The sequence below is a fragment of the Salvelinus fontinalis genome, chromosome 18 (genome assembly GCF_029448725.1).
Source record: "Salvelinus fontinalis isolate EN_2023a chromosome 18, ASM2944872v1, whole genome shotgun sequence".
Classification (NCBI taxonomy): Eukaryota; Metazoa; Chordata; class Actinopteri; order Salmoniformes; family Salmonidae; genus Salvelinus; species Salvelinus fontinalis.
In genome coordinates this window covers 23,358,860-23,645,757 of record NC_074682.1, presented here as the reverse complement: position 1 = coordinate 23,645,757, position 286,898 = coordinate 23,358,860, and the positions used below count along the sequence as shown (strand labels likewise).

The 286,898-nt window shown below is 43.4% G+C and overlaps 2 protein-coding genes across 10 annotated transcripts; both read left to right on the top strand.

The window, feature by feature from the left end:
* Positions 1-8,360: 8,360 nt before the first annotated feature.
* On the top strand, positions 8,361-46,942 carry LOC129815169 (chromodomain-helicase-DNA-binding protein 5-like). Of its 6 annotated transcripts, none has more exons than XM_055868659.1 (39): positions 8,363-8,877; positions 21,488-21,639; positions 27,295-27,534; positions 27,653-27,771; positions 28,124-28,371; positions 28,478-28,569; positions 28,818-28,944; positions 29,098-29,264; positions 29,375-29,593; positions 29,792-29,998; positions 30,214-30,425; positions 30,642-30,773; positions 31,074-31,188; positions 31,283-31,474; positions 31,670-31,870; positions 31,990-32,127; positions 32,381-32,502; positions 32,803-32,976; positions 33,094-33,235; positions 33,669-33,918; positions 34,027-34,151; positions 34,349-34,616; positions 35,053-35,225; positions 35,444-35,618; positions 36,892-36,978; positions 37,128-37,216; positions 37,305-37,438; positions 38,123-38,267; positions 38,521-38,686; positions 38,817-38,896; positions 39,118-39,337; positions 39,481-39,570; positions 39,677-39,841; positions 41,224-41,332; positions 41,447-41,579; positions 41,759-42,020; positions 42,166-42,329; positions 42,423-42,549; positions 42,818-46,942. In XM_055868659.1, the coding sequence occupies exons 1-39, from the start codon at positions 8,808-8,810 to the stop codon at positions 42,940-42,942; spliced, it is 6,156 nt and encodes a 2,051-aa protein (XP_055724634.1). In that variant the 5' UTR covers positions 8,363-8,807; the 3' UTR covers positions 42,943-46,942. The 6 variants fall into 6 exon arrangements, with proteins under 6 accessions (XP_055724637.1, XP_055724634.1, XP_055724638.1 ...); XM_055868663.1 differs by having other exon boundaries at positions 34,349-34,628; positions 36,913-36,978; positions 41,759-41,954; XM_055868660.1 differs by having other exon boundaries at positions 34,349-34,628; positions 36,913-36,978.
* A 10,488-nt stretch (positions 46,943-57,430) lies between these two features.
* On the top strand, positions 57,431-250,758 carry LOC129815168 (rho guanine nucleotide exchange factor 10-like protein). Of its 4 annotated transcripts, none has more exons than XM_055868654.1 (27): positions 57,431-57,729; positions 70,706-71,017; positions 71,834-71,861; positions 77,809-77,984; positions 81,421-81,537; positions 81,759-81,889; positions 82,872-82,970; positions 84,462-84,570; positions 85,551-85,654; positions 86,041-86,118; positions 87,202-87,381; positions 88,402-88,518; positions 90,049-90,141; positions 90,897-91,067; positions 94,640-94,785; positions 95,556-95,728; positions 100,018-100,133; positions 123,640-123,767; positions 128,908-129,008; positions 148,814-148,932; positions 191,924-191,995; positions 209,247-209,461; positions 210,901-211,058; positions 214,048-214,190; positions 224,139-224,310; positions 247,043-247,165; positions 247,315-250,758. In XM_055868654.1, the coding sequence occupies exons 2-27, from the start codon at positions 70,711-70,713 to the stop codon at positions 247,857-247,859; spliced, it is 3,921 nt and encodes a 1,306-aa protein (XP_055724629.1). In that variant the 5' UTR covers positions 57,431-57,729; positions 70,706-70,710; the 3' UTR covers positions 247,860-250,758. The 4 variants fall into 4 exon arrangements, with proteins under 4 accessions (XP_055724629.1, XP_055724628.1, XP_055724630.1 ...); XM_055868653.1 differs by having other exon boundaries at positions 81,418-81,537; XM_055868655.1 differs by having other exon boundaries at positions 57,432-57,729; positions 81,418-81,525.
* The last annotated feature ends 36,140 nt before the right edge of the window (positions 250,759-286,898 follow it).

Genomic DNA, 286,898 nt, shown 5'->3' with positions numbered 1-286,898 from the left:
CCCGGCCAAGGCTTCTTATCAGCAGACTCAACAGCCTTGGTTTCTCAAATAACTGCCTCGTCTGGTTCACCAACTACTTCTCAGATAGAGTTTAGTGTGTCAAATCGGAGGGCCTGTTGTCCGGACCTCTGGCAGAGTCTATTGGGGTGCCACAGGGTTCAATTCTCAGGCTGACTCTTTTCTCTGCATATATCAATGATGTCGCTCTCGCTGCTGGTGATTCTCTGATCCACCTCTACGCAAACGACTCCATTCTGTATACTTCTGGCCCTTCTTTGGACACCTTGTTAACAAACCTCCAGACGAGCTTCAATGCCATGCAACACTCCTTCCGTGGCCTCCAACTGCTCTTAAATGCTAGTAAAACTAAATGCATGCTCTTTAACCGATCGCTGCCTGCACCTGCCCACCCGACTAGCAGCACTACTCTGGACGGTTCTGACTTAGAATATGTGGACAACTACAAATACCTAGGTGTCTGGTTAGACTAAACTCTCATTCCAGACTCACATTAAACATCTCCAATCCAAAATTGAATCTAGAATCGGCTTCCTATTTCGCAACAAAGCCTCCTTCACTTATGCTGCTAACATACCCTCGTAAAACTGACTATCCTACCGATCCTTGACTTCGGCGATGTCATTTACAAAATAGCCTCCAACACTCTACTCAGCAAGTTGGATGTCGTCTATCACAGTGCCATCCGTTTTGTCACCAAAGCCCCATATACTACCCACCACTGCGACCTGTATGCTCTCGTTGGCTGGCCAACGCTTCATATTCGTTGCCAAACCCACTGGCTCCAGGTCATCTATAAGTCTTTGCTATGTAAAGCCCCGCCTTATCTCAGCTCACTGGTCACCATAGCAACACCCACCTGTACCACGCGCTCCAGCAGGTATATTTTACTGCTCATCCCCAAAGCAAGCTCCTCCTTTGGCCTAGTTTCCTTTCAGTTCTCTGCTGCCAATGACTGGAACGAATTGCAAAAATCACTGAAGCTGGAGACATTTCTCCCTTACTAAATTTAAGCATCAGCTGTCAGAGCAGCTTACCGATCATTGCACCTGTACACTGCCTATTTGTAAATAGCCCACCCTACTACCTCATCCCCATATTGTTATTTATTTTTTGCTCTTTTGCATCCCAGTATCTCTACTTGCACATCATCATCTGCACATCTATCACTCCAGTGTTAATGCTGAATTGTAATTATTTTGCCACTATGGCCTATTTATTGCCTTACCTCCCTAATCTTACTACATTTGCACACACTGTATATAGATTTTTCTATTGTGTTATATACTGTACGTTTGTTAATCCCATGTGTAAGTCTGTTGTTGTTTTTGTCATACTGCTTTGCTTTATCTTGGCCAGGTCGCAGTTGTAAATGAGAACTTGTTCTCAACTGGCCTACCTGGTTAAATAAAGGTTACATAAATAAAAAATAATAGCACACAGCACAAAGAAAACAATTTAGACATTTATGGTCTGTTTACATATATTTTAGAGGCTATTTATACAGAACATGTGTATAAAACCGGTATAAACTGTATTTATAATTATATTAAAATATTTTAGGTTGACAATTGTGTTACACAATTTCTGATACACATTCCTTTTACATAATCCAGAACAATCTGGATTATGCCTCTGCCATTCATTCCAATTAGACTGGTTTGGATTTCTCCCTGGCTGCCATTTTCACCCAATTCTAGAACTTTGAAGTTTTATGACAGCCCCTCAAGTAATTCAATAGGATCTCTATGGTTGCAATGACTTTTCGAATCTGCTTTCAAATGCAGCGCTTCTAAAAAATAAATATTGCACGTTTCCTTTGTTTCATGTGGTCAATCATATTCCTCTGGAGTTGTCTGCTTCAGTGACTGAGTCTATTACAGTCATTCCCGATCCCCCCTCCACTGCTGTGGATTCTGGGGGAACCCTCTCCCTGGCTCGGGCAGTCTATGCGACTCCAGCAGAATCGCCACGCGGTAGTGAGCCTATGTTGCTGACAGGACCCAATTCCTCACTGCCACCAGATCATGCCTGCCTCTGACTCTCAGCCTGTCCCTGAACTAGGGGACCCTCCAGCAGCACCAGACTGCTACCTCTGATGAGCGGTCCAGCCCTGACCTGGGCCCATGGGAAGACCTAGCCACACCACTATCGCCAGGTACTGACAGTACTGCTTCACCTAACCCATCCACAGCCCTGGGTCCCATTTGGGGTGTCCAGGATGCCTCTGTCCGATCTCCAGTCCTGGTCCTGCTGCTGCTGGACTCAACCCCCGACGTGACTGTGTGAGACACACCAGACCTAATTGCGGACTACTACCCAGACTTCACTCCCCAGTGTCCTGTCTCAGAGGCACTATATATTCCTGCTCCTGGGGTCCGAGCTGATCCACCATCTGCCCTGGACTCACCAGCACTGCCTTCTGAATGGGGGCCTTGCTCTGGGGCCTGCCCTGGGCGACTTGCCTGCCTCAGTTTGGGAACCGTCACAGACAGGCCTTCTCTCCTCTACTGGGGCACAGCAAGCCCCTGTGGGGGAACACCACCGCGCTTGCTCTCCGCTGCTGGGACCTGCCTCAGTTGGGGAGTGGCTGCTGCTGGGCCTGCTCTCCTCCCTGGACATGGGGGCACTCCTGGGCCGCCTCTGTGGGGGAGCCCCCCCAGCACCTGACTTGCTGCAGTGGGCTGGCCCTACTCTGAAGTGCCATCAATATGGACAACCTCAGCACTCTGTCCCCTGGCTGCTCCTTGCCTGCCTCTGATGGGGTGGCGTAAATATGCTGCTCATATTTAGGGGTGGCTGTTAGGAATTCCCTGCCGGTGACTTATCAGCACCTCACAGCCCCTTAGCTGCACTACACTTTGTAGCCTGAGCCTCTACGGGGTACCATAAACCTGCCTCTCAAACTCTTTCTGACCTTTGTGACCTGTGCCCTGATAGGTTGCTAGGTAGGTTACTAGATTGACTATACAGGCAACACAATACCTCCAGTCTCCCTCAAGCAGTGGCAGAGAGCAACATCTCTGTCTCTGCCCATCAACAACTGGACTCATTCATATCTCTGAACTTATGGGATGGGTGCCCAAAGTGAGTTGTATTGACATTTGCATATTGTTCTTCATAGTTAGTTACTACTATTGCGTATTTTATGTTGCCCCTCTGTGTTTACTGTTTTGTATAATACTCTGCAGATAGCATATACAATCTAAACAGTCCTTTGCCATTTATTACTGCTCTATTCTGTATCTTGATTGGTGCCCTGGTATATTCATTCAGTATGTGTGTATTCATTACCTCGGTTTCTGTCCATTACAGAACCATTACCTTTCCTACAGAACCATCCCCATGTCCATTCTCATATGCATCCCCATATTCCTCTTCTCCTGTGTGTGAATAAAGTTCCCTGTGTGTGTTCACTCTTTGGCTGCTTTATTCCCCTCTATCTGGGGGCGGTGTCAGTAGGTCACAAACCACTAAAGTATGTAGAGCAGGTAGGACCTGCTTTCAGTAGAAATTGCAATTCGTAACATACACTAAGTGTACAAAGCATTAAGGACACCTACTCTTTCCATGACAGACTGACCAGGTGAATCCCGGTAAAAGTTTTGATCCCCTATTGGTGTCACCTGTTAAATCCTCTACAATCGAGATGAAGGGGAGAAGACAGCTTAAAGAAGGATTTTTTTATTTTTTATCCCTGAGACAATTGAGACATGGATTGTGTGTGCCATTCCAGCCTGGTCTCATAGACTAGACATAACATAGTAAAAGTAAATCCGAGACACTGGAATTAGTATAATATGTTACATTTGGTGTGGTTATATAAAACAGAAGGTTACTTAAGGCAAAAACTAAAGGAGGGTGGTTAGTCGGGGGTGGATAGGTGAGCGGGCATATAACACGAATGCCTAGCAACCAAAAGTTGCATGTTCAAATCTCATCAAGACAACTAGCATTTTAGCAACTTTTCAACGACTTACTACTTGTTAGCTACTTTGCTAGCTACTTTGCAACTACTTGGCATTTTAGCTAAATCAAACCTTAAACCCTTTAACCTAACTCCTAACATTAACCCTAACCCCTAGTCTAGCTAACGTTAGCCAGCTAGCTAATGATAGCATTATCCACAACAAATTGGAATTCCTAATATGTCATACGTTTTGGAAATTCGTATCATATTGCACAGTTTGTGAATTATTAACATATTGTTCGAATTGCAATTCGTAACATATGAGTTGTAATTTGTAACATATCACATTTACATTACATTTAAGTCATTTAGCAGACGCTCTTATCCAGAGCGACTTACAAATTGGTGCATTCACCTTATGATATCCAGTGGAACAACCACTTTACAATATCCACTTTACACTTTACAATATCCACATATCCCTACCTGCCAAACCCTCCCTAACCCTCCCTAACCCGGACCCGGACGACGCTAAGCCAATTGTGCGTCGCCCCACGGACCTCCCGGTCGCGGCCGGCTGCGACAGAGCCTGGGCGTGAACCCAGAGACTCTGGTGGCGCAGCTAGCACTGCGATGCAGTGCTCTAGACCACTGCGCCACCCGGGAGGCACAAAATGGTTGATGGACATCCACAAATTAACCTTTACATACCATACGCGACGTAGCGTATCATACTAAATGGAGTGTCTCGGATTTACATACAGAATAATAGGAAACAGGGTATGGTAGTAGGTGTCATGCGCACCAGTTTATGTCAAGAAATGCAACGGTACTGGGTTTTTCACACTTAGCAGTTTTCCGTGAGTAGAATGGTCCAAAGGACATCCAGCCAACTTGACACAACTGTGGGAAGCGTTGGAGTGAACTCAATATTACGAAGGTGTATACTCAGTAAGAGACTAATTGTAATTTGTAACATATCATACGAAGGAGAAATCAAACTGGATAGACATCAGAAATAGAGGAAGGCCAGTACTAAAAACAAGCTAAATATAACTATTGTAAAATGGATTGTGTCTGTAAATTGTGTATAGTATGTATAAACTGGAAGTAGAAGCCAAAGTGTTATTGTTTATTAGTTTTATCCAATTGGGGAAGGGGTGGTAGAGTTTGCAGGGATAAAAAAGGAAGGTATATATTTTTTTATGTGTATATATGTACAGTGGGGCAAAACAGTATTTAGTCAGCGTTTGACCTCTGTCATTGCCAACAAAGGGTATATAACAAAGTATTGAGATGAACTTTTGTTATTTACCAAATACTTATTTCCCACCATAATTTGCAAATAAATTCATTAAAAATCCTACAATGTGATTTTCTGTATTTTTTTTCACATTTTGTCTGTCATAGTTGAAGTGTACCTATGATGAAAATTACAGGCCTCTCTCATCTTTTTAAGTGGGAGAACTTGCACAATTGGTGGCTGACTAAATACTTTTTTGCCCCATTTATGAATGTTTATATATATATATATATATATATATATATATATATATATATATATATATACAGTCGAAGTCGGAAGTTTACATACACCTTAGCCAAATACATTTAAACTCAGTTTTTCACAATTCCTGACTTTTAATCCTAGTAAAAATGTCCCTGTCTTAGGTCAGTTAGGATCACCACTTTATTTTAAGAATGTGAAATGTCAGAATAATATTAGAGAGAATGATTTCTTTCAGCTTTTATTTCTTTAATCACATTCCCAATGGGTCAGAAGTTTACATACACTCAATTAGTATTTGGTAGCCTTGCCTTTAAATTGTTTAACTTGGGTCAAACGTTTCAGGTAGCCTTCCACAAGATTCCCACAATAAGTTGGGTGAATTTTGGCCCATTCCTCCTACAGAGTTGGTGTAACTGAGTCAGGTTTGTAGGCCTCCTTGCTCACACACACTTTTTCAGTTCTGCCCACACATTTTCTATAGGATTGAGGTCAGGGCTTTGTGATGGCCACTCCAATACCTTGACTTTGTTGTCCTTAAGCCATTTTGCCACAACTTTGGAAGTATGCTTGGGGTCATTGTCCAATTGGAAGACCCATTTGCGACCAAGCTTTAACTTCCTGACTGATTTCTTGAGATGTTGCTTCAATATATCCACATAATTGTTATAGCCATCTATTTTGTGAAGAGCACTAGTCCCTCCTGCAGAAAAGCACCCCCACAACATGATGCTGCCACCCCGTGCTTCACGAATGGTGTTCTTCAGCTTGCAAGCGTCCCCCCTTTTTCCTCCAAACATAACGATGGTCATTATGGCCAAACAGTTCTACTTTTGCTTCATCAGACCAGAGGACATTTCTCCAAAAAGTACGATCTTTGTCCCCATGTGCAGTTGCAAACCGTAGTCTGGCTTTTTTATGGCGGTTTTGGAGCAGTGGCTTCTTCCTTGCTGAGCGGCCTTTCAGGTTATGTCGATATTGTCACGGCTCCTCCTCTGCAGTGCAGGGGGCGGTTCCTCCTGCAGGCAGAGGAGAGTCGTTAGTGATTGGAGCCACCTGGGCTCAGGGTATAAAACTGCTTACTAATCGTCTTGCTCTCTCTCTCTCTCTGCTCCTCCAGGTATGCTCATGATTTGTTTGTTCCTTTTTAGTTTTGCATAGTTTCCACTCAGTCATGTTCACACACACATATTCATGCACCCATGCACTTTACATACACCTTACATTATGATACATCCACACCTCATTCCTGTTTCTTAGTTTAAGTTAATAGTTTGTTTAATAATAAAGAACACTTTTAAATTGGCCTATACCTGTTGTTCGTGTCCCCTCATTTTTGTCACAGGCTATGAGCCGGCTTGTGACAATATAGTTTTTGTTTTTACTGTGGATATAGATACTTTTGGACCTGTTTCCTCCAGCATCTTCACAAGGTCCTTTGCTGTTCTGGGATTGATTTGCACTTTTCGCACCAAAGTACGTTCATCTCTAGGAGACAGAATGCATCTCCTTCCTGAGTGGTATGATAGTTGCGTTGTTCCATGGTGTTTATACGTGCATACTATTGTTTGTACAGATGAACATGGTACCTTCAGGTGTTTGGAAATTGCGCACAAGGATGAACCACACTTGTGGAGGTCTACAATTATTTTTCTGAGGTCTTGGCTGATTTCTTTTGTTTTTCCCATGATGTCAAGCAAAGAGGCACTGAGTTTGATGGTAGGCCTTGAAATACATCCACAGGTACACCTCCAATTGACTCAAATGATTTTCCAAGCTGTTTAAAGGCACAGTCAACTTAGTGTATGTAAACTTCTGACCCACTGGAATTGTGATACAGTGAATTATAAGATTAAATAATATGTCTATATACAATTGTTGGAAAAATGACTTGTCATGCACAAAGTAGATGTCCTTACCGACTTGCCAAAACTATAGTTTGTTAACAGGAAATTTGTGGAGTGGTTGGAAAACTAATTTTAATGACTCCAACCTAAGTGTATGTAAACTTCCGACTTCAACTGTATATGTGTATGTATGTTTATATATATTTATCAAAAACATATGAGGGATTGGAAATGATGCATACAATTACATTGATGGAAGCAACAATCTATCCTCAATATTAAAGCTGATCCACCCCCTAAAAAATGTAATAAATTAACATATCATACGAAGGTGGATGATAGACATCCACAAGTTAATAAATACCAATACAAAGCGTAACATTTCATAATAATTTGTGGTTTCGGATATAAATGTACTATGTTATGTCTACCACTGAGTTCAGGTTGCAGCGTAACCTTGACAACTGTTCTAAGCAATCAACACAGCACTGGCTGCGCACTTGCAATTTCGTGTAGGTGAAAAAGCAAGTAAGTTTGTTGAATGCATGCATACCTTGACTAAATAATTGCTAAAACAAAAGGAATAATATATTTGAAATTGCCAATTCAAACAAGTTTAGTGTAGGTTGCAATAATTTCACGAACGAATACCTTCTCTGTAGAATATTACTTCGTAACATTGACTGTTCAACATGCGCCGCCTTCAAATCAAGATGCAATACAATGTAGCCGAAATGACAGCTCCATCTAACACTTTTAATGTCTATGGTAACAAACATATTATCGTTGCCCTTACATCAGCGAGCTGTTTGCATCCTATATTTAAAAGTTTAAAGAGGAATTACCCACATTGCCTCAAGTTTAATAATGCCAATAGATTAACTTGGCTTTATGATTCTTGCCATTGTCATAATAGCCTACGTTTCATTAGAATACGCAATTTTGGCGATTATTCAAACCAAGTTGGACTTTGTTTTACAACTGGATACATTACACTGCATCAAATCCATTTGAGACGAAATGCGAAGTGGGGGCTCAGGAGGGGATTGAGTGAAGTGTTTTCCCCATATCCTGGTGTAACCTCAATTTCTACAGACTTGCTTGGGAAAACGGGCAAAGAGACAGACGGGAAGAGATGCACACAGTGACATTGCTACTTGCAGCCCTGCATACGACTAGTAAAAGTGGTAACTAGGGGAGCATGACTTAACTAGTTGTGGTGAAAATTATGGGATGGATTGTCATGGCAACAGACCAGACGTCACAATCTGGGCATGTGTGTTCCAGTTTTGTCTCTTTCTTATTTTCAGACTGGAGGACTTGGATAGAGAAGAGTGTAAAAGGAAATACATGTTTTCCTACAAAAAGAGGGAAGTCATCATTCTTGGAAATATACATATATACATTTTATTTACACAAGACCCATATAATTATTTTCGGAGAAGCAATACGAGGTGAACAGTGGCTTTTAGAGGGTTAACTTTCAGTTAATTCTCAGGCAAGAGGTTTTTGGTATGCGATAAAGATGCCTGGGTCGTTAATAAGCAATGAAGACGAGGGACAAGAGGACATGGATTTTGAAGACGAAATACCAGGTGAGCGAGCGAAGTAAGGTGGGGGGAGTTTCTGCCCGTCAGATATTTTGCGCTGCTACGCCTAGTTGAATGCGGGAAAAGGGCTTGTCGTACTATACGTTATAGGAGACAAGAGGGGTGGGGTGCAGTAAGCGTTTCAATTTTTGCACAACCCGTTGTTTTCCTCAGGGGCACATGTCTGCACTTGTCGCCACGGTGTCATCTTCAAATATGATATAGATAGACGAATGAAAAGCCACCATCTGTGGTACTGAAATGAGCCGGTCCGAGAAAAGGGGGACAGCCTAGAATCCGTGCATTCTCGAGATTTTTTTAAAATTAAAAGCTCAGATGTTAGGCCACCGATCTCCATTTGACTTTGATTGCGATCAGCATATATCCTACATTTTTCTTTTTTGAATTAGGCACATGCACACCATTTTATTCGTGCTGTTTTGAGGGTGCGCCCTTTTATTTTGCTGTTAGGCAACAATATAATATTTTTGTGTGTTTCCATTTGAGGTCAGAAGTTTCACCTCACACGCCGTGACAACTGAATAAAAGGTATACGTTATTACTAAATGAATGTCCATAGACTGTCCAACTCTCCCTGGTGATGCCCCATCATCAAAATTGAACAGCTGTGTCCCAATTGTTTTGAAGCTCTTGTCCAATTGATTCGGTAGTGGCCACAAATGTGCTGGGCTGTGACTGAACCCACGTGTACCAGGAAAACACTGGTTAGGGCAACTGTCCTGTTGATAAGTCAAGTGTAATCAAACTGATTGTGGCCGTCAACCAGCACAATGGGTTGATACTCTCCACACATCCATCATACTAGTTAATTGCACATGCCATTTTCCACAATGGTATCTTTGTTACTGCATATTTGAGTAATTTAGCAGATACCCTTATCCAGAGCGATTTACAGTAGTGAGTGCATTCAGTTTTATACCTTTTCACTGTGGGACTCAAACCCACAACCCTGGTTTTGCAAGCACCATGCTCTGCCAACTGAGCCACGCAGGACTACTGCTGTGTTAGTCTTTCACAGAATATGACTGTGAAACAAAACTAATAGGCCTGCATATTTTAATGCACTCAAGACCACGTAAATCCTCCAAAGTTAGAATGGTGAGAGCATGGTGGATGAAATCTGTAAACCCATCAACTCATGTGGTCATCTGCAACAGGACATGCCTCTTATTTACACTGCTAGTCAAAGAGAGTGTCTATGTGGCCCCTGAGCCTGGTTCATAAATCTCTCCATCCATGGCTGTCAACCAGGTCATACATCTCTGGGGAGCCAGTTGCTGAGCCAGGGGTGAGGTGATGAAGTGCCCTACAGCAAGTGCCTAAGTCAGGAGCCTGCCTTTTTATACCACCATGTCAGTTCAGTAAATAGAATCATACATTCATAGTTTTCTCGTCCAGCTAGTGCCAGGCCCCAGATGATTTACTCCTGGATTAGCAGCCAGGGCAGACCAATATGCCCTCCTGCCCTCATAGCATTTGCATTAGCCTATTAGTGTGAAATGGTTGGCTGGTTATGGCACCAGTTTATCATGATGCAATAATGACATCGCATTAGGCCCACCTTTGTAATGTATTGTTTTGTATGTTAAATATTTTGCTTGAATTTCATGCTGTTTGCTTGTAAGAGTTTTATGCACTGTGGATAGTTGGGGGTTTGCATTTGGCCTGTCATTGATACCAAAATGCCCGTGTCTGAGCTTCTTTCTGATAGTATCCTATGGAATCAATTCATGTACATTATTATGTTACATTTAAAATAGTTTCCAACAACATTTCTGACTTTGGAACATACAGAAAAGGTTAATGAATGTAGTCATGGGTGTTATGGAGCAAACCGACTCACAAAATAACCTTTTTTTGTATTGGTACAATTTAGTAAAGAACTGGTTATCTTTAGAAGGGGGGAGTGCTCTGTGATTTCTGTACATGCAGTCTGACAGCTGCAACCTGAGGGATAAAGCAATCACTATGCATATCCCCAATAAGCAACAACTAATGGTTAAAAAGGAGGTTAATTGCATACAAATAGCTATGGAATGTGTTAATAAAGAAATCTTGCTCCTGTTATGTTCCAGTTGGTTCTTCATATGTTTTAGATTTATTTTCCCTGAGTGTATCAATCAGTTCTGTTCTATAATTGTGCATGTAGCATCTCCCTAACCATGCATGTGCCTGATGCTTTGATGAGAATGTTCTTCATATAGACCCAGCCAAGCTTGACAGCAGTCTAATGAACTTCAGGTTTGGCAAGGGCCCTCCACAAGCCATGGCGGGAGAGCTGAGGACCCACAGTACAGTAGCTTCTACTGTTTGCTGTCACAGCCATACACTCCACCACTCACTGCCTCAAACTCATTGTTGTCCTTCCCATTGTCCCGTTCTTGGTCATGTCACTAGTTGCTGTCCTTGTGTCTCAGTTTTACCTTTTGATACTGCCTCTGACATTTCTCTTTGTCTTGTTTCCTTTTGAAATTGTTTCGTCCTTCAATGAAATTGAAAGATTAGCATGGGCTTTTGTGCGCCTACTAAAGTCATCCCTGATTGGTGGGGGCTATTTCTGGAGACTCCACTGTGAAAGCTGACACCATTTTTGTCCATCTGTGTGTGTGTGTGCGCGTGTGTGTAATGTTTATCCAAGTAAATGTGTGTTTTATGTGTTTACTCTGTCACACTTGTTACCACTGCATTTTTGTTCAACTGCACATGTATGTTCTAATTACACTGTCATAATAATATACTGTGATCTCATAATATTTATGGTGCATGCGAAAGAATAGCAAATCACAAAGGAGCTGTAATGTTACATCAGCTGCCAGATTATACCCTGCCACCACCAGGCTTCTGCTGACTTTCCCTAATTTGACCCACAGTACATCTAACTCACTCACACACCATCACTCTGTACCCTTAGATCCTGACTGCACTGCCACCATTTATTATCACTAACTCCCAAGACCCAGGAGCAGGAAAGTGAGCTCACAGTCAATGACTACAACTCTGATTCTATCATGAAGTCATACAGTCCACAATTCAGAATGCTACACTATAACAGCATATCCGCTACTAGAAAGACCAACATCAAATCAAATGTTATTGGTCACATACACATGGTTAGCAGATGTTATTGCGAGTGTAGCGAAATGCTTCTGCTTCTAGATCCGACAGTGCAGCATTATCTAACAGGTAATATCTAACAATTCCACAACAAAACCTAATATCTAACAAATTCCACAACAAAACATAATACACACAATCTAATAAAGGAATGGGATAAGAATATATAAGTATAAAATATATGGATGAGCAGTGACAGAGCAGCTAAGGTGCAATAGATAGTAAAGAATAGATAGAAAGGGATACAGTATACAGTATATACATATGAGATGAGTAATGTGAGATATGTAAACATTCTTCAAGTGGCATTATTAAGGTGACTAGTGTTCCATTTATTAAAGTGGCCAATGATATCAAGTCTGTAGGTAGGCAGCCGCCTCTCTGTGCTAGTGGTCTGATCTGATGGCCTTGAGATAGAAGCAGTTTTTTTACTCCAAGCTTTGGAGTAAATGCGTGTGAGGGTGCCTTTGTGTGTCCTAAGACATAAGTAGAGTGAGCTATAAACACCCTCTCAATAATGGGAGAAGCCTGAAGTCACTCTCTTCACATTGGCAGTCAGGGCACCATTAACTGGGTATTTCCATAAGGAGCCTGTCAGAGAGAGTGGCCTAATGCGTGTTCCTGTAAATGCTGGACTTCTCAGGAATGAGAGGGTCATGAATTTCCCTTCTAATGGAGCGGTCCGGTGGCCAAGCCCTTGCATGAAGGTCAGAGCGGTGCTGCCTGCCCCCCGTCCACGCTTCATTGTGGGCACAGTGTGCCAAGTGAGGCTGCAGTCTAGTTCAAACTGGGCCTGGTGCCAGCTGTCCTTTGACACATGCCACAGTGATCCCCCTCATCACCCGGTACGAAGCAGCCACCTCTGGAAGACATCACAGAGCATTAGAACAATAGCTGCCAGAACGCCAGAGGCTTCTCTCTGGGATCACACACTTAGATGTGGTGCCTTAAATACATTTTTACATGTGCAGACATAATGTGTTTGTCTCAATTGCATTGATGGTAGTGGCCATTTCTGGTCAACTTGGTGGTAAATAATGGCGAGTGTCACATATCAGAAAGGAGGAGAATTAGATGTCTTGAGATGGAAACAGCAGATTTTTGCTCTCAACCCTCCTGTAGGTCTTAAATAAACAACTGCATTTCTTGTCATCTCAGCCAATTTTATCATGAGTGCATTTGAAAGAGCTGTAACATTAGCTGAGTTGTCGTAATTATGACATGCCTGGCAGGCTGCAGACATAGATTTTATTTAACACTTCATTTTTTTTCTCTCAAAAAGATAGAGGTTAAAATGATTGACACCTCTGTTTTCAATACCTTTCAATACCTCACTTTGCGAGGATAACAGCACTGAGCCTTTTTCTAAAATGTTTTATGAGTTGGAGAATACATTGGGAGGGATCTGAGACCATTCCTCCATGCAGAATCTTTCCAGATCCTTGAAATCCTTTGTTTGTGATTATGGCCTGCTCTCTTTAATTCAAAACACAGGTTTTCAATGGGGTTCAAGTCTGGAGACTGAGATGGCCATTACATATTGATTTTGTGGTCAATTAACAATTTCTTTGTGGATTTTGATGTGTGCTTGGGGTTATTGTCTTGCTGGAAGATCCATTTGTGGCCAAGTTTCAGCCTACTGGCAGAGGCACCCGGGTTTTTTGATAAATTGTCCTGGTACTGGGTAAAGTACATGATGCCGTTGACTTTAAAACTTCTTCTCAATAGGGGGTGCTGTTTGCACTTTGTAATAATTTCGTTCCCAAATTAAACTGCCTCGTACTCAATTCTTGCTCGTACAATATGCATATTATTATTACTATTGGATAGAAAACACTCTCTAGTTTCTAAAACCGTTTGAATTATATCTGTGAGTAAAACAGAACTGGACTTAGAGCAATTTTCCTATGAGGATGTAAGAATGCTGAAATCTGCTGGCTGTTCTGAGATCTGTTTATAAATCTGCCTGTCTTCTATTGGTTGAGATGCACTGCATACGTCTTCCACTGGGTGTCAGCGAATAGTGAGAATTGAAATGGAGTTGCTAGGCAGAACTGAGAGGATTTTCGGATATTTATTTGTACTGCGTTTTAGTGAGTCGGACACGTCTTTGCCACATGGCTAATGTTTACTGCTAATTCGAACGTTGAAGAGGACAATCTACAACCAAGCAACGATTATTTTGGACAAAGGACACCTTGCCCAAGATTCTGATGGGAGTTCATCAAAAAGTAAGAAGTATTTATGATGTTAATTCGTTGTTCTGTTGAAAAATGTAGAACTCATATTCTGCCATTAATCTAGGTGCGGTCTCGCTTTAACGCACGCTGTATGTTGTAGTAACGTTAATTTAAAAAATCTAACACAGCGATTGCATTAAGAACTAATGTATCTTTCATTTGCTGTCCAACCTGTATTTTTTTTGTCAAGTTTATGATTAGTTATCGATTAGATTAGGTGCCTCTCCCAAGATTTCCCCCGACATATTGTTGGCAGCCTGGCTACTTTTCTCATTGTATAACCACGATTTGTGCCGCTAAATATGCACATTTTCGAAAAAACTCCAAATGTATTGTGTAATTAAGTTTTGAGAAGGTTAGTCAAAAATGTAATATCTTTTGCTGGTTTATTCGCTATCGCTAACGTGCATGAATCAATGCTGCTGTGTGGTTGGCTATTGTAGTAAGCTAATTTAATGCTATATTGTGTTTTCGCTGTAAAACACTTAAAAAATCTGAAATATTGTCTGGATTCACAAGATCTTTGTCTTTCATTTGCTGTACGCTGTGTATTTTTCAGAAATGTTTTATGATGAGTATTTAGGTTATACACGATGGTCTCTGTAGTTATTCTAGTTGCTTTGGTGAGAGTTGTGATGGTGGCTGCAATGGTAAACTATGATTTATACCTGAAATATGCACATTTTTCTAACAAAACATATGCTATACAATAAATATGTTATCAGACTGTCATCTGATGAAGTTGTTTCTTGGTTAGTGGCTATTTATATCTTTATTTGGTCGAAATTGTGATAGCTACCTATGCAGGGAAAAAATGGTGGGAAAAAAAAGTTGTGTCTTTTGCTATCGTGGTTAGCTAATAGATTTACATATTGTGTTTTCCCTGTAAAACATTTTAAAAATCAGAAATGATGGCTGGATTCACAAGATGTGTATCTTTCATCTGGTGTCTTGGACTTGTGATTTAATGATATTTAGATGCTAGTATTTACTTGTGACGCTATGCTAGGCTATGCTAGTCAGCTTTTTTTACTGATGGGGGTGCTCCCGGATCCGGGATTGTGTGGAAGTAGAGGTTTTAATTAACAAGGGCTCGAGGACCAGTGAAGCAAACTAGCCCCATAACATCAAAGATCCACCACCATATTTTACAATAGGTATGGGGTAATTTCCTGCTTATGCATACTTATATGACGCCACTCAACACTGGTGTGCATGGCCAAAGAGCTCTATTTTCATAAAGTTTATACAGTCTTTTTTTCTCATCTTTATCAAGGCTGCCAATAATTTTGAACCTGACTGTGGCTCAGACATGAAAGAGCTCCCAGTGTGAGGTACTGCAGACATGTTGACCTAATAACTATAGAGCTGGCACTACCCACACGTCATTTAAATAAAATTACGTTGAACCAACGTGGAATAGACTTTGAGTGACACATACAGTACCAGTCAAAAGTTTGGACACACCTACTCATTCCAGGGTTTTAGTAGCCACCCTTTGCCTTGATGACTTTGTACACTCTTGGCATTCTCTCAACCAGCTTCATGAGGAATGCTTTCCAACAGTCTTGAAGGAGTTCCCACATATGCTGAGCACTTGTTGGCTGATTGTCTTTCACTCTGCGGTCCAACTCATCCCAAACCATCCCAATTGGGTTGAGGTCGGGTGATTGTGGAGGCCAGGTCATCTGATGCAGCACTGCATCACTCTCCTTCTTGGTCAAATAGCCCTTACACAGCCTGTAGGTGTGTTGGGTCATTGTCCTGTTGAAAAACAAATGATAGTCCCACTAAGCGTAAACCAGATGGGATGGCGTATCGCTGCAGAATGCTGTGGTAGCCATGCTGGTTAAGTGTGCTTCAATTCTAAATAAATCACTGACAGTGTCACCATCAAGGCACCCCCACACCATAACACCTCCTCCTCCATGCTTCACGATGGGAACCACACATGCAAAGATCATCCGTTCACCTACTCTGCGTCTCACAAAGACACAGCGGTTGGAACCAAATATCTCAAATTTGGACTCATCAAACAAAAGGACAGATTTTCACCGGTCTAATGTCAATTGCTCTTGTTTCTTGGCCCAAGCAAGTCTCTTTTTATTGGTGTCCTTTAGTAGTGGTTTCTTTGCAGCAATTCGACCATGAAGGCCTGATTCACTCAGTCTCCTCTGAACAGTTGATGTTGAGATGTGTCTGTTACTTAAACTCTGTGAATCATTTATTTGGGCTGCAATTTCTGAGGCTAGTAACTCTATTGAACATATCCTCTGCAGCAGAGGTAAGTCTGGGTCTTTTTTCCTGTGGCGGTCCTCATGAGAGCCAGTTTCATCATAGCGCTTGATGGTTTTTGCAACTGCACTTGAAGAAACTTTCAAAGTTCTTTGATCTTCATGTCTTAAAGTAATGACGGACTGTTGTTTCTCTTTGCTTATTTGAGCTGTTCTTGCCATAATATGGACTTGGTCTTTTACCAAATAGGGCTATTTTCTCTATACCACCCCTACCTTGTAAATACAACTGTCTCAAACGCATCAAGAAGGAAAGAAATTCCACAAATTAACTTTTAACAAGGCACACCTTTTAATTGAAATGCATTCCAGGTGACTTCCCAAGCTGGTTGGGAGAATGCCAAGAGTGTGCAAAGCTGTCATCAAGGCAAAGGGTCGCTAATTTGAAGAATCTCAAATATTAAATATATTTAGATTTGTTTAACACTTTTTTGGTTACTACATGATTCCATATGTGTTATTTCATAGTTTTGATGTCTTCACTATTATTCTACAAGGTAGAAAATAGTAAAAATAAAGAAAAACCCTTGAATGAGTAGGTGTGTCCAAACTTTTGACTGGCACTGAATGCACCCAGTGGGTAGCTACCATGATGTATGTATTAGGAGAAAGACTCAATCTAAATCAAATCAAGTTTTATTTGTCACATGCACCAAATATAACTGGTGTTTTACCTTGAAACGCTTGCTTACGAGCCCTTCCCAACGATGCAGAGTTTATAAATAATAATACAAATGAAATAGTAACACAAGAATAATACCATAAAATACATGAGAATGGAACTATGTACAGGGAGTACAAGTACCAGATCATTGTGCAGAGGTATGAGGTATTTGAGGTAGATATGTACATAAAGGCAGGGTAAAGTGACTAGGCTGGGTAAAGTGATAGATAATAAGAGTGAAATATAGAACAGAGTAGCAGCAGCAAACAATTACTGTAAAAGTGTGTGATTGTGCGTGTGTGTGTAATGTGTATGTACAGTGCATTTGTAAAGTATTCAGACCCCTTTACTTTCCCCACATTTTATTCTAAAATGTATAATAAAAAAAAATCCCCCTCATCAATCTACATGAAATACCCATAATTACAAAGCAAAATCATATTTTATTTGTGTGTGCAAATATATACAGTGGGGCAAAAAAGTATTTAGTCAGCCACCAATTGTGCAAGTTCTCCCACTTAAAAAGATGAGAGAGGCCTGTAATTTTCATCATAGGTACACTTCAACTATGACAGACAAAATGAGAAGAAGAAAATCCAGAAAATCACATTGTAGGATTTTTTATGAATTTATTTGCAAATTATGGTGGAAAATAAGTATTTGGTCAATAACAAAAGTTCATCTCAATACTTTGTTATATACCCTTTGTTGGCAATGACAGAGGTCAAACGTTTTCTGTAAGTCTTCACAAGGTTTTCACACACTGTTGCTGGTATTTTGGCCCATTCCTCCATGCAGATCTCCTCTAGAGCAGTGGTGTTTTGGGGCTGTTGCTGGGCAACACGCACTTTCCACTCCCTCCAAAGATTGGCTAGGCCACTCCGGGACCTTGAAATGCTTCTTACGAAGCCACTCCTTCGTTGCCCGTGCGGTATGGTGGGATCATTGTCATGCTGGAAGACCCAGCCACGTTTCATCTTCAATGCCCTTGCTGATGGAAGGAGGTTTTCACTCAAAATCTCACGATACATGGCCCCATTCATTCTGTCCTTTACACAGATCAGTCGTCCTGGTCCCTTTGCAGAAAAACAGCCCCAAAGCATGATGTTTCCACCCCAATGCTTCACAGTAGCTATGGTGTTCTTTGGATGCAACTCAGCATTCTTTGTCCTCCAAACACGACGAGTTGAGTTTTTACCAAAAAGTTATATTTTGGTTTCATCTGACCATATGACATTCTCCCAATCTTCTTCTGGATCATGCAAATGCTCTCTAGCAAACTTCAGACGGGCCTGGACATGTACTGGCTTAAGCAGGGGGACACGTCTGGCACTGCAGGATTTGAGTCCCTGGCGGCGTAGTGTGTTACTGATGGTAGGCTTTGTTACTTTGGTTCCAGCTCTCTGCAGGTCATTCACTAGGTCCACCCGTGTGGTTCTGGGATTTTTGCTCACCGTTCTTGTGATCATTTTGACCCCACGGGGTGAGATCTTGCGTGGAGCCCCAGATCGAGGGAGATTATCAGTGGTCTTGTATGTCTTCCATTTCCTAATAATTGCTCCCACAGTTGATTTCTTCAAACCAAGCTGCTTACCTATTGCAGATTCAGTCTTCCCAGCCTGGTGCAGGTCTACAATTTTGTTTCTGGTGTCCTTTGACAGCTCTTTGGTCTTGGCCATAGTGGAGTTTGGAGTGTGACTGTTTGAGGTTGTGGACAGGTGTCTTTTATACTGATAACAAGTTCAAACAGGTGCCATTAATACAGGTAACGAGTGGAGGACAGAGGAGCCTCTTAAAGAAGAAGTTACAGGTCTGTGAGAGCCAGAAATCTTGCTTGTTTGTAGGTAACCAAATACTTATTTTCCACCATAATTTGCAAATAAATTCATAAAAAATCCTACAATGTGATTTTCTGGATTTTTTTTCTAATTTTGTCTGTCATAGTTGAAGTGTACCTATGATGAAAATTACAGGCCTCTCTCATCTTTTTAAGTGGGAGAACTTGCACAATTGGTGGCTGACTAAATACTTTTTTGCCCCACTGTATATATATATATAAACTGAAATATCACATTTACATAAAATTCAGACCATTTACTTAGTACTTTGTTGAAGCACCTTTGGCAGCGATTACAGCCTTGAGTCTTCTTGTGTATGATGCTACAAGCTTGGCACACCTGTTTTTGGGGAGTTTCTCCCAGGTTGGATGGGGAGCATCGCTGCACAGCTATTTTCTGGTCTCTCCAGAGATGTTCGATTGGGTTCAGGTCTGGGCTCTGGCTGGGCCACTCAAGGACATTCAGAGACATGTCCTGAAGCCACTCCTCCATTGTCTTGGCTATGTGCTTTGGGTCATTGTGCTGTTGGAAGGTGAACCTTCGCCCTAGTCAGGTTGTGAGCGCTCTGGAGCAGGTTTTCATCAAGGATCTCTGTGTACTTTGCTCTGTTCACCTTTCCTTCGATCCTGACTAGTCTCCCAGTCCCTGCTGCTGAAAAACATCCCCACAGCAAGATGCTGCCACCACCATGCTTCAACCTAGGGATGGTGCTAGCTTTCCTCCAGACATGACACTTGGCATTCAGGCCAAAGAGTTCAAGCTTGGTTTCATCAGACCAGAGAATCTTGTTTCTCATGGTCTGAGTGTCCTTTAGGTGCCTTTTGGCAAAGTCCAAGCTGGCTGTCATGTGCCTTTTACTGAGGAGTGGCTTCTGTTTGGCCACTCTACCATAAAGGCCTGATTGGAGATGGTTGTCCTTCTGGAAGATTCCTCTATCTCTACAGAGGAGCTCTGTCAGAGTGACCATATGGTACTTGGTCACGTCCCTGACCAAGGCCCTTCTCCCCGATTGCTCAATTTGGCCGGGCGGCCAGCTCTAGGAAGAGTCTTGGTGGTTCCAAACTTCTTCCATTTAAGAATGATGGAGGCCACTGTGTTCTTGGGACCTTCAATTCCGCAGAAATGTTTTTGTACCCTTCTACCGATCTGTGCCACGACACAATCCTGTCTCGGAGCTCTATGGACCATTCCTTCGACATCGTGGCTTGGTTTTTGCTCTGACATGTACTGTCAACTGTGGGACCTTAAATATACAGATGTGTTCCTTTCCAAATCATGCCCAATCATTTGAATTTACCACAGGTGGACTCCGATCAAGTTGTAGAAATATCTTAAGGATGATCAGTGTAAACAGGATGCAACTGAGCTCAAATTTCAAGTCTCATAGCAAAGAGTCTGAATACTTACGTAAATAAAGTATGTCTGTTTTTAATTTTTAATACATTTGCCAAAAATTCTAAAAACCTGTTTTCACTTTGTCATTATGGGGTATTGTGTGTAGATTGATGAGGAACATTTATTTAATCAATTTTAGAATAAGGCTGTAACATAACAAAATGTGGAAAAAGTCAAGGGGTCTGATTGCACTGTATATGGTGTGTGTATATTTTGCTTTGCGTAGGGTCAGAGCAAGATAGAGTCAGCGCAGATAGTTTGGGTGCCATTATTGACTATTTAGCAGTCTTGGGGGTAGAAGCTGTCTTGGAGCCTGTTGGTCTGAGAGCAAATGCTCTGGTACCGTTTGCTGGACACACGTGGGAAGATGCATCCAGCTTATCCAGGGGTGAATGGGAATGTATAGATAGACATTTCTATGGGTCTCTCATTGATAATGGACCTTGGAAGCCCCTAGTGTCTGTGTGGCCCCTCTTGACTAGCCTGGCTAAATGGAGGATAAGTACATTGCAAGCCAATGTTTGTGCTATGGAGACGGGGAACCCCTCCTCCCTACTCGGTGTCCCTCTGGGAGTGGTAGGCTGCAGGGCTAGTCTAGTGTTGGCTGGCTGATTGACTCTGATACATGTGCTGCATATTTCATGCCCTCCAGTCTGTGTGTTTGTGTGTGAGGAGGCACCGTGGGAGTGTCTCTTTATAGTGATGTACTGTCTACTGTCTAAGGCAGTCTCCCTGGCCCTGCTGTCTCTCTTACTCCTCTGTGACCCACTATGGCAGCATTGAAGTCTGGAGCACCGTTATACACTGTTGTCAGCATGCTTATATGTATACAACAATATTGAGACAATACAATTGAAAGAGAACTAGCAGCCCACTAGGTTACGGTTTGAGTCTTGCCTGGCCAACAGGATATAAGATAAAAGGGGAGGACGGTAAAGTGATGACTAACAGAAGCCCCATGAAATCTGTATATGTTACAATATGAGTCAAAGTTGTGAATACTTGTATCATGTGGTTCTGAAGGCCATGTTTGTGTTTGTGTGTGTCTAGATGAGGATGAGGAGGGTCAACATAACACTGTCCCGCTCACACCTCTGGACAGCTTTTTCACTGACAACGACTCCCTCAAACAACAGAAGAAGAAGAAACTCAAAAAGATGAAGGAGGGGAAGATGCCCAAAGTCAAGAAGAGGAAAAAGGAGGTAAACTCTATCAGATTACAATCATGCACAATAACACAGAACCTCTAAAAAGCTACAGTAGATGTTGTGCCATATACTGTAGTCCTTGAGCAGCCATTTATATTGGCTGGGATTGAACTCTTTATTTCTTTACTGGGGTACAATATTTGGTTTCTTGGACTATTCTCTAATTTCAAGGAGAAACAGTAGTGTCTTTGGCTTAGGGGCACTTGGCACCAGTGCCAGCGTGAGTGCCAGTGTAAGCTGTGGGCTTTGAGTGCGAGTGTAGATTGTGGATCAGGAGAAGCGCCTGTCCCTGTGGCAGTCAAAATGGGCGGTCGCTCAGGAGTGCTAGAGCGTGTGCCAGTAGGTTCCAACAACAACATTGTGACAGAGCTATTCTGACAGCTGAACTCTACCAGGCATTAGTTCCTGGCATTCAGACAACAGGTTTTAAACAGCAGCACTGAGCTGAGGCTCTCCATCTACCACACCACCACCATATATCAAAACAGACAACAAACCACCCCTGCATTTTATTTGTCTCCATGACTGCTCCTTAGATTCTTGGCTATTTGAGGTTAACCACAAGTGTGCCTTGAAAGACATCATAGTGAAGTCAGGGGAAAATGTTTGGTGCAACACAGTGACAGTGAGCCAGAGGAAAGTGTGTAAAACATCCCTCTGCCATTTGAGGGCCTTGCTCTTTATACAGTTTGTGTTGGCTTTGCGGTGCATGTTTCTCATTTGTGTGTCCCCTGCTTGTGTTCGCGGTTGATCAGTGTTCTGAACTGTGGCGGTGACAGAGCAGGGATGTCCCTGTCCAGGGCTGCCAGCTGCACTGTGAGGAGCTCTGGTGGCTAGCCTGTCACCGGCCCTTTGGCTGGCCACGATAAACACTGAGCATTGGACCCCGCTGTGCTAATGAGGGGTCTCCCTGTCTCTTTCCTCTCTCTCACACACTCTTTCTCTCCATACCGCTCTCTTTCCATGCTCAGTTCACAAGCTCTGCTAGACAGTACACTGTACGTGTTTATCAGGCAGCACTCTCTGTTAAGGGAAACCACTACTAGCTGTTATTCACTTACAATCTCTCCCCAAAGTCTACTGTCGGACATAGGCCACGGATCAATGGAGGTTACAGCCCTGTCAGTGGGCCTCTCCCCCAGGTCAGTCTCAGAGCTGAGAAAGCAAGCAGTGCTCAGACTCCCTCTAGCAGGACCCAAGCACACCACAGGAGAGCTGTTAGTACTGATGACTGGCTAGATCAGTTTTAAGGAGAGAAATCCCTTTAGGGGCGACTGCGTGTTGATAGTCAGCAGTGTTTTCCCCCCTTTTGCACTGTACAATTGTACGCCGTTGGGTGTTTATGGTATCGTTAGGATGTGAAGTTTGTGTATTCAATCTGACATTCATAATGGTTGCACATTATACAATTAGTATGTACTAATTTAATTTAGTACTGAAACTAGATGCTGAACAGAAATGAAGTTGATACCAAAGGGAAGGCATTATATATAGGAATAAACAATTTGGTTATGCTTTAGGACTTTATTTATTTTTCATGATCTGCCAGAAGAGTCCTCCTCTTTCTTTCCACGCTGGTCTTATGTATCCTGTGATGTGTTTGTGTAACATTCAACCCTGTGTGTGCCGTCAGTGGTTGGGTTAAGTCACTTCTCTGCAGTTTATCTCTCTAGATTAACGGAGGTTCTGCTTCTCTGCTTCTACTACTTCCACCACCCCCCACCCTTTTTCATTTGGACCTCCCTCCAAACTCATTCTCTCTCCTTCTCCGTATGCATAAATGAGATTTGTCTAGACGGGTGCTGGAACACAGGCTCTGCAACCACAGGCCTCTGCATAACAAGCTCGTTATGCAAACGTGTCTGATTGGATGGCACCGTTTCATTGGCTGCTGCTGCTATAGAGTGAGGGTAAGAGAGAGAGAGGGTAAGAGAGAGAGAGCTCCAGACTCTGCACGGGTTGGTCGCCATGGCAACACAGACGGGCTGGCGGTGGGGTTGGCGGGCGCTGCGGCAACGTGAGCCTTTCCCCTGCGCCACAGAGCGAGACGCCTGCGAGTCTCCATGGATCCACACAGGCCTATAGTGCAACAGGCAACAAGCTGCACACAGCTCTTTCATGCACACACACACACACACACACACACACACACACACACACACACACACACACACACACACACACACACACACACACACACACACACACACACACACACACACACACACACACACACACACACACACACACACACACACAACCCAATGCCAGTGCTCACTCATACACTTTATCTATAAACGTACATCTGTGTAGCCTTCCAGATGTTGCCATAGCGAGGCCATGGAGACAATAGAAGGAGACAATACCTGCCCTAGTCTTATTGACTGTGGCTGGGGGGGGGGGTGTGATTGAGCAGACGCTCAAGGTGTATGTTGCTGTGTTGTTGCAGTTCTCTGTGTAAGCAGCAGCCAGTTTAGAGGTGAACAAGCCTCTGATCATGACTTCTATGGAGCTCTCAACAAGCTGGGTGCTAGATATTCAATTGATGAAATGTGACTGACTACCTCGATTCAGTCTTATATAGCAGCATTTGAAATGGTGTTTCTTACATTGGATAAAAGTAGAGACTCAGCTACAAAATGGTGTATGATACACTGCAGTTGAGGAACAATGGGAAAGTAATTCTGCTTTAAAAGTTGATAAAATTGTAACTGCACTTTTTAGAAAATGGCCCTACTGGAGAGCTCTTCTTTGTCTACACCCATTCAGCATCATTCACACTCTTAAGCATTAGCCCCACCCATCTCTTTAAGGATTTACATATGCGGCCATGTGCTAAACATACTGAGTAAGGTATTGTAGGAAACAACCAAAGATTTCAAGACTACAGTGGAAAGTAGTAGCCTAAAATAAGGCAAAACTCCAGGTAAAAATTAGAGGTTGACCGATTATGATTTTTCAACGCCGATACCGATACAGATTATTGGAGGACCAAAAAAAGCCGATACCTATTAATCGGCTGATTTTTATATATATTTGTAATAATGACAATTACAACAATACTGAATGAACAATGAACAATTTTATTTTAACTTAATATAATACATAAAAAACATCTATTTAGTCTGCAATAAATAATGAAACATGTTCAATTTGGTTTAAATAATGCAAAAACACAGTGTTGGAGAAGAAAGTAAAAGTGCAATATGTGCCATGTAAAAAAGCTAACGTTTAAGTTCCTGAGAACATATGAAAGCTGGTGGTTCAATATTTCCAGTTCTTCAATATTCCCAGTTAAGAAGTTTTAGGTTGTAGTTATTATAGGAATTATGACGCGTCGACTATTTCTCTCTATACCATTTGTATTTCATATACCTTTGACTATTGGATGTTCTTATAGGCACTAGTATTGCCAGCCTAATATCGGGCGTTGATAGGCTTGAAGTCATAAACAGCGCTGTGCTTCAAGCATTGCTAAGAGCTGCTGGCAAACGCAGTAAAGTGCTGTTTGAATGAATGCTTACGAGCCTGATGCTGCTTACCAGCGCTCAGTCAGACTGCTCTATCAAATATCAAATCATAGACTTAATTATAATATAATAAACACAGAAATACGAGCCTTTGATCATTAAAATGGTCAAATCCAGAAACTATAATTTCAAAAACAAAACATTTATTCCTTCAGTGAAATACGGAACCTTTCCGTATTTTATCAAACGGGTGGCAACCCGAAGTCTAAATATTGCTGTTACATTGCACAACCTTCAATGTTATGTCATAATTATGTAAAATTCTGGCAAATTAATTACGGTCACACAGTTCGCAACGAGACAGGTGGCCCAAACTGTTGCATATACCCTGACTCTGCTTGCACTGAACACAAGAGAAGTAACACAATTTCCCTAGTTAATATTGCCTGTTAACATTAATTTCTTTTCACTAAATATGCAGGTTTAAAAAAATATACTTCTGTGTATTGATTTTTAGAAAGGCATTGATGTTTATGGTGAGGTACATTTGTGCAACGATTGTGCTTTTTACGCGAATGCGCTTTTGTTACATCATCACTTGTGTAAATAATGGGTCATGCGAACAAAATGCTATACCTACCCCCCAGCCACATCTAGCTAAGGTCATTATTGTCTAAACATGTATGCATGTTCATGAAATACAATAGATGGCCATAATCACCCCCAGACACACCTGGCTAACTTGATGGATCATGTAATCATCTGGCGAAGTGAAGTCTTTTGTTTTGGCATGTAGCTAGTTAGCTAGCTGAACAATAAACTATAATCCCAACCCTTACCGTACAAATTGATTATCATAGGTAGCCACCATGCATGAAATGCTGTTGTGGGAATCTGCAGGTAACTAAAGCTAACCAACTAACTTCAATGTTAGCTACTGTAACATTAGGCTATAAATAGCAATGCAAATAGCTTTCTGAGATACAAATAATATTACTACACAGATCATACACGTAACGTTAGATAGTGAGCCAGCAAGCTAACGTTTGCTAGCTAGTGAACAGTACGCTTTAACTTGCAATGAAAACGACTTTCTGACAAAATTAGAAACTTATAATACCTGACAATTTAGCTAGACTCTTACCCGTATACATGGTTACAGTCTGCTTCACGGCAGACTGGAACCGCTTTAACTAAGTAAGACGTCTAGCTGTGTCGTTTCCGTTTTGTTTTGGAGCTACAGCTTGTTTGGCCCATTGTGTCAAGTCACTCCGGTTCTCACTGACCCTGTGCATAAAGCAGTCCATCACAACTTTTCCCCACTGTCAATAGCGCCTGCTAAATTCAGGGGAGCATTGTTGTTGAGAGCAGTAGCAACACTTTTGCATTTCTCCATTTCTAACATTATATTTTTCAAAAAATCCACAGTAGCAAGGATTATCCATACATTTTAAAATCATTTTACTAGGCAAGTCAGTTAAGAACAAATTCTTAATTTCAATGACGGCCTAGGAACAGTGGGTTAACTGTTTTGTTCAGGGGCAGAACGACAGCTTTTTAACTTGTCAGCTCAGAGATTCGATCTTGCAACCTTTCAGTTACTAGTCCAATGCTCTAACCACTAGGCTACCTGCCGCCCCACACTGAGAAGCTCATGTTATAGGCAGACGTGGGCTACGTGGCAGACCAATTTGAACTCATCTCCCGGCATGTCCAGCCCATCCATTATCTCAGCCAATCATGGCTAGTGGGAAGGTTCCTGGCTTTTTCTGTGGCTAACCAACTAGGCTCGTAATTTAAACGTTTTATTAATATCTACAGGTGGCATACACGTTTGTTATTAAGGCACATGAAAGTTCACATGTTCCAGAAGGCATTTCTGCCAAAAAAGCATTTTGATAAAAAATAAATGTTTACGTTCAAATGCGTCTCCTGTGAAGTAGTGAAGTGCGACATACGCCTAGCTTCCTGAAACAGTTACAAATGGTCATCATTATCCAGATGGTATGGGGGACTTTCCTCTTCAAGTACAGACTCTGTATGTTAGTGATATTTGCTGACTCATTGTCTGTGCTTCAAATGTCTCCTGAATGATTGACAGGCAGAGGGGGTGAGATTATATGGGAAAGTAATGATAGCATTGAGATGATAAACAATGTTGTATCTGTGTGTGTGACAGGGAGGAGGAGGTGGAGGAGTAGGAGGTGGTGGCAGTGACTTGAAGAAGCAGGCCCCTGAGCAGGAGGATGACCGTCCACTGCAGGGTCCAGAGATTGGCTCAGAGAGCGAGAGCAGCACCTACGCCCCTACCACAAAGAAGAAGAAGAAACCTAAGGAGAAGAAACCCAAACGGAAGAAGAGAGAAGAGGAGGAGGAGGATGACGATGATGATGATGACGAAGATGATGAAAATAATAAGGTACTGTAAGAGTGCCTCTGTTAAAACATCTCTGTTTAGTTTGATATGTATTTGATATTATTTGGGGCCTTAGTGGATTTATAGACTGAACTCTTACTTCAGTGTTGTTGTGCCCCAGGAGCCCAAGTCGTCCAGCCAGCTGATGCAGGAGTGGGGTCTGGAGGATGTGCAGTATGGCTTCACAGAGGAGGACTATACAACCCTCACCAACTACAAGGCCTTCAGCCAGTTCCTCAGGTACTGTACATGTAGGATCATCATTTACTGCCTTTCTTGTCTATGGATGGCTGTCATGGCTGTGTAGCTTAGTTGTAGTTTGAATATATCCAAATAAAGCCTGGAAGCTCAGAGACTGAATGCATTGACCGAGCATCTCAGAGAGACCAATGTGCCGAACCACAAGACATTGGTTGACAAATCACAATCAAAGTACTCACACAACACAGAGGGGATGTCACAAAGATGGGTCACCACTAGTTCTGGTGAATAAAAGTCACTCTAGTGCAGATTGTTACAGTATATAATTAACTAAGAAAATAACAAGATAGTAAGATTACAGTGTTCTTTCTCTTTCCCTGACTTTCCTCAGGCCACTTATTGCCAAGAAGAACCCTAAGATCCCCATGTCAAAGATGATGACAGTGTTAGGGGCCAAGTGGCGAGAGTTCAGCGCTAACAACCCCTTCAAAGGCACCTCTGCAACTGCTGTGGCTGCTGCGGTGGCTGCTGCCGTGGAAACAGTCACCGTTGCCTCGCCCACCTCTGTCAAAGAGATCACTACACTGTCAAGTTCTCAGCCTGGGCAAATCAGAAAAGCCAAAACCAAAGATGGAAAGGGTAAGGGCTGTCATTAAATAATTCTGTATATCAGTATGTATTGAAATGTACTAATAAAGTACCCTCTATACCTCTCTGGCCTGTGCTGGATGTTGTTGTCCTATAGGGCCTGGGGTTCGACGGAAAACAAAGACTGTAAAGGAGGTAAAGAAGAAAAGTAAAGGGAAGAAGACCAAATCAAAGAAGAAAGCATCCTCGGTAAGGTTTGGAGCGGCACACGTCTCCTTTCTTACCTTCAGTCACATAACTATGACTTGAGAAGATACACTAGATTGTTCTTCCCACATTCAGGAATGGATGAGGTACAGTGTATGTGCTTATTGTCTTAGTTATACAGCACCCAAAATACTAATTTTAGGGTTTTATGTCCAAACTTGTGTGTGAACGTTATTGGCTCTCATTGCTGATTGACTGTGTGGTTGTGAATGACTCGTGTCTGTTGGCAGAGTGAGGAGGACTTTGGGCTGGAGGAGTCGGACTTTGATGATGTCAGCATCCACAGTGCCTCGGTGCGCTCTGATACCTCGGGGAATGCCAAGAAGAAAGCCCGGAAGGGTCGGAAAAAAAGGAAAAGTATGCTATGTCCGTTATCTACACTAACCAGGTCCACTAGTTTATACTGTATATCCTCATACCTTTTCATAACCCTCATAACCTAATGACTGTTACTGCTGTGTGTGTGAAGACTACATTTACTTTTATCTGTGTTTCCTGTCTTGTGTTCAGGAGAGGATGGGGACGGCTATGAGACAGACCACCAGGACTACTGTGAGGTGTGCCAGCAGGGAGGGGAGATCATCCTGTGTGACACCTGTCCCAAAGCCTATCACCTGGTGTGTCTGGACCCTGAGCTGGAGAAAGCTCCCGAGGGCAAGTGGAGCTGCCCTCACTGTGTAAGTAGTACACCTTTAACTGGACTATCTCTAAACACAACAGAAGTGCATCATCCCTATCACATTGTAGAAAAATATACATTATCACTATCCCCCATCTGTGCATTCAGGAGAAGGAGGGCATCCAGTGGGAGGCCAAAGATGATGACGATGAGGAAGAGGAGGTTGCGGTTGAGGAAGAGGACGACCACCTGGAGTTCTGCAGAGTGTGTAAAGACGGAGGGGAGCTGCTGTGCTGTGACACCTGCCCCTCCTCCTACCATATCCACTGCCTCAACCCTCCACTGCCTGAGATACCCAATGGGGAGTGGCTGTGCCCACGCTGCATGGTGAGTGACAAGTTCTCCCACCAGTCAGTGTGATGATCCAGTTGATGAACCATGTTATTTGTGAGAATGCACTTGGCTCTCCATTATTAAAATTGACTGCTGGAAACAAAATGAAAGTGTCATTCTCTGTGCAGGCTCCCAAGAGAGAACAGAGAGATAATACCATGCTGTCTCACACAACTCTCTTTTCCCCTCTAGTGCACACCTCCGAAGGGGAAGGTACAGAGGATTCTCCACTGGATTTGGGGGGATCCCCCCTTACCCATGGAGGTGCCCCCTGGCCCCAATGGAGAGACTGTGGACCCGCTGGTACAGCCCCCCCTGAAGGGCCACCCGGAGAGGGAGCTGTTTGTCAAGTGGGCTGGTCTCTCCTACTGGCACTGCTCCTGGGTCAGTGAACTGCAGGTGAGACACACATTTGTCTGTTTGACTGCTGCTGAGGGGTTTGTCAGTGTTTGAAAGTCAGCCATGGTCAAATATACTGGCTTACTCTCACTTTAAAAATCTAGTTTGCAGAAGTTACAAGACTCTACATTTGCTAAAGCACATTGTCACAAATACAACAAGAATTTTCTGCAGCATCGTTGGTTAAGCCATGGTCTTGTTTGTGGTGTGTGCAGTTGGAGCTGTACCACGCGGTGATGTACCGTAACTACCAGCGTAAGAACGACATGGACGAGCCCCCTCCGTACGACTACGGCTCTGGGGAGGAGGAGCTGAACAACGAGAAGAGGAAGAGTAAAGACCCGCAGTACGCTGCCATGGAGGAGAGATTCTACCGCTACGGCATCAAGCCAGAGTGGATGGTCATCCACAGGATCCTCAACCACAGGTGCCCACCCCAGACACACACACCTTCCTCTCCCTGTCGGGACATTCTCTCACCCAGACTCAAACTCAGCACTTGATATACAGTGGAATAAACTAGAGACAGGATTCTCAACCATACATTTTTGTCCCAGGTTTGAACTATGTAATTGCAACCTTTCCTTTTGTATTCTGAAGCTCCCAGAGTTGTGATTGTCATTGTTCCTTGCGTTCCCTACAGTTATGATAAGGATGGGGATGTGCACTACATGATCAAGTGGAGAGACCTGCCCTATGACCAGTGCACCTGGGAGGTGGATGACTTTGACGTCCCTGAGTATCACAACGCCAAACACTCCTATTGGGACCACAGGTCAGCTCAGAACTCTTTTCTCTCTCTCTCTCAATTCAATTCAATTCAAGGGGCTTTATTGGCATGGGAAACATATGTTAACATTGCCAAAGCAAGTGAAGTAGATAATATACAAAAGTGAAATAAACAATATAAATGAACAGTAAATATTACACTCAAAGAAGTCTCTCTCTCTCTCTGTCTCTCTTTCACTGTATCTCTCTTTCTCTCTCTCTTACGCATGCACATACAGACAAACATATTTCCCATGATTTCACAACCCGAGTAGACTGTTTGTTGACGTCTCCTGTGATTTGACAGGGAGCAGATGATTGGTGACGACCAGCGCCCTTTAGTTGTGAGAAAGGGAAAGAAGGGCAAAGAGGAGGAGAAGAGGAGGGAGAGAGAAATCCCTCCTAACGCTCCAATTATAGATGTGAGTGGGAATCATTACTAGGGACTAAAACATACTGTACTATTGGCTTAACAATAAGCTGATACACCTCTGGCTGTTCTTTCTCCATCACTAGCCTACCATCAAGTTTGAACATCAACCCTGGTACATCAATGCCACTGGGGGAACCCTACACCCATACCAGCTGGAGGGGTTGAACTGGTTACGGTTCTCCTGGGCACAGGGCACAGACACTATCCTAGCAGACGAGATGGGCCTGGGCAAGACTGTCCAGACCATCGTGTTCCTCTACTCACTCTACAAGGAGGTGGGTGAGGAGGACAGGCTCATACAGGACAGGGGTCTATTTGTTTAGTACTAATGTTCTATGACATTATTAAGTAAATACAATACACAATAGAATCAGTAGTGATGAAAGTAATGCAATATCTGTTGTGTATATCATCAAATAGTGTCCTTAGTCATGACTGAAACATGGCTGAAACATGTCCTCCCCTCTCAGGGTCACTCCAAAGGGCCATACCTGGTCAGTGCTCCCCTGTCCACCATCATCAACTGGGAGAGGGAGTTTGAGATGTGGGCCCCAGACTTCTACGTGGTCACCTACACTGGGGACAAAGAAAGCCGGGCGGTCATCAGGGAGAACGAGTTCACCTTCGAGGACAGTGCGGTCAAAACAGGCCGCAAGGTCTTCCGTATGAAGGTATCCCCATAAACGACACTTACAATGTATTGAATCTCAGTAAACATCGACAAGCATGTAATTTACAGGCCAAAGGAGAGTGGTGGTCATATATAGACTCTCTGTTTTGGTCTTGACAGAAAGACACGGCCATCAAGTTCCATGTGTTGCTGACGTCATATGAGCTAATCACCATCGATCAGACCATTCTGGGCTCCATTAACTGGGCCTGTCTAGTGGTGGATGAGGCCCACAGACTGAAGAACAACCAGTCAAAGGTAACCCACCTCAAATTAAACCAATGCATTCTACAAATGGATGTAATTGGTCTTTATTTTCTTTGTCACTGGCGAACGGTAAATTGGCTAATAGCGTTTCTTAAGGTCCAAATTCTGATTTCTTTACAATCTATGATCAGTATCTTATCTATCTCCTCCCTCCCTTCCAACATCATCAACCTTGCATAGCATTATGACTCAACTCTATTTGTGGCTTGGTTGAGTGTCTAATGTCACTGTCACTGTTCCTCAGTTTTTCAGAATTCTCAATGGTTATAAGATCTACTATAAGCTACTACTGACTGGCACTCCTCTGCAGAACAACCTGGAGGAGCTGTTTCACCTGCTCAACTTCCTCACCCCAGAAAGATTCAAGTAAGAGCTGTACTGTACTTCCTCCTGTGGCCATCCATTAGCCTGGCAGCCTGCCTCTTGGGCCTCTTACCTGCTGCAGTAGCAGAGAGTAAAGACCTAATGCTGAGGGAGATTCAATTGTTACCACAGGGTTCTCCTTTCAAATCCCTGCATACTAAGGCTTACAGTACAGCCTAAAGCCATGGCGGACACTTAAGCGTCAGTTGCTCCTCTTAACATCAACTGGAACATATGGGGATTGTGCCGTCTTTAAATGGTGTCTATAAACCGTTTTGCTGTGTCTGCTCGCTCTGTGTGCAGTAACCTGGATGGCTTCCTGGAGGAGTTTGCAGACATCTCCAAGGAGGACCAGATCAAGAAGCTGCATGATCTGTTGGGCCCACACATGCTCAGGAGACTGAAGGCTGACGTCTTCAAGAACATGCCTTCCAAGACAGAGCTCATTGTACGAGTGGAGCTCAGCCCCATGCAGAAGTTAGTTAGTCCTCTTCTAGTACTTTTCTATTGAACCTCCCATTGTTGTATAAAACCCCTTCAGATTGGTTCCCCCAGACCTAATCCCACCTTTCATGTTTGACCTCTGACCCACAGGAAGTACTACAAGTTTATCCTGACGCGGAACTTTGAGGCGCTCAACTCCAAGGGCGGGGGCAACCAGGTGTCCCTGCTCAACATCATGATGGACCTGAAGAAGTGCTGCAACCACCCCTACCTGTTCCCCGTGGCAGCCGTGGTGAGGGAGGGAGGAGAGATGGGATCCCTCTCGGGGTAGAGGGAGGAGGGAGGGAGAGAGGGCAGAGGGGGGAGACCATGCTAAGGGCTGCGGGGAGGGACTGATGTTTAGGAGGACTTGTGTGTTTCTAAATGTGTGCATCAGTGGAGGCTGCTGAGGGCAGGACGGTTCATAATAATGGCTGGAATGGAGTGAATGGAATGGTATCAAACACATCAAAGACGTGGTTTCCATGTGGTTGATACCATTCCATTCACTCCATTCCAGCAATTATTATGAGCCGTCCTCCCCTCAGCAGCCTCCACTGGTGTGTAATGTAGAAGTTGATAGGTTGCCAATATGCAGGTATGTTTGTTTATCAGTGAGAGTTGACTGTCTGTGTGTGAGGGGCTATGGCCTCTTGTTGGGTTATTTGCTCATTGTGTATATACAGGAGGCACCAGTGTTACCCAATGGCTCTTATGATGGGAACCAGCTGGTCAAGTCCTCAGGTAAACTCACCCTGCTCCAGAAGATGCTAAGGAAACTCAAAGATGAAGGACACAGAGTTCTCATCTTCTCCCAGATGACTAAGATGCTGGATCTGCTTGAGGACTTTCTGGAATACGAGGGCTACAAATATGAACGCATTGATGGAGGCATCACAGGGGGACTACGACAGGAGGCTATCGACCGCTTCAACGGTGAGTTACGCTGCTGTTCTGTCTTTCTCCAGCAGGGAGCAGCACAAACAGCACTCACACTCGCGTACTCACTCACTCATTGACTGTGCGCCTTGATTCTTACTGCAGCACCGGGTGCTCAGCAGTTCTGCTTCCTGCTCTCCACCCGAGCTGGAGGCTTGGGCATCAACCTGGCCACGGCAGACACCGTCATCATCTACGACTCAGACTGGAACCCTCACAACGATATCCAGGTACTGTGGGACATGGTACAGACTAACACAGGCATACTGTACATACAGTATACTGTCTTCTGAATGCATTATAACCCTCACAGTGTTACCTTGTTCTATTTGTCTTCCTCCTTGATTCCCTGTTATGTTTCTTTATTTCTAACTCTGTAACTGTCTCTGCCGCTCTCTCTTTCCCTCCCTCCATCTCTATGCTGCAGGCATTCAGCAGGGCCCACCGTATAGGTCAGAATAAGAAGGTGATGATCTATCGCTTTGTGACGCGAGCTAGCGTGGAGGAGCGCATCACCCAGGTGGCCAAGAGGAAGATGATGCTGACCCACCTGGTGGTGAGGCCCGGCCTGGGCTCCAAGACCGGCTCCATGTCCAAACAGGAGCTGGACGACATCCTCAAGTTCGGCACCGAGGAGCTCTTCAAGGACGAGATGGAGGCAGCCGCACGGGCCATGGGTTCCCATCAAAAACTCTGTAAGAATAATGGTATGCACACTGACTACACTGTGTCACAATATAAAGCAATCAAGCTTCTAAACGTGCCACTATTTTCAAGCAAGCTGCTATAGTTATGGACACAGCCAAAGAAAGGTATAGTGTGCCACTCGTGATACCAGAGGTATATCTAGAGCAGTGGGCTTCAAAGTTGGGGTCACAGGGGAACTGCAGTGTGGTCGCCAAATAAATAACTGAGTAGGGATTATTGTATGGGATCAATATACAATTCACCCCAAGGGTTTAGCATTTCTGTTTGAAAAGTCAGACCTGTTTTGCTAGGAACATATAGTAGTTTTGAACTGGACATTAAACCAATTTGCATTCTTGTAATATTGTTTCTAGATTTGACATGGATGTAAAGTAAACCAGCCTGTATCCCTCTGATATATTGTGATACTTGTGTTTACTCCAGGGGACATAAAGGATGGAGATGAGGGCAGTGTCATTCACTATGATGACAATGCCATCTCCAAGCTGCTGGACCGTAGCCAGAATGCCACGGAGGACACTGAGATCCAGAACATGAACGAATACCTCAGCTCCTTCAAGGTGGCCCAGTACGTGGTCAAAGACGAGGACGCAGAGGTGAGGACTAACTCACACACTCAGTCAGCATGGGCATTGTTATGTCTAGGAGTGGCTCTGTTATGTATTCTCACAGTGTGTATGTGTGAGTATTCAGCAGTCTCTTCATTGTATTCTCATTGATTACCAGTGTTTATTCAGTAGTAGCTAACCATTTTGTTTACACAGGAGTATCCTTGTTCAGTATTCTCACGTTGTGTGCATGCATGTGTGTTCAGGAGGAGCCCCAGCGGGAGATCATTAAGCAGGAGGAGAATGTGGATCCAGACTATTGGGAGAAGCTGCTGAGGCACCATTATGAGCAGCAACAGGAGGATCTGGCCCGCAACCTGGGCAAAGGCAAACGCATCCGCAAGCAGGTCAACTACAACGACACGTCTCAGGAGGACCAAGGTTTGCCTCATACTGTACTGGACACTCTAGCCTGCTATTCTCTTCTGCTTTAAAGGGATACTTCAGGATTTTGGCAATGAAGTCCTTTATCTACTTCCCCAGAGTCAAATGAACTCGTGGATACCATTTTCATGTCTCTAGCTTTAGTGCAATTGGTAACTCAATGACTGGACGTATTAACTGCTAGCATGTTAGTAGATGCCATAGACTTTTAGTTATTGTGTTAATGCTAGTTAGCATTGGCTCATGAAACTACCTCTAACTTACTTCATACTGGATGCAGAGTATAAAAAATGGGTCCATGTGTTCATCTGACTCTGGGGAAGTAGATAAAGGGCTGCATTGCCAAAATCCTGAAGTATCCCTTTACTGTAACAGAAATGCTATGCTTATTGGTCCCCCTCCTTTTAGAAAACATTTGAGTGAATTTAGCATCACTCTAGAACAGTGGTATTCAAACATTTTCAGTGGGGACCCCATTTGTTTTGGCCAGAATTTCTGGGGACCCCATTTGTTTCCCAAGAATTTTGCGTGGCCCCACCCCAAATCTAATGACACAACCTTACAACCGGTAAATTTATATTTTTACATCAACAAATAACCTTCAATTCATCACATTTTCATCTGGAAAAGAAACCAATAAATACATTTACTGAATAAAATTGTATTTTCCAAATGATCTTTCTCAAAAACCTTTGTATATGGATCCCATACAGTAATTTGTAACATGTACTTTTTCATTTATTTATTTGGCGACCCCACTGCAGTTCCCCCGTGACCCCAACTTTGAAGCCCACTGCTCTAGATATACCTCTGGTAACACGAGTGGCACACTATACCTTTCTTTGGCTGTGTGTCCATAACTATAGCAGCTTGCTTGAAAATAGTGGCACATTTAGAAGCTTGATTGCTTTATATTGCTTATAGCGTTACAGTATGTAAGTTGTGTAGAGTTCCTCTTAAAACACTACCCCCATAGTTCAACAACAGGCATTTGAGACTGAAAGGGAAACATTTAAACCCATCTAAAGCAAATGCACACTCAGAGACATGAAGTGTTGATGAAGTGCACAGTCCACCAGTGTAGTGGCTGGGAGGACAGAACTTTCTTTTTGAAAGAATGCCTGCCCCCCAGTGGTGTAGTGGAGTAGTGTCAGTGTGCATGCCCACTGTAGTGGTCTGCGGTGCTAGCCCCCCTTCCCTCCTCCCCCAGTAGGCCCCTACACAAGTGAATGCACTGTGCTGTTTCTCTCTGATCTGATCTGTGGCTCAGAGTGGCAGGATGATCTTTCAGACAATCATTCCGAGTACTCCGTGGGGTCCGAGGACGAGGACGAAGATTTCGAGGAGAGGCCGGAAGGTGGGTGTCAATAAGACCTGCGTAATCACTACGTTATAGATAACTAACTCTCTCAGTGCCTGCTCTGTCCTGTGTAGATGGGCCTGGAACCTATCATTGATAAGATGTTGCTGAGGCACCTGGCTGATGGTGGGGGTGTTTCTCTGTAGGTGGGCGCAGGCATTCTCGCAGGCAGCTGAAGAGTGACAGGGACAAACCTCTGCCACCCCTGCTAGCGCGCGTAGGGGGCAACATCGAGGTAAGGAAGGAAGCACTCTGGTTTTAATTTAGTAGACAACGTGTGTATGCACATTGATTTGACCAATGGGTATAATTCCCTGTGCCAGGTGCTGGGGTTCAACGCCCGTCAGCGGAAGGCCTTCCTCAACGCTATCATGCGCTGGGGCATGCCTCCTCAGGACGCCTTCAACTCTCACTGGCTGGTCAGAGACCTGAGAGGGAAGAGTGAGAAAGAGTTCAGGTATTTAAAGCTCCTCCTGTACTCAGGGTTATTTTAACTGGGGTTCAGCTGCAGTCTACTGTTCACTCCCATACGAAATGCAAGACAATGTCAGTTCAAGTATAAAAATGTTTTTTTATTTTTTATTTTTGTATCTTTTTAGTTATTTTTTTTCTTCCCTTTTTTCTCTCCAATTTCGTGGTATCCAATTGGTAGTTACAGTCTTGTCTCACTGCTGCACCACCCGTACAGGCTCGGGAGAGGCGAAGGCCGAGAGCCGCGCGTCCTCCGAAACACAACCCAACCAAGCCACACTGCTTCTTGACACAATGCCCACTTAACCTGGAAGCCAGCCGCACCAATGTGTTTGAGGAAACACCGTACATCTTGGGAGCGTGTCAGCGTGCACTACGTCCGGCCCGCCACAGGAGTCGCTAATCTGCGATGGGACAAGGACATCCCTGCCGGCCAAACCCTCCCCTAACCCGGACAACGCTGTCCCAATTGTGCGCCACCCCATTGGTCTCCCGGGCGCGTCCAGCTGCGACAGAGCCTGGACTCGAACCCAGAATCTCTTGTGACACAGCTAGCACTGCGATGCAGTGTCTTAGACCACTGCGCCACCCGGGAGGTCCCAGTTCCAGTATCTTTGTTACTATGATCGGAAATTGATTAGCATTATGAATGTGACCCTGTCTCTCTTAGGGCCTACGTGTCCCTGTTCATGAGACATCTTTGTGAGCCCGGGGCAGACGGGGCGGAGACCTTTGCAGATGGGGTTCCACGAGAAGGGCTGTCCCGCCAGCATGTCCTCACCAGGATTGGGGTTATGTCTCTGGTCAGGAAAAAGGTACACATCAACCAGTCATCCAATGACTCCATAGTTACATTAATAAAACCCAGCAGAAAGCAGTAAGTTAGCCTCCTAACTGGGTTGAGAAATGTCTTGTAGCTTATGTTTAGATTGAGTAAGGCTGGTTCCCTGCCTCTAGCATCTGGTTTTAGATAGGATGCATTCAATAAAATACAACAAGTCTAGAATGGTTGAGAAATCCAAGTCTTCTGTTGTTAGATTGTTAACTCACTGTTGTGTCTGTATCCAGGTCCAGGAGTTTGAGCATGTCAATGGGAAATACAGCACTCCAGACCTGATCCCTATTGGACTGGACCTGAAGAAACTGACTGAGAGTCTGTCCTCTGACCCCAACACCCCCGTCCCTGCTAGCCCTGCTGCCACACCCCAGCCTCCTGGAAGTCCTGTCCCACCAGGTCAGAGTCACATCCTCACCCCTCCAGTGTGTGTGGTATGTGTGTGTGTTTCAGAATTCAGCTTAGTTCATTAGATTCATTAGACAGGAAATGAGAGACACCGTTGGTGATTGTTTTGCTGTTTTTACAGAGAAGATGGACTCGATCTCAGGGCCTGCTGAAGACAAGGAGCCCACAGAACAGGAATGCAAGAAGCTACCAGAACTGGAGGTCAGAGTTCACGCTTCTTCAGAAATGTCCCTTTATTCCCCTCTCTTATCCTTCTCATCCCTCTATCCTTTACTGTCTTCATACATCTCCCCATACATCTAATTTAATTATTATTATAATACAAAACACATGCAACTTTCTAACTGTCACCTTTTAAAGTAAACTGTCTCCTTTTTGTTTTACTCTGTCTCCCTCTCCATCTGTGATGGTTGTCTCTCCAGACTCATGTTAGTACAGAGTCATCTTCCCAGGTAGAGAAGACGGACATCGCTCCTGACAGTGATGAGACAGCGAATGGCAGCACAGAGGACAAACCAGTCTCCTCAGAGGAGAGTAGTGAAATGACAGACATACCCTCCGCACTGATAGAGCCATCCATCAATCCTAAAGAGCCTCCTTCCATACATACAGAGCTGTCGTCCAATCAAAGCTCACCAAAAGGTGAGCAGTGCATTACATGGTTATTATAATCAAATGAGGTGTAAATGGTTGGTGTAATGGCTTTGGTTTGTCCCACTTCATAAAAATCAGTTGTGACATGTCTCTGTTCTGATGTGGTCATCTGTTTGTCAATGACCCTCTAGTGGAGCCCTGTCGAGAGACAGAGAAGTCCTTAGAAAAAGGAGACAGTGATCCTGCCCCAGCCAAACCTGAGGAGAAGGAACTGAATCCAGGTATTTGCGGAACAGCGAAAAACATTAAAACTTTGTCACTCTTTGAGTGACACTTTTTGCTGAAAGAGGACCACAAAAATGTAAGCCAGTTGTTCCATTTCCTTAGTTGTTTCAGACGAGGCCAAGAGCGAGGACTTGCTCGTGCACGATGGACGGCTGAATGGAGAAAAAGAAGCACAGGAGGAGATGGAGGAGGTCAGGAGGGAATTACTGGAGAAGAATGGTTTCAAGATGAGGTTCATGTTCAACATTGCCGACGGAGGCTTCACAGGTGAGGGATGAGTGGGAGAAACAGCTAAGGTGTAGGAACACTACATACACTACATGACCAAAAGTATTTGGACACCTGCTTGTCAAACATCTCATTCCAAAATCGTGGGCATTAATATGGAGTTGGTCCACCCTTTGCTGCTATAACAGCCTCCACTCTTCTGGGAAGGTTTTCCACTAGATGATGGAACATTACATCCTAACAGGGTTGAGAAATGTCTTGTAGCTTATGTTTAGATTGACTAAGGCTGCTTCCCTGCCTCTAGCATCTGGTTTTAGATAGGATGCATTCAATAAAATACAACAAGTCTAGAATGGTTAAGAAATCCAAGACTTCTGTTGTTAGATTGTTAACTCACTGTTGTGTCTGTAGCCAGGTCCAGGAGATTGAGCATGTCAATGGGAAGAACAGCACTCCAGACTTGCTTCAATTCAGCCACAAGAGCATTAGTGAGGTCGGGCACTGATGTTGGGCGATTAGGCCTGGCTCGCAGTAGGCTTTCCAATTCATCCCAAAGGTGTTCGATGGGGTTGAGTTCAGGGCTCACTGCAGGCCAGTCAAGTTCTTTCACACCGATCTCGACAAACCATTTCTGTATGTCATCGCTTTGTGAATGGGGGCATTGTTATGCTGAAACAGGAAAGGGCCTTCAACCAAACTGTTGCCACAAGTTGGATGCACAGAATCATCTAAAATGTCATTGTATGCTTTAGCGTTAAGGTTTCCCTTCATTGGAACTAAGGAGCCTAGTCCAAACCATGAAAAACAGCCCCAGACCATTATTCCTCCTCCACCAAACTTTGCAGTTGGCACTATGCGTTAGGGCAGGTAGGAATTCGCCAAACCCAGATTCGTCCTTTTGACTGTCAGAGTCCAGAGTCCAATGGAGGCGAGCTTTACACCACTCCAGCCGACGCTTGGCATTGCGCATGGTGATCTTAGGCTTGTGTACGGCTGCTCGGCCATGGAAACCCATTTCATGAAGTTCCCACGAACAGTTATTGTGCTGACGTTGCTTCCAGAGGCAGTTTAGAGCTCAGTAGAGAGTGTTGCAACCGAGGACAGAATTTTTTTATGCGCTTCAGCACTACGGTCTCGTTCTGTGAGCTTGTCTTGCCTACCACTTCGCGTTTCAGCTGTTGTTGCTCCTAGACATTTCCACTTCACAATAACAGCACTTACAGTTGACCGGAGCAGCTCTAGCAGGGCAGAAGTTTTATGAACTGACTTGTTGGAAAGGTGGCGTCCTATGACGGTGCCACGTTGAAAGTCAATGAGCTCTTCAGTAAGGCCATTATACTGTCGATGTTTGTCTCTGGGGTGTCCACATACTCTTGTATATATAGTGTAGATGTATGATCTGATGTGTTACTATATCTCAGAGCTGCACACCCTGTGGCAGAACGAGGAGCGGGCTGCCGTGTCATCTGGGAAGATGTATGACATCTGGCACCGTCGCCACGACTACTGGCTACTGGCTGGCATCGTAACGTATCCTTCCTCTGCATCTAACACAGCTGTTCAGAATTCACAGTGTGCAGGTCTCTCTGTTTGTGATGTGAAGCCCTTTTATCATGTTTGTTTTCCTTTACGGGGGAACCTCAGACATGGCTATGCCCGCTGGCAGGACATTCAGAACGATCCACGCTATGCCATCCACAATGAGCCCTTCAAGACTGAGATGCACAAGGGAAATTACCTGGAGATGAAGAACAAGTTCCTGGCTCGTCGCTTTAAGGTGAAATGCTTATTGCTGTCATACGAACACATTTTTGAACACCTTGAATCTGAAAAGTGGACTACTGAAGGCAACATTCAATCTCCACCTCTCTCTCACCACCCTCTCTCTCTCTCTCTCGCTCTCTCTCTCTCTCTCTCAATTTCACTATCATTTCTCTCCCTCCCTCTCTGCCCTAGCTGTTAGAGCAGGCTCTGGTGATAGAGGAGCAGTTGAGGAGGGCAGCGTACCTGAATATGACCCAGGACCCCAGCCACCCGGCCATGGCCCTGAACACTCGCTTTGCTGAGGTGGAGTGTCTGGCAGAGTCTCACCAGCATCTGTCCAAGGAGTCTCTGGCTGGAAACAAGCCGGCCAACGCCGTGCTGCACAAAGGTCTGTCATCTCCCAGTGTGTACACAGCAGCAGGACTTAAACACTGTCTACAAACTCAACATCTGGGTGAATAATAATTCAGTATTGCATGAACTGTAGATAAGATGGAATACGTTAGTGCATTCTCGTCATTGACGGTGTGTGTGTGTGAATGTGTGTGTGTATGTGTTTGTTCTGTGTGATTGTGTGTGTGTGTGTGTGTGCGTTCCAGTACTGAACCAGCTGGAGGAGCTGCTGAGTGATATGAAGGCAGATGTGACGCGGCTTCCCAACATGTTGTCCCGGATCCCCCCAGTGTCTTCGCGTCTGCAGATGTCTGAGAGGAGCATCCTCAGCCGCCTCACCAGCCGCGGCAACGAACCTCCGCCCCAACAGGTACTGTACTGTCATTGGCTCTGTTATGGTGATAGGTAGTTTTGGTTGATTCCATCATTGACAGGATGTGGAAAATGTTTACTCTACCTCCAGCCGTTCGGCCAGGGCTCATTTGCCTGTTCCCAGATGTACAGCACTGGCTTTGGGGGCAGTTTCCGGGGGCCTGCAGGTGAGGCCATGGTCAACTATAGCCAGATGCCCCTGGGACCCTATGTCAGTGGTAAGTGGCCTGTCTCTGCACGACTTACTGTAACTGTAATACAAGATGTTTCAGCTGAACAGTCGAGGACAGAATGTATGATAACTGAAAAAGAGGGAGCACTGTAAGATGATCTACTGCTCTGCTTCTCTTTCTAATAATATGTTAGGGAATACATAGCTTCAAATATTTTATTTGGGTCATCTCTTTTGCTGAGCACCCTTTGTTTGGTATCCCTGTTTGGTATCCCTTCACCCCACCCCACCCCCAATCATTCCCCCCTTTCTAGTGTCCAACGGCCCCCCACCCCCATCCAGCCACTTGGACAAGAAGTCCTGCGACCACCTGAGGGATGTCACCACCCCTGACCTTAAGTCAGGCAAGCCCAGTGATGTTATCTGTATTGAAGATTAGGTAATCTACTCCAAAACTGATCTGGAGTCAGCCAAGCCAAGGGAGGTCAACTACTGTATCAATGATTACAGAATCAACCCACCAGAGAACTCCTAAAGAAGCTCTATGTCTATGGATCATAGGATAACACTAAGAACATTACACTGATGTATCTGTCTATCGTATCAATTGCACTTCTATCTTTCAAGGATTCTTCAACATACTTTGCAGTAGCTATTTGCTTTTATGACTTAGGTTGGTGAGTCAAGCAGAGGAACTGTCTATTAGGATGTGAGAGTCAAACGACCTCATACGCCCCGACCTCTGCTACCTGACATGTGGAAGCGTGTTCCCCTGCTCAGACGTTGCATGCATCAACTAATGGTTGGGTGCTACGCCATCGACTGTGCCACCGGGCACCACATTGCTATACGTAAAATACCTATCCAGGGGTTGTAAGATCTGCCATGTGTCAGCAATGGCTGTGCAGAGGAACACGACCGTGGTGATCTTATAGGATGACTGGAACTGCCCTGTCTTGGCTACAGGGAGAGCTGGGAAAGTCAAAGTTCACATGAAGATGAGCCGGTGGAGGTGCCAAGGCTGCTGTAATGAGACTTATCTATGTCTATTTATTCCGTTTAGGCCTGGCTCTGCTCCTTCATTCTGGGTCTTTTCCTTCTGCTTTCATCATTGTCCTATTCATTGTGCATCGGGACTGACCTCTGCTGGAGCTTTGTGCTTTAGCTACATACAAATAGAAGGAAAACCACGAAGGCATAAGTCTCCCCTCCTAGAATTATAGAGATGATAAGTGGGTGCTCATACAGCAGCCAATTCTCTGGTCAATTTTAGTACATGTGTTTGTTTTTATAGTTTCATGGCAGAGCCTTGATTTGGAACTTGTAAGAATAAGAGTGACTTTAAGGAAGGATAGCTGCACTATGCCTCAACCCATAAAGACTGCCATCTCCCGCCTCTGGAGAAAGGGATCCTAGTTACAGAGCTGCATTAGCTACTAACATACTAAGGGTTCCCCCTTGTAATGTACATAGTTCAAGAGACTTCTGTTTATTTTGCCTTGCATAATCATTGTGAATTTAATGCATACATGCATAACAATGTAACAGGCTGGATTAGTGCAAAAAGTGACGATCACATAGAAGTTACAGAACATATCTAACTGTGGTACAGTTTGTAACCATTTGTACATTTCAGAAGAGACTCAAGACTAGCCTATTTCAGCCAATGGTATAGTACATGTATTTCTTTAACATTTGAATGTGTTTATTGGCTGTTGCCTGCTACACATACAGCTCCTCCCTCCCTCTTCCATTTTGAGAAATGCTAAAACAAAAAAGTGCTTATGACACTGCGTCCGTCACCTTTTGGCCTAGGTTTCATGTTTTCCATGAAAAGTGCTTTATTGTGTGTTCTTCATGTTAAGGTAAAGTGTTATTTCAGTATTTACTGCTTTAGTGCCACTAAAAGACGGCTGCTCACTCCGTGTCCTGGATGGCTAACGTCCCAGATTGTATGCTGATAATCTTAGACATTGGTGAAAATGTTTTCATTAAGAAGTGAGGGCAGTGGTGGAATTAGATAGCTAATTCAATCATCTATAGATTAGAATCTCCATAGATATTAGCCATCAAGGAACATGGTTGGAGAGCATTACAGAAAAAGTATCAAAATGTATTTTTATGTTTCTTTTTATATATGGGTTCCTTGGAAGAGAACTGTTTATTGCATTGCGTGTTGTGAGGACTAAACTGTATCAGAGCGACAGCATGGATTCACTTGACAATACTGTTTATTCCATCTGTCTGCTAATGTGATTGTCCAAAGTGAAACTACTGTTTTTATATGTTTAATGAGACTTCATTTGTTCAGATTTTTCAAGAACGTGTGTATTCAATTTTCTCATTGCAATGTTTGCTCTTATTTTTCTCTCAAAGAGTAGAGGCATTACCTATTTGTATTGTTTTTAATGACAGGGCTATAGCACTTACAGTATGTGAAGCTTTTGAGAAAGAAATTGTGAATGGACCATCCTGAACTGAAGACATTCCTGTATACAGGGTCTGATTGTAGCTCTTCTCTGTAGGCTTTTTATATGAATCTCCTGAGGTGCTCTGTCATGCCCTCTGTTGGCTGGAATGTGTAACTACATATTGTTTCAGTAGTTGATCCCAAATTAACCCCTAAGCCCTACTCCCTATGCACCTGTGGAGGTCTGAGAGGATTTGAACAGTATAAGCAACATGGCAAAACTTCCACATAGTGTATGATAGGGCAAGGTGGAGCTATAACCATATTGCTTACACCCGTCAAATCCTCTAAGATCTCCCAAGGGCATAGGACGTACTGTAGGTCTTAAGACTCCATTTGGGATTGGGCCACTGTCTTCTCAGACAAAGCACTTCACCTGAAGTTGAGATAGGAATTTCAACAAATAGGGCACATATCAGTTCGTAAGCTATTATTTTGCACCCAATTGAGTGTGTGTTATCAGTGCTGTTCTGTCCATGGAGTGTGCAGTCCCAGTGTTTCTGTTCAGCCTGTTACTCCATTTGTAAGTCCTGTGAGGGTCCCTGTGTGGACTAAAGTGTTGCTTTGGATGGTTTGGACAAGACCCACGCCTTGTCATAAATTGGAATAGTGTCACTGGATGGAAGCAAATAGCAATGCTATGTAAATACTAAGATTTCCAGTGTTTTGTCTCTCTCATACTCTTATCGATCATGTACCTAACTATACTGAAAAAAATATAAACTCAACATGCAACAATTTAAAAGATTTTACTGAGTTACAATTCATATAAGGAAATCAGTCAGTTGAAATTAATTAATTAGGCCCTAGTCTATGGATTTCCCATGACTGGGCAGGGTTGTAGCCATGGGTGGGCCTGGGTGGCAGCCAGGCCCAGCCAATCACATGACCAGGCCCATCGATTGGGGAGCCAGGCCCAGCCAATCAGAATTAGTTTTCCCCCACAAAAGGGTTTCTCCCCCCATGTGCTGGATGTGGTCTGCGGTTGTGAGGCCGGTTGGACGTACTGCCAAATTCTCTAAAACGACGTAGGAGGCAGCTTATGGTAGAGAAATGAACATTCAATTCTCTGGCAACAGCTCTGGTGGACATTCCTGCAGTCAGCATGTCAATTGCACGCTTCCTCAAAACTTGAGACATCTGTGGCATTGTGTTGTGTGACAAAACTGCACATTTGAAAGTGGCCTTTTATTGTCCCCAGCACAAGGTGCCCATGTGTAAAGAGCGTGCTGTTTAATCAGCTTCTTGATATGCCACCCCTGTCAGGTGGATGGATTATATTGGCAAAGGAGACATGCTTCCTAATAGGGATGTAAAAAAAAATGTGCACAAAATTTGAGAGAAATAAGCTTTTTGTGCGTATGGAACATTTCTGGGATCTTTTATTTCAGCTCATGAAACATGGGACCAACATTTTACATGTTGCATTTATATTTTTGTTCAGTGTTCATAGTATGCGTGAGAGAAAATGAATGTTGCAGGGTAGTTGCCATAGAACTGCAATGTGCACACAGAATGTGTTCAATCAAATCCATGTCTGTTTCCTTACGGAGTGCTGAAGTGACTGAAATCAAATTGTTTAAATGAAATGCAATCAAACTGAAGTCAGTATGAATGTAATGTGTATGTAAGAAGGCTTCAGTCTAATATTATAAATATATTTACAGTATATGTACATGCTTATAAACAAGGCTTCAAAAGCTACCAAAAGACCGTGGTAAAGGCACCTTTGTTGCAGAGAATGCACAGCATGTAAAATGTTTTGTATGAAGGTTCACTTTGGTAAAGAAAGAGATGGTTGCTCTGCGTAGCTAGCTTTGAGAGAGCTATTGAATTCAAGCAGTGTTATTATAATGGTACAGATGTTTGTGCTAAATTGCAAATCAATGAAAAAAGTTAATTGTAATCTTTTACTTTGTACTTTGTGTATTTGTTCAATGTATTTTAATAAATCCTCTCAACAACAATAGACATACCTCATTGTTGCTTTGATAAATGCACATCTGAGAAAATAAGCTAATTCTCAGCTTGAGTATGTATGTATGTGTGAACTGTGAAGCTTAATTTTTAAGTAGACTTTCTGTTGCTCTGAGTGGAACCCACAGGGCAAATGGAAGGTTGGCCGCCCAAAAAAGGCATGGAACAGGACACATGAGAAGGAGATGAAGAAGACCGGAACCACCTGGAATTATTTCAAGACAACGTTCCAGAACAGAGTTAGCTGGAGATGCACCACTGAGGAGCTGAAATGACTAAGTCACGTAAGTCAAGTTGCTCTGAAACATCAATAAAGAGAATGAAGGAACTGGAGAAAAGCTGTTCTTTTATTGCTTGTATTATCTTTTTGCTTTTTTGGGGGGGCGGGGTTACAGGTACAATATTCATGTACATTTACAAAGTTTATACCCTAGGCTGCCACTCCCCAAAAAATAACGGAGAAAAAATAATTACATACAGAGAAATGATCATAATAATAATGCAATTGGTATGTAAAGAAAATAGAAACGAAAAGTGGTGGGCCTATCCCCCCTATTTATTTATTTTATTTAACTAGGCAAATCAGTTAAGAACAAATTCTTATTTACAATGATGGCCTACCCCGGCCAAACCCGGACGACGCTGGGCCAATTGTGTGCCGCCCTATGGGACTCACAATCATGGCTGGAGGTGATGCAGCCTGTATTCAAACCAGGTACTGTAGTGATGCCTCTTGCAATGAGGTGCACTCTCCTTAGACTGCTGTGCCACTCGGGAGGCCACATTCTCCCCAGCCCAACATGTCTCCGTCCAACTCCCCGGCAGGAAAGTTGACTGCACAATCTGCTTCCTGCTGTTCATGGAGAGGCAAGCTCTATTTCTAATGAAGATGTCCATTTTGAATCATAGCTTTTTATCTAGCTCATCAGTATGTTTTTTAAACGTTAGATCTTTATCAATCCAAACGCCCAGATATTTATAAGCGGGATCCCGCTCGTTGAGAGAGCCACCCAATGAGTGAATATGTAGCCCATCTGAGACATTTTTCAGTGAATTAGAGAACAACATATATTTAGAACAAGTTTTAAATCAACAAGGGCTTTCCGTAATGCAACAAAATCAGATTGCAGCTTTAACATAGCTTGGTCAACAGTCGGTGCAATGGCATACATAACCATATCGTCTGCATACAGATGAATATTACAGGATTTAATAAATATACCAATATTATTTATATACTGTAAATAGTAAAGAGACCAGTTCCCAATACCGACCTCTGCGGTACAACTTTCATAATATTAAGAAAACTAGACTTGACACCATCAGAAAGCACACATTGTGTCCTGTCTGTCAGATACTGTAGCTCTAAAACCATTTGCAATACTTATTGTCCAGGCCCACTTCAGAACCTTTTATTTTTCTTTCGTACTTTTTTTTACCCATTTCTCTCCCCAATTTTGTGATATCCAATTGGTAGTTACAGGCTTATAGCTGCAACTCCCTTATGGACTCAGGAGAGGCGAAGGTCGAGAGCCATGCATCCTCCGAAACACAACCCTGCCAAGCCGCACTGCTTCTTGACACACCGATCGCTTAACCCGGAAGCCAGCCACACCAATGTGTCGGAGGAAACACCGTACAGCTGGTGACCAAAGTCAGCATCCATGCGCCCGGCCTGACACAAGGAGTCACTAGAGCGCGATATGACAAGAACATCCCAGCTGGCCAAATCCTCCCCTAACCCGGACGACGCTGGGCCAATTGTGCGCTGCCTCATGGGTCTCCCCCAGGTCGCAGCCGGCTGCGACACAGCCTGGGATCAAACCCGAGTCTGTAGTAACGCCTCAAGGTTTTTAATGGATAGAGAATGGTCAACAGTGTCAAATGACTTGGAAAGGTCTATAAATAGGGCAGCACAATGTTATTTTTTGTTGTTGTAATTTAACACATCATCTAACACAAGCAGAGTGGCTGAAACAGTGCTATGTCCAGATGTAAAACCAGACTGAGAATAGAGTGACAAGTTAAACAAGTTCTTAGCTGGGAGTTGGTCAGGGATTCTTGTACCCTGGCTAGGCAAGATAACCTGGAGATGGGGCGGTAATTATCTAAGTCAGAAGTATCTCTGCCTTTATGTCCTGCTTTCCAAATCTTAGGGATAACACCAGTAGCAATTTTCAAGTAAAATATACAGGTTAAATGTTAAACAATGACTGGGGCAGAGAGCTGTAGTAAGAATGGGTCAAGTGACTCAGCCCCTGTGGATTTTTTTACATCGATCTTTAGCAAGGCACTTAATATACTACATATTCTATCCATATACTGTCTATAAGGTTTATACATACCATCATATACATATACTGTATATTTACAGAATATTCCAGACTCTGACATTGCACGTCCTAATATTTATATATTTCTGAATTCCATTCTTTAACGTTTTGGATTTACATGTATTGTTTTGTATTGTTAGATATTACTACACTGTTGGAGCTAGGAACATAACACATTTCGCTGCACCCACAATAGCATCTGCTATGTATGTGTATGTGGCCAATAACATTTGATTTGTTTTAATACATCGTAGACGTCAAATGGTTGAAATTAAAATAAAGTATGTGAGTCTGTTAGAGCATCATTCTCCACAATCTGTTCTGAGGTGACTAAAATACTCCCTGTTCCAGAGACTATTCTTTCAAACAGGTGGCCAGCTGAAGCAAAATAGTTATTGAAAGCACTACACGTTTTCATTTTGTCTAAAATTGGACCAGAGGCTGTCAAAGCCTGTTGGGGAAACAAGGGGGTGGAGTTTTGTTTCAAAGATTTGACCACTTTCCAGAAGTTAGCTGGATTAACCCCACTCTGATAACCAATTCAAGAAATATGTTGATTTTGCTTTTCTAACCATCTATTTCTCAAGTGTCTGAAGGACTGCCAATCAGATGTACAATCATTCAGTCTAGCCTTAGCACAAGCTACATTTCTTTCCTGTAATTTCTCTGTCAATTCATGCGTCAACCAAGGATTACATTTTCCTTAGCCTTTTGTGTGACGCATGTTTATATGCAACAGAGTAAAATTGTAATATATTTTAGCCCATCAGACTCTGGCATCAACAAATGGAGATTAAGATCACCCACTATTAATAATTTGGATTTAGCATAGTTAGACAGCAGGTCAGACAATTTGCTGAGAGCACATAAGGAGGCAGAGGGAAGGCGATAAACTCCCACTAACATTAGTTTGGCATCAATACAAAGGCCCACATTTAAGACTAGGCATTCAAATTGCTTTGGGGCAGAGATGGTAATACACACAGCAACAGTCAAGTTGTTCTTTATGAATATGGAAACACTCCCACCCTTGCCAGCTCTGTCAAATCTATAAACATTATATCCATTCAGAGACATCAGTCTGGCACAGACTCTTTTTTAACCAAGTCTCAGTAATTATCTAATTGTCTGTGTTTGAGGAGACAGAATTACGATATGATCCATTTTCTAAATCAAACTTCTGACATTTACATGAATCAGCCCAAATCCACAACTGCGGGATTTCATACCAGACAGAGTATCTAACACAAACATGCTAATGATCAGTAGATAACTCTTATATGAAATAGCCATGCGGTTGGCCTGAAATGGTATAGATAAAAGATTGCTTAGAACTGTGCCATTTTGTCACGTTCCTGACCTATTTATGTTAGTTTTTGTGTGTTAGTTGGTCAGGACGTGAGGTTGGGTGGGCATTCTATGTTATCTGTTTCTATGTTGGTTTCGGTTTGCCTGGTATGGCTCTTGATTAGAGGCAGGTGGTTTGCGTTTGCCTCTAATTAAGAGTCATATTTAGGTAGGGCATTCTCACTGTTTGTTTGTGGGTGATTGTCTCCTGTGTCCGTATGTTATGTTCGTACCACATAGGACTGTAGCGTTTGTTTGTTTCGTTTTCGTTTCGATGTCGTCTGTTACCTGTACGTAAGTTTATGTTTAGTTATGTAAGTTTATGTTCAGGTCTCGTCAACGTCGTTTTGTTATTTTGTAGTTTGGAAAGTGTTTTGTTTCGTTTCGTGTGCCATCGTAATTTATAATAAAGATGGCTTATTTCCCTGAGCCTGCGTTTTGGTCTGAAGATCCTTCTCTCCTCACCTCTTCCGAGGATGAGGAGAGCGTCACCCGTTACAGAATCACCCACCAACACGCTAAGACCAAGCGGCAAGGGAAAACGAAACGGAGTAAGGGACAGGAGAGAAAGGAGCAATGGACATGGGACGATGTTTTGGATGGAAAGGGTTGCTACACTTGGGAGGAGATCCGGGCTGGGAGGGATCGCCTCCCATGGGAACAGGTGGAGGCATTGAGGAGAGCAGAGGCTACCTGGGAGAGGAACCGGAGCTATGAGGGAACGCGTCTGGCACGGAAGCCGAAAAAGCCCGTAAGTAATTCCCAAAAATTTCTTGGGGGGGGGGCTAGGAGATAGTGGGCCAAGGGCAGGTAGGAGACCTGCGCCCACTTCCCAGGCTTACCGTGGAGAGCGGGAGTACGGGCAGGCGCCGTGTTACGCAGTAGAGCGCACGGTGTCTCCTGTACGAGTGCATAGCCCAGTGCGGGTTATTCCACCTCCCCGCACTGGTAGGGCTAGATTGAGTATTGAGCCAGGTGTCATGAGGCCGGCTCAACGCGTCTGGTCTCCAGTGCGTCTCCTCGGGCCGGCATACATGGCACCGGCCTTACGCATGGTTTCTCCGGTTCGCCTACATAGGCCGGTGCGGGTTATTCCACCTCCCCGCACTGGTCGGGCAACCGGGAGCATTCAACCAGGTAAGGTCGGGCAGGCTCAATGCTCAAGAGAGCCAGTACGCCTCCACGGTCCGGTATTTCCGGCACCACCTCCCCGCCCCAGCCTAGTACCTACAGTGTATACACTACGCACTAGGCTACCAGTGCGTATCCTGAGCCCTGTTCCTCTTCCACGCACTCTCCCTGTAGTGCGTGTATCTAGCCCGGTGCCTCCAGTTCCGGCCCCACGCACTAAGCTACCAGTGCGTCTCCAGAGCCCTGTACACACTGTATATTCTCCCCCTACTAATCCTGATGTGCTTGTCCTCAGCCCGGCGTCACCAGTGCCGGTACCACGCATCAGGGGTAGAGTAGGCTTTGAGGATACAGTGTGCCCTGTCCCTGCTCCCCGCACTAGTAGGAAGGTGCTTATCATTAGCACGGTGCCTCCAGTTCCGGCACCACGCACCAGGTCTACAGTGCGCCGTATCCGGCCAGAGCCATCCGTCTCACCAGCGCCATCTGAGCCATCCGTCTCCCCAGCGCCATCTGAGCCATCCGTCTCCCCAGCGCCGTCTGAGCCATCCGTCTGCCAGGAGCCTGCAAAGCCGCCCGTCTGCCATGAGCCTGCAAAGCCGCCCGTCTGCCATGAGCCTACAGAGCCGTCAGCCAGACAGGAGCCGCTAGAGCCATCAGCCAGACAGGAGCCGCTAGAGCCGTCAGCCAGACAGGATCTGCCAGAGCCGTCAGCCAGACAGGATCTGCCAGAGCCGTCAGCCAGACAGGATCTGCCAGAGCCGCCAACCAGACAGGATCTGCCAGAGCCGCCAACCAGACAGGATCTGCCAGAGCCGCCAACCAGACAGGATCTGCCAGAGCCGTCAGAGAGCCATGAGCAGCCAGAGCCGTCAGAGAGCCATGAGCAGCCAGAGCCGTCAGAGAGCCATGAGCAGCCAGAGCCGTCAGAGAGCCATGAGCAGCCAGAGCCGTCAGAGAGCCATGAGCAGCCAGAGCCGTCAGAGAGCCATGAGCAGCCAGAGCCGTCAGAGAGCCATGAGCAGCCAGAGCCGTCAGAGAGCCATGAGCAGCCAGAGCCGTCAGAGAGCCATGAGCAGCCAGAGCCGTCAGAGCGCCATGAGCGTCGAGAGCCGTCAGAGCGCCATGAGCGTCGAGAGCCGTCAGAGCGCCATGAGCGTCGAGAGCCGTCAGCCTGCCATGAGCGTCGAGAGCCGTCAGCCTGCCATGAGCGTCGAGAGCCGTCAGCCTGCCATGAGCGTCGAGAGCCGTCAGCCTGCCATGAGCGTCGAGAGCCGTCAGCCAGCCATGAGCATCGAGAGTCGTCAGTCAGCCATGAGCTGCCCTTCAGCCTGAAAAGGCTAGATACCCAGAACTGCCCATCAGTCCAGAGCTGTCTCTCTGTCCGGAGCTGCCTTTCAGTCCGGAGTTGCCCCTCTATCCTGATCTCCCTCTCTATCTTTATCTACCTCTATAGTCTTATCTATCCCTCTGTCTTGGTTTATCTCTCTGTCCCGGTATTGTCATTATTAGATATGTTATTAGGAGGATTTTGTGGGGGAAGTAAGAGGGTGGACATTCTTGAAGGGAGGGGGCTAGGATGGATTATGGTGGGGTGGGAACCGCGCCCGGAGCCTGAGCCACCACCGTGGTTAGATGCCCACCCAGACCCTCCCCTAGACTTTGTGCTGGTGCGTCCGGAGTTCGCACCTTGTGGGGGGGGTACTGTCACGTTCCTGACCTATTTATGTTAGTTTTTGTGTGTTAGTTGGTCAGGACGTGAGGTTGGGTGGGCATTCTATGTTATCTGTTTCTATGTTGGTTTCGGTTTGCCTGGTATGGCTCTTGATTAGAGGCAGGTGGTTTGCGTTTGCCTCTAATTAAGAGTCATATTTAGGTAGGGCATTCTCACTGTTTGTTTGTGGGTGATTGTCTCCTGTGTCCGTATGTTATGTTCGTACCACATAGGACTGTAGCGTTTGTTTGTTTCGTTTTCGTTTCGATGTTGTCTGTTACCTGTACGTAAGTTTATGTTTAGTTATGTAAGTTTATGTTCAGGTCTCGTCAACGTCGTTTTGTTATTTTGTAGTTTGGAAAGTGTTTTGTTTCGTTTCGTGTGCCATCGTAATTTATAATAAAGATGGCTTATTTCCCTGAGCCTGCGTTTTGGTCTGAAGATCCTTCTCTCCTCACCTCTTCCGAGGATGAGGAGAGCGTCACCCGTTACACATTTGGTCTATGCCTCGAATGAGGATGTGGATTAATAGAAAACTCAATAAGGGTTACCTGCTCCGGGCAAGGACTGATTTCCCATCACTTTTTTAGTAGTCGTTCAATGTTAGCACTCAGCATCCAAGCTCCTCTCCTGTTCAGGTGCAGGCCGTCCCTTTTTTAGGAACTGCGGTCCCTCCCAAAACAGATTGAAATTGTAAATAAAATCCAACACTTTTTCAGAGCATAGACCTGATTTCATCTAAGAGTCCAGTGCTTATAGCTGGGAGAAGCGATCAATTCCATGACCGTAACATAGTAGATGCAAACGCATTGAATATTTACCTTCATGCACTTTCAAAATGAATTTTATAACTTTGTCCCAAAAGCATTTAACTACAGGGCACTCCCACATCAAATGAAGGAATGTGCCTACCTGATTTAGGGGAAACAGTGAACAGTTGAGAGTTGGGGACAATTTCATTTGAAAACTTTCCTTGTTGTTAAATACAGTCTGTGAACAAACTTAAAATGCATAAATTGATGGTTCGGATTACGGGATGCCAAGGTCATATTTTTCCTAATTCTGTTCCAGTTAAAGGGTTGTTCAGATTCACTTAGATCTGTGGAACATACTTTTTCAATGGCTAGTTTAGAATATAAGCTTTCCAAAGGTTGTTTATATATTATAGAGATCAGTCCTTTTGAGAGACAAAATAATTTATTTATAAATCTCATCATTGGATGGTTCGGTAGATGGGTTTCCCAAGGGACTCCATAGGCCAGCATAGCTAACCTAATAGAAAAAAGGAGTTACCTGGTAATGTGTATGTATGTGTCTTTCAAATCTTGGAATGTTCTCAAACCATTACTGTCTCTGATATCGGCAAAGATACGGATTCCATATGTGGACCGGGGGATGCAAAAGTCTGCCCTCCAGATTGCAAGGCATTATTGTGAAATATTGTAGTATGGGCATGCCATTCTAATTCCCAGTTACATTGTTCTTATATTCTGTGCCAAATAGAAATCGTGTGAGCAATAACAGGACAAAAGCATAGTTTATATTGTTTAAGGAATATATCAGTGAAGACAATCTCTTCCAGGAAAATAGGAGACACCATATTTCTCTCTGTACTTGACCAGGGGGCAGAATAATCATGTGAAACCAATTTAGGATGGGATGAAATGCTAGTGCCTGGAAACACAATTTCAAGTTTGGTATAAATAGTCCTCCTGTCTTTCCCTCGATGCAAATTTGTTAATTTTGTCCGGGCTTGCTTACCTTGCCATATATATAGACTAATGGTCAAACGTTTTAGAACACCTACTCATTCAAGGGTTTTTATTTATTTCTACATTGTAGAATAAAATTGTACATTGTAGAATCAAAACTATGAAATAACACATATGGAATCATGTAGTAACCAAAAAAAGTGTTAAACACTCATTGCCTTGATGACAGCTTTGCACACTCTTGGAATTCTCTCAACCAGCTTCATGAGGTAGTCACCTGGAATGCATTTCAATTAACAGGTGTGCCTTCTTAAAAGTTTTGTGGAATTTCTTTCCTTCCTAAGGTGTTTGAGCCAATCAGTTGTGTTGTGACAAGGGGGGTGGGTGGGGGGGGGGGGGGGGGTAGATAGCCCTATTTAGTAAAAGACCAAGTCTATATTATGGCAAGAACAGCTCAAATAAGCAAAGAGAAACGACAGTCCATCATTACTTTAAGACATGAAGATCAGTCAATACGGAACATTTCAAGAACTTTGTGTGCAGTCGCAAAAACCATCAAGCGCTACGATGAAACTGGCTCTAATGAGGACCACCACAGGAAAGGAAGACCCAGAGTTAGCTCTGCTGCAGAGGATAACTTCATGAGAGTTACCAGCTTCAGAAATTGCAGGCCAAATAAATGCTTCACAGAGTTCAAGTAACAGACACAACTCAACATCAACTGTTCAGAGGAGAATGTGTGAATCAGGCCTTCATGGTTGAATTGCTGCAAAGAAACCACTACTAAAGGACACCAATAATAAGAAGAGACTTGCTTGGTCCAAGAAACACGAGCAATGGACATTAGACCAGTGGAAATTTGTCCTTTGGTCTGGTCCAAATTGGAGATTTTTGGCTCCAACTGCTGTGTCATTGTGAGACGCGGTGTGAGTGAACGGACGATCTTCTCATGTAAATTTCCCGCTGTAAAGCATGGAGGAGGAGGTGTTATTGTGTGGGGGTGCTTTGCTGGTGACACTGCCAGTGATTTATTTAAAATCCAAGGCACAATTAACCAGCATGGCTACCACAGCATTCTGCAGTGATACTCCATCCCATCTGGTTTGGGCTTAGTGGGACTATCATTTGTTTTTCAACAGGACAATGACCCAACACACCTCCAGGCTGTGTAACGGCTATTTTACTCAGAAGGAGAGTGATGGAGTGTTGCATTAGATGACCTGGCCTCCACAATCCCCTGATCTCAACCAAATTGAGATGGTTTGGGATGAGTTGGACTGCAGAGTGAAGGAAAAGCAGCCAACAAGTGCACAGCATATGTGGAAACTCCTTCAAGACTGTTGGAAAAGCATTTCAAAGTGTAGCTGGTTGAGAGAATGCCAAGAATGTGCAAAACTGTTGTCAAGGCAAAGGGTGGCTATTTGAAGAATCTCAAATATAAATATATTTAGATTTGTTTAACACTTTTTTTTGTTTACTACATGATTCCATATGTGTTATTTCGTAGTTTTGAAGTCTTCACTATTATTCTACAATGTAGAAAATAGTAAAAATAAAGACAAACCCTTGAATGAGTTGGTTTTCTAAAACTTTTGACCGGTAGTGTATATATATTTTGTCTCTGTAGATGAGAGTGATTTTAGAACTGTTTAGAGTTTGACTTTTGAACTGCAGGCTTTTTAATGGGGCTTGACCTCTGATCAAATCTCATCCTGATGTCTACCAGCGGTCCAGGTCACTGACTGCCTGGCCGTACAGTAAATGTACTCAGGAGCAGAAATAGAGCCATTGACATAATAGGTCAGAGGTCAAGACATTTAGCCAATCACAGATTCTCTTGCCCTGACTAGATAGTGACCAAAATGTTTTGAAATATATATGAAAAGGAAGATGTGTTTACTTACAAATACAGTACTTAATTCCTTGTATTCCCCAAGTCCTTGCCTTGGTAATGTAATCACTAAAACTATTCCCCCTTTCACCCTGAGTGTCCATCCCTAATTCATCTTGACTCGCCCATGACATCTGCATATCTGCTCTGATTGGGGCATGTGCAATACTCTAGCATTTCTATTGGCCAATGTCAAGATTTGTGCTCTGTCTTTGGCCTGCTTTGTGCTGCTGTCAAGCTGCAGGGGGCAGGAGAGTTGAGGAGGGAGGGAGGGACTAAACAAGAGGGGAGAGAAAGAGAGGGAAGGTGGATAGAAAGACAGGGCAAAACATTTTGAAAAAGAGAGAGGGGAGGAACAGATGGGGGGACTGAACCATAGAAGTGAGAGAGAGGGGAGAAGGGGGAGCCTCATTCAGAGCAGCTAGTGTGCAGAGCAGAGCAGGGAAGAACTTACTTGGTGTGGGAAAGTAAATAGTGCAGGATATTTCCAGTCTACTCCGCCTGAGGCTGGAGCCCTAGCAGCTTCAAAAGCAGACAGGGCGATAAGTATGAGGAACCTGTCAGTATAGAAGCAGGACGTGCATGGGAAGTAACCTTAAAAGTCCACAGGGAGTAACTGAAGCTTGTTAGTGGAACTACTGAGGACAGAAGGTGAGAATTTTTCTACTATATTCTCTCTCCCTCTGAATACTATTCTTCTGTTTCTTAACAAAGACAGGAGCTTTGTCAGAGGGGCCATGGATGGAGTGGGGGTGGGTGAGTGTGTGTTGTTTTGCACTCTCAATCCCTGTGTCTGAAAGATTTAATCTTGGGGTAGAGCTGGGTAGGAGGAGAGGAGAGCACTGCCCAAAGATGGGTGGCCTCTATTTGAATACACTCTCTCACAAATAATTACGCCAGGACTAGTCTTCAGGGCTGTGTCAGGTGTTTCACTGCCCATCTTATCAGGGGTAAGACCATGAGACACTATGGTAAGACCATGAGACACTATGGTTCAGAGACAGACACCATCTTTTGGCCCCTTGGGAGGATGGTTCATTGATCCGTTGATTCCAGTCAGAACTGGGCCAGAGCTACTCCACTGCACTACAATACTGTCTGTACCCCCTTCATCACCCCAGGTTGAAACAGGAGTCCCTATCCAGCCCTAGTGTAGGGTCTGCTTCCTGGAGTACAATAGCCCCTCCCTGCATGAATTTCACGCTGCCTCATCTCAACAGAGGCGAAAGGAGAAGGGAGAAGGGTCCTCTGATCTGCGTTTTGGAAAGATGTACAGTGTTTCTCTCTCTAGCCGGATGTCCCAGCAGTCAGACTGTTAGTTTCTTTTCCCCTTGTCTGACAATCAAGTTCCATTAATAGTCTATGCATGTCTGGCCTGTAGCTTAAACCATACAGCTTCTCCTATGAATAGGAACCCACTCTCCTTCTCCTCTCATGCCACAGCCTATACAGAGCTAAGGCCTTCCCACTCCTGGAAGCCCTAGGGAATGGGTAAGGAGATTTAGGAGTACAGTCGTAGGAGAGTAGTGTGTTGGTATAGTGAGGTACATAGGAGGATGTTTGGTATAGAGCTGTTTGGTATCACTCTGTTTGCATTGTGTCAATTCCCTCATACGTGCTGTAACTGTGCTATAACTTGCATTCATATATTCATAACAAAGTGGCATTCTTAAGACTGCATCAAAGGGACAGCCCAACCACCCTCTGTATTGTAATAGGTAACAATTCTGTATTCTGATACTGAAAAACAACCCTGGCTGGCCGAGACTTAACAATAGAGAAGTATCAACAAATGAGCGTGCACACAAATGACCCAAACTGGCCAATAAAAAGATTAGTCCAATGAGCCAATGACAGGACACCCAGGTCATTATGTGTATTATTAAAGGCCCAGTACAGTCAACATGATTTCCTTATGTTTTATATATATTTCCATACTATGAGGTTGGAGTAATACTGTGAAATTGTGAAAATTATGATAAAGCCCTTTTTAGTGTTACAGCTGTTTGAAAAGACTGCCTGAAATTTCAGCCTGTTTTGGTGGAATGGAGTTTTGGCCTGCCTCGTGACATCAGCAGGAGGTAAAGTGGTTAATAGACCAGTAAGAAAGAGAGTTTTAAACCTCTCTGCCAATTACAGCACATTTTCAGTTTTTCCCCCGCAACTCAGACGACTCCCAGACAGTCCTAGCAAAATTCTTGCTTGAGAAATTTGCTACTTGCTAAAAATATATTTTGTTTATTTTTGATCATTTGAATAGAAAAATTGTTACCCAGAAATTATTTGACAGGAGATAAAAATGGATGCATTTCAGGACTTACCATAGCTTAAGCCATACACCTACATCAGAATATTTATATTACAATTACATTGTTGTTACTGAGGTGACTTACCTGCAGTATTTGGACTGAGGTATAGTCAGTGCAGTCAGTGGTCACAGCAGAGATAGAGAGGCGGTGAGAATACGGCGTCCTTGAGTAGTGTGACTACCATCACACACAGTGGTCACAGCAACAGCTTCTGCAGGGGAGGGCAACTGAAGGCCAATGTGACTCTTGTATGAATAATGTAAACCTACATGGCTGAACAGTATAGACCACAACAGTGCATATGAAAGCAGCCCATCATGAAGGTTTCACTATGCTGACCATACAGTCTACGGTGCTGTATATTCTCAATATTCAGTCATCAGTACAGTATACTGTAGCTTATAATGGAGCTTACAATAGGAAAAAAAAAAACTGGGTTATGGTGTATGATTCATTCTACTCTGAGCTAAATCTGACAGTCAGATACTCTAACAAGTCCCTATGCTAAATGTTTGGCAGGAGTTGGTTGGAGAATCATGGAGGAGGCATACAATCCATTAGTATGTGTTACAAACACTCCCACTCATGGAGCTCTGCTTTTGACAGCTAAAAGGATGACAGTCAATCTGGTCAGAAGTGGTTAGCTTGTGTCTAAATGGGTTGTCTTACAACCCTATCTTTAGATAAGATGATTTCCTTTGGGAAATTGATATTCAGTGGAAGCAGGAAGGGAGCTGCCTCGGACTGTCACTTCTCCCAACTGTTTGTTGTCCATGGATCTTGTTGAAGAAGACGCCCATGAGAGAGAGGAAGTTTAGAAACCAGTCAAACCACCCTGCATAAAACCCAAGGAAGACCCTGGATAAAAGAAGGCTGTTTTAGCTGTCTTCTGTAAGAATTCCATTGCTGTTTATTCAGTCTCTACTCTCCATCAGCTGCTGCTCTGTTCTATTGTCCATTGATGTACCCTGACTCACTCTCCCTGTCTGGCCAATGACTTGCCCGGCCTGGGCATTATGCATGCAGCCAGCAATGGACTCAACATGGCAACAGGTGGTGTTCATGTGGCATGTTAATAACGTTAGTCTGTGAGTAGAGTCTGAGGGTGTGTGTGGATGTTGGGGAGAAGGGGGGTGACTGGGATGACTGGGATGGATGAAATGGGGTTACTGGGAAATCAAAATTCTGGAAACTTTTCCCAAGTTTTTGTGGGTGAAATGCCACATTCAGTTCAGCCGATCTTTCCCAACTTGTGTTCGAATTCCAACAAAGCTCTATGGATCCATACTTCTATAGATATCATATGCATGTGGTGTATTTGATTATGTGTATCAAATTAGAGACATATACAATTATGTGTATCCAACATCTCCTTGACATCACGACACCTTTCCCAAACATTACCACACCATATCGGTGCTGCTGAACACTTTATTTGGGTTAGGGTGTGTTTATTTCATCTCAATTATACAAGCTATCCAATTTTCCTTAAGAATGGCTTTAGGACAGAACCAGTTCAATCTCCTTTGTTTCCTCTTATCCTAGTCTCTTTTGACAGGCTGTCTATTCGCTTTTGCACACAAAGTTTAATGTTTAAATGTATGTCGTACAAAGTATTTCAACATGAGGAGGGGGATTCCAGAGCTTGAGGAGCCTAGTGAGGAACACAACAGCAACAAACTACTCTGAGTGTACAAAACATTAGGAGCACCTGCTCTTTTCATGACATAGACTGATCAGGTGAAAGCTATGATCCCTTAGTGATGTCACCTGTTAAATCCACTTCAATCAGTGTAGATGAAGGGGTTAAGGTTAAGGAATGATTTTTAAGCCTTGAGACATGGAGACATGGATTGTGTATGTGTGCCATTCAGAGGGCGAATGGGCAAGACAAAATATTTAAGTGCCTTTGAATGGGGTATGGTAGTACAGGGTTTCCCAAACTTGGTGCTGGGGCCGGTGCTGTTTTTTGCCATAGCACTATACAGCTGATTCAAATAATCAAAGCTTGATAATGAGTTGGTAATTTGAATCATTTAGCCAACTTTTTACATTTACATTTAAGTCATTTAGCAGACGCTCTTATCCAGAGCGACTTACAAATTGGAAAGTTCATACATATTCATCCTGGTCCCCCCATGGGAATTGAACCCTGGTCCCCCCGTGGGAATTGAACCCACAACCCTGGCGTTGCAAGCGCCATGCTCTACCAACTGATCCACACGGGACCGTGTGGCTCAGTTGGTTGACATAACTGTGGGAAGCATTGGCTCCAACATGGGTCAGCATCCCTGTGGAACGCTTTCAACACTTTGTAGAGTCCATGCCCCGATGAATTGAGGCTGTTCTGAGGGGGGTAGGGTACCACTTAATTTTAGGAAGGTGTTCCTAATGTTTTGTACACTCAGTGTATGTTCTGCTGGCAATGGCAAGTACGTTTTTTTATGCAAAAAGTGACATGAGCTCATTAGTTTTCATTGTGCACGTTTTTCTGTACCATAGTAGCTGTAAGACATGCCAATGCCAAAGCAGAACTTATTATGAAAGATTATTTTACCAGTCCTGCTTTCCTTCCTTTGGAAAAACCCAGGTTATTTTTCCATAATACATGGCGGTAGACAGCTAAAGTATTGAACCCCAAGAGGACAGTGGTTATCATAGATTTTCTCCCACAGATACTCCATTATACTGAGCAGAGCCTGGGTCTGACACATCACATACAGCACAGCATGTCCGTGACCCTCTGACCTGTGATCTAACTCCCAGCTAGCCCAGCAGTTCAGTTATCAACACAGAAACAATGCTTTCTGAGGGTGAACAGAGGATTCTCCTCCTACAAAAGGCTCATTGTTTATTAGGAGCAGTAAGTGGGCCGGCTGGAGAAACTGGGTTTGTGATACAGTGAACGGGATAGAGTCCATGGTGGGCTGGGTCCACACATGACTAGAATTGCACCGACCGTGTGGATATGCTTAGTATTACCCCTAAAGGATAGAGTCTGTGAGTCTCAAACCTGGCCTACTTTGCCACTTGTCATGTGTAATGTATTTAAAATTAAAATCAGAAAAAGTCTCCCTGTGTAATTCCAAGCCATCACCATGCCAACAACATTATAGTACCTCACTTCCCTAAAACTGACCTGATTTCCTCAGAATTGTCAAGAGACTGCTTGTGTTGATGAGGCTTGTAAAACTGTAATATACAATTTTTGAGTCAGACTTTGTATTCAAGGGAAGATTTGGACTGAAAAGGAATTGTGCAATGATCTCCAAGTGGGCCAGCGCCAAACCCCTTTCCCGCGTAGACACCGATGATTGTGTCCACCCCTCTCTACCCTATGCTGTCATTCGCCAGAGGGCCGTGCAAACAGTCCTATCAGGGCCAGGAATGTTCCTGCAGAGGAAACAGTTAGCAATGATCAAAATGTAAAGCACAAGCTGTACTATGAGAGTTCACCAGAAGTCCAGGACTCAGGAGTGGTGCTCTGCTACAGATATAAAGCCCCCCCCCTCCCAGGGTGTAAAGTTGAGGTATTTAGGCCAGACACGTATGTATGCTCATTTTTAAAACAATCTGTGGGTTGTTGGGCTCATTACTCTCAGGGTATAGATATCTCCATTCATCTTTAGGAAAGCCCCTAATTATGCTAACAGCCCTTCTCAGCCATATGTCCTGCTTTTATACTGGAACTGTAGTCCCCTCTCTGTTTCATGTCTCTCCCTCTGTGGTTTTGGGGGCAACCATAATTCTGCCATGCTTAAAGGATTGGAGTTTTTTACAATCCTGAGAAGCAAACTGGTCAAAACAACCTGTTGCTAGTGACCCACATGCCGAAATGTAGGTAATACAGCATACTGTGACATGGTGAGGTTGGACCCAGGTGCAGAGAAGAGACCAGACGAGGAATCAGCGGTTAAGAATAAACATAATATTTTACTGAGAAACGGTAGTGGAAGGATCACAGTAACACTGGGAAAACAACAAACACTAAGTCTCAAACGCACCCAGGAGACAAACACGCACGGCACATAATTCAAGCTTCAGCAAAGGACAACAGTAAACACACCTCTTTTAACAGGGAAATCATAATGAGTAAATATGACACATCTGCGTCATTAATGCCTCTAGGAGGGTCTCTGCTGCCCTCTGGTGACAGGTGTAACCATGACAGTACACAGTACTGATTCGGCCTCTTGTTCAGGAAACGGGGGAGGGGGGGTGCGAACCCGAACTAACACTCGAACGGCAACAGTGTGTTGTGAGCGTACTCTGCCCAGACGAGGAACTTGCTCCAGTTGCTGGCCTGGGTGGAGACGAACCAGTGGAGGAACTTCTCCAGCTCCTGGTTGGCCCGCTCTGTATGCCCATTCGACTGAACCCCAAGGAGAGACTCACTGACGCCCCCAACAGGGATCAGAAGGCTTTCCAATACTGTGCGACGAACTAGGGCCTACGATCCGAGGCAATTTCCTGGGGAAGTCTGTGTAGTCGAAAGACATGGGTAATCATGAGATCAGCGGTCAACTTGGGTAAGGCTATGAAATAGGCTGGCTTGGAGAACCGATCAACGACCGCCAGGATAGTTGTAAGCCCTTGGGATGGAGGTAACCTTGTGATAAAGTATATGGACAGTTGGGACCAGGGCTGGCTAAGGATGGGCAGAGGCTGGACCAACCCAGCCGGTCACTACCGTGAGGACTTGCTTTGGGCACAGGTGTAACAAGCTGCAACAAAGGATTTCACATCCTCAATCATTTTGGGCCACCAGAATTTCTTCCTCAGGAACTCCAGTGTCCGATTAACCCCTGGATGCCCAGTTAATTTAGAGTAGTGTCCCTCTTGTGGCACTCAAGAATGGGCTGTTCGTGGAACATAAAGTCTGTTAATGGGACCCCCGTCGGAGTCAGGTTCTCGGGTCTGGGCTTGTCGTACCGTGGTCTCTATACTCCATAACATGGGAGCCACAATGCGGGAGCTGGGGATGATGGGCTCGGAGTCCCTCTCCTCGTTAGAGACATTGTGTTGGCTGGACAGGGCATCTGTCCAGATAATGTGGCCCAGGAAAGAGACTTGGGATACATGGAACTCACACTTCTCAATCTTGACGTATAGTTGACTCTGCAGGATGCGTCTCAGGAATTGGCGGACGTGCAGGATGTGTTCCGGAAGGGTCTTGGATAAGATCAGGATGTTGTTGAGGTAAACAAAGATGAACTGATTCAACATATCCCTAAGAGTATCATTGACCAATGCTTTGAAGACTGCCGGTGAGCTCGAGAATTCGAATGGCATGACTAAATACTCAGTGGCCACTAGGGGTGTTAAAGGCAGTTTTCCATTCTTCTCGCTCCCTCATTCTCACCAGATTGTAAGCGTTGCGGAGGTCCAGTTGGTGAAGAATTGGGCCCCCTGGGCCAGCTGCAAGACAGCGGATATCAGGGGTAGGGGGTAACGGTTCTTAATCGGGATCCTGTTCAGCCCTCGGTAGTTAAAGCAGGGACACAGACCTCCATCCTTCTTTCCCACGAAGAAGAAACTTGTACCAGCTGGGGATGTTGAGGAGTGTATGAAACCGGACTCCAGCAACTCCTGGATGTAATTGTCCATGACTGCAGCTTCAGGGATCGAAAGGGAGTAAAGACGGCCCCGCAGAGGGGTGGAGCCGGGTAGGAGTTCTATGACGCAGTCGTAAGGATGATGAGGAGGGAGGGTGAAGGCCTCCCGAAGGTCAACCTTCGGGAGGGAGAGCGGAGAAGTCTTGGTCTTCAATGGATGCAGGGGGACGTGGCGAGACTCCAGGTGGGGGTCTTGGACATTTAGTCTGGCAGTTCTTTCCCCAGTCTAGTAGGGGTCCCGTGGACCAGGAGAGTAGTGGGTTATGTAGCGCTAGCCAGGGGTACCCTAGGAAAGGGGGTTCTCGGGAGCCGTGATCAAAAGAAAACTAAGTCTCTGAGTGATTCACCCCAACCGCCAGTAGAATGGCCTTGGTCTGATATTCCACCTGGCCGGAGCCAATGGGCTTGAAACTCCACCGAAGGCTTGATACTGCAGAGGGATAGGACATTTCACGCAGGGGATTTGTAATTCTCTGACGAAGTCATGATCAATGAAATTATCTGCGGCCTGAGAGTCCACGAAGGCTTGAATCTGGTGCTGACGGTTGTCCCAGTGGAGGGTTGCGGGTAGTGACAGACTAGGTAGCCGGGGGGTAATTGCACAGCTTGTCAGGTTCTCCCCTTGTCCTGGCGAGCCCTGGTATTTCCACAGTAGAGGCAGCAGCCTTTCGCGCATGCGCCTGTCATGCTCATGTGGGCTCAGACGTGTGAGTTCCAGCTGCATGGGTTCATCAATGATGGGTTCGGTGGGCTTGGGGTGCTCAGTAAACCGGGATGGCGTCAAAAAAGCGCGGAATTCTTGCCACCAACAAAATGTTGAATATTTGGGGCATAAAATCATCAAAGCTCTGCAGATTTTGTTGTGAGGATACAGAATCAATAGACCATTTATTTTGGTATTGCCCTCAGTTAGCCTGTTTCTGGTCTCAGGTTCAGGAATGGCTGAAAATGCATAGCATTGATCTAAAATTGACCCTAGAAATAGTACTGTTAGGAGATCTGGAGAGACCGGGTCAGTCAATTACTAATATACTAATACTCTTAGTAAAAGTATCTTTATCTTCAACACGCAATCTGTAGATTCTATTCGATTAGATAGATTGAAATTGTACGTTAAACATCATAGCATAGTTGAAAGATATGTGTTGCGTAGATACACGAAGAGGGTGGCCAGCAGAGATAGATGGGATGGGCTGAGGGAAGCTGAGGGTTGGTATGTGGAGTTGGAGAGAAGTGGGAGTGGAGTTGCTGTGTGAGAGAGAATGATGGTCAAAAGATAAAGGGGAAAAAAGTCAAAATAAAATAATAATAAAATTACATTTGTTTTTACAGCTAATGCCTGCACGGCTGATGCCGTGCAGGTGTTTGTACAAATGCATATACACGCACTCTCATTCAAATAAACACATACAAGAACACACACATACATGTAATAGTGCCAGACATGCACACAAACATATACAGTTGGCATTGCTGTTATGATTTCAGTTGTCCTTGTTGTCCTTTGTTTTAAATGTATTATCATTTTTTTTTTTTTAAGTGCATTGTTGTTTGCTGTTCTCTATCTTTTCCTTTGTTTCTCTTTAGTTCATTCTCTTGGTTGTTGGTGCATTGGGGGGTTCTTGGGGGTGGGGAATGGAATTCATTGAATTTTTTTGTAAAAAATTTATTCCGGGGGGCGGGGGACTGTGTGAGGGGTCTCGAATGGTTGAGGGACAGCTATTGGGGAACTGTGGGGGGATCTTCTCGGGTTCGGGTTTCACAAGATTGTGATCATGAGAAAGGAAACTATGACATATATTTTATATCACTATCATGCACACGCACTCTCATACATAAGGATGGCTCTGCTCTGTTGCGGAAAGACTGATACATGTTTGATAGTGTCTTGATGCTGTATTGTTTGTCCTTCATGTTCTAATACTTTAATGTCACCCCATCCTTGTGTTTTGTGCAATAAATAATAATAACAAATCTCATGTCTCATGTGTTCTCGGAGGTGGATGTTGATCCTGATTACCAGCGTTATCAGGGACTCAAGGTCCTCTCCCAGTTCCTGAGAGGCCAGTTCATCCTTGATGGAGTTAGACAACCCCTGGTGGAAAGCGGTGACCAGTGCCTCTGTATTCCACCCACTCTCGGCGGCGAAGTCAGCCACTGGTCTGGCCCCTTGGCGGATGTTGAACAGTCGGCTGGCCGCTTCTCGTCCGCCGACTGGGTGGTCGAAAACTCGTCGCAGCTCGGCAGTGAAGGCTAATATGGAGCTGCAGGAGGGTGGCTGCTGTTCCCACACTGCTGTTGCCCACGCCAGGGCAATGCCTGAGAGTAGAGAGATTATGTAGACGATCATGGCCCGATCAGTGTGGAACGAGGAGGACTGTAGCTCGAACACCAGAGAGCACTGGGTGAGCAACCCCTTGCAACCTCCCGGGTGGCCTTCATACCGCTCGGGGGCTGGGATCTTGGGTTCCTGGTGCCATCCAGGACCTCTATACCAAGTGGTGTCAGGGGAAGGCCCTAAAAGTTGTCAAAGACTCTAGCCACCCTAGTCATAGACAGTTCTCTCTGCTACCACACGGCAAGTGGTCCCAGAGCACCAAGTCTAGGTCCAAGAGGCTTCTAAACAGCTTCTACCCCCCTAGCCACGCTATTGCTATGTACTGCTGCTCTTTAATTATTTGTTATTCTTATCTCCTACTTTTTTTGTTGTATTTTCTTAAAACTGCATTGTTGGTTAAGGGCTTGTAAGTAAGCATTTCACTGTAAGGTGTGAATACCTGTGGTATTCGGCGCATGTGACAAATACAATTTTATTTTATTTGAACAATGGAAGTGGTAGGGCCTATGCCAGAATGCTTCAAAAAACATGCCCAAGTCCTCAAAATCACTTCAAACCAAATGTTATAGCAACCCAACTACCATTAACAAATGACATATATAGAATATTGGAGGATATTATAGGAATTCTGGTGTTTCCTGTAGAATAACTATTTTTCAGAGTGTGCATACCAATACAGCACTATGTGTACATTTAGAGGGTAGCTGGTTTCTGTATTACAGTTCTAGCAAGTATTTATATCACTGACATACTTTTATGCACTATTTTGACTGCAACTAGCTTATATGTCAGGTAATTTCTGTTTTTAAATTTTTTACAATCTTAGCCGAGGGGTGCTATATGGGGTGCTATATTTTGGGAAATGATCTGTGTATCTGGTCAAAATCTCTAATACCGGTCCCTTCCAACCTCTGGTGATATTGATAACTTGTAATTATGTCTCCAGAGATTCAAATAAAAGTCATATTTATCAAATTATATACTATAATAGGCATAATTACTATATGCGGAATTATTTTTTTTTGGTTTTTGAGCCCTAAGGACATGATTTTGAAACACCAAATTGAAACACCAAAGACCAAATTGAAACAAAAACACTAAACCAGTACTTACTGTATATTTGTTGGGGGGGAAATTGATTTTAAAAAGTTTTGAAACATTGAAATAATTGAAAAAACTACCTTTGGGCTTTGATCAATCTGGGGTCGAAATGACCCCAGTCGGTATTAACGTTAAGACACTTTATGTTGCTGTTTCCTTTACTTTAGCAGTTACCTGTGGTTTTGCATGTGAATCTGGCAATAGACTGTTTTCCCCCAAAATATCTTGCAGTTGTCTAAATGTTATTTAAATGTAAACAGCATGAGCCTAACGTTTCACACCATTGTTTTCTCTGGAATCTAGATTGGAATAAAACTAAAACAATTTGTCTAGTAGGAGGAAGTGGAGCCCATTCTAACATGATTCCATTTTTCAGTTTCATCCTGATAGTTCCCAGCACCCATACACAAACTACAGATTATGGAGTCTTCTTTGACTGTGTAAAGTTGAAACAACTATATCAGTCAATAAAAAAAGATCACCAAGTAAATAGGCCTTACCAAAATGCTTGATCAACTATTTGAAAATGAGGTTCAACTTTACATGAAGTGTCCTGAAACCTTTGTCTTTTCATGGCAGGGAAATTCCACGATAACGTAATTGCGCTGAGACTCACTTTTCTCTTAAAATGTAATGCCGAAAAAAAATACATTGATTTCAAAGTTTAGCAAACCATACAACTCTATGCAGAAGGACTACTTTTAACATTTTACACTAAACATTTTACAAAAACACATGAAAAGTTTGGTAACAGAGTTTCTGTATTTATGTGTCCACATTCTTAAAAACTATGTTATATATCATCTCCGAATTAAGATTCATCTATGTCTGCAGAAAGAATGGGGTGTCAGCTATCACATGACACATTGACTGTTTTTGAACTACAGTAAGTGACATGGATTTACACCCGGTAACGGAATTGCGGCAATGGAATATCATCATGGGTCCCTGATTTGTAAAACACAGAAATGCATAATTATGGGTATAAATGTCATTCTCTTCATGGTGATGTATCGTGAACAGGTACACAAATATATAAATATGCACTGTGCTGTCCAAACTTGTGAATTCAACTGTGGTTTGTAACTACTATGATTTTCCATTGTTGCCAATTCGATTGCAGAAATTCCGTTACCGATTTTTCTGAAATCCCATTACCAATTAGGCCCACCCACTGGGGAGTTGGCTCAGCTAATCTGAATACATTTTTCACCAGCAAAGGGCTTTATTATCTCAGTTTCATCAGCTGACTGATGGCTGGTCTCAGACGATACAGCAGGTGAAGAAGCCAGATGTGGAGGTCCTGGGCTGGCGTTTCTACACGTGGTCTGCAGTTGTGAGGCTGGTTGGACCTACTGCCAAGTTCTCTAAAATTACGTTGGAGGCAGTTTATGGTAGAGAAATTAACATTCAATTTTCTGGCAAAAGCTCTGGTGGACATTCCTGCAGTCAACATGCCAATTTCACACTCCCTCAAAACTTCAGACATCTGTGGCATTGTGTTGTGTGATAAAACTGCACATTTTAGTGGCCATTTATTGCCCCCAGCACAAGGTGCACCTGTGTAATGTCATGCTGTTTAATTAGCTTCTTGATATGACATACTTGTCAGGTGGATGGATGATCTTTTCAAAGGAGAAATACTCACTTAAAGGGATGTAAACACATTTGAGCACAAAATCTGAGCGAAATAAGCTTTTTGTGCCTATGGAACATTTCTGGGATCTTTTATTTCAGCTCATGAAACATGGGACCAACACTTTACATGTTGCATTTCATTTCTTTGTTAAGTACAAGTGTTGATATTAGTTGGCGGGGTTCTTTACTTCAATATTATTGTGTTTTGATGTATTTATACTACATTTTAAGACTTTTTCTGGTGGATGTTTTCTGAGACTCCTTTTCCATCAGTCTTTGCTCATTCCTAATTTTTACAATGGAAAAGATGCCTTAATGTCTAAACAATCTAGACTCTTAGTTTTCATTTGACACCCAATTTGACATGCTCCTATGAACTTCACATGTTGGTGCTCATGGGTCCTTTTAGATGGAAATGACTGGTAGTTACATAGGTTGGTTAGTACACTTTATTAGTACTTACAACTATTATACCTTTTGTGGTTTGTGTATTTACACATTTGACATTGTATATAAACAAACTCAAATCAGTTTCTAAATTGTAGCTAATTTTGTGAAGGAATATTATTTATGTTTTTTCTTCTTCAACATTTTCACTATCCCTTTGTCTCTGTTCTCTGTTCTAGAGCTTATGTCCTCTGTGATGCCTCAGCAGCAACAGAGGGAGGAAGGGGAGGAGGAAGATGAAGAGCAAGGGGAGAAGTTTGGGTTTGTCGACAGTGCTGATGAAGAGAAAGAGCCAGCGGATTATAAAGACCCTGTCTCAGACTCTGTAAAAGCCAGTCAAAAATCAAACCAGTTATTTAAGGAGGCTACAAACCCACCACAGGACAACACAATAACACCCACTGCACACTCACAACAGCACCTCAATGCAATGCCCCCTGCTGGTCAGGAGGACAGTCCCTCCCAGGGACAAAACTCCACAGCCTCTCCAGGTGAAGTGTTCTTTCTATTACATCACATTGTGAGTGACTCTTCTCCACTGGTCTCATAAGGTGCTGTCAGTTCATGAAGTGATTTCATAATAGCTTCAGACAGACAGGCATAAAGAGAGCCAGGTTAAACTGTGTTGTAATTGGATAAAGAGCAGTGAAACTCTTGTTATCAGTATAATATTGACTACCTGACTCAGTCATGCTGCCAAAAAAGCTCTGTTAATTACACTCCCAGCTAAAGCGGAAGATTTTAATCTACGGAAACTTCTGCTGGACAAAATGAAGTGACTAGTGCTTAATTAAAAGGCTTCTCACAAAGCCTACATGTAGTACAGTAATCCGCTAAGTGGGTTGTGGAGCGTTTCTCCGCCCCGCTGGGGAATTCTGGGGTTGATGATGCTCTACAGTGAAAGCCTGTTACATAACCAGCGGCTGGTGGAGGAGACCGCATCAGGCTGGGACTCAGCCCTGCAGGCAAATGAGAGGGTTTACAATGTCTCTGTATAAATTAGATCATAGCTTGGGCAGAGATATCTTTCATAAAAGCTGCTATACACACAATGCCTATATACAGCTAATATTAAGATTCCGATGGGCTTTTCATCAGCAATTGTCTTTGAGTCACAGGATTGACCTTCCTATTCATTAAACAAGGTACATTTAGATAAAGTTTTGCTCCTATTGAAACCTACTTAGATGAATTCCAAATGTTTTAACTGTTCTTCCCATATGGTACATGCTGCACAAGTAAAGTAAAAAGTAACACGATGTTAGCATTTTTTAAACATTATTTTCTTGGCTCTAATGTCCCCACAGATGTTCCAGTTTGCGACCCACCCAGGCGGTAAGAGACTCCCTGCTTTTTATATGCTGTCACAGTTTGTGGGAATTGGTATTACATCCTTAGAGACTGTGTGGTTTGGTCTCGGAAGAGGAAACTTCTGTCTTCATTAGGTTATCAATATATTTGCATAACACAAAATCAGATACAACTCTATTTTCATAGAGCAAGTGTGTGTCAAAGTTGAAAGGTTGGACTGATATGTTTGGAAAAGGAAGTCAAAGGAGACAGCCCATCTGTGACTGAATCAGTAGCCTAAACAAGTAGTCTATAGTCTGCAGGTTATAGCAGTTGTAACGATGTGCGCTGAGAGTCGGGAAGCAAGTTCAGGGAGTGAGTGTTTTAATAAAATAAACAGAACATAATGCAAAACAAGAACCTCGAACAAAGCACAGACATGAAAAATAATCAGTGATGCCTGAAGTTATATATGAGTTAGGGTCTTCATTAGAATGTACAATAGAAACATGTTATCAACCAGTGTACTGTATCACCCTCTTCATATGTGATCCCCTACCATGGTGGAGTCCAATGGTCCTGGTGAGGTACCAGCATGATGGTGTGCTAGGAAGTGTGCTGGGAAACCTGTGCTGATAGGAGAGCCAGGGCTGGCCATTCCTGTGTGCTTTCCTGTGATAAGAAAGCGGGGTATCTGAGTGACTGTGATAAAGTATGTCTGTGTCTGCGTTTGAATAGGGTTGGATTGTGAAAGATGGAAATGTTAAGTCTCTGCAGTTTCTCTTCGGGAAGATTTCTGCTGAGTACACTGTTCCACTGTGGGTCAACATTCTCCCTTTCCTAGTGGAAATATCAATAGATTTTTCTAGGTGTAAGGTGTGTGTCAGAGGTGTGTGTCAGAGCATTTGCACTGTGTCTGTTTCAGCTAAGATTCAGATATATTTCAAATAAAATAAAAATGTATTCATCACACTCGTCGAAAACAACAGGTGTAAACATTACAGTGAAATACTTACTTACAAGCCCTTAACCAACAATGCAGTTTAAAAAAATACCTAAAAAAATAATAAGAAATAAAAGTAACAAATAATTAAAGAGCAGCAGCAAACTAACAATAGCTAAGCTATATATAGGGTGTACCGGTGCAGAGTCAATGTGCGGGGGCACCGGTTAGTCGAGGTAATTGAGATAATATGTACATGTAGGTTGAGTTATTAAAGTGACTATGCATAGATAATAACAGAGAGTAGCAGCAGCCTAAAAGGGGGGGCAATGCAACTAGTCTGGGTAGCCATTTGATTAGACGTTCAGGAGTCTTATGGGTTGGGGGTAGAAACTGTTTAGAAGCCTCTTGGACCGAGACTTGGTGCTCCGGTACCGCTTGCCGTGCGGTAGCAGAGAGAACAGTCTATGACTAGGGTGGCTGGAGTTTTTGACAATTTTTAGGGCCTTCCTCTGACACCGCCTAGTATAGAGGTCCTGGATGGCAGGAAGCTTGGCCCCTCTGTAGTGCCTTTCGGTCAGAGGACAAGCAGTTGCCATACCAGGCAGTGATGCAACAAGTCAGGATGCTCTCGATGGTGCAGAATCTTTTGAGGATCTGAGGACCCATGCCAAATCCTTTCAGTCTCCTGAAAGGGAATAGGTTTTGTCGTGCCCTCTCCACGACTGTCTTGGTGTGCTTGGACAATGTTAGTTTGTTGGTGATGTGGACACCAAGGAACTTGAAGTTCTCAACCTGCTCCACTATAGCCCCGTCGAGAGAATGGGGGCATGCTCGGTGCTCCTTTTCCTGTAGTCCATAATCAACTCCTTTGTCTTGATCACATTGAGGGAGAGGTGTTTGTCCTGGCACCACACTGCCAGGTCTCTGACTTCCTCCCTATAGGCTGTCTTGTCGTTGTCAGTAATCAGGCCTATCACTGTTGTGTCATCGGCAAACTTAATGATGGTGTTGAAGTCGTGCCTGGCCGTGCAGTCATGAGTGAGCAGGAAGTACAGGAGGGGACTGAGCATGCATCCTTGAGGGTCCCCATGTTGAGGATCAGTGTGGCGGATGTGTTGTTACCTACCCTCACTACCTGGGGGTGTCCCGTCAGGAAGTCCATTATCCAGTTGCAAAATGAGGTGTTTAGTCCCAGGGTCCTTAGCTTAGTGATGAGCTTTGAGATGATGACCGTCGGAGCCGGTGTAGTACGAGTCGATATTTGTCCTGTATTGACGCTTTGCCTGATTGATGGTTAGTCGGAGGGCATAGCAGGATTTCTAATAAGCTTCCGAGTTGGAGTCTCGCTCCTTGAATGCGGCAGCTCTACCCTTTAGCTCAGTGCGGATGTTGCCTGTAATCCATGGCTTCTGGTTGGGGTATGTACATACAGTCACTGTTGGGACGACGTCATCGATGCACTTATTGATGAAGCCAGTGACTGATGTGGTGTACTCCTCAATGCCATCGGAAGAATCCCAGAACATATTCCAGTATGTGCTAGCAAAACAGTCCTGTAGCTTAGCATATGCTTATTCTGACCGAGTCACTGGTGCTTCCTGCTTTAATTTTAGCTTGTAAGCAGAAATCAGGAGGATAGAATTGTGGTCAGATTTGCCAAATGGAGGACAAGCTTTTTACGCAACTCGGTGTGTAAAGGGGGTCTAGAGTTTTTTTCCCTCTGGTTGCACATTTAATACATTTGGTAAAACTTGCATCACAAAGAATACTTTGTAATAGAAACATTGTTGCAGAACATGCATAAAATGTCTACCTGTCTACTTTGCCTCAACCCAGGAAAGCAGTAGTATTGTGTGTGTGTCTAGGTACGTCTGATTCTAGGACCTTTAACAGATACCTTTCATTAAGTGAGACCCTTAAGATGAAAAGTCCTAGACAAAGGTCACCATGACAACTTGACACCTGACATTTATATGGCTCTGCCTTATGTTCATTTGAGCTGTAACCTTAGAGGTAAACACATTTAACACACCACCGAAGCAACCCCACTTTACAACACTCCTTTTTCTTTATCAGCGTTCCACCCTTCCTCTACTGAGTGGTAGATCTGCAAGCTGTTAAAGTAAACAATGTCACAGTAGACACATACTGTATGCAGACCTGTGTACAATGCTTTATGACTGACCGGGTACACACAGCAGACGGAAGATGCAGTTGATATAATAGGTGGTGTGTTGTAGACTCGATAGAGGGAGGGAATTGATAACAATGAAGGTACAGTACCAGTCAAAGTTTGTACACACCTACTCATTCAAGGGTTTTTCTTTATGTTTACTATTTTTTACATTGTGGTACACTATGAAATAACACATATGGAATCATGTAATAACCAAAAAAGTGTTAAACAAATCAAAATATATTTTATATTTGAGATTCTTCAAAGTAGCCAAACTTTGCCTTGATGACAGCTTTGCACACTCTTGGCATTCTCTCAACCAGCTTCATGAGGTAGTCACCTGGAATGCATTTCAATTAACAGGTATGCCTTGTTAAAAGTTAATTTGTTAAATTTCTTTCCTTATTAATGCGTTTGAGCCACTCAGTTGTGTTGTGACAAGATAGGGGTGGTATACAGAAGACAGCCCTATTTGGTAAAAGACCAAGTCCATATTATGGCAAGAACATCTCAAATAAGCAAAGAGAAACAACAGTCCACCATTACTTTAAGACATGAAGGTCAGTCAATGCGGAAAATTTCAAGAACTTTGAAAGTTTTTTCAAGTGCAGTCGCAAAAAACATCAAGCGCTATGATGAAACTGGCTCTCATGAGGACCCCCACAGGAAAGGTAGACCCAGACTTACCTCTACTGCAGCCTGCTCCAGGCTCCAGCCTCAGAAATTGCAGGCCAAATAAATGCTTCACAGAGTTCAAGTAACAGACACATCTCAACATCAACTGTTCAGAGGAGACTGTGTGAATCAGGCCTTCATGATCGGATTGCTGCAAAGAAACTACTACTAAAGGACACCAAAAAAAGAAGAGACTTGCTTGGGCCAAGTGACATGAACAATGGACATTAGACCAGTGGAAATTTGTCCTTTGGTCTGATGAGTCCAAATTTTAGATTTTTGAAGGCACAATTAACCAGCATGGCTACCACAGCATTCTGCAGCAATACGCCATCCCATGGCTTAGTGGGACTATCATTTGTTTTTCAACAGGACAATGACCCAACACACCTACAGGCTGTGTAAAGGCTATTTGACCAAGAAGAAGAGTGATGGAGTGCTGCATCAGATGACCTGGCCTCGAAAATCACCCGACCTCAACCCAATTGAGATGGTTTGGGATGAGTTGGACCACAGAGTGAAGGAAAAACAGCCAATAAGTGCTCAGCTCATGTGGGAACTCCTTCAAGACTGTTGGAAAAGCCTTCCTCATGAAGCTGGTTGAGAGAATGCCAAGAGTGTGCAAAGCTGTCATCAAGGCAAAGTGTGGATACTTTGAAGAATCTAAAATAAATAAAAATATGTACATTTCTTTAACACTTTTTTGGTTACTTCATGATTCCATATGTGTTATTTCGTAGTTTTGATGTCTTCACTATTATTCTACAATGTAGAAAATAGTAAAAAATAAAGAAAAAACATTGAATAGGTGTGTCCAAACTTTTGACTGGTACTGTATATCTAGCCCATCATCAGCATGGTCAGCACTGTTCCCCAGAGAGACAGGAGGAAAGCCATTTAAAGAACTTTCCCTGGGTTGACAGTACTGTAGCTGGAGGGAGTTGAAATAGATCTCAGACAGTAAAGGCTTTGCATTCAGGCTGCTCAGTGCTCATGCTGTGCTTTGCCTCAGGCTATTCTATTTGCATTGAAAAACGTTCCCTACCCTGCTCCTCTGTTCTCTCCTACAGGCCTATGACTCACAGGGACTTATATAGACAAGTGAAGGGTGTAGGCCCACAAAGATGAACCAAAAAATATATACTCCTCCAACATTGAAATAATATTATTGTTCTCACAAAATGTCTTGTTAAATCCCCCTTTGAAACCACAGTTATGGGAAATGCATGTGAGCTGCTTTCTAACTGTCTTCTGTCTGGTGTCTTTGCGGAGCCAATGAAGGTGAAGATTTGCAACTTTTATTTGCGGACATTACTCGGGAGAGGATTTTAAGTTTGAACATTACTCAAACAAGCATTAGCTAACACCTTTATCGTTGTCTTGCCAACTGGCCAACAGGCTGCTCGCAAGCTATTTGGCGGCAAAATATTTCCTTCTCAACTTATCTGCGTAGTTATATAACTACTGCGGTCTGTCAGGCATGTCTGGAACAGGGGAGAGGTACAGTATCTTGCTGACTGATTGATTTACTGGCTGTTGCTATAGCCAACAGGGATGGTGGGAGGGATGCATTTAATGAGATTGGTTTCTCCTTCATCCCAGACCTAGCTGTATAATGTGGGAGGACTGCTGTAAATCTGACTGGTAGCTTGAAAACATAAGCAAGTGGTAGCTCTTTACAGAATACCGATAAGATCAGTATTATTAGGAGTTGTGTCAAAGGCAATATTACAGGCCAGTTTTTATTTAAAGCTAATCATTATTATGGTCAGGCTTTAGATATGGCAGGTGATCAAGGGGTATAGTTTAGGGGGAATTTTCATAGCTCACAGTTAATATAACAAACTGGAGGTAAGGTCATATGATCATATTCATGGTCTCACATGAGTTCACCTGGACCAGAGGACTCTCAACCCCTCACAACAGCGGTCAGCAGAATCATCACACCACAGTGAATAGGACTGACCAACCCAGCTGAACTGAGCTGCACTAGGAACATATGTGCTGTGCCAGGTTTAATGGGAGTGTTAGCATGCTGGGACGGCAGTGCTTGGCCCCCGGTTACTCCACCTCTCCTCCTCCTTCTTCTCTTCCTCCCCTCCTCATCCACACTGCACTAAATTTGTAATGAGCCACACAGCACCCAGCCTAGAGTGGTCATAACTGCTTTCACTACTCTGTCTGGTATGTTCCAGGGTCTCTGGCCCCGTTGAGCTGGTTGAGCCCAGTGCCGCAGCACCCTTTGTGGGAGAGCAGGCCCAGGGAGGTTCTGGTCTTGGAGAGGCGTTACCTGTGGAGAAGCAGACTGACTGGGAGGACCATAGTGTGGAGACGCCCAAGGAGATCTCTATCCTGAGGGAACACTCTGAAGGTACACAACAGCATAGTACAGAGACACATGAAACATGATTTAGACAGACATGAGCAAGCTCACATCAATTACAGTATAGCCTTCATAACCTTCACCACAAGGCTTGTTGTTGGTAGCATTGCATATTTGTTGACATTGTTTTACAGTAAAAACTGTATTGGCCTGTAATCATCTGTAACCTTCATGGAGGGCAACAGCTAATACATACTCTCTCCCTCCTATGATTTGATTTACACATAGACATGAATTACATTAATTCAGGATGAGGATCAATAGTGCACTATTAGTCTATTTCCACCAAGGGAAATTGCTCTTGGATTTTGACTCAGTCAGCAATGGTGACATTAGGCTCTTTGAAGGTGGTCCACTCAAAGACTGTATGGAGCCTGACTAATCCACAGCTTTCTCCATTATTTCACCTTTCTCATTAGTTCTCTTTCACATATGTCCTTTACTGTTTTTGTCAATATTGTTTATAATGATAATTTTGGTGTTTTCATCATGCTTGGACAGTATGTCCAAATTGTAGTGTACCTCAGCTTTCTGATTCGCTAGGGTGTTATTATTGTGACATAATTGGCATGAGTGGTTGTGTTTTCAATGTCTTAAGTACTGGCGCTATTATGGGATTAATGAGCTTTTTACTGTTTAAAGCCAACAACCAATAGCACTTTCCCTCTAGGACAAAAAGATTCCTTAACAGCTTCTACCCCCAAGCCATAAGACTGCTGAACAATTAATCAAATGGCCACCAGACACCCCCCTAAATCTTGGGTCTTAATCCCAAGACTACCCTAATTCTATGATTTTACAAATTTGACTTTGAACACATTCATCAAAGACGAACTGAAGAAAGCAACGTTACACTGTGCTAAAAAGTTATTCAGCAAACCAGGGTAAAACCTGCCTGAGTTGTCGCCTTCTGGGATTGCTGGGGGAGCTTGAAGAAACACACCCAGGCTGTTTGAAACAATGAGAGTTCCCAGAGGACTGAATCAGTTACTTTCCAGATCTACAGATAGTCAGGTTGATGGCCAAGATACAGTTATTCCCTTTTCATTCAGTACACATTCTTCACAGAGAGTGTTGCTCAGTTAGTCACTATTGTAGTATAATAACACTGTGTCTCTCTCTTGGATTGTGTCCCAGGTTATTTAGATCCTTAAAGCAGTGTTGGCTAATCCATGTCAGAATCTACATCTCTCATCAGATTCATTGAATCCCGGGATTGTTTGGGGCTTATAAAGAACCGTTCCAGACAAATCACAATTTAAAAGCGAATCAATAAATCCCCTCAACTAAATTAGGCTGAAACACTCTCAAAGCAGTTAATGGCAAATTCTGGAGACTGTGGAGATAGATAGGTTCGATCCATTACAAACAAGGTGGATCATGCTGACACAATTCCACAGCACAATCCCACACTCTTTGGGCTGCAAGCCCGAAATCGGAACGAAAATGACAACAGCTGCAGGGCGCGAAATTCAAAATCTATTTTTTAAAAATATTTAACTTCCACACATTAACAAGTCCAATACAGCATTTGAAAGATAAACATCTTGTCAATCCAGCCAACATGTCCGATTTTTTAAATGTTTTACAGAGAAAACACCACATATATTTATGTTAGCTCACCACCAAATACAAAAGTGGACAGACACATATGAATATGATTATGATGTATGAATTATGATTCAAGTAGCATGCACAAGCCAACCGAAATAAACTAAAACCAACCTAAAGAACCCAGAAAAAACTACCTCAGATGACAGTCATATAACATGTTACACAATAAATCTATGTTTTGTTCATAAAAAGTGCATATTTTAGCTATAAATCAGTTTTACATTGATGCTACCATAAATGCTACCACATAGCTACAGCCTGAATCCAGACGGGAGTAGCCAGAGAAAATACATACACCAACGTCGACTACTAATTACACCTCATAAAACATTTCAGAAAAACATATGGTGGATAGCTAATGAAAGACAGATATCGTGTGAATAAAGCCAATATTTCCGATTTTTGAAGTGTTTTACAGCGAAAACACAATATATCGTTATATTAGCTAACAACATAAGCTAGCATAAGGCAGCACTAGCATAAGTCAAGCGCTAGCCTAGCACAGTTAGCAGAGTTAGCATAGCACAGTTCGACAGATATATGAAAAAGCATCCCAAATTGGGTCCTTATCTTTGTTGATATTCCATCAGAATGTTGTAACGGGGTCCAATGTCCAGTAGAGTCTTTAGTTGGGTTCCAGAACGAACTATTTCCCTCTTTGGTTAGCAAGCACAATAGCATTGCGGCGCTACTCTGTCTTTCTTCAAAAAATTCTTCCGTCGTATCACATCTAAAGTCCAGAATAAATTGCAATAATATAATTAAAGTATATTGAAAAAACATACTTTAGGATGATTTTGTGACATGTATCAAATAATATCGAAGTCAGAGATCATATTCACCGTTATCGACCTTCTTCCAGAAGCCGAGACCAAATTATGCTTCGCGCCCGGATTTTTTTTTTAACTGCGCAGGTCTTACAAGAAGGTGTGTTATTCAGTCCATGGACGAGATATTCGACTGCTTTCAATTCTCACTTCCGCATTACAGCCTGATGAAGGCGTGTGACGTGTTTCTACGGTCCTAAGTCTAATGACCTTTTATAGACAAGGTCTTAAAGAGACACATCGCATTTTGGAAATCTCAATTCGGCTGGGAAAATGGCTGTAAAAATATTTCTGTTCGACTTAGAGAAACAATTCTAACTTTTTTAGAAACTATAGACTGTTATCTATCCAACAGTAGTAAATATATGCATATTGTAAAATAAAAAGTTTCTTAGGAGGCCGTTTGAAAATGTGCACATATTTTCCAGTTTTTTCAATATTCAGCTTGCAGCCCAAACAGGTTAAAACCTTAAAAGCTTCTTCGGCTGTCCCCATAGGATAACCCTTTGAAGAACACTTTTTAGTTGCAGGCTGAACCCTTTTGGGTTCAAGTATAATCCATTCTACAGACGGTTCTACATGGAACCCAAAAGGGTTCTACCTTGAACTAAATAGAGTTCTACTGTGGGGACAGCCAAAGAACTCTTTTGGAACCCTTTTTCTAAGAGTGCACACCTAGCACACATAACAGCAACGCACAAGGCCTATCTCCCTTTTAAGTCACCGCTAATAAAATAATAGGTATTTGATGTTTGAGATGAATCAGAACTGATGCAAATACGATTGCATAAATGTACATTTACAAAATATACGGTATGTAACAGAAATGATGGCATAATCAAATTCATGTATGGGGGGAAAAATGCAGTGTGCAATACTCTTGAAGTTTGGTTGCTTTGCCAGATTACCAGTGTGAGGCCCTCCTCTTGGCTCTATGGATAGGAGTTGTGAATGTGAGTGGTCTTTACTGTCTTCCCCAGAAGATGTGGCTGATGCTGAGGCTGAGGCTGATGCAGAGCCCCAGACAGGGATCCTAGAGGTGATCTATGATGACGTGCCCTGTGAGGGACCACTCTCTCCTGACGAAGGTGAGCTCTGGGGTAAGTGCCGGGGCTGGGGCCACTGAGTGCTTTTATTGTGCCTTGTCTGGTACTGCACCATCAGATCAATGGACATCAGTTTGGGTTAAAATGTCATTTGGTTCCTTTTAAAAAACTTGACTTGTGCTTGATTAAGCTTGAGGGTCTGCTGTCTAAAAATGCACTGTCAGTATTTGTGCTGTGTTGATGTCAGCACATCTCTCTGTGTGTGTGTGTGTCAGGGGACATGCTCTATGAGGATGTGCACAGAGAAGAAGGGCCCCAGGGTGCAGGCAATGATTGGAGCTCCAGTGAGTTTGAGAGCTACGAAGAGCAGTCTGATATCGAGTGCAAACTACCAACCCTCAGCAAGGTAGGAGAGATGGTATTCCATTTGTATATCTATGCCTGTCTGTTTGTCTGTCTGTCTGTCTGTTTGCTTTTGTGCGTTTGACTTAAATGCACAAGACATGACTCAAAGAGAATATTTCATCCAATGTTACTGCTCCCCACGCATGCTTTTTTATTCATGTGAGAAACTGGTAGGGAAAATACAAAGAACATGAAAAATATATCAACCCTGTCTGTGTGGGTTGTATCTCGCTTTGTGGCCTGAGAATAAACAAGCTCCCTTGTCACTTGAAAGGCACCAATGCCATGACACTGTCTAGGTGCTGTATGTTATAACAGTTATAAATAAAATCTATGGTTATAACCATACAGTTGGTGACTGTAGCCTCTTTCTCCTCCACATAGGGGCAGTATTTACTCATTGACGTTGTGCTCTATTCTATTTGGTCAGACTTGGTCCAGTCTCATCCCTGTTGCATGTATGTCTGTAGGGAATATTGGTGCTATTGGTACATAGATGTGGAAAATATGCCCTTAAATATTTTCTCATATTTTTTGTATTGTAGACGCTGATACCACTTAATTTAATAATATCCTAATATCGTATGAAATGATATCCTCAGAACAGGGGAGCGATGACCTGCTTGTTATGAAAAATTGTTTGTTATGTTTGGGCAGTAACGATGGAGGCATTACTGTAATAAATATCACAGTAGGAGTGTGCCTCACGCCTCCCCTCCTGCACAACAATCCCTTCACCAAGATCAGTGCTATTAGCCTCGGCTGACATTACCCTATGACCAGTGCAGTGCTCTAAATTTCCGCTCTCCATACTTGTGATTAATCCTGTTGTTGCCTTGCTTGTTTTGCCTTGATCATTTCCCCTCCATTTTCCGCCGTCTCATCTTACTTCCTTCTTCCCTGTGTCCTGTTGTGTGGTTTAATGCGACCTGCCCTGACATGCCCCACACCCCACTGCTTTGACACCTTTCCCTGTACTGTAGCAGTACTCTCCGGACGTGCATCAGCTGAGGGAGCATTGTGCCAGGACCAAATGTGAAATAGTCATGAGGCTGGGTGGCAAAAACAACTACAACACCAAGGTATATCACTGGCAGTAGGAGAACACAACATGACACCAAGGTATATCACTGGCAGTAGGAGAACACAACATGACACCAAGGTATATCACTGGCAGTAAGAGAACACAACATGATACCAACGTATATCACTGGCAGTAGGAGAACACAACATGACACCAAGGTATATCACTGGCAGTAGAACACAACATGATACCAAGGTATATCACTGGCAGTAGGAGAACACAACATGACACCAAGGTATATCACTGGCAGTAGGAGAACACAACATGATACCAACGTATATCACTGGCAGTAGGAGAACACAACATGACACCAAGGTATATCTCTGGCAGTAGGAGAACACAACATGACACCAAGGTATATCACTGGCAGTAGGAGAACACAACATGACACCAAGGTATATCACTGGCAGTAAGAGAACACAACATGATACCAACGTATATCACTGGCAGTAGGAGAACACAACATGACACCAAGGTATATCACTGGCAGTAGGAGAACACAACATGATACCAAGGTATATCACTGGCAGTAGGAGAACACAACATGATACCAAGGTATATCACTGGCAGTAAGAGAACACAACATGATACCAACGTATATCACTGGCAGTAGGAGAACACAACATGACACCAAGGTATATCACTGGCAGTAAGAGAACACAACATGACACCAAGGTATATCACTGGCAGTAAGAGAATACAACATGACACCAAGGTATATTACTGGCAGTAGGAGAACACAACATGATACCAACGTATATCACTGGCAGTAGGAGAACACAACATGACACCAAGGTATATCACTGGCAGTAGGAGAACACAACATGCCAAGGTATCTTAGCCTAGACGTCAAAACTACAGCACCCAGGAGGCTAAGCAAGGATTAAAATGACCAAACCCAAAATATGTATTCTGTAGTATAATCTGCATTTTAACTGATTCGATATTCACATATTAACTTTCTTTACCATCCCCCCTTGTGTTTCTGTGCTCTCCTCCAGATTAGTATCAGTTTTGGGGACACATGAATAAGTAAAACACATTTGCATCAAACACGTTGCCAGTTGCTCCCAGTTGATAACCAAGTTTCTATCATTTAAAAATAGTGACATAATTTAAAAATACTGTCACCATGTGTGTATTCTGGGTACGCAGGCTTTACATGACTCTGCAGGGCTTCAGTGATGCTCAGAGTGGGGTTTGTGGTTAGATGACTGTAGCCTCACTGAGCATGACTCCACTACCTCCCCACAACTACAGCCCAGTCTGTTACCATAATCTCACTATGATCTCCTCATAGACTTCCTGATTAGAGACTAGACCAACGGAGATGCGCAGATGTCGGCATTAATGGCTGGATGCATCTAGTGCCCCATCTCTCTCTCTCTCTCTCTCTCTCTCCTTGTGGATTACTGTGCAGTGTTTCCTGGCTCCACTCTCCCTCTCCTCGTGGACTAACTCTTCTGGTCTCTTTGTCCTTTTGAACCAGGTTCATCAGCTAATGAATGCCGCCAGGAGTGGTACCAAGGATGGACTGGACAAGACCAGAATAGCCTTTATGCGGAAAGTCTCCTTCCTGCACAAGAAGGACCACTCAGGTAATCTGAGAAGAAGTTATTCAAACCGACTGTTTGCCAAATGACTGTGTCAGATTAAAGTCTCCCGCGTATAGTGATATGTATGAATTTGTAGTGAAGCGAGAGTTTCTGTGGAAAATCGGAGTTCACATACATTTCAGTCGCCTCTTTTGAATTAAGCTGCGGTGAAGAAATTGTTTGATGCCAGCCGGGCCAAAAGTAATGTTAAGGCAGATAGAGGAGAAAGCTTCCCATTGCTTTTCCAATCCCAGCTTTAAAATAGAAAAAGACTCCTGGAAAAATGATCTAAACAATGTAAGATATTTCAAACAAAACAGCCGGGATATGTCGAGCTGGCTCGCTCCCATTAAAGACAGATGTTGTGGCCAACTGAAGGTTTTGATGTGTAGGAGAGCAATGGGCAGAAAATCTCACGTGACAGAGGCTGCACCCCAGGAAGCCTCGTTTCACAATGGAACCAGATTACCATCCATTAATGGAGTGTTGAGCAGCTCTAGAAACCACAGATAACAGAGCCACGACTCAAACAAATCTTCAAACAAACAAACAGACCAGTGGTTCTATTGTAAGCTGTTGATCAGGGGGAATATGTGCAGCATTTTATATTTCTGATACTGAGACACTATTATTGTTCCAAAATCATTAATTGGAATGGTGCTGGCTGGCGAAAAGCAGTTTTAGTATCTGTGTCTGTATGGCTGCAGGGAAGTGCTTTTTGAACACATTCGTACTGAAGCTGAGAAGTCCGAGTGTTTGAACGTGTTTTTGAAGACGTACTGTCTGTTCGCCTCTTTACTTCTACTGAGATATAGTATTGTTTAAAATGTATTTTTCCCTCCTGAGTTTTTCTTGCAGAGTGCTAATCTCTTCATGTTTTAGAGGTAATACATTGGAGTGTGACTCCAGTTGAGATATGAAAGCTCTGTGTGTGTGTGTCTGTGTGTGTGTGTGTGTGTGTGTGTGTGTGTGCCCCTGTGCAGAGGATGTGGAGGATGACGCAGGGTACCTGGATGTGGCTGTGTCAGATGTGAAACATCCTCCTGCACAGCTGAGCCCTATGCCTGAGGGACTGAGCAGCCAGCAGGTCTGTATGTGTGTATAACATATGCTTGTTTGTCTCTGTGTGTGTGTGTGTCTGTCAGAGGATTCTGTGAATCTCTAAGGTAATGTTATATGCATGCAATGATGCAAACATAATTTTTCTATTGCCAACACTGACTCGGTAGTACGTTTGGGAGGAATATGTCTGCTACAGTTAAGTACAGCGCTACTCATTTCAAGGGAAACCTCAAGGTAAATCCAGGCCTCATGCATACAAGGCTACTCCACCCAAAAAATAGTACTATCAAACAACCTGTCACACACAATTGAGGCTGTATGGCATACAATCAACTCCCATCATGCCCTTTTCTGTGTGTGACCTTTGACCTTCGACCTGTATGTTTCCTGATTGGCCTCTTCTGTCCTCAGGTGGTCAGACGTCACATCCTGGGCTCCATCATTCAGAGTGAGCGCAGTTATCTTGAATCCCTCAGGAGAATCCTTGAGGTAAGTCTTTTTTCCCTGCCCCACCCCTCCACTCCACCCTACCCTTACTCTGACAGATAATAATACGTTCATCTTTTCAGCATTTACGAATGAGGCTGAAAGGAAAACTGGAGATATTTATCAAATAACCAGGCTTGCTACGCATAAATAATCATGCTGAAATAGATTTATTTTGCATCTGTGGTGCCCCGCTGATGCTAATAAAGAGATTCTCTCTCTGTCAGGTTTTCACAGAATCACAGCATGGGTTTCACTCTTTTTTCTGTTGTCTCTCTTTTTCTGTGGCAGAGAGAGAATCATTCGTTATCTCTCCTATCAGATGAAGAGTGACACACCTGCTGAAATGGGATCAGGTGTGATCAATGAGAGGTTATGCTCTGGAAAATATTGTCTGTGAACATATGATGTATTACCTTTGTTGTGGCATGTTTGATAATTTGGGATGTTTAGCCTTTTTTGTGATTTTGCATACCATTCAAGTCCAAACTCACTGATAAAGGAAATATATATAAAAAAAAGCCAAGAGCGCAATTATTAGGCATAAAGAACTGCGACTTCAGTCCTGTAATATCAGAAATTGCCTGTGTTATTCCCCATGTCCATATTCCACTTGTCGATAATTCATTTGCTGTGGAGGATTTGTGGTTGGGCAGGGGAGGCTCATAAAACAACAATAGCAGCACTAGTCTGTCATCTATTGTTGTTTCCAAACATTGACTTTCATTGCTTTCACTTTCATTTTCTGCTGACTGCATCTGGCAGTTTCTGATTGTACAGGCTACATTAGCCATGCCTCTCATCTTAAAAGACACTGCAGTCACACGTTTTACATAGTTGACTAGTTTGATACTCTACAGCATCTTGACTAATTGCAACTACTTATAAGATTGTTACTAACTGACGATTCCATCAATGTACCTTTCATTAAGGGTCCAAGGCACACGTGATGGTGCTGTTGTATCTGTTGAGAGATGTTGCTATTGATGTGATGCTTTTTATGATCAGGGCCTACTTGTGTTTTATGTCGTTCTCCACCGTAAAGCACACCTAATCCAAGTTAACCTGGGTATACTATTTCCCCAGGAGTACCAGAGGCCCTTGCTGGAGGCGGACTCACGCATCCTGAGCCCACGGAAGATCCGGCCTGTATTTTACCGCCTACGGGAAATCACTCAGTGTCACTCCATGTTCCAGATCGCACTGGCGTCACGTGTGGCTGAGTGGGACAGCAGTGAGAAGATTGGGGACCTATTTGTGGCCTCGGTTAGTGTGTGTGTGTGTGTGTGTGTGTGTGTGCGTGTGCGTGTACGTGTGCGTGTGCGTGTGCGTGTGCGTGAGAGAGTGTGTCAGTTTTCCGGTAGGGCATTAGAAGACAATTTCCACAGACACAGTTATAATGAGCTGCACTTAAAATTGAGCAAACATCACTAACTTCAAACATGGAGACAATTACAGCTGAGATGAATATATCTTCTGCAGCAAATACACTCTGAATATGTGTGCTTATAGCATTGGCACAGGGCTATTGGACTAATGTATGAGTGTGCTGCTGTGACCCTCTACAACGTGGTCATCCATAAGGGTTGCTGATTATTTACCTATGAAAGACACCATTTTCATCCCTCTGCCCTTGTTTATTGTACTGTTCCATTGATATCCTGACACCAGCCAAATGGGCCTATTTTGAGAGGTGGGAGGGAGGCTGGGGGTTGGGACTCAACACTCCTCATTAATTTCTCTTTTTCACCTGACAGTTGATCCGTTACCCAGCTGTTAATGTTTTATGCTATTAGTTGGTCTCATACTATCTGTGTGTTGTTTCTGGCTGGCTTGCAGAGAAGATGAAGGAGAGGGTTAATTTCTGTGAGACTGGCTAATTTCCCAGCTACTGCTTCTCTAGCTACTGCTGCCGTCAGCATCCTGCTTTGTGTTTAATCAAATGCAAGCGAATGACTGTGTGCCGCTGCAGCAGGATTGTGGATTGTGAAGGGTGTGTGTTGGTCTCCTGGATGGTAAACAGGTCAGGGTCTTAAATACCACACCTAAATGGCAATTTTCTACCCTTTTCTTCCCTTCCATTCCATGAATAGGATTGTTAGATGAGCAGTGGAGCTACTGACTTTCAAGGAACTTAATGTTGTCAGATGCTTTAACAAATAAATGACCAAGCATGACTAGTTCCTGAATGAACTTGTTCCATGAAGAACCCAACAGATTTCTGATGTGAAATCCAAGGATTGTTTCTCTTGCGTTTCCCATAACCACCTTTCTGTGTTTTTACAGTTTTCTAAGTCGATGGTGCTAGATGTTTACAGCGACTATGTCAATAACTTCACCAATGCCATGGCCCTCATAAAAAAGGCATGCATGTCCAAACCAGCTTTCCTGGAATTCTTAAAGGTGAGTCACAAAGTAGAACCGTCCATGTTTTTTTCTCTATTGTTCTTTCAATACACTCTAACCCACGGTCACTGTCGACCTTCATCTACTATTTAATTTGGCCCTCATACTATAATTCTACTGGTGTCTTGATACTTGGTTAACCCATCAGAGTCTATGCACTGTCTAAGCCGGGCGAGGGGAAGAGGGGGGTCTACTAAGCTATACGGAATTGTTTTAAGAAGGTCATACCAAGGATCATTTAGCTATTTGATTTTGAATTTTAAGACCCCTTGAATTGAAAATGAACAATTATTTGATGAACAATTATTTATGGCCTTACTGCTATTAGCCCATACATACACATTGAATAACAGATGCACTGCATGGAACAACAGATAGTTTCAAAAACATATCAAAAGGAAGTTTGTTCTGAATTGTCTCTCCTATATCTGAGAGATATAAGAAATATTTGTTTGTTTTTTTGAACATGTATTTAACCCCATATTTTTGGCATTAAACAAACTCCATATATACTTCCATACATTTTTTCAACTGGTACCGACGGACCTTCAGACGAGACTTGTGAAGCCTGAGCATGTAAATGTTCATCAGAGTCTCACTTTTGCACAGAGGGGTCATATTAGTGTGAGGGGTCACATCCGGTTCGGATGCTACATACAGAAGTTGGCAGATCGGCTGTACCGACTTCAGACCAGTCTCCTGATACTTGTGGAGGTTGTAGAGCAAAACGGAGAACACCTCTTTCCATAGAGGGATTTTTATGGGGATTTTTTTATTATGCTAATTCGATTTCCCTGGGTTGCGGACAGCAACTACATAAAAGTGTAGTTGCTTTATTCAAATATTTTCAAGCTGGCCTGGTTGTGTTTACTTGTTGCAATACACTGCACTAATCATAGAGAATATTTATATTGCACCAATTAGCAACTCTCACAACTCTCCCCGCCCCCCCACAAGAAAAGTATAAAACATACAGTATATTTAAGGAACTCAGTCCGGCTTCAACTTACTCTTGAAAGTTGTAATAGTAGAATAGACAAGGTGCAATTTCAACATTTTGTAGTAATGTTCAAGTCGCTCAAATTTCACATGAATACACATTAGACATTGCAAAATGTATAGAATTGCAAGAAAAGTCGCTTTAAAACGGCAAAAACAATTCTGCACCCCATGACAAAATGTGTATAATTGCAGGAAATAAGCTTTAAAACTGCAACATTTTCTCTCCACCAACATGTGGGGTGTGAACAGTTTGTTTCATGAACAGTGCTTGTGCCCATAGAAATAGATGTGGCATGTGAACACATCCACTTCCCAAATCTCTAATGACCAGCACAGCCACCAGATTCTGTTTCTCCACACCTTACTAACCTAAACCCACTCCTACTCCCACACTCATGCACTCTCCATATCTTGTCCTCTGAATAAAAGGTGCCTAGAGGGGTCTTTCTCTCTGTGTTTTTGCTTATCTCCTGACTTTACTATGGTATGCTGTTTATCTAAAGTGTCTTATCCTGTGTTGTGTAGAAGAAGCAGGCGTCCAGTGTTGACCGGATCACCCTGTACGGCCTCATGGTGAAGCCCATCCAACGCTTTCCCCAGTTCATCCTTTTACTGCAGGTATATGTCTTTACCAGCACCTTCACTGCTAACATTGACAAGATAATGTCACATGAGAAAACGAACGGATAAACAATCTGAGATTAACACCACACAATGTTTTATGGACCTAATCAAGAGATTAACACATGTGATGATACATTGAGCCATTGAAAACAGCTAAATACATGAGATACGGTATAACACCATGCATGGTTCTACCTATCTAGTCTAACCATATAAGCTTTTCATGCAGTAGGCTTCTTTGTCTTCCTTTACTTTTCCTGTCTCAACATTGTGTGTGGAAAGATTTTGATTTCAACTTGCGTACTGGAACTGCAGTACCTCATTCTATCCATAAGTAGGGGTTGATTATCCATGACTTCAAAAGATAAGTTATGAATGTAAATGAGGCATTTTCCTCTTGCCTCAAACTCAACACCCTGGAGAGGGAGTGTCTGTGTTAAATCATATATTACACAGGGAACTAAACTCAAAGCACTGAAACTCTTTTGGGACTCACACACAGAATACAAGGCCTTATTTATGCAGGTCCACAAGCACACACAGTTGCAGGTAAGCCAGACACATAGATCTGGGATGAAACTCAATAAATACTTGGATTTTTTAAAAGAAATATGAAAATGAGAGCAATGTGCTTACCAGGCTCTGGGCCGTAAAAACACAGAAAACAATGCGCACACACGCTTACACACAAACCAACACCTCTTCACTTTATTTAGTGTTTGTTTTTCTCTTCACTGTTTCTCTGTCAGGACATGCTGAAGAACACACCTAAGGGTCACGTAGACCGCCTGCCTCTGCAGCTGGCTCTGACTGAACTGGAGATGCTGGCCGAGAAGCTGAATGAACAGAAGCGTGTGGCCGACCAAATAGCTGAGACTCAGCAGCTAGCACGCAGTGTCAGCGACCGCTCGCTCAGCAAGGTGACAGAAACACTGCAATACACATGTACGCAAGCACATGCACACATACGCACCCCCTGACACGCACACACACAGAGTAATCAACCTGCTTACTGTGTGGCTCAACCCCAGAGCCCTTCCTCTACCTCCTCTGTGTTATCAGCATGAGCCAAACACCTATGCATTAGCATATATACCCATCACTTACATTACTTTCCCAAACATTAGTCTAGAAAAGCATTTTTATTTAGAAAAATCATTGCCCAGATATTATGTCCATTATGGCCCCTGAACAGTGTTTAAACACCACGGCAGGGGCGTTTCTTCTCCATTACCACACTGGAATTACAGTCCAGACGCTGCAAATCTGAACAAATGCATTTTTGAATAAGAGGAATTAAGGGGTAAATGAGACATTTAATTGGAAGCTATATCTCCCCATTTCTCCTTGTCCTTCTCCCTATCATTTCCCCCCTCCTTTCCTTCTGCTATTCTTTTCTTCCCTCTCCCTCTCTTTCTCTTGCTCACTTTCTCCCTCTCTTTGTCCCCACCTGGAGCCCATCATCTCCCTCTCTCCCTCTCCCTCCCTCTGTGCCTCCCTCTCTCTTTCTTTCTATTGGTCCATGGTGGTGAATTTTCCAGAGCCCTGAGATGAGCTGATTCGGCCAATCTCGTCAGCTCCACACAGAATTCTATTTACTGCGGTGAGACTGCAGAATTTCAATAGGAAGCAGTTCTCTTCCATTATCCCATAACTATCCATTGAAATATTAATTATTTGTCACTAAGTATCTAAGTCAGTGGAATATGGGAGATAGCACTGTGAGTGGGAACAGGCTGAGGTTTCCGTTTCCCTCTATATCTCAGACACACACTCACACAAAACAGTCGCACATGCACACACACTGTTGACACTTGGGACTTTTCAGAGGGGCCTTCCATGACTTACTTCTCTCTGCCTCTGGAGGGTGCTGTAGTTCTGTGATCATAGAAGACAGGCTACTGTTTGACTAATGACTCATTTCCCAAGCCATCTGAACAAAAGCCAAGCACAACTACTGATTCTCCACAGATATAACAATCCATTTTGTGAGATGTGATGGGATGTAGAGCACTGTGCATTGAAAAATGGACAAAACACAGATTATTATTGTTATTATTATTCATAAAAATGGTGTTTCTATAGAGCAAACAGAAACATCAGAGTGGGACACTATCTGAGCTGCATATTTGTACTTTACCATCAGTTCAGTCTTTTGTTTTACTGTAGTTGTAATGACTCTTTTTTTCAGAAGATTGTTTTCGAATACATAAAACTGACTGTATTGATTCAGCTGGACATAAAAAATGACTGAACCAAGTAATGCTTTCTATTAGATTACCCTTGCCACATTTACCTTAGGAAAAGTATGTCTTGTGTGTTCTCACATACTGCAGTATACAAAGACATTTCTGTGCATATTTCCATGTGTCTGTGTATGTGTGTATATAGTGGGTATTTTAGCATGTAGATCTTGGTGGGGCAAAAAAACCTGCACTAAACAATACATTAATTGCTCTATAATGGTGACAAAAAACTTTTAGGGCCTACATAAAGCTGTCCCATCAGCAGTGTCCCAACAAGCAGTCCCAACACCTTACCACTGCTACACCTGGCTATCAGAGGAGCCTTGTCTGGCAGCGAAACAATTCATTCAGCCTCATTTACTGCCTTTAAAAAACCCAGCACTGATAGGGCTGACTTGCTTCAACAAATGTGGTTTATACTGACATCTGAGATGTACAAACTATGGCATAAGGGGACGATAAGAAGCAATCCGTAATTTCGATTAAGACATTAATGAGTGAGCTAGGATGGACATAGTTAATATAACTGTTTATTCAGCACTTCTGAAATGTACAGCGACAGAATTCAGAACATGGGCCATTCTTACAGTATTCTCCCTGTACACCAAGTCAGAACCACAGGATAAATAAAGGGGGCATATAAGCAGACAATGAAAGCTCTTACAATATTCAAGGACTACATTTCTCTAAAACAGGCTATAGGCTACATGTGCACTACCAAGTCAGAACAGTAGGCGAAATGACGAGCCAAAAAGGGACCAAAAGATTGAGGCACATGGACTACTAACAGCTAACTACACAACATACACTTAGTATTACTTTCTTAGCTACAGTATACAGTACATATCTCCATGGCATATTACATCATTTATGCAGCAGCATACAATACATTTTTGGACTCACCTTGTTGTGCTTTGCTCACTTGAACAGGAAGGTGGCGTGGCGGTCCTTCGAGGGAAAATTTTGTCATCAAAGTCTGGCATTCTCTGGATTTATGGTGCTGGTGAACTTCTGAACTCTACAAAAAACAAGTTTGAGTCATGACGTCAGTGATTTTCGTCGAAACTCTAGGAGCTCTAGAAAGAGACCCGAGTTCCCGACTTGCAATTCCGAGTTAGATGACCGTTCAAAACCTATTTTCCTAGTCGGACCTAGTTTTTTTCAGATTTCCCATTTACGCGTTTCCAGTTGTTTTGAGTTCGGCAGAAGTCATGCTGGATTGCTTATCCGTTTAAGCTTGGAAAAGAGACCCTTAAACCCAGACATGGGACCACACACCCACTCCACTGAATAGCAGGCTAGTGATTGCTTTGCAGTTAACCACTGATTCCTTCCAAACCACTCATTGTTGAATTTGGGATTTCCAACTTGTTGTGTAATCTTTATGTCCATTGAGCACCGATACGTTTTATCTATAATTTCTCAGAATTTTTTATCTTCACATGACAAGGATTGAAAAGGATTTGCCAATAGATTGTCGACTTGATTCATGATGATGACTGCTAGCTTGCTAAGATTTTGAACGTATGATGTTGACATGATCAGTCCAAAACTACTGTAGATATACCGTGATTTGATGTAATTGTATCTGTGACCAATGACTTTGAGCCTTCTTGGATGGGTGCTTCTAACGTAACTCTATGGCAGCACCCAAGTGGATCGAATTTTCTCTCTACCTTTAAATTTTGCGTTGACGTAGTGTCCCCATGTGTAACAGAACACCGAGCCAATCACGGTGCAACTAGAGTACATTACCAACCCCTACGCTCCATATTTTCCGCTGACTGCCCCTCCACCACAGAAAGCACAGAGCTAGGCTGAAACACCTGCATTTTAGAGCTCCCTTACTCAAGAAAGCAAAAAAGAGACCATGTTTGTATTCTGCTTTATTATTAAGTCAATAATTTATACATTATTTTTTTTACAATGCTTGTATACTGATATGTGACATGTATTAATGCCAAAATAACATGCAAAACAGGCACAAACAAAAACCAGGTGGGGCTCAAAACACCTGCTCTGACTGACAGGTCGCCACTGTGTGTGTGTCTTAGCATGTGAATGTGTTCTGTGTGCCCTGACTGGACAAATCTCCCTTGATCTGACACTGATCCCCAACGAGGCACTCACTTAACCAGTCTTTAGCCTGCCTGCTGTGCTCCTTAGCAATTGAACTGAAACCCTGGAGAATTTGCCATTTGTGATGTGCCTTATGAGACAGTGTCCTGATTACTCTGCCCCTTTAGCAACTGAACTCAGACCAGGGGTTGCTGGTGCTTTGTGAGACTCTGATTGAGACGGTGTATGGGGAGCGAGGCCAGGTCCTGAAGTCTAAGGAGCGCAAAGTCTTCCTCTTCAACGATATCCTCATCTGTGCCAACATCAACGTCAAGTAAGTGGTGTCTCTGTAGAGTAGAGGGAGTTCTGCTAAACAGCTCTACAGTCTGAATACACAAACACCTTCCCAGCTCCACAGCAGCAGCACCACAAGGCTCAGCCTACAAAGCTTTACAGGGATATATTTAGGCAAACTGCATAGCAAAGAGTAATAGCTAATAGGCGTTCTCTAGCACTATCTGGAGAAACAGGAGCTTTATCAGCTTTAAACAAACTGCAGGCAGCTTAACTAAAGCAACAGGAGTCCTAGATCACTGACATAAAATATTTCTTGGTCCCTCTACAATTTATCCTCTATGACAGCGCCATTGTTCACATCGTCTCAGAGCTAAAGGTAAACAGCAAATATTTTCCTCCATTTACAAAGCTCCTGTTTGAGACGTTCATACCTCAAAGCTCTCTTGTTCAGCCTTCAAAGTAGTTATCACCCCATGTTTCGTTCAACTTGATTCCCCTGAAGTTGACTTTGCCTGCCCTCTAGAATCTTGACAAAGTGATCACAACGTTGATTGTATGCGTGATTACAGGAATATATGAATATGAAATTAACTCTGCTCAGAGCCGGGGGTCCCGCTTTCTGCCGTGAACACAGCTGATCAGAAGGATTCCAATTCAGCTCCTCAGCTCTTTATGTGACAATATAAGGAGCTATACCTCAGTTCTCCTCCTGTTGGTGGTTTGGGATTAGTGCTGCTGTTAGAAAGAGATGAATGCTGGGAGAAACGTTGACTTGTTTGCTTGTTTTCCTCTCTTTTCAACCACCAGGGGGCCCCTTGATATCAGCAGCCTAGTCCCTGTTGGTCCTAAATACACCATGAAGTGGAGTGCCCCCCTGCTGCAGGTCCAGGTAGTGGAGGTGGGTCAGGAGGCCTCCCAGGCCAAGGAGACCCTGTTCCAACATGGCGGTGCCAAGCACCCTGGCAGTGCCTGTCCCCCAGGTTGGTAAACCTACTGAGTCATCCATCCATCGCCTTTCTATCCCTGTAGTCCAGCTCATCACTTGGCCAGACTCCCAGTCTCAGCCCCATGGTCTGACTCAGCACAGCCCTCTAATCTGTTTGCTACTGTGAACTATCCCAGTGAATTCTGGTGACGCAGCGCTGTCACTCTGATTGAGGATGTGTTTGTGAAAAGAATAGCGATGATGGTCACTTGGTTCCATTTGCCTGGGCTGTTTTTATCTGCGAGAGATACAGTGGGAAAACAGAGCTGCACCCTCCACAGTCTCATTTCACTCTCTGATAGACCACAAACATATCTGGAGTGGTGTCATCAATCTGCAGAGATTATTCCCTTCCTCTCAAACTCCAATTAGAGAAGCAGCAGCACTAGATAGGAATCTAATGGTGAAGCAGGTCTTTTTTCACCCCTCACAAAACTCTGTTGTGCGTACAGATTGGTGGAGATATCCTTGATAAATGTGCTATGGGAAGAAGGAGATACAAAGCCTTATCATGATGTAATGGAACGGCCTTTAAATATTAATGGCACCTTTTACAGCAGCGTCTGACCGTGTCACGCTCAGTGAACAGCAACAGTTTAACAGGGATGCCAAGATTAGGTTTAGATTCTCTGAAGATTAAGCCTTAAAGTCTTAAAAGTTTACTGCAACACTGCGGGATGATTTAAGTTGACATTAAAGGGTCTATCACCCCCTTCTCTCTCTCTCTCTCTGTCTCTCTCTCTCTCTCGCTCTCTCTCAATTCAATTTCAATTCAAGGGGCTTTATTGGCATGGGAAACATATGTTTACATTGCCAAAGCAAGTGAAATGGATAAATACAAGTGAAATAAACAATAAAAAGTGAACAGTAAATATTACAAGTTCCAAATTAATAAAGACATTTCAAATGTCATATTATGTCTATATACAGTGTTGTAACGATGTGCAAATAGTTAAAGGAAAAAAAGGAAAACAAATAAACATAAGTACGGGTTGTATTTACAATGGTGTTTGTTCTTCAGTGGTTGCCCTTTTCTTGTAGCAACAGGTCACAAATCTTGCTGCTGTGATGGCACACTGTGGAATTTCACCCAGTAGATATGGGAGTTTATCAAAATTGGATTTGTTTTTCTAATTCTTTGTGGGTCTGTGTAATCTGAGAGAAATATGTGTCTCTAATATGGTAATACATTTGGCAGGAGGTTAGGAAGTGCAGCTCAGTTTCCACCTCATTTTGTGGGCAGAGTGCACAGAGCCTGTCTTCTCTTGAGAGCCAGGGCTGCCTACAGCGACCTTTCTGAATAGCAAAGCTATGCTGACTGAGTCTGTACATAGTCAAAACTTTCCTTCATTTTGGGTCAGTCACAGTGGTCAGGCATTCTGCCAAATAGCATTGTAGTTTGCACAGTTTTTTTGTTAATTCTTTCCAATGTGTCAAATAATTATCTTTTTGTTTTCTCATGATTTGGTAGGGTCTAATTGTGTTGCTGTCCTGGGGCTCTGTGGGGTCTGTTTGTGTTTGTGAACAGAGCCCCAGGACCAGCTTGTTTAGGGTACTCTTCTCCAGGGTCATTTCTCTGTAGGTGATCGCTTTGTTATGGAAGGTTTGGGAATCGCTTCCTTTTAGGTGGTTGTAGAATTTAACAGCTCTTTTCTGGATTTTGATAATTAGGGGGAATCGGACTTATTCTGCTCTGCTTGAATTATTTGATGTTTGTCCCATCTTGTGAATTATTGGTTGGTGAGCAGACCCCAGACATCACAACCATAAAGGGCAATGTGTTCTATAACTGATTCAAGTATTTTTACTCAGATCTTAATTGGTATGTCAAATTTGATGCTCCTTTAGAAGGCATAGAAGGCCGTTCTTGCATTGTCTCTTAGATTGTTCACAGCTTTGTGGAAGTTACCAGTGGCGCTGATGTTTAGGCCAAGGTATGTATTGTTTTTTTGTGTGCACTAGGGCAACTGTGACTAGATGGAATTTGTATTTGTGGTCCTGGCAACTGGACCTTTTTTGGAACACCATTATTTTTGTCTTACTGAGATATACTGTCAGGGCCCAGGTCTGTCAGAATCTGTGCAGAAGATCTAGGTGCTGCTGTAGGCCCTCCTTGGTTGGGATCAGAAGTACCAGATCATCAGTAGACATTTGACTGATGATTCTCGCTCTTTCACTTGCTATTTCTCTCTCGCTCTCTCGCTCTCTCGCTCTCTCGCTCTCTCGCTCTCTCCAGGATGGTTCATTTTAGAATTTTGCATGGGCCCAATGCAAGCCATCTCCTTAATCATGCCTTTCCAGGAATCTTCCTCTGTGCATCTGCTGAATTGTTTCCCAGCCTGCCACTGCCACGTCTATTTATAGTTCCCCGTCCCCTGTGTGGGGGTCCGGCCTAAATCCCACACTCCCACGGCGTGGCGAGAAATGGGCTCATTTTTTATCTCCTGCAGGCCCTGATGCCCTTCCTTATTGATGGAGAAGGCTGGCATTCTGGGAACTACAGGGATCTCTCAACTCTCTCTCTCTCTCTCTCTCTCTCTCTCTCTCTCTCTCTCTCTCTCTCTCTCTCTCTCTCTCTCTCTCTCTGTCCCTCCATTGTGCAGAGACCAAGGTGGGCAACTGTTTTGTATCCCCACTGTGTCTGGTCTTGTGCCATCCCCATGTACCGACACACAGGCTTGCCTTCTCCCTGCCACCATTACAGAGTTATTTTTTTATACTGATACTGACACGAGACTGCGATGCAAAGCAATGCTACACTGAATCTATGCTTCATCTACATGCAGTGAGCTGGTGTCCAGGTTTGGATGGGGATTAGTCTATGGCTTTGGTGCAGATTTGATATATTGGGGATTTGGAAACAGTGGCTGCTGTAAATTCCCTCAGGTTAGTTCCCAGAGCTGGATGCAGCACCAGCTGGACTATATGCTGAGGATGAAGATTCCTGCTGGCTGTTGTTACATGAAGCGGCTGCCTCTGGGAGGAAGGGCAGGGGCCCCTGTGGGCTCAGCCCTGCCTTGCTGCTTCGAGCCTGGCGGCCAGTGTGAATGACCGTGTCTGAGTGTGAAAACCAATCCCGCCACACCAACGGGATTACGCTGGATTACAACTCAGCACATTCACCTCTGGGGCTGGGGCCAACTCTAGGCAGGCGGGGACACAGCGGACCTGTGTGCCAGCGAATCCCAAAGCCCCACAGTTACAGGGAAGCCATTGTTTACAGAGACTCACGGCAGGCACACCTCTTTATATTCAGATGTGTCTGCTATTGATCGTGTCTCACAGATGTCAGATGTCTGTACCCGTCCGTGTGAGAGATCCCATTAAATCAGTGAAGGCTGGTGGGAGTAGTTACAGGAGGATGGGCTCATTGTAATGGCTGGAATGGAATATATGGAGCGGAGTTCAATGTGGTTTCCATATGGTTGCGTTTGATACCGTTCCATTTATTCCATTCCAGCCATCACAATGAGCCCGTCTTCCTATAGCTCCGCTCGCCAGCCTCCTCTGCACTAAAGGTTACAAAGGCTCTCTTAAGAGAACAATACCTGCCTCTCTCCACTCTCTGACTATTTGTCGATACAGCCACACAGCCACCCCCTGGCTTTACAACACCACTAGATTCCCACAAAGGGCCATGCTTCAGTTACCTGCCTTGTGCCAAAGCCGGACTGCTATTTGATTATGTGGTTGTGATGACAGCACAGGACAACGCTACAGCTACATCTTGCTGCAACATTGAATTGTGTTGTGCTCCTGGAGCCTTGTGTAGAGATGTGGACCAGGGCATTAGGGAGGCTGGCAGTGAGAGGTAGAGCTATTGATTCCCTGAGGTTGGAGAGGTAGACTTTAAAGAGTGTGCTTCAAAATCGATTGTTGAATCTCACGTCTAATGAGACACCTGCATTCCTTTTGTTTGAGAAAAGGGCATCATATAGCTCCAAATGGCCTCTCTCTATCTGCTTTTTAGTTATACATTCAGACTCCCGACTTCATTCAGACTGTTCAACAAATAACGGTGGTGATCGATCCATCACACATTGAACTCCTTTCTTAGTGGAACCAGAGTTTCAACAAGCGCACGTTTTCTTTATCACTTCCACTAGTTATTGTAGTTCAGGAAAGTCTTGAAATGCAGTTTCATTTGGGGATTGTTGTTTGACCTTGAGATGTTTCAAGATTTCTTTAGGAGACAAGCATTGATGTGTGTGACGTGTCCTCCATGGTGTAAACTGTTGATGTGTGCACTGTAGTGTGAAAGGCTGTGTTGTGTGTTGACCACAGGGAAAGTGATCGTGGGTCCTCCACGGCTTTACCAGGAACTCCAGGACCTGCAGCATGACTTGTCTGTGGTGGAGGAGGTCACACTACTGGTGGGAACACTACAGGGGACATACCAGGTACACCCCACCCCACTACTTACTATATAACAATATCCAACCCTACTACTTACTATATAACACCACCCCACTACTTACTATATAACACCACCCCACCTCACTACTTACTATATAACATCACCCCACTACTTACTATATAGCACCACTCCACCCCACTACTTACTATATAACACCACCCCACTACTTACTATATAACACCACCCCACCTCACTACTTACTATATAACACCACCCCACTACTTACTATATAGCACCACTCCACCCCACGACTAACTATATAACACCACCCTACTACTTACTATATAACACCACCCCACCCCACTACTTAATATAAAACACCACCCAACTACTTACTATATAACACCACCCCACAACTTAATATAAAACACCACCCCACTACTTACTATGTATCACCACCCCACAACTTACTATATAACACCACCCCACTAGTTACTATATAAAACCACCCCACTACTTAGTATATAACAGCACCCCACTACTTAATATATAAAACCATCCCACTACTTACTAAATAACACCACCCCACCCAACTACCTACTATATAACACCACCCCACTACTTACTAAATAACACCACCCCACTACTTACCATATAACACCACCCCACCCCACTACTTACTATATAACACCACCCCACCCAACTACTTACTATATAACACAACCCCACTACTTACTAAATAACACCACCCCACCCAACTACTTACTATATAACACAACCTCACTACTTACTATATAATACCACCCCACCCAACTACTTACTATATAGCACCACCCCACTACTTACTATATAACACAACCCCACTACTTACTATATAACACCACCCCACTACTTAATATATAACACCACCCCACTACTTACTATATAACACCATCCCACTACTTAGTATATAAAAGCACCCCACTACTTACTATATAACACCACCACACCCCACTACTTAATATATAACACCACCCCACTACTTACTATATAACACAACCCCACTACTTACTAAATAACACCACCCCACCGAACTACTTACTATATAACAGCACCCCACTACTTACTATATAACACCACCCCACCCCACTACTTAATATATAACACCATCCCACTACTTACTAAATAACACCACCCCACCCAACTACCTACTATATAACACCACCCCACTACTTACTAAATAACACCACCCCACTACTTACCATATAACACCACCCCACCCCACTACTTACTATATAACACCACCCCACCCAACTACTTACTATATAACACAACCCCACCACTTACTAAATAACACCACCCCACCCCACTACTTCCTATATAACACCACCCCACCCCACTACTTACTATATAATACCATCCCACCTCACTACTTACTATATAACAGCACCCCACTACTTACTAAATAACACCACCCCACTACTTACCATATAACAGCACCCCACCCCATTACTTACTATTTAACACTACCCCACCCCACTACTTACTATATAACACCACCCCACCTCACTACTTACTATATAACACCACCCCACTACTTACTATATAGCACCACTCCACCCCACGACTAACTGTATAACACCACCCTACTACTTACTATATAACACCACCCCACCCCACTACTTAATATAAAACACCACCCCACTACTTACTATATAACACCACCCCACTACTTAATATAAAACACCACCCCACTACTTACTATATAACACCACCCCACTACTTACTATATAACACCACCCCACGCAACGACTTACTATATAACACCACCCCACTACTTACTATGTATCACCACCCCACAATTTACTATATAACACCACCCCACTACTTACTATATAAAACCACCCCACTACTTACTATATAACACCACCCCACTACTTACTATATAACACCACCCCACCCCACTACTTAATATATAACACCACCCCACTACTAACTATATAACACCACCCAACTACTTACTACATAACACCACCCCACCCAACGACTTACTATATAACACCACCCCACTACTTACTATATAATACCACCCCACCCCACTACTTACTATATAGCACCACCCCACTACTTACTATATAGCACCACCCCACTACTTACTATATAACACCACCCCACTACTTACTAAATAACACCACCCCACCCAACTACTTACTATATAACACCACCCCACTACTTACTATATAATACCACCCCACCCCACTACTTACTATATAGCACCACCCCACTACTTACTATATAACACAACCCCACTACTTACTAAATAACACCACCCCACCCAACCACTTACTATATAACAGCACCCCACTACTTACTATATAACACCACCCCACCCCACTACTTAATATATAACACCATCCCACTACTTACTAAATAACACCACCCCACCCAACTACTTACTACATAACACCACCCCACTACTTACTAAATAACACCACCCCACTACTTACCATATAACACCACCCCACCCCACTACTTACTATATAACACCACCCCACCCAACTACTTAATATATAACACCACCCCACTACTTACTATATAAAACCACACCACCCCACCCCACATCACTACTTACTAAATAACACCACCACACTACTTACTATATAACACCATCCCACTACTTAGTATATAACAGCACCCCACTACTTACTATATAACACCACCCCACTACTTACTATATAACACCACCAAACTACTTACTATATAACACCACCCCACTACTTACTATATAACACCTCCCCACTACTACCTATATAACACCAACCCAACCCACTACTTACTATATAGCACCACCCCACTACTTACTATATAACACCACCCCACCCAACGACTTACTATATAGCACCACCCCACTACTTACTATATAACACCACCCCACTACTTACTAAATAACACCACCCCACCCAACTACTTACTATATAACTCAACCCCACTACTTACTAAATAACAGCACCCCACCCAACTACTTACTATATAACAGCACCCCACTACTTACTATATAACACCACCCCACCCCACCCCACTACTTAATATATAACACCATCCCACTACTTACTAAATAACACCACCCCACCCAACTACCTACTATATAACACCACCCCACTACTTACCATATAACACCACCCCACCCAACTACTTGCTATATAACACAACCCCACTACTTACTAAATAACACCACCCCACCCCACTACTTACTATATAACACCACCCCATCCCACTACTTACTATATACTACCACCCCACCTCACTACTTACTATATAACACCACCCCACTACTTACTAAATAACACCACCCCACTACTTACCATATAACACCACCCCACCCCACTACTTACTATATAACACTACCCCACCCCACTACTTACTATATAACACCACCCCACCTCACTACTTACTATATGACACCACCCCACTACTTACTATATAGCACCACTCCACCCCACGACTAACTATATAACACCACCCTACTACTTACTATATAACACCACCCCACCCCACTACTTAATATAAAACACCACCCCACTACTTACTATATAACACCACCCCACTACTTAATATAAAACAACACCCCACTACTTACTATATAACACCACCCCACTACTTACTATATAACACCACCCCACCCAACGACTTACTATATAACACCACCCCACTACTTACTATGTATCACCACCCCACAATTTACTATATAACACCACCCCACTACTTACTATATAAAACCACCCCACTACTTACTATATAACACCACCCCACTACTTAATATATAACACCACCCCACTACTTACTATATAACACCATCCCACTACTTAGTATATAACAGCACCCCACTACTTACTATATAACACCACCCCACCCCACTACTTAATATATAACACCACCCCACTACTTACTATATAACACCACCCCACTACTTACTACATAACACCACCCCACCCAACGACTTACTATATAACACCACCCCACTACTTACTATATAACACCACCCCACCTCACTACTTACTATATAACACCATCCCACCCCACTACTTACTATGTTACACCACCCCACTACTTATTATATAACACCACCCCACCACTTGCTATATAACACCAGGCCACAACACTTCTTATTATATAACACCACCCCACTACTTACAATATAACATCACTCCACCCCACTACGTATTATATAACACCACCCCACCCCACTACTTACTAAATAATACCACCCCACCCCACTACTTAATATATAACACAACCCCACTACTTACAATGTAACACCACCCCACTACTTGCTATATAACACCACCCCACTACTTACAATATAACATGACCCCACCACACTACTTACTATGTAACACCACCCCACTACTTACTATGTAACATAACCCCACTACTTACAACATAACACCACCCCTCTATTTATGATATAACACCACCCCACTACTTACTATATAACACCAGCCCACCCCACTACTAACTATATAACACCAACCCCACTAGTTACTATATAACACCACCCCACCCCACTACTTACTATATAACACCAGCCCACCCCACTACTAACTATATAACACCAACCCCACTAGTTACTATATAACACCACCCCACCCCACTACTTACTATATAACACCACCCCACTACTTGCTATATAACACCACCCCACCCCACTACTTACAATACAACACCATCACACTACTTACAATATAACACCACCCCACTACATACTATATAACACCACCCCACTACTTACTATGTAACACCACCCCACTACGTACTATGTAACACCACCCCACTACTTACTATATAACACCACCACACCCCACTACTTACTATATAACAGCACTCCACCCCACTACTTACTATATAACACCACCCCACCTCACTACTTACTATATAACACCACCACACTACTTACTATATTACACCACCCCACTACCTACAATATAACACCACCCCACTACTTACTATATAACACCACCCCACCTCACTACTTACTATATAACACCATCACACTACTTACTATATAACACCACCTCACAACCTACTATATAACACCAGCCCACCCCACTACTTACTATATAACACCACCCCACCCAACTACTTACTATATAACACCACCCCACTACTTACTATATAACACCACCCCACCCCACTACTTACTATATAACACCATCCCACTACTTAGTATATAACAGCACCCCACTACTTACTATATAACACCACCCCACCCCACCCCACTACTTAATATATAACACCACCCCACTACTTACTATATAACACCACCCCACTACTTACTACATAACACCACCCCACCCAACGACTTACTATATAACACCACCCCACTACTTACTATATAACACCACCCCACCTCACTACTTACTATATAACACCATCCCACCCCACTACTTACTATGTAACACCACCCCACTACTTATTATATAACACCACCCCACCACTTGCTATATAACACCAGGCCACAACACTTCTTATTATATAACACCACCCCACTACTTACAATATAACATCACTCCACCCCACTACGTATTATATAACACCACCCCACCCCACTACTTACTAAATAATACCACCCCACCCCACTACTTAATATATAACACAACCCCACTACTTACAATGTAACACCACCCCACTACTTACTATATAACACCACCCCACTACTTACAATATAACATGACCCCACCACACTACTTACTATGTAACACCACCCCACTACTTACTATATAACACCACCCCACTACTTACAATATAACATGAACCCACCCCAACTACTTACTATGTAACATAACCCCACTACTTACAACATAACACCACCCCTCTATTTATGATATAACACCACCCCACCCCACTACTTACTATATAACACCAGCCCACCCCACTACTAACTATATAACACCAACCCCACTAGTTACTATATAATACCACCCCAACCCACTACTTACTATATAACACCACCCCACTACTTACTATATAACACCACCCCACCCCACTACTTACAATACAACACCATCACACTACTTACAATATAACACCACCCCACTACATACTATATAACACCACCCCACTACTTACTATGTAACACCACCCCACTACGTACTATGTAACACCACCCCACTACTTACTATATAACACCACCACACCCCACTACTTACTATATAACAGCACTCCACCCCACTACTTACTATATAACACCACCCCACCTCACTACTTACTATATAACACCACCACACTACTTACTATATAACACCACCCCACTACCTACAATATAACACCACCCCACTACTTACTATATAACACCACCCCACCTCACTACTTACTATATAACACCATCACACTACTTACTATATAACACCACCTCACAACCTACTATATAACACCAGCCCACCCCACTACTTACTATATAACACCAACCCACCCAACTACTTACTATATAACACCACCCCACTACTTACTATATAACACCACCCCACCCCACTACTTACTATATAACACCACCCCACTACTTACTATATAACACCACCCCACCCCACTACTTACTATATAACACCACCCCACCCCACTACTTACTATATAACACCACCCCACAACTTACTATGTAACACCACCCCACCTCACTACTTACTATATAACACCAGGACACCCCACTACTAATTATATAACACCATCCCACCTCACTACTTACTATATAACACCAGCCCACCCCACTACTAACTATATAACACCACCCCACTACTTACTATATAACACCACCCCACCTCACTACTTACTATATAACACCACCCCACTACCTACTATATAACACCACCCCACTACTTACTATATAACACCACCCCACTACTTACTATATAACACCACCACACTACTTACTATATAACACCACCCCACCCCACTACTTACTATATAACACCACTCCACCCCACTACTTGCTATATAACACCATCCCACTACGTACTATGTAACACCACCCCACTACTTACTATATAATACCACCCCACCCTACTACTTAATATATAACACCACCCCACTACTTACTATATAACACCACCCCACTACTTACTATATAATACCACCCCACCCCACTACTTACTATATAACACCACCCCACTACTTACTATATAACACCACCACACTACTTACTATATAACACCACCCCACCCCACTACTTACTATATAACACCCCTCCACCCCACTACTTACTATATAACACCATCCCACTACGTACTATATAACACCACCCCACTACTTACTATATAATACCACCCTACCCCACTACTTACTATATAACACCACACCACTACTTACTATATAACACCACCCCACCCCACTACTTACTATATAACACCACTCCACCCCACTACTTACTATAAAACACCATCCCACTACGTTCTATTTAACACCACCCCACTACCTATTATACAACACCAGCCCACCCCACTACTTACTATATAATACCACCCCACTACTTACTATGTAACACCACCCCACCTCACTACTTACTATATAACACCACCACACTACTTACTATGTAACACCACCCCACCTCACTACTTACTATATAACACCAGCCCACCCCACTACTAACTATATAACACAACCGCACCTCACTACTTACTATATAACATCAGCCCACCCCACTACTAACTATATAACACCACCCGACCTCACTACTTACTATATAACACCAGCCCACCCCACTACTAACTATATAACACCAACCCCACTAGTTACAATATAATACCACCCCACCCCACTACTTACTATATAACACCACCCCACTACTTACTATATAACACCACCCCACCCCACTACTTACTATACAACACCATCACACTACTTACAATATAACACCACCCCACTACATACTATATAACACCACCCCACTACTTACTATGTAACACCACCCCACTACGTACTATGTAACACCACCCCACTACTTACTATATAATACCACCCCACCCCACTACTTAATATATAACACCACCCCACTACTTACTATATAACACCACCCCACTACTTACTATATAATACCACCCCACCCCACTACTTACTATATAACACCAACCCACTACTTACTATATAACACCACCACACTACTTACTATATAACACCACCCCACCCCACTACTTACTATATAACACCCCTCCACTCCACTACTTACTATATAACACCATCCCACTACGTACTATATAACACCACCCCACTACTTACTATATAATACCACCCCACCCCACTACTTACTATATAACACCACACCACTACTTACTATATAACACCACCCCACCCCACTACTTACTATATAACACCACTCCACCCCACTACTTACTATATAACACCATCCCACTACGTTCTATTTAACACCACCCCACTACCTATTATGTAACACCAGCCCACCCCACTACTTACTATATAATACCACCCCACCCCACTACTTAATATATAACACCACCCCACTACTTACTATGTAACACCACCCCACTACTTACTATATAACACCACCCACTACTTACTATATAATACCACCCTACCCCACTACTTACTATATAACATCACCCCACTACTTACTATATAACACCACCACGCTACTTACTATATAACACCACCCCACCCCACTACTTACTATATAACACCCCTCCACCCCACTACTTACTATATAACACCATCCCACTATGTACTATATAACACCACACCACTACTTACTATATAACACCACCCCACCCCACTACTTACTATATAACACCACTCCACCCCACTACTTACTATAAAACACCATCCCACTACTTACTATATAACAGCACTCCACCCCACTACTTACTATATAACAGCACTCCACCCCACTACCTAGTATAAAACACCTCCCCATCCCACTACTTACTATATATCACTACCGCACTACTTACTGTATAACACCACACCACTACTTACTATATAACACCCCCCACCCAACTATTTACTATATAACACCACCCCACTACATACCATATAGCACCACCCCACTACTTACTATATAAAACCAGCATACCCACTACTTATTATATAACACCACCCCACTACTTACTATATAACACCACCCCACTACTTACTATATAACGCCACCCCACCTCACTACTTACTATATAACACCACCACACTACTTACTATGTAACACCACCCCACCTCACTACTTACTATATAGCACCACCTCACTACTTACTATATAACACCACCCCACTACTTACTATATAACACCACCCCACTACTTACTATATAACACCACCACACTACTTACTATATAACACCACCCCACCCCACTACTTACTATATAACACCACTCCACCCCACTACTTACTATATAACACCATCCCACTACGCACTATATAACACCACCCCACTACTTACTATATAATACCACCCCACCCCACTACTTACTATGTAACACCACCCCACCTCAGTACTTACTATATAGCACCACCTCACTACTTACTATATAACACCACCCCACTACTTACTATATAACACCACCCCACTACGTACTATATAACACCACCCCACTACTTACTATATAATACCACCCCACCCCACTACTTACTATATAACACCACCCCACTACTTACTATATAACACCACCACACTACTTACTATATAACAGCACCCCACTACTTACTATATAACACCACCCCACTACTTACTATATAACACCACTCCACCCCACTGCTTACTATAAAACACCATCCCACTACGTACTATATAACACCACCCCACTACCTATTATATAACACCACCCCACCCCACTACTTAATATATCACACCACCCCACTACTTACTATATAACACCACCCCACCCCACTACTTACAATACAACACCATCACACTACTTACAATATAACACCACCCCACTACATATTATATAACACCACCCCACTACTTACTATGTAACACCACCCCACTACGTACTATGTAACACCACCCCACTACTTACTATATAACACCACCACACTACTTACTAAATAACACCACCCCACCACTACTTACTATATAACAGCACTCCACCCCACTACCTAGTATAAAACACCTCCCCATCGCACTACTTACTATATATCACTACCGCACTACTTACTGTATAACACCACACCACTACTTACTATATAACACCCCCCCACCCAACTATTTACTATATAACACCACCCCACTACGTACCATATAGCACCACCCCACTACTTACTATATAACACCAGCATACCCACTACTTACTATATACCACCACCCCACTGCTTACTATATAACACCAGCGTACCCCACTACTTACTATATAACACCACCCCACAACTTACTATATAACACCAGCGTACCCCACTACTTACTATATAACACCACCCCACAACTTACTATATAACACCAGCCCACCCCACTACTTAATATATAACACCAGCCCACCCCACTACTTAATATATAACACCACCCCACCTCACTACTTACTATATAACACCATCACACTACTTACTATATAACACCACCTCACAACCTACTATATAACACCAGCCCACCCCACTACTTACTATATAACACCACCCCACCCAACTACTTACTATATAACACCACCCCACTACTTACTATATAACACCACCCCACCCCACTACTTACTATATAACACCATCCCACTACTTAGTATATAACAGCACCCCACTACTTACTATATAACACCACCCCACCCCACCCCACTACTTAATATATAACACCACCCCACTACTTACTATATAACACCACCCCACTACTTACTACATAACACCACCCCACCCAACGACTTACTATATAACACCACCCCACTACTTACTATATAACACCACCCCACCTCACTACTTACTATATAACACCATCCCACCCCACTACTTACTATGTAACACCACCCCACTACTTATTATATAACACCACCCCACCACTTGCTATATAACACCAGGCCACAACACTTCTTATTATATAACACCACCCCACTACTTACAATATAACATCACTCCACCCCACTACGTATTATATAACACCACCCCACCCCACTACTTACTAAATAATACCACCCCACCCCACTACTTAATATATAACACAACCCCACTACTTACAATGTAACACCACCCCACTACTTACTATATAACACCACCCCACTACTTACAATATAACATGACCCCACCACACTACTTACTATGTAACACCACCCCACTACTTACTATATAACACCACCCCACTACTTACAATATAACATGAACCCACCCCAACTACTTACTATGTAACATAACCCCACTACTTACAACATAACACCACCCCTCTATTTATGATATAACACCACCCCACCCCACTACTTACTATATAACACCAGCCCACCCCACTACTAACTATATAACACCAACCCCACTAGTTACTATATAATACCACCCCAACCCACTACTTACTATATAACACCACCCCACTACTTACTATATAACACCACCCCACCCCACTACTTACAATACAACACCATCACACTACTTACAATATAACACCACCCCACTACATACTATATAACACCACCCCACTACTTACTATGTAACACCACCCCACTACGTACTATGTAACACCACCCCACTACTTACTATATAACACCACCACACCCCACTACTTACTATATAACAGCACTCCACCCCACTACTTACTATATAACACCACCCCACCTCACTACTTACTATATAACACCACCACACTACTTACTATATAACACCACCCCACTACCTACAATATAACACCACCCCACTACTTACTATATAACACCACCCCACCTCACTACTTACTATATAACACCATCACACTACTTACTATATAACACCACCTCACAACCTACTATATAACACCAGCCCACCCCACTACTTACTATATAACACCAACCCACCCAACTACTTACTATATAACACCACCCCACTACTTACTATATAACACCACCCCACCCCACTACTTACTATATAACACCACCCCACTACTTACTATATAACACCACCCCACCCCACTACTTACTATATAACACCACCCCACCCCACTACTTACTATATAACACCACCCCACAACTTACTATGTAACACCACCCCACCTCACTACTTACTATATAACACCAGGACACCCCACTACTAATTATATAACACCATCCCACCTCACTACTTACTATATAACACCAGCCCACCCCACTACTAACTATATAACACCACCCCACTACTTACTATATAACACCACCCCACCTCACTACTTACTATATAACACCACCCCACTACCTACTATATAACACCACCCCACTACTTACTATATAACACCACCCCACTACTTACTATATAACACCACCACACTACTTACTATATAACACCACCCCACCCCACTACTTACTATATAACACCACTCCACCCCACTACTTGCTATATAACACCATCCCACTACGTACTATGTAACACCACCCCACTACTTACTATATAATACCACCCCACCCTACTACTTAATATATAACACCACCCCACTACTTACTATATAACACCACCCCACTACTTACTATATAATACCACCCCACCCCACTACTTACTATATAACACCACCCCACTACTTACTATATAACACCACCACGCTACTTACTATATAACACCACCCCACCCCACTACTTACTATATAACACCCCTCCACCCCACTACTTACTATATAACACCATCCCACTACGTACTATATAACACCACCCCACTACTTACTATATAATACCACCCTACCCCACTACTTACTATATAACACCACACCACTACTTACTATATAACACCACCCCACCCCACTACTTACTATATAACACCACTCCACCCCACTACTTACTATAAAACACCATCCCACTACGTTCTATTTAACACCACCCCACTACCTATTATACAACACCAGCCCACCCCACTACTTACTATATAATACCACCCCACTACTTACTATGTAACACCACCCCACCTCACTACTTACTATATAACACCATCCCACCCCACTACTTACTATATAACACCACCCCACTACTTACTATATAACACCACCCCACCTCACTACTTACTATATAACACCACCACACTACTTACTATGTAACACCACCCCACCTCACTACTTACTATATAACACCAGCCCACCCCACTACTAACTATATAACACAACCGCACCTCACTACTTACTATATAACATCAGCCCACCCCACTACTAACTATATAACACCACCCGACCTCACTACTTACTATATAACACCAGCCCACCCCACTACTAACTATATAACACCAACCCCACTAGTTACAATATAATACCACCCCACCCCACTACTTACTATATAACACCACCCCACTACTTACTATATAACACCACCCCACCCCACTACTTACTATACAACACCATCACACTACTTACAATATAACACCACCCCACTACATACTATATAACACCACCCCACTACTTACTATGTAACACCACCCCACTACGTACTATGTAACACCACCCCACTACTTACTATATAATACCACCCCACCCCACTACTTAATATATAACACCACCCCACTACTTACTATATAACACCACCCCACTACTTACTATATAATACCACCCCACCCCACTACTTACTATATAACACCAACCCACTACTTACTATATAACACCACCACACTACTTACTATATAACACCACCCCACCCCACTACTTACTATATAACACCCCTCCACTCCACTACTTACTATATAACACCATCCCACTACGTACTATATAACACCACCCCACTACTTACTATATAATACCACCCCACCCCACTACTTACTATATAACACCACACCACTACTTACTATATAACACCACCCCACCCCACTACTTACTATATAACACCACTCCACCCCACTACTTACTATATAACACCATCCCACTACGTTCTATTTAACACCACCCCACTACCTTTTATGTAACACCAGCCCACCCCACTACTTACTATATAATACCACCCCACCCCACTACTTAATATATAACACCACCCCACTACTTACTATGTAACACCACCCCACTACTTACTATATAACACCACCCACTACTTACTATATAATACCACCCTACCCCACTACTTACTATATAACACCACCCCACTACTTACTATATAACACCACCACGCTACTTACTATATAACACCACCCCACCCCACTACTTACTATATAACACCCCTCCACCCCACTACTTACTATATAACACCATCCCACTATGTACTATATAACACCACACCACTACTTACTATATAACACCACCCCACCCCACTACTTACTATATAACACCACTCCACCCCACTACTTACTATAAAACACCATCCCACTACTTACTATATAACAGCACTCCACCCCACTACTTACTATATAACAGCACTCCACCCCACTACCTAGTATAAAACACCTCCCCATCCCACTACTTACTATATATCACTACCGCACTACTTACTGTATAACACCACACCACTACTTACTATATAACACCCCCCACCCAACTATTTACTATATAACACCACCCCACTACATACCATATAGCACCACCCCACTACTTACTATATAAAACCAGCATACCCACTACTTATTATATAACACCACCCCACTACTTACTATATAACACCACCCCACTACTTACTATATAACGCCACCCCACCTCACTACTTACTATATAACACCACCACACTACTTACTATGTAACACCACCCCACCTCACTACTTACTATATAGCACCACCTCACTACTTACTATATAACACCACCCCACTACTTACTATATAACACCACCCCACTACTTACTATATAACACCACCACACTACTTACTATATAACACCACCCCACCCCACTACTTACTATATAACACCACTCCACCCCACTACTTACTATATAACACCATCCCACTACGCACTATATAACACCACCCCACTACTTACTATATAATACCACCCCACCCCACTACTTACTATGTAACACCACCCCACCTCAGTACTTACTATATAGCACCACCTCACTACTTACTATATAACACCACCCCACTACTTACTATATAACACCACCCCACTACGTACTATATAACACCACCCCACTACTTACTATATAATACCACCCCACCCCACTACTTACTATATAACAGCACCCCACTACTTACTATATAACACCACCCCACTACTTACTATATAACACCACTCCACCCCACTGCTTACTATAAAACACCATCCCACTACGTACTATATAACACCACCCCACTACCTATTATATAACACCACCCCACCCCACTACTTAATATATCACACCACCCCACTACTTACTATATAACACCACCCCACCCCACTACTTACAATACAACACCATCACACTACTTACAATATAACACCACCCCACTACATATTATATAACACCACCCCACTACTTACTATGTAACACCACCCCACTACGTACTATGTAACACCACCCCACTACTTACTATATAACACCACCACACTACTTACTAAATAACACCACCCCACCACTACTTACTATATAACAGCACTCCACCCCACTACCTAGTATAAAACACCTCCCCATCGCACTACTTACTATATATCACTACCGCACTACTTACTGTATAACACCACACCACTACTTACTATATAACACCCCCCCACCCAACTATTTACTATATAACACCACCCCACTACGTACCATATAGCACCACCCCACTACTTACTATATAACACCAGCATACCCACTACTTACTATATACCACCACCCCACTGCTTACTATATAACACCAGCGTACCCCACTACTTACTATATAACACCACCCCACAACTTACTATATAACACCAGCGTACCCCACTACTTACTATATAACACCACCCCACAACTTACTATATAACACCAGCCCACCCCACTACTTACTATATAACACCAGCCCACCCCACTACTTAATATATAACACCAGCCCACCCCACTACTTACTATATAACACCAGCCCACCCCACTACTTAATATATAACACCAGCCCACCCCACTACTTACTATATAACACCAGCCCACCCCACTACTTACTATATAACACCAGCCCACCCCACTACTTACTATATAACACCAGCCCACCCCACTACTTACTATATAACACCAGCCCACCCCACTACTAACTATATAACACCAGCCCACCCCACTACTTACTATATAACACCACCCCACTACTTACTATATAACACCAGCCCACCCCACTACTTACTATATAACACCAGCCCACCCCACTACTTACTATATAACACCAGCCCACCCCACTACTTAATATATAACACCAGCCCACTACTTACTATATAACACCAGCCCACCCCACTACTTAATATATAACACCAGCCCACCCCACTACTTACTATATAACACCACCCCACTACTTACTATATAACACCAGCCCACCCCACTACTTACTATATAACACCAGCCCACCCCACTACTTACTATATAACACCAGCCCACCCCACTACTTAATATATAACACCACCCCACTACTTACTATATAACACCACCCCACTACTTACTATATAACACCAGCCCACCCCACTACTTACTATATAACACCAGCCCACCCCACTACTTACTATATAACACCAGCCCACCCCACTACTTAATATATAACACCACCCCACTACTTACTATATAACACCACCCCACTACTTACTATATAACACCAGCCCACCCCACTACTTACTATATAACACCAGCCCACCCCACTACTTACTATATAACACCAGCCCACCCCACTACTTAATATATAACACCAGCCCACTACTTACTATATAACACCAGCCCACCCCACTACTTAATATATAACACCAGCCCACCCCACTACTTACTATATAACACCACCCCACTACTTACTATATAACACCAGCCCACCCCACTACTTACTATATAACACCAGCCCACCCCACTACTTACTATATAACACCAGCCCACCCCACTACTTAATATATAACACCACCCCACTACTTACTATATAACACCACCCCACTACTTACTATATAACACCAGCCCACCCCACTACTTACTATATAACACCAGCCCACCCCACTACTTACTATATAACACCAGCCCACCCCACTACTTAATATATAACACCACCCCACTACTTACTATATAACACCACCCCACTACTTACTATATAACACCAGCCCACCCCACTACTTACTATATAACACCAGCCCACCCCACTACTTACTATATAACACCAGCCCACTACTTACTATATAACACCAGCCCACTACTTACTATATAACACCACCCCACTACTTACTATATAACACCAGCCCACTACTTACTATATAACACCACCCCACTACTTACTATATAACACCAGCCCACTACTTACTATATAACACCACCCCACTACTTACTATATAACACCAGCCCACCCCACTACTTACTATATAACACCAGCCCACCCCACTACTTACTATATAACACCAGCCCACCCCACTACTAACTATATAACACCAGCCCACTACTTACTATATAACACCAGCCCACCCCACTACTTACTATATAACACCAGCCCACCCCACTACTAACTATATAACACCAGCCCACTACTTACTATATAACACCAGCCCACCCCACTACTTACTATATAACACCAGCCCACCCCACTACTTACTATATAACACCAGCCCACTACTTACTATATAACACCAGCCCACCCCACGACTGCCTCCGATTTACTCACAAAAGCCGACATCCATATTACCTTCTTTACAAATGTGAACCGCAGCCTGACCTCCAAAACAATGATCTTTACTTTAAAGAGATTTCATTTACAGCTTGACACATTTTTCATAAAGCTGGTAAGTCAAAATAACACGTAAAGTGATATCTTTCTTCCACATCCCAACTATCTACAGGACTGAACAGAATGCTTTGATTGGATATTGAAAATGCATGAACAAAGTGTTATTTTGTAAAATGCAGGGCATTGTACAACAACAAAGATGATAATTATTCAAAGATGATAGAGAGGAAGACATTTGGGGAAATCTCTTTCTGGGAACATTCACAATGAAATTCAAAATGGAGAATTTAAATGCAATTAAAATGTGATCATATAAAAGCTACACATCTTTCTGGAATCACCAATTGAAAACAGCATAAATACATGCGATATCCCCATGCCAACAGTGCCAGAAAGAGTTTTGCAACAGCTAATGGGGATCCTAATAAAATACCAAAAAATATCAAAAACAGAGGATATGTGAGAATCAGAGATGTGACAGATTTGAGGGCTATCTCCTGAAGAATGTAGTGCCTCTCTCTCCTACAGTGAGCTCTGGTGTGTTCAAATCAGGACACCTACCAGTAGCCACAATCACATTAAAGCTACTGTACATAACACAGTCACAGTATACTCCAGCAATCACCAAAGAGCCTCTCAGTGGAAAGGTGGCTTTTTGGATCTCTATTTTTTTAAGGTGGAGTAAAATGGGCTTTACTCCATATTACTGATTTTCACACTCCACCCAGTTATAATATAAATGTCCACTAAACAAATATAGGAAATACTTCTGCATGGCTCATTGACTTCATAAATTGATTTGATTCTTACAGTATGACTGGGGGGACTTAACTGTAAAAGTGGTGTAGGAGATGTAATGTGTATGACGTATTTGATGGTATAAAAGTGATTTGCTGTGGGTTGATGAATGGAAGCAGTTTTATGAGGAAGGGGTGGTGGGTTCTTTTAATAGAGAGTGTCAGCAAAAAAAGAAACGTCCTCTCACTGTCAACTGCGTTTATTTTCAGCAAACTTAACATGTATAAATATTTGTATGAACATAACAAGATTCAACAACTGAGACATAAACTGAACAAGTTCCACAAACATGTTGTAAGAGCTGTCGCTCTCCTCATCCTCAGATGAGGTGAGGAGAGAAGGATCTTCTGACCAAAATGCGGAGTCTGGGAAATATGCCATCTTTATTATAAATTACAAACGATGCAGATGGCAACACGAAAACTAAACAAAACACTTTCAAACTACAAAATAACAAAACGACATAGAACGAAAACCTGAACATAAACTTACATAACTGAAACGTAAACTCACGAACAGGCAACAGACGACATCGAAACAAAACGAACAGCCAAACAGTCCCGTTTGTGAATATACATCGAATAACGACACGAAGACATCACAAGAGACAATCACCCACAAACACACAGTGATAATGCCCTACCTAAATATGACTCTTGATTAGAGGAAAATGCAAACCACCTGCCTCTAATCAAGAGCCATACCAGGCACACCGAAACCAACATAGAAACAGATAACATAGACTGCCCACCCAAAACACATGCCCTGACCATAAACACATAAAAAACAACATAAAACAGGTCAGGACTGTTACAGTACCCCCCCCTCAAGATGCGCACGCCGGGCGCACAAGCACAAAGTCCAGGGGAGGGTCCGGGTGGGCAGTTGACCACGGTGGTGGTTCCGGCTCAGGACGCTGTCCCCATACCACCATAGTCACTCCCCTCTTCTTTCTACCCCTTCTAATGCCCACCCTAACACTACCTTCCCCTAAATAAACAGCTAGCACCAGGACAAGGGGCAGCACCGGGACAAGGGGTAGCACCGGGACAAGGGGCAGCACCAGAACAAGGGGCAGCACCAGGATAAGGACCATCACTGGGACAAGGGGCAGCACCGGGACAAGGGGCAGCACCGGGACAAGGGGCAGCACCGGGACAAGGGGCAGCACCGGGACAAGGGGCAGCACCGGGACAAGGGGCAGCACCGGGACAAGGGGCAGCACCGGGACAAGGGGCAACACCGGGACAAGGGGCAGATCCCGGCTGAAGGACTCTGGCAGGTCCTGTTTGGACGGCTCTGGCAGGTCCATGCTGGCTGACGGCTCTCTACGCTCATGGCAGGCTGACGGCTCTTGACGCTCATGGCAGGCTGACGGCTCTCGACGCTCATGGCAGGCTGACGGCTCTCGACGCTCATGGCAGGCTGACGGCTCTCGACGCTCATGGCGCTCTGACGGCTCTGGCTGCTCATGGCTCTCTGACGGCTCTGGCTGCTCATGGCTCACTGACGGCTCTGGCTGCTCATGGCTCTTTGACGGCTCTGGCTGCTCATGGCTCTTTGACGGCTCTGGCTGCTCATGGCTCTCTGACGGCTCTGGCTGCTCATGGCTCGCTGGCGGCTCTGGCAGATCCTGTCTGGTTGGCGGCTCTGGCAGATCCTGTCTGGTTGGCGGCTCTGGCAGATCCTGTCTGGTTGGCGGCTCTGGCAGATCCTGTCTGGTTGGCGGCTCTGGCAGATCCTGTCTGGTTGGCGGCTCTGGCAGATCCTGTCTGGCTGACGGCTCTAGCGGCTCCTGTCTGGCTGACGGCTCTAGCGGCTCCTGTCTGGCGGATGGCTCTGTAGGCTCATGGCAGACGGGCGGCTTTGCAGGCTCATGGCAGACGGGCGGCTTTGCAGGCTCATGGCAGACGGATGGCTCAGACGGCGCTGGGGAGACGGATGGCTCAGATGGCGCTGGAGAGACGGATGGCTCAGATGGCGCTGGGGAGACGGATGGCTCAGATGGCGCTGGGGAGACGGATGGCTCAGATGGCGCTGGGGAGACAGATAGCTCTGTAGGGAGGAGAAGGAGAGACAGCCTGGTGCGTGGTCTAGGCACCGGCTGCGCTGGAGAGGAGGAAACAGCAGGAGAGAGAACCCGGAGAGACAGCCTGGTACGGGGGGCTGCCACCGGAGGACTGGTACATGGAGGTGGCACCGGATATACCGGACCGTGAAGGAGGACACGTGCTCTTGAGCACCGAGCCTCCCCAACCCTACCAGGTTGAATGAACCCCGTAGCCCTACCAGTGCGGCGAGGTGGAATAGCCCGCACTGGGCTATGCAGGCGAACCGGGGACACCACCTGTAAGGCTGGTGCCATGTACACCGGCCCGAGGAGACGTACTGGAGACCAGCTACGTTGGGCCGGCTTCATGGCACCCGGCTCGATGCCCAACCTAGCCCTCCCAGTGCGGCAAGGTGGAATAGCCCGCACTGGGCTAAGCACGCGTACTGGGGACACCGTGCGCTTTACCGCATAACACGGTGTCTTACCAGTACGACGCCTTCTACCTCCACGGTAAGCACGGGGAGTTGGCTCGGGTATCCTACCCGGCTTTGCCACACTCCTCGTGTGCCCCCCCCCAAGAAATTTTTGGGTCTTACTCACGGGCTCCCAACCGCGTCGTCGCGCTGCCTCCTCATACCAGCGCTCCTGGGCTGTGGCTGCCCTCTTCTCCTCCTTAGGACGGCGATATTCCCCTGGTTGAGCCCAAGGTCCTCTACCGTCCAATATCTCCTCCCAAGTCCAGAAATCCTTATTGCTCCGTCGAGCATTCCCATACCGCTTGGTCTCTGTATTTTGGTGGGTGATTCTGTAAGAGCTGTCGCTCTCCTCATCCTCAGATGAGGTGAGGAGAGAAGGATCTTCTGACCAAAATGCGGAGTCTGGGAAATATGCCATCTTTATTATAAATTACAAACGATGCAGATGGCAACACGAAAACTAAACAAAACACTTTCAAACTACAAAATAACAAAACGACATAGAACGAAAACCTGAACATAAACTTACATAACTGAAACGTAAACTCACGAACAGGCAACAGACGACATCGAAACAAAACGAACAGCCAAACAGTCCCGTTTGTGAATATACATCGAATAACGACACGAAGACATCACAAGAGACAATCACCCACAAACACACAGTGATAATGCCCTACCTAAATATGACTCTTGATTAGAGGAAAATGCAAACCACCTGCCTCTAATCAAGAGCCATACCAGGCACACCGAAACCAACATAGAAACAGATAACATAGACTGCCCACCCAAAACACATGCCCTGACCATAAACACATAAAAAACAACATAAAACAGGTCAGGACTGTTACACATGTGACTAAGATAAATGGAATAATGTGTCCCTGAACCAAGGGGGGGGTCAAAATCAAAAGTAAAAGTCAGTATCTGGTGTGGCCACCAGCTGCATTAAGTACTGCAGTGCATCTCCTCCTCATGGACTGCACCAGATTTGCCAGTTTTTGCTGTGAGATGTTACCCCACTCTTCCACCAAGGCACCTGCAAGTTCACTGACATTTCTGGGGGGAATGGCCCTAGCCCACACCCTCCGATCCAACAGGTCCCAGACATGCTCAATGGGATTGAGATCCGGGCTCTTCGCTGGCCATGGCAGAACACTGACATTCCTGTCTTGTAGGAAATCACCCACTGAATGAGCAGTATGGCTGGTGGCATTGTCATGCTGGAGGGTCATGTCAGGATGAGCCTGCAGGAAGGGTGCCACATGAGGGAGGAGGTTGTCTTCCCTGTAACGCACAGTGTTGAGATTGCCTGCAATGACAACAAGCTCAGTCCGATGATGCTGTGACACACCGCCCCAGACCATGACGGACCTTCCACCTCCAAATCGATCCCGCTCCAGAGTACAGGCCTCTGTGTAATGCTCCTTCCTTCGACGATAAACGAGAATCCGACCATCACCCCTGGTGAGACAAAACCGCAACTCCTCAGTGACGAGCACTTTTTGCCAGTCCTGTCTGGTCCAGCGACGGCGGGTTTGTGCCCATAGGCGATGTTGTTGCTGGTGATGTCTGGTGAGGACCTGCCTTACAACAGGCCTACAAGCCCTCAGTCCAGCCTCTCTCAGCCTATTGCGGACAGTCTGAGCACTGATGGAGGATTGTGCGTTCCTGGTGTAACTCGGGCAGTTGTTATTGCCATTCTGTACCTGTCCCGCAGGTGTGATGTTCGGATGTACCGATCCTGTGCAGGTATTGTTACACGTGGTCTGCCACTGCGAGGACGATCAGCTGTCCGTCCTGTATCCCTGTAGCACTGTCTTAGGCGTCTCACAGTACGGACATTGCAATGTATTGCCCTGGCCAAATCTGAAGTCCTCATGCTTCCTTGCAGTATTGCAGCATACCTAAGGCACGTTAACGCAGATGAGCAGGGACCCTGGACATCTTTCTTTTGGTGTTTTTCAGAGTCAGTAGAAAGGCCTCTTTAGTGTCCTAAGTTTTCATAACTGTGACCTTAATTGCCTATCGTCTGTAAGCTGTTAGTGTCTTAACGACCGTTCCACAGATGCATGTTCATTAATTGTTTATGGTTCATTGAACAAGCATTGGAAACAGTGTTTAAACCCTTTACAATGAAGATCTGTGAAGTTATTTGGATTTTTACGAATTATCTTTGAAAGACAGTGTCCTGAAAAAGGGAAGTTTCTTTTTTTGCTGAGTTTATGTCAGTACTGTCCATAAATATAAAGGTGTGTGTAAGCATGATATATGAATGTTAGCTTGTGAATGTACACAGAAGTGCATCATGTAGGAGTGGATAGAAGAATATCGTGCACATGGGAGTATGTACTGTAGCTATATTTTCTTGTCACAGCAGAATGTTCTTGTGTGTTTGTGGATCATAGAACCTGAACACGACTGTGGCCCAGGACTGGTGTCTAGCTCTACAGAGACTCATTCGGATCAAGGAGGATCAACTTCAGAGTGCCAACAAGTGCCGCTTACGCCTGCAGGTGCCTGGGAGACCAGACAAGTGAGTATTACATCAATATTACTGGGCTTTCTGTTAAAGTCATACTGTAGTACCACCCAATGTGTAGAATTCATCCATTATCTTCACACTTGTGTGATTTTACGATTTAAAGACGACAAATTGAACTGCAAGGGCTTGTTTTACACTGCCGTCTTGACTCCACAAAATGGGTTGCTGGAGAAATTGCCTCATCCATAACTCGGAAAACATGCCATCACACTCAACACTAAAAGAGAATGGCCGGTGACAAACATTTTAATGTGTCTGGGCGCTAACGTTATGATGATGCAGGAGCCTGACGTTGCGTTCGCTTAACCTCACTGAGCACATTACCTGGCATTACGCTCAGCCAGTGTTAAAAGCCTGACTCCATCTCTGCCACAGCTGGCTGGCAAATTAGAGGTGTGCACCGCAATTGGTCATTAACTGATCGTTCACATATTCACTTCCTTGAGAACGCAAATGGAATGACAGCATTAGCCATGTTATTTTCATGGACTTCCAATCATATTACAGGTATAGCCAGTATTGTGTGTTTTTCATTTGTTCGGACAGAATAAAAAAATAAAAAAAGCTATTGTAGTTCAGCTCAAGGACACACAGAAAGTGGTCTTTGACTGACAGCTAATTTTGTCATTTTTAGATATACTAAATCTAAAGGCTCCATAATGGGAGCTTCTATAATTCTCTCACACTGTGATGAGTCTGAATGTGCTTATCGTAATGTGCTCAAGTGGCTATGGACTCAGCTGAGAGTAGAGGAGGAGGATAGAGAATGAAGACAGATTAGAGTGGGAGTCGTGCTGTGGCTGCTAGTGTGTGGAGGATGAGAGGGGGAGGAGGGGAGTATTATGAGCAGGGAGGGAAAGAGACCTTGATCCACCTCCACAACATAAACGGGGCAAGGCGGGGTGACAGCAATGAGGGCCTAAATGTACCCATCCAACCTAAAGTGACAGCTCGAGCAGCAGAGCACTGCAGATTGGTACCCCCCCCCCCCCCCCCCCCCCCCCCCTCTGTGGCGCCACACTGGGCCTGCAGGGCCAAGCTGCTTTCTCAATGTTTGGTGGAGCCAGACGTCATGCATACAAGAAAGTCCCAGCATCCCCTTTGAGGAGCACCACATCCCCTTGGTCCCATCATTAGCAGCAGCATGGACCAGGGAGGGAGAACCCCGTACCCCATCTCTGTGGGTTGTATCAGATAGTGTAACATTATCTGTTTGTAGCAGCCAACAGACCACATTCTGCCACACAGAGAAGCAGGTTTCTACAATGTAAAGTGGGGGAAATGCTTTGAGCAAGTAGAGTACTATACAGACCTGGACTCCAGTGTAGAGTGTAGTGATGGTTATAGTATATTGTGAAGAGAGGCATGCGATAAAGTAATAAAGAGAGAGAGAGCTGAGCAGGGTCTGATAGCAGACTAATTGTTGCTGGAGGCTGGGTGGTTGCTTGGCCGGCAGGGCTGGCTGTTGAGGTGGCAGGGCCAGCAGAGTGCCTTAGGGCTTGGGTTTGGTGGTAATTGGTGGGGGTTGGGGGGTGATAGTTGGCGCGGTGGGTGCCTCAGCCATTCTGACACGACCCAGGGTGCAATGGTGGCAGATTGCAGGAGAGAACAGAGGGTAGACTGGGCACACCTCTCTCTTTCTTTCTCTCTTTTTCTTTCTTTCTCTCTGTGTGTCTCTCTTGCTCACGGCATCTTGCTCTCTGTGTCTCTCTCTCTCTGTCTCCTTCTTTCTCTCTTTTCTCTATTTTCTCTATTTTGTCTCTCTTGTTTTCTCTCTATTCTCAATCATGCACACACGTTGATATACAGTCTTGCTCTGTCTCTATGAGAGTGTTGGAGGGAGAATGGGTCCACAGCAGGGTCCCCCTTTACTCAGTCGGTCCCCTCCTGTCATCCTGGGAGAGTTTCCAAGCAAGCAGCACACCACAGCCTCCATTCCCTCCATCCCTCCACGCAGAGCAGGGACAGGCTGAGCTGAGGACGTGGGGGGAATCCCGCCGTACGTGTGACAGCACACCATTAACATCTGCTTTAACTATGGCTGCTTTAATGGTGCTATAGACACACACACACACACACACACACACACACACACACACACACACACACACACACACACACACACACACACACACACACACACACACACACACACACACAGAGACACAGACAGACACACACACACACACACACACACACACACACACACACACACACACACACACACACACACACACACACACATAAGCCAAGTGTGGAAAGAAGACCTTTGACTTGCTGCATGGCACATGCATCATTCACTCCCCTCGCAATGAGCAGCTAAGTTGTGACTTTCTCCATCCAGCCAGGTCTGGTCTAGGCACACTGATGCTCCCACAGGACCTCTCAGTGTCTGTCCACTCTTTGTGCATTAATGTCACATGTGTGCCTCAGCAGTGACCAGCAGCCATACATCAGCCCGGGTCTGGGCTGTGGGCCGGGTCCTTGCTCCACTCTATTCCGCCATCATTCCCGTGCCTACTTCCCCATGCTGCCTGTGTACCAGCACACCTGCACTGCGCCTGTCAATCAGGCGGTGGGAGGACTCCAAGTCTGCTCTGATTAGCATGTTTGGAGCAGCGTGAGCGTCAAGTATTACCCTCCCTGGCAATCTGATGAAGTGACCAGTTTCATTCTCATCTTTCTCCCCCTCTCCCTCCCCTCTTGCTTCATCTCTCTCTTTCCTCAGCAAATTGCTTCTGCTCTATTTAAGCAGTGAAGGGTATGAATTACATCTCTGTGTGAAAACCCCACTTTTTCAACATGTCAAATAATTTGGAGATCTTACTCACATCTTTCTGTCCTTGTCTTTTCTCACGCTCTCACTCAGTCTGAACAGGCAGGTATGACAGAAGCAGATTTGAGAGAGCGAGAGAGAGAGAGATACGAGTCACTGGGGATGTGTACTGCTGTTGTATCTTTTATCACTCAACCTGAAGCAAGTAGTATCTGTGTCCTTGTTTATTCATGTAGAACAGAGGAAAAAATAACATTTAAGACAAGTATTGCATAGAGACTGCAAGGATGAGTGTCAGCAGGAGGAGTTGGTGAATGTAAAACTGTGTGCCATTGTTGAGAGGTAACATGGTAGCCCAATCACAGCTGATGATCTCAGAGTGCTGAGCCACTACTGGAGGCCTATGACCTTTAAAAGTTCCACACTGAGCTCCCCCTGTTCAAGGATCACATTATTCCCACATTCAGGTCCAGAACTGTCAGCTTTTACCCAGGGTGTAAGAGGCATGTCGGGGGCCAAGGGGCGAGGAGCAGGGGGGCGGAGTGGGGATTCTGGCCTGTTAATCCAGCTCCCTGGCTCCTTCTTTGTGTGTTAGTAGTTCATGCTCCCCTCTCATCCCTTTTCTTATCTGATCTGGGCGTCTCTACCTTCAGGGTCCAACGGCACATGCCGAATCATCTGACCTTTACATCACTTCCACCATCCTGATTGAAACAGGGGGAGGTGAAATGTGCTGTTTGTTACGGCTCTGTGGTTACAGGCCTCTTACTCCTTCAAATCAAATCAAAGTTTATTGATCGCAGCCAAGGTTTAGCAGATGTTATAGCGGGTGCAGAGAAATGCTTATGTTACTGACTCCTAACTATGCAGTAAAATGTAGTATACAAATTGTTATATTTTAAAAAAAATCAAGAAACGTCAGAACAAATGTAATTAACTACCCAGATAGCACTGTAACAGTAATCCAAATGCAATATATATGTACAGTATATACACCCGATGAATTTACACACGATTAACTAAGAAGCAAATGTACAGCAATAGATAGATTACAGTGAGCTATGTCAAGAATCAAGTATATAAATAAATGTGTGGTGTGTATAAACAGTGTAATTAAACCATTAGAATGAGCTTTGTTGAGAATACACCATGTTCAGTGGTTTAATGCCTCTATAAGATGGGACAACAGAGAGAGTGTGTGTGTGTGTGTGTGTGTGTGTGTGTGTGTGTGTGTGTGTGTGTGTGTGTGTGTGTGTGTGATACCTTGTGTGTGTGTAAGTAGTGTGCATCACCTGGTAGATGGCTAGTGATGGCTGTTCAACAGTCTGATAGCTTGGCAATAGAAGCTGTTTTTTAGTCTCTTGGTCTTGGCACTGATGCACCTGTACTGTCTCTGTCTGTCAGACAGTAGCCAAGTGAACAGTCCGTGGCTTGGGTGACTGAGGTCCTTCATTTCTTCAGCTGTCTGAGGTTGTAGAGGCGCTGTTCTTCACCGGGGTATCAGTTTGGTGAGACCATTTCAGGTCCTCAATGAAGGGCACGCCGAGAAACTTGAAGCTTTTGACCCTATACACTGCGGCCCAGCCGATGAGGATGGGGATATGCTCCGTCGTCTGTCTCCTGTAGTCCACAATCAGTTCCTTTGTTTTGTTGACGTTGAGGGAGAGGTCTTGACATCTCCTCCCTTTCCCTCTCCTCCTCGTCATCCTGTCCCCAGAAGTACCTCTACAGGAGAGGAGGCATTCTTATAGTACAGTAGAATATTTACAGTATGTCTTTATTAATCCAGAAGGGGGGTTTGTTTACAACATGTGTAAAATAGATAGGCCTACAGCATCGAATAGTCACATACGACTAAGCTTCCAAATAAAAAGCAGACCAGAATTTCATAATCACATAATCCAACCATATCACAATCCCATGTCATATCCAAACATACATCCATAAAACAGACCGGTCTGCAGCGGTGTCCTGGTTTTGGGAAGCTAAGGACCATAGACCTATATCTTGTATGACACTGCGCAGACCTAAAGAGAATTTTTGAATTTCAGTTTGAAAGTCTGAAATAGCACCTGGAAGTTTTTCCTTGCTCTGTGTGGACTGTCACTGAGAAGGAACAGGCCTTTTGCAGAGCATTTGTATGTGGTATTTGTCTTTATGCATTGATTTGCTCTATGGAGCACTATACCATTATTCCTACACTTATGGCTCTTTTCCGGTGCAGTGAATGACCCTTAAACACAGATGGGCTTTTAGCTGCTGCTTTCTGTAGACAGTAGAACAATGGTCTTGATTAGGTCCCCACAGAGCATGAGTCAGTTGTTTTAACTTGTGTGTGTGTGCATTCCCCTCCAGGTCGGGACGTCCCGTCAGCTTCATGGTGGTTTTCAACACCCCCAGCCCCCTCAGCAAGATCTCCTGGGTCAACCGGCTGCACCTGGCCAAGATTGCGCAGCGTGAGTACTACATTGCATGACCCTTCCTTACCCTTACTGAAACAAAACACCTGTTACATAATACAAGCTGCAAAATACACACAGTGAATTGATTTCTATGGTGTTGTTTAGGCTTTATAGAGTAGTAGTTACAACATTTCACTTACAAGTCCTTGAAAAAGAGTAGTAATATATAGGATAAGGTGGTTAAGGCAGCTGTGCTCCTGCTAAGGCACTTTCTGGTTTGTTTTACAGCCATTGGCTCAGTGAAAGTCTGGTGTTATGTGTTATTGAATCACATTAACCAAAGACGTCCCTCAGGGATAATGTGTTCTGTATAATGTGTGCTTGGCCTCAGAGGCTAGGCCATATTGAGCTGAGCATGAAGGAACACACACAGTCTGAGGAGACTGCATCAGCACTGGTCCCTTTCCAGCAGGGAGCAGCACTGTGATTTTCTTTCCTACTGCCTCCCCCTCCAGTTTCCCCCCCTTCCCCACTCCCCACTACCTATAGCCTGGCTCAATAACCGGAGTGAATCCACCCAGTGATGCTGGAGGCCATCCATTGGGAGGTTCATCAAAGCGTGCTCTGAGCAACTGACACGGGGCTAGCCAGCCAGTGCTACTACTGTACATAATATTAATCTGATTTGCCATGGTAAAACTAGCTTCCCCATCAGTCCCCCCATCACTTCCCCCTGACTCACCCAAACACACATGCACACATACATACACTACTCATGGTTTTGTGTCTATGGTATTGCTCTCTAAGCGTCCTGATAGCGTGTTACTTGGGCCGGCTCTGTATTTGGGCTGCTTAAATCCCAGAGGCCGCTGGCTTCACAGTAAGCTCCTGTACACAAATCTGTAAAGGTTTCAAAGGAAGTTACTGGAACCAGATTAAACACCACAACATGAAATGCATTTTACAGATGAGCAGCCAGAGATGCAATTGAACATCATCCTGTTGTGGTGGTGAGGAATACCCAGCCCCAGGGACAACTTGCAAAGGGATCGATAGGGCCAAGACTAAGTTATGTGTTATAGGCTAAAGTAGTCATGTCTGTTTGGCTATCTATCCACAGTGTTAGTTTCTGTAGACATCTGCATATCTCTCTGTCCTCAGAAATGCCAGTGAAAAGACCACTAGAGTGGATCTCTGCATGGTGCTGCAGCTCTGTGTCTCACAGTGGGGCGTGGGGTAGTGTGCTGAATACGTCAGTGCTGGAGTACGTCTGTAGGCTCTCCAGCAGAGCCCGTGGGGTGTTGTCTGACTGTCAGAAAGGCATCAAAAACATCAGACAGGGAGGATACTTTCAGTTGAGTATACCACAGCACAGCAGCATCCACAACGCAGTGGTGCTGATTAGGACAGGTGATCTATTGAAATTACTTAGCTCATAGATAGCTTCTACAGTAGCAATCATAGCTTATACAGATAACTTCAAAAGTATTGGGACAGTGAGACATGAAATGATACAATGACTATGAGGGTAAAGTGCTGTCAGCTTTAATATGAGGGTACTTTCATCCATATTGGGCGAACGTCTAGAAATGACAGAATTTTTTGTACATACTCCTACCATTTTAGGGAACCAAAAGTATTGGGACAAATTCACTTATGTGTATTAAAGTAGTAAAAGGTGAAGTACTTGGTCTCATATTACTAGCACACAATGACTACATTAAGCTTGTCACTCTACAAACTTGTTGGATGCATTTGCTGTTTGTTTTGGTTGTGTTTCAGATTACTTTGTACCCAATAGAAATACTGTAAATTGTGGTTACAAATGGATAGTGTCCTTTTGGAGTCTCTTTTTATTGTAAATAAGAATAGAATATGTTTCTAAACACTGCTACATTAACATGAACGAAATGCAAAGCCAAATTACTCTCAAAATACATTTTAGAACCATTCTGAAAGCTTTAGTCTATGTAGTATATTCTCAACCCCATTACCGTACAAACAATATGGTTTTGTTAGACAAGCTAGGACAACAGTGTGGAAATGTGGCTTGTTTGGTATTTTGGTTTGAATTGTTACCTCCCCTTACCCAACTTTTGCCAAGGGTTTGTATTATCCGGTTATTACTTGGAAAGCAAATGTTTTTGCAGAATAGATTGGTTGCACAACAACAAACCACCCCAATGCCAATCTCACGATGCTTCTCAAGCTCAAGTTATTGGAAATCTTTTAATGGTGATGAGCAAATAACGAAGTGGTTGTTGCTGTTTAAGTGGAAAGATCACCAAAACACAGATAGCAGCTAGCTACTCAGTGAGAGGGACAAACATTTCCAAAAGCCTATTAAAAGTTCAATATTAGGAATGTTTTTAATATAAAACATTATGACCTGCCATAAAACATTCTCTCCATCACTTTACCTGCCTGTATGCACTTTATATCCACTTATTTTTCTGGCTTCCTTATTCCTTATACTCAGTATTGCAGTAGTTACATATAGAATAGGTTTATTACTGTAGGACTATATATTTAGACCTAACATACACTACAAGTCCAAAAGTATGTGGACACCTCTTCAAATGAGTGAATTTGGCTATTTAAGCCTCACCTGTTGCTGACAGGTGTATAACATCGAGCACACAGGGGTGGCAGGTAGCCTAATGGTTAGAGCGTTAGGCCAGGTTGCTAGATCGAATCCCCAAGCTGACAAGGTAAAACTCTGTCATTCTGCCACTGAGCAAGGCAGTTAATCCACTGTTCCTAGGCCGTCATTGTAAATAAGTATTTGTTCTTAACTGACTTGCCTAGTTAAGCGAAAGTAAAAAAAAAAAACACAGCTATGCAATCTCCATAGACAAAAATTGGCTGTAGAATGACACGTACTGAAGAGCTCAGTGACTTTCAACGTGACACCGTCATAGGATGCCACCTTTCCAAAAAGTCAGTTTGTCAAATTTCTGCCCTGCTAGATCTGCCCTGTTCAACTGTAAGTACTGTTATTGTGAAGTGGAATCGTCTAGGAACACAACGGCTCAGCTTGAAGTGTTAGGCCACATAAGCTCACAGAATTGGACCGGTGAGTGCTGAAGCTCGTAGCGTGTAAAAATCGCCTGTCCTCGATTGCAACACCTACTACCAACTTCTTAACAGCCTCTGGAAACAAAATCAGCACGAGAACTGTTCATCGGGAGCTTCATGAAATCGGTTTCCATGGCGTGCAGCTGCACACCATGCGCAATGCCAAACGTTGGGTGGAGTGGTGTAAAGCTCGGAGCCATTGGACTCTGGAGCACTGGAAACGCGTTCTCTAGAGTGATGAATCACGCTTCACCATCTGGCTGTCTGATGGACAAATCTAGGTTTGGCGGATTCCAGGAGAACGCTACCTGCCCCAATTCATAGCACCAACTGTACAATTTGGTGGAGGAGGAATAATGGTCTGGGGCTATTTTTCATGGTTCGGGCTAGGCCCCTTAGTTCCAGTGAACGGAAATCTTAAAGCTACAGCATACAATAACATTCTAAGCGATGCTGTGCTTCCAACTTTGTGGCAACAGTTTGGGGAAGGCCCTTTTCTCTTTCAGCATGACAATGCCCCCGTGCACAAACTGCGAGCCAGACCTAATCACCCAACATCAGTGCGCGACCTCACTAATGCTTTTGTGGTTGAATGGAAGCAAGTCCCCGCAGCAAGGTTCCAACATCTAGTGGAAAGCCTTCCCAGAAGAGTGGAGGCTGTTATAGCAGCAATGGGGGGACCAACTTCATATCGATGCCCATGATTTTGGAATGAGATGTTAGACGAGCATGCATCCACATACCTTTGGCCATGTTGTGTTCTTACACTTTATACAAAATATGACAATGTCAAAGTGAAAAGAAAATCCTACAAATCTTTACAAATGACTAAAAATGATATAACTAAAATATAGTCATTGCACAAGTATTCACCCCCTTTGTTTAGGCAAGCCTAAATTAGTCCATGAGTAAAATATGGCTAAACAAATTACAAAGTAAGTAACATGGACTTAATAGGGGTTGACATGATTGCCCTGTTACACACAACATCTGTAAGGTCACACAGTCAAGTATTGAATTTCGAGCACATATTCAACTACGAAGACCAGGGAGCTCGTCCAGAGCCTCATAAAGAAGGGCAGTGATTGGTAGATGGGTAACAATAACACATCAGACATTTAGTATTTATTTAAGCATGCCAATTTAATAATTGTTTTATGGATTATGTATTGAACCACCCAGACACATCAAAAACACAGTTGTCATTTCTATACTGAGATGCAGGACAGGAAGGAAACTGCTCAGGGATTTCACCATGAGGTGATTTTAAAACAGCTAGTTCAACGGGAGAAAACTGAGAATGAATCAACAACATTGTAGTGACTCCACAGTAATGACTTAATTGACAGAGTGAAAAGAATAGGATAGGAATTTACAGAATAAAAATCATCCAAAACATGCATCCTGTATGCAACAAGGCACTAAAGTAATACTGGAAAAAAAGTAATGGCGAAGGAATACACCTTTTGGCCTAAATGCTACATCTTATGTTTGGAGAAAATCCATCACATCGCTGAGTAACTGCCACCTTAAATTCAAGCATGGTGTGGTGGCGGGATCATGGTATGGGTATGCTTGACATCGACAAAGACTGACAAAGACCGATTAAAATAAACGGGATGGAGCTAAGCACATGCAAAATCCTAGAGGAAAACCTGCTTCAATTTTCTTTACACCAGACCTATAACACAAAACCAAATCTACACTGCAGTTGCTTACCAAGAAGACAGTGAATATTCCTGAGTGACAAAGATTTGACTTAAATCTGCTTGAAAATATATGGTAAGACTTGGAAATTGCTGTCTAGCCATCATCCCCAACACCTTGACAGAGCTTGAGGAATTTAGAAAAGAATAATGGGTAAATATTGCATAATTCAGGTGTGCAAAGCTCTTAGAGACTTACCCAAGAAGACACAGCTGTAATCGCTGCAAAAGCTCTTTCTAACATGTATTGGCTCAAGGGGCGAATACTTATCAAATCAAGGTACTTTTTATTAGTGTCAATACAATTTAGGATAACAAAAATTCACTTTGACATTACAAAATATTTTGGGTAGATCGTTGACAAACAAAAAGACAATTCATTCTATTTTAATCCCATTTTGTAACAACATATAATGTGAAGAAATCCAAGGGACTACTTATGATAGGCAATGTAGGTGAAAATCCATTGAGACATTGTTGAGGCTACAGTGTGAACAAAATGGATTTGCATCAACCCGGCCAGGATGTCAATTACATGCTAATTGCATTACACCCCACTTTGCTTTCCCATTTAACCAAATGTAATTACAATAAGGGAGGTGTTGATGTAATTTCACGGATGGCCTGCCGTCACTAGGTTCTCCTGTCATTTCATGGTCATTTCTATTTCAATCAGCAGTTGAACTCTACTCAGCTGTATCCTGTATGGACAGAGAGGGGTGCCTTGCTCCAAAATGTCTCCAAATGGCTGATGCCCCAAATAGCAAACACTCAAATGTGTGATTTAGTGAGCTTTAAACATCACAAAGCTCATTTTGAAGCCAGACTCAGCCTTGTAGCTACCAGTGTTTATGTTATAACCCCCCATTTCTATAACACATTTATATCCCTCAGGTATGCTTTCATGTACACTCCTTACTGTACCGCACAGAATACGCTTAGTGCCAATTTGCCAAATGCTATCCCCAAAGTGTACTTTCAAAACACATCAATCACATCTCATTGCTTACACTTAAGCTACAGGAACATAATTGTATGCCTGAGGTACAACATGAAGCACATTAATAGCATGATTTGTCTTGTAGCGTAGCTATTTGTCTTGGGCACATACATTATATATACAGTAGGAATGTCTGCCAGATATGAAAAGTTTGTTGATGTAGAGGTTTTTACTTTGGATGCGTCCAGCAGTTAGGCCTTGCATCACAGACACAATATAGAACAGATGCCGCCAGTAAAAAAAACTTTGAGAGCATGGGCTGATAAGGTTCTATCTGCAAAAATATGATTCTGAGATATTCGCTTTAAAGTTCCAAACCCTTATTGGTTTGAATGGTGACACCAATTTTTGTCTAGTAATCTTTTGTACTTAATATCATGAATTGGGGTATTTAGAATACATACATAGGCAGAGAACATTGAACAGAACAAGGCAATGTCAATAATGACATTTTGCCAATTATAACCTTATAGTCCCAAGCTCTCGAATTGTGTCACCTTGGGACCACATGTCCACAATTGCCCAACAGTGGTGCTGCAGCACACTCAGAACTCAGGAAAGCTACGTGTTACGCAGCATCTCCTATGCCACTTCAATTGGGACTACTGTTTCTAAGAGGGTCCTACAATAACATCGCCAGACACATAGCCTAATAATTAGTAGGTTGATTTTGTGCAGAATAATTCATTACTATTTCAATATATGGACTTCCAGCCTTTCCAGGCAAGGTTAGGACTGCTGATTTGACGGCCCACACAAGCAGAGCAGACAAGTGAGAGGAGTTGAGGCGCCAGAGACAGAGAGACGGAGGAGTGGATAGAGGCAAGAAGAGAGAGGTTGAAAGGGATGGGAGGGTGGAAAGGATGATTGAGACAAGCAATCAGTCCCACCACAGGGAGCAGAGGGCAGGCAGGGGGCTGTGGCCTGCGGTTACCTTGCTTTCTCTAAGTGTGTCAGACTCTCCTCTTCCGCAGCAGCCGATTGATAGACAATGCCTGAGGAGTGGAGTGTGGCTTGACCGTCCTGGCACACACTCTAAGATGCCCTCTGAAAGAGATTCTCCAGTAGTTATGTATACTTTTTAGCCAGTAGTTCTGAAAGTAGTGCTCACAACCCAAAAGTGTTCCCCAAAATGGTGTACAACTGTATGTCACATATGTGCAGATATGTGCACCACGTCATTGCTCTCTCTCTCTCACTCTGCTGTGTGTGCATCTCACTAGCTATCACTCAAATAGCGAAGAGCTGAACCTTATTGGATCGAACTCGAATTGCTAGGCTGGCCCAGGTGGGGGAAAATGGCGATGCACAGCTTCCAGTAAACAGTCGCTTTCAAACTAGGGATTTCGTGGCTAATTGAGATTTTAAAAAATTCTGCTCATAGATGATGTCTGTATGAACGAAACATTGACACATCCAGCCCAAAGTGTGAGGTTTAAAAACACTTACTAGTCACCAACGTTCCAGAGCATCTTTAATCCACTGCTAATGTCACGACTTCCACCAAAGTTGTTCCCTCTCCTTGTTCGGGCGGCGTTCGGTGGTCGACGTCACCGGCTTTCTAGCTGCCACCGAACCATGTTTAATTTTTCCTTTTGTTTCGTCTGTTTACACACCTGGTTCCCATCGCATAATTATGTTCCTTATTTAACCCTCTGGTTTCCCTTTCTGTTTTGTGCGTGATTGTCTTTCGTGTGTTGGAGTTCTATGTCCTGTTATGTCCTTGTTTTAATACGTGATTTTTTGTTACGTTCTTGTATTGAGTAAATACAGTGTTTTTTTTACTCTTACCTGTGTCCTGCGCCTGACTCCTTCGCTATCTTCTAGATAGACTCTGACAGCTAACAAGTACTATGATGAAGCACCGGGGAGCAGAACACAGGAGATGGGCCATGTGCTTCCTGTACCATGCTGTAGGTTCAAGTAGAAGAGATGTCCTTCAGATCCATGCTGTCAGTTCAAGTACTGTACAATTTAATGGAAAACTGTAATTTATACTGTAACATCAACAGTAAAATACCCAAATGTTTTACTGCGGCATACTATAAATGATGGTGCATTGTGTGAACATTTTGTGGGTGGGAAATAATTACTGTATTTCGAATGGTACTGTATTTCCACCCCACAGAATACAGTACCGGACCATATCTTTGGAACGCCAAAAACCTTTTGACCACTAGTGCATTGGTTCCCAACCTTTTTTGAACCATGGCACCCCTTGATGGGATATATAATTCTGCAGCACATCTACAATTTCCCTATTATTGGTAATGACCTCCATCTCATCTGATACATACTGCAAATCATCTATTTTCTGTGACAATTTTTTATAGATAAAATATGGTTAATTTTTTAATAATTTTCATAGTTTTCACAGTTCCTTACTCATGATGGTGTATTTGTGTGTACCCCTTTTAGAGAGTCCTGTGAATCTGAATGTCACGATCGTGTGGTGGATTGACGGACCAAAATGCAGCTCTTGGAAAATAAGCCATCTTCTTTATTAAACAAAACACGAAGATGAACACGACACAAAAACTCTATACAAAATAACAAAACGACCGTGAAGCTACAAACGTTGTGCATAGACAATTACCCACAATTAATGAGAGCCTATGGCTACCCTAAATAAGGCTCCCAATCAGAGACAACCGACATCAGCTGTCTCTAATTGGGAACTCATTCAGGTAACCATAGACTCTTCTAGATCACTCACCAACATAGACAACGCTAGACATCTACACTAAACACAAAACCATATTTTACACCCCATAACCCCTTTACCAAATAAACATCAAAAACCAACAAAACATAAACATTACCCATGTCACACCCTGACCTAACTAAAATAATCAAGAAAACAAAGAATAATAAGGCCAGGGCGTGACATAACCCCCCCCTTGAGGCGCGAACTCCGGGCGCACCATACACAGTCTAGGGGAGGGTCTGGGTGTGCTCCCCTCCACGGTGGCGGCTCCGGCTCTGGTCGTAGTCCCCACGTCACCACAGTACCTAACCACCTCCTAGGCCTCCTCCAAACGACCCCCCTCCACATTAACCCCATTGCATTCAGGGGCAGTTCCAGACTAAGGGGCAGTACCAGGGTAAGAGGCAGTACCAGGGTCAGGGGCAGTACCAGGATCAGGGGCAGTACCAGGGTCAGGGACAGCACCAGGGTAAGGGGCAGCACCAGGGTAAGGGGCAGCACCAGGGGAAGGGGCAGCTCCAGGGGAAGGGGCAGCTCCGGACTGAGGAATGGCAGCTCCGGACTGAGGGACTGCAGCTCCGGACTGAGGGACTGCAGCTCCGGACTGAGGGACAGCCCATGGCTGGCTAACTGATCTGGCTGCTCATGGCTGGCTAACTGATCTGGCTGCTCATGGCTGGCTGACGGATCTGGCTGCTCATGGCTGGCTGACGGATCTGGCTGCTCATGGCTGGCTGACGGATCTGGCTGCTCATGGCTGGCTGACGGATCTGGCTGCTCATGGCTGGCTGACGGATCTGGCTGCTCATGGCTAGCTGACGGATCTGGCTGCTCATGGCTAGCTGACGGATCTGGCTGCTCATGGCTAGCTGACGGATCTGGCTGCTCATGGCTAGCTGACGGATCTGGCTGCTCATGGCTAGCTGACGGATCTGGCTGCTCATGGCTAGCTGACGGATCTGGCTGCTCATGGCTAGCTGACGGATCTGGCTGCTCATGGCTAGCTGACGGATCTGGCTGCTCATGGCTAGCTGACGGATCTGGCTGCTCATGGCTAGCTGACGGATCTGGCTGCTCATGGCTAGCTGACGGATCTGGCTGCTCATGGCTGGCTGACGGATCTGGCTGCTCATGGCTGGCTGACGGATCTGGCTGCTCATGGCTGGCTGACGGATCTGGCTGCTCATGGCTGGCTGACTGATCTGGCTGCTCCTGTCTGGTTGGCGGCTCTGGCAGATCCTGTCTGGTTGGCGGCTCTGGCAGATCCTGTCTGGTTGGCGGCTCTGGCAGATCCTGTCTGGTTGGCGGCTCTGGCAGATCCTGTCTGGTTGGCGGCTCTGGCAGATCCTGTCTGGTTGGCGGCTCTGGCAGATCCTGTCTGGTTGGCGGCTCTGGCAGATCCTGTCTGGTTGGCGGCTCTGGCAGATCCTGTCTGGTTGGCGGCTCTGGCAGATCCTGTCTGACGGACGGCTCTAGCGGCTCCTGTCTGGCTGGCGGCTCTAGCGGCTCCTGTCTGGCGGACGGCTCAGTGGGCTCATGGCAGACGGGCGGCTTTGCAGGCTCATGGCAGACGGGCGGCTTTGCAGGCTCATTGCAGACGGATGGCTCAGATGGCGCTGGGGAGACGGATGGCTCAGATGGCGCTGGGGAGACGGATGGCTCAGATGGCGCTGGGGAGACGAGCAGTTCAGTCAATGCTGTGCAGACGGCAGATTCCTGCCGGCTGAGGCGCACTGTAGGCCTGGTGCGTGGTGCCGGGACTGGTGGCACCGGGCTGGGGACACGCATCTCAGGGCTAGTGCGGGGAGCAGCAACAGGACGCACAGGACTCTGGGGACACACAGGAGGCTTGGTGCGTGGTTTAGACACTGGTGGTAAAGGGCTGGAGACACGCACCATATAGCTAGTGCGTGGAGGAGGCACTGGTGGTACTGGGTTGGGGCGGGGAGGTGGCGCCGGAAATACCGGACCGTGCAGGCGTACTGCCTCCCTTGAACGCCGAGCCTGCCCAACCTTACCTGGTTCTATGCTCCCCGTCGCCTGACCAGTGCGGGGAGGTGGAATAACCCGCACCGGCCTATGTAGGCGAACCGGGGACACCATGCGTAAGGCTGGTGCCATGTACGCCGGCCCGAGGAGACGCACTGGTGACCAGATGCGTTGGGCCGGCTTCATGACATATGGCTCAACGCTCAGTCTAGCCCGGCCGATACGTGGAGCTGCAATGTACCGAACCGGGCTATGCACGCGTACAGGAGACACCGTGCGCTCTACTGCGTAACACGGTGTCTGCCCGTACTCTCGCTCTCCACGGTAAGTACAGGGAGTAGGCGCAGGTTTCCTACCTGACTTCGCCACACTCCCTTTAAGGCCCCCCCCAAGAAATTTTTGGGTTGTACTCACGGGTCTCCAGCCTTGTCTCCGTGCTGCCTCCTCATATCGCCTCCTCTCGGCTTTCGCTGCCTCCAGCTCTTCACGAGGGAGGCGATATTCTCCAGGTTGTGCCCATGGATCTTCTTCCAATTCCTCCTCCCAACTCCAGAGATCCTGTGTAGGTATGTCCTGTTGCCGCCTTCCATGCCGCTTGGTCCTATGGTGGGTAATTCTGTCACGATCGTGTGGTGGATTGACGGACCAAAATGCAGCTCTTGGAAAATAAGCCATCTTCTTTATTAAACAAAACACGAAGATGAACACGACACAAAAACTCTATACAAAATAACAAAACGACCGTGAAGCTACAAACGTTGTGCATAGACAGACAGGCTACAAACGTTCTGACATAGACAATTACCCACAATTAATGAGAGCCTATGGCTACCCTAAATAAGGCTCCCAATCAGAGACAACCGACATCAGCTGTCTCTAATTGGGAACTCATTCAGGTAACCATAGACTCTTCTAGATCACTCACCAACATAGACAACGCTAGACATCTACACTAAACACAAAACCATATTTTACACCCCATAACCCCTTTACCAAATAAACATCAAAAACCAACAAAACATAAACATTACCCATGTCACACCCTGACCTAACTAAAATAATCAAGAAAACAAAGAATAATAAGGCCAGGGCGTGACACTGAAACAGAAAGAAAAACATGTAGCTCTGGTAAAATAGGAAAAAGGACCACTTTTGGGTTTAAAAAGTTAAATGTATTAATTGTATTAACATTTTTTATTCTGATTTTTCAGGGGGGTGCTGCAGCTTTGGCAGAGGCTGTGGTGTAGCTAAGCCAAGAGTCATATATTAAAAATTCAACCTCTCTGGCTAAGCCTAATCAGACTTATCTATGATAATGGTTTTCATAGAAGAAGTAAAATTATTCAAATTACTTTGCTTGTGATGAGCGCCCCTCAAATCATACAAATGTAACAACAGCCTGAGCACACTGGACTTGAAACAACAACAACAATTTACCATGTGCCGTTTAATGTATTATCTGACAGGCACTAGCGCTCCCAAGTAAGCACACCGGTGGGAACCACTGCAATAGTGGGTGCATGATATTGTTGTTTCTAGTCATTAACATATTTTGAGGCATGCTTTGTAAGAGGTTATATTGTTTTACCTGTTAGTGAGAATGTTGTACCAATTTAACTCATATTTGGTTATAGTGCTCCATCAATTTAAAATGTATAGGGACAGATTGTAGTAGCAGCAAGTCTCAAACCTTAAATGGTTGAGTATTTTGCCATGTCCTTATGATCTCTTTTGCCCTGTAGTGTCCCCTTTACAGTGTAGTATTGTGCCTCTGTGGTGTCATTGAATGTATCTCCTTCAGGGCTCACTTTACATATTATGGTTGTTATGGCAACTGCACGTTTATTTGCCTTGCTCAAGCAACATCAATTTCTATATGTTTTTTGTTGTAATTATTCAGTATTGGATAAGAAAGATGGAAAGATACCTAGTGATGATGAGTCAAATACAAACAATAAAGCCGTTGCCACATGCTCCACTGTATGCTGCTAAGCTTTAGAATTTCAACACCCCGAAATGAATCTGTCAGACCGCAAAGATTATCTCAACATCTCACTGTGCTCAAACAGTGGGGAATGTTTATGATGAGTAATACATTATCAGGGATTTAATTAACAAATCCCACTCTTGCATTGATCTCTAGGAAATATCAATTGCGCTGGTATATTTAATTAGTCTATAACTTTGTATCATAGGGTTGATAGACTGCTGCACTCTGCAAATTAAATCATCATCGGCAAAAGACTTGAAACACAAGCCTGATTTGAATAGAACATCACAACCGGAGAAATTAAACCTCTATGTGGAATGGCTTGAATGCACCTTTCCATGTTGAGATCAATCACCATTTCAACTCCTGTCTGTTGAATTGGACATGTCAATTTGTCACAGGATGCTATTCAATTCTTGAATGGATTAGAACTTGGATGGAATTGACCCCGACTCCCACCACATTAATAGGCTTCGAAATAGAACAGATCACACTGAGTATGAATGGTTGACGGTCAAAATACAGCATTTAAACTTGGACAACAGCTAGAGAGCTCTCATTCATTAAACCAAAGGTGGTAGAGTGTGTTTTGATTAAAAAAACTAAGTGGGAGCAGATCGTCCATGGCCTAGTCCCATTGGTGAAGCTTTAAAGACAGTTATCCAACATTCATTGTGCTACACTTGATCAAGTCAAGGGAACAAGGCCTGACATTTTGATGACTGCAATTGAGCGTTCTCTTGCCAATGGTTTAGCTATTCAAAATCACAAGGACTCCTAAATGACCAAGAAAAGGTTATTTTGGGGCAGCTTTTTGATAGTTCACTGCAACGGCTTATTTGACTTCTATGGAATGGTCATTTTGTGTCTGTTCGGTTTTCAATGGCAAGACCTACATGAAGGACAAATTAATTGTTGGCTACGGTCATACTACAGTCTGTGTATTTGGATTTGACCGGTGTAGGCCGTCATTGTAAATAAGAATTTGTTATTTTAATTAACTGTTTAACCTAGTTAAATAAAGGTTAAATAAAATAAAAAGTCAAAAATAAATTAAAAATGTGGTCTCCGGCAGTAAGTACAGTACATTTTCTTCTGATGCAGGATACCACAGCACAGTTTACCACAGCACACTTCGCTTTATTATGGGCGACAGGTTCAGTACACATCAATGCATCCTATATCAGAATGTAGGCGCTGGCACTCACTTAAGGGTAGGAAGCATGATTTGTTACTCATCAAATTAACAATACAGTGTGGTCAAAGACTTAGTAACTTAGTTGTAGTCACGACCTGGTTACCTATAACTACAAACAAAGTTATGTTTTGCACTATTTCTCAATGTCATATGGAGAATCTACTCTGTGTTAACTAGCTCGAGCTGGCTAACGTAAACCACTAGCCATACAGACCGAGTGTTGGCAGTGGTGCGCTACAATCCACCAATCACGAGGAGGTATGATGTAAACAACCAATCAGATTCCCCACACGTGGGAGCCACATGATCCTGCTCTGCTTTTCCATTCCATGTAGCTCTGACTTCTCCTGCACCACTGACAGGCTTTCCTCTGGCTCAAAAGGACAGTTGAAAATCATTCCTGCCTGCTCTAATTGTTTAGCTAGTACTTCGTATGTTCTTCATTTGTTTTTCACCCTCCAATTTGTTTGGTCAACTTTGTATTATTGTCTCTGTAGTCTATCTAATTTGGATTTACCTCACTATATGTTCATTGGATTAGCTAACTCTCCCTGCTGCCTTTTTTGTGTGTGTTTCTGTGGGTTCCTGCCTTTGCTAGACTAGTTGGTGTTGATTTCTGTCATATTACTTAGCTGTGGTTGGGTAGCTAGGCTAGTTAGCTGGCTAGGCTAGCTAGCAGGCTAAAATAACTAACTTAAGCTGGCTGGATGACTGGCTTGCTGGCTAAGATAAATGCATATACCGGAAACATTATTTGATAACTGGTTGGATGTATTTCCAAAATAACCGTTATTGATTTTCCAAAACCTTGGTTTACTTTAATGTAGCTGTAAGTTAGGTGTATTGATAGCAACTGGCTTACTCATGCAGTGTTAACGTAACGTTAGCAGGCTAGTAGGGTTAATGTTAGTTTCCTAGTTGGCTAGCAACCTTGCAAGCTGATTTGTAACAATAAATTCATAAAGTATTTGATTGCAAGTTGTCAGAAAATCTTATTGAAATCAGTAGTCATGCAAATGATTTGGTTTCATTTCAAGTTATACATTTGAAGTTATTTCTGTTGGCTTTTACATTATAGGGAATAGGCTGACTTGCCGATTCCTCCACATTACATCACACACCGGGAAAAACATTTTCCGACATGACTTCGGCATTCTTCTGAATTTTGATCGGTTTGATGTAATAACTAAAAAAATATAAAAGTGAGGTATAACTTTTCATTGGGAATTTTGATGTGTATACTCATGCAAATCCATATGTTACATGTGGTTATGTTTATGTTACCTACCCTTTAACCCTTTACACTCATGGAAAGGGGTAAATTGAAATGATTCTTACAAAAGCATGGTAGCAATTGATGGTAGCAATTGAAAGGGAGATTATGGGAAAATTATTAGACTAAAGGTAAGGACACAACAGTTTACCTGGCACAAGACTAAATCCAAACATTACACTGTTGATGTTATGTGCATTTTACATTTAATGCCACATTTCTTGATAACAAAATCTGAAAATACTCTGGATACATTCAGTAACATGCTAAGCATATTGATGGAAAATGTGGAGTAGGTGCAACATAAGACCAAACAATTACAAGGGTTGGAGTGAGAGGACTAAATAGTGTCTCCAAGCGGCCACACACCTCTCCAAAGTGTGCACAGCGTTTGCAATGCAATTCAAGGAAACCTATCATCATTTTGTTGTGCATTTGTTGCATTCAGGTGCATGTGCCACAGCAAACTTTCTTCACAGAGACAAACATAGGCTCATTCTGTTCATAACAACCCGGGTTATAACGTCATGTCATCTTGTAACTGTACATCAAACATAATGATCATAAACATTTAAACTGTACATGACATGAGTTTTATGATGACATCAAAGCGGTATTATTATAATCTTCAACGTCTCATCTTTCAAATTACATAGTCCTTGTCACGTTCCTGACCTGTTTTCCTTGTTTTTGTATGTGTTTAGTTGGTCAGGGCGTGAGTTGGGGTGGGCATTCTATGTTATGTGTTTCTATGTTGGGTTAAATGTGTTGCCTGATATGGTTCTCAATTAGAGGCAGGTGTTTGACGTTTCCTCTGATTGAGAACCATATTAAGGTAGGCTGTTCTCACTGTTTGTTTGTGGGTGATTGTTCCTGTGTCTGTGTCTACCACACGGGACTGTTTCGTTTGTTCGTTCGTTTGGCTAGTCTTTCCTGTTCGTGCGTTCTTCGTGTCTATGTAAGTTCTCTAGTTCAGGTCTGTCTACGTCGTTTTGTTGTTTGTATTCTATTCAAGTGTATTTCGTATCAGTGTTCGTCTTGTTAAATAAATTCTTTATGTCTGCATACCTCCCTGCGTGTTGGTCCGATCCATGCTCCTCCTCATCCGAGGAGGAGGAATATGACGAACGTTACAGTCCTCTTAATTTACAAGTGCTCAGCATATGTGGGAACTCCTTCAAGACTTTTGGAAAAGAATTCCTCATGAAGCTGGTTGAGAGAATGCAAAGAGTGTGCAAAGCTGTTATCAAGGCAAAGGATGGCTACTTTGAAGAATCTCAAATATATAATATATTATGATTTGCGTAACACTTTTTTGGTAACTACATGATTCCATATGTGTTATTTCATAGTTTTGATGTCTTCACTATTATTCTACAATGTAGAAAATAGTAAACATTAAGAAAAACCCTTGAATGAGTAGGTGTGTCTAAACTTTTGACTGGTACTGTACATTCAGTCTGCATCTGCTATCCTATAAGTTGTTGTGTGACTTCAAAATGAGGGGCGTTGTAAAAAGAAAATTCATCAGCGATTGGAACGTATCTAACAAATCTAACCAATCAAAGCATCAAAGTTGGTAACGTCATCATGTAGGCTGGCTCTGGCCGAACCCATCGGTTTCTGGGACCAAGAATGTGTTTGCTTTCTAGAAATCGTAAGTGAGAAGCAAATCCAGACTCATCGTGGAGAAGAAACGTTAGTTTGGGTAGCCAGGCAGTTTGGGTAACCAAGAAATAGAAGTCATATTATAGGATTATTTTTTGTTTAGTTGTATATGAGGCAGCCAGGTGGCATAGAGAACCAGCCCCACAGCAGCATTCAAGACTGGAGTGGATGACTGTTTTACCTCCAGAGTATCCATCCTTAGTGTATTGGTTCTAAGGTATGATTTTTGAGTGGTTGACATCCAAACGCAGCTCCTGTCAGAAATTTTATGTGATGGTGTGTAGTCTGTCACAACTGATATTTTCAATTTTTTTTCCACATTTGGCAGTGCTGTACTGTGGCTAGGCCGAGCTCCCCTCTCTCTTTCCTCCCACTTTCATTCAGACCTGATGAGACACGTTGTTTGCTTATCTTTCACCATGATGCTTCAGTTTACAACACAACATTAAGCAGAATAATGGCAGTTGGAGAGAGGGAGGGAGGGAGGGAGGGAGGGACAAAGATATTTGGATGTGGAGCTCTGGCTTTCTGCTCTATCTGAAAGGGTTAGAGTGTCACGCCCTGACCATAGAGAGCCCTTGTTCCTCTATGGTGTAGTAGGTCGTGACTGGGGGGTATTCTAGTTTATTATTTCTATGTGGTGTTCTAGTTTATTATCTATGTTGGTGATTTGTATGATTCCCAATTAGAGGCAGCTGGTAATCGTTGTCTCTATTTGGGGATCATATTTAGGTAGCATTTTTTCCCACTTGTGTTTGTGGGATATTATTTAGTGTTTTGTGCAGGTGCACCACGTAGTCACGTTTCGTTGTCAGTTTATTTGATTTATTGTTTTGTTTAGCTAAGTTTCACTTTATAATAAATATGTGGAACTCAACATCCGCTGCGCCTTGGTCTGTCTCTCCTCACGTACGTGACATAGAGGGTCTTTTGTGAATAGAATGCATTATCTCGGATTCATTAGGGACTTTGGCCGTGTATGTGTGTGTGTGTATGCCTATGCCCATGTGTGGTTGTGAGCGTGTGTGTGAAGCGTTGTGAGCGTGTGTGTGAAGTGACTGTCTGTCTTTCTCTCATTAAGGCCTACATTAGACTGGTTGTGTGTTTACTGTTTGTTCCGAGGGGCAGGCACCATTACTTGTCCTCATTAATACACAGGAAAAGCTGAATGGCAGGGTGTGTTTTCACAATGCCTGTATTTTGTTTTTCTCCTCCCTCCCTTCATGCACACAGTACTTAAGGAAATCAGAATGGGTAACACAGTCTTGGACATACTCAGGTATTTAATATCACCCTCCACAACAAATAACATCAGCAGGACCAATACCTTTACTGAACCAACAATCACTTGGTTGCCAAACATACAGTAGTGGAGTGTTGTTTATGCTCATTGAATGATTAGCTTAAGAAAGGTGCAGAGCATAAAGGTGCAAAGGAAATCAGTGGACCCTCTGACCCACGCGGACCAGCTTCGGGCAATCTGCCTTCAATTACAGCCTTTTAATAAATGACCCTCATAGCCCTGATCCTCCCTGGGAAGAGCTCTATCTGAGAAAGGCTCAGAGATCATCTCAGAAGGAGATCATTTAGGAATACTTTGCAAACACTAAATAGCCCAACTTCATCATTACTGATTAATCAGTTGATGATCTGTCTGATCCTGCTCCTCTGATTTGTCAGGTAGTCTTTTCTGGCAGAACACTTCATCTGGTTGCTCTGGTCAAATACTGTACCATTTCTAAGGTGTATTGTTTTGACATAGCGCATGTGCCCTTGTATTTAAATTACCAACACTAGGGAGCTACAGTACATCATCATTTGCAACCTAACTTTCAACATAAATACCACCCCTCAGTGATTTAGACTAGTGGATTTTAGCGATACAGTATGATTTTTCTTCTGGCTCATAAGAAAGCCTGGACTTTTCTCTTTTTTTTCTTAGCATTGTTGTCAAAAGACATCTCAACTCTGTCATTCTAAAGACACACTCAATGTTTCATTGTTTCTATTCACACTGGTTCAGAGAAATATGGAATAAGTTATCATATGAAATGAAATGAGTATCAGATATGAAAGCCTCTCAAAAGAAGGGGCTTTGACCTTGACCCTGTCCTCTCACTCTCTCCAAACATCACTGAATGGATTCATATTTTGAAGGTCATCAATCTCAATGAGGTTATAAATGTGTATCATCATGAACAGTTATTCAGTACTGTACTGAGGCTTGGTAACATGAAACTATGCAGAGTTAAGAGGTGTTGAATGTACGTGTCTCCAGTACATATTTATCTACGGAAAATCTGAGAATAAGGGTTTAAAAGCAGTGCGACATCTTGAGGTACTGTATCACCTGCAAATTGACTCCCTCTTTTTGTGTACCAGTCCTTCTAAGGGAAACCCATCTGAAATGTTATGAGTTGGGGAGACAGAACTAAACTAATTGGCCCTTAAGTCTCCTGTATTCCTACCTGCACTGCAACAGCCAAATAGCAAAAACAACCGCCCCTGTCAAATGAACTGGTCGCACATCTCAAACCAAATGAGGTGTTTAGGATACACTGTGATGTTAATGCTTTGGAAACAGCAACTCTGTACTTCTGTGGCTTATTGCATATTGATATATGCAGTTATGCACAAGACACAGGGAGTAAATTAAAACAAGCTGTTTGATTGCACACACAATTGCCTTTTAGTTAGTTGCAATTGACAGTTACGAAATTACTTAATGGAGGTATTTTGGCAGATCTGTGTTGCGTCTGGCGAGCAGGTGCACCTGTTGTAGTGGCTTCGAGGTATTCAGATGTCATGTGCCAGCCAAATTCTTTATTAACCAGCGGTTGCCTTTCTCCTGCTGGGGCAGATGCTTGCTGTTATTTTCTCTTTAACAAAGGATCATCACCATGGCCTTAATCAGTGTTGGCCTAGCATGGAGCTTCTGGGCGTGGGCTGTACCTGGTCCCATCTCCCCTGGCTCTGGCTGATTACACACACACACAATTCTAATTATCCTATTCATATTACATACCTGAAGCCAATTCATCGGGTTCTACTTTGTTTTGGAAACAAGAAAATAGACCCGTGTCCACTGTTCAGTCAAGTATTTCATATTTCTTGCGATTGCTTATTTGAAGAGGGTCCTAAAGAGCCCACTTGGAAGGCTCGACTGCAGTAAGCACAAATAGAGTTACAAAGTATATGCCATTACGACATATGATTGAGTGGAATTAAAACTAGTTGTCTTTTCTTCTAGGAGAGGAGAACACACCAGGATGGTTCTGTGCAGAGGATGAAGGGAAGACCATGTCACCATTTTGGCCTTTACTGGCCTTCCGTGTGCCTGTCTTTACCACCAAATCCTCGGACAGGAAGGTGAGTTCCAGGTTAAAAGCCTCTTTGTTCGACTCAAGTCTTCTAGTTAAACAGAGTAGTGTGGCTTCTTCGATAGTTTTTAGAATTGTTTCTCAGACATGAACTGAGGCACACTGTAGGGCTAAACAGAATGGCCGCCCCCTATCGACATCACCACGCAATCAATAATCAGGTCGCAGCAACAAACAGTGAATGAGGAGTATAATATTATGTCTACTCAGCTATATTACAGTGCAGTTAAGCACAGTAATTTCCCATTGAAGGCAATCAAAGAGTACTTGCTGCAGCCCAGGAGCTAAAAATACCCTGTCTCAGGATGATATCACTACAAAGGTCCTAGGCTATCAAATTATTAAGATTGCATTGAAAGACAGGTCTACATTTGAAGTCAGAAGTTTACATCCACTTAGGTTGGAGTCATTAAAATACATTTTTCAACCACTCCACAAATATCTTGTTAACAAACTTTAGTTTTGGCAAGTTGGTGAGGACAATTGTTTACAGACAGATTATTTCACTGTATCACAATTCCAGTGGCTCAAGTTTACATACACTAAGTTGACAGTGCTTTTAAACAGCTTGGAAAATTCCAGAAAATGATGTCATGGCTTTAGAAACTTCTGATAGGATAATTGACATAATTTGAGTCAATTGGAGGTCTACCTGTGGATGTATTTCAAGTCCTACCTTCAAACTCAGTGCCTCTTTGGACATCATTGGAAAATCAAAAGAAATCAGCCAAGACCTCAGAAGAAAAATTATAAACCTCCACAAGTCTGGTTCATCCTTGGGAGCAATTTCCAAATGCCTGAAGGTACCACGTTTATCTGTACAAACAATGGTACGCAAGTATAAACATCATGGGACCATGCAGCCGTCATACCGCTCAGGAAGGAGATGCGTTCTGTCTCCTAGAGATGAACGTACTTTGGGGCAAAAAGTGCAAATCAATCCCAGAACAACAGCAAAGGACCTTGTGAAGATGCTGGAGGAAACAGGTCCAAAAGTATCTATATCCACAGTAAAACAATTCCTATATCGACATAAGCTGAAAGGCCGCTCAGCAAGGAAGAAGCCACTGCTCCAAAACAACCATAACAAAGCCAGACTACGGTTTGCAACTTCACACGGGGACAAAGATCGTACTTTTTTGAGAAATGTCCTCTGGTCTGACGAAAATAAAACTGTTTGATCATAATGACCATTGTTATGTTTGGAGGGGGAGGCTTGCATGCCGAAGAACACCATCCCAACCATGAAGCACAGGGGTGGCAGCACCATGTTGTGGGGGTGCTTTGCTGCAGGAGGTACTGGTGCACTTCACAAAATAGATGACATCATGAGGGAGGAAAATTATATGCATATATTGAAGCAACATCTCAAGACATCAGTCAGAAAGTTAAAGCTTGGTCGCAAATGGGTCTTCCAAATGGACAATGACCCCAAGCATACTTCCAAAGTTGTAGCAAAATGGCTTAAGGACAACAAAGTCAAGGTATTGGAGTGCCCATCACAAAGCCCTGACATCAATCCTATAGAACATTTGTGGGCAGAACTGAAAAAGAGTGTGCGAGCAAGGAGGCCTTCAAACCTGACTCAGTTACACCAGCTCTGTCAGGAGGAATGGGCCAAAATTCACCCAACTTATTGTGGGAAGCTTGTGGAAGGCTAACCGACACGTTTGACCCAAGTAAAACAATTTAAAGGCAATGCCAATCAGATACTAATTGAGTGTATGTAAACTTCTGACCCACTGGGAATGTGATGAAATAAATAAAAGCTGAAATAAATCATTCTCTCTACTATTATTCTGACATTTCACATTCTTAAAATAAAGTGGTGATCCTAACTGACCTAAGACAGGGAATTTTTATAAGTCAGGAATTGTGAAGAACTGAGTTTAAATGTTTTTAGCTAAGGTGTATGTAAACTTCCGACTTCAACTGTAGATTAAGGTGACCAGATTCCTGAAATTAAAACCGGGGACATTTCCAGTTCGGCGGTCAATATATCATTAAAATATCCAATGTTATTATCTATGAAATACAAAAGGGGACAATTCCGGTTTCATGTATTTACTCTAACAGGCACACTGTGATAGAGAAAACAACTACAGTATATCACAAAAGTGAGTACACCCCTCACATTTTTGTAAATATTTGAGTATATCTTTTCATGTGACAACACTGAAGAAATGACACTTTGCTACAATGTAAAGTAGTGAGTGTACAGCTTGTATAACAGTGTAAATTTGCTGTCCCCTCAAAATAACTCAACACACAGCCATTAATGTCTAAACCGCTGGCAACAAAAGTGAGTACACCCCTAAGTGAAAATGTCCAAATTGGGCCCAATTAGCCATTTTCCCTCCCCGGTGTCATGTGACTCGTTAGTGTTACAAGGTCTCAGGTGTGAATGGGGAGCAGGTGTGTTAAATTTGGTGTCATCTGTTACGTTCCCCAGTTTCTGTGTTCTGTTTTGTATTTGAGTGTGTGTTTCAGGAGATGGCTTCCTGAAGTACTCCCCAACCAGCTGATTGGTCAACACCAGGCTAATTGGTGATTGGAGCTGACCCCGCCCCCTCGTCAAGAAGCAGCTGACTCTAATCACCATTGCCACCTGAAGATAAAAGCCAGTGTTCTGAGAGAGAGAGAGAGAGAGAGAGAGAGAGAGAGAGAGAGAGAGAGAGAGAGAGAGAGAGAGAGAGAGAGAGAGAGAGAGAGAGAGAGAGAGAGAGAGAGAGAGAGAGAGAGAGAGAGAGAGAGAGAGAGAGAGAGAGAGAGAGAGAGAGAGAGGAGAGAGAGAGAGAGAGAGAGAGAGAGAGAGAGAGAGAGAGAGAGAGAGAGAGAGAGAGAGAGAGAGAGAGAGAGAGAGAGAGAAGAGAGAGAGAGAGAGAGAGAGAGAGAGAGAGGAGAGAGAGAGAGGAGAGAGAGAGAGAGAGAGAGAGAGAGAGAGAGAGAGAGAGAGAGAGAGAGAGAGAGAGTATAGTATCAGAAAGTTTGGTATGTACTGTTGTTGTTGGTAGCAGTTTTTCTATGTCGTGTGTTTGTGAAATCGTTAAAAATTACTCTGTTTCATTTGTTCCCAGGGGGGAAGGAGAAGGCACTTTGGGAGTGCTTAGGCAAGAGGCCCGCGGGCATACATATACCCGTAGCATATTTACTGTCTAGGCACACTAGGTAAGACCTGGGCGGACCACCCCCTGTATTTTGGTTAGGGCACCAGACGGTGCTAAGTTAGGTAAGTTAAGTGGGTAGGCAGGTTAGATAGGAGAGGGGGAACTTTGATATTTACTTTCTTTGCTTTGGTTCCGTCCAGCCCCTTTTCCCCATATTACCGTGTAAGAAAATAAATCCAAGTAAACGGTAATTCTGCTTTTGTGTCATCCTTACTCGCACCTACAGTCCATACCTCTTGCACTTCAGAGAGTTGAGTTGTAGCAGGGAGTTGCGTTCCCTCTTCTCAGAGGCGTGCGTAACACATCCTCTCACACTCCCTCATACTGTCTGGTCACTGGAAGTTCAACATGGCACCTCATGGCAAAGAACTCTCTGAGGATCTGAAAAAAAGAGTTGTTGCTCTACATAAAGATGGCCTGGGCTATAAGAAGATTACCAAGACCCTGAAACTGAGCTGCAGCACGGTGGCCAAGACCATACAGCGGTTTAACTGGACAGATTCCACTCAGAACAGGCCTCGCCATGGTCGACCAAAGAAGTTGAGTGCACGTGCTCAGCGTCATATCCAGAGGTTGTCTTTGGGAAATAGACGTTGGAGTGCTGCCAGCATTGCTGCAGAGGTTGAAGGGGTGGGGGGTCAGCCTGTCAGTGCTCAGACCATATGCCGTACACTGCATCAAATTGGTCTGCATGGCTGTTGTCCCAGAAGGAAGCCTCTTCTAAAGATGATGCACAAGAAAGCCCGCAAACAGTTTGCTGAAGACAAGCAGACTAAGGACATGGATTACTGTAACCATGTCCTGTGGTCTGATGAGACCAAGATAAACTAATTTGGTTCAGATGGTGTCAAGCGTGTGTGGCGGCAACCAGGTGAGGAGTACAAAGACAAGTGTGTCTTGCCTACAGTCAAGCATGGTGGTGGGAGTGTCATGGTCTGGGGCTGCATGAGTGCTGCCGGCACTGGGGAGCTACAGTTCATTGAGGGAACCATGAATGCCAACATGTAATGTGACATACTGAAGCAGAGCATGATCCCCTCTTATCGGAGACTGGGTCGCAGGGCAGTATTCCAACATGATAAAGACCCCAAACACACCTCCAAGACGACCACTGCCTTGCTAAAGAAGCTGAAGGTAAAGGTGATGGACTGGCCAAGCATGTCTCCAGACCTAAACCCTATTGAGCATCTGTGGGGTGTCCTCAAATGGAAGGTGGAGGAGTGCAAGGTCTCTAACATCCACCAGCTCCGTGATGTCGTCATGGAGGAGTGGAAGAGGACTCCAGTGGCAACCTGTGAAGCTCTGGTGAACTCCATGCCCAAGAGGGTTAAGGCAGTGCTGGAAAATGATGGTGGCCACACAAAATATTGACACTTTGGGCCCAATTTGGGCATTTTCACTTAGGGGTGTACTCACTTTTGTTGCCAGCGGTTTAGACATTAATGGCTGTGTGTTGAGTTATTTTGAGGGGACAGCAAATTTACACTGTCGTACAAGCTGTACACTCACTACTTTACATTGTAGCAAAGTGTCATTTCTTCAGTGTTGTCACATGAAAAGATATACTCAAATATTTACAAAAATGTGAGGGGTGTACTCACTTTTGTGATATACTGTATGTTACAGAAACACTACAGACAATACAGAACTGTCCAATCTGAACAGCCACGCAGTGGTCCTGGTAGTCTGGGTAGAATAAGAGCAATAGAGAACGTGAGCAAAATTGAAAAAAAAACCAGACAGTATTATATGTGAAATAATTAACAACACAATAAAGAAATAAGATGATGATGAGATTGTTAACTACATAATATACTTATACCAACCTAATCTGTATATTTCTCAGAAGAATGTATCTTCTTCAGGATTGCTCTGTCTTTGGCCAGCTTCTCCATGAACTCCTGGCAGGGAAGGTTGAAGTTTATCTTCACAAAAAGCATGGACTTGATGGTAGGAACAGTGAACCTATTTCTTGCTGCTGTCCATATATCATTCATTTGGGAGAACACTCTCTCGACTGGTGCATTACTTCCAGGTAAGCACATGACAACAGACGCTAATCTAGCCAGGTTAGTGTGTGGGATGTCATTCTCTTTGAAGTGGGTAACCACCGTGCTCTATCTCTGACTAAGCGGTGTCTCAGATGTTTTCCATTCTTCAAGCGATCCCCCCTTTAGGAACTCTTGCAGGCCAGTAACCTCGTCACACAATGCATCCTCATTGATGGTCACATTGGGGCATATTTCCTGCAGTGCTGCCTTCTGGATCTCTACACGCTGAGGTTTCCTTTTTAAAAGGAGACAAAGTAAAATCTTTTAGATTATCTGTGTGCTTTCCCCATTCTTACAAGTAGTTCACAGCCATAGTTAAGAATGATTGGGATGTTTTGAGAAAGCTCTCTTTCGACATGGCTCCATTTTCCTCTAGCTCTCTCAGAAGTAATTTGACCAAAACTGGAATGAAGTTGTCATCACATCTTGCAGTCAATTTTGCCTCAAAATTTCTCAGAATTGCAGCTGACTCCACAGCACAGCGGTCCTGGCCTTCAAGCATTTTGACCGTGTCACTGAATACGGTCGGGTTTCCATGGACAAAGGCTAGCCAAACTTTTTCTTCTCCTCCAACCTTTCTCCTCTTTTCTTCACTCGTCTTCCTGCTCTTTCTTCCTTTCCTTCTCTTTACCTTTCCACCTCACTCTTCTACACTCTCCTCGCTTCACTCTTTTTACTCCCTTAATTTTTCCTTCTCCTTCTTCTCCAATCTTTAATAATAAATAGTACACTACTAGATAAAATACTTTGGTTAACAGATTCCCATTGCTTGCCTCATTTTTGTATTTTATCTCAAAAACATTGCTTGGAATAATACATTGGCTGGCTCTGTAATCATATATTTACCTTTCCTCTTCTCTCCCTTTCACTCTTCTTCCTATTCAGTCTTCCTCCTCTCCTCCCTCTCCACTCTCTAACAGAAAACATTATGCTAATGTTATCCATGAAAATGTCAAAATATATTTTCACACTACTTATTATAACGCCAAACCATTAACATTGTAATCTACAAATGAATATTCTCATAATTAATTGTGCATTAATTTAATATAATCATATTTTCAAAACAGCCCGTCCACTGCATGTTTACATGTGAACGTTTTTTAACCTAGCTAAGTTACCATGACAGAGCTAGCTAACCTAGCTAGATAACTTAGTCGACATAGCTAATGTTAGCTAGCATAACCGATTTAAAACCTTATAAAGCAGATAATCTATCTATATACATTGTGACATTATAACATCATTAGCTAGTATCTCAAACGATTGTAACTTACCTGGCTTAAAAAGACGTTTGTGGTGATGTTGTGGATTCACTTGATACTTGCTAGCTTCTGGTCGAGTTTTCCACAGCAGTTTTCTCTAAAACTATCGCGAGCAGGTAGTTAGTAGAAGGAGAGTGAATGAAGCTGCTATAGCGAGCATGTAGTTAGTAGAAGGAGAGTGAATGAAGCTGCTATAGCGAGCAGGTAGTTAGTAGAAGGAGAGCGAATGAAGCTGCTATAGCGAGCAGGTAGTTAGTAGAAGGAGAGTGAATGAAGCTGCTGTAGCGAGCAGCCCCCTCTGCTGGACAAAACAAGCACAACGCGATTGAGACGTCAACCGGTAGGCTCTGATGCCCAGTCTTTCTTAAAATATTATTTCACTTTGGAGTATTATTTTAAAGCACAGTTAAAAACGGGGACATTTCCGTGGACAGCTCCAGCCGGGGACAGGCCACCAAAAACGGGGACTGTCCCCGGAAAAAGAGGACGTCTGGTCACCCTACTGTAGATGCACAAAAGTCACATTGTGGTCTGATTGTGTTCAGATCTGTCTGACCACCTCAGGAGGTGCATTGTGTGCAGATTTTTTCTCAGTCTGGACACAATCAGGCTACCAAAAGTGCGTACAGTTGGTGACTTCATCAGCACTCCGCTTTGCTTGCTAGCTTTCTGGCTAGTTACAGAAGTTATCAGGCTACTTAGCTACAGTAGTTAGCTACTGCCATCAAGTTGTTGTTGTGTTATTAACATATTTGCCTATTCCACCATTTTCAGAATGCATACTTACATTTGCATATAGCGTAGGAAAAGGGAATCCGGAAACAATGTGAACACATTTAAATGTAAATGTAGATGCATGATGTGTTCGGAATTCTATGATCAAAACTTCATGATTAAAATTCCAAAACTTTATTAACTGCCAACTCTAGACACGACCATTGAGTCTTAGAATTACAAGGTGACACTGTACCTTCCACAGCAAAGCTGGCTAGAAAGTGGCGATCGATAGAGCCTGTGAAGAGTTGGGAGCCTCTCATAGATCAAATGGCAAACTCAGGTGAGAGACAGACTAAAAGGGTTTCAGGACTCCGTCAAAGAGTTATAAAATCAATTTGCAGTGGCTGGAAGATGATATTCAGACTACATTTTAAGCTATAATGCGGTTATGGGGCTTGCATCGCAAGGTGGGTGGGGGATTCCAAATTACCACCAGAGGAGGATGTTATAAAGTGATCAGGCAGTTACCTTAATGGTCGTGGGACACCCAAGCATAAATCAATGTTCCGACATTAGATTAAGATCCCACACACAACCCAATAGTCTGTCTGGAAACTATGTGGGCAACAGAGCAAGGGGGGTCCTCGGCAGCTGGAAAAGTTGAGTCTAGAGGAGACAAACATACCTCTCTATTACTGTGGGTTTTAGAACCCTCCCAGAGGATCGCATGGAGCTTCTGGATTCTTCGACTAATATCTGGTACGCCTGCTGAGCGAGTGAGCCAAGGCAATTCATGGACTTGGAGCCAGAAGTACCACATTGCTTCAGGATTTGCCCACATTCTCTATTTCTGACACTAACAAATTAAGCACCTGAGCATGCCAATAGAAGGGCATATCTGTCATTAATATGAGTTGACCGTAAAATTGCCTGATACCGAATTATTTCCTTGGGATCAGAGACAGCTTTGTTTTTGTGTTTGTGCTTGCATGACAGTATCTGACTGTGTGGGTGAGTTTCTGAAATTAATGTTTTTGTGTGCACATTAGTTGTTGATGTAGAGGATGTGGGAACAAGGGGCTGGGAGAGGCGCGCTGAATGTGTTTTCTCTTTAACCAAAGAGAAGGTGGTAAGTCTTTCATGCAGAACAGCCTGTGATTAGGGGCTTAACTCAACAGCCCCCCCCCTTCCTCTCTTTTTCTATCCCTTCCTCTCTCTTTCCATCTTTCTCTCATTCTTTCTTTCTCCCTCTCTCTTCTTCTGTCTCTCTCTCTTATCTCTCTCTCCTTTTTCCCTTCCTCTCTCTGCAGTTCTGCCTTTGCACTACGACTGGGAAGCACACGCCTCTCTGTGCCAAAGCTCCCAACATCTCTTTCTCCCACTTTGGCAGCCTCACTTGGCAGTCTAACTTGATTGAGGGCGAGAAAAAAAAAGACGTCCAGATTGAAAGAGATGGGGACGAAGGGGCCAGAGTTGTTACGAAAGAAAAGTAAAGTTCTAAAGCAGCGTAGCATGAACAACATGTGAGCAGAGTATGGGTCACCTGAGGGAGCTCAGTCCACTGATCACTGCTGTGCGCTCTGTACTCTGAACACTGCTCTGCACTGCTCGCTGGGAGGTGGAGAGGGCTACTGGGCAAAGTCGTTAGGCACTGGAGAAAATTCTTATCACAGTCTCTGTTGAGTGAGATCAGTAGGGACTGACTGACACACGCGCACACAACCTAATCTACCAGGCATGGTTTGACCCACTTCTGAGGCACATATGCAGTGGCTGTCATTGTTAATGTAGAACTTCCTGTAGCCCTTTGTTGTTCTTGGAACTAATTAGAATATGTCAACCATGCAATGCCTCCAACTTTAAGCTCTACTGTATGTTGAAATGAGGTCTTGGTAGAATGTATTGTATTATTAGAACACCATTCCCCTACCCCATTGCCCACCTCACCAAACACATGTGAACCTGTTGTTCATAAAACTAATACAGAGGGTGAAAGTGAGTGTTAATGTTGTCCAGGGAAGTGGCTGTATCCTTTTACCTATGTCTAACTCTGCTGGGTGTTAAAAGGGTTTTAGTTGGCTTGTCTGTGGTATTCAACTTGAATCCCCCAGCTAGGGTCCAGCTTCACCACTCCACTTTCCTCCTTTCTCCTCCGTGAATGTCACAGGGAAGTGGTCTGCTGTGCTCCCAAGGCCGTCTATTTCCATTCCATGTAGCGTATGTCCCACTCAGACGCTCCAAGGCCAGGCTAATGGAGCAGATTCAATGATGATGATCATACAGATGTAGGATCTTAAATTTGAGCAAGTTTTCTACAGGAAATATTAATTATTATGTGGATTATAATTAATGGATTTTTTTGTGTGGGTTGATACATTTTAAAGTGGAAATTACAAACTTAAGAAGCATTTTTAAACTTCAATACACTACAAGGTATGCATTTCCTGCTGTATAGGAAAATTCTCAGCAACAAAAGATTTATATGAAGGATCTGTTGATCCTACATACACCAGGCAGGTTTGAAGCTTTTTCGTCATGCTAGAACAGCGGCCTTTTGTAAGGGGTGGCAGCCCATGCATATTTGTAAACAACAGCTGGTGCACGAAATCTAAGTAAGTCTCGAGGTTTTGCTCACCTGAGGTAGAGTATCTCACGATAAGCTGTAGACCATACTATTTACAAAGAGAGTTTACATCTATATTTTTTGTAGCTGTCTATATACCACCGCAGACTGATGCTGGCACTAAGACCGCACTCAATGAGCTGTATACGGCCATAAGCAACAGGAAAACGCTCATCCAGAGGCGGCGCTCCTAGTGGCCGGGAGCTTTAATGCAGGGAAATTCAAATCAGTTTTATCTCATTTCTATCATCATGTTAATGTGCAACCAGAGGGAAAAAACTCTAGACCACCTTTACTCCACACACAGAGACGTGTGCAAAGCTCTCCCTCGCCCTCCATTTGGCAAATCTGACCATAATTCTATCCTCCTGATTGTTGCTTACAAGCAAAACTAAAGCAGGACGCACTAGTCACTAGAGTCAGTCAATAAGAAAGTGGTCAGATGAAGCAGATGCTAAGCTACAGGACTGTTTTGCTAGCACAGACTGGAATATGTTTAGGGATTCTTCCGATGGCATTGAGGAGTACACCACATCAGTCACTGGCTTCATCAATAAGTGCATCGATGATGTCGTCCCCACAGTGACAGTACGTACATATCCCAACCAGAAGCCATGGATTACAGGCAACATCTGCACTGAGCTAAAGGGTAGAGCTGCCGCTTTCAAGGAGCAGGACTCTAACCTGGAAGCTTATAACAAATCCCACTATGCCCTCCTACGAGCCATCAAACAGGCAAAGCATCAATACAGCACTAAGATTGAATCGTACTACACCGGCTCCGAATGTCACGCCCTGACCTTAGAGATCCTTTTTATGTCTCTATTTTGGTTTGGTCAGGGCGTGAGTTGGGGTGGGCATTCTATGTTTTGTGTTCTATGTTTTCTATTTCTGTGTGTTTGGCCGGGTGTGGTTCTCAATCAGAGGCAGCTGTCTATCGTTGTCTCTGATTGAGAACCATACTTAGGTAGCCTTTTCCCACCTGTGTTTTGTGGGTATTTGTTTTTTGTTTTTTGTGTCTGCACCAGACATAACTGTTTCGGTTTTGCTCGTTCTCTTTGTTGTTTTTGTTATTCAGTGTTCAGTTTTATTAATAAATCATGAACACTGACCACACTGCGCTTTGGTCCACTTCTTCATGCAACGATGACCGTTATACCGATGCTCGTCGGATGTGGCAGGGCTTGCAAACTATTACAGACTACAAAGGGGAAAACAGCAACGAGCTGCCCAGTGACACTAACCTACCAGATGAGCTGAATTACTTCTATGCTCGCTTTAAGGCAAGTAAAACTGAAACATGCATGAGAGCACCAGCTGTTCCGGACGACTGTGTGATCACGCTCTTCGTAGACGATGTGAGTAAGACCTTTAAATAGGTAAACATTCACAAGGCTGCAGGGCCAGACGGATTACCAGGATGTGTACTCCGAGCGTGCGCTGACCAACTGGTAAGTGTCTCACTGACATTTTCAACCTCTCCCTGTCTGAGTCTGTAATGCCAACATGTTTCTAGCAGACCACCACAGTCCCTGTGCCCAAGAACACTAAGATAACCTGCCTAAATGACCACCGACCCGTAACACTCATGTCTGTAGCCATGAAGTGCTTTAAAAGGCTGGGCATGGCTCACATCAACACCGTTATCCCAGAAACCCTAGACCCACCCCAATTTGCATACCGCCCCAACAGATCCACAGATGATGCAATCTCTATTGCACTCAACACTGCCCTTTCCCACCGGGACAAAAGGAACACATATGTGAGAATGCTATTCATTGACTACAGCTCAGCGTTCAACACCATAGTGCCCTCAAAGCTCATAACTAAGCTGAGGACCCTGGGATTAAACACCTCCCTCTGCAACTGGATCCTGGTAAGGGTAGGGAACAACACATCTGCCACGCTGATCCTCAACACGGGGGCCCCTTAGGGGTGCATGCTCAGTCCCCTCGTACTCCCTGTTCATTCATGACTGCATGGCCAGGCACGACTCCAACACCATCATCAAGTTTGCCGATGACACAACAGAGACCTGGTCTGGTGGTGCCAGGACAACAACCTCTCCCTCAACGTGATCAAGACAAAGGAGATGACTGTGGACTACAGGAAAAGAATGACCGAGCACGCCCCCATTCTCATTGACGGTGCTGCAGTGGAGCAGCTTGAGAGCTTCAAGTTCCTTGGCGTCCACATCACCAACAAACTATCATGGTCCAAACACATCAAGACAGTCGTGAAGAGGGCACGACAAAGCCTATTCCTCCTCAGGAGACTGAAAAGATTTGGCATAGGTCCTCAGATCCTCAAAAGGTTCTACAGCTGCACCATTGAGAGCATCCTGACTGGTTGCATCACTGCCTGGTACGGCAACTGCTCTGCCTCCGACCGTAAGGCACTACAGAGTGTAGTGTGTACGGCCCAGTACATCACTGGGGCCAAGCTTCCTGTCATCCGGACCTCTATATCAGGCGGTGTCAGAATGAGGCCCTAAAAAGACTCCAGCCACCCTAGTCATAGACTGTTCTCTCTGCTACTGCAGGTACCCTTTGATTATATAGACTTGCTTGTTATTTTACTTCTGCTGATTTAATTATTTGTATAATTCATTTTTACTCATCTATTTTTTTCTTAACACGTTTTTTTTTTCTTGACTTAAAGCATTGTTGGTTAAGTGTCAGGTTTTGGCCAGGACTGTTCTGGTTTTTTGTCACTAGATGTCCCCATTGCACCTTTTTTGAACCTTTTGTTTTTTCCTTTCTCTAATTATTGTTTGCACCTGTGTGTCGTTCCCTTGTTTGTATTTAAACCCTGTGTGTTCCTCAGTTCTTTGCTCAGTGTTTGTACGTTAGCACCCAGCCCCAGCCCTGCTGTTAACGTTTTCTCTTGTTGGAGTTTCCAGAGGTTCTCTGGTATTGTTCTTATTTATTTTGGATTAGTCTTTTGAGGTTTGTTTTTTCCCTTGCTGTTCTTACCACTTTGTGGATTTTCTTTGTATTTTTGGAAGATATCTATTTTTGTCTCTTGGCTTTTGTTTTGGATTTATATTTTTGCCGGAAGATCTTTCCTTTGATTAAACCACCGTCTCTAGTACTGCTGTGTCTGCCTCATCTTCTGGGTTCTGCTGATTTATTAGTGACTGTATCTCACACCGGGTCCTGGCAGAAACACTGAGCCATTATAATGAACCCAGAGGCAGCCAGTACCCAGGACTTTTTTCCCATGCTGTCCCACCACGAGGGGACTGTCCAACGTCACGAAGCTGCTCTGGTTCAGCAAGAGGCCTTACTGGCTGGACATTCTCAACTTCTGTCGGAGATGATGACTTCCATAAAGCAGTTTTCTGATCAACTTTCCCCTGCAACCGCTTCTGCTCCAGTTCAGCAGATTCAAGTGCCCGTGGCAGTTAACCTCCTGGCTGAACCTCGTCTGCCGCCTCCCCAACGGTTCTCAGGTGATCCGAGTGTTTGTAAGGGGTTTTTCACCCAATGTTCTCTCTCCTTCGAGCTGCAACCCTCGTCGTTTCCCACCGACCGGTCCAAGATAGCATATATCATCACCCTGCTGTCAGAAAAAGCCCTAGCCTGGGCTACTGCTGTGTGGGATGCCCAAAGTCCCTACTGTGCCAGCTACTCTACCTTTGCTGAATAATTCAAGCGAGTGTTTCAAGATCCCACCAGTGGTCCTGACTCAGCCAAACAGCTCCTAACTCTCCGCCAAGGTCGGCGCAGCGTGACGGACTATGCCATCCAGTTCCGCACGGTGGCAGCAGCGAGTGGCTGGAACGACGAGGTGCTCACAGTGTGTTTTTTGAAGGATCTTTCCGACACCATCCAAGATGAATTGGTCACTCGGGAACCACCGTACAACCTCGAGTCCCTGATCAAGTTGGCTTCACGCATATACCAGCGTCTGAGAGAGAGAGAGCTCAACCGTAGATCTCTCTCCCTAGCTCCTATCGGTCCCAGCTCCGAGTCTCCACCTTTATCCTCGCTGACTCCACCGGAACCCATGCAGGTTGGACGCATCTCCCAGGCTGAGAGAGACCGCCGGATGAGGGAGCGATGCTGTCTATATTGCGGCAAACCGGGCCATTTCCTCTCCACGTGTCCCGGGCTCCAGGGAAAACGCACTCTCCCGTGCAGGCCTGGGAGGACTGTAACGGGAAACATAACCTCCTCCCATCCATCCAACTCCCGCCTGCTCATTCCAGTTACCCTTTCCTGGGACAACCACGAGCCTCCCCTTCAAGCCTTGGTAGACTCTGGAGCCGCAGGTAACTTCATGGATGGTGTCTGGGCGAAGGAGAATGGCGTTCCCTCTGAACCTCTAAGTGACCCCATAAGGGTTACTACGTTGGATGGAAGCCCTTTGGGATCTGGACTTGTCACTCGTGTCACTACCCCCTTGCGACTTTCAGTTTCCCAACACCAGGAAGTGATGAACTTTCATCTGACCTCATGTTCCGAGTTCCCTCTCGTCCTTGGATACCCCTGGCTTCACAGCCATAACCCTCACATCGACTGGTCTGTGGGCACTATCAAGCAGTGGGGTCCTACATGCCAAGCCACTTGTATCTTCCCAAGTTCCCCGAGTTCCCCTCCCGAGTCTCTAGAATCCATCAACCTGTCCCGAGTTCCCAAGTGTTACCATGACCTCAAACCGGTATTTAGCAAACAGAGGGCCACCAAACTACCACCCCATAGACCTTACGATTGCCCCATCGACCTGTTTCCGGGCACCTGCCCCCACCAGGGGTCGGATCTTTTCCCTATCTCCTCCCGAACGAGCTGCTATGGATACCTACATCAAGGACGCTCTGGCAGCAGGCCTCATGCGTCCATCCACCTCGCCGGCAGGAGCAGGGTTTTTCTTTGTGGCCAAAAAAGACGGTGGATTACGCCCTTGCATCGACTACCAGGGACTTAATGCCATAACCGTCCGTAACCGCTACCCGCTACCCCTTATGGCCACAGCCTTTGAGCTGCTCCAGGAAGCAGTGGTCTTCACTAAGCTTGACCTACGGAACGCATACCATCTTGTGCGGATCAAACCCGGTGACGAGTGGAAGACCGCTTTCAACACGCCTACTGGTCACTACGAATACTTGGTGATGCCCTTCGGCCTGACAAACGCCCCGGCTGTGTTCCAAGCGCTCATAAACGATGTGCTTAGGGATATGCTTAACATTTTCGTGTTTGTTTACTTGGATGACATCCTCATCTTTTCGAGCTCCCTTCAAGAACACACTAAGCATGTCAGACAAGTGCTCAAACGCCTCCTAGACAGCCATTTGTACGTTAAGCCGGAAAAGTGTGAATTCCATTCCTCTCGAGTACAATTCCTGGGATTTGTAGTGGAACCCGGTCGAGTCCAGATGGACCCCAAGAAGGTAGGGGCGGTAGCGGATTGGCCCACCCCCAAGTCCGTTAAGGAAGTTCAGCGTTTCCTGGGCTTCACTAACTTTTACCGCAAGTTCATCAAGAACTTCAGCTCGGTGGCAGCCCCTCTCTCAGCTGTAACCAAGGGTGGCAACACAAGGTTTCTGTGGGGAAGAGAAGCTGAGACGGCCTTCCAAGGACTCAAGCAGCGCATCCTCTCTGCTCCCATCCTGACACTACCGACGGCGGATTAACCTTTTGTGGTGGAGGTAGACGCATCAGAGGTTGGTGTTGGAGCTGTCCTGTCTCAGAGGGGTGAAGACAAGAGTCTTCATCCTTGCGCCTTCTTCTCTCACCGGCTTACCCCGGCCGAGAGGAATTACGATGTGGGGGATCGTGAACTCCTAGCGGTTAACCTGTTGGGGATGGGGGCGCTGTTTAGACTATTTATGCTAATTTGGTAATTTTTGAAACGGCTTCCCACAAAATCCTTGATCGTACAATATGCATATTATTATTATTATTGGATAGAAAACAGTCTATAGTTTCTATAGGAGTTGAAATTTTGTCTCTAAGTGGAACAGAGCCCATTCTACAGCAATTTCCCTGACATGGATTCAGATTTCAGAAATGTTGGCCACTGTTCTGAAGTCAGTTAAAACGGCACTGATATTGCTATGACTATACGGACACTTCTTACGTCTTCCCCTGGATGCCTTTACGTGATGACGATTCCAATGGGGTCGATTGCGCGTTCACAGGCCCCACAAATGAAAAAACCGTGAAGCTAGTCATTCTTTTGGAGCTGCGTCATGCGCCTAGAGGACACCGGCCCGCTCCTGTTCCAAGCATTAGTGAAGGGGGTAATATTACTCGGGTCATGTTTCTACTCGTTATGGGAGTTAAAAACATCATAAGGTAGTTAATTTAAAGCGTTTTATAGCAATTTATATCCGTTTAGTGCGATTTTGGGACATTTATTTTTGCAACGATGTGAATAGTTGGGCACGCTTTCAGTTCATCCCGAACGCAGTAGGCATTTCCACATGGCAAGAGGACAGCTTTCCACCAAAAGACGATTGCTCTCAAGAAAGGATCCTTTGCCCAAGATACTGATGGAAGAACAGCTCAAGGTAGGACATTTTTATTATGATAAATCGTGTTTCTGTCGAAACATTTTAGTGGCTTAGGACGCCATGTTTTATGACGTAGCTTCGCTAGGCGCAAACTGTATTGAAAAGTAAGGATAAATTAAAAAATGTTATTCCGCAATTGTATTAAGAATTAAATTGTCTATCAATCCCTGTCCACCCTATATTTTTTAGTCACGTTTATGAGTATTTATGTATAAGAGTAGATCACTGTCTAAGTGGCGCAAGGACTTTTTCTTTACCAGCTTGTCTACATTTCACATTGTCTAACCATGATTTTGGTGGCTAAATATAAACATTTGCGATCAAACTCTATATGGAATGTGTAATATGATGTTACAGGAGTGTCATCGGAAGAATTCTGAGAAGGTTAGTGAAAAAATTAATATCTTTTGGCGATGTTGACTTTTATCGCTCACTTTGGCTAGAATCAATGCTGGGCTGCTATGTGCTATGTGCTACGCTAATATAACGATTTATTGTGTTTTCGCTGTAAGACACTTAGAAAATCTGAAATATTGTCTGTATTCACAGGATCTGTGTCTTTCGATTCGTGTATGCTGTGTATTTTTACGAAATGTTTGATGATTAGTAAGTAGGTAAACACGTTGCTCTAAGTAGTTTTTCTATTCCATTTGTGACGGTGGGTGCAATTGTAACCTATGCCATCTACCTGAAATATGCACTTTTTTCTAACAAAACCTATCCCATACCATAAATATGTTATCAGACTGTCATCTAATGAGTTTTTTTGTTGGTTAGGGGCTATAAATATCTTAGTTTAGCCGAATTGGTGATGGCTACTGGTGTTGGTGGACAAATAAAAGATGGTGGATTATGCTAATGTGTTTTTAGGTAATAGATGTACATCTTTACATATTGTGTCTTCCCTGTAAAACATTTTAAAAATCGGACATGTTGACTGGATTCACAAGATCTGTGTCTTTCATTAGCTGTATTGGACTTTAATTTGTGAAAGTTAAATATTTAAAAAAATATTTTTTTGAATTTCGCGGCACTGGTTTTTCAGTGGGGGGGGGGGGGGGGGTGTGCCGCTAGCGCCACGCTGATCCTAGACAGGTTAAGATGGCATTGAAGGAATGGAGACACTGGCTCGAGGGGGCTTCTCAACCATTTCAAGTGCTTACGGACCACAAAAATCTGGAGTATATCCAGCAGGCGAAGCGGTTGAACTCCAGACAAGCTCGATGGTCTCTTTTCTTCAGCGGATTCCAGTTTATCCTCACCTATAGACCCGGGTCGAAGAATCTCAAACCAGACGCCTTGTCACGAATCTACTCTCCTGCCATTCGAGAAGATACTGACATGACTGTCCTTCCTGCCGCTAAGATCGTGGCTCCGATCTCGTTTCAAGTGGAGGATACCATGAAACAAGCTCAAGCCATCGAACCGGGTCCTGGAGGAGGTCCTGCCAATCGGTTGTTTGTTCCCAAGGCAGCAAGGTCCCAAGTCCTTCTGTGGGGGCACTCCTCTCGCCTCACCTGTCACCCGGGCGTAGGTCGCACCTTGGAGTTCATCCAGCGTAAGTTCTGGTGGCCCACCATAAAAGAAGACGTTGCCACTTTCGTCAAGGCCTGTTCCGTGTGCTGCCAGGGCAAATCTTCTCACCTCCGCCCTCAAGGACTCCTTCACCCTTTATCTATTCCCCACCGACCCTGGTCCCATATCTCGTTGGACTTTATTACTGGCCTTCCTCCGTCCCATGGTAATACTACTATCCTAGTCATCATCGACAGGTTTTCTAAGGCGGCCAGGTTTGTTCCCTTGACCAAATTACCTTCTGCCAAGGAAACGGCTGAGTTGGTGATTAACCATGTGTTCCGAGTCTTTGGCATTCCGCAAGATATGGTTTCCGACAGAGGTCCACAGTTCGCCTCTAGGTTTTGGAAGGCCTTCTGCCAACTCATAGGGGCCACGGCCAGTCTTTCTTCAGCGTACCATCCGGAGTCCAACGGCCAAACTGAGAGGATGAATCAAGAGCTGGAAACCACCCTCAGATGTATGGTCTCCAACAACCCATCCACATGGTCATCCTTCATTGTTTGGGCCGAGTTCGCGCACAACACCTTGTGCTCCTCCTCCACTGGTATGTCCCCGCACGAGTGTCAGTTTGGCTATGCTCCGCTATTGTTCCCGGACCAGGAGGCAGAAGTCAGAGTGCCTTCATTCTTGAGGTTCATCAGACGCTGTCGGCTTACGTGGAAGAAGGCCCGTCTTAATCTTCTGCGTTCCTCACAGCAGTACCAGCGACAAGCCAACAGACGTCGCCGTCCCGGTCCTACCCTGTACCCCGGCCAGAGAGTATGGCTCTCAACAAAAGACTTACCGCTGCGGGTGGAGTCTCGCAAGCTGTCCCAGAGATTCATCGGTCCCTTTAAGATTGCCAGGAGAGTCAATCCCGTTACTTTTCGCCTGCACTTACCCAGATCCCTTAAGATCAATCCAACATTTCACATTTCTTTATTAAAACCTGTTGTTTTTTCTCCCCTTATCCCGGCAGGCAGACCTCCCCCTCCACCCCGTGTCATCGGAGGCCAGTCGGCTTATACCGTCCACCGGATACTGGATTCCCGCCGGGTGCAGCGGTCCTGGCAGTATCTGGTGGACTGGGAAGGCTACGGTCCCGAGGAGCGCTCCTGGGTTCCTACCAAGGACATACTGGACCCTGACCTCATTCGTCAGTTCAGGCCCTCCACCCTGAGAAGGCTGGTAGGAACGTCAGGAGCCGTTCCTAGGAGGGGGATTCTGTCAGGTTTTGGCCAGGACTGTTCTGGTTTTTGTCACTAGATGTCCCCATTGCACCTTTTTTGAACCTTTTGTTTTTTCCTTGCTCTAATTATTGTTTGCACCTGTGTGTCGTTCCCTTGTTTGTATTTAAACCCTGTGTGTTCCTCAGTTCTTTGCTCAGTGTTTGTACGTTAGCACCCAGCCCCAGCCCTGCTGTTAACGTTTTCTCTTGTTGGAGTTTCCAGAGGTTCTCTGGTATTGTTCTTGTTTATTTTGGATTAGTCTTTTGAGGTTTGTTTTTGCCCTTGCTGTTCTTACCACTTTGTGGATTTTCTTTGTATTTTTGGAAGATATCTATTTTTGTCTCTTGGCTTTTGTTTTGGACGTTGTGGATTTATATTTTTGCCGGAAGATCTTTCCTTTGATTAAACCACCGTCTCTAGTACTGCTGTGTCTGCCTCATCTTCTGGGTTCTGCTGATTTATTAGTGACTGTATCTCACACCGACAGTTAAGGGCTTGTAAATAACCATTTCATATTTGGCGCTTGTGACAAATAAAATTTGATATGATTTGTATAGTAGCTCCCTGGGGGACATTGTTTCAGAGTTTACATGGAACTTCTGCTGTCGAAATACGAAGATTACATTGAAAAGACAGATCTGAACACAATCAGACCACAATGCGACTTTTGTGCATCTACTGTAGTCCTGTCTTTTCAGTGCAATTTTCTCATTTTGATAGCAGAACTTGCATGTAAGTCTTTAGTGTAGACAAAGCCTAGGACCTTTGTATTGAGATCATCCCTGAGACGATGTATTTTTAGCTCCTGGGCTGCAGCAAGTACTCTTTGATTGCCCTCAATGGGAAATGACTGTGTTTAACTGCACTATAATATAGCAGAGTAGACATAATATTATACACTATAATATAGCAGAGTAGACATAATATTATACTCCTCACCCCACTATCCACGTAACATGATAATTGTCAGAAGGTGAGTGTAGCTGGTGCGTGAAGTCAGGCGCAGGAGAGCAAAATGAGTGAGCAACGTACTTTACTCAAAACATAAAGGCACAAGGTAAACAAATACACTTGACCAAAAACCAACGGTAAATATTACGCACGGGTGAACACAGCACCCGTCGAAAAACCAGCCATCATAAACCGAACTGAACATAGAAATAATCACGCACAACAAACAGAGGGTTAAATACATGAACATGTAATTGGATAATGAAAACCAGGTGTGTAGAAAATAAAGACAAAACCAATGAAAAATGAAAGATGGATTAGCGATGGCTAGAAGACCGGTGACGTCGACCGTCAAACGCCGCCCGTACAAGGAGAGGGACTGACCTCGGCGGAAGTTGTGACAATAATTCAGATAGCCATGTTAGCTTCGCCTTCATGTGGGTGTTAGCAAGTTAACAACCAGGCTAGGTAGTGCTAGGTATCAACACCTAATCCAGTAGGGACTGGAAGCTATATCAAGCATGTGTATTCTCTTCCCTTTCTAAGGAAGTCATCACATCACATGTGTGCTGTGGTGGTCACTGTAGAGCATGTCACATGCTTGTCTCGGTGAAGATCATGCTTGTGCATAAAACATGCCCAGGAATGTGGCAACATCACACTCCTCACTTTCAAACCGCCTCAGAGGATGGTGGTTCTTGATCACGAAGGCAGCAGTGAGAGAAATGGGCGTGCCTGCACCTGGACACACAGCAGAAACCCTCCACGTCTCCTCCAGACTAAAAGAGCATCCTCCTCAGCGTCTCGTAGGGCTCTAAGAGGTCTAAGGCCATAAAGATTTTCAGAATAGTTTTTTTCCCACATTCCGTTTATGAGGGCATTAGAAGGATAGAAGATGTTGATGGCTGGTATGCAGCAGTAGAGCTCTTTATAATTCCTTTGCAGATTTCATTATGTAGTCTTTGAAGTGGATAGTGACAAGCTTTTTTTATTTTTTGTTGTTGAGGATTAGCTCCTGTGAACAGAGACTGCAACAGAGACTGCCTAATACACTCGATTAGTACACAGAGATCACTAGCCTTGCCAAGCAAGGTCACTGTTATTGGGTTTTTAAATCCATTAAACAGACGTCATGGCGAGACCATTTCAGTGCAGTGTAGACCCATTAAATATGGTCACTGGGTTCTCTGCACTTGTTTACTGGACTTGTTTTGTGTGTGTGCCGTGTGCTGTACATGTCCCTCCTGCTCTCTGTCTCATCCATCTTTCCTGCTGATGGTAGGATAAGAGAGGAGGCAGTGTTGTCTTCTACTACTGGCCCTAAAGGAGTGACTCAGAGTGCTGGAGATGAGTTTGTAGAGGGGCCAGCACCACTGGTCTCAGGCTGTAAGTGTTAATGGAGTCTTTTTATAGCTCCGTTGGGTTTGAAAGATCTGCTGATTTATGACAATGACTCGAAGCTGTTATTTCGTTGGTGGAAAAGGTGGCTCAATTTGAAGGCTGTATGTGTGTTTGTCACCATGCCATAGATGACGTGCCCATGAAATAGGGATAAAAAAAGAGGGAGAGAAAGGGAAAGGGAGAAAGGTGCCCTTTTCCCTGATGCAACATCCATCTGTTGGTTTATTTTTTTCCTCCCCAACATGTTTTTGGGTAAAGTCATCAGGATGACACCTTATGCAATCGCTCTCTTCCTCTGTTCTTCATGAAGGTCATTCTCTTCCTTTCTGAGCAGCAGATATCATCCTCCTCTCTGATTTGTGGGGAACAGATGCCATAGCATGGATTAAAAGCTCTTCCTCAACACAGATCCACTGGGACGTAGCAGGCTCCCTTTCTACTCTGCAGCGCTATCTCTCTGGCAAACATAAACACACAAACAGCGGGGTGAAAAAGTGCCTGTGCTTGCCTGTTGAAAAGCACATTCCGTCCCTGCAGCCATTTTGCCCATCCCTCATCAAGGCTTTGCTTTATTAATTGCTAAAGCCGTAACCTCCCCAGCCCCCCTGTCTCACAGGAGCAGCGTAATTCATTAGGAGGGCTATAGATTTCTGGTGAAGTGGGGTTAATTTCAAACAGCCCTAATCTGTCACTTGTTTATTCATCTCCTTCCTCCTCTCTCCCGGTGTGTCACCCAGCGTCAGAGGACAACTGATCTCTCCACACTAACAGTCAGTCGCTGCTCATCCCCACAGTTCAAATGGGACAAGGAGACAGGCCCTCGGAGGGAGGATTATGGGGATGCAGGAGGAAGTGTCAATCTAATTTCTCTGTGCTAGCTGGATCACAGCAGACGTGTCGCCTGGATACGGCTGGGCCTCCCGCTCTCAGTCTCATCCATCAGGGTCGCTGGGCTCAGAAAAAAAACCTGCTGCAGTCCAGACACGCCTAGCCTAGGTTGTCACCATCACCATCATGGGGACACAGTGACAGCACAAAGCTTCTACTGCTTAACACTCCCTATCAAATAAGCACTCTTTATAGGGTCAGGGCAAGAGCCACACATCTTGGTTTTAGAGAAAACAACTCACTGGGAGTTGTGGCTGTTTCATCATCTTAACCCAGATGTAGTGTAGACAGATACCAAGGTCTCATCTTTGTGGATCTTTTCATGTCAGCTCTAAAGAGTATCAGATGCCAAACGTATTGAGCCAAGATAATGTTTTATATTGCTGGTGATAGTCAGCACAACTCCGCTACCTCAGCTTCCTGCTGGGTATATTGGGCTCCCCCCTGTGAGTAGATTGTTAGTGTTGTGGCGGTCTGTAGAGTCTTCAAAGGTAAACTCAACTAGCACTGATGAAGTATATGAGTTCTATTGGAAATAGACCTAAAGTATGGCAATTAAATATGTATGAAGGTAGTATTAATCACATGTGCTTTACATTATCATCCGTTCAAGCCTCTGTAGGATGTCAACATCCTTATGAATACTCCCCAACTATATTAATGGATAGCCATAACACGTATGATTTGACAGAAAATGTGGACTGTCTGGTTGCATGCAGTGTTTTGTTTGTGTGATTACCATGGTAGTAAAATGGTTATCACAACCCTCAGTTTTTCCTTGCTTAAAGCTTTTTCTGTCTGGCTTCCATCAAGCTGAGGAACACTCAACTCTGTTCTCTTATATCGAGGCGGAGTTGACTTTAAATAACTGGTCGCGGGATTTGCTAGCAACAACATTGAGTCACCATCAGTCAATTCTTGTAAAAATGTAAATTATGAAAACGCTATGTTTGTCCTGTACAACTGTGGTCCTTCCACGGGGGGCTGAAATTCATACCTTTGATAAGCTTTTAGCAACCACTGACTTTTTCCTCATTTGTGTTGCTCATAGTACATACTACGTACTACGTAAATTGAGATTCAATTGGATCCGTGGAATCCAGGACCCTTGGGACGCCCCTACACCATTGAAGTTGAAATGTAAAATGGTTAGTAAGTATGCATTTCATCACCCCGCGGAAGGACCGCAGTTGTACAGGACAAACATAGGCTCCTCAGATGAGTAAGGGGATGCTCCTCAGTGAATTTCAGAAAATAAAATATTAGATAAAACTATAGTAAATATATTCACGTTACCAAATCATTTATTAAAACACACTGTTTTGCAATGAAGATCTACAGTAGCCTCAACAGCACTCTCTGGGGTAGCACCATGGTGTAGCCAGAGGACAGCTAGTTTCTGTCCTCCTCTGGGTACATTGACTCTAATATAAAACCTAGGAAGCTCATGGTTCTCACCCCTTCCATAGACTTACACAGTAATTATGACAATGTCCGGAGGACGTCCTCCAATGTATCAGAGCTCTTGCAGTATGAACTTACATGTTGTCGACCTAATCAAAGGATCAGTAAATTAATCTTGTACTGAAAGAATAAACTACAGTAGGCTAGCACCGCAGTGCATACAATGAGCTAGTAGTTTACTCAAAGATAGAGAAATAAGATGTATTTATTAAAAACTGAAGGAGAAGCAAGAGAGAGTGCTAGCTATATTAATTTATTGCTACTGGGGGCCATCGGTGTAACTGCTAAACTGCTTGTTGTACACTGTACTGCATGATTGTAACGGCTTTATTAAAACGTTAGTTCTAGTAGCTAGCTATGCTGACTATGACGTTAGCTAATATGGTGACAACGATGTAGGCTGTGTGTAGCGGTTATGGTATGAAGGTTTGGGTTGGAAAGGTTTTTTCGCCTGGTTACTGTCCACAAGCAAAGGGAAAAGGTGAGCGGAATAGAGCACGTAGATGTGAGAAGGAATTATACAACGAGCAAATAATCATGGTCTTTGTATGTGGCTGCTATGAAAGTGAATCGTGTTTGCAGTGATCAGGGGTGTTGAGGAAGAGCTTTTATGTTTCTTAAACGGAAGCAAACAGAACGAAACGGGGATAAACATACCTGAATTTGTTGAAACTTTTGCAACTGTTGTACTAATGATTACACCCTAGATCAGCTATATGCAGGCAAGCGTGTGCGAGGTGATATTGAATGTGTCACCATGATTACTCAAATTTTTCTCTCGACCTACGTGGTAAACTTTCATTCAAAAGCTAGGTTGTAGCATTCTAATGATGGGTATAGGGAAAATGTTTGTATCACGTAGTAGCCTAAATCAATTGACGTTACATTGTGCCGGGTGAATGGAATATGAATGACAGTCATCCAATATACTGTAATAGAAATAAGGCCATGCTTATTAAAAAAAATATATCTTTCCTCAATTTAAACTACACCGACCGCCACTGAGGTACAAGTAAGCGTTTTCAGAATTTATATATTTTTTAAATCAACTGATGGTGACTCAATGTTGTTGCTAGCGAGCAGTTATCAATAGTCAACTCCACCTCGATTTAAGAGAACAGAGTTGAGTGTTCCTCAGCTTGCTTCCATCCATGTCTTCTCTTCTTTACTACACTCCATACCAACAGAGGACAGTGTGGTGCTGGTGTTCAGATGCAGGGGCAGCCTGAGCCGTTGCACAGCTGGACTGCGAGGTCATCTACAATGAGGATGATCCGTTGCTGTGACATTTAACATACTAATTACTGGAAATCATCCGTGCTCTAGTAATGCCTGGGAGTGGGGAAAGCTACCTCTGTTCTCAACCCCTCCACCCTTGGCCCAGCATCTCACTTCACTCTGTTCCTGTCAAGATAGCGCACAGGCACATTGTACAACCAGGAGGGGAACACAGCAGATGGGCTAAATCTTAGCCTACCTTTGCATGATATAAAAGGAGACTAATGTGCCAGAATTATATGAAATCATTGCATCACTATAAAGAAAACAAAGCAAACTAGTTCTGCATCCCACCCTGTTCCGAATGTTCCTATTGCATTGTTCCTGTCTGTTTGTTGTGTTGGTTTGTTCTCTCCTTCTCTCTGTTCTTCTCTACTAATTACTCGTGTCAGTCACCCCTCTACCTGATTCCAATACATGGCCCACTGCCAGATTTTACTAGAACACTATCTACCTCCATGTAGAAAACTGTAAGACAAAACCAAATGTTTGAGGACAGCACTTTGTGAGAGCACCCAGCACAGCACCCTCTTTTGAGCACATAGTGACTACCGTGATCATATTCAGAAATGTATAAGAATTCAGCTTGTTTTTTTTACATTGTCCAGAAAATTAATAAAAAATAAAAAATAACAAAAATTAATAAAATTAATAAAGCTTACAAAAACAAAACATTTCTTAGTATTTTTGAGAGAGTCGTGCATTGAATTTCTATTTTGACGAGCCCATCTGGCCACAATAGAATGGTACAGGGGAAATTCCAAACCTAGGATATTACTTGATTCTATGTAGAGACGTCCTGGCAACTGTTCGCACGTCCCACTGTTTTGTCTAAGTGGGCTCCAGAGGACCCTTGCCATCTGATCAGGAGGATTAAACCCTGTGCCTCCCGTTTGGTGCCATCCAGAACCCCTGTCGAGGCGGCGTTGTGGTTGTGACATCTTATAGGTGGACAGAGATCCCCATAGCCCAGAACAATTTGGCCTCATGCAGATAGATTTGTGCCTGGCAGAGAGAGGGAAAGATGGATGAAGGGAGAGATGGATGGAGGCGATTGACGCCACAGAGAACTATTGACCTGTGGTCCTCTTTTGAAACCCATTCATCGGGGGAGAGTCCATTGCTTTCATCCAGGCGAGTTGGAACCGCCTGCCATGGCCGCGGGGACGGAGGGAGCGACATGCGGAAATTGTATCACATTAGCCGGACATGTTGCAATCGGTCAGCGAGCAGCTGTGAAGGACACAAGGAAGAGAAAAATCTGAGTTGAGTCACGAATATGAGTTTGTGTGTCCTGGCAATGTCAGGCCGCGCTCAGAGCAGAGATATGCAAAACCACTCTCCCACTTCATTCCAGTTATTGCCTGATATGATCTGTGGGATAGCCAAAGGAGACAGCCAATCGTTACTCTACAGTCAGTACTTAGAAAATTGAAGGAGACATCCCTGGCCAGGCTTAATAATAAGCTGATAGCCATATGTTTAGCCTGGAGCTTTGACCACACTATGAGCTTAGCTACGGGTCAATGAAGAGTTAAAAACAGAAAGCAGCAGCACCCTATTCAATGAATTCCTACTGCTGCAGATGGTTTAATCATAGTCTTCCAATGACTTTGAATATTCTGAGTAATAGAGGGCTGCAAGCACAGCAGGTGGTTGACACTTTGATCTCTGTCCATTGACGCTCATGGAATTTAAATCGCTGGATGACATCCAGCTCATGAAATGATAACATGAGCAGTGTGTCTCAACTTTTATCCTGCCATCCTTCTGGGTTAGATTTACTGGAGGATATTGAACAACTAACAAGCAAACACAGGTCTGTCCCATTGGTGGCAGTGACATGTGCTCTTATATCTCCCTCTCTAACTTTAAGCATCAGCTGTCAGAGCAGCTTACCGATCACTGTACCTGTACACAGCCAATCTGTAAATAGCACAGCCAACTACCTCATCCCCTTATTATTACTTACCCTCTTGCTCTTCTGCACCCCAGTATCTCTACTTGCACATCATCATCTGCACATCTATCACTCCAGTATTAATGCTAAATTGTAAATATTTGTGGCCTATGGCCTATTTATTGCCTACCTCCCTACTCTTCTACATTTGCACACGCTGTACATAGATTTTTCAATTTTTCTCTTCTATTGTGTTATTGACTGTTAGTTTGTTTATGTGTAACTCTGTGTTGTTGTTTTTGTCACACTGCTTTGCTTTTTCTTGCCCAGGTCGCAGTTGTAAATGAGAACTTGTTCTCAACTGGCCTACCTGGTTAAATAAAGTGAAATAAAAATTTAAAAGTCTGGAAGCTGTCTTCTTTAGGGTAGGGGGCAGCATTCGGAATTTTCGATGAAAAGCATGCCCAAATTAAACTGCCTGCTACTCAGCCATAAAAGCTAGAATATGCATATAATTAGTAGATTTGGATAGAAAACACTCGGAAGTCTAAAACTGTTTGAATGATGTCTGTGAGTATAATAGAACTCATATGGCAGGCAAAAACCTGAGAAAAAATCCAACCAGGAAGTGGGAAATCTGAGGTTTGTAGTTTTTCAACTCTTTGCCAATCGAATACACAGTGTCTATGGGGTCATATTGCACTTCCTAAGGCTTCCACTAGATGTCAACAGTCTTTAGAACCTTGCTTGATGCTTCTACTGTGAATTGGGGGCGAATGAGAGAGGAATGAGTCAGAGGTCTGCCAGAGAGCCACGAGCTGGCCACGCGCGTTCACGTGATAGTTAGCTTGCGTTCCATTGCATTTCTGAAGACAAAGGAATTCTCCGGTTGGAACATTATTGAAGATTTATGTTAAAAACATCCTAAAGATTGATTCTATACATCGTTTGACATGTTTCTACGGACTGTAACGTAACTTTTTGACTTTTCGTCTGCATCTAGTGATCGCGCATCATGAATTTGGATTACTGGGCTAAACGCGTGAACAAAAAGGAGGTATTTGGACATAAATTATGGACATTATCGAACAAAACAAACATTTATTGTGGAACTGGGATTCCTGGGAGTGCATTCTGAGGAAGATCATCAAAGGTAAGTGAATATTTATAATGCTATTTCTTACTTCTGTTGACTACACAACATGGCGGATATCTGTTTAGGTTGTTTTGGTCTCTGAGCGCTGTACTCAGATTATTGCATGGTGTGCTCTTTCCGTAAAGTTTTTTTTAAATCTGACACAGCGGTTGCATTAAGGAGACGTGGATCTAAAATTAACAGTTGTATCTTTTATCAATGTTTATTATGAGTATTTCTGTAAATTGATGTGGCTCTGTGCAAAATCACCGGATGTTTTGGAACTACTGAACATAACGCGCCAATGTAAACTCAGAATTTTGGATATAAATATGAACTTTACCCAACAAAACATACATGTATTGTGTAACATGAAGTCCTATGAGTGTCATCTGATGAAGAGCATCAAAGGTTAGTGATTAATTGTATCTCTATTTCTACTTTTTGTGACTAATCTCTTTGGCTGGAAAAAGTTCTGTGTTTTTCTGTGACTTGGCTCTGACCTAACATAATCATTTGGTGTGCTTTCGTCGTAAAGCCTTTTTGAAATTGGACACTGTAGCTGGATTTACAACAAGTGTATCTTTCAAAATGGTGTAAAATACTTATATGTTTGAGGAATTTTAATTATGGGATTTCTGTTGTTTTGAATTTGGCACCCTGCCGTTTCACTGGCTGTTGACAAGGTGGCACGCTACCGTCCCACATACCCTAGTGAGGCTAAGAGAGTCTCTATAAATACTGCCACTGACTGTGTGTGTGTGCCTTTGTGTGCATACACATGTGCTTGTGTCACGTTCTGACCATAGTTCTTTTGTATTTTCTGTGTTTTAGTGTGGTCAGGGCGTGATTTGGGTGGGTTATCTATGTGTTGTGTTTCTATGTTGGGTTTGTTGTTTGGCCTGATACTGTTCTCAATCAGAGGCAGGTGTTTGTCATTGTCTCTGATTGGGAACCATATTTAGGTATCCTGTTTTGTGTTGGGTTTTGTGGGTGGTTGTCTTCTGTCTTTGTGTCTATGCACCAGATAGGACTGTTTCGGTTTTTCACATTTGTTGTTTTCGTATTTTTGTAGTGTTCACGTTTATTGTCTTAATTAAAGTCATGATGAACACTAACTACGCTGCGTCTTGGTCCGATCCCTGCTACACCTCCTTTTCAGACAAAGAGGAGGAAATCTGCCGTTACAGCTTGTGTGTGTGTGTGTGTGTGTGTGTTGGTTTACTTTTGGGAAGGGGGCGTTACCTGACTGCCACTGTTCAACCCTAACCCTCTTTTGATTACATTCCTGTGAGATAATCCACTGTGATTCCCTTGTACAGAATACTAAACATGTATCATGCAGTGAACACGTCCTATTCTCTAGCACATGCTCAAGGCAGTTTGTGTGGATGGTAATGGTGAATTGCCACACAGTCTTGTCTGCATGTTCACAATAAAACCCCTGAAAGTCCTAACCTGCTTAGTTTGCTTTACCTGCAGCCATTAATTTCAGTTTGACTGGAAATTCAGTTCCCGGCCATCCTGACTGTAGCCTACGGCAACGGGAGAGTGCAGTGAGGGATGCAGTTGGGAGCAGGCGCCAGAGCCAGTCAATTATCAGTTAATAAACAGCGGAGGTTTTCTATTAGTGTCTGTTAGTGCGTGTGAGAGATTGCTATGTGGAATTGGGAGGAGGGCACTGTGACTATGTGGTATTGAGCAGGAAAGGACAGGAGAAGGGAGGGGAGGGAGGAGGAGCTTTGCCTTGGGTGTATTACACCTAAATCCATTGGGTTGCTTTAACTTGGCTTGTTTTGTTGTTGTAATTCTGAGCTTAAAATATAATATATCTGCAAACAAACTCACAATTCTCTGCTGGGCAGGCCCAAACTGTAAGCTCAGGAATCACACTCTAAAAGACATCCCATCAGTGATGATACTGCACACTTTCCAATAAAGATAATCCATTACACAGACAATGCAATGCCTGTTTGCTGCAGTGTGACTTCTCATTGATAACGTTACAGGTCCACTGGGTTTGATATTTGTGCCTCGTAGAAGCACGCCCAGCAATCGTCACACATCTAATGTGTGGTAAATGTAGACACAGTGGAGTATATATTTCACAGCGGCTGCACAGGAACTTAACTTTAAGGGTTAACACACACGTCCACCTGTTTTTCCCTCAGGAGGAGAACAACATTAATTGCTTCTGTGTAAGTCATCCCTCTCTTGTCGAACCAGAGACGACAAAAGCCTGACAAACATGTAAACTGTATAAATAGTATAAAACATGGTTCTATTGTGTACTGTTACCAGTGACAGTACCTTCAATCACAGGCCAGAATATTGGATTTGACAGCAAATGTTGATGCATATAACTGTCTGGCTGCCATTGATGCAATATAAAACATAAATAGTGACTATCATAGAGGGGAAGGCCAGTCCCTGATGATGTGTGTAGGAATATCTATGGCTATACATCCTTCCCCTGTTTTCCTAGCATGCTGCAGTGCGGCTCTGGCCTACACTAACCATAGTGGTCACCTGAAGGCGGCATATGGGCTGGCGCACCCTTGGGGTAATGGGTGGGGCAGACTCAGTGTCGGGCATTGGGTCATTGGGAACTGGCAGCTGGGAAACCACCCTCTCATCGCACCAACAAATCCCCCTTTAATTAGCTCACCTGCTGATCCTCTTCCCCTCTCTTCCTCACGTTCCCCAAAGTCCTCCATCAAATCTCCCCTCGATCTGGATTACCTGCCTCCCTCCCTCCATCTTCCCTACATCCTCCCTCCTCCAACTGGGATCTTGTCTGCTCTCCTTGGCAGACAGCTGTAGTAGACGATGAGGGAGAGTGGGCTGCTGACTGACAATTGCCTTAGCGGAACCTAGATTTTTAAATGGTTCCTCACTGACACCTTATTAGAATTGGCAACCTTAATGGTGTGTGCATCGCTGGAAACCCCACATGCTGCCTTTGTACCTGTCGATGCTTCCTGTACATTTTAGGTGGAACTGGTTCACACCTTACAGCATTATGATTTACATTATTGAGCGTCCACTAGTCATTGTCAACACTAAAGATGTGCATAATCTAGCACGTGCATTTAGTTCAAGGTCCTAGCTACACACACACACACACATATATATATTTAATTTAAATTATTTTTATTTTACTTGGCAAGTCAGTTAAGAACACATTCTTATTTTCAATGACAACCTAGGAAAAGTGGGTTAGCTGCCTTGTTCAGGGGCAGTACGACAGATTTTTACCTTGTCAGCTCGGGGATTCGATTTTGCAACATTTCGGTTACTAGTCCAACACTCTAACCACTAGGCTAACTGCCGCCCCATACATATGCACACACACACACACACCTTTTATTTTTACTAGTTACTATTTTTACTACTATGAAATAACACATAGAATCATGTAGTAACAAAAAAAGTGTTAAACAAATCAAAATATATTTTAGATTATTCAAAGTAGCCACCCTTTGCCTTGATGACAGCTTTGCACATTTGTGGCCTACTGGAGGTCATTTTGCAGGGCTCTGGCAGTGCACCTCCTGGCACAAAGGCGGAGGTAGCGGTCCTGCTGCTGGGTTGTTGCCCTCCTACGGCCTCCTCCACGTCTCCTGATGTACTGGCCTGTCTCCTGGTAGCGCCTCCATGCTCTGGACACTACGCTGACAGACACAGCAAACCTTTTTGCCACAGCTCGCATTGATGTGCCATCCTGGATGAACTGCACTACCTGAGCCACTTGTGTGGGTTGTAGACTCCGTCTCATGCTACCACTAGAGTGAGAGCACCGCCAGCATTCAAAAGTGACCAAAACATCAGCCAGGAAGCATAGGAACTGAGAAGTCGTCTGTGGTCACCACCTGCAGAATCACTCCTTTTTTGGGGGTGTCTTGCTAATTGCCTATAATTTCCACCTTTTGTCTATTACATTTGCCCAACAGCATGTGACATTTATTGTCAATCAGTGTTGCTTCCTAATTGGACAGTTTGATTTCACAGAAGTGTGATTGACTTGGAGTTACGTTGTGTTGTTTAAGTGTTCCCTTTATTTTTTTGAGCAGTGTATATATATATATATATATATATGAGAGAGAGAGAGAGAGACAAATCAAACTCTGACTGTGAAAATTACCTGCAAAGGCCAGCGGTCTCCGGTGACTGATAAAACCCACTGTCTGCAGCCCACAAAACCAGCAGTATCCCATCGCTACGCTGCTGTCCCTTTGCTTCAGCTACCAGCCTCCTCCTTCTAACCGTAGGGCTTCCATATGGGGCCATATTATTACTGCCGTTTAATTACCAATCAAAAAACATCTCACTCCTCATAGCTAGCCAAGAGGAATAGCGAGGGAGAGACAGGCAGAGAGGGAGAGAGATTGGAACACGTGGGCTCTATAAGCAGAGAGAGAGAAGAAAAAATGGGCGGCAGAGCAAGAGATTGATGGAGAGAGACAGTGCATCTGCGTGATGAATGTGAATAGATGTAGAGAGACCGAGGGGATCTGGAGGAACGCACTCACTGGACAGATGTGCAGAAGCAGTCATCTGTCCCACATAATTTTTGGGGGTGTGTTTTGTGTTTACAAACACACCCTGCAAGGGAGAGAGGGAGGGATTTGGCAAGTGAATGTTATGAATTACCCATGATCGATGTTTCCTGCCTTTTGGACAACAGTAAATGGCGTGCAGCATCCACAGCTGACCTCGTTGAGCCACATTCCCACCCCAGCACCACACAATTAGATGTTCCGTCTGCCACATGGCCCAGCATCACCACCACCAATAAACATTCCCTCACGTCCATGGCTATAGTGCTGGTCAGGGAGGCTGCATGCCCACAGTCCTTTGTGTCATGGGGACACCAAGATCGAGAAGCAGCTATTCATTGGCCAACACTGAAAGCTTCCAGGCCTAAGACTGCTGTTTGCTCTTATTCTCTGAATGTCTATTTCTATTGTTTTACTGCTGACTCATAGATCTGAGAGCTGTGATTTTCTAAACCAGTTTTAGCCTTTGTATTGCAGCGATTCATACTGCTCCAACTCTGGACTGGTCTGTTATGGTCATGGTAAATGTCACATTCCTATAGCACTTACAGTCCTCCAGTGGATTCCCTGTTTTTCATGTACTGTATACTGTACCTTCCCAAACTTTTTAGTAATAGAAAATGAGTTGATGCTAAAGGGGTTACATTCTCATTCAGGAGCAACATAATGGCTATAATTGTTCTGCAGGTCCCAGGTACTAGCTGTGCTCTTTCAATTGTGAGGGTGCAAATAGCACAAACCAAGTACATGTACATTTATTGTATGTGAGGGGGTGTTGAGAAGCAGAATCTACAGATGGCTGTGGGCAGTAGGTAGGAGAGGTCTGTGCAGCAGTGAAAGGGCAAGGGTGATATTATAACAGTAGGAGCTATGGAGACCATGGTTCAAACTCTGACAAGGTACTGTATGTTAGCCCACTCTACCTATTTTAGACAGTCATAAAATGCCTTCGTTGCAGGAGGCCACTATTATGATTGACATCATACCAAATGAAAAGCTTTAAAGAAATGTCCTTTGTTTATTTCAACATGAAACAGTGCATCCCCATCAATTTCCCATGCCTGGTGCAATTTCTCAATGTGGTACTGTCATTTTGTCAGTAGGAGAACTGTGCTGTGAGTGCTGCTTGAAAGGAAGTTCCCAATATGAAAAGAGTGGCCATTTTAGACTGACCTGTTTATTCAAATGGAAAAAACACCTGTCAGACTCCAGGGAAATAAACATCACTCACAGGTTGACAACTTAGATCTGCTGGACATGGTAACACGTGTTGACGATGGAACACGGGAATTGATACCACACCACTGAGAAACGGGCCTATGTCTTGGCTGAATCTAATCCTCTTACAGGGCTCTATAAGCCGATCCAGATGTGTAGAGTCGATCCCAAGGGAAATCAGTCTCCAGCTAGAAGAGCAACTGTACCTAAACCATATGGGGATGAATATTTAATTATCTAAATTAACAAAACAATATATAATATTCAGTTGCGTTGCATGGGTAAAATCACTGGGGAAGCCAAGCCAGATTACAACCTGTGTTGTGATAAGTGCTTTGTGTGCTTTATAACCTGTTAGATTATATGTCTTGTGACCGTGATATATAGGCCTAAGGCCGAGACAATAAGAAGAAACAGTGGCAGAATAAATTCAACCACACCTTTGTTTTATCACAAAACCGAAGACCAACCTTTGTCTGGTGGAGTCCACAAAGTACACTGCTCAAAAAAATAAAGGGAACACTTAAACAACACAATGTAACTCCAAGTCAATCACACTTATGTGAAATCAAACTGTCCACTTAGGAAGCAACACTGATTGACAATAAATTTCACATGCTGTTGTGCAAATGGGATAGACAAAAGGTGGAAATTATAGGCAATTAGTAAGACACCCCCAAAAAAGGAATGGTTCTGCAGGTGGTGACCACACACCACTTCTCAGTTCCTATGCTTCCTGGCTGATGTTTTGGTCACTTTTGAATGCTGGCGGTGCTTTCACTCTAGTGGTAGCATGAGACGGAGTCTACAACCCACACAAGTGGCTCAGGTAGTGCAGCTCATCCAGGATGGTACATCAATGCGAGCTGTGGCAAAAAGGTTTGTTGTATCTGTCAGCGTAGTGTCCAGAGCATGGAGGCGCTACCAGGAGACAGGCCAGTACATCAGGATACGTGGAGGAGGCCGTAGGAGGGCAACAACCCAGCAGCAGGACCGCTACCTCCGCCTTTGTGCAAGGAGGTGCACTGCCAGAGCCCTGCAAAATGACCTCCAGCAATCAATCAATCAATCAAGTTTATTTTATATAGCCCTTCGTACATCAGCTAATATCATGAAGTGCTGTACAGAGACCCAGCCTAAAACCCCAAACAGCTAGAATGCAGGTGAAGAAGCACGGTGGCTAGGAAAAACTCCCTAGAAAGGCCAAAACCTAGGAAGAAACCTAGAGAGGAACCAGGCTATGAGGGGTGGCCAGTCCTCTTCTGGCTGTGCCGGGTGGAGATTATAACAGAACTATGCCAAGATCTTCAAAAATGTTCATAAGTGACAAGCATGGTCAAATAATAATCATGGATCATTTTCAGTTGGCTTTTGTAGCCGATCATTAAGAGTTGAAAAACAACAGGTCTGGGACAGGTGGCGGTTCCATAACCGCAGGCAGAACAGCTGAAACCGGAACAGCAGCAAGGCCAGGCGGACTGAGGACAGCAAGGAGCCACCACGCCCGGCAGTCCCGACGTATGGTCCCAGGGCTCAGGTCCTCCGAGAGAAAGAAAGAGAGAAGGAGAAAATTAGAGAGAGCCAAGATTTTCAAAATGTTCACAAATGACAAGCATGGTCAAATAATAATCAGGAATAAATCTGTTGGCTTTTCATAGCCCATCATTAAGAGTGGAAAACAGCAGGTCTGGGACTGGTAGGGGTTCCGTAACCGCAGGCAGAACAATTGAAACTGGAATAGCAGCAAGGCCAGGTGGACTGGGGACAGCAGGGAGTCGTCATGCCCGGTAGTCCTGACGTATGGTCCTAGGGCTCAGGTTCTCAGAGAGAGAAAGAAAGAGAGAACGGGAGAATTAGAGAAAGCATACTTAAATTCACACAGGACACTGGATAAGACAGGAGAAGTACTCCAGGTATAACCAACTGACCCCAGCCCCCCGACACAAACTACTGCAGCATAAATACTGGAGGCTGAGACTGAGACAGGAGCGGTCAGGAGACACTGTGGCCCCATCCGAAGATACCCCCGGACAGGGCCAAATAGGAAGGATATAACCCCACCCACTTTGCCAAAGCACAGCCCCCGCACCACTGGAGGGATATCTTCAACCACCAACTTATAATCCTGAGACAAGGCCGAGTATAGCCAACAAAGATCTCCACCACAGCACAAACCAAGGGGGGAGGGGGCGCCAACCCAGACAGGAAGATCACGTCAGTAACTCAACCCACTCAAGTGACGCACCCCTCCCAGGGACGGCATGAAAGAGCACCAGTAAGCCAGTGACTCAGCCCCTGTAATAGGGTTAGAGGCAGAGAATCCCAGTGGAGAGAGGGGAACCGGCCAGGCAGAGACAGCAAGGGCGGTTCGTTGCTCCAGAGCCTTTCCGTTCACCTTCACACTCCTGGGCCAGACTACACTCAATCATATGACCTACTGAAGAGATAAGTCTTCAGTAAAGACTTAAAGGTTGAGACCGAGTCTGCGTCTCTCACATGGGTAGACAGACTGTTCCATAAAAATGGAGATCTATAGGAGAAAGCCCTGCCTCCCGCTGTTTGCTTAGAAATTCTAGGGACAATTAGGAGGCCTGCGTCTTGCAACCGTAGCGTACGTATTGGTATGTACGGCAGGACCAACTCGGAAAGATAGGTAGGAGCAAGCCCATGTAACGCTTTATAGGTTAACAGTAAAACCTTGAAATCAGCCCTTGCCTTAACAGGAAGCCAGTGTAGGGAAGCTAGCACTGGAGTAATATGATCAAATTTCTTGGTTCTAGTCAGGATTCTAGCAGCCGTATTTAGCACTAACTGATGTTTATTTAGTGCTTTATCCGGGTAGCCGGAAAGTAGAGCATTGCAGTAGTCTAACCTAGAAGTAACAAATGCATGGATTAATTTTTCTGCATCATTTTTGGACAGAAAATTTCTGATTTTTGCAATGTTACGTAGATGGAAAAAAGCTGTCCTTGAAACAGTCTTAATATGTTCGTCAAAAGAGAGATCAGGGTGAAGAGTAACGCCGAGGTCCTTCACAGTTTTATTTGAGACGACTTTACAACCATCAAGATGAATTGTCAGATTTAACAGAAGATCTCTTTGTTTCTTGGGACCTAGAACAAGCATCTCTGTTTTGTCCGAGTTTAAAAGTAGAAAGTTTTCAGCCATCCACTTCCTTATGTCTGAAACACAGGCTTCTAGCGAGGGCAATTTTGCAGCTTCACCATGTTTCATTGAAATGTACAGCTGTGTGTCATCCGCATAGCAGTGAAAGTTAACATTATGTTTTCGAATAACATCCCCAAGAGGTAAAATATATAGTGAAAACAATAGTGGTCCTAAAACGGAACCTTGAGGAACACCGAAATGCACAGTTGATTTGTCAGAGGACAAACCATTCACAGAGACAAACTGATATCTTTCCGACAGGTAAGATCTAAACCAGGCCAGAACTGGTCCGTGTAGACCAATTTGGGTTTCCAGTCTCTCCAAAAGAATGTGGTGATCGATGGTGTCAAAGGCAGCACTAAGGTCTAGTAGCACGAGGACAGATGCAGAGCCTCGGTCTGACGCCATTAAAAGGTCATTTACCACCTTCACAAGTGCAGTCTCAGGGCTATGATGGGGTCTAAAACCAGACTGAAGCATTTCGTATACATTGTTTGTCTTCAGAAAGGCAGTGAGTTGCTGCGCAACAGCTTTTTAAAATTTTTTTGCGAGGAATGGAAGATTCGATATAGGCCGATAGTTTTTTATATTTTCCGGGTCAAGGTTTGGCTTTTTCAAGAGAGGCTTTATCACTGCCACTTTTAGTGAGTTTGGTACACATCCGGTAGATAGAGAGCTGTTTATTATGTTCAACATAGGAGGGCCAAGCACAGGAAGCAGCTCTTTCAGCAGTTTAGTAGGAATATGATCCAGTATGCAGCTTGAAGGTTTAGAGGCCATGATTATTTTCATCATTGTGTCAAGAGATATAGTACTAAAACACTTAAGTGTCTCTCCCGATCCCAGGCCCTGGCAGAGCTGTGCAGATCCAGAACAGCTAAGCCCTGGAGGAATACGCAGATTCAAAGAGGAGTCCGTAATTTGCTTTCTAATGGTCATGATCTTTTCCTCAAAGAAGTTCATGAATTTATTACTGCTGAAGTGAAAGCCATCCTCTCTTGGGGAATGCTGCTTTTTAGTTAGCTTTGCAACAGTATCAAAAAGACATTTTGGATTGTTCTTATTTTCCTCGATTAAGTTGGAAAAGTAGGATGATCGAGCAGCAGTGAGGGCTCTTCGGTACTGCACGGTACTGTCTTTCCAAGCTAGTCGGAAGACTTCCAGTTTGGTGTGGCGCCGTTTCCGTTCCAATTTCCTGGAAGCTTGCTTCAAAGCTCGGGTATTTTCTGTATACCAGGGAGCTAGTTTCTTATGACAAATGTTTTTCATTTTTAGGGGTGCAACTGCATCTAGGGTATTGCGCAAGGTTAAATTCAGTTCCTCAGTTCAGTGGTTAACTGATTTTTGTCCTCCGACGTCCTTGGGTAGGCAGAAGGAGTCTGGAAGGGCATCAAGGAATTTTTGTGTTGTCTGAGAATTTATAGCACGACTTTTGATGCTCCTTGGTTGGGGTCTGAGCAGATTATTTGTTGCGATTGCAAACGTAATAAAATGGTGGTCCGATAGTCCAGGATTATGTGGGAAAACATTAAGATCTACAACATTTATTCCATGGGACAAAACTAGGTCCAGAGTATGACTGTGGCAGTGAGTAGGTCCAGAGACATGTTGGACAAAACCCACTGAGTCGATGATGGCTCCGAAAGACTTTTGGAGTGGGTCTGTGGACTTCTCCATATGAATAGTAAAATCACCAAAAATTAGAATATGATCTGCTATGACTACAAGGTCTGATAGGAATTCAGGGAACTCAGAGAGAAACGCTGTATATGGCCCAGGAGGCCTGTAAACAGTAGCTATAAAAAGTGATTGAGTAGGCTGCATAGATTTCATGACTAGAAGCTCAAAAGACGAAAACGTCATTTTTTTTTTTGTAAATTGAAATTTGCTATTGTAGATGTTAGCAACACCTCCGCCTTTGCGGGATGCACGGGGGATATGGTCACTAGTGTAACCAGGAGGTGAGGCCTCATTTAACACAGTAAATTCATCAGGCTTAAGCCATGTTTCAGTCAGGCCAATCACATCAAGATTATGATCAGTGATTAGTTCATTGACTATGACTGCCTTTGAAGTGAGGGATCTAACATTAAGTAACCCTATTTTGAGATGTGAGGTACCATGATCTCTTTCAATAATGGCAGGAATGGAGAAGGTTTTTATCCTAATAAGATTGCTAAGGCGAACACCGCCATGTTTAGTTTTGCCCAACCTAGGTCGAGGCACAGACACAGTCTCAATGGGTATGGGTATGGCTGAGCTGACTACACTGACTATGCTATAGGCAGACTCCACTAAGCTGGCAGGTTGGCTAACAGCCTGCTGCCTGGCCTGCACCCTATTTCATTGTGGGGCTAAAGGAGTTAGAGCCCTATCTATGTTGGTAGATAAGATGAGAGCACCCCTCCAGCTAGGATGGAGTCCGTCACTCCTCAGCAGGTCAGGCTTGGTCCTGTTTGTGGGTGAGTCCCAGAAAGAGGGCCAATTATCTACAAATTCTATCTTTTGGGAGGGGCAGAAAACAGTTTTCAACCAGCGATTGAGTGCTGAGACTCTGCTGTAGAGCTCGTCACTCCCCCTAACTGGGAGGGGGCCAGAGACAATTACTCGATGTCGACACATCTTTCTAGCTGATTTACACGCTGAAGCTATGTTGCACTTGGTGACCTCTGACTGTTTCATCCTAACATCGTTGGTGCCGACGTGGATAACAATATCTCTATACTCTCTACACTCGCCAGATTTAGCTTTAGCCAGCACCATCTTTAGATTAGCCTTAACGTCGGTAGCCCTGCCCCCTGGTAAACAGTGTATGATCGCTGGGTGATTCGTTTTAAGTCTAATACTGCGGGTAATGGAGTCGCCAATGACTAGGGTTTTCAATTTGTCAGAGCTAATGGTTGGAGCCTTCGGCGTCTCAGACCCCGTAGCGGGAGGAGTAGAGACAAGAGAAGACTCAGCCTCAGACTCCGACTCGCTACATAATGGGGAAAACCGGTTGAAAGTTTCTGTCGGCTGAATGAGCGACACCAGTTGAGCATTCCTACAGCATTTCCCTCCAGAAGCCATGAGAAAGTTGTCCGGCTGCGGGGACTGTGCGGGGGGGTTTATACTAACGTTACGCTCTGTACTTACTGGTGGCACAGACGCTGTTTCTTCCTTTCCTACACTGAAATTACCCTTGCCTAACGATTGCGTCTGAAGCTGGGCTTGCAGCACAGCTATTCTCGCCGTAAGGCGATCTTTCTCCTGTATATTATGAGTACAGCGACTGCAATTAGAAGACATCATGTTAATGTTACTACTTAGCTTCGGCTGTTGAAGGTGCTGACGAACCATGTCCAGATAAAGCGTCTGGAGTGAAAAAGTTGAATGAGGGAAAAAAAAGTTGCGATGGAAAAACTAAAAATATAAACGGTAATTAAAAACAAAAACAAAACAAAACGTAAAGTTGTCAGCTAGCAAAGTAAAGTTGGCAGCAAAACGCACAGCAACAAAACGCACCGCAGACACGTCTCTATAGACACAATTCAAGACAGTTTGACCTCAGCAGAGAACCCAGTACCAACAGAGTATCTAGAGAGTTATTGTTTATGTGTCTGCTCAAACGGTCAGAAACAGACTCCATGAGGGTGGTATGAGGGCCCGACGTCCACATGTGGGGGTTGTGCTTACAGCCCAACACCGTGCAGGACGTTTGGCATTTGCCAGAGAACACCAAGATTGGCAAATTCGCCACTGGCGCCCTGTGCTCTTCACAGATGAAAGCAGGTTCACACTGAGCACATGTGACAGACGTGACAGAATCTGGAGACGCCGTGGAGAACGTTCTGCTGCCTGCAACATCCTTCAGCATGACCGGTTTGGCGGTGGGTCAGTCATGGTGTGGGGTGGCATTTTTTTGTGGGGCCGCACAGCCCTCCATGTGCTCGCCAGAGGTAGCCTGACTGCCATTAGGTACCGTGATGAGATCCTCAGACCCCTTGTGAGACCATATGCTGACACATGCACATTTGTGGCCTGCTGGAGGTCATTTTGCAGGGCTCTGGCAGTGCACCTCCTTGCACAAAGGCGGAGGTAGCGGTCCTGCTGCTGGGTTGTTGCCCTCCTACGGCCTCCTCCACGTCTCCTGATGTACTGGCCTGTCTCCTGGTAGCGCCTCCATGCTCTGGACACTACGCTGACAGACACAACAAACCTTTTTGCCACAGCTCGCATTGATGTGCCATCCTGGATGAGCTGCACTACCTGAGCCACTTGTGTGGGTTGTAGACTCCGTCTCATGCTACCACTAGAGTGAAAGCACCGCCAGCATTCAAAAGTGACCAAAACATCAGCCAGGAAGCATAGGAACTGAGAAGTGGTGTGTGGTCACCACCTGCAGAACCATTCCTTTTTTGGGGGTGTCTTACTAATTGCCTATAATTTCCACCTTTTGTCTATTCCATTTGCACAACAGCATGTGAAATTTATTGTCAATCAGTGTTGCTTCCTAAGTGGACAGTTTGATTTTACAGAAGTGTGATTGACTTGGAGTTACATTGTGTTGTTTAAGTGTTCCCTTTATTTTTTTGAGCAGTGTATATTGCATGTAACAAACAGTTGCATGACATACAGCATGGTCAAGTTAATGTTTGCGAAATTTTCGGACTAACGTTACTGAACAACTATTGATTTAGAAACACGGAGAGTTACTGCAAGTAGCAAAGAAAACAGGAGCTGTCTCCACTATTCCAGCACCATCATCAAATCATCTATGCTAATACAGTGAAAACTAAAAGATACCAAAAACTATTTAGTCCAATCAACATAACTTAAATATGATTTGGCTGTCCATGGTTGTGATTTCTGTGTGTGTGCAAGTAAGTAGAAAAAACATGTTGACTCACCCTACTTGTAGAGAAATGCCAAAGCCATCCTCCTCTCTTTCATGTTGATGAAATGCACTATGACTCCGTCGTACAGTACACGCTTTGAGTTTTTGTTTTCCTAGGCTACCTGGCTAAAATGCTTGCTCACTAGCCTAACTTCCTTTCATGGGAAATGATGAGTCAGCTACTTAACATTAGCCTACTACATTTAGCTACATATTGAACGTCCATCCTCTCAGGCCAGGGGCACTATGTATGAATTTACGAATGGATCAGAATCACCTTTATAATCATTGGCCAGATCGGAGAATTAAGTAAAACCACAAGTCTAAATCCTTATCTCCATGCATGTCTAATTTAAGAAACGGACCATTTTAGCTTGCTAGCTAGCCACTGAGGACAACAATGCAACGAGATGCAACAATTCCATTATTTTCTATCAATGACATTTTGCTCTTAATGTGATGTGATTGGTGTGAAGCCAAATCCAAACTGGCTTCCCTTTACACTTTTCTTTTGGAGCGCCAGGACCATTCACAGTTGAGCTCACTCAGTTTAGCTCAACACTGACTGGCTATTATTTTATACTTTTTTATCAAGGGAGGCCAAATGCTCGCTGGCTTCCCTTGCATTCAATGCTACGGGCGGCGACAATGTCATACGCTTTTTGTCCAGACAGCATCTGAGACAGAGGGGCATTGTTTCGCTCACTCGGATGCTTTCTCCGGTGAGAAATATTCAGCCTCTTGTGAATTGGCATGTCTATTTTCATCCTCTTACACTGCCCCCTTTGGTCTAGACCCATCTAATTACTGGTGTAAAAGCAGTTAGTTACTTTCAGGAAGTTCCTGCTGCACTCTGACAAAATAACAGAACTCTGGCCAGGGCACGACTCCAGATATCTATTCCCACAAACAAGTAGTGATGAGTTTGTCAGGGGGTACATTTTTGGGGGAAGCCTGCCTACACGTCACTGGTAATATTTTTTTATTGCTTAATATTTGTTTTGTTTCCTTTTTAGCTTGAAGCTGCCCTTCACAATCCGGTACAGGTCTCTGCAGGGTGCACCTTGCTACCTCAAGGCTACCTTTGGGTGAGTGACACATGCAGTGCTTATAGGCACACACACACATGCACGCATGCACACAAACACACACGTGCACACACACACAGTATTTAACAACCATTAACCATTAACCATGACACATTTCGATACTAATATTCTTCTGTAATATACTATTTATATTGGCCTCAGGATTGTTCACATCTTTTCATCTAAAATACAAAATATTTAGCACTGAATGTGGTTTAGAGGGTTTTCTCTTCAAAACAATTATCATCATGGAAACTGACCCTTCACGTTCATATACACTTTTAGTAAAAAAAAGGTGCTATCTAGACCTAAAATTGTTCTTTGGCTGTCCCCATTGGAGAACCCTTTGAATAACTATTTTTGGTTCCAGGTAGAACCCTTTCGAAACCTTTTTGGTAGTATACGAGTGTATGGGAGAAAGAAAAGACTACAGAGGGGTTTTGTGATGAATGGAGCAAATTTCACTGGCAGACAAAAGTGCCACAATCCCTGGACTTGTTGGAATTTAGCTGGATTTAAAATAGGACCACTTTCTGTGAAAAACCATGCCTCAGAAAATCATCTGTTAATCTTAGTTTCATTTTTTGGTGCCCCTCCTTTCTGGGAAGAATGGGCAATTGATGGGGTAATCCTCCTAATGTAGGTTGATAAATCAGGTGGATAAATTGGGTGGATAAGGCCAGACAGTGGAAGAAGCCCTCTAGGAAGGCTGTGCTCCATATCTGGGACTTAATTGTTTTAGTGGTTATCCTTAAGACTCTGAACTCTACTCACACACCTTACACTGAGACACACACACACAGACTACATACGCCCACACACATACCATTCACACACATGCACACACACATACAGGAAACACGTGTCGTCATCATTGCTTTGCACAAAAATGGCTTCACAGGCAAGGATATTGCTGCCAGTAAGATTGCACCTAAATCAACCATTTATCGAATCATCAAGAACTTAAAGGAGAGCGGTTCAATTGTTGTGAAGAAGGCTTCAGGGCGCCCAAGAAAGTCCAGCAAGCGCCAGGACGTCTCCTAAAGTTGATTCAGCTGTGGGATCGGGGCACCACCAGTACAGAGCTTGCTCAGGAATGGCAGCAGGCAGATGTGAGTGCATCTGCACGCACAGTGAGGCAAAGACTTTTCAGAGGATGGCCTGGTGTCAAGAAGGGCAGCAAAGAAGCCACACCTCTCCATGAAGAACATCTGGGACAGACTGATACTCTGCAAAAGGTACAGGGATTGGACTGCTGAGGACTGGGGCAAAGTAATTTTCTCTGAATCCCCTTTCCGATTGTTTGGGGCATCTGGAAAAAAGCTTGTCCGGAGAAGACAAGGTGAGTGCTACCATCAGTCCTGTGTCATGCCAACAGTAAAGTATCCTGAGACGATTCATGTGTGTGGTTGCTTCACAGCCAAGGGAGTGGGCTCACTCACAATTTTGCCTAAGAACACAGCCATGAATAAAGAATGGTACCAACACATCCTCGAGAGCAACTTCTCCCAAACATCCAGGAACAGTTTGGTGACGAACAATGCCTTTTCCAGCATGATGGAGCACCTTGCCAAAAGGCAAAAGTGATAACTAAGTGGCTCGGAGAATAAAACATCGATATTTTGGGTCCATGGCCAGGAAACTCCCCAGACCTTAATCACATTGAGAACTTGTGGTCAATCCTCAAGAAGCGGGTGGACAAACAAAAACCCACAAATTCTGACAAACTCCAAGCATTGATTATGCAAGAATGGGCTGCCATCAGTCAGGATGTGACTCAGAAGTTAATTGACAGCATGCCAGGGCAGATTGCAGAGGTCTTGAAAAAGAAGGGTCAACACTGCAAATATTGACTCTTTGCATCAACTTCATGTAATTGTCAATATAAGCCTTTGACACATATGAAATGCTTATAATTAAACGTCAGTATTCCATAGTAACATCTGACAAAAATATCTAAAGACACTGAAGCAGCAAACTGTGTGGAAATGTATATTTTCGTCATTCTCAAAACTTTTGGCCACGACTGTACAGTACCTAAATAATAAATAAATAACAATGATTGAAGTGTTTTGCAATGTTTTGGCAACATTGAGCTTGAGAATGTCAAGTGCTGCAGTTATGTAGGCTACATGTGTGACAGGTTGCAACACATGATACAGTACCTACCTTGAAAGATCAAGTTTTGCAAAGAGTCCAGCATCCACTGTTACCTACCATGCAATCATCACAGAAAGATTTTCAAACAGCATATATCTTCACCTAAGTAAGTGTTCTTCCCAAGCTACTGTATGTCACATGCCTGTAATTTATTTCCTAACAACATCCCAAAGTTAGGATAATTATTTTTTGGAAGATACACAATATCATAATAAGAGCCAGTGGATCCATGAATAAACAACTGGTCGGGCGCTCTGCTCTCCTCTGCTCACTCCCCCACTCGTCTCAGATCTACCTCCCTGGCAGGCTTGTCAAATGAGGTATGACACTAATCATGTTAAAGTGAGATGGGCTGGTGGGATTTCTGCTGGCTTTGATCACAGCAATGCCCATGTTTCTAATCAGTATGATTCACATGCATTTCCCTGTTTGTCTACATTCGCCGCTTCACTCCCCTTCTCTGACTGGTGTATTTCCCCCTTATACCATATATGACCTCTCCTCTCACCCTCGTCCTCAGCCACTCCAGATTTCAGACAAGTTCAGATTCATCCTCATCGTGTGTAACGTGGTAAACAAAGCAGGACTGAAACAGAATAAGAGCTAAGATTTTAGAATGAGTCATTGCCAACGTTACAAACTTCAGCGTTCACTTAGCCTCACCACCAAGGCATGTCTATGTTCATCCTCTTACACTGCCTCCCTCGTTCCAGACCCATCTAATTACTGCTGTCAGAGCAGTTAGATACTTTAAGGAAGTTCCTGCTGCACTCTGACAAAACAACAGAACTCTGACCAGGGTACGACTCCAGATATCTATTCCAACAAACATGTAGTGATGAGTTTGTCAGGACACAGTCATTTCACTGGGTCTGTGGAGGAATTGGATGGAGAAGGACAGGGGCAGTTGGATGTGTGGGTGGTTAAGTGTAGGAGTTGGGATTGCTTCAGGCTCTTGTTACACAGAGCCACTTGTCTTGAAGCTTTGTTTTCGGGGAGCTCGTCTCTGTAGCTTTCCCCGTGTAACAGTCCATTATTTGCTCTGGCTCGCTAGCCAGAGCCCAAGGGACTTTTCCCTTCCAGATCAGCATGCTGATACAAATCTAACAAATGATTGCATGCAAATAAGGCCAGGGAGGGGAGTCGAAAGGGTCTAAAGACTATATTTATCCCAAGTCTTATTCACATTTTATTTATTTATTTATTTCACCTTTATTTAACCAGGTAGGCAAGTTCTCATTTCTCATTGCGACCTGGCCAAGATAAAGCAAAGCAGTTCGACACATGCAACAACACAGAGTTACACATGGAGTAAAATAAACATACAGTCAATAATATACTAGAAAAATAAGTCTATATACAATGTGAGCAAATGAGGTGAGATAAGGGAGGTAAGGGCAAAAAATGGCCATGGTGGCGAAGTAAATACAATATAGCAAGTAAAACACTAGATTTGCAGTGGAAGAAGATTTGCAGTGGAAGAATGTGCAAAGTAGAAATAGAAATATTGGGGTGCAAAGGAGCAAAATAAATAAATAAATAAATACAGTAGGGGAAGAGGTAGCTGTTTGGGCTAAATTATAGATGGGCTATGTACAGGTGCAGTAATCTGTGAGCTGCTCTGACAGCTGGTGCTTAAAGCTAGTGAGGGAAATGTGTTTCCAGTGTAGGTCGTTCAAGTCATTGGCAGCAGAGAACTGGAAGGAGAGGCAGCCAAAGGAGGAATTGGCTTTGGGGATGACCAGAGAGATATACCCACTGGAGCGCGTGCTACAGGTGGGTGCTGCTATGGTGACCAGCGAGCTGAGATAAGGGGGGACTTTACCTAGCAGGGTCTTGTAGATGACCTGGAGCCAGTGGGTTTGGCGACGAGTATGAAGCGAGGGCCAGCCAACGAGAGCGTACAGGTCACAGTGGTGGGTAGTATATGGGGCTTTAGTGACAAAACGGATGGCACTGTGATAGACTGCATCCAATTTATTGAGTAGGGTATTGGAGGCTATTTTGTAAATGACATCGCCGAAGTCGAGGATTGGGCGGATGGTCAGTTTTACGAGGGTATGTTTGGCAGCATGAGTGAAGGATGCTTTGTTGCGAAATAGGAAGCCAATTCTAGATTTAACTTAGGATTGGAGGTTTTTGATGTGAGTCTGGAAGTAGAGTTTACAGTCTAATCAGATACCTAGGTATTTGTAGTTGTCCACATATTCTAAGTCAGAACTGTCTAGAGTAGTGATTCTGGACGGGCGGGCAGGTGCAGGCAGCGATCGGTTGAAGAGCATAGTTTTACTTGTATTTAAGAGCAGTTGGAGTCCACGGAAGGAGAGTTGTATGGCATTGAAGCTCGTCTGTAAGTTTGTTAACACAGTGTCCAAAGAATGGCCAGAAGTATACAGAATGGTGTCGTCTGCTTAGAGGTGGATCAGAGACTCACCAGCAGCAAGAGCGACATCATTGATGTATACAGAGAAGAGAGTCGGCCCAAGAATTGAACCCTATGGCACCCCCATAGAGACTGCCAGAGGCCTGGACAACAGTCCCTCCGATTTGACACACTGAACTCTATCAGAGAAGTAGTTGGTGAACCAGGTGAGGCAATCATTTGAGAAACCAAGGCTATCGAGTCTGCCGATGAGGATGTGGTGATTGACAGAGTCGAAAGCCTTGGCCAGGTCAATGAATACGGCTGCACAGTATTGTTTCTTATCGATGGCGGTTAAGAAATTGTTTAGGATCTTGAGCGTGGCTGAGGTGCACCAACGACCAGCTCTGAAACCAGATTATGACTTACATAATAATAATAATAATAATAATAATAATAATAATGTGACTCCCGTGGAAAGTCCATCTTTGCTATTCAGTGTCAGTTTTTGGGAGGGACATTACACTTCAGTTGGACAGTTGCATCAGTCCCATAGAGAGAAAAACAGCTTGGAGAATCCTGTTGAAATCCCATGATGACTTCACTTAATGATTGGAGAGAATTATTTGGAGCCTCCTAATTGAAATTTCTACTGCTCTAGGTTTACCTAGTGACATTGGCAGGCTTGACACAAGGCCAATATTTGATTTGACTTATTATTTGATTTATTAGGATCCCCATTAGTCGACGCCAATGGCGACAGATAGTCTTACTGGGGTCCGACACATAATGAAAAAGACATTACAGACAAAAGACTTTACAATTCACATACACTACCGTTCAAAAGTTTGGGATCACTTAGAAATGTCCTTGTTTTTGAAAGAAAAGCAGACTTTCTATCCATTAAAATAACATACAATTGATGAGAAATACAGTGTAGACATTGTTAATGTGGTAAATGACTATTGTAGCTGGAAACGGCAGTTTTTTTATGGTAAATCTACGTTGGCGTACAAAGGCCCATTATCAGCAACAATCACTCCTGTGTTCCAATGGCACGTGGTGTCAATTAATACAAGTTTATCATTTTAAAAGGCTAATTGATCATTAGAAAACCCTTTTGCAATTATGTTAGCACAGCTGTAAACTGTTGTCCTGATTAAAGAAGCAATAAAACTGGCCTTCTTTAGACTAGTTGAGTATCTGGATCATCAGCATTTCTGGGTTCCATTACAGGGTAAAAATGGCCAGAAATAAAGACCTTTGTTCTGAAACTCGTCAGTCTATTCTTGTTCTGAGGCTATTCCATGCGAGAAATTGCCAAGAAACTGAAGATCTAATACAACGCTGTGTACTACTCCCTTCACAGAACAGCGCAAACTGTCTCTAACCAGACTAGAAAGAGGAGTGGGAGGCCCCGGTGCACAACTGAGCAAGAAGACAAGTACATGTCTAGTGTCTAGTTTGAGAAACAGACGCCTCACAGAAACAGACGCCTCCTCAACTGGCAGCTTCATTAAATAGTACTCGCAAAACACGTCTCAACGTCAACAGTGAATCAAATCAAATCAAATGTATTTATATAGCCCTTCTTACATCAGCTGATATCTCAAACTGTTGTACAGAAACCCAGCCTAAAACCCCAAACAGCAAGCAATGCAGGTGTAGAAGCACAGTGAAGAGTGAAGAGGCGACTCTGGGATGCTGGCCTTCTGGGCAGAGATGCAAAGAAAAAGCCAAAACTCAGTCTCGCCAATAAAAATGAAAGATTAAGATGGGCAAAAGAACACAGACACTGGACAGATTAACTTTTTCTTTATTTGTCTTTTGAAACCAGGTTTGCTGTTTTCTTTCGCTATATAAGATGGAAGGGAGTTCCATGCACTCATGGCTCTGTATAATACTGTACGTTTCCTTGAAATTGTTCTGGACCCGGGGACTGTTAAAAGACTGCAGGACATGTTTTGTGGAGTGTGGTGTCAAAAAAGCAGAGCATCTCTTTATTATGGACAGACCATCTTTACAGCCATTGAATCCATATGTTTTGACCATGACAGTTTACAATTTAAAGTAACACCAAGTAATTTAGTCTCCTCAACTTGTTCAACAGCCACACCATTCATTACCAGATTCAGCTGAGATCGAGAACTTAGGCAATGATTTGTACCAAATACAATCCTCCAGTTTATTACTGACCACCCATTCCAAAACCGAATGCAACTCTTTGTTAAGGGTTTTAGTAGCTTCATTAGCTGTGGTTGCGGATGCGTATATGGTTGAATCATCAGCATACATGGACACACATGCTTTGTTTAATGCCAGAGGCAAGTCATTGGTAAAAATAGAAAAGAGTGGAGGGCCTAGAGAGCTGCCCTGCGGTACACTACACTTGACATGTTTGACATTAGAGAAGCTTTCATTAAAGAAAACCATGTGAGTTATATTAGATAGATAGCTCTTAATCCATGATATGGCAGAGGTTGAAAAGCCATATGTTTTCTCAACAACAGGTTATGGTCAATGATATCAAAGGCTGTACTGAAATCTAGCATTTGGTCAACAGTTTTCTAAGAGCTAGCAGCAAGCTGATAGGTCTGCTGTTAGAACCAGTAAAAGCCGCTTTACCCCTCTTGGGTAGTGGAATGACTTTGACTTCCCTCCAGGCCTGAGGACAAAGCCTTTCCTCCAGGCTCAGATTAAAGATATGAGAGATAGGAGTGGCTATATAGTCGAGTAACATCCTTACTATCTTTCCATGTCAATGCCAGTACCAACTTTACAAAATTCTAACATACACTGCTTTTCTTTCATGATTTGTTTTTAACGTTTTTTTTAATGCATTTTACTTTCAATGTTTTTTTGGTGAATAAACCATATGATTCGATGAAAGATGGAATTGAATTTGTCTTTCTGCCCATATTTTCATTTAAAGTACTCCAAAGTTTATATCATTAAAAACTGTAACATCCTATGTTTCACCGAGCCGTGGCTGAACGAAGAAACGGACAATATAGAGCTGGCGGGAAACTCCATGCACCGGCAGAACAGAGATGGTACCTCTGGTAAGATGAGGGGTGGGGTTGTGTGTCTTTATATCATTGATATTGACTTCATAATACAGTTTCTTCTTTTTGTTGAGTTTAGTCACATCATTTCTCAATTTGCAATAAGTCAGCCAGTCAGATGTGCAGCCAGACTTATTAGCCATTCCTTTTACCCCATCTCTTTCAACCAAACAGTTTTTCAATTCCTCATCAATCCATGGAGCCTTAACAGTTCTAACAGTCAGTTTCTTAACATGTCCATGTTTATAAATAATTGGAAGAAGCAATTTCATAAATTCATCAAGTGCAGCGTCTGGACTCTCCTTATTAATCACATCAGACCAACAAATATTTTTTAACATCATCCACATAAGAGTCACAGCTAAATCTTTTGTATGACCTCTTACACGGTATTTTAGGTCCCGCTTTTGGAACTTAGGCTTTCCTGGATATAGTCACTACATTGTTATCACTGCATCCAAAGTTATACATTATTAGTAAAAATGTGATCAATGCATGTTCCTGTAGTGTTTAACATCCTGGTAGGTTGATTAATAACCTGAACTAGATTTAAAGGCACTGGTTACAGTGAGAAGCTTCCTCTTGAGTGGACAGCTTGATGAAAACCAGTCAATATTCAGGTTTCCAATTAAGTAGACCTCTCTGTTTACTTCACATACACCATAAAGCAATTCAAACATAATATTTAGATACTGACTGTTAGTACATGGTGGCCTATAGAAACACCCTAAATGAAAAGGCTTTTAGATGAAAACTAGTCAATATTCAGGTTCCCAAGAAAGTAGACCTCTCTGTTTACATGAAATCAAATCAAACTTTATTTGCCACATGCGCTGAATACAACAAAAGTAGACTTTACTGTGAAATGCTTACTTACAAGCCCTTAACCAACAGTGTAGTTCAAGAAGAAGAAAATATTTACCAAGTAGGCTCAATTAAAAAGTAATAATAAACGTAACACTATAAGAATAACAAAAACGAGGCTATATACAGGGGGCACCGGTACCGAGTCTGTGTGCAGGGGTACAGACTATTTGAGGTAATCTGTAGGTGGGGGCGAAGTGACTATGCATAGGTAACAAACAAACAGCAAGTAGCAGCAGTGTACAAGAGGACAAGAGGAGGGTGGTGTCAATGTAAATTGTACGGTGGCGGTTTTTAATAATTGTTCAGCAGTCTAATGGCTTGGGGGTAGAAGCTGGTGAGGAGCCTTTGATCCTAGACTTGGCGTTCCGGTACCTCTTGCCGTGCGGCAGCAGAGAAAACAGTCTATAACTTGGGTGACTGGAGTCTGACAATTTTATGGGCTTTCCTCTGACACCGTCTATTATATAGGTCCATAGATGACAGGAAGCTTAGCCCCAGTGATGTACTGGGCCGTTCGCACTACCCTCTGTAGCGCCTTATGGTCAGATGCCGAGCAGTTGCCATACCAGGTGGTGATGCATCCGGTCAGGATGTACACGACCCGCTCCACTATAGCCCCGGCGATGTTAATGGGGGCCTGTTCGGCCCGCCTTTTCCTGTAGTCCACGATCAGCTCCTTTGTCTTGCTCACATTGAGGGAGAGGTTGTTGTCCTGGCACCACCCTGCCATGTCTCTGACCTCCTCCCTATAGGCCATCTCATCGTTGTCCATGATCAGGCCTACTACTGTTGTGTCGTCAGCAAACGTAATGATGGTGTTGGAGTCGTGTTTTGCCACGCAGTCGGGGGTGAACAAGGAATACAGGAGGGGACAAGTACACACCCCTAAGTGGCCCCAGTGTTAAGGATCAGCGTGGCAGTCATGTTGTTGCCTACTCTTGCCACCTGGGGAGCGGCCCGTCAAGAAGTCCAGGATCCAGTTACAGAGGGAGGTGTTTAGTCCCAGAGTCCTTAGCTTAGTGATGAGCACTATGGTGTTGAATGCTGAGCTATAGTCGATGAACAGCATTCTCACGTAGGTGTTCCTTTTATCCAGGTAAGAAAGGGCATTGTGGAGTGCGATTGTGATTGCGTCATCTGTGGATCTGTTGGGGCGGTATGATAATTGGAGTTGGTCTATGAGAGATAGGAGTGGCTATATAGTCAAGTAACATCCTTAGTATCTTTCCATGTAAGTTGTCAATGTCAGTACCAACTTAACAAAATTCTAACATACAATGCTTTTCTTTCAATATTCGTTTTTTTAATGCATTTTACTTCCAATGTATTTTGGGTGAATAAACAATCTGATTCCTGATTCCAGATTAGTCTCCCGCTCTGTGAAAGCGGCAGCTCTAGCCTTTAGTTCGATGCGGATGTTGCCTGTTATCCATGGCTTCTGGTTGGGATATGTAGGTACAGTCACTGTGGGGACGACGTCGTCGATGCACTTATTGATGAAGCCAATGACTGATGTGGTGTATTCCTCAATGTCATTGGATGAATCCTGGAACATATTCCAGCCTGTGCTAGCAAGACTGTCCTGTAGTGTAGCATCCGCGTCATCTGACCACTTCCATATTGAGAGAGTCACTGGTACTTCCTGCTTTAGTTTTTGCTTGTAAGCAGGAATCAGGAGGATAGAATTATGCTCAGATTTGCCAAATGGAGGGTGGGGGAAAGCTTTGTATGCATCTGTGTGTGGAGAAAAGGTGGTCTAGGACTTTTTTCCCCTGGTTGCATGCTGGTAAAAATGTGGTAAAACTGATTTAAGTTTGCCTGCATTCAAGTCCCCGGCCACTAGGAGCGCCGCTTCTGGGTGAGAATTTTCTTCTTTGCTTATGGCCTTATAGAGTTGGTTGAGTGTGGTCTTAGTGCCAGCTTCGCTTTGTGGTGGTACATAGACGGTTACAAATAATACAGATGAGAACTCTTTTGGTAGAAAGTGTGATCGACAACTTATCATAAGGTACTCTACCGCAGACGAGCAATACCTCGAGACTTCTTTAATATTAGACATCGCGCACCAGCTGTTATTGACAGAAAGACACACACCCCCACCCCTCATCTTTCCAGAGGTTTCCTCTATATTGTCAGTTTCTTCATTCAGCCACGGCTCGGTGAAACATAGGATGTTACAGTTTTTAATGTCCCGTTGGTAGGATGATCTTAATAATAGGTCATCAATTTTATTTTCTAACGATTGCACTTTAGCAAGGCGAATGGAAGGCATTGGGAGTTTACTCGCTCGCCTCCGGCATCTCAGAAGGATCCCGTTCTGCGTCCTCTTTTCCGGCGTCTTTTCTTCACGTAAAAGGCGTGGATCTGGGCCTGTTCCAGTGAAAGCAGGATATCCTTCTTGTCTGACTCGTTAAAGGAAAAAGTTTCTCCCAGTCTGTGGTGAGTGATCGCTTTTCTGATGTCCAGAATTCTTTTTGGTCATAAGAGGCGGTACCAGCAACATTATGTACACAATAAGTAAAAAAATAAGTTACACAAAACTGTATAACGTCATCCATGTTCATTGGCGCCATCTTAACCAGATACACTATCAATCTTTTCACATATATTATTTAGATACTGACTGTTAGAACTTGGTGGCCTACAGCAACACCCCAAAAAAAGGCTTTAGATGTGCCAGGTGAACCTGCAACCACAACACTGCAATAACATTTGACATAAGATCTTCTCTAAACATTACAGGGATATGGCTCTGAATATATACAGCAACACCTCCCCCAAAAGCATTCCTGTCTCGTTTATAGATGTTATATCATTGTATTCAATATGAGCGTGATACTTGCAGAATCAAGCCTCTATTCAGTCAGGCAGCCACTCAGGCCTACAGCAGAGAGTGTGGAATCCAGAGGGGAAGTGGGGGATGATTGCCAGGCCAGTTTTGATTATGCCAGGTTTTTTTTTTTTGATGGACTGCTACTTGTGGCTGACACAACGTGTGTTGGTGAACAAGATATGTCGAACTCATGCCCCTGTAGACACTATGGACCACAGACAAAGGAACACCACTAACATACAACCACCGGTCAATGTGCCCCCCTCCTAATGACCAATAACCTTGTCTCATTCTGTCCATTCTGTGAAGATGAGTTTTAATGGGGTCACCTTGTCATCTGATTCAACAGTCAACAGTATTTCATCCCTTCATTGGGATTGAGTTTGTCATTGCTCAGTACCCGACTCAAACATTAAATCAATCATCTGAAAGAAAACCCTCAATTATCAAGCGAAGCACAGCCTTTCAAAGTACAGTATTTTTTTTTTTAAATCTCTCTGTTCTTCGTTGATGAAAAGATCTGAGTTTTAGAAATTGTTTGATGTTGTAGAGATGACATTATGAATCCATTACAGTCTGTGGTCTCTGAATCTGAGGGATATTTAAAAGTGAGGGAGGACTATTGACAGGATTTGAAAGGATATTTGATTTTAACTTTAGTCTCTGCTGAAACTGCTGACAAGTGCGAATATCAGAGCTAAGAGGAATTAATTGTTGTAAGCATGAGCAAGTCACTAAAAAAGATGGCCCATAGTCTCGTATCCAACATAGTTCTCAACCACCATTCACCCAGACCCTATTCGCCTGTGTTGTGTTTCGGCACCCGCATAATAGGTTTGGTTTGATCCTAGCAGAACTCGGCTTGGTGAAGCAAACTTCTGTGCCTCGCATACTCCCCTAAAAGACTACTTGAAAAAATGAGAAAGAAGCAAAAATATTAGTTTGTCTTCTTGAGCTAACGTAGAAACAACATAGCCATAACACTTCCTCTAAATAGTCACAATTCATCTAAGATAAATCAAGAAATCTGTAATAAGTTTTGACATTTTTGCAGAGAAGGTCATAGTTGCACAATTTAACATTCACAATTTAACATTTCTCAAGCAAATTTTATTTTCTGAAAACTTTTTGTCTCTCGTTGAATGACAACAAAGAACTGTTGACCAATCACAGACGAAGTAGACTTCGGCTACCAAATGGACTTGGCCTCAAGAAGAAATGTCAAACAGCCGTAAAAAAAACCCTGCCGAACACTAAAGCGAACAGATCATAATATATACCCAAACTGCTTATACTGGGAAGCATGTTTGCTGTGACTGACGGTCTTTACTGACCTTTACATGACCACCTCATTCTCTGCTGATGGCTAGGGGAGAAGATATCTTGACCCAGATACAGTTGAAGTCGGACGTTTACATACACTTAGGTTGGACTCATTTTTCAACCACTCCACAAATGTATTGTTAATAACAAACTATAATTTTGGCAAGTCGGTTAGGACATCTACTTTGTGCATGACACAAGTAATTTTTACAACAATTGTTTACAGACAGACTATTTCACTTATAATTCACTGTATCACAATTCCAGTGGGTCAGAAGTTTATATACACTAAGTTGACTGTGCCTTTAAACAGCTTGGAAAATTCCAGAAAATGATGTCATGGCTTTAGAAGCTTCTGATAGGCTAATTGACATAATTTGAGTCAGTTGGAAGTGTACCTGTGGATGTATTTCAAGGCCAAGCTTCAAACTCAGTGCCTCCTTGCTTGACATCATGGGAAAATCAAAAGAAATCAGCCAAGACCTCAGAAAAATAATTGTAGACCTCCACAAGTCTGGTTCATCCTTGGGAGCAATTTCCAAATGCCTGAAGGTACCACGTTCATCTGTACAAACAATAGTATGCAAGTATAAACACCATGGGACCACGCAGCCGTCATACCAATCAGGAAGGAGACACGTTCTGTCTCCTAGAGGTGAACGTACTTTGGTGCGAAAAGTGTAAATCAATCCCAGAACAACAGCAAAGGACCTTGTGAAGATGCTGGAGGAAACAGGTCCAAAGTATCTATATCCACAGTAAAACGAGTCCTATATTGACATAACCTGAAAGGCTGCTCAGCAAGGAAGAAGCCACTGCTCCAAAACCGCCATAAAAAAGCCAGACTACGGTTTGCAACTGCACATGGGGACAAATATCATACTTTTTGGAGAAATGTCCTCTGGTCTGATGAAACAAATATACACTGCTCAAAAAATAAAGGGAACACTAAAATAACACATCCTAGATCTGAATGAATGAAATATTCTTATTAAATACTTTTTTTCTTTACATAGTTGAATGTGCTGACAACAAAAGCACACAAAAATGATCAACGGAAATCAAATTTATCAACCCATGGATGCTCCTGATGAGGTGGCGGATGGTGGCGGATGGTCTCCTGAGGGATCTCCTCCCAGACCTGGACTAAAGCATCCGCCAACTCCTGGACAGTCTGTGGTGCAACGTGGCGTTGGTGGATGGAGCGAGACATGATGTCCCAGATGTGCTCAATTGGATTCAGGTCTGGGGAACGGGCGGGCCGGTCCATAGCATCAATGCCTTCCTCTTGCAGGAACTGCTGACACACTCCAGCCACATGAGGTCTAGTATTGTCTTGAATTAGGAGGAACCCAGGGCCAACCGCACAAGCATATGGTCTCACAAGGGGTCTGAGGATCTCATCTCGGTACCTAATGGCAGTCAGGCTACCTCTGGTGAGCACATGGAGGGCTGTGCGGCCCCCCAAAGAAATGCCACCCCACACCATGACTGACCCACCGCCAAACCGGTCATGCTGGAGGATGTTGCAGGCAGCAAAACGTTCTCCACGGCGTCTCCAGACTCTGTCACGTCTGTCACATGTGCTCATGTGCTCAGTGTGAACCTGCTTTCATCTGTGAAGAGCACAGGGCGCCAGTAGCGAATTTGCCAATCTTGGTGTTCTCTGGCAAATGCCAAACGTCCTGCACGGTGTTGGGCTGTAAGCACAACCCCCACCTGTGGGCGTCGGGCCCTCATACCACCCTCATGGAGTCTGTTTCTGACCGTTTGAGCAGACACGTGCACATTTGTGACCTGCTGGAGGTCATTTTGCAGGGCTCTGGCAGTGCTCCTCCTTGCACAAAGGCGGAGGTAGCGGTCCTGCTGCTGGGTTGTTGCCCTCCTACGGCCTCCTCCACGTCTCCTGATGTACTGGCCTGTCTCCTGGTAGCGCCTCCATGCTCTGGACACTACGCTGAAAGACACAGCAAACCTTCTTGCCACAGCTCGCATTGATGTGCCATCCTGGATGAGCTGCACTACCTGAGCCACTTGTGTGGGTTGTAGACTCCGTCTCATGCTACCACTAGAGTGAAAGCACCGCCAGCATTCAAAAGTGACCAAAACATCAGCCAGGAAGCATAGGAACTGAGAAGTGGTCTGTGGTCACCACCTGCAGAACCACTCCTTTATTGGGGGTGTCTTGCTAATTGCCTATAATTTCCACCTTTTGTTTATTCCATTTGCACAAAAGCATGTGAAATTTATTGTCAATCAGTGTTGCTTCCTAAGTGGACAGTTTGATTTCACAGAAGTGTGATTGACTTGGAGTTACATTGTGTTGTTTAAGTGTTCCCTTTATTTTTTTGAGCAGTGTAGAACTGTTTGGCCATAATGACCATTGTTATGTTTAAAGGAAAAAGCAGGAGGCTTGCAAGCCTGAAGAACACCATCCCAACCGTGAATTACGGGGGTGGCAGCATCATGTTGTGGAGATTCTTTGCTGCAGGAGGGACTGGTGCACTTCACAAAATAGATGACATCATGAGGAAGAAAATTATGTGGATATATATATATATTTTTCTTTAAACCTGTCTGTGAACGGGGTTCCGCTACCGGAACCCCTCGCGAACAGCCAGTGAAATTGCAGGGCGCGAAATTCAAACAACAGAAATCTCATAATTCAAATTTCTCAAACAAAGAAGTATTAGACACCATTTTAAAGATAAACTTCTCGTTAATCCAATCACAGTATCCGATTTCAAAAAGGCTTTTCGGTGGAAGCACAACATATCATTATGTCAGGTAAGCACCTAGTCACAGAAAGCATACAGCCATTTTCCAACCAAAGAGAGGAGTCACAAAAAGCAGAAATAGAGATAAAATTAATCACTAACCTTTGATTATCATCATCAGATGACACTCATAGGACTTCATGTTACACAATACATGTATGTTTTGTTCAATCAAGTTCATATTTATATCCAAAAACCTCAGTTTACATTTGGCTTTGCCTCCAAAACATCCCGTGAATTTGCACAGAGCCATATCAATTTACAGAAATACTCATAATAAACATTGATAAAAGATACAAGTATTATGCACAGGATTATAGATATACTTCTCCTTAATGCAACCGCTTTCTCAGATTTCAAAAAAGCTTTACGGAAAAAGCAAACCATAAAATAATCGGAGTACGACGCTCAGAGACCAAAACAAGCCAAACAGACACCCGCCATGTTGTGGAGTCAACAGAAGTCAGAAATAGCATTATAAATATTCACGTACCTTTGATGATCTTCATCAGAATGCACTCCCAGGAATTCCAGTTCCACAATACATTTTTGTTTAGTTCGACAAAGTCCATCATTTATGTCCAAATACCTCCTTGTTGTTCGCGCCTTGAGTTCACAAATCCAATTTCATGACGTGCGATCACTAGGTCCAGACGAAATGTCAAAAAGTCCGTAGAAACATGTCAAATGATGTATAGAATCAATCTTTAGGATGTTTTTAACATAAATCTTCAATAATGTTCCAACCGGAGAATTCCTTTGTCTTTAGAATTGCAATGTCGCTCTGACGTGTGTACGCGTGATCAGCTCGTGGCACTATGGCAGACCTGTTACTCAATAAGCTCTCATTCGCCCCCACTTCACAGTAGAAGCCTCAAACAAGGTTCTAAAGACACATCTAGTGGAAACCTTAGGAAGTGCAATATGACCCCATAGACACTGTATATTTGATAGGCAATGAGTTGAAAACTACAAACCTTCAGATTTCCCACTTCCTGGTTGGATTTTTCTCAGGTTTTTGCCTGCCATATGAGTTCTGTTATACTCACAGACATCATTCAAACAGTTTTAGAAACTTCAGAGTGTTTTCTATTCAATGCTACTAATAATATGCATATATTAGCATCTGGGCCTGAGTAGCAGGAAGTTTACTCTGGGCACGCTTTTCATCCGAACGTGAAAATGCTGCCCCCTAGGAATTCAGTCCGGCTTTCAACTTACTCTTGAAAGTTATTATTGTAGAATGCACAAGGTTCAATTTCGAAATTGGGTAGTGTATCATCTGTTTTCCTCCTGTCATGTAAGTCATTGCATACCTTAGAGAACTATTTATAACTTGTCAGAAATGTCCAGATCAACAAGCCTTTGTCAGCTAATGTTTTTTAGCTAGGTTTTTTAGTCCATAGATTTTGTAGTAATTTTTGATTCACTAAATATAACATGAATACACATTATACGTGTGATATTTGTATGAAATTGCAAGGAAATTTGCTTTAAAACTGCACATTCTCTCCACCGACAAAGGGTTTGAACAGAGAAATTGACATAGAAATAGACATGGCGCGTGCGTGGGATGTTCTCTAATGCTGGTAGGGGTGCCTGAGTGAAAAGGTTTGGCAACCCCTGCTCTAGGTGACTTGTGCTGTCGTATCTTAATGACCCAACTTTTCTCTCTGTAGGTAGCCAGTGAGGAGTATCCCACCGTCTCTCTCTGCAGATGACTAGTGGGAGTATTTTAAGGACCTTACATACCCAACTTTTCTCTCTGTAGGTAGCCAGTGAGGAGTATCTCACCGTTTCTATCTGCAGGTGACTAGTAGATGAGTATTTTACTGACCTTAGATACCCACTTTTCTCTCTGCAGGTGGCCAGCGGAGGGGATGTCACCCAGGGGCAGGTTGAGATATTCTCCTTGAACAGGCCCACACTGCGCCCAGTGAAGAGCTTCCAGGTGGGGGCCCCAGTGAGGTGTCTGGAGTATGTGCCTGAACCCAGACCCTCAGAGGAGGTGGAGGCTGTAGCTTTCAGGAGCTCTACTGGGGTGGGGAACACCATCTGTTTGGGACTAGATGATGGAAGGTGAGGAGAACACAGCTTTTAGAGAAATGGTCAAATACTGTAGTGTGAGTTACACAGCAATATTCTTGTATTTACTGTTGTTGGCATCACCGCTATCATCCTACTCTGCAGTCAATTTGTTTTCACAGAGAGTCATAATCTGTATTCAATTTATTTAAGGCTGCTCTCAGACTAGTAGTAGTAGATCGGACCAAGAAATCAGAGTTGATTTCATACACATTGAATCCTGGTGCACAACCATTTCTTATTTTCCTGTCTACTGTCTGTATTTTCAGATTTCTACTGCATGTGGTGATTGCATTACTTTCTCAGAACGAGAAAACAGTCTTCTTGCATTTGAGATGCAAGATATTGCCAGTTACTGTAGTTATTTTCTCTGCAAATGTTTCTGTTATTCATTTGGGCACCAGAATAAAATGAAATGTGTTTCATTTATCTCTTTATGTTAACTCATTCCCTCAACTCATTCACTCTTGTATATTTGTCCTGAGATGAGAGAAAATACCAATGATGTGTATAAACCCTGGATGACTGACATGGGGGCGCTGTACTGAAGCCACTCCACAGCTGGTACTCCTCTATTGTAGAAAAACCAAAAAGCTATAGAAATGCATTTATCAAATGTTTCCATTCTTTTTTGGCAAGTATATTCTGTTACAGACACCTTAGTTCATTATTTTTAATTGTATTATGCGAACTGAACATAAACATGTTAAATAAATAGTACTAATGTCCCCACTTCACAAAGAAATACAAAATACCTGTAATTTTGTTCTTGAAACATTATATTGAAATTGTAGAATTATATTAATTCCTATGGAGGACGGCTCCTTCTGGGGAGTACTCATAGAGTACTACAATATGAGTCATAATACCTAGAGAGATTTACGTACATGGTTATCAAAAAGTAATTCCAGGGTAGGTCTACACGAAACACAGCCCTTATATTAAGTGTTTCTAAAATTCCCTATGGGAAAGATCTATGGTGGAAAAACAATTGGAATGCTTTCCCTGTTTGACCGCTAGATTTTATTTGGTATTATGACACCTCAATATGGCAGCTGGTGGCGTCAAAGCCTCTAATTGGCCAATACATAGCATCACCAATCCAGGGTTTATATATACATGTACATCATTGGAAAAGACAGAGTGTAATAGCAGCACAATTTCAGCATTTATTTTAGCGGGACACAATAGAATGACTGTCAACTCCGAAGTTAGTTAACTTTCTCTTTCAAGACAAAAAAAGTAATTGTAAAGAAGAAGAAAAAAGTGCAGCACAGTCACTGAAGTTCAGATGGAATCGAGAAAGAGCGAGAGGCTGCACACACAATACTGAAGCTACAAAGTGCCCAGTTACATCAAATGACACATTAACGAGGTACTCTGTCTTCATAAATTATGTTAATTTACGCTGTTCCTGCTCCTTTTCCTTTCAGCATCCTGGTGTATGGCAGTGTAAACACTGAGGCCCAGTGCCTGTTGAACCTGCGGAACCCTCATAGCTGCCCTGTCCTGTGCCTCAAACACTGCACCAACTTCCTGTTTGCTGGGCTCAGGGATGGAACCATGGTGGTCTATGGAAGAAGTAATGGGGGTAAGAAGGTCTCTCCCTGGACTCACGAGTGGCGCAGTGGTCTAAGGCACTGCACGCAGTGCTAGTTGTGCCACTAGACATTCTGGGTTCGAGTCCAGGCTCTGTCGCAGCCAGCTGCTCCCGGGAGACCCATGGGACGGCGCACAATTGGCCCAGCATCGTCCGGGTTAGGGGAGGGTTTGGCCTGCAGAGATGTCCTTGTCCCATCGCAGACTAGCGATTCCTGTGGCAGGCCGGGCGCAGTGCATGCTGACATGGTTGCCAGGTGTACTGTGTTTCCACTGACATATTGGTGCGGCTGGCTTCCGGGTTAAGTGGGCATTGTGTCAAGAAGCAGTGCGGCTTGGTTGGGTTGTGTTTCGGAGGACGCACGGCTCTCGAACTTCGCCTCTCCCGAGTCCGTACGGGAGTTGCAGCGATGAGACAAGACTGTATCTACCAATTGGGGAGAAAAACGGGGTAACAAATAGAATTTAAAAAAAGGTATCTCCCTGTATGTCAGGAAGATAGTCCTCAGATTTAAATCCAAAATGGCAGAATTGTTGAAGCATTCTCTCATAGCAATTTATTTAATGTCAGTAGTCATAGATGGAAACTCAGAAATACATGTTTCAAACCATCACCATTATAGCAATGAAAGCAATTGCAGTACAATTAAAGCAGGAGAATGCAATACATTTATAAATATGTCACGCCACTAATACTCTTACAAATATTAGCTAGTAATTGATATTAATTCAGATAATCATTGCATTCACTCAACAATGTGTAAGGATTGTATTATATTGTATGGAATGTGACATTAAAATGGATAGGTTATTTTGTTATTAGACATTATTAACAGGGCTTGTATCTGTAACAGAAATGGCTTTTGATTTAGTAATCCAATCAAATTAGTAGTGCAATTATGAGTCGTACTGTTTCCTTGTTTCAATTTGTACATCTGTCGATTTGTACATGCTAATGTATGTCTCAATCTGCTGCAGTGAATGCTTCAGTGAGTGTGTAAGAAACACATTTTCTGTCATGCATTCAGTCTGCTTGCGGAGACATGTAATGTGTGATAGGATTTTCAGGGGATTCCATCAAGTGGATACATTTGTGAAAAGCAACTTAATTTCAGACTAGCAACCTTGGAAAATATTGCCTTAAAATACCTATCTTAATGCCCATTGTTGGTGATATTCCCTGCCAGTGTAAAGAAATGACACCTGAAGTCACCATACAGTGGTAGGCATGGTTGTGCTTTGGTCAGTCAGGCATATCATACAGTAGGGCCAGGAGGCTTAGTTAGCACAATCTCAACATTCACTCTCCCAGTCACCTCAGCCTGCGGGAGCACAATGGCTTTATCACCGTGCGGTGTGGTGTGGTGCATCTGTCCTGGCTGTGTCAGTGTGGCTGCCTGCATCTCCCCAGCACTCTACTCTGCTCTCACCTCCAGCCATGCAGAAAGGATGATTAATTACGTCAGTGTGCTGCGTGTAGATTAAATATGACTATTCATGTTATGTAAAATTAATAAATAAAAAAGAGGGAGAAGACAGGTGAAAAGCTCTGGAGTGGAGCGTGGATGGTGTCAGGCAATGTTTGTGCATTTTGCACAGCTGTTAAAGATTGATGCCCCTGGATGGTACACTACTGCCTGGAAACCATGTCTGCAGGAGTAGGAAAATATAAAGTCCTCACATGGGACTTCTATCAAAAGGCATATGAACAGCCTTCCCAGCACATTGTTGCTTAGCTGAAAATCCCAATGTCATTTTTCCTTTTGTGGTGCGTGTGGTAGAGCAGTGACATCGCTTGTGCATGGGCCGAGGGGACTTTTAAAAGACTGAATTTGAAAAGGTGGAAGAATGACATTTAGAACACGACAAGCAATTAACCTGGGCAAGTCAGAAGTCATTGTGAAGCTATTCTGGTTTGAAAGGCAAGATACAAACAACTAAAAAGTATAATTAAATGGCTGTGTGCACTTTCTTCTTAAATGTTGCTTCATTAACTCACTGCAAATGAAAAGCGTATGTAATGCGCTTTATAACACGTTGCCACAGAAGCAGGTATGGGTGCCTGTGATTACAACTCAAAGGAAAAAGGTCTGCTTCATTTTCACACTGATGTGCAAAAAAAAGAAAGTTGCGATAAAGAAGTTGGAAAGCTGATTGAATTGTATGGCAGATATTAGCATATGGTATTAAGAATGAATTATTGTTTAGCGCACGAGTCTCAAAACATATTCCAGAGACACTGCTTTCATAAAATTGTGATTCAAGCTGGTGTGTACATGCGTGAGTACGCGTGTACAGTATGTCTGTATGTCTATTTGTGTGTATATGCGCGCATGTGCATGCTTAGTTGCGCATGCCCGTGTGCGTTTGTGAAACAGTAAGTATAAGTATTTGTATGTGTTTTCAGTTTGGAATATTTGTCTAGCAAACACCAGGGCAAGTTGCTTCAGTATAAGTAGAGGAAATATAGTTTAATTGCCTTGCTCAAGGCAACAGCTGCTGAATCACTACATTTCATAGTCAAACAGAAATTGTTGCATGTATTTAAAACATAATCATTAAATGGTGATAACAAGTCATGATTTTGTCAGCTGTTTTAGCAGAGCTTTGATTTGTCTATTGTAAAGTAGGAGTAATGGGGCGTCAGGTACCCTAGGGGTTAGAGAGGCGAGCCAGCAGCCGAAGGGTTGCCAGTTCTAATCTGTTGGGAAGTGAGCTGGCAACCGGAGGATTACTGGTATCAAATTCTAGATGCTTTTGCCTGCCGTTGTGCCCTTGAGAAAGGCACTTTACCCCCCACAACAACTGGTCCACAGGCACCCTTCTACAAATTGTATGTATGTGGATCTTTCGGTGGGGTTGGGATAAAAAAGCGGAAGTAACATTTCGGTTGGAACTGTGTACAACTGACAAATAAAGTGATCTTAAATCTTCAGTTTAAAGTGTTCTACTCCTGAGTGTTGGTTGTGTTGTGTTCTCAGGTGAGCTGTGGGAGCCAGACTCCTGCAGGACTGTTATTGTGGGTCCAGAGCCGGTGCGGACTCTTCTGGAACTGGAGGACTCTATGTGGGCCAGCTGTGCCAACTCTGTGACCGTCATCAAGGGCTCCAGCCTTGCCACCCAGGTACAATAGGAGATGCACCAAGTGTTTTATAGTTTGCACAACAGCACACAAACACATACCTCCTGAAATGCCCCTGAAAAGCATCTTCACTTCCGCCTGGCATACTTTTCACAATTGCCTTAGAGCAGAGGCTCACGCACAGGATAGTCTCAACAAGCCTGTCTTTTACTTCAACTCAACACACTTGCTATTGGAATTGTAAACTATATTCGAACTCAAAACTCCTTGAGTTATACATTATTACTTACCCTGAGTACAGAATGAGCTTTGAGGCAGCAGTGGCTCTCTGTGCTTGTACACTTTCCTGCCTGTCCAGTCCTCTGGAGATCAGAGCTTAGCCAGCTGAGTGACCACGCAAAGGAGACAAGGTTCTGTCTGGCTGGCTCCAGCATATCCCTCCTCCGCGTTGAACAGGCGTGTGTACTCAGGTCGTCGCTGGTTGCTCCTTTCATAACTTTGTCTTCCTTACTAATGCACACCCTAGAGGGCTGACTTCACTGGGGCTGTGGTGCGGAACTGGGATCAGGGAAGCAGCACTTGCCCCTGGGGCTAAGCAATAACTTCGTGTTGGGGGCAGGCCAGGGTCGTGATCACTCAGACTCACCCCTCTCTACTACTTTAGTGGTCTAGCCCATTTACCTAAGTTAGAACAGCCTTACTGTCAGCTCTGCTCTATCTTGAATTGATGATCCTTGATAGAGCCGGCAGTTAACACAGAAGGCTACACTGTGCTCCCTGCAAAGCTCCTGTGTAAATGGGCAGCACCACACTGGTGTGACATCGCAGTGTGCCGAGCAAACAGAATAAAGCCCCTCAGACAGTCCTGTGGATATGCATCCATCTCTCCTCCTTCTCCTCCTCTCCACCCTTAGTGGGTTTGAAGCGACCTGTGCGTGTGTGTGTTCTGCATTGTGACAGAGCTGTGGGAATGGTCCATCTGCCCACAAAAAGAAGGGTTCTAAATCAGGCCTGTCGTCAAAGCCTAACCAGGCAAGACAGCATCGACACATGGGCCTTTGATCAATATTGACAGGCATGGCATGTCTACCTCCCTCTCCTCCCAACTCTATAAGATAGGAATATGCTTACTCCGCCTCCTTCCTCCTGTCCTAAGCATGCCCACTTTCATCCTTCTCCCTCTCCATGCCCAATCCCCTCCATCCATCCTTCACCTCCATGGCTGTGCGATTGTGGCTGTGGATTTGCTCCTCTCCTAAGAACAGACACATTGTCAAATCAAATCAAATCAAATGTTATGTCACATGCGCCGAATACAACATATCAAATCAAATGTTATTGGTCACATACTGTACACATGGTTAGCAGATGTTAATGCAAGTGTAGCGAAATGCTTGTGCTTCCAGTTCCAACAGTGCAGTAATATCTAACAAGTAATCTAATAATTCCCCAACAACTACCTAATACACACAAATCTAAATGGATTGAATAAGAATATGTATATACAAATACATGGATGAGCGATGGCCGAGCGGCATAGGCAAGATGCAATAGATGGTATAAGATACAGTACAGTATATACAGTGGCTTGCGAAAGTATTCACCCCCTTGGCATTTTTCCTATTTTCTTGCCATACAACCTGGAATTAAAAGGTTGTTTGGGGGGTTTGTATCATTTGATTTACACAACATGTCTACCACTTTAAAGATGCAAAATATTTTTTATTGTGAAACAAACAAGAAGTAAGACAAAAAAAATGAAAACTTGAGCGTGCATAACTATTCACCCGCCTAAAGTCAATACTTTGTAGAACCACCTTTTGCAGCAATTACAGCTGCAAGTCTCTTGGGGTATGTCTCTATAAGCTTGGCACATCTAGCCACTGGGATTTTTGCCCATTCTTCAAGGCAAAACTGGTACAGCTCCAGGATGGGTTCCGCTGGTGTACAGCAATCTTTAAGTCATAAATGTTTCCCCTTAAACCACCTGAGTGTTGCTTTAGCAGTATGCTTAGGGTCATTATCCTGCTGGAAGGTGAACCTCCATCCCAGTCTCAAATCTCTGGAAGACTGAAACTGGTTTCCCTGAAGAAATTCCATGTATTTAGCGCCATCCATCATTCCTTCAATTCTGACCAGTTTCCCAGTCCCTGCCGATGAAAAACATCCCCACAGCATGATGCTGCAACCACCATGCTTCACTGTGGGGATAGTGTTCTCTGGGTGATGAGAGGTGTTGGGTTTGCGCCACACATAGCATTTTCCTTGATGGCCAAAAAGCTACATTTTTGTCACATCTGACCAGAGTACCTTCTTCCATATATTTGGGGAGTCTCCCACATGCCTCTTGGCGAACAACAAACTTGTTTGCTTATTTTTTACTTCAAGAAATTGCTTTATTCTGGCCACTCTTCCATAAAGCCCAGCTCAGTGGAGTGTACGGCTTAAAGTGGTCCTATGGACAGATACTCCAATCTCCGCTGTGGAGTTTTGCAGCTCCTTCACGGTTATCTTTGGTCTCTTTGTTGCCTCTCTGATTAATGCCCTCCTTGCCTGGTCTGAGAGTTTTGGTTGGCGGCCCTCTCTTGGCAGGTTTGTTGTGGTGCCATATTCTTTCCATTTTTTAATAATCGATTTCATGGTGCTCCGTGGGATGTTCAAAATGTATAATATTTTTATAAACCACCCACCCTGAACTGTTGCTCTCCACAACTTTGTTCCTGACCTGTTTGGAGAGCTCCTTGGTCTTCATGGTGCCCCTCGCTTAGTGGTGTTGCAGACTCTAGGGCTTTTCCAACAGGTGTATATATACTGAGATCATGTGACAGATCATGTGACACTTAGATTGCACACAGTTGGACGTTATTTAACTATTTTTGTGACTTCTGAAGGTAATTGGCTTCTCCAGATCCTATTTAGGGGCTTCATAGCAAAGAGGGTGAAAACATATGCACGCACCACTTTTCCGTTTATAATTTTTTGAATTTTTTGAAACAAGTAATTTTTTGAATTTCACTTCACCAATTTGGACTATTTTGTGTATGTTCATTTCATGAAATCCAAGTAAAAAATACATTTAAATTACTAGTTGTAATGCAACAAAATAGGAAAAAACGCCAAGGGGGATGAATTATTTTGCAAGGCACTGTACATATGAGATGAGTAATGTAAGATATGTAAACATTATTAAAGTGGTATTGTTTAAAGGGACTAGTGAGTCTCTATGTAGGCAGCAGCTTCTCTGAGTTAGTGATTGCTGTTTAGTAGTCTGATGGCCTTGAGATAGAAGCTGTTTTTCAATCTCGGTCCCAGCTTTGACGCACCTGTAATGACCTCGCCTTCTGGATGGTAGTGGAATGAACAGGCAGTGGCTCGGGTGGTTGTTATCCTTGATGATATTTTTGGCCTTCCAATGACATCGAGTGATGTAGGTGTCCTGGAGGGCATGTAGTTTTCCCCCGGTGATGCGTTGTGCAGACCGCACCACCCTCTGGATAGCCTTGCGGTTGAGGGCGGTGCAGTTGTCGTACCAGACAGTAGTACATCTGTAAAATTGTGCATCTGTAAAAGTTTGAAGGTTTTAGGTGACAAGCCACCTTTCTTCAGCCTCCTGATGTTGAAGAGGCGCTATTGTGCCTTTTTCACCATACTGTCCTTGTGGGTGGACCATTTCAGTCTGTGATGTGAACGCTGTGGGTGGAGACCTTACCGTGAAATGCTTACTTTCAAGCCCTTAAATAACTAACAATGCAGTTTAAGAAATAGAGTTAAGAAAATATTTACTATATTTATTTATATTTAATAAACTAAAGTAAAACAATGTAATAAAACACAGTATATATTTTTAACAATAACGAGGCTATATACAGGGGGTACTGGTACCGAGTCAATGGGCGGGGGTACCGGTTAGCCGAGGTAATTTGTAAAGTTACTATGCATAGATAATAAGGAGCAACGAGTAGCAACAGTGTAAAAACAAAGGGGAGGGGTCAATGTAAATAGTCCGGGTGGCAATTTAATTAATTGTTCAGCAGTCTTATGGCTATGGGGTAGGAGCCTTTTGGTCCTAAACTTGGTATCGCTTGCCGTGCGGTAGCAGAGAGAACAGTCTATAGCTTGGGTGACTGGAGCCTTTGACGATTTTTGGGGCCTTTCTCTGACACAGCCTAATGTATAGGTCCTGGATGTCAGGAAGCTTGGCCCCAGTGATGTACTGGGCCGTACGCACTACCCTCTGTAGCACCTTGCTGTCGAAGGCCGAGCAGTTGCCATGGCAGGCGGTGATGCAACCAGTCAAGATGCTCTCCATGGTGCAGCTGTAGAACTTTTTGAGGATCTGGGGACCCATGCCAAATCTTTTCAGTCTCCTTAGGGGGAAAGGGTTTTGTCGTGCCCTCTTCACTACTGTCTTGGTATGTTTGGACCATGATAGTTTGTTGGTGATGTGGACACCAAGGGACTTGAAACTCTCGACCCTCTTTTTCCTGTAGTCCACGATCAGCTCCTTTGTCTTGCTCATATTGAGGGAGAGGTTGTTGTCCTGGCACCACACTGCCAGGGCTCTGACCTCCTCCCTATAGGCCATCTCATTGTTGTCGGTGATCAGGCCTACCACTGTTGTGTTGTCAGCAAACTTAATGATGGTGTTGTAGTCGTGCTTGGCCATGCAGTCGTCTGTGAACAGGGAGTACAGGAGGGGACTAAGCACGTGGCACATATGTTGTTGCCTACCATTACCACCAGGGGGTGGTCTGTCAGAAAGTCCAGGATCCAGTTACCGAGGGAGGTGTTTAGTCCCAGGGTCCTTAGCTTAGTGATGCACTTTGTGGGCACTAGGGTGTTGAACTCTGAGCTGTAGTCAATGAACAGAAGTCTCACATAGGTGTTCCTTTTGTCCAGGTGAGAAAGGGCGGTGTGGAGTGCAATTGAGATTGCATCATCTGTGGATCTGTTGGGGCAGTGTGCGAATTGGAGTGAGTCTCAGGTGGCGGGAGGATGCTATTGATGTGAGCCATGACCAGCCTTTCAAAGCACTTCATGGCTACCGACGTGAGTGCCACGGGGCGGTAATCATTTAGGCAGGTACAGCATTCTCACATAGGTGTTCCTTTTTTCCAGGTGGGAAAGGAGAGTGTGGAGTGCGATAGAGATTGTGCTCAGTGTAATGCAGGGCTAATGAGCTGTTCAGGCGGTGGGACTTTAGTGATACTTTAGTGCTGGGGCTTTAGCCAGCAGTGCTTCTCTCTTCTGCTGATGAAGGACTTGGGTGGTGCTGCTGTTTGTGTGACAGCAGTGATGGGTGGTAGGGGCATATTACCTCTGTCACGCTTTGCTACCACTCTCGTGGTTGTAAGCAATGCAGAACTCAGCTCCCTAATACCACGTTGTCAATTGGGTGAGCAGTTGTTGCCTTCACTTTATTTGATAGTGAGGAAAGAGTGCTCCACTACATGTTCAGGATCACCATCCATTTTAGAAGAGACCTTAGTGCCAAATATATGCTCTGATAGGCTGATGGGCTCTCCAGGCAGTATCCAATGTTGTCAAGGCTGGCAGTCATGCAGCCCTGTAAACAAATATCACATCCACTAACCTCTTCAATTAAATTACCCTACCAGTCAATTCATTATTACTGTGGCTATGGCATTGGGCTCCCGAGTGGCGCAGCGGTCTAAGGCACTGCATCTCAGTGCTTGAGGCGTCACTACAGACACCCTGGTTTGAATCCAGGCTGTATCACAACCTGCCATGATTGGGAGTCCATTAGGGTGGCACACAATTGGCCCAGCGTCATCCGGGTTTGGCCGGTGTAGACTGTTATTGTAAATAGGAATTTGTTCTTAACTGACTTGCCTAGTTAAATAAAAGTTAAATTTTAAAAAAAAGTTTTGTGTTTGGCCTCACCAATGTACAGGGACAGATCAAATTTAAAGCAGCCTGATAATGACATATCCAGTGAAACATATGCTAGACAAGGTGTCATGCTGACAGGGTGTCAGTTAATGATCAGTCTGTTAATTAAGAATTAGTCTGTTTATGCCAAAATCACTGATTAAACCCCCCTCATAATTTCTTGCGGTTCACTGACATTGTTAATGTTCTTTACATTTTATACACGTTTGAACTTGGTCTGTTATTAGATCTTAAATTATTTGAAATAAGACTTCTTGAATTGAATTCTCTATCAGAAAAAAAACATTTGGTAACACTTTATTTGTATAGTCCATCTGTAGAAAAAAATATGTTTAAATGTAGATGCTCTACAGATGATCAGTTATGGTTCAACTAACAATCTACTAACCCTTGCCCTAACCCTAACTTTAACCCTGGTCCTAACCCTAACCCTAAACTTAACCCTAACCCTTTTATTTTATTTTTCTAAACCTAATCCAAACAATTTTTCTTTGTGGTTGCACTTGAAAATGGGAGAGATGCAGTATCCTCTCCTCCCAAACAGAGCAGAGCATGCACCTACTGCTGTGGAGTCAATTAAAAGAGAAAACACATCAAAGGGTTCTCTTCTTTCCCCACTCTCAAACAAAGGAGGTCCCTCTGGCAAGAGCACACAAACAGGTGAAAATCCCTGTCCACTGGTGCCTCGCGCTCTCTCTTTCTCTTTCTCTCTCTCTCTCTCACACTTACTCTCACTCTCACTGTCTCGCTCTCTTTCTGACTAATCTCTTAGCCCCTCACTCATAAACCAAGAGGACCTGTGAGATGATGCCAGAGCCAGCCCCTGTCATGGTGCAGACCTCGGGGGTAGCATGCCTAGCCATGATAAGGCTCGTTGCTCTTCCTCAGCGACTCATTCATTTAAAAAATGTTTTTATTTAACTAGGCAAGTCAGTTAAGAACAAATTCTTATTTACAATAACAGCCTACCCCAGACGACGCTGGGGCAATAGTGTACCGCCCTATAGGACTCCCAATCACAGCTGGATGTGATAGAGCCTGGATTCAAACCAGGGACTGTAGTGACGCCTCTTGCACTGAGATGCAGTCCCTTAGACCGCTGCACCACTTGGGAGCCCGAGTTTTTGCCTGAAAAGCCTTCTCTTTTCCTGTGGTCTTGAGAAGTTGGAGGGTGGGAGGATGTTGTATACTGACACAGTAGAAAAGATGCCCCAGTCTGTGAATCATTGGTGCAGTTAATTACAAACTCAAGAGAGACACACTATGGCCATCTGAGAAAGCAGGCTTGGTAATATCCAGTCGTCTGGCCTACTTGGGTTTTGTGGAAAGATTTAAAGAGGGCTACATTCAGATGTTCTATTGGTCTTTTCTAATCAAGTACTTCAAACAATGTGTAGGCAGGTTGCTTAGGATTCAAACCTTCTCAAACAGCCTAATTCATACTCTTAACTTCTTATGGCTGCAGGGCGCTGCCATATTTATGTTAAAAACAACCTGAGGATTGATTATAAAAAAACGTTTGACATGTTTCTACAAACTTTACGGATACTATTTAGAATTTTCGTCTGCCCTTCATGACCTGCACGAGCCTGTGGTTTACTGAACATAACGCGCCAACCAAATGGAGGTTTTTGGATATAAAATAATCTTTATCGAACAAAAGGAACATTTATTGTGTAGCTGGGAGTCTCATGAGTGCAAACATCCGAAGATCATCAAAGGTAAGCAATTCATTCTATTGCTTTTCTGACTTTCGTGACAAATCTACATTGCTGCTAGCTGTTTGGAATGTTTTGTCTAGTGATCGAATAACTCACACCAACGCTTGGATTGCTTTCGCTGTAAAGCATATTTTCAAAATCTGACACGACAGGTGGATTAACAACAAGCTAAGCTGTGTTTTGGTATATTGCACTTGTGATTTCATGAAATTAAATATTTTTTGTAATTTTTTTGAATTTGGAGCTCTGCAATTCAGCGGATGTTTACGAAAATGATCCCGCTAAAGGGATCTGTGCGCCAAGAGGTTTTTAACTACTTAGCAGTCTTATGGCATTGGGGTAGAAGCTGTTCAGGGTCTTGTTGGTTCAAGTCTTGATGCATCAGTACCACTTACTGTGCGGTAGCAGCGAAAACAATCGATGACTTGGGTCTTTGACAATTTTTAGAGCCTTTCTGACATTGCCTGGTATAGAGGTCCTGGTTACAATACGTCATTGAGAAAATGTATTATTTTCATAATAACATCATTTTTTGGTCAGTAGGTGCCCAACATAACAAAAGGTGGTGGTGTGTTACTCAGATAAATCCTGTCTGCATTTCTGATTTCTGTAACCGTTAGCGTATCTGTGTAATATTGACATAAACTCAGAATATGCAAACATGGTCCTGTTTAATCAATTGCTGTGATGATCAAAGGACAGTTCATTACCTCAGTCAAGTGAATATATAGCTTAAAGTTATGTTTGTATCTGTATTTATTTTTGCAATAAAGATTGTGATGCTACAATTTCCAATAGGCTTATATCTAAAAAAAAATACATACAGCCTAAGGATGGGGGGCTAATATATACACACACATCATTTTAATAGCAGGACACTGTAAAATCCATTATCCCTCTGAAGAGTATGAATTAGTGATGTGTGAACAATTCAATAATTTACCTTGTATGCGGTACAAATCACAATATTGTGGGAGCACCTCCTCTAAGAGTATGAATTAGGCTGTTTGAGACGGTTTGAATCCTATGAAACCTACCTAAACGTTGTTTGAAGTATAATAGACCAACATAGCTACTGTAGTACTGTAGGTCAAAGCTGTGTGCTGGAAAACCTTGGTAGAGCAAGGGTGGAGTAGGCATTGTGGTGCTCATGTGAATTTCCTTTCTTTTTCAGCCTAATTATCACTTAAAGGTGCAATATGCAGAAATCGCTCTGCCATTTCCTGGTTGATAAAATTCTAATAGTTTGCCTAATTTCAGTTTATGTGACAAAATAAGCAAGCGCAGAGAATCATTGTACCATCTAAACCACTGTGAAATATTTGTTAATTAACCAAAAATATAGTATTTTCAGCTGTTTGAAGCTGGTGCACAGAACCGAAAGTAAAAGACGTAAAAACACAACTTAAGAACGGGAAGCATAGAAATAGGAACGGGAAGCATAGAAATAGGGCACATTGAACAGATCTACCGCTTGTTAGACTTGCTTTTAATGAGAATGACTGATCTATAACTAACAATTCTATGTGAATTTGGTCAGGTTGCACAAAAAGTTACATATTTCAGATTTAAAACATAGTTTTCTGTTTTTAATCTGCATGGTTTTTACACCGGAAGGTGATTATGCCACATTATTATACAACACTATTAAATACAACTCCTGGAGAGGGGTTCTTATATGTCATTGATCCACAGTCCTTTTTTAGTGTGCACATTTGTGTGTGTGCTTCTGTGTGGGTGAGTTTTTATGTGCATGCATACGTTTAATAAAGTCATATCTATGATATTATAACTTCATTATGTATAAGGTGTCTACATGCAGGTCCATAAAATTGTGATGTGCAGAGCAATGGTAAATAAGCAATTACAGACAGTAACGTCACACTTAATATGGTAATTTGTTTTGATAGCCAGAATGCAATATACCGGTATTATAAATGTCCAGATTTCTCTAGGATAATTTTTTTCTCCAGATTGTGAGCATGTACCTCAGCAGTTCCTCACATAACCCTTATATCTGATAGCAGAGAAAGCTAACCAAGATAACATCACGTGATTTGACAAAACAAATATGTTCTATTGCATTTAGACCAGGATCTCTACATGTAAAATGAATTGTATTCATAAAAATCTCAGATCTACAGTATATCTAATTTAAAATACCAATGTAAACCGGGTCTAACGGTGGCCATACTGTTTGGTCATTGATTTGTATATACATGTTCTGTGTGTAAGCATTTGCTTGCCAGCTCTAGGCCTATTTTAAGTCCCATCTCTACTATGGTTTCCATGGTGATATTATTCACTGCTTCCATAGCGATGTTATTGACAGCTTCCCCCCTTCCCTCTCTTCCAGAGGTTTGAGGTGCACCCAGACCCCATGGTGACCGTGGCCCATATGGTGCGGGCTGGGGGAGGAGTTTGGATGGCCTTTAGTGAGGGCTCTTCTATTCGCCTGTTCCACACTGAGACACTGGAGCATCTGCAGGAAATCAACATCTCCACGCGAGTATCTTTGCACAACCCAGGTACAGTACAGAACGCCCACCCTCAGGTTGGCATAGGGATTCATCTTGACCTTCTAATTCCAGGGGCCAACGTTTTCCTGCTGTTTTTACAGTAGAGCCCAATGTCACCCTCTCTAACACTCCTGCCCTTAAGCCCTCTGATTTAATGCATCTCTATAATTTTGACGGCCCATTCTTGGTTGTTTTTGAAGTATTTTAGAAAACACTTAAGTCAAGTGTTGTATGAAACAACGTCAACTCCACAAGTCTTTGCTATTTTTCTATCACATTCAAATCTGTCTTCAAGCACATGCAAATGCATGAGCCTGACCTGTTGTGTTAGTGGGGTTAGGAGGAAAACATATGGCATACATTAGTCCGTTTTTGGGGCCCTCATTGTACAAGAGCAATGAGAGGGCACCAATTAAGTCACACCGACGATGCGCTCCTCACTGGACAGGTATTCTGGTCTTGTCTTGCTGGAGCTAGCTGCTCCTTGGGTCCTGTGCTCCAGGGATTGACCTGAATAAGTAGCCTCCAGAACCCGTGAAGCCCTAATGAAGCTGTAGGGTAAGAGGCTGGAATTAATAAAAGGAGTAGAGTCATGAAGGCGCTGTTAAAATGCTAACAGGCAAAGTTTTTCATTGCACGAGTTGCCATGGAAACGCGTGTTTTTCCTTTAACGCCCCTGCAACGCTGGTATTGTGCCAGTTTTTCCCCCTTCTTTCTATTGGCATCTCTCCATTTTCTTCTCTCCTCTCTCACTTTCTCTCTTCTTACCTTATCTTTCTCCCTTTCATTTTGTACTGCCACATCTCTTTTCTTCTCACCCATATTTGCTGTCTTCATCTCACCCTCATTTTACCTTTCACTGCAACCCCTTTAGGATGATGTATACATTCTCCGCCTTCCTACCTTCATGATACATTAAATATACTGTATATCAGCCAACCCAGGTATTTCCATGGGAGAGTCAGGATAAACCCACAGCAGACACAGAAAAGAGTATGTCTGAGGGTAGTCATTCCACTCATTGTCATTTTGATTCAATCTCAGCCCAAGGTCCTATGGTCCAGGGAGTCATTACATCCTGATTAACCTGGTGCCTCAACTCTCACACTGTTTCTGAGGGTTATTTTGAGCTGATTCAGTGTAGCCTGTGCTCCCTTTCCGCTAATGCTGTCTGAAAGTATTCAAATGTGCCTCCTTCCCCCATGCATCTCAGCCCAGACAGAGTTTGATATTCTCCAGGTCAAAAGGACTGAGGATCAGAGTCGGACAAACTAAAATTAGAAAAAGGCAGTGCACCAAATCAAGCTTCAGCAGCCAGGCAAAGATAATTACCGTCAACAGTTCCACTATTGTAGCCCTTTCTCATGAAATGGATGGAGAAGAAAATAATAATAAAAAAAGTCATGTTTCAGAAAGCCCAAGCTTTTCTTTCTCAGATCGAAGTTTATTTTTGTTAGACACTTGTAGAAGACATTCCTATCGGTCAAGATGTCTAGACTTTAGATAGTTTGGTGATCCTGAGGTAATTTCTTCCCTACTCCAGCACTTCCTGATGAAATATGCAGTATGTATGAGAATGAGAGGGTGGCAGGTTGGCCTCAGGGAAAGTTGGGAGACAGTGTGCAAGGGGGGTTAGGGGGGCTAGGATGGGGGGTGGCTAGAGGGGTCCTCAGGGCCTGAGAGAGAAAATGCTCCAGATTCTCTTCAAGGAGCACCTGGTTCTTCTGGATACACTGAGTGCACATGTAACATGGAATATTGATTGAGTTATTACAGATCAATGCTCTTCCATTTCCACTGGCCTCTCTATTAATAGATCATTCATTCATGAATGATCTTTTCCCAAAATCCTCACCCTTTAACCTTTTACACTTGTGGGAATTGGCCTATATGGATGTGGCTAAATTGAAATGTTTCTTTTAGAGGAAACATGGAAATCATAAGTATAACCATGGTAGCAATTGAAAGGGATCAGCTTGGAGATAATGGGAAAATTATTAGACCAAAGTTGAGGACATAACAGTTCACCTGACACAACACTGAATACAAACATTACACTGATTATATTATGTGCATTTTACATTTACTTCCTTTTTTGCCGCATTTGTTGATACCGAAATCTGAAAATACTCTTGTTACATTCATTAACATGATAATAAGTATATTCCTGGTAAATGTGGGGTAGGTGCAACATAAGACAACAAAAATGACAAGGGTTTGAGTGAGAGGACTGACTGGTGTCTCCAAGTGGCCACACACCTCTCCAAGGTGTGTACAGTTTCTAAGGGCATTTCCATCTAAAAGGACCCATTAGTACCAACATGTGAAGTTCATAGGAGCATGTCAAATTGGATGTCAAATGAAAGCTAAGAGTCTATATTTTTGGAAAGGCATAGATAGATGTTTCAATCATTTTCCATCTTAATTAGGCATAGGTAAAGGCTTTGATTTCTGGATAAACAGATGGAAACGGGGTCTTAGAAAACATCTACCAGAAAAAGTCTTAAAAGGTATCAGAAATACATCAAAACACAATAATATTGAAGTAAAGACCCCTGCCAACTAATATCAACAGTTATATTTTGTTTTGGAGAAATTGTTTACATTGCCTTGTGCCTTGTAATTCTGTTACCAAAATCCCACATACTGTATCTTCAAGATATTTAAACATTTATCTCCCTCATGAGGAGGGAGGATAATGAAAGTTCACAGAAGTAACAAGTAATCGTCGACCACCAATTAGTTATAGTGATTTACTAATATCAATTTTGTTTATGAGTTAGTAAGTGATTAAAACTCGTAATTCCGTTACCAAAAAAAATCAGTAATGGAATTGTTGCAACTGAATTGGCTACAATGGGAAATCATAATAGTCACCTGCTACTGTCCTGCCTCCCACTGTCATACTGTTATGTTCAGCTGGTTACTGTTTTCTTTCTCTTTCTGTTATCTGGTGGTCAAACCAAGAGTGTTAAAACAGTCTTAGTCTGGACAACCTCTCCCTCTCTCTCACTCTGCCTCTCGTTCTCACTCTCCAGTTAATGTCACCTCTCCCAGATTTTACTGGCACCCACCCATGACCACCCCTCTCTTTCTATTTACCATAACCAGCATCCTCACCCACTGAGCATCGACCGACACCAGACATCCATGGATGTTCAAATTTGGTCAGTCCACCCAGTTCACAAACGAACGGGATGGACCAAATCTGAACCTATCATAGACATACAGTATGTTTCACAAGTTTGGATAGCACAGTACTGTACAGTGAGTAGAGCACAGTCAAGTACAATACAGTACAGTGAGTAGATCACAGTAGAGTACAGTCCAATACAATAGAGTAGTACAGTACAATACAGTACCGTAAAGTATAGTACAGTAGAATATAATATACTGAACTCTACTGTACTATACTGCAGTGTACTCAACTGCACTCTACTGTACTCTACTGTACTCTACCCTACTCTGCTCTGCTATTCTGTGCTGTATTGTACTGCACTGTACTCTACAGTGCTCTGCTGTGCTGAGCTGAGCTGTGATGTCAAAACTTATGAAACATGAGGAAAATGACATTCATATCCATAATTATGCATTTACGTGTAGTACAGATCAGGGATCCATGATGCAATTCAGTTAATGCAATTCCGTTACCAGGTGTAAATCCATTTCACTTACTCAACAACCAAAATAAATGTTTTCTAACTCAAGGTGCCATGTCATAGCTGACACCCCATTCTTTCTGCAGATGTCTGTAACGACCTGGGTGTCGGGGGGGTGCGAAGTCAAACGCAGGAGACAGCAGAGCTTCAATAAGTTGAGTCTTTAATCCCCAACTGTCCAACACAAATGTCCAACACGGACGAAATGGGTGAACATACACCACGGTCCAACGACACGAGCAACAATCCCAGTCCACAAATACAATCTCCACTCCCGAAATCCAAAAGGTTTACAAAGTAACAATCCCGCACAAAGACGCCTACGGGCTGGCTGACAAATAAAGCCATGCTAATTACCCACTTAACTGAACACAGATGTAACAAATAAACACATAAGGAGGGGGGAGGAAAAAGAGTCAGTGGCAGCTAGTAGGCCGGTGACGACGACCGCCGAACGCCACCCGAACGGGAAGGAGAGCCTGCCTCGGTTGAAGTCGTGACAGTACCCCCCCTCTGACGCGCGGCTCCCGCAGCGCGCCGACACCAGCCTCGAGGTCGACCCGGAGGACGAGGCGCGGGGCGATCCGGATGGAGGCGATGGAAATCCCTTAACATAGATGGATCCAAAATGTCCTCCACCGGTACCCAGCACCTCTCCTCCGGACCGTACCCCTCCCAGTCCACGAGGTACTGCAGGCCCCTCACCCGGCGTCTCGAGTCCAGAATGGCCCGTATCGTGTACGCCGGGGACCCCTCGATGTCCAGAGGGGGAGGAGGGACCTCCGGCACCTCACCGTCCTGCAGGGGACCAGCTACCACCGGCCTGAGGAGAGACACATGAAACGAGGGGTTAATACGATAATAGGAAGGGAGTTTTAATCGATAACACACCTCGTTTATTCTCCTCAGGACTTTGAAGGGCCCTACACACTGCGGCCTCAGCTTCCGGCAGGGCAAGCGGAGGGGTAGGTTTCGGGTCGAGAGCCAGACCCTCTCCCCCGGTACAAACACGGGAGCCTCACTGCGGTGGCGGTCAGCGCTCCTCTTCTGCCTCCTAGTAGCTTGTTGAAGGGACTCCTGGACGGACCTCCAGGTCTCTTTGGAGCGCTGCACCCACTCCTCCACCGCAGGAGCCTCGGTCTGGCTCGGATGCCATGGTGCCAGGACCGGCTGGTACCCCAACACACACTGAAAGGGGGACACATTAGTAGAGGAGTGGCGTAGTGAGTTCTGGGCCATCTCGGCCCAGGGAATGTATCTCGCCCACTCCCCTGGACGGTCCTGGCAATAGGACCGCAGAAACCTACCCACCTCCTGGTTCACTCACTCTCTCCACCTGCCCATTACTCTCGGGGTGAAAACCGGAAGTCAAGCTGACCGTGACCCCCAGACGCTCCATGAACGCCCTCCATACTCGGGACGTGAACTGGGGGCCCCGATCAGAAACGATGTCCTCCGGCACCCCGTAGTGCCGGAAGACGTGAGTGAATAAGGCCTCCGCAGTCTGTAGGGCAGTAGGGATACCGGGCAACGGGAGGAGACGACAGGACTTAGAAAACCGATCCACAATTACCAGAACCGTAGTGTTTCCCTGAGAAGGGGGTAGATCGGTCAGGAAGTCCACGGACAGATGAGACCATGGCCGTTGTGGAACGGGGAGGGGTTGCAACTTCCCTCTAGGAAGGTGCCTAGGAGCCTTACTCTGAGCGCATACCGAACAGGAGGAGACATAAACCCTAACGTCCCGAGCTAAGGTAGGCCACCAATACCTTCCCCGAAGGCTCCCCACTGTCCTCGTCACCCCAGGGTGACCCGAGGAGGGTAGGACATGAGCCCACCGAATCAGTCGGTCCCGAACACCAAGCGGTACGTACTTACGGCCCGCCGGGCACTGAGGAGGCACGGGTTCCGCCCGTAACGCCCGCTCGATGTCCGAGTCCACCTCCCATACCACTGGCGCTATCAGCCTCGAGGCGGGGATGATGGGAGTGGGCTCGGTGGTCCTATCCTCCGTGTCGTAAAGGCGAGACAGTGCGTCAGCCTTTACGTTTTGGGAGCCGGGTCTGTAGGACAACGTGAACCTAAACCGGGTGAAAAACATGGCCCACCTTGCCTGACGCGGGTTCAGTCTCCGAGCTGCCCGAATATACTCCAGATTCTGGTGGTCGGTCCAGATGAGAAAGGGGTGTTTAGCCCCCTCAAGCCAGTGTCTCCACACCTTCAGAGCCCTGACCACCGCTAACAACTCCCGATCCCCCACATCATAGTTACGCTCCGCTGCACTGAGCTTACTAGAGAAGAAAGCGCAGGGGCGGAGTTTTGGTGGCGTACCCGAGCGCTGTGATAGCACGGCACCCACCCCAGCCTCGGACGCGTCCACCTCCACTATGAATGCCAAAGAGGGATCCGGATGCGCCAACACGGGAGCATCCGTGAACAGAGCCTTCAACCTGTTGAAAGCTCCGTCCGCCGCCGCTGACCACCGCAACCGCACCGGGCCCCCCTTTAGCAGTGAGGTAATGGGAGCCGCTACCTGACCAAAACCCCGGATAAATCTCCGGTAGTAGTTGGCAAAACCCAAAAACCGCTGCACCTCTTTCACCGTGGTTGGAGTCGGCCAATTACGCACGGCCTTTATGCGGTCACTCTCCACCACCACCCCCGAGGTGGAAATGCGATAACCCAGGAAGGAGACGGCTTGTTTGGAGAACACACACTTCTCAGCCTTGACGTATAGGTCATGCTCCAGCAGTCTGCCAAGCACTTTGCGCACCAGAGATACATGCGCGGCTTGAGTAGTTGAGTAGATCAGAATGTCATCGATATACACAACTACCCCCTGCACGTGCAGGTCCCTGAGAATGTCGTCTACAAAGGATTGGAAAACAGCTGGAGCATTCTTTAACCCATACGGCATGACGCAGTACTCATAATGGCCCGATGTGGTACTAAATGCGGTTTTCCACTCGTCCCCCTCCCGAATACGCACCAGACTGTACGCGCTCCTGAGGTCCAGTTTTGTAAAGAACTGCGCTCCGTGAAATGATTCCACCGCCGAAGCGATGAGAGGTAGTGGGTAACTAAACCCCACTGTGATGGCATTTAGACCTCTATAATCAATACACGGACGCAAACCTCCCTCCTTCTTCTTCACAAAAAAGAAACTCGAGGAGACGGGTGAGATGGAGGGCCGAATGTACCCCTGTCCCAGAGACTCCGCGACATATGTCTCCATAGCCAACGTCTCCTCTTGGGACAAAGGGTACACGTGACTCTTGGGAAGCGCAGCGTTAACCTGGAGATCTATCGCACAATCCCTACCCGGTCGATGTGGTGGTAATTTCGTCGCTTTCTTTTTACAGAAAGCGATTGCCAAATCGGCATACTCGGGGGGAATGCGCACCGTGGAACCCTGGTCTGGACTCTCCACCGACGTGGCACCAATGGAAACTCCCAGACACCTTCCAGAACACTCCTCTGACCACCCCTGGAGAACCCCCTGTCTCCACGAAATATTGGGATTGTGCCGGGCCAACCAGGGAATACCCAGCACCACTGGAAACGCAGGCGAATCAATAATAAAGAGACTGATACGTTCCCTATGATTCCCCTGCGTCACCATGTCCAGGGGAACTGTGGCCTCCCTGACCACCCCTGACCCTAATGGCCGGCTATCTAGGGAGTGCACGGGAAAGGGAGAATCTATCGGCACAAGCGGAACGCCCAACTCTCGGGCGAGTCCGCGATCCATAAAGTTCCCAGCTGCACCTGAATCTACTAGTGCCCTATGCTGGGAAGAGGGGAAAAATAAAGGGAAAAAAATTGAGACAAACATGTGACCAACAGGGGGTTCTGAGTGAGTTTGGTGCTGACTCACCTGGGGTGATCGAGAAGCGTTCCGCCTGACATCTCGACTCCCAGACAGACCCCCCCAGCACCGATCGGCCGTGTGTCCTCTCCGACCACAGCTGGTGCAGGGGAGGCCTCCTCCTCCGGTACCCCTAGGCGCGGCCCCTCCCAACTCCATTGGGATGGGAGCCGGGGCGCTGGGTGGTGGAACGCACAGGACCCTCTCCCAACGCCCGCGGGCAGCCAGCAGATTGTCCAGTCGGATGGACATGTCGATAAGCTCCTCCAAAGAAAGAGCGATGTCCCGACACGCTAGCTCCCTGCGGACGTCCTCCCGGAGACTACACCGGTAGTGGTCAATAAGGGCCCTGTCGTTCCACCCTGATCCCGCGGCCAAGGTCCGGAACTCCAGCGCGAAATCCTGTGCGCTCCTCTTCTCCTGCCTAAGATGAAACAGTCTCTCACCCGCCGCTCGGCCCTCTGGGGGGTGGTCGAACACGGCACGAAAGCGACGGGTAAACTCTGGGTAGTGCTCCTTCGCTGAGTCCGGGCCATTCCAGACTGCGTTGGCCCACTCCAGAGCACGACCCGTTAGGCAGGAGACGAGGACACTCACCCTCTCCGCTCCCGAGGGAGTAGGGCGAACAGTGGCCAGGTATAGCTCCAGCTGGAGTAAAAACCCCTGGCACCCTGCCGCCGCTCCATCATAATCCCTCGGGAGCGTAAGACGGAGCGCGCTGGAGCCGGGGGATGAAGAGTCCTGAGGAAGGGGAGCTGAAGGTGGAGAGAGGAGCCCACTCCTCTCCCATCGCTCCATTCTCTCCATCATCTGGTCCATGGCGGATCCGATTCGATGGAGGACGGTGGTGTGGTGGAGAACCCGTTCCTCCATCGATGGGAGAGGGTTGGCTGCTGCTCCTGCTGACTCCATTCTGGGTGCGGGATTCTGTAACGACCTGGGTGTCGGGGGGGTGCGAAGTCAAACGCAGGAGACAGCAGAGCTTCAATAAGTTGAGTCTTTAATCCCCAACTGTCCAACACAAATGTCCAACACGGACGAACTGGGTGAACATACACCACGGTCCAACGACACGAGCAACAATCCCAGTCCACAAATACAATCTCCACTCCCGAAATCCAAAAGGTTTACAAAGTAACAATCCCGCACAAAGACGCCTACGGGCTGGCTGACAAATAAAGCCATACTAATTACCCACTTAACTGAACACAGGTGTAACAAATAAACACATAAGGAGGGGGGAGGAAAAAGAGTCAGTGGCAGCTAGTAGGCCGGTGACGACGACCGCCGAACGCCACCCGAACGGGAAGGAGAGCCTGCCTCGGTTGAAGTCGTGACAACGTCTTTGAATCTTATTTTGGAGCAAATATTTTACAGAGTTTTGAAAATGTGGTCGCATAAAAACCTGAGGGAGATTTTACTGTAATTCCGTTACTAAAGTTCCTCCACTAAATTATTTTTTGCACATTTTCCTGTGGAAATTGTTGAAAGTAGTCCTTGTGCATAGAGTTGTATGGTTTGTTAAACTTTGAAATCAACATTTTACAGTGAAAAAAAACTGAGTCAAAGCGTAAATCCATTATCAAGGAATTGCCCCTATGCAATTTTAATGCACTTTTATGAGTAAAGAAGAGTCTTCAACTACAGTATCAGGCACTTATTCGAGCTCTCATAGCTGTGCTGTTGAGGAACTAGAGCAAGCACACTTGTAGTTGTTTTATTTGGAACATAACTCTGCATTCCCGCCATCACACCATTACTGTTGTTGTTTACACAATCCCAAAAAATTCTATTTTCAATCGCAATCTGGGTTAGGTGGGTATGATTTGTAAGCTTGTTCTACTGCCATCATGACTAGCTATGTTATAATATATGATCTTACAGTGTTAGGCTTTCACAAGGCAATTCAGAGAAACAGACCATAATTTTGGTGCGCATAGAAAGGAGTCATGAGTGCATTGAGATACTTCAAAATAAACAAACATAGGCTCATTCTGTAGAGAACAATTTGTCACACCCTGGCCATAGAGAGGCTAGGGTGGGCATTCTGGTTTCTTTATTTCTATGTTTTGTATTTCTATGTTTTGGCTGGGTATGGTTCTCAATCAGGGACAGCTGTCTATCGTTGTCTCTGATTGGGATTCATACTTAGGCAGCCTTTTTTCCTTTGGTGTTTGGGGGTAGTTATCTTTGTTAGTGGCACTAATGCCCTGTTAAGCTTCACGGTCGTGTCTTTGTTTTCTTGTTTTGTTGTCGACATTTACATAAATAAAAGAAAATGTACACTCACAACGCTGCACCTTGGTCTCCTTCCGACGACGGCCGTGACAGGTATGATGCCATGTCATCTTGTAACTGTACATCAAACATAGTGATCGTAAACCTTGACACTATATGACGTAAGTTTTATGATTTGGAAATGTAAAGTGCACATTAGGACTCACCGGTGTTTGGCTTGATTGTATAACATCAAAGCAGTATTTATAATAATCCTCAACGTCGCATCTTTCAAAATACATTGAGTCATTTAAATTTACGGAATTTTATTCACTGAGATAAAACATTTATAAAAGTTCCTTAATTACCGGGAGGGATGGAGAACTTCTTGTTGCGAGCGATGCTCAAATTCAGAACAGCTGTCAGTCAAAACCCATACAGCGATGTGAAGCACAGAGCCAAATCTCTGACATCATGTACAGCATGTTACTGTACAGCCACCATGTTTCAATTTCGGTGTTAATTAGTGACCTAATCTGCCACTTTCAAATCGTATACGGGTACGAGTGCAAAGAGTTAATGTGCTGCTCCTCACCAAGGGGTTTCTGTCCGATGCCATAAACAACTGGGAAGGTTCTAAAGCCGAGAAGAAAAACCTGTCCCTTCTGCTAATGGGTTTAATAGTTGTTTTCTTTGGGTAAAATATATGGACAGTACCAGTCAAAAGTTTGGATACAGCTACTCATTCAAGGGTTTTTCTTTATTTTTAAAATGTCCTACATTGTAGAATAATAGTGAAGACATCAAAACTATGAAATAACACATATAGAACCATGTAGTAACCAAAAAAGTGTTAAACAAATCAAAATTTATTTTATATTTGAGATTCTTCAAAGTAGCCACCCTTTGCGTTGATGACAGCTTTGCACACTTTTGGCATTCTCCCAACCAGCTTCATGAGGTAGTCACCTGGAATGCATTTCAATTAATAGGTGTGACTTCTTAAAAGTTAATTTGTGGAATATCTTTCCTTCTCAATGCATTTGAGCCAATCAGTTGTGTTGTGACAAGGTTGGGGTTGTATACAGAAGACAGCCCTATTTGGTAAAAGACCAACTCCATATTATGGCAATAACAGCTCAAATAAGCAAAGAGAAACGACAGGCCATCATTACTTTAAGACAAGACAAAAACCATTAAGCGCTATGATGAAACTGGTTCTCATGATGACCTCCACAGGAAAGGAAGACCCAGAGTTACCTCTGCTGCAGAGGATAAGTTCATTAGAGTTACCAATCTCTGAAATTGCAGCCCAAATAAATGCTTCACAGAGTTCAAGTAACAGACAGCTGAACATCAACTGTTCAGAGGAAACTGTGAATCAGGCCTTCATGGTCAAATTGCTGCAAGGAAACCACTACTAAAGGGCACCAATAATAATAAGAGACTTGCTTGGGCCAAGAAACACTAGCAATGGACATTAGACCGGTGGAAATCTGTCCTTTGGTCTGAGTCCAAATTTGAGAATTTTGGTTAGAACCACCGTGTCTTTGTGAGACGCAGAGTGGGTGAACGGATGATCTCCACATGTGTAGTTCCTACCGTGAAGCATGGAGGAGGAGATGTGATGGTGTGGGGGTGCTTTGCTGGTGACTGTCTTTGATTTATTTAGAATTCAAGGCATACTGCAGCGATACGCCATCCCATCTGGTTTGCACTTAGTCCCACTAACATAGTTTTTTTTAACAAGACAATGATCCAAAACACACCTCCAGGCTGTGTAAGGGCTATTTGACCAAGGAGCGGGATGAAGTGCTGCATCAGATGACCTGTCCTCCACAATCACCCAACCTCAACCCAATTGAGATGGTTTGGGATGAGTTGGACAGCAGAGTGAAGGAAAAGCAGCCAACAAGTTCTCAGCATATGTGGGAACGCCTTCAAGACTGTTGGAAAAGCATTCCTCATGAAGCTGGTTGGGAGAATGCCAAGAGTGTGCAAAGCTGTCATCAAGGCAAAGGTTGGCTTCTTTGAAGAATCTCAAATATAAAATATTTTGATTTGTTTAACACTTTTTTGGTTACTACAAATCAAATCAAATCAATTCTATTTGTCACATACACATGGTTAGCAGATGTTAATGCGAGTGTAGCGAAATGCTTGTGCTTCTAGTTCAGACAATGCAGTAATAACCAACAAGTAATCCAACCTAACAATTACACAACTACTACCTTATACACACAAGTGTAATGGGATAAAGAATATGTACATAAAGATATATGAATGAGTGATGGTACAGAACGGCATAGGCAAGATGCAGTAGATGGTATAGAGTACAGTATATACATATACATATGAGATGAGTAATGTAGGGTATGTAAACATAAAGTGGCATAGTTTAAAGTGGCTAGTGATACACGTATTACATAAAGATGGCAAGATGCAGTAGATGATATAGAGTACAGTATATACATATACATATGAGATGAGTATTGTAGGGTATGTAAACATTATATTAAGTGGCATTGTTTAAAGTGGCTAGTGGTACATTTTTACATAATTTCCATCAATTCCCATTGTTAAAGTGGCTGGAGTTGAGTCAGTATGTTGGCAGCGGCCACTAAATGTTAGTGGTGGCTGTTTATCAGTCTGATGGCCTTGAGATAGAAGCTGTTTTTCAGTCTCTCGGTCCCTGCTTTGATGCACCTGTACTGACCTCGCCTTCTGGATGATAGCGGGGTGAACAGGCAGTGGCTTGGGTGGTTGTTGTCCTTGATGATCTTTATGGCCTTCCTGTGACATCGGGTGGTGTAGGTGTCCTGGAGGGCAGGTAGTTTGCCCCCAATGATGCGTTGTGCAGACCTCACTACCCTCTGGAGAGCCTTACGGTTGTGGGCGGAGCAGTTGCCGTACCAGGCGGTGATACAGCCCGACAGGATGCTCTCGATTGTGCATCTGTAGAAGTTTGTGAGTGCTTTTGGTGACAAGCCGAATTTCTTCAGCCTCCTGAGGTTGAAGAGGCGCTGCTGCGCCTTCTTCACCACGCTGTCTGTGTGGGTGGACCAATTCAGTTTGTCCGTGATGTGTACACCGAGGAACTTAAAACTTTCCACCTTCTCCACTACTGTCCCGTCGATGTGGATAGGGGGGTGCTCCCTGTGCTGTTTCCTGAAGTCCACAATCATCTCCTTTGTTTGTTGCAGCCAGGCGCAGGGCGCCAAATTCAAACCAACAGAAATCCCATAATTAAAATTCCTCAAACATACATATATTTTACACCATTTTAAAGATACACTTGCACATTTGTGGCCTGCTGGAGGTCATTTTGCAGGGCTCTGGCAGTGCTCCTCCTTGCACAAAGGCGGAGGTAGCGGTCCTGCTGCTGGGTTGTTGCCCTCCTACGGCCTCCTCCACGTCTCCTGATGTGCTGGCCTGTCTCCTGGTAGCGCCTCCATGCTCTGGACACTACGTTGACAGACACAGCAAACCTTCTTGCCACAGTTCGCATTGATGTGCCATCCTGGATGAACTGCACTACCTGAGCCACTTGTGTGGGTTGTAGACTCCGTCTCATGCTACCACTAGAGTGAAAGCACCGCCAGCATTCAAAAGTGACCAAAACACCAGCCAGGAAGCATAGGAACTGAGAAGTGGTCTGTGGTCACCACCTGCAGAACCACTCCTTTATTGGGGGTGTCTTGCTAATTGCCTATAATTTCCACCTGTTGTCTATTCCATTTGCACAACAGCATGTGAAATTTATTGTCAATCAGTGTTGCTTCCTAAGTGGACAGTTTAATTTCACAGAAGTGTGATTGACTTGGAGTTACATTGTGTTGTTTAAGTGTTCCCTTTATTTTTTTGAGCAGTGTAGTTGAAATGTATTCAATTTTGAGTTTGCATCCCAACTTTATATACACAGAAGATTGAAATATACCAAAACCGTTTGACAGAAACATCGGATTTTAGGTGGCTTTTTTAAATAATGATTATTAATTAGGAAATTATAACAAATTTAAATAACATTCCACCCATGAGGCCACTAGGACATTTGACTGCAGGTAAGGGCTACAACCCCCCTAAACTCCAGTCTTTGTCATTTTCCTCCTTCATTGCTGTTCTTAGAAGATGTTCTCACTTAACTTTACAGTTCATGTTAACCCTGCAGTGGGTGTTCATGACAACCGCTGCCCTTCTGATGCAGCACTCTGTGACACACACTAGAAATAGACAAAATCTCTATGTAAGCAGTTGGCTGACATTTCGAAGATTGAGTTCTTCACTATGCCTTCTAACTCTCTTGTGACCCTCTGAGATCGCTTCCTCTCTGCAGACGCTTAACATGCACCTCAGCGATCCTGCATCCGTTTCCTACTTGCACAACCCTGCTGTTTCTTCCAAACTTGAGCTGTGTTCGTGCGTGGTGAAATAAATCAATTAAGGTGCTCTCTAACCACTCATGCGAATCACACATCATAATCTGAGTGTGACACAGAACAACCATGTAAATGCAGCTCTACATGTAAATGAGCATTCTTTCAGTAGCGATCACATGGCTGTTATTTCAATTCAATTAGGTGATTGCCGTAGATATTAAGTGGAGCTCTAGATATCAGTACCAGGAAAGCCAATGACTGAGGGACCAGAAAAACATAAAACTCATGTATTATCTCCTGTTTTGTTTGTAATTTCACAATTATGGCATCTTCGTTTATAGTGATAACTAGGGTTGCAAAGCTACCGGTAAGTGATCCCGGTAACATTGGTAATTTACAGGTAATCTATAGCAATTTATGGTCATTTTTACTTTAATAACTTGAAAAATATATATTAATATATAGTATACACTACCGTTCAAGGTTTGGGGTCACTTATAAATGTCCTTGTTTTTGAAAGAAAAACACATTTCTTTGTCAATAGGGGTGCTCTATTTTCACTTTGGAAAAAATTGTTCCCAAATTAAACTGCGTCGTACTCTATTCTAGATCGTACAATATGCATATTATTATTACTATTGGATAGAAAACACTCAAGTTTCTAAAACTGTTTGAATTATATCTGTGAGTAAAACAGAACTCATTTTGCAGCAAACTTCCAGATAGGAAGTGAAAAATCTGAAAACGAGGCTCTGTTTCAGGGCCTGCCTATTCATTTGCCTAATATTTATCGATATGCATGAACTTCATACGCCTTCCACTAGATGTCAACAGGCAGTGGAAGGTGGAATGGTGTGTCTAGCTTGAGCTGAGGTCGAACAAGAGCTCTTGGAATGATGTGTCCAGAATTTCCTTTGTCTACCAAGGCGCGGGAAGCACCTCCATATTGTCTTATGATAAGCGTTCGGTATACACGGCTAATATCTCCGGCTCGGATTTTATTTGATACATGTGATAATAACATCGTAAAGCAGGTTTTTTCAACCAAGTTCTATCAGTTTATTCAACGTTTATTTGGACTTTTGGAGTTTTCCGTTCTTTGCGTCGAGAAAAACTGGGAACTTCATCAACATTGGCTAGCATTGTGGCACGAATTTGACAGGAGAAAAATACATTCTAAAACCAAACAAGGATTTATTCTCGACCTAGGACTCCTTGTACAAGATTCTGATGGAAGCTCAACAAAAGTAAGAACAATTTATGATGTTATTTCGTATTTCTGTGGAAAATGTTGATTCCTATTCTCTGCCGTTTTGGCGGGCGCTGTCTCGCAATAACGCAAGCTGTTTGTTATGGTAAAGTTATTTAAACAAATCTAACACGGCGGTTGCATTAAGAACTAGTGTATCTTTCATTTGCCATACAACAAGTATTTTTATGTAAAGTTTATGATGAGTTCTTTGGTCAGATTAGGTGAGTGTCCAAAATAGCTTTGGACATTCTGGTGAATCGATGCTACATATTCACAATGTATAACCATGGTTTGCAGCTCTAACTATGCACATTTTCAAACAAAACATAAGTGTATTGTATAACCTGATGTTATAAGACTGTCATCTGATGAAGTTGGTCAAGGTTAGTGATTAATTTTATATCTGTTGCTGGTTTTTGCGAATGCTATCTATGCGGTGAATAAATGCGGTTGTGTGTTTGGCTATTGTGGTAAGCTAATATAATGCTATATTGTGTTTTCGTTGTAAAACACTTAAAAAAAATCGGAAATATTGGCTGGATTCACAAGATGTTCATCTTTCATTTGCTTTACACCATGTATTTTTCATAAATGTTTTATGATGAATATTTATGTATTTGACGTTGGTGTCTGTAATTACTCTGGCTGCTTCGGTGCCATTTCTGACGGTAGCTGTGATGGTAGCTGCAATGTAAAACTGATTTATAGCTCAAATATGCACATTTTTCGAACAAAACATAGATTTATTGAATAACATGTTATAAGACTGTCATCTGATGAAGTTGTTTCTTGGTTAGTTTGGTTGGTTCTTGGTTAGTTAGGTTGGCTTTGTGCATGCTACCTGTGCTGTAAAAAATGTCTGTCCTTATTTGTATTTGGTGGTGAGCTAACATAAATATACGTGGTGTTTTCGCTGTAAAACATTTAAAAAATCGGACATGTTGGCTGGATTCACAAGATGTGTATCTTTCATTTGCTGTATTGGACTTGTTAACTTCTTATGGCTGCAGCCTGACGCCGGTACAATTATGACAACAGCCACTTCAAGTGCAGGGCGTGAAATTCAAAATATATATTTTTTTAAATATTTAACTTTCACACATTAACAAGTCCAAGACACCAGATGAAAGGTGCACATCTTGTGAATCAAGCCAACATGTCCGATTTTTAAAATGTTTTACAGGGAAGACACAATATGTAAATCTATTAGCTAACCACGTTAGCAAAAGACACCAATATTCTCACTCCATCAGTTTATGACTCCATCAGTAGATATCACAAATTCGGCCAAATAAAGATAAAAATAGCCACTAACCAAGAAACAACCTCATCAGATGACAGTCTGATAACATATTTATTGTATAGCATATGTTTTTTTTGAAAAATTTGCATATTTCAGGTATAAATCATAGTTTACATTTCAGCTACAGTCAGAAATTGCACCGAAAGCAGCCATAATATTTACAGACACCAACATCAAATACCTAATTACTCATCATAAAATATTTTCTGAAAAATACATAGTGTACAGCAATTGAAAGACAGGCATCTTGTAATTCTAGACAATATTTCCGATTTATTAAATGTTTTACAGCGCAAACAAAATGTAGCGTGATATTAGCATAGCCACAATAGCCAGAAACACTTGGGCGCCCACTACCAGTCAACATGCACGACAGATATTAGAAATAGCATCATAAAATGTTTCTTACTTTTGGTGATCTTCCGTCAGAATGTTGGATAAGGTGTCCTTTGTCCAGAACAGTCGTTGTTTTGATCTGGAACGGCAAATATCCCTCTTCATTTAGCATGGGCACTTGCCAAGTGGGACGGATCACTCCAAAGTCAACAAAGTTAGAGAACGGAACACGGCAAAACTCCCGAAAAGATTTCAATAATCTGATTAAACTATATTGAAAAAACATACGTTACGATGATATGGTGACATGTATCAAATAAAATCTAAGACGGAGATGTTCGTCGTTCATAACGACAGCTAAACAGAAGCCATATCCATGTCCTCTTTCGCGCGCTCCAGAAACAGGATATGGACGGTCACGTCAAACAAAGACCTTTTATTCCACGGCAGACCAAGATAGACACGAAATTTCTTCTCTCACCGCATCTTGACAACCAGGGGAAGTGCTGCAGAAGGAGTTCTGTTTCACTCAGAGAAATAATTCAAACGGTTTTAGAAACTAGAGAGTGTTTTCTATCCAATTGTAATAATAATATGCATATTGGCCAGCAGCATACCACCCTGCATACCACTGTTGGCTTGCTTCTGAAGCTAAGCAGGGTTGGTCCTGGTCAGTCCCTGGATGGGAGACCAGATGCTGCTGGAAGTGGTGTTGGAGGGCCAGTAGGAGGCATTCTTTCCTCTGGTCTAAAAATAATATCCCAATGCCCCAGGGCAGTGATTGGGGACACTGCCCTGTGTAGGGTGCCGTCTTTCGGATGGGACGTTAAACGGGTGTCCTGACTCTCTGAGGTCATTAAAGATCCCATGGCACTTATCGTAAGAGTAGGGGTGTTAACCCCGGTGTCCTGGCTAAATTCCCAATCTGGCCCTCAAACCATCATGGCCACCTAATAATCCCCAGTTTACAATTGGCTCATTCATCCCCCTCCTCTCCCCTGTAACTATTCCCCAGGTCGTTGCTGCAAATGAGAACGTGTTCTCAGTCAACTTACCTGGTAAAATAACGGTAAAATAAATAAATAAATATTGTACGAGCAAGAATTGAGTACGACGCCGTTTGAAATGGGCACATTTTATCTGGCTACTCAATACGCCCCCTGCAGCCATAACAGGTTAATGTGTGAAAGTTAAATATTTCAAAAAAATATCTTTTGAATTTCACGCCCTGCACTTGAAGTGGCTGTTGTCATATTGTGCCCGGCTTTGGGCTTGCAGCCATAAGAAGTTAAGTTTGATATTATATATGTTTTGTACTTTTACCCCTTTTTCTTCCCAATTGGTAGTTACATTTACATTTAACATTTAAGTCATTTCGCTGACGCTCTTATCCAGAGCGACTTACATTTTACCTTTTTATTTTTTATTTAACTAGGCAAGTCAGTTAAGAATAAACTCTTATTTTCAATGACGGCCTAGGAACAGTGGGTTAACTGCCTTGTTCAGGGGCAGAACGACAGATTTGTACCTTGTCAGCTCGGGGATTTGAACTTGCAACCTTTCGGTTACTAGCCCAACGCTCTAACCACTAGGCTACCCTGCCGCCCCTAGTTCCCAGGGTATTTACAAACAGCACAATTGGTAGTTACCAGGGTATTTACAAACAGCACAGGAATGAAAACAACAACATGTATTGATCACATCTTTACCAATGCTGCAGAAATTTGCTTTAAAAGCAGTATCCAAATCCATAGGATGTAGTGATCACAAGATAATAGCCATATCTAGGAAAACCAAAGTTCTAAAGGCTGGGCCTAAAATAGTGTATGAGGTCATACTTAGGTCAGCTTATTCCAGTTACTAATAAGCACGCACCTATTAAGAAAATTACTGTAAAAACTGTTAAATCCCCTTGGATTGATGAGGAATTGAAAAATGGTATGGTTGAGAGGGAACCTATACTATGAAACAAAGATAAAGTATATAAAGAATGATAGTAAAAAGCTTTGGAGCACCATAAATTACATTTTGGGGAAAAAAGCCAACTCGGATCCATCATTCATTGAATCAGATGGTTCATTTATCACAAAACCCATTGATATTGCCAACTACTTTAATGACTTTTTCATTGGCAAGATAAACAAACTTACTGTAGGGATAACATGCCCGCAACAAATGCTGACACTACACATCCAAGTATATCTGACCAAATTATGAAAGACAAGAATTGTACTTTTGATTTCCGTAAAGTCAGTGTGTAAGAGGTGAAAAACGTATTGTTGTCTATCAACAATGACAATCCCCGGGGTCTGACAATCTGGATGGAAAATGACTGAGGATAATAGTGGACGATATTGCCTCTCCTATTTGCCACATCTTTGATTTAAGCCTACTAGAAAGTGTGTGCCCTCAGCTTCCCTCCATGCCTAAAGTCATTCCGCTACCCAAGAATACTAACGTCCCATTTACTGTCTCAAATAGCCCACCAATCATCCTGTTACCAACCCTTAGTAAACTTCTGGAAAAAAATGGTGTTTGACCAGATACAATGCTATTCCACAGTAAACAAATTGACAGACTTTCAGCACGCATATAGAGAAGGACACTCAACAAGCACAGCACGTACACAAATGACTGATGATTGGCTGAGAGAAATTGATGATAAAATTATTGTGGGGGTTGTCTTGTTAGACTTCAGTGCAGCTTTTGACATTATTGATCATAGTCTGCTGCTGGAAAAACTGATGTGTTATGGCTTCACTCCCCGACTATAATGTGGATAAAGAGTTACTTGTCTAACAGAACTCCGAGGGTGTTCTTTAATGGAAGCGTCTCAAACACAATCCAGATAGAAGCAGGAATTCCCCAGGGTAGCTGTTTAGGCCCCTTGCTTTTTTCAATCTGTACTAACGATATGCCACTGGCTATGAGTAAGGCCAGTGTGTCTCTGTATGTGGATGACTCAACACTATACATGTCAGCTACTACAGTGACTGAAATGACTGCAACACTTAACCTTTCTGCGCACAGATCCCGATTACGGGATAATTTCCCTAAACAACCGCTGAATTGCTGGGCGCCAAATTCAAAAATATTACTAAAAATATTTATAATCATGCAATCACAAGTAAAATATACCAAAACACTGCTTAGCTTGTTGTTAATCCAGCTATCGTGTCAGATTTTGAAAATATGCTTTGCAACGAAAGCAATCTAAGCTTTTGTGAGTGTATCAATCAATGCTACAACAGCTAGCCCCAAATTAGCATGGTCACGAAAGTCAAGGGTATTTTCTTCTACCAAATCTATTGTGTTATATTCTCCAACATTCAATTCACATTTTCTATAAACTTCAAAGTGTTTCTTTTCAAATGGTACCAAGAATATTCATATCCATGCTTCAGGGCCTGAGCTACAGGCAATTAGATTTGGGTATGTCATTTAGGCTAACATTTTTTTTTTTTTTTTTTTTAAAGGGGGCTATCCCTAACAGACAGCTCGGTACCTTCAGCTTGTCCACACCTCTTATGAAAACAAGTAATGATGATGTCAATCTCTCTTACACTTTGAGCCATGAGAGATTGACATGCATGTCATTAATGTTTGCTCTCTATGTACTTTTTAAAATATTTGCACACAGCTTGGACACCCATGCATACCCCACAAGTCATGCCACCAGAGGACACGGGTGATGAGCTGCCAGGACTTAGTGTGGGTGAAGAGTCGGAGAGCAGAGTTTTGAACCATTGAGTTGATACAGGAGAGCAGTGAGTTGCAGTGGTCAAGACGGGAGGAGAAGAATACATGTATGAGAGTTTCAGGAGCAGGATGGGAGAGGGAGCACCTGACTTTGGCAATGTTGCGGAGGTGAAAAATGAGGATTAGACAGTGTCTTATGTGGTGATCAAAGGAGAAGGTGACGCCATGGTTGCATGCGTGGGGGAGGGAGGGAGAGGCAGTGGTATCATCAATGGTGAGGTTGCCAGCTTTAGTGAGGGTGGATTTGTTGCCTATGAGGAGGAGTTCCGTTTTATCACTGTTGAGCTTGAGAAAGTTTTGTTGCATCCATGTTTTTATTGCAGAGGCAGGATTTAATGTGGTCAGAAGTAAGTTGAAAAAGGATTTGGTGCTGAGGTAGATCTTGGTGTTAGCTGCATAGCAGTGGAATTTAAGGTAGAAGTGACAGAGGATCTGACCAAGGACGAGGAGGAAGAGTAAGGGGCCCAGCACAGAGCCGTGGGGGACACCCTGTGTAACTGCAGCTGAGGTGTGGCCATTGAGGGAGATGTAGTGGGTCTGGTTTGTGAGGTATGATTGTAGCTAGGAGAGTACAGTGCCTTCAACGCTCAGACCCTCAAGCCTAGTGAGGGGATCTGATGGCTCACTGTGCCAAAAGCGGTACCCAGGTTGAGGAGAATCAGGATGTTGAGGGCACCAGCAATAGCAGAGGTGAGGTCATTGACAACTTTGAGGAGTGCAGTTTAAGTACTGTGGAGGGGATGGAAACAAGACTGGAGGGGCTCTATTATAACAATAATTAGGTGGGTGCTTAAATTTGTCCTATTTCACACATGCACAAGTGCAGTGGTGAAAAAAGTATCCAATTGTCATACTTCAGTAAAAGTGAAGATACCATAATTGTAAATTACTCATGTAAAAGTAAAAGTCACATAGTAAAATACTACTTGAGTAAAAGTTTTGGTTTTAAACATACTTAAGTATCAAAAGTAAATGTAATTACTAAAATATACTTAAGTATCAAAAGTGAAAGTATAAATCATTTCACAAACCAGATGGCACAATTTTCTTGTTTTTTAAATTTACGGATAGCCAGGGGCACACTCCAACACTCAGACATAATTTTCAAACTAAGCATTTGTGTTTGGTAAGTCTGCCAGATAAAAGGTAGTTGGGATGACCAAGGATGTTCTCTTGGTGTGTGACCTGTCCTGCTAAGCATTTTCAAAATGAAATGGAGTACTTTTGGTTGTCAGGGAAAATGAAGAGTTAAAAATACATTATTTTCTTTAGGAATGTAGTGAAGTATAAGTAAAAGTTGTCAACAACATAGTAAAGTAAAGACCAAAAAACAGATGTAATTAGTACTTTTACTTAAGATCTTTACACCACTGCAAATGATTATAAAACACTTTTGCATATCCCATTCCCCCTGAGACACCCTTGGAGAGTGGGGTTAAGTGCCTTGCTCAAGGGCACACTGACAGATGTTTCACCTACTCTGGGATTTGAACCAGCAACCTTTCAATTACTAGACCAATGCTCCTAACCACTAGGCTACTTGCCACCCATATATAGGTTGTTGATTAGTAGGTGGGTTTGTAATTCGGAGGCAACAGTCCCTTCCAGAGTCTTGGCAAGGAAGGGGAGGTTGGAAATGAAGTGTGTAATGGAGTGAGTGTACCAGACCGTATTTATCAAGACTATCAACATGAGGGGGACAGGTAACTTAGCAGTTAGTGCATTGGCCAGTAACTGAAAGGTTGCTAGTTTGAATACCAGAGCCAACAATGTGAAAAGTCTGTTGGTGTGCCCTTGAGCAAGGCACTTAATGCTAATTTGCTCCAGGGGTGCTATACTTCTATGGCTGACCTTGTAAAACAACACATTTCACTACACCTATCTGGTGTATGTGACAATAAAACATTTATTTTAATAATGTTAAGACAGTACTTAACAAAACCCCAATGTTTCCCTATTCCTATGTTGTAGGCCAGAAGAGCATGCGTGTCACCAGCCTACTCATCTACCAGGGGCTGCTGTGGGTGGGCACTGTTCAGGGAATCATTATCACTCTGCCCGTGGCCAAACTGGAGGGCATCCCCAAAATAACAGGTACAGATGACGGAGGAGGATATGATGAATAAAGGGGCCTGTGAACGTTTTTCACAGTGAAAAGTGATCCATTATAAAAATGGTGCTAGTTGCTTCTGGGGGTATGTATGTCACCATTGTTCTTTTCTGATTGTATCTCTGACCTGCAGGAAAGGGGATGACCTCTCTGAATGCCCACTGTGGTCCGGTGGACTTCCTGGTGGCCACGTCCAGCACCCTGTCCCCAGAGCTACTGAAGAGGGATTCTGTGGCGGACGGAAACGACGCTGCCTGCGGAGAGGAGGACCGCAGTGACTCCTCCTCCCAGGAGTCTCTGCCGCAATCAGGCTCCTCCCAGGGGGAGGGGGTGGGAAAGGGGCGAGGTGTGCTGCTACAGTATAGGTTGCGCTCCACTTCGGGGTTGCCAGGGCGACCGCTAACGGCGAGGGGCGATGAAGCATCGGACTCCTCCCTGGAGTCTTTGGAGCACAGCCTGGAGGACGGCTCAATCTATGAGTTCAGTGACGACCCAGAGATGTGGGTGCAGGGGCACCCCTGTAAGCGGGACGGGGGGCGCAGGGACAGAGTGATCTCGGCAGCGGTCATATCTGGGGGCAGGGGTTTCCACAGATTGAGGGAAGGGACAACGGAGCGGGCGGGTATGGAGTCTTCAGAAACCACCCTGATGGTATGGCAACTACCACTGACAGTGTGATCTGGGTATCAACATTCAGGCAATGTAGAGGAGAGAAGCATATCTTTGCCCCAGCCCTGAATCCTCTCTATCCCGTCATGCCTGGAACATGAAACATGTGAAAGCAGGACATTAGTGCTGGCACAGAGCACAAGGCCAGGCTGATGACTCTTTGTGTTAGGGAGCTCCTGCATGCTCCATCTGAGGAGACCTGCTGGTGACCTGTGAGGCATGGGGCACTGACATCCCATTGGTGGATCTGGATGACCCTGCTTACTCATTCTCAGCCACAGGCCCAGAGCCTTTCTTGTGACAGCTTAAACTGGTCCTCTCCCCTCCTTACAAAAATGGATATGCCGAAAACAAGCATCATCAGAGTTGACAGTGCTTACCTCACACAGATTTCTCTCCCACGGTTGACAGCCTTCCTTTGTGAGTAAGAATGGACCACATTCCTTTGAGAGTGACACTTTGTTGAATCTACCATGCTGCAGTGCCGAAGATGGACCTCTTTTATCTGATCCTTTGGGAGAGAAGCCATCTGTTTAGAGCTGAGAAAAGCTGAAAAACTACTGTAGGTGTACAAAGTACTTCACTGTTATTTAGTTCTATTAGTTCAGCAAACTTCAAGCTCTCCCTGGCAATGTGAAATATGTGAAATGTCTGTCAATGTGTCACAAGTGAATCTGTGCTTTTAGAAAAATGAAAGTGTGTTGGACGCTGACTGTGAGTGCTTAATCGTCTGATTTTTTTCTACTGCATAAATAGATAGGTTATCTGAGATATGAGAGGGAATAGAAGGCATTGTCTTTGTGTCCTGGTCTATCAGAGTTTAGTAGTTTTACATTTAAATGTTCCCACTTGTATTACTACAAAGTGCAAAAATGCACACCATATATGTTTCTTGTGGATGACGATGATATTGTCCATTTTAAGTCAGTTAAAGCAAATACATATCCACACCAGCATGATAATATGCAACAAACTTCATTTAAATTATGTTACACATCAAAAGGCCTACTGAATTCACTACAAAAGACAATGGCTACAACTGCTGCAGCCACCCAGACGTCATTAGTGGCTGTGTGGAGGCACCTAAAAGGGAGAATGCTTTGTATGGGTTTTTGTGGCAATTTAACACACACAAACCTTTGATAAATCTATCCCCTAGTGTCCTTAAGCATTTGTATCTCCTTTCCTTCACTCCCTGTGTGAAGCCATTGCCATCGGTGGTTTGTTGTGCTAACAGAGACATGGTAATCTCCTGCCCTGTTTCTGTTTCTATTTTATTCTGCTTCAACGGAAATGGCCTACCTTTTACAATGTCTTTGAAAAGAGTTGATTGACAAATTAATTGAGATGTTTGGCTATGAATGCATGGTGTTGAAGACTTAGTGTTATTTTGAGTTTCCTATGCTGCTGGATGGAAATGATGGTTGATTCCATATTTTGTCACCACTTCTGTAGAATCTGTTGTTTAATTCCCCTTACATCTCCATACCCGAGTTCTCTTTCATCCCAGTAGAAGGTCATGCTTTCTATGGTTCTGAAACATTATTTTATTTTACTTCGTCTCCCCGGCATTAAAATACAGTTGCTTTGTTTAACAGGTCAAGGTCAACAGAAAACATAACTCAGTACAGTGGTGCGTTGTTTCTATCAAAATGTACAGCGCACATGAGAAAAGCTGTTGAAAGCGTACTGTACAAGATTTGTTTAGTGTTCCTATGATAATACTATTCTACAACACTATTCTGGAGGTCACCCACATGTCAAGGTTATTTGGATGTAGCCAGAGTGTATGATTGAGTAAACTTTATGTAGTATACATCATTGGCGGTCGGTGCCATTTAAGATGAGGGAGGCCAATCTTTTTTTTTATGAGCATGGCCTTATTTCTATTACAGCATATTGGATGACTGTCATTCACATTCCATTCACCCAGCTCAATGTAACATCGATAGGTTTAGGCTACTACATGATACTCAAATTTTCCCTATACCCATCATGAGGTTACAACCTAGCTTCCGAATTAAAGTTTACGACGTAGGTGCACAGGTTGAGAGAGAAATTACAGATTCAATATCGCCTTGCAGACTCTTGCCTGCATCTAGTTGATCTAGGGTGTAATCATTAGTCCAACAGTTGCAAATGAGAGTTTCTGTTGGACAAATTCAGGTATGTTTATCCCCGTTTCATTCTGTTTGCTTCCATTTAAGTTTTTCAACAGAATCGGCAGAATGAATACACCCCTGACCACCGCAAACACAGTTCACTTTCATAGCAGCCACATACAAACAGCATGATCATTTGCTTGTTGTATAATTCCTTCTCGCATCTACAGTACGCATTCTCATCATCTTATACTTCCCCTTTCTCTTGTGGGATTCATATCTTAATGTGTATCTTAATGTGTGTCCGTCCTCTCATCCTTTCCCATCATTTTAGCTTCAATATTATTTTATCTATTCACACTCATAAATGGAGATTGTCTATTATAACTTTACACTCATACTAACCATGCTGTCGGTTCCTATAAAACAGATTTTGCAGCTACTAGAAGCTACCCATACTTTGACTTTCATTCACATAATTGAAAATAATGTGCCCTTATAATACTATAGACTTTGACACCCCTGTGGTAGAGAAAGAGGCTTATGATAAGTCATTCGGTTTAACTTTTGAACATGATGAAATAATGTGACTCAGTTGTATACGTGGATAGAGTGAGAGGTCTAACATTAGATGTACAGTATAATGTTAAGTTACATTGCACATATAAAACATTGCTTAACTCCATTAAATGTCAATTCCAAATTCCCTTTGGTACGTTAATGAATACATGCTGTACTTTAAAAGTGTTTCATAATTCATGTGTAATACCTCAATGTTAAATAAATACTTCATAGCGATAACATGATATTCGAATTATCTTTTGTGGGGCTCGAATTAAGGTTGACGTGTTGCTTTGAAGATATCTTTGCAAGTCTAAAGCAGTTCAATTACCAAAGAAACAGCAACTTTGTCTACATTTTGACCCATTGTGTGATGCCTAATAACAATCTAATCTGTCTGTTAAAGACCACTGTGTCCAATCTCTTGGCTCGTCCGATTTGGAACCGGACTTCACAATTATCTGTTCGGACAGCCCATGGCAGTGAGGTCCAGCCCAGTCTGTTAGACCTGGTGACCCTACTTGCGCCATCTGCCTATATGTCTCCACACCACTAGCCTTCCACGTGGGACACCAGCTGCATATCTAATCACTGGCTCTCCACAGTTTGGGAGACGTTCTCTCTGTGTAGCATTGGTGTCTGCCAACCCAGCCCAAGCAGCAGCTGACGACCCTGCTTACTACGGTTTCTGGATGGCCTGGTTGGCCATTAGCACTGTGTGCTACAAACCCCTGACCTGCCAGTTGCATGTCCTCAACACCCTCTCTTGTCCTCATGTCTCCTCATGAATAGCTATGATAGCTCCTTGCTGACAGCAGCTGATAAACAGGGGAATGTCTTCAGCTAATAATGTTGATCAGCTAATAATCATGTTTTCCCCACTGTTGCCTACTCTCTGCAACAGAATGCAGAAGAGAATGGATCATAATATGCTTCAACAGTCTTTGAGTGTGAATAATCCACATTGTTGTTCGCTTCTCCTTATTTCTCTTCATTTTCACAGCAATTTCTCATTTACCAAGCTGTTCACTCTTATTAGGCCTCCCCTGGGGAGAACTGTTAACCACAGAACAGAAGACAATACAGAGGCAGAATGAAGAACACATAATGCCCTGTGCTGCTGTACCTATACGGTGCCCCAAACCATCCATAGAACAGGGAACATAATACTGATCTGATAAAGCTCTGCTGAATTGCACCTTGTACCTGCGTCAGCAATAGAACGCATCCTTCCCTGCAAACAAAACGACACACTGAGAAAAAGCCCAAAATGCTGCGCAAGCTTCCGCTGTCAAAGAGAACTCAAACAGTAGTGCATTATGTCCCTTTTTTCCAGGGGAACTTCACAAACCCATTTCTAAACCTTTCTAATGATATTTTTCCCAATTAACCCTGCCCCAGGAGAGATTTGACTATCTTGAGCCCCAGCTTTGCACCTGTGAAGCTGGCGGCGTCACTCTCCCTGCATCTCAGGTATAATTTGCATGGCTCGGTCAAGGCTAAACTGGAGCGAATGAAGCGATGCAGTTTGAAGGTCTTCATGCTTTATCTATTGGCTCCAAAAAGCTGGGCATATTTGCATTGCTTTTCATTTCCGCCGGCTCAGCAGTACCCATGATAAAGGAAGAACAGCACAATGTACCAACTATCCTCGACAAAGAGGCTGGGGCTGACGATTTGCATTAAGAGAATACAAAGATAGGGCCCACATACACAGTCATATTGGGTGTTATTATGGGCCTCCATTAAAGCTCTTAGTGTATGTCTGTCCATAGTAACAAATATTAGGAATAGGCACAGCAATGGGCTTAGATAAGGTTTATGTGATGGCAAATGTTGGTAATATTGACCATTTAAATCTCATATGAATACACATAGGCCTATATTTTTCAGAGGTTTCTAGAAGCCACAACTTAGATGGAAAGCTACTGAGGATGGTAGCTGACTCTATAGCCACTCCTATCTGTTATATCTTTAATCTGAGCATAGAGGAAAGTTTTTGTCCTCAGGCCTGGAGGGAAGCCAACGTCATTCCGCTACAGAAGAGTGGTAAAGCAGCCTTTATTGGCAGACCTACCAGGTTGCTGCCAACTCTTAGCAAACTTTCGGAAAGAATTGTGTTTTACCAAATACAATATTTCTCTGTAAATAAATTTACAACATACTTTAAGCATGCTTATAGAAAAGGGCACTCAACATGTACTGCACTGATGATTAGTTGAAAGAAATTGATAATAAGATTGTGGGAGATGTACTGTTAAATTTCAGTGAACATAATCTGTTGTTGAGAAAACATATGTGTTATGGCTTTTCAACCTCTGCCATATCATGCTGTATCTATCTAATATAACTCAGAGGGTTTTCTTTAATGGAAGCTTTTATAATGTCAAACATATACAGTGTGGTGTACCTCAGGGCAGCTCTCTAGGCCCTCTAATCTTTTCTATATTTACCAATGACCTGCCATTAGCATTAAACAAAGAATGTGTGTCCATGTATGCTGATGATTCAACCATATACTCATCAGCAACCACAGCTAATGGAGTCACTGTAACCCTTAACAAAGAGTTGCAGTCTGTTTTGGAATGTGTGGCCAGCAATAAACTGGTCCTGAACATCTCAAAAACTAAGAGCATTGTATTTGTTACAAATCATTCCCTAAGTTCTAGAACTCAGCTGAATCTGGTAATGAATGGTGTGGCTGTTGAACAGGTTGAGGAGACTAAATTACTTGGTGTTACCTTAGATTGCAAACTGTCATGGTCAAAACATATAGATTCAATGGCTGTAAAGATGGGGAGAGGTCTGTCCATAATAAAGAGATGCTCTGCTTTTTTGACACCACACTCCACAAAGCAAGTCCTGCAGGCTCTAGTTTTATCTAATCTTGATTATTGTCCAGTCATATGGTCAAGTGCTGCAAAGAAAGACCTAGTTAATTGAAGATGGCCCAAAATAGAGTGACACGTCTTGCTCTTCATTGTAATCAGAAGGCCAATATTACTACTATGCATGCTAGTCTCTCTTGGCTAAGAGTTGAGGAAAGACTGACTATGTCACTTCTTGTTTTTATAAGAAATATTAATGTGTTGGAAATTTCAAATTGTTTGCATAGTAAACATACATACAGCACAGACTTACCCCACCAGCCATGCCACCAGGGGTCTTTTCACAGTCCCCAGGTCCAGAACAAAATTCAAGGAAACTTATCCTATATAGTGCAAGTGAACAGCAAACCTGGTTTCAAAAAACAAATAAAGAAACACGTCATTGTACAATGCCTCTCCCCCTCTCAAATAACATTTTGTTGGTCACATACACGTCTTCAGCAGATGTTATTGCTGGTGTAGCGAAATGCTTGTGCTTGTAGCTCCGACAGTGCAGTAATATCTAATAAGTAATAACTAACAATTTCGCAACATATACCCAATACACACAAATCTAAGTAAGGAATGGAATTAAGAATATATATATATATTGATGAGCGATATCAGAGCGGCATGGACTAAGATACAGTAGAATAAAATAGAATGCAGTATATACATATGAAATGAGTAATGCAAGATGTGTAAACATTATTAAAGTGACTAAGATACAGTAGAATTGTATAGAATACAGTATATGCATATGAGATGAGTAATGCAAGATATGTAAACATTATCAAAGTGACTAGAAGCAAGACGTTGATGTAGGCGATGTGGCTGGTTTTCCTTTTGTAGTCGGTGATTGTCTGTAGACCCTGTCACATACGTCTCGTGTCTGAGCCATTAAATTGTGACTCCACCTTGTCTCTATCTTGCCTGTTTGATTACCTTGAGGAGAGAATAACTACACTGTTTTGTATTCTGCCATATACCCAGCCTCTCCCCCATCTGACCTACTTGTTGTGTACAGTCGTGGCCAAAAGTTTTGAGAATGACACAAATATTAATTTCCACAAAGTTTGCTGCTTCAGTGTCTTTAGATATTTTTTTGTCAGATATTACTATGAAATACTGAAGTATAATTACAAGCATTTCATAAGTGTCAAAGGCTTTTATTGACAATTACATGAAGTTGATGCAAAGAGTCAATATTTGCAGTGTTGACCATTCTTTTAAAAGACCTCTGCAATCCGCCCTGGCATGCTGTCAATGAACTTCTGGGCCACATCCTGACTGATGGCAGTATATTCTTGCATTATCAATGCTTGGAGCTTGTCAGAATTTGTGGGTTTTTGTTTGTCCACCCGCCTCTTGAGGATTGACCACAAATTCTCAATGGGATTAAGGTCTGGGGAGTTTCCTGGCCATGGACCCAAAATATCGATGTTTTGTTCCCCGAGCCACTTAGTTATCACTTTTGCCTTATGGCAAGGTGCTCCATCATGCTGGAAAAGGCATTGTTCATCACCAAACTGTTCCTGGATGGTTGGGGGAAGTTGCTCTCGAGGCTGTGTTGGTACCATTCTTTAGTCATGGCTGTGTTCTTAGGCAAAATTGTGAATGAGCCCACTCTCTTGGCTGAGAAGCAACCCCACACATGAATGGTCTCAGGATGCTTTACTGTTGGCATGACACAGGACTGATGGTAGCGCTCACCTTGTCTTCTCCAGACAAGCTTTTTTCCAGATGCCCCAAACAATCGGAAAGGGGATTCATCAGAGAAAATGACTTTACCCTTTACCCTTTACCCCAGCAGTCCGATCCCTGTACTTTTTGCAGAATATCAGTCTGTCCTTGATGTTTTTCCTGGAGAGAAGTGGCTTCTTTGCTGCCCTTCTTGACACCAGGCCATCATCCAAAAGTCTTCGCCTCACTGTGCGTGCAGATGCACTCACACCTGCCTGCTGCCATTCCTGAGCAAGCTCTGTACTGGTGGTGCCCCGATCCCGCAGCTGAATCAACTTTAGGAGACGGTCCTGGCGCTTGCTGGACTTTCTTGGGCGCCCTGAAGCCTTCTTCACAACAATTGAACCGCTCTCCTTGAAGTTCTTGATGATCCGATAAATGGTCGATTTAGGTGCAATCTTACTGGCAGCAATATCCTTGCCTGTGAAGCCCTTTTTGTGCAGAGCAATGATGATGGCACTTGTTTCCTTTCAGGTAACCATGGCTGACAGAGGAAGAACAATGATTTCTAGCACAACCTTCCTTTTGAAGCTTCCAGTCTGTTATTTGAACTCAATCAGCATGACAGAGTGATCTCCAGCCTTGTCCTCGTCAACCTGTGTTAACGAGATAATCACTGACATGATGTCAGCTGGTCCTTTTGTGGCAGGTTTGAAATGCAGTGGAAATGCTTTTTGGGGATTCAGTTCATTTGCATGGCAAAGAGGGACTTTGCAATTAATTGCAATTCATCTGATCACTCTTCATAACATTCTGGAGTATATGCAAATTGCCATCATACAAACTGAGGCAGCAGACTTGGTGAAAATGTATATTTGTGTCATTCTCAAAACTTTTTGCCACGGCTATGTAGGTACTGACATGTATGTGCAACTGATAGATGCTCACGCACACTACTATGTTATTGTTTTTAAATGTAGGTAAAATGCAAAGTATTGTCTGTAGTCTCCTTTTTGTTATGTGTCGGACACCAGTAAAACTCGCTGTCGCCATTGGTGTTGGCTAATGGAGATCCTAATAAATCAAATAAAAAATCTAATTGTATTAAGTTTCCCAGACAGACCTGCCATGCAGGGGAGAAGTAAGCAGAGGTCCTTGCTCCAACTCCCACCATGCTGCTCTAATTGTCAGGCCCATCACTCTCTCATTGCTCTGGGAAGACCTGTCTGTACAAAATGCTTTGTGGAGGCTCCTGGAGCGACTCACCCAAATCTTTTATTTATCGCCTTTTAATCATGCAGAGGATTGATAAAATTTTGATCGCTGTACATTATTCAGCCTGTCTCTAAGGACAAGGTCCGCTCCATGGCTCGACACCATGGTGATATTAAATACTTATCATCTTCAGTGATTTAAATCGCCATGTCTGGAGACTGGGAGAAGGCCTATTGAAAAATAGGCACATCTTCCTTACACTCTTCATAAAAATAACAATGATAGTTTTCTTTTTTTGTTTAGTGTATTCCCTGGTCCCCAGTCCTTGATGTTATGATTTATATGTTAACAGTGTGTAAAATGATAATTGGTAAAAAGCTAAAGGATTTTATTTTATCTCCTCAAACTACATTTTGGTGTAAGCACCATTGTAGCACCCTCTCCCTTCTCTTTATTTACCTTTGGAAATATAAAACATTTTATACAGTGTACTTTTTTTCTGACTTGCAGCATTTATTTTATGAGAATGTTTAGTCCTTTGAAGGGTGACCTTCAATTCATATCTATCGCTGTAACTCTCTGCTACCATCTCACTGGGACCTCCATCGAGGAGATAAAATGTTGTTTTATGTCTTGCAGTAAATCAAAATCACTTTTATGCCAACATTTCTCCCACTATTCAAACAAAATGAGAGTGTTAGCATTCAGGTATAGTCAATTCAGTCCTCGCTTCTCCCTATCACTGGTGAATTTGGATGAACAAGTCAGAGGTAAATAATGTGTTGAATATGACAACAGCCCTGTTCCGTTTTACAAGGTGAACAAAATATGACTTGCTGCATCCTCAATATAGAAAAGAACAAATACAAATCGATACTTTCCCCCCTTGGTATCGATATTGAGAGGCTATTATTTCACTATGTGTCTGTTTGGTGCCCTGAATCAGCATTGCCTCTCCTATCTTCTCCATCTGACAAATGCCCAGTAATACCACAGCATTTATTGTCTGTGTCCTTTGTATGACAGCTGTACCACCAGCCAAGAGTCTTGTGGGTGAGCAGCACACACCATATCAGTCCCCTGGCAGTTGTCTCATCCCCTCTCTCTTGCATCTCTCTCTCTCTCTCACACATACACTCTCTCTATTTCTCTCTCTCTCAAAAGGAAATACACTTGTTGGTCTTGTCCCCTACATGTCAGATTGAAGGAGTACAAACATATTCCGTAGACATTTTGTGACATGGCTGTGCTCTTCAGTATGTTCTGTATGCACGTTTTTTTTATTAGCCAAAATTCTCTGCTTTCATGCAGGTAAGCACAAACATACCCAGCCCTCATAAGTTTGTTTTTTAAGTCAGCCAATACCGAATTCCCTCTGCATCCTGATGTGTAAGATGTGTATTTTGATTATATTAGGCTGTCCAAAGGGAACTAGAAAAGGGTCTAATCCTCCCTATCAAGACTGATCTCTAATCTGAGAAAGAAGTGAGGCTGGATAATGGACTTTTTACACAAGGCCCCAGGACTGACTGGCACACACAATGCAGTTTTGGAGTCTTAGCTTTCAAAGGGAGTGAAAATCAATATTAATGGTGGAAGAAATTATATTTATTTAAAATGCAATTCTGCTTCTGATAGCATGAGGAAAGGAGGCCACAGCCTGCACAGGAAGCACACCAGCCTGAAAGTGTTAAGTCTTAGCGGGTGGACATTCACTCTAACCAACATTGACAGGGAATGTTTTTTAAACCTCTGTCATCCTAGTCTCGCGTTGCATTACTTCATCCATATGACTCCCGTTACGCAACATAGAACATAGTCATTCTGTTTTCATGTGACATAAACTAATGTAAAAAAATATATATTTTGTTATCAAAGCAACAGGCAACTTAAAAAACTGCAGTCAGTTTTTTTCCTTTGTGATGTTCTTACTGTTGTACGCAGAGCCGTTTCGAAATACAGCTATAGATATATACTTTAAATATGGTTTTGGTCGTAATCCTTGAAATTAAAGATTGCTGAAGAAGTAGAGCTCCAACACGCAAACGATCAATCAATTGTTTCCCGTGGCTAATTTGTTTTGTAAAACAACTCTTCAAATTCACCACAACAGATGTGATACTATACACAAAACGGTTAGATCACAAATATTAGTTTCAGTAATCCTTAACAAAACAATCACATGGATTTCTTTCCCAGGATTATCACATGATCTCACATAATGGAATTTTGATGGATCCTTCTAATGGAGTAACTGTACCCCCCCCAACACATTTGTAGGGGTAAAATAGCTGAGTAAGAAATGGTGGACATCTTTCTGGTGGTATCTATACATCTGTCAATCGCAATTGAACTCACAATTGTGCAGAGTACAGAACCAGTATTTCACAAACAATTCATGGTGAGAAATGTATGATCCATTGTACATTACTGCAGGAATCAATTACTGCCATCAGTAATTATTGGGACAGTGTATCATGACACAAGGCGAGACCCAGATGCAGACACAGGAGGCAGATGGTTGGAGTCTTACAATGTTTATTAATCCAAAAGGAGTAGGCAGGAGAATGGTCGTAGACAGGCGAAAGGTCAAATCCAGATCAGAGTATAGGAGGTACAGAGTGGCAGACAGGCTTGTGGTCAAGGCAGGCAGAAAGGTCAGGCAGGTGGGTACAGAGTCCAGAAACAGGCAAGGGTCAAAACCGGGAGGACTAGACAAAGGAGAATAGCAAAAAGCAAGAGAACAGGAAAAACTTGGAAAACATACAAGACGAACTAGCACAGAGAGACAGGAAACACAGGGATAAATACACTGGGGAAAATAAGCGACACCTGGAAGGGGTGGAGACAATCACAGGGACAGGTGAAACAGATCAAGGCGTGACAGTAATAAAAATAAAGAAAATGGGCGGCCTTGAAGAACCGATCGACTACCGTCAGAATGACAGTGTTGCCATCAGACGGAGGGAGCCCAGTGACAAAATCCAGGGATATGAGACCAGGGACGATGAGGGTTTCGGCAGTGGCCGAAGGAGGACAGAAGGAGCTTGCCGTGTAGTCTTGTTCTGAGCACACACTGTGCATGCGGCAACGAAGGCAGAGATGTCAGGAACCATAATAGGCCATCAGAAACCTTGTCGGAGGAAAGCTAGTGTATGACGGGACCCTGGATGACAGGTCAGCCTGGAGGAATGACTCCATTCCAGGACCTGGGACCGGACTGGGTTAGGGACAAACAGCCAGTTAGCCGGATCCCCTTCAGGTCCAGTCTGGGAGCTTTGCGCCTCACAAACCAGGTGCTCAATACCCCAATCCACAGTAGCAGCAAGGCATGAGGTAAGGAGAATGGTTTCGGAGGTCGAGGGTGTGGCAGAGGAAATGTATAGGCGGGTGAGAGCGTCAGGCTTCACATTTTTTACCCTGGGCGGTAGGAAATGGTGAAGTTGAATCTGGTAAACAAGAGGGCCCATCGGGCCTGCCTGGAGTTGAGGCGCTTGGCTGTACGGAGATATTCCAAGTTTTTATGGTTGGTCCAGACCAAGAATGGCTGTTCTACTCCTTCCAGCCAGTGCCTCCACTCTTCCAACGCCATCTTAACCACCAGGAGTTCTCGGTTGCCTACATCGTAGTTCCTCTCTGCAGGCTTGAGACGATGGGACAGGAAGGCACAGGGATGAAGCTTTTGGTCCTGGGCAGATCGCTGGGACAGGATGGTCCCCACTCCAACATCCGAAGCATCAACTTCCACCACAAATTGACGCGAGGGGTCCAGATGGATGAGGATGGGTGCTGTTGTGAACCGATGCTTCAGGTCCACAAAGAATTTGTCGACAGCTGGAGACCATTTGAACGGTACCTTGGAAGAGGTGAGAGCCGAGAGGGTGGCCGCCAGGGTGCTGTAATCCCGAATGAAACGGCGGTAGATGTTAGCAAAACCAAGAAACCGTTGCAACTGCACCCTGGACATTGGTTGAGGTCAATCCACCACTGCTTTCACCTTTCCAGGATCCATCTGAACATTTCCCTCAGCAATGACATATCCCAGAAAAGTGATAGTAGAGCGGTGGAACTCACACTTCTCGCCTTTCACGAACAATTGGCTCTCCGGGATGCGCTGAAGGACCTGTCTGACATGAAGTACATGTTCTTGGGCAGATCAGGAAAAATCAGGATGTCGTCAAGGTAAACAAACACAAAATGGTTTAACTTCTCTAGGGTAGGTGAGACGCTAAAGTCCCACCAGGCCAACATCCGGTGAAACTGCAGAGAGCTAACATTTCACCATTCGTTGTATTAAACATTCTTGTAAATACATGTATCTTACATCATTTAAAAGATGAACGTCTTATTAATCCAAAAAAGGTTTACTGTAAAAGTAAACATGCGATTTTCTGAGGACGGCGTATTACTAGCATTATTATGTATTATGTATTATTACGTATTATGTATTACTAGCATTTTCCAACCAAGCATTAGCGTCACGAAAGTCAGAAATAACAACAAAATAAATCGCTTACCATTGAAGATCTTCCTCTGGTGGCAATGCCAAGTATCCTAACTACACAGTGCATGTTCGTTTTGTTTGATAAAATCAATTTTTATAGCCTAACACGAAACATTTGTAAACCGGTTGCGTCGTGATTTCCGTCTCATTCAACTTTGGATGAAGCGTTCGTGGTAATTACACACACTAAACAAACGTTTATCCAGTCATGGTTGGTTTCATTGCAATCCTCTGGTTGTTACTAACACAACCATACATGATGGCTCTTTTCCCGGGACGTAATTAACCGAAACAAACCGATTTGAAGACACCAATCAATGACCTCAATGCGCACCAATGGTAGGACCGGTCTATCGTTGATTGATTGTATTTTGGCCCAATGACCACTGATCATCTTGAAATCAAGCTTGGAAGATAGCCAATGAGCTGAGGTAAACGGCAATATGTAGTGGTTATACGTTTGAAGACCAGCCTTTGTCGTAAACTCTGGCGTAAAAGAGGTTCATTCGCCATTGCAAATCCTATTTGACGGATCCACGAGTGTTACGCATAGCAGTACATATTCAATAGCATTTTCAACAAGTTTATATATTTAAATTATGGCGAATAAATCAGGAAAAGCTAAAACAAAGTCTAGGTATACAGATTTAACCCAAATTATAGAGGAAATTGATAGAGACAGCCCCCCATCTCACAGCTAGCCTTCAGGGAGCTGCTCATCCAGGAGCTTGCTAGCTACAGCAAGTCCACTGCAGCACCTTCTGCTCCGTCAACCAGTGGTGTTCACCTGCCCAGTATCAACTCTGCAGGCATGAATGTGCCTCAGGGCAAAAATGGCAGTGGGGAGGCGACCGTGTGCCCTTTGTCACAGGAAATGCCCCATCACTTGCACCACCTGTTCAGTAAGCCTCTGCTTTACAGCAGAAAGAGACTGCTATGGGCCATGGCACCAGGACAGAGGGCTGAGGGTCTTCACAATATTTATCTATTTATTTATTTATAAAATATACAATATTGTAAATAGAAAATGTGTAAATAGTTACCCTTGTTATTTGTTTGTTTATTATTATCATTATTTTATATATATTTTTTCAGAAATATAAATCTTTGGGGGGTGTGTTGGAATAGCATTTATGTATTTTGTATATACTTATTTCCTTAAAAATGTATCACTGTACCAATTCAGCCACTTGGGTACATTTGGGTACATTTGTGTGGGACACCTGGGTGACTTCATGCTCAATGTCATGTAGCTTGCTCATTTTTTAAGTTATCTGCTCAGCTATTGTTGCCATCTTATGTTCTTCATTCAAATCATCCACAGCATCCTATCTGTATGTTCGGCTGTTCTTGGTCATTTGAAAGATGATGCAGCAACAATAAAAAACAGAAAACGTATGTTTATTTCCTTGTATTTTCTTCTGCCAGATCTATTGTGTAATATTCTCCTACATTCAATTCACATTTCCACAAAATTCAGAGTTTCCTTTCAAATGATACCAAGAATATGCATATCCTTGGTTCTGGGCCTGAGCTACAGGCAGTTAGATTAGGGTATGTCTTTAGGCGGAAATTGAGAAGAAGGGGAGGTACCCCAAAGAAGTTAACATATCCCGGAGCACATCGTTGACCAAAGCCTGGAAACCAGCGGAGGCGTTGGTGAGTGCAAATGGCATGACGTGGTACTCATAATGTCCACTGGCTGTGTCTTCAACTCATCCCCCTCGCGTATCCGAACCAGGTGGTACGCATTCTGAAGGTCCAACTTGGAAAACATTGTGGCCCCCTGGAGAGGTTCAAACCCCGAGGAGAGGAGAGGTAGGGGGTACCGATTTTTAACCGTAATGCTGTTTCGTCCCCGGTAGTCAATGCACTGCGCCGGCAGGAGATGCAGACGGACGGACGGCCCCAGTGGCCAGAGTCTACTCTATGTACTCCTCCATAGCTTTGGTCTCTGGTCCGGACAGAGAATACAACCGACCCTGAGGTGGTGTAGTGCCTGGGAGAAGATCAATGGCACAGTCATAAGGACGGTGCGGGGGAAGGGAAGTAGCACGTGCCTTACTGAACACTTCCAGGAGGTCATGGTATTCAGTGGGAATAGCAGAGACATCCACAACCCAGGATGAAGCTTTTGGTCCTGTCAATCACAGGATTGTGCTTTTGAAGCCAGGAAAATCCCAAAACAACCGGGAAATGGGAAGATGCAATGAGGAGGAACTGTATGGTCTCACTGTGGTTACCAGAAACCGTAATTGAACGGGCACAGTACTATGGGTGACTTCCCCTATAGAGCGGCTGTCCAGTGCCCTAGCATCCATGGGGACAGAGAGAGGCTGAGGCGGAATACCAAGCTCCGAAGCAATAGTGGCATCCATAAAACATTCATCAGCCCCAGAGTAAATGAGCACTCGGAGAGACTTAGATTGGTCTCCCCACAACACAAGCACAAAAAAGGGTGTGCGGGTGATGGGAATAAGGGAACTCCCAGTCTGACTCACCATAGTGCTGGTACCCACTAGAGACAAGGGTTTCCTAATAGGGCAGGTAGCTATAAAATGTCCTGCCCCTCGACAGTACAGACAAAAGTTACTGTTCATCCTCCGTGAGCATTCCCCAACTGATAACTTAGCACTTCCCAACTGCATTGGCTCAGGAGTATTCAACTCACTCAGCGTAGATTCACAAGAGAGCTCGCGTTGCTTCGAATCCTCTCGGAAAAGCTGCCTTCGGAAACTTCCAGATTCCCTCAAAGGTGAACGAGCCATAGCGGGTGCACGAGAGTGCCCGAGACCAGACCTCCTCTCACTCCTACGTTCCCTTAGGCATTCATTGATTTTGATGGTAAGGGCGATAAGGGAGTCGAGGTCCATCGGCAATTCCCGAGCAGCTAGCTCATCCTTTACCTCAGATAATCCGTGCAGAAAAGTATCGAAAAGAGACTCCGGATTCCAGGCACTCTCGGCAGCCAACGTGCGAAAATCAACCTCGTAGTCTGCCACACTACAAGAGTTTTGACGTAAGTCAAGCAGTGTACTGGCTGCCTTTTTCCCGGATACCGAAGACTCAAATACCGTTCCTACCTCTGCCATAAATTCCTCCAGATGACCACAAATGGCACAAATGTTGTTCCCAATCTGCCGTAGCCCAGGAGAGCGCCCTTCCTATCATTAGTGTAATTATATACGCTATCTTTGATCGGTCTGAAGGAAACGAAGATAACTGTAGCTCAAAATTAAGCAAGCACTGAGAGAAAACCCCGGCAGGTACCAGGATTCCCCGAATATCGCTCCGGAGGAAGGGAGCGGGGTTCTCGGGAGCCGGGATAGGCTGTACAAACTCACCACAGAAAGGGAAACATTTACTGGGTGATTGGGGTTTTTCAGAGGTGGCAGGCTAACTGAGCTAACTTCCTGATTTGCTCCATAATAGCCTTTAACCCATGGTCGTCGTGTTAGTCAAGTAACTGAGCCCTTCCAAAAGGCCCTGTAACAACTCCTCATGTCTCCTAATGTTGGCTCCCTGCAGGGAGACAGCGTGGCAGGGGTCCAAGTCTGCTGGGTCTGTCATGGCCAGTTCGTACTATCATGACACAAGGTGAGATCCAGATGCAGACACAGGAGGCAGATGGTTGGAGTCTTACATTGTGTATTAATCCAAAAGGAGTAGGCAAGAGTATGGTCCTGGACAGGCAAAAGGTCAAAACCAGATCAGAGTCCAGGAGGTACAGAGTGGCAGACAGGCTCGTGGTTAAGACAGGCAGAAAGGTCAGGCAGGCAGAGAGACAGAAAACACAGGGATAAATACACTGGGGAAAATAAATGACACCTGGAGGGAGTGGAGACAATCACAGGGACAGGTGAAACAGATCAGGGCGTGACACAGTGACACATTTTTTATTGTTTTTACTCTGTACTCCAGCATTTCGGATTTGGAATGACAATTACTAGTGTATGAGGTTAAAGTGTAGACTGTCACCCTTATTTGAAGGTATTTTCATCCATTTGGGTGAATTGTTGAGAAATTACAGCACTTTTTGGGTATAGTCCCCCCAATTTAGGGGACCAAACAAATTGGGACAAATGCCCTTATATGTGTTAAAGTAATCCAAAGTTTAGTTTTTGGTCCCAAATTCAGAGCACACAATGATTACAGCATGATATTTGTGAGTCTGTAACTTTCTCACTCATTATTATTCACGATTCATTCAGGACTGTCCATAATCATGGTAGCATCCACAGTAATTTAGAAGTGTTTAGAAACATATTCTATTCTTATTAACCATAAAAGGGACTCCAAAATGACACAATACATTATTTACCCTTAATTACTATTGGGCACAAAATAATCCGAAACACAACCAAAACAAACAGCAAATGCATCCAAAAAGTTTGTAGAGTCACAAGCTTGATGTAATCATTGTGTGCTAGGAATATGGGACAACATTCTAAACTTTTGACTACTTTAATACACAAATAAATGAATTTGTCCCAATACTTTTGGTCTCCTAAAATAGAGGGACTATGTACAAAAGTGGTGTAATTTCTAAACGGTTCACCCAATATGGATGGAAATACCCTCAAATTAAAGCAGACAGTCTGCAATTTAACCTCATAGTCATTATATCATTTCAAATTCAAGTGCTGGTGTACAGAGCCAATTGTCTCAATAGTTAGAGAGGGCACTGTAATATCTAGCTCAGAAAAGCCAGTTCCCTTTCCAACCCACCAGCATCATAGGCCAGGGAAGCAATTTGACATAATTTCGAGATAAAACTAAGAACTTGCAAAAGCACAGCATTAGACAATGTCACGGCTCCTCCTCTGCAGTGCAGGGGGCGGTTCCTCCTGCAGGCAGAGGAGGGTCGTTAAGTGATTGGAGCCACCTGGGCTCAGGGTATAAAACTGCTTACTAATCATCTCTCTCTCTCTCTCTGCTCCTCCAGGTATGCTCATGATTTGTTTGTTCCTTTGAAGTTTTGCATAGTTTTCACTCAGTCATGTTCACACACACATATTCATGCATCCATGCACTTTACATACACCTTACATTATAATACTTCCACACCTCATTCCTTTTTCTTAGTTTTAAGTTAATAGTTTTGTTTATAATAAAGAACACTTTTAATTGGCCTATACCTGTTGTTCGTGTCCCCTCATTTTTGTCATAGGCTATGAGCCGGCTTGTGACAAGTGGGGGCTCATCCGGGTTAGTAGTTAACTTGGGTTAGTTTAGTTCAGATTGCCAAATTTTTTTTGTTTGAGGGGATGTTTTGGTTGGGCCAATTTTTGTTTAAGAGAGTTGAGAGCCATGTGTTCTTTTGGTTCAGTTAGCTTGGTAGCTAAGCAATTCACTCTGTGTTTTTCTGGCTTTTGTTCAGGTGGGAGTCCTCTCCTGTTCAGGCATATCAGCGAGTGTCAATAGGAGGCTTGTGGTGTTTTTGTTTTAGGTGGCAGTGAACGTGGGTAGAGCATCCCTTTCCCTTTTCCCCTACATCGGCTCGGGAGCACCTCCGTGGTTATGGGAGAGCCGCCAGTTTCTGGTTGTCTTTTCCACTCCACTGGTTTTGTGTGCATAAAACCCCACCACATGTGACTGCACGAAGACCAGGGCCAGTTAGTTAGTAGTTTTGGAGGATAGTGGGGTGTGGCTCCTGTCCTTGAACCCAGATTGACAGCAGGTGAGTTGTGTTTTTTTGAGCATTTGTAATAGTTGTATTGGTTGAGGAAAATGTCTTCCATTTTGTGTAGTTTTGTTTAAGCTCCTTCAGAGGTAGCCTTAGAGTTGTGTACTAAGGAGCAGTTAATTGAAATTGCTGAACATTATCAGATTGAGATTGTTGATAAAAAAAATAAAGAGACTGTTAAAACTAGCTTAAAGCAGGGTCTTAGGGAAATGGGTGTTTTTGGCGGTCAGTCTGCTAGTAGTGAGGGTGCAAGTTTTCAGTCTAGCCCTTCATTAACTTTTGAGCAACAGAGGGAACTGTTGCAAATGCAATTAGAGATAGAGCGATTGAGAAATGCTAATAGACCGGAAAGACTACCACAGTTTGATGTTTCACAGAATCTTAATTTGTTGCCTAAATTTGATGAGTCAGATCCAGACACATACTTTACTTTATTTGAGCGTATTGCGGAAGCTAGAGCTTGGTCAGATTTGGACATGACTATGTTGTTGCAATGTGTACTTACAGGTAAAGCACGTGAGGCTTTTGCAGCACTGAGTGTAGCTGACAGTAAAGTTTATGCTAAAGTTAAATCAGCAGTTCTGAAGGTCTACGAGCTTGTGCCAGAGGCATATCGTCAACGTTTTCGTTACAGGAAAAAGTTAGATTCACAAACCTATTCTGAGTTTGTTTGTGATTTGACTTCTGCATCTAATCGTTGGTGTACAGCTTCTGAAGTTAGTACTTTTGAGGGTCTGTCTAATTTGATTGTGTTAGAACAGTTCAAAAATTCTGTGTCTGACCAGGTTGCTACATACATGAATGAACGTAAAGTTAAGTCTCCAAGTGATGCAGCAATCCTTGCAGATGAGTACAGGCTAACACATAAAAGCCATTTTGAGTCAAACAGTGACATGTACCATAAGAATAACTTTACTCCTAGGAATAGTAGGTCACCTTTTTTGGGGGCATCTTTCCAAAGGCCTCAGCAGAAGTTTGGGTCTGGAGGACTTAAAGCACCGGTTAATGCTAATACCTGTCGCTACTGCTTAGTTGAAGGACATTGGAAGAAAAATTGTCCTCTGCTTAAATCAAAACAGTCAGTTCAAGTTAAACCTGCTGTGATGGCAAGTCCTGTTACAGCCTCTGACCACCAGGGTGAGCTGTTTCAGCCACTAGTTGAGTTTGATTCTCAGTTTTCCCGCTGCGATTTTTCAGCCTTTATTTCAGATGGTGTAGTGTCCCTGGTAGATGGCAACCAGAATGTTAAAATCAAGATCCTAAGAGACACTGGAGCTTTAGATTCTTTTATTCTGGAATCTGTTTTGCCGTTCTCTAAAGAGTCTGATACTGGCCGTTGTGTAATGGTATGTGGTATGGGTTTAGTTCCATTCTTTTGTCCTTTACATGAAGTTACCCTAAAATGTGGTCTGGTAGAGGGTGATGTAGATGTTGGGGTTAGACCTCAGTTGCCAGTAGAGGGAGTGCACATGATTTTGGGGAATGACTTGGCAGGTAGTAAGGTGTGGGCAGATGGCAAATTAAACATCTGTAAGAAGCAACCTTCAGTGTCCCCTGCAAGGGAATCTCCGGATCAGAACTGTGTGTCTCCTGAGGTATTTCCAGTTTGTGCGGTTACCCGCGCAGCCTCTCGTAAGGAGATTGAGAGTAAGCCAGAAAGTCTTGAGTTGCCAGTCAAACTCCAGACAGAACAGTTGACTAGTTCTAGAGATTCATTGATGGCTGAGCAAAAAGCCGATACTACTTTGGCTGATCTGTTTGATAAAGTGGTTCCTGATTCAGTGGTGAGGAATAGTGCTCAGTGTTATTTTCTTCTTGATGGGCTGTTGGTCAGGAAATGGGTTCCACACTATGATAAGGGTTTAGGAGAACCAGTCTTTCAAATAGTTGTACCTACTACTTTGCGAAATAAAGTGTTGCAAACTTCACATGGTGATGTGGCAGGTCATATGGGTGTTCGTAAAACGTATGATCGTATACGTCGTTATTTTTTCTGGCCACGTTTAAAGCGGGATGTATCTCAGTTTATTAAAACTTGTGATACGTGTCAGCGCACAAGCAAGCCAAATCAGGTTGTAAAGCCTGCACCGTTGTATCCAATACCAGCCGTAGGGCAACCTTTTGAGCATCTTATCGATTGTGTTGGGCCATTACCAAGGTCCAAGTCAGGTCATAGCTACTTATTAACTGTTATGTGTCAAGCAACCAGATATCCGGCAGCTTTTTCCTTGCGTACCATAACTTCAAAATCAGTAGTTAAAGCTTTAACTCAATTTATTTCAACATTTGGGATTCCAAAAACCATCCAGTCAGATCAGGGGTCTAACTTTACCTCTCATTTATTTGCTCAGGTTCTCAAACAGCTTAAAGTTAAACACAACAAGTCTACTGCGTTCCATGCCCAGAGCCAGGGAGCTTTGGAACGTTTTCATCAAACTTTAAAATCCTTGCTTCGTGCATATTGTACGGAACTGTCTGCCGACTGGGAGGAGGGGTAACCTTGGCTGTTACTAGCTGCTCGTGAAGTAGTGGAGGAAAGCACAGGGTTTAGCCCAAATGACTTAGTGTTTGGCCATAAGGTGCGTGGGCCTTTAGCAGTGTTGCAGGATGGTTGTTTGCCTGAGGAACCACCTCGGAACCTTATTGACTATGTAAATGGCTTTAGGTTGAAGTTGTATAGGGCTGGTGAACTAGCGAAAGAAAAACTAAAATGTTCTCAACGGAAAATGAAACTGAAATATGACGGACAGGCTGAGCTGCGTGAGTTTAGTCCCGGTGATCGGGTACTTGCTCTTCTGCCTCTTGTAAGTTCACCTTTTCAGGCAAAATACTGTGGTCCTTTCACTGTGTTGCGTAAAGTGTCAGATTTGAACTATCTTATTGAAACCCCTAGTCATAGGAAGTCCTCTAAATTATGCCATGTGAACCTGTTAAAATGTTATCACTCCCGTGATCTAAGCAAAGTTGAAGGCACTCCAGCAGTGAGGTCAGTGTTGACTGCTGCCCCAGTCCCTGCATCTTGTGGCTTTAATTTGGTGGAGGGGGGAGAAGAGGAAGTTAAAGTTTCAGATGAGGTCTTACAAGGACGGTTGAAAAACTCCCAGACTTTGCAAAACCTTGGGGTTTTGGTAGATCATTTAGACTCTGAGAAACGTGATGAATTGGTAGCTCTTATTAGAAACTACCCTGTTTTGTTTTCTGACACTCCATCGCAAACCCACTTAATTGAACATGATATAGACATCGGAGATGCTAAGCCTATCAAACAGAGATTTTATCGTGTGTCTGAGGAGAAGAGATTGAAACTGGAAACAGAGGTGCAGTATATGTTGGACAATGGTATTGCGGAGCCATGTTGTTCAAATTGGGCTTCACCCTGTCTATTGGTCAAAAAGTCTGATTCTACTTTCAGACCTTGCACTGATTATAGAAAAGTTAACAATGTTACTAAAGCAGACCTTTACCCTCTTCCTAGGATGGAGGACTGTATTGATCAAGTTGGGTCAGCAAAGTATGTTAGCAAATTTGATCTTTTAAATGGATATTGGCAAGTACCCCTTACCAAAAGAGCTTGTGAGATTGCTGCCTTTATAACTCCATCTGGTTTGTTCTCTTATAAAGTGATGCCTTTCGGCTTGCGGAATGCTCCAGCCACCTTCCAGAGGCTAATGAATCGGGTGGTCTCAGGTCTGGAAGGGTGTGCCGTGTATTTGGACAACGTGGTCGTCTACTCAGACTCCTGGGAGGAGCATGTTCGGAGAGTGCAAGGCCTGTTTGAAAGACTGGTGTGGGCCAGGTTGACTATTAATTTGGCAAAATGTGAGTTTGCCAAAGCTACAGTCACATACCTAGGCAAGGTTGTGGGTCAGGGATTTGTCTGTCCCGTAGAAGCCAAGGTTCAGGCTGTGAAGCAGTTCCCACAGCCCTCTACAAAGAAAGAACTGATGCGCTTCCTGGGAATGGCGGGGTACTACCGTGCTTTTTGTAAAAACTTTTCGGTAGTAGTGTTCCCACTGACCAATCTGTTGAAGGCTGAATTTATCTGGTCCACCCAGTGTCAAGAGGCATTTGATGCAGTTAAGACTCTTTTGTGTTTGGCACCCGTGTTGGCAGCACCAAATTTTGGGAAACCTTTCAAATTGCAGGTAGACGCCAGTCAAATCGGTGCTGGGGCTGTGCTTCTCCAGGAGAATGACGACAAGGTTGAGTGTCCAGTCAGTTTCTTCTCCCGAAAATTTAACAAGTATCAGAAAAACTATTCTGTAATTGAAAAGGAGGCTTTAGGTCTCATTTGGGCTTTACAGCACTTCGAGGTCTATGTTGGTTCTGGTTTGACCCCTTTAACCTGTTGGGGATGGGGGCGCTGTTTAGACTATTTATGCTAATGTGGCTAATTTTTTAAACGGCTTCCCACAAAATCCTTGATCGTACAATATGCATATTATTATTATTATTGGATAGAAAACAGTCTATAGTTTCTATAGGAGTTGAAATTTTGTCTCTAAGTGGAACAGAGCCCATTCTACAGCAATTTCCCTGACATGGAGTCAGATTTGAGAAATGTTGGGCACTTTTCTGAAGTCAGTTAAAAGGGCACTGTCGTTGCTATGACTATACGGACACTTCTTACGTCTTCCCCTGGATGCCTTTACGTGATGACGATTCCAACGGGCTCGATTGCTCGTTCACAGGCCCTACAAATGAAAAAAACCTTTAGCTAGCAAGTCTTTTCTTGCTGCGTAACGCGCGTGGAAGACACCGACCCTCTCCTGTTCCAAGCGTTAGTTTAGCCTGTTATATTTCTCCGGTCATCTTTTCACTCGTTATAGGAGTTACAAACATCACAAAGTAGTTAATTTAAAGCGTTTTATAGCAATTTATATCCGTTTAGTGCGATTTTGGGACATTTATTTTTGCAACGATGTGAAAAGTTGGGCACGCTTTTCAGTTCATCCCGAACGCAGTTGACATTTCCACATGGCAAGAGGACAGCTTTCCACCAAAAGACGATTTCTCCCAAGAAAGGATCCTTTGCCCAAGATACTGATGGAAGAACAGCTCAAGGTAGGACATTTTTATTATGATAAATCGTGTTTCTGTCGAAACATTTTAGTGGCTTAGGACGCCATGTTTTTTGACGTAGCTTCGCTTGGCGCAAACTGTATTGAAAAGTAAGGATAAATTAAAAAATGTAATAACGCAATTGTATTAAGAATTAAATTGTCTATCAATCCCTGTCCACCCTATATTTTTTAGTCACGTTTATGAGTATTTATGTATAAGAGTAGATCACTGTCTAAGTGGCGCAAGGACAAATTCTGACCAGCCGAGTTACATTTCACATTGTCTAACCATGATTTTGGTGGCTAAATATAAACATTTTCGATCAAACTGTATATGCATGTTGTAATGTGATGTTACAGGAGTGTCATCGGAAGAATTCTGAGAAGGTTAGTGAAAAAATTAATATCTTTTGGCGATGTTGACTTTTATCGCTCACTTTGGCTAGAATCAATGCTGGGCTGCTAATTGCTATGTGCTAAGCTAATATAACGATTTATTGTGTTTTCGCTGTAAGACACTTAGAAAATCTGAAATATTGTCTGTATTCACAGGATCTGTGTCTTTCGATTCGTGTATGCTGTGTATTTTTACGAAATGTTTGATGATTAGTAGTTAGGTAAACACGTTGCTCATTGTAATTATTCTAGTCCATTTGTGATGGTGGGTGCAATTGTAAACTATGCCATATACCTGAAATATGCACTTTTTTCTAACAAAACCTATCCCATACCATAAATATGTTATCAGACTGTCATCTAATGAGTTTTTTTGTTGGTTAGGGGCTATAAATATCTTAGTTTAGCCGAATTGGTGATGGCTACTGGTGTTGGTGGACAAATAAAAGATGGTGGATTATGCTAATGTGTTTTTAGGTAATAGATGTACATCTTTACATATTGTGTCTTCCCTGTAAAACATTTTAAAAATCGGAAATGTTGACTGGATTCATAAGATCTGTGTCTTTCATTAGCTGTATTGGACTTTAATGTGTGAAAGTTAAATATTTTAAAAAAATATTTTTTTTGAATTTCGCGGCACTGGTTTTTCAGTGGGGGGGGGGGGGGTGTGCCGCTAGCGCCACGCTGATCCTAGACAGGTTAACTGTGTTCACTGACCACAACTCACTTGTTTTTCTGAGGTCCCTGCAAAACCCCAACCAGCGCCTGATGCGTTGGGCTTTGTTCTTGCAACCATTCAACCTTGATATTAGGCACATTAGTGGTAAGGATAATATCATTGCTGATGCTCTGTCCCGTGCTCCTTTAACCTAGCTTGTATCTTTTCTCTGCTGACCCTACGGGCTGTCTGCGCCTCTTTTCTCTTAAATTGCTCCCCAGGTACCAGGGCTGCTGAGTTTGAGGGGCGGACAGTCAGCTGGGGGACACGGGGGCTACTGCTAGGAGCCGGGATTGGTATTTTTGTTTATTTGTTTTTTGGGAAATTTGAATTATTTTGAATATGTTGGAGGAAGTTGGGTTGAGGGTGGGACCCTCATTTTAAGGAGGGGGGTGTCACGGCTCCTCCTCTGCAGTGCAGGGGGCGGCTCCTCCTGCAGGCAGAGGAGGGTCGTTAAGTGATTGGAGCCACCTGGGCTCAGGGTATAAAACTGCTTACTAATCATCTCTCTCTCTCTCTGCTCCTCCAGGTATGCTCATGATTTGTTTGTTCCTTTGAAGTTTTGCATAGTTTTCACTCAGTCATGTTCACACATATATTCATGCATCCATGCACTTTACATACACCTTACATTATAATACTTCCACACCTCATTCCTTTTTCTTAGTTTTAAGTTAATAGTTTTGTTTATAATAAAGAACACTTTTAATTGGCCTATACCTGTTGTTCGTGTCCCCTCATTTTTGTCACAGGCTATGAGCCGGCTTGTGACAACAAATTGATCTGAATTGCATCTTTGTAAATTTCTGCTCCTTGTTTTCAAACTATACATTAACTGCTGGTTGATTTTCAATTATTGATGTAATTGTCACTCACAGTCATCTACAAATAGAATATGCAGACAAATCAACCTCTGGTTACCATAGTTATTGTCTTTATTGTGTCACTGTTACAAACTGCTGAGGCTGTGTTGGTTCAGCTCACAGGACAAGATTTGCTTAATCACAAAACAAGATTACCCTTTTGGCATCGGTGAAGCCTGGATGTGATATATCACGCTGTGCACTTTTATCAGTTGAGCAGTGTCCTTTTTACTGACCAGTATGGGGCCATCGTCAGACAACAGCACACCGTGTTTGCTTGGTAGGGACCTTCGACCTCCCCTCTCAAAAGGCAGCTTTGAGGCAATCTGTGATGTTGTACAAGCCATGCAAACGGAAGCCAGTGTTTTTTTTAATCTGCTCCCAGCTGTAATAGAACAAAAGGGGGATGGAATTATCACAGCCAAAGTTGTTTGATTGTAAAGTGCAGACACAGGTTGCTATTTAGAAAATTGGTCACTCAAATCGAATTGATGCCTATTACTCATTAAAACAATGTTGTGGTCTGTGATTCCAGATGAAAGAAAGCATTGTATTCTGTCATGGCTTTGACTAATCAATTGACCACTTCCTTGCTACAGAGAATGAATCCTTGTCAAGCATAACGGCATGCCGAGTTGCAAAGAAAAAGCCATATCTCAGACTGGCCAATAAAAATAAAAGATTAAGATTGGCAAACTAACACAGACACTGGACAGAGGAACTTGCCTAGAAGGCCAGCATCCCGGAGTCACCTCTTCACTGTTGATGTTGAGACTGGTGTTTTTGCGGGTACTATTTAATGAAGCTGGAAGTTGAGGACTTGTGAGGCGTATGTTTCACAAACTGGACACTCTACTGTACTTCTCCTCTTGCTCAGCTGTGCACCGGGGCCTCCCACTCTTTTTATTCAGCCAGTTGTTCTGTGAAGGGAGTAGTACACAGCGTTCTACGAGATCTTCAGTTTCTTGGCAATTTCTCGCGTGGAAAAGCCTTCATTTCTCAGAACAAGAATATACTGATGAGTTTCATAAGAAAGTTCTTTGTTTCTGTACATTTTGAGCCTGTAATCGAACCCACAAATGCTGATGCTCCAGATACTCAACAAGTCTAACGAAGGCCAGTTTTATTGCTTCTTTAATCAGGACGACAGTTTTCAACTGTGCTAACATAATTGCAAAAGGGTTTTCTATTGATCAATTAGCCTTTTAAAATGATACACTTGGATTAGCTAACACAACGTGCCATTGGTGTTTGCTGATAATGTGCCTCTGTACACCTGTGTAGATATTTCATAAAAAACAGCTGTTTCCAGCAACAATAGTCATTAACAACATTAACAATGTCTACACTGTATTTCTGATCAATTTGATGTTATTTTAATGAACAATTTTTTTGTTCATGCGCGTTTCTATCAAAAACAAGGACATTTCTAAGTGACCACAAACTTTAGAACGGTAGTGTATATAGGGCAGCAGCCTCTAATGTGGTAGTGATGGCTGTTTAACATTCTGATGGCCTTGAGATAGAAGCTGTTTTTCAGTCTCTTGGTCCCAGCTTTGATGTACCTATACTGACCTTGCTTTCTGGATGATAGCGGGCTGAACAGGTAGTGGCTCGGGTGGTTGTTGACGTTGATGATCTTTTTGGCCTTCTGTGAGATCGGATGCCGTAGGCGTCCTGGAGGGCAGGTAATTTGTCCCCGGTGATGCGTTGGGCAGACCGCACCACCCTCTGGAGAGCCCTGCGGTTGCGGACAGTACAGTTGCAGTACCAGGCGGTGATACAACCCAACAGGATGCTTTCAATTGTGCATCTGTAAAAGTTTGTTAGGGTTTTAGGTGCCAAACCAAATTTCTTCAGCCTCCTGAGGTTGAAGAGGCTCTGTTGCGCCTTCTTCACCACACTGTCTGTGTGGGTGGACCATTTCAGTTTGTCAGTGATTTGTCAGCTTTCCACCTTCCCTACTGCGGTCACGTCGATGTGGATAGGGGGGTGCTCCCTCTGCTGTTTCCTGAAGGTCACGATCAGCTCCTTTTTTTCATGTTGAGTGAGAGGTTATTACCTTGGCAGCACACTCCCAGGCCTTGTAGGCATTCCGGAATTTGGAGTAGCAGTGGTCGAGTGTTTAAGCAGCGCGAGTACTACAGTCAATGTGTTGATAGAACTTCAGTAACATTTTTCTCAAATTTGCTTTGTTAAAATCCCCTGCTACAATAAATGCGTCCTCAGGATATTTTGTTTCCAGTTTGCATAAAGTCCAGTGAAGTTCTTTGAGGGTCGTCGTGGTATCGGCTTGAGGGGGAATATACATGGCTGTGACAATAACCGAAGAAAATTCTCTTGGGATGTAATACGATTGGCATTTGATTGTGAGGTATTCTAGGTCAGGTGAACAAAAGGACCTGAGTTCCTGCATGTTATCACAATCATACCGTGAGTAATTAATCATGAAACTTACACCCCCGTCCTTCTTCTTCCCGGAGAGATATTTATTCCTGTCTGCGCAATGAACGGCGAACCCAACTGGCTGTACGGACTCAGACAGTATATCCAGAGAGAGCCATGTTTTAGTGAATTTTCTGTTGTCTCTCTGGAAGACAATCCTCGCCCTGAGCTTGTCAACTTTATTATACCTCTGAGTTGGACTAGAAATCCACTGCAAGTACCTCTTTTCTGCCCGCTGTGTTTTGGATCAGTCTCTGGAATCAGTTCAATTGCCCTGGGGAGTACGAATAAAGGATCCGATTCGGGAAAGTTGTACTCCTGGTTGTAATGCTTGTGAGTCACCGTCGCTCTGATATTCACAGAGGAAATAAAGGGCTGAGCAGGCTCCCATCCACATTGACAGGGCTGTAGAGGAGCTAGTCGAGAGCTTCAAGTTCCTCTGTGTTCACATCACTAAGGAATTAACATGGTCAACACACAAAAACACAGTTATGACAATGCCTCTTCCCCCTCAGGGGGCTGAAAAGATTTGGCATGGACCCTCAGATCTTCAAAAAGTTATACAGCTGCACCATTGAGAGCATCTTGACTGGCTGCATCACTGATTGGTATGGCAATAGAGGGTAGTGCATACCATCCAGTACATCACTGGGGCTGAGCTCCCTGCCATCCAGGACCTCTATACCTGGTGGTGTCAAAGTAAGTTTCTAAAAATGGTCAAAGACTCCAGCCAACCAAGTTACAGGTTGTTCTCTCTGTTACTGCAAATCAAGCGGTACCGGGGTGCCAAGTCTGGGACCAAAGGGCTCCTGAACAGCTTCTACTTCAAAGCCATAAGACTGCTGAACAGTTAATTAAACGGCTACCCGGAATTCTGGTTTTCACCCCAAACCTACATGTGCATAGTACTTCAATCAATCACTTAACAAACCTACATGTACATATGTGACTCACCAACTGGATTTAGTCTTATGTAGAAAAATTTAAATAGTGTTTTTTAAATTTAATAAAAGTAGAGTCAGAGCTACATGGTACATCTTACACAGCATTTTTGAGGAACAATGGGAAAGTAATTCTGCTTTGAAAGTTGATAAACTTGTAAACTCACTTTTGAGAAAATGGCCTTTGAATATTTTGGTATCTAGAGAAGAGCTCTTCTTTGTCTACACCCATTCAGCATCGTTCACACCCTCTTAAGCTTTATCTCCACCCATCTTGTTTTGCTCTCGGAGTGTTCAGAGTGCACACTTGACGCTCTGGCCAATGATTTGTTAAGCCTCCCTAACCCGGATCCGGGATCCCCCCCCATCACAAAAGCTGACTAGCATAGCATGTTTTACAGGGAAGACACAATATGTAAATCTATTAGCTAACCACGTTAGCAAAAGACAACAATTTTCTTACTGCATCAGTAGCTATCACAAATTCGACCAAATAAAGATATAAATAGCCACTAACCAAGAAACAAACCTCATCAGATGACAGTCTGATAACATATTTATTGTATAGCATAGGTTTTGTTAGAAAAATGTGCATATTTCAGGTAGAAATCATAGTTTACAATTGCAGCCCCCATCACAACTATCACTAAAATGACTAGAATAACTACAGAGACCATCGTGTATTAGCTAATTACTCATCATAAAACATTTCTTAAATATACACAGCGTACAGCAATTGAAAGATACAGATCTTGTGAATCAAGACAATATTTCAGATTTTCTAAGTGTTTTACAGCGAAAACACAATATAGCGTTATCTTAGCTTACTACAATAGTCAGTCACACAGTAGCATTGATTCAAGCCAAAAATAGCAATAACGTTATAAACCACCAAACGCTATTAATTTTTTCACTAACCTTCTCAGAATTCTTCAGATGACTGTCCTGTAACATCATATTACACAATGCATATAGTTTGTTTGAAAATGTGCATATTTAGCCGCACAATTCGTGGTTACACAACGTGTTTAGTGGGCAAAAAATAAAGCAATCTGTCCGGCGCCATTTTGGAAAGGCACCTAATCTTATCGAAAACTATTCATAAACTTGACTAAAAAAATACAGGTTGGACAGCAATTGAAAGACAAATTTGTTCTTAATGCAATCGCTGAATTACATTTTTAAAATTAACCTTACTGCGCAATACTGTGTACAATAGAGGGTGCGATAACGCAACGCTACACGGAAAATAATGGCGTCTAATACATTTTTCTTTTTCAACAGAATAACGTTTTATCAGCATAAATAGTACTTACTATTAGCTGAATTCCCATCACAATCTTGGGGAAGGTGTCCGTTGGCCAAAAGAATCGTTGCTGGGTTGGAGAATGTTTCCCTTGATGTTGCAATTAGCAGTACAGAATGGCATTCGAGAGAGAGACACCCACGTTTCTACAGCGCCATGGAAATAAATACCTGAAAATCGCAATATACTGACCTAAACTGGTATAATTCGGTTCAAAATAAGATTATGATGTCTTTAAAGCCTATAGCGAATAAAAACAGAGCCGGATACATCTAGGAGCTAAAACCAGACGTTCTAAAAAGACATGCCAAGACCCTCTTTGCGTCAGCGCGAAGTCCCAAAAGGTCGGACACCTCGGTTCCAATCAATTTATAAACTTTGGGAACTACGTAGAGACGTCATTTCAACTCTCCCTATTCGCTAACAGCAAGGCGTATGCAGTGCATCTCAACCAATAGAAGACAGGAAAAGTTAAAGACAGGTCTCAAAGCAGATGATAAAATTTCCCATTCTCACACAGACATAGGAAAAGTGCTCTAAGTCGAGTTCTGTTTCACTTACAGACATAATTCCAACGGTTTTAGAAACTAGAGAGTGTTGTCTATCCAATAGTAAGAATAATATGCATATTGTACGAGCAAGAATTGAGTAGGAGGCCGTTTACATTGGGTACACATTTGTGCTATGTCGAAATAGCACCCCCCTAGTGGCAAGAAGTTAACCTCTGGATAACATGAAAACCGCCTGACCAGCTCTACTGGCAACAATTTCATTGCAAAAAAGTGTAGATGTTTACTGACACCCTTCCATATTCAACGGGGGTTGTACACTTTAGCTTAAGACATGTATCTAGCTAGGTAAACAATGAACCTAGCTAGGTAAATAACGTGTAAGATCACACACGTTCCGTAAATTTAGCTAACGAGCCAGCCAGCTAACATTAGCTAGTTAAACAACAATGAACATAGTGCCAAATCATGTCGTTGGTACCCTGCATGAATCTGCTGGGAGCTAACCAACCATGTTCAATGTTAGCTAGCTAACATTAGGCTCTAAGTAGCAAAGCACCGGTTCTGGGATATGAATAATAATGTCATACACTTAACGTTAGCTAGGGAGCCAGCCAGCTAATGTTAGCTAGCTAAAAGTACACTTTAGCTTGAAATGAAAACCACTTTCTGTCAAAATTAGAAACGTGTAATATCTTAAAATATAGCTAGCTAACGCTAGACTCATGCATGATGGACGCGTCTCCCTGTCACGGATGCCATGCCACGGTTGCCCTTAGTTTGAAAATGTGATCCAGAGACAGATGTTTTCTCCATCTCTTTAGCTATCATACACAAATTCCAATGTTTTCAAAACTCAATGCTCCAGAAAGTGGAGAGCAACACTTATGCAGCTCCACTACATGATGCATTTAAAAGAAAAAGCCGCATTCGATTGGATTACCAACACAGACTGACCAGCTCATATAGACAGAAGCCCTCTATATGGCAGACAAATCCAAACACCTCTCTCGGCATGTTCAGCCCACTCATTATCTCAGCCAATCATGACTAGTTGGAAGGTTTTTAACTTTTCCTGTGGCTTAACCAACAAGGCTTGTAATTTAACCATTGTGTTACTATTTTATCTATTTGTTTATCTTTGTATTTTGTCTATTTGTTAATTTTCATACTTTTTTACTGCATTGTTGGGAAAGTGCTCATAATTAAGCATTTCACAGTAAAGTCTACACTTGTATTCTGCACTTGTGACAAATACAATTTAATTTAATTTAATGATTTGACATGCTGTTAACCTGTCTAGGATGAGGGTGCCGCTAGCGGCACTCCCCCCCCACCCCCACTGAAAAACCAGTGCCGCGAAATTCAATTTTATTTTATTTTTTTAAATATTTAACTTTCACACATTAAAGTCCAATACAGCTAATGAAAGACACAGATCTTGTGAATCCAGCCAACATGTCCGATTTTTAAAATGTTTTACAGGGAAGACACAATATGTAAAGATGTACATCTATTACCTAAAAACACATTAGCATAATCCACCATCTTTTATTTGTCCACCAACACCAGTAGCTATCACCAATTCGGCTAAACTAAGATATTTATAGCCCCTAACCAAGAAAAAAACTCATCAGATGACAGTCTGATAACATATTTATGGTATGGGATAGGTTTTGTTAGAAAAAAGTGCATATTTCAGGTAGATGGCATAGGTTACAATTGCACCCACCGTCACAAATGGACAAGAAAAACTACATAGAGCAACGTGTTTACCTACTTACTAATCATCAAACATTTCGTAAAAATACACAGCATACACTAATCGAAAGACACCGATCCTGTGAATACAGACAATATTTCAGATTTTCTAAGTGTCTTACAGCGAAAACACAATAAATCGTTATATTAGCATAGCACATAGCACATAGCAGCCCAGCATTGATTCTAGCCAAAGTGAGCGATAATGTCAACATCGCCAAAATATATTAATTTTTTCACTAACCTTCTCAGAATTCTTCAGATGACACTCCTGTAACATCATATTACACAATCCATATAGAGTTTGATCGAAAATGTTTATATTTAGCCACCAAAATCATGGTTAGACAATGTGAAATGTAGCCCAGCTGGTGAGAAAATGTCCGTGCGCCATATTAGACAGTGATCTACTCTTATACATAAATACTCATAAACGTGACTAAAAAATATAGGGTGGACAGGGATTGATAGACAATTTAATTCTTAATACAATCGCGGAATTACATTTTTTAAATTATCCTTACTTTTCAATACAGTTTGCGCCAAGCGAAGCTACGTCAAAAAACATGGCGTCCTAAGCCACTAACATTTTTCGACAGAAACACGATTTATCATAATAAAAATGTCCTACTTTGAGCTGTTCTTCCATCAGTATCTTGGGCAAAGGATCCTTTCTTGGGTCTAATCGTCTTTTGGTGGAAAGCTGTCCTCTTGCCATGTGGAAATGCCAACTGCGTTCGGGATGAACTGGAAGCGTGCCCAGCAATTCACAGCGTTTCAAAAATAAATGTCCCAAAATCGCACTAAACGGATATAAATTGCTATAAAACGCTTTAAATTAACTACCTTATGATGTTTTTAACTCCCATAACGAGTAGAAACATGACCAGAGTAATATTACTCCCTCCACTAATGCTTGGAACAAGTGCGGGTCGATGTCCTCCAGGCGCATTACGCAGCAAGAAAAGAGTACCTAGCTACAGGGTTTTTTAATTTGTAGTGCCTGTGAACGCGCAATCGACCCCATTCAAATCGTCATCATGTAAAGGCATCCAGGGGAAGACGTAAGCAGTGTCCGTATACTCATAGCAATAACTGCGGCCTTTTAACTGACTCCAGATCAGGGGCCAAAATTTCTGAAATCTGACTCCATGTCAGGGAAATTGCTGTAGAATGACTTCTGTTCCACTTAGAGACAAACTTTCAACTCCTATAGAAACTATAGACTGTTTTCTATCCAATAATAATAATAATATGCATATTGTACGATCAAGAATTTTGTGGGAAGCCGTTTCAAAAATTACACGATTAGCATAAATAGTGACAACAGCGCCCCCATCCTCAACAGGTTAACATGTCTGTTAATTTATTGATAGAAGTGTATGATCGTTAATACTCTTTCCAAGCAATTAAAGAGTACCTTTCAACATAGTTGAGACGCCATATAACAAGGCATTAGTGCACATTTTTTCCTAACGAGAGACATCCTTGACTTGGACTCAGTGGTGGAGAAATCCATACCCCATTGAATTGGTCCACTTAGGGCGCATAGGTTTAATTCTAGATCAAGAGTACAAACACAACTGGAACAACAACATATCAATGGTGGGTAATTGACCAAGTCAAAAGGCACTCCCCCACACAATCAATCCCTCTTAGACCACCTCTCTTTCTAAGGGGGGAATTCAGAGCTTTGTTGCGGGTGCATAAATTGAACTTTATTCCCATTTTATGCACTTTTCTCTCTACATGTATTCTGACCTTGAACTGACGCATGGGGAAAAACTAGGCCAGCAGGTAGCCTAGTGGTTAGAGCGTTGGACTAGTAAACACAAGGCTGCAAGATTGAATCCCTGAGCTAACAAGGTAAAAATCTGTCATTCTGCCCCTGGACAAGGCAGTTAACCCACTGTTCCTAGGCAGTCATTGAAAATAAGAGTTTTGGCTAGTTAAATAAAGGTAAAATAAAAATCTTTGGCATGGAGATCAAATAAATGGAGGTGTGTTTACAGAGGGAGGTGTGTCTACAGCCCCATATTCTGACTGACTAAATTCCTTCATAATTCCACCACCTTTACGTGCGAGGAAAGGATCAACAACCTGTCGGTTCCAAGTGGAAAAACATCTAATAAATATTTTCCTAATAGAAATAACACCATTCTCAATACACTGTAATTTGAAAATGGATAAGAGCTATTGATAAGATCTAGGTAAAATGTAATATCTTTGTAAAGGGGATTGTAAATATAAATGACAATAGTTTTAGATCTATTTTACCTTATGATCGCTGGAGACATCTGAAACCAGTCATATGGCAGCAAACTGAAGCATATCAACAGGTAGGCTATGTGTTCCCTTTTACCACATTGAATTATATGAAATGCTGTGCTGTTATGCAGAATTTTAATTGTATGGCCTTCTGACTTGCAGGAATGAATCGGTGAGACGCAAGGCAAAAAAGATGATAAGCCAAATCCGGGCAGAGTGAAAGTCTGGCTGAATTTAACTTTTGGGCGCTCTAGAATGTTTTAATTTTAGCCTGGACTTTCCTCAGTAAAAACAACAACTATTTGTATCATGTTAAAAACTAGCTACTATCGGTAGCCAACACCGCTTAGTTCCCTTCAATTTGTAGCATGAATTTGTAATCATTCAATTACATTCTCTAGGGTAGGGGGCAGCATTCAGAATTTTGGATGAAAAGCATGTCCAAATTAAACTGCCAGCTACTCATCCACAGAAGATAAGATATGCATATTATTAGAAGATTTGCATAGAAAACACTCTGACGTTTCTAAAAATGTTTGAATCATGTCTGTGAGTATAACAGAACTTATTTAGCAGGCGAAACCCCGAGGACAAACCATTCAGATTTTTTGTTCTTGAGGTCACTCTCTTTTCAATGGATTTTCATTGGGAATCCAGATTTCTAAGGGACCTTCTTGCAGTTCCTACCACTTCCAATGGATGTCAACAGTCTTTAGAAATTGGTTGAGATTATTTCTTTGTGTAAGGAAGAAGTACGGCCATCTTGAACGAGGGTCACTCGAAGTGTCCTGTTTGTTAGAGGCGCTTGACCAGAAAGCTAGCTACAGTTTGTTTTAATCCTGTATTGAACACAGATCATCCCGTCTTCAATTTTAGCGATTATTTACGTAAAGAAATACCTAAAGTTGTACTACAAAAGTAGTTTGAAATGTTTTGGCAAAGTTTACAGGTAACCTTTGAGATATTTTGTAGTCACGTTTCACAAGTTGGAACCGGTGTTTTTCTGGATCAAACGCGCCAAATAAATGGACATTTTGGATATATATCGACGGAATTAATCGAACAAAAGGACCATTTGTGATGTTTATGGGACATATTGGAGTGCCAACAACAGAAGCTCGTCAAAGGTAAGGCATGAATTATATTTTTATTTATGCGTTTTGTGTCGCGCCTGCAGGGTTGAAATATTCTTCTCTCTTTTTGTTTACTATGGTGCTATCCTCAGATAATAGCATTGTTTGCTTTCGCCGAAAAGCCTATTTGAATTCTGACATAGTGGCTGGATTCACAACCAGTGTAGCTTTAATTTGGTATCTTTCATGTGTGATTTAATGAAAGTTTGATTTTTATAGTAATTTTTAGTAATTTGGCGCTCTGCATTTTCTCTGGCTTTTGGCCAAGTGAGACAGTAGCGTCCCGCCTAAACTCAGATTTTTGGATATAAATATGAACTTTACCCAACAAAACATACATGTATTGTGTAACATGAAGTCCTATGAGTGTCATCTGATGAAGATCATCAAAGCTTAGTGATTAATTTTATCTCTATTTCTGCTCTTTGTTACTCCTCTCTTTGGCTGGAAAAATGACTGTCTTTTTCTGTGACCTAATGCTCTGACCTAACATAATCGTTTGGTGTGCTTTTGTCGTAAAACCTTTTTGAAATTGGACACTGTGGCTGGATTTCCAACAAGTGTATCTTTAAAATGGTGTAAAATACTTGTATCTTTGAGGAATTTAAATGATGGGATTTCTGTTGTTTTGAATTTGGCGCCCTGCAGTTTTACTGGCTGTTGACGAGGGGGACGCATCCCACATACCCTAGAGAAGTTAAATTCCCTTTCTTTATACTGTCACGTCTGTGTAGCTGATCCTGAGGGTCGCTAGCAATAGTGGATAATATTTAATGTATTACAAGTTAAATAATTTGGGACATGTAGCCCACTTCATGGAATTACAATGGAATCATCATGGAACACAGACCAAGCCTGGCAGTTCTAAACTGGAATCTGGGGCACGGTTTGTGACGACTGGACCGTTGTCATATCAGTTCCATGATCAGTGAGGATTAGGGTAGATTCATAGGACTATTCGTCAACCCTTATTGTTACAGTTCTCACATTCTAATATTTATATTGAACAACTGAATGGCAACTTTCAGGATTAATTAAACCATTATATATTTGATTCACCAATATATTTTGTGCGTAAAGGCTCTGCAAACCTATAGGTAGATTCCTAAATACGTTCCTAACTCTAAATAATCCATCAGATGTTTTTTTAAATCTACCAATTGGTGCTGAAACTGAGATATACATAGGGCTATATTTTGATTGCTTTCTTTAATTGATCCCTAATATTCTGAACCTGTTCTCTTGATACATTATTGTGAGTCTGTCGATAAAATTAAAATTAAAAGGTGCACCATATTTAAAGGGATGGCTTTGAAAGATGTACTGAAAACCAGTATTCACAGATGCCAAGGGAAGCGCTTCCCCAAATATTTGACCAATAAAAAGCTGAGTTCAACTGTGGGTTGTCCTGGTGCAGCAAAAGTCCCTCTAAAGGAGGCCAGTTTGGATTAGGCTTCACACCAATCAAATCACATACTGAGCAAAACATCATCATTGTCAACAAAACGTGTTTGTTTCTGGTCTGCTTGTGTTGATGTCCTGCAGTAGCTACCTTACTAAATCGGCTATTTCCTAAGTAATGGTTGGAGATTGCGATTTGGCCTTTTGGTTTTGACTTAATTCTCTGTACAAACCAATTATTATGATGGTGATTCTGATCTAACCATAAATTCATATATTGTGCTATTGGCCTGAGAAGTTGAAGTGCAATATGTAGCCTAAATGTAGCCCAGTAGACTCACGTTAACTAGCAAGCTAACTTAACTGGTTCATTGTTGCCCAAGTGAGGAAGTTAGGCTAGCAAGCATTTTAGCTAGGTAGCCTATGAAAACTAAACTAAAAGTGTACAGAGCCATAGACCATCTTGCCAACACGAAAGGGAGGAGGACGGCATTGGCGTTCTACTCTACAAGTAGGGTGAGTCCCCCCCAAAAGTTTTACTTGTGCGCGCATGCACACACGCACACAAAACCATGGTACTGATTTCTGTATCTTTAAGTTTGTTTTCAGTGTGTTAAGCTAAGCATATATAGCCTTGTTGATTTGATGATGTTTAAATGTTTAAGTTGAAATGGTGCTGGAATAGCGGACGCAGTGCTCCCATCCATTGTCTTTGTGCTGACTAACTCTGTGGTTCTAAATCAGTATATGTTTTAGTAAACTGTTGAAAACATTAACTTGCTTGACCATGCTGCAGGTCATAACTGTTTGTTACAAGCAATATTTGCTTTGTGGACCACCAGACAGATGTTGATCTCCGGTTCTGTTGAAACAAACGTATGTGAAGTTGAATTTATTCTGCCGCTGTGTGACTGTTATCTTTTTGTTGTTATGGCCTTATTGTATATCAAGGTGGCGTATGAACGAAAGGGTTGTAGAACAAACAACACAATTATCACAACATAGGTTGTAATATTACTGGCTTGGCTTTCCCAGTGTTTTTACCTACACACCGCTACTGCTGAAAACACCAAAGAATGTAAACTCCATGAGGAAATCGGTTGGTCAGCAAATAGGAGGGTTTTCAGTGGTTGAATTACGTTTATTCAGTACACATAAGGGAGCCACTCCCAAAGAGCTTGTTGTCCACCTGTGTAAGGTAAGACTGAATACCAAATACTGAGAAGTGCCTTTAAGAGGGTAAGCTCTTAACATCTCAGCGACTATCAGGTATTGGTGCTTTCAGTTTCCTCATTCAACCACCGTGTTCAAGGACAGCTTGTTTACAGTTTACCAACCAACTGTTTTATATCGTCTACCTTTTTCAAATCGAATGTAAGAGTATGATTAACAACATGATTGAACATTACCAGGCAATGCAAAGGAATGAAATTGTTTACACATTTGGAAGCTATGTAGGACACGTCACCTTTGATTTGCATGATTCTGCAAAGTACATTTACATTTAGATGTACTTGCTGATGAAGTGAAATTGAGTAGGAGGATGTTTAATCTTGGTTTGTCTTCATTTCAAGGTTCAGCTTGAAACATTATGCACTGACCTTGCTTTACACTGCATTTGTT

What these genes read in the sequence shown, in the direction of transcription:
- LOC129815168 (XM_055868653.1), top strand. Translation starts at nt 70,711, where the DNA reads ATGTCCTCTGTGATGCCTCAGCAGCAACAGAGGGAGGAAGGGGAGGAG. An exon ending in GCACAAGAAGGACCACTCAG is followed by an intron (nt 84,571 to 85,550) that starts GTAATCTGAGAA and finishes GCCCCTGTGCAG; the next exon opens with AGGATGTGGAGGATGACGCA. An exon ending in TGTGCCAACATCAACGTCAA is followed by an intron (nt 94,786 to 95,555) that starts GTAAGTGGTGTC and finishes TTCAACCACCAG; the next exon opens with GGGGCCCCTTGATATCAGCA.
- LOC129815169 (XM_055868658.1), top strand. Translation starts at nt 8,808, where the DNA reads ATGCCTGGGTCGTTAATAAGCAATGAAGACGAGGGACAAGAGGACATG. An exon ending in AGTGGAGCTGCCCTCACTGT is followed by an intron (nt 29,265 to 29,374) that starts GTAAGTAGTACA and finishes CTGTGCATTCAG; the next exon opens with GAGAAGGAGGGCATCCAGTG. An exon ending in CTACTGGCTGGCATCGTAAC is followed by an intron (nt 41,333 to 41,446) that starts GTATCCTTCCTC and finishes GGGGAACCTCAG; the next exon opens with ACATGGCTATGCCCGCTGGC.